General features: G+C 46.2%; 9 protein-coding genes across 15 annotated transcripts; 6 read left to right on the top strand and 3 right to left on the bottom strand.

The window, feature by feature from the left end:
- Window positions 1–4,757: 4,757 nt before the first annotated feature.
- On the bottom strand, window positions 4,758–12,041 carry CA4 (carbonic anhydrase 4). The gene is made up of 8 exons (XM_086624859.1): window positions 12,029–12,041; window positions 11,204–11,257; window positions 10,412–10,582; window positions 7,738–7,895; window positions 6,907–6,999; window positions 6,599–6,662; window positions 5,985–6,148; window positions 4,758–4,946 (listed from the first exon to the last, which is right to left on the bottom strand). The coding sequence occupies exons 1-8, from the start codon at window positions 12,039–12,041 to the stop codon at window positions 4,758–4,760; spliced, it is 906 nt and encodes a 301-aa protein (XP_086480985.1).
- Window positions 12,042–31,299: 19,258 nt separating this feature from the next.
- Window positions 31,300–32,268, top strand: LOC104373634 (lysophosphatidic acid receptor 1-B). Its single transcript, XM_009979576.1, has one exon. The coding sequence runs from the start codon at window positions 31,300–31,302 to the stop codon at window positions 32,266–32,268; it is 969 nt and encodes a 322-aa protein (XP_009977878.1).
- A 2,111-nt stretch (window positions 32,269–34,379) lies between these two features.
- ZNHIT3 (zinc finger HIT-type containing 3) lies at window positions 34,380–35,666 on the top strand. Of its 2 annotated transcripts, none has more exons than XM_086624453.1 (5): window positions 34,380–34,459; window positions 34,626–34,657; window positions 34,728–34,775; window positions 34,855–34,956; window positions 35,201–35,666. In XM_086624453.1, the coding sequence occupies exons 1-5, from the start codon at window positions 34,380–34,382 to the stop codon at window positions 35,389–35,391; spliced, it is 453 nt and encodes a 150-aa protein (XP_086480579.1). In that variant the 3' UTR covers window positions 35,392–35,666. The 2 variants fall into 2 exon arrangements, with proteins under 2 accessions (XP_086480579.1, XP_086480578.1); XM_086624452.1 differs by having other exon boundaries at window positions 34,728–34,802; window positions 34,876–34,956.
- A 658-nt stretch (window positions 35,667–36,324) lies between these two features.
- Window positions 36,325–55,745, bottom strand: MYO19 (myosin XIX). Its single transcript, XM_009991559.2, has 24 exons — window positions 55,731–55,745; window positions 53,770–53,914; window positions 52,867–53,015; window positions 52,523–52,636; window positions 51,614–51,746; window positions 51,329–51,398; window positions 50,871–50,973; window positions 50,562–50,658; window positions 50,006–50,082; window positions 49,538–49,628; window positions 48,301–48,472; window positions 47,876–47,949; window positions 47,660–47,781; window positions 45,795–45,908; window positions 45,233–45,409; window positions 44,206–44,352; window positions 43,636–43,743; window positions 42,671–42,741; window positions 41,599–41,708; window positions 39,307–39,470; window positions 38,492–38,621; window positions 38,223–38,308; window positions 37,560–37,868; window positions 36,325–36,611 (listed from the first exon to the last, which is right to left on the bottom strand). Exons 1-24 carry the CDS (start codon window positions 55,740–55,742, stop codon window positions 36,483–36,485), a joined length of 2,904 nt encoding a protein of 967 aa, XP_009989861.2. The 5' UTR covers window positions 55,743–55,745; the 3' UTR covers window positions 36,325–36,482.
- Window positions 55,746–56,164: 419 nt separating this feature from the next.
- Window positions 56,165–59,685, top strand: PIGW (phosphatidylinositol glycan anchor biosynthesis class W). 2 transcript variants are annotated; one of them, XM_086624703.1, is made up of 3 exons: window positions 56,165–56,309; window positions 57,405–57,515; window positions 58,141–59,685. In XM_086624703.1, the coding sequence occupies exons 1-3, from the start codon at window positions 56,252–56,254 to the stop codon at window positions 59,673–59,675; spliced, it is 1,704 nt and encodes a 567-aa protein (XP_086480829.1). In that variant the 5' UTR covers window positions 56,165–56,251; the 3' UTR covers window positions 59,676–59,685. The 2 variants fall into 2 exon arrangements, with proteins under 2 accessions (XP_086480829.1, XP_086480830.1); XM_086624704.1 differs by lacking the exon at window positions 57,405–57,515.
- Window positions 59,686–63,238: 3,553 nt separating this feature from the next.
- LOC147527239 (uncharacterized) lies at window positions 63,239–64,599 on the bottom strand (the record flags this gene model as incomplete). Its single annotated transcript, XM_086624727.1, is given in 9 exon segments — window positions 63,239–63,649; window positions 63,735–63,898; window positions 63,901–64,036; window positions 64,038–64,172; window positions 64,175–64,222; window positions 64,225–64,437; window positions 64,439–64,480; window positions 64,482–64,565; window positions 64,567–64,599. Coding segments are annotated over 9 exon segments (1,266 nt in total), but the record flags the coding sequence as incomplete, so codon positions are not given.
- A 309-nt stretch (window positions 64,600–64,908) lies between these two features.
- Window positions 64,909–85,542, top strand: GGNBP2 (gametogenetin binding protein 2). Of its 4 annotated transcripts, XM_086624660.1 has the most exons (14): window positions 64,909–65,003; window positions 69,496–69,576; window positions 71,610–71,863; window positions 72,826–72,924; window positions 75,834–75,962; window positions 76,060–76,173; window positions 77,862–78,071; window positions 79,100–79,274; window positions 80,811–81,005; window positions 81,647–81,797; window positions 81,972–82,097; window positions 82,183–82,334; window positions 82,738–82,986; window positions 84,920–85,542. In XM_086624660.1, the coding sequence occupies exons 1-14, from the start codon at window positions 64,911–64,913 to the stop codon at window positions 85,121–85,123; spliced, it is 2,232 nt and encodes a 743-aa protein (XP_086480786.1). In that variant the 5' UTR covers window positions 64,909–64,910; the 3' UTR covers window positions 85,124–85,542. The 4 variants fall into 4 exon arrangements, with proteins under 4 accessions (XP_086480786.1, XP_086480789.1, XP_086480787.1 ...); XM_086624663.1 differs by lacking the exon at window positions 75,834–75,962 and having other exon boundaries at window positions 77,862–78,065; XM_086624661.1 differs by lacking the exon at window positions 75,834–75,962.
- A 1,510-nt stretch (window positions 85,543–87,052) lies between these two features.
- On the top strand, window positions 87,053–111,386 carry DHRS11 (dehydrogenase/reductase 11). 2 transcript variants are annotated; one of them, XM_086624798.1, is made up of 7 exons: window positions 87,053–87,185; window positions 102,050–102,258; window positions 108,270–108,364; window positions 108,825–108,954; window positions 109,612–109,704; window positions 110,320–110,385; window positions 111,345–111,386. In XM_086624798.1, exons 1-7 carry the CDS (start codon window positions 87,053–87,055, stop codon window positions 111,384–111,386), a joined length of 768 nt encoding a protein of 255 aa, XP_086480924.1. The 2 variants fall into 2 exon arrangements, with proteins under 2 accessions (XP_086480924.1, XP_086480923.1); XM_086624797.1 differs by having other exon boundaries at window positions 87,053–87,193; window positions 102,049–102,258.
- Window positions 111,387–116,093: 4,707 nt separating this feature from the next.
- On the top strand, window positions 116,094–123,954 carry MRM1 (mitochondrial rRNA methyltransferase 1). Its single transcript, XM_086624858.1, has 5 exons — window positions 116,094–116,854; window positions 117,319–117,412; window positions 119,241–119,361; window positions 123,338–123,457; window positions 123,598–123,954. The coding sequence occupies exons 1-5, from the start codon at window positions 116,094–116,096 to the stop codon at window positions 123,645–123,647; spliced, it is 1,146 nt and encodes a 381-aa protein (XP_086480984.1). The 3' UTR covers window positions 123,648–123,954.
- The last annotated feature ends 119,839 nt before the right edge of the window (window positions 123,955–243,793 follow it).

Below are 243,793 nucleotides of genomic sequence, written 5' to 3'. Positions count from 1 at the left end.
TGTGACAGGCTCTGGAGTTTGCATCGGTGGCCCGAAGGTGTTGGCCACCTCCTCACGGGCGCGTTGCCACGTGTTGGAACAGACGCTTTCGTCGGGCTCTAAGCATTGAGTGAGAGACACGTTGTATGAGTGAGGTGGGTTTTAGATGATTCTTTTGGAAAAATCCTGCAGGATTGTGCTCGGCTGCATAGTCTCCAGTGCCTGTGGGGAGCAGCGTGGCAGGATGCTACCAGCCTCAGTTTCCTCATCTCTCTTTCTTCAGTGCACCTCAGCTAGAGTTTTCTTGGCTTTTCCACAGATACACATTAATTTACTAGTAAATCCTATGTTTCCTTCTTTTTTTTTTAAAAAAAAAAAAAAATCCATTCTTTTTTCCTATAGGAAACATTTTCCACAGCTACCTCTGGCTGCACAGAGCTACCATGACATTTGTTCCTCTGTCCTTGAAACGTCTCTAAATCCCATGTCATTTGTAGCACTTGTTGGAAGAAAATCAACACTCTGTGTCCTTTTCTGACTACAGGTAGATGGGGGATGTTTTATGTGGATTTGCTGTATGACACCTGTTTAATAGGAAGGCTGTTGGCTGTGCCAGCAAACGCTGTCTTTCCTGGGAAATCCACTTCTGGATGGGCAAGGGAGGAAAGGAGAAAGCAAAAAGCTTTATCCTTTTCTCCAAGCACTTATGGAAAAATAATTCTGTGTGGAAGAAAAGTACATGTTGAGCTGTGTTTGTCTGCAGGAGGAGCTGACCATACAATGAAGCTGGCAAGTTTGTTGAAATTATTTGTGGATAATGTAAATATAGTTCTTGTGAGTAATGGCTAGGTTTCCTTGTCTCTTTCTGCTTCCTGAGAAAATGTTTTGCTGAAAACATATTGTATTAGGAATTTTTTTTTGTGTCCACCCCTCCTGTTGTCCCCCCCCGCTCCCCCGCCGATTGTCAGATGATGGTGATAGGAGTGAAGCTGAGCCTGTGTTTGTATGGCAGATCCGTTCCTTCACCTCTCAGACCTCTGAAGGCTTGCACTCAAATCAAGGTCTGATCCAAAACTGGAAAAGGAATGCTTTTTGGATGCCTTATACAACAACACGTAATCTCAGCTCGGTGTGTTTTCAGAAACACGGAGAACCTGCTGAAGTCTGGTGAGTCCTTCGTTGTTCTTCAGCCTCATGGTGAATGGACTCTGCTGTGACAGTCATTACAGGTGAACCCTAAACCAAAACACAAGCTGCTTCCAAAGCACAGAGTTCTGACAAGCAAAGCTACGTCCAAACTTTGATAATTTTCCAGGATGTTTTGGTTTTTGCACTCTTTAACACTGTCAGTTCCTACGTCTGGTGTTCTGCAATACAAATGCTAGCCCACCTCTGGCTTCATTCAGACTGACAAAGTCCCTGCTTGTCTTTTTTGTTTTAGACCTGAAACACACATCTCCAGTGAATTTTAGGTCCCAGTGTTGTTTCGTTTTCTATTATACTCCAGTTTTCAGTCACAGCAGTCTTCAAGTCTGGCTCCAACATATGTGAAATGTATTAGCAAAGTTCTGCCTTAACTTTTCTGTACGTGGGAAAATGCTGTTCTTTCTAGGTCTTTCTGAATATCTCTGTTCCTTCCCCCACCCTTTCCTGCATTATCACAGCTTGGCTATGGGTCCTTCAGGAGTTATGGTCATTTCTTAGTGTCTTCGCAATACAAGAAGTATCATGCCAAATGGAGCGTAGACAAAATTCTTGGAAAATCAGTGCCTGGAGCTACCTGTGGAACAGCAAATTGCTTTTCCATAACTGTCTTCACAAAAGAAAACCAAATGTCCCTCTACAAGCCTTCCTGTCTTTTACTGTTTTCTAAATGGAGTAGCTTTTGCTGTGGATTTGTATTGATTTACTGCATTAATACTGGTCCTGTGATTGTCACGTCCTGCGCCAGAACAGAACGTGTCCGCCTGGTTGCAAAGAGATGCCTCTGATAAAGAACAAATTCAACTAGATCATTGACAGAGATGCAGATTGTAGTATTTCCTTTTTCCTCATGGGCATAAAATTCAGATTCACTCAGTGCAAATGGCCATACTTGTCCATTCAGATTTTACTCATGCTGAGGTTTCTGCAGAAGAGTAACAGAGGGAAGAGTACAGAGGACTAACCATCTTTTCAGCAGATTTTTTGTTTCTTCCTCTTAGTAATGTTTTAATATATTTCATGGTAAATAAGATCCTCCCGTATTGTGACTAGTTGCTGTCAACATTCCTCACACATGGTAAACTGAGGCACAACCTATGGAAAAGCTGACCCTGTGAATCACTGCCAATAAAAGACAGTAGACCCAGATCCTCCACAGTCCCTTCCGATCATCCTTAAGAGAGCTGCCTACGAAACGAGAATCACTTCGTTAATTTAGTAAATAATCTGAATGGAGAGGGATGATGGGCTCTTACACGTATTCCCAGCAGATGCAGGGGGCTTGTTTAATGCAAAGGGTGGTGCATTAAAGGGTTTGATGCAAAGGGTGGAGGCATCCTGAGGAGTATTAACATCACTTGTCTTTAAAGCAGGAGCTCCCAGTCCTAAGGGACTGTTGGATGTGATTGTGCTGTTTACTATGTTGCTTGAAAATCTCGACAGAGCAATAAAACGTGAGTCTTTCAGAACACTTCCCTTTATTGCATTTTGTAAACCAGCCTGAAAACAAAGCATCTTTCCTCTTAATTTCTTGCTGCGTTCCCTACTTGTGGGATGTTAAGGAACATAAAGGACACAACTAACACAGGGATGTTCAACAGATGGACAAGTAGGTAACTTCATCCTGGTGAACTAACTAGCCGAGTGTTTGTACGAAGGTGACGTTATGCTGGGTAAATCCATGGGACCCTTCCCTTCATTATAAAAATTCTATCCTCTACCTGATGGGCTGGGTGTGTGCACCAGTTCTGCTGAGCAAGGTGTCAGAGCAATTTTGCTATGTGCAGGTAATAACCAGTTGACCCATGTGATGTAAAACCTCCAGACGCCTGTTGACATCAGAAACATCCCAATGTACTGCAAATCCCTCCCTTTCCCCCACCCCTCCTCAAAAATGCAGACCCAACCCTAAATGTTGTGAAGAAAATAGGTAAAAAAAGTCACGTTCCTTTTCTGAATGAGGGCTGTGTGGATTCCCCTTCAGCAAGGTCAAAAGAAATAAAAACTCAAGGCAATGAAAATACAGGTCTCTGTTCAACTTTAATATTTAATTTATGTTTGCTTCTCAAATGTTTTTCAGTTAGCTAAAAATACAGTTAAAGTCTTAATCATTCCTCTAAACATAAAAAGGTGAATTTGCTTTCCCATATGGGTTTTTTTAAGCTTATATTATTGATTGTTAAATATGAAAATAATTTTTCCCCCTGCTTTTTCTCCTTTGGTGTACGGTGGTTAGTCCCACTGTCAAGATTTTCCTGAAAATGACCATAGAGCTGTAGCATAAAGTCACCTCTGCAAACATTGTCCTAACGAAAAAAATACAAGTCTGCTAATACAAAATCCTATTTTGGTATGGTCAAAATCTAAAATTCTAAGAAGCTGTAACATATTATATGGCAATAGCCAAAGAAAACAGTTATGTCTGTCTTCAGAGAGAGAACTGGAATAATGTAAGGAAATCCCATTCCCCCATATATTGAGCTTTTCTGTAAGTAAGGAGGTAAGATCTGAAGAAATCAGTAAAAATCACAATCTTCTTGGAAAGACTATGAATCTTAAACATATGTGAATATTTTACAGGAATGAAAAAAAAAAAAAAAAGAAAGGAAAAATTAATAGGGAAATGTTCACGTTGAAATGTTCAAACTGAAATTTAAAAGCTTCCAAAATGTGATACTAAGAAGAGCCATTTCTTGAGCTGTTCCATTTTATTAGTCAAATGAAAACTGTAAAAGATCATCAAAGTCTCATGCTTCAAATACAGCCCCCCAAAGAGAGGAAATGTCCACAGATGTGCAGTTGGTATATGTGGTGGAGTTTCCTTTTTTCATTTTGGCACGTCATACCTGGCATGGGCATCCCAGAGAAGGCTGGATAAATAGGCTTAATAGAGAAAGCCAAAATCCAGAATCAGCAGATTAGATTAAAGGAATCCAGTATCCTTAACTACAAATTAGCTTTAGATATTCTGAAGGAAGAAGGGGGGAAAATTGTGTTAGTATAGATGAAATTTGTCACATATCCTTCACTAGATTGGATGACCAAGGTGTTGCTCAATTGTGAGTGAGCATTTTTCTTTGCTCTGTATTGTACCTTCATGTAGGACAAGGGAGGGATGGTACGAATTACTCCATGTGTTACAGTCTTCCTGATTTGCAGTGTTGAATGTAAACATACTCCAAACAAAACCCTTCATAGGCACTTGAAGGTCCTCTGTATGGCTTGTAAAGTGTCCTTCCACTGTTGTGTTAAAACTACAGGCTTGTAGATAATCCATCCTAATGTTTTCTTTAAGTGGTGGTTTGGTTTTTTTTAAAAAAAAAATTGAATCTTCATAGCTCTTTCTCACAGTTCCTTTGAATTGTTGTGATTTAGTGCAATGGGCTTTATTTTATACAAGAGCAGTAACAGAAGTCCTTGGTTAGTGTCTGGAGGAGGAAAAGGTTAAATTCTGTATTCAGATACCAATGGTGAGTTGGTAGTTAGAGAGAATACTTGATACAAAAAGCCAATAACAACAACAAAAAAAAACCACTCTCCAAAAAGCCCAGAGCCTTGAATGACGTGAGAAGTGTTCATTGGAAAAGAGAACTCAGGATGTACGTAAGGATCGGGACCAACGTTAAAACCTTAGCAGTAGGCAGGAGGATGCTGGCACTGGACCAGTACACCTTTCGTTCATTCAGAAGCTGAACAGGCCGGAAATTTTCAACCATGTGCGTTGAGTTCTTCCCATCAAAGTGAACTGTTGAGAATTGAGAAATCTGCAGACATTGAAGAAAGAATAGATCGTTAAATTCTTTTCCCCTAGAACACTGGAAGTTGTGATGACATAAATTTGCAGTGCCTTGCTCTGTGGGGTTGTTTTGAACTATATGGATGCATTAAACCTTGCAGGAAACAACGTGATGGAGGCTTCTGCCAGAGGTCACCAACAGATGACTTCTTTTAGCCTTGGAGATCATGGAGACTTCCTTTCTGTGTGAGCCAAATGCTTTCTCCAGCTTAAGGACCTGGTTATACCAGTCCTCTTGACGCACACCATCCTGCCTTTGTCCATCACGTCACAGTGACACAAAGTAAGCAGACTAGGATTTCTTTTTTCACTTCGAATTTCTAAGTATTTCAGCAAGAAGTTGGCCCAGAGCAAGCAGAAGCCCACTTTTGTGTGCTGTGCTGACTCTGTGGCTGAGCGTTGCCCTGTGACTGCGTGATTACGAGTACCCTGCAGGTGAGGAACTAAATTACGGACGCTGGCTCTCGGCCAGGCTGTGCGGGCGAGTAATCTTGCTGAGAGTCCGCTCCGGGACATCTGGATGTTTTCATGGTGTGCTCTCCCAGCTGAACAACCTGCATTTTAGAGGCAGCCAGGAGTCATTCTGCTGTTCCCCTCTGTAGGACAAAAATGGGTTCCTTAAAGCTGATGCTGATAGACCCAAAGTTGGGATTTTGAAGTATTCCGTTCCGGTATCCTGATAGGTGTGACAATAGGAGAAAAGCAGTGAACTCGGGAGGTGAGCAGATGACTACAAGCGCTGCTGACAAAGCACTGAGCTAGGTGTTCACCTGTGGGCTTTTCTGGCTTTCTTTTCACCTTGTCATTTCCCCTTCCTTCCCCTTCCCTGCCATTTTTGAGACATGATTTAATAGCATCAAGAACCCGGCACTAGGGGCCGTGTTCGGGCTAACGCCAAGTGTGTGCGTGCTGCAGGAGCCCCTGCCAGCGTGCCGAATCGTGTGGGTCAGCAGGCAGCTGCAGATGACCCCAAGCAGACCTTCCAGGGTATCCCTCTGCGACTTACCTGGAAAACGCTGAGCTCAATTGGCTTCTCAAACACTGTCCAGGTGACACCCTCGTAGCAGTCGGGAGTGGTGAGGGAGCCTTCGTACCGATAGTACTTTCCAAGGTCTTCCTCAGGGGGGAGGAGGGAACTCAGTGGCACAGGCTCCATCTGTGCTGTCTGCCCTAGACACACCGTGGGGAAATCCTGCTCGTTAACACGTGTGGCTGCAGGTGTTGCTCACGCTTGTCCCCCAACGCGGTGGTTGTGTGAAGCCCTGTCCCCGTGTCCCAGCGCGCCGCGCTGCTGGGGAAATCCCTGACTGGAGCTGCAAGGTCCCACCAAGCACATCACCCACACCCCTTCTGTTAACACTCTGCAGGTTTTTCTTCTCACTTTGCTTCCTCCTGCAGAAGCAGGAATACTCCTTCAGCTTCTGGAGAGCTTCTTCACTGCGGATACGGAGAACTAGAATTCCTCCCACCTGCGATGCTCTGAGCGCTTGGCAAACTAACCTTTATCTTTTGGCTTTGACTCTCAAGTAACAATCTCTGCTGTCATCAGGACAACATTGGACCATGAACTACCTGGTAGTGTATGTGTTCAAAATAAAAGCGTGTTGCGTTTTGGCTTACCTTTGTATCTAACATTCTTCAATTCATCTATTAGAGTTCCATAGTTTTTATTTTCTTCTTCAACCTGAAATGGAAATATTTTGATTCCAAATCATGCATTTCTCAACAACTGGTTGCTTTAAATTAATTGTAAATAAACCAGAAAAGAACCAGAAGGCTGAAAGATATCAGCAAGCAGGATATAGAAAAGGGTAAAGGAACTAAGTGCTGGCACTGAATGCCTGCAGAAGAGAGGGGGGCTTAGGTCTTGGACTGCCATAACATTAACACAAAATTTGAGATGGGCAATTAAAAATTTGGCTACCTACCTTTATAAAGAATGCTAACACAGCCACACCATCTGCATTTTTCTTTGCTTCTGTTAGATCCGAAACATCTTCTCTTATGTGGACAATGTGAAGCTGTAACACAATGGTCAAGGTCAATTAGTTGGTCGTGTTCCTCTACAGGTCATCGTGGCGAGTGCAGCCTGGCTGCTTCTCCTGGGTGCTCCTGGGCTGGGCACAGGCAGCTCGAGGCCCTTGACCTGAGGCAGGAACTTTGCAATAAGTGGACTATGACTTGAAACTTCGTTCATCAGCAGTGGTATCACTTCATACACCTCCCCAGAAGGGGAAGTGCTCTCTGGAGTGCTGCAGCCCTCAATTTTCAGCCTGTGCAGTGGAACAGGCAGATTTTTACATCATGGTTTGAAAGGGGGGTGGTTTCCTTCCACCAATCTACACGTATCAGCGCTGACAACTTGTCCTGAAGAGAATTTTTTTTTTTTGATTGAATAGGTCAATTCCTGGTTGCAGTCCCAGAAACTAATACATAATCTGAACAAGCAATGTGAGGGTATAACCAGAGTGTGTAGATTTTGGAATATTTCTCCTCCCAAAGGCTATATGATCTTTGAGGTCCCTTCCAACCCCAACCATTCTATGATTCTAAATAACTCTAGAGTTGGTTGTCCTGTGCCTGTGCTATACAAAACCAGTGTGTTTTCCTGCATGTTCTGGTTAGTGAGCAGAGCGTCCTCGGTTCTTTATTTCCTCTGTTGGGTTTTCGTAGAACTAGCCAATCGTTTTTGTGCAACAGTATCTTAAAAAGCTGGAATTCTTGAGTAAAAGGCATAATCCACAAAGAGTCTCACCTACCTCCATGGCTTGTTTTTCTCCATCTATGCTGTGCTCTGACCCGGGAAGGTACAGCGGCACGCCTTCGACTCCCCAGTGCAAATGAAATTCTACTGCCTTGTATTTTCTTTTCAGACCTCCACCTCCAACTTTAGGGGATGTGCTTAATGTTACTTTAACTAAAGAAAAGAAGCAAGTCATTTTAAAAAAAAAAAAACAAAACCATAAAACAAACAACAAATCAGATCATACATTAATAGTATGTGAGAATAGAGATGCATACTCTTGAGGTTCACGTTTATCCTGAAGTTCTGGCTTGGTTTTTCATACTGAGTGTTCCAGAAGCTCGACTCTGCAGAAGCTGAACTCTTACAAAATGCTAGCTGAGGTTAATTTGGGATGAAAGGGAGAAATATCATGGCCCGCTTCCCAGTAATATGCAACATTTGGGCATCCCTCAACGGCACAGCACTTGGAGCTTCTGTTGCCCCTTCTACCTGGGATTTGCTCTGTGAATCTGAATGACTTGTGGAGAGCCTCGCTTCCTGGAGAGCCGAGCTCCCCGTTACCTCAGTTGGGTAAATAATAAACAAAATGAATTTGATGATACTTGTTTCCTTTTGTAAAATGGAGGAAAAGGACAGAGCACTACTCTGGATTGTTCTGGGGTAAGGGTTTTATAAACTTTTATGGGATCCATTGATACATCCTTTGGAGTTTCAGCAGTTAATCGCATTTTGAAGAAAACAGGGTAATAGACTGTCTTTGCTTGATTGCACTGAGGGGATCTGCAGGGGTTTGTTCACTGCCATTGTAACCCTGGGAGTCAGAGCTACTTACACCTTTCAAAAACCCCTGTATTCTTTCATTTTTTTGTCCAGAAGAGCACCCTATAGCAAAGTGTTCATAAAAGTAAACTTGATCACAGTTTATTTTGATTTTAAGCATCGTTTTTTATCTCCTGTTGTCTGCACTGTAACATTTGATTTAGGCAAGGTTTAAAGTACTGTGTTTTAATTCAGGGTAATGTTGTGACTTAAGCCTAAGCATCTAAGTCATTATATCTGTTTAACGGGACGCTTGATCTGTTGTTAACAGCAAACCAAAATTTTCTTAGGAGATATTTTTCTAGCTGTGAATCACCATCATTTCCTGCGCTTGAGACATTTGGGATATATTTTTAAAATTTACTTATTAGGACCTCTACATTAAGCACAGTACTTTTCTTTCCATAGGAAAGATTCTTTTGACCTGAATTGAAGCCCCAGAGATTTAATTCCTGTTCTGAATTCCAAATGAACTGGAAGCTTGAGTGAGTCATTTAGTTACTTTGCTTTTTTATCTGTAAATGGATGAGTAACATACCTTCGTTGGCTTTGTTTATTTAGATTGTAGGACCTTTGAGACACTGACCTTTGTTATCTGCACATCATCGAACATAATGATAGTCTAATCTCATGTAGAGCTTCTAATTGCAGCTATAATTTAAGCAATAACAGTTCCAGTGTTGTATGAGTTGTAGCCCAGGAATTGTTTGCACTTGAAAGAAATTTTAAAAGCCCAGATTGAAAACCTAATCCTTTTGCGTGGCTGGGAAAGATGAGAGTTCTGACCACTCTTTACGAATATTTCTTTTTGTGTTAAAGATATTTTTCTACCCAGCAACTGTAATAAGGACGTTCTAGAATATCATTCTGTAATGGGAAAATCATTAACCTGTATACTAGTGAAAAGCCAAAACATCCATCAAAATACTGATGTTTTAAACTAGAACCTCTGGCTATAAAAATCTACGCAGCTGTCTACCTTCCTACCTTTCCATTTTGAATAATTTGCTACTTGCAACTTTCCATTTTAGGGATTTGGCAGTGAAAACAATCCATTTAAGAGTTTAAGAACCCATAGTGATCATTTAAAAAGAACAACAGATTTATTTTGAAAGTTTAAGTCATTTAGCATAGTATTGTTGAAGCATCATCATTATTATTGCTTTCAGTGAAGAAAAGTGGAGGAAGTGAAACAGTCCTAAATTACCACTCACTGATTCACTGTTTACTCATTTGCTGTTCACTGATTCACTGTTTACTGAATCAGCTGATCCAACAAGCTCACGAGATTACTTCCGTGTGCAGAGAAAATAGTTGAAATCTGAGAACATTTCAGATGGTTATTTAAAGAACTGGTAAGACACACACACACTGCGAGCCATTGGTTGAACGACTTTCCCAGATTATGATGTTCTTCTGCAGAATTCTTCTTTGTGCAGAAGCAAGGGTGAGAAAGGGCAAGCCCAGGAATGAAGGGAACAGGAGCATTCAGCAGAACCTGTAGACCTCTGTCAAAACTCTTGTCCTAAACCCCCAGTCCTAGAAGTTGTCTGACTTAGAGGTTCCCTAAACATCTCAAGTTCTGTTTCTGCACATGCATAGAACTTATTTCTGCTGAGATGCTCAAGGACCATGTCCAGAATCCAAAAGCTAGGTAATTCCCACAAAGTTGCCAGAAAGCCTTGGTTCAGAAGGTGCTCTGAAAGTTTCGCTTCTGAAATATAAAGGTGCTATCTTATTTTTGCTTCCTTGCTTTTAAGTAGCGGTGGGGATATCTAACGCTTTGCCCAGGACATGGAAGAAGTGAATGGATGGTTCCAAGCAAAAGCACGAATAAATCACATAATAACATAATTGGCAGAACTTGCCTGTATGGCCATTATTTTCTATATTCCATTTTGAAGACCCCTTCGAATCATATCCTTCAAAATTCAGTGGCTTAAGACTCTTGTCATAAACGACGTTTTTGGTGACAATATTGATAGGTGACTGTTTGTTTCCTTTGCAGGTAGTGTATGTTTTATACCATTCTCGAGGATCTATTTTAAGGATGGAAAAAAGCATGTCATTTTTTGTAGTTTTAAAAATACTGATATGCATCAAAAACTTTCTGTTCAGCTTAACAGGAAAATATGCACATGCAAATGGCTGTAAAATAGAACGTGAACTACCACTGAGGTTGGCTGAACTGGAGAAACCTGGAAACTGTAGCAAAACCAAAAAAAAAATGCGGTGGTGGTGGTGCTGGGAGTGAAATGCTGTTTCCTGCACAGGCAGTTCCAGGGAGGGCTGGGCAGGACACAGGGATGAGCTGGTGGTGGACACTGCTGGTAAAACAAAAGCTGCAGTTGTAGGTAGAACATTTCGATTTTTCATAACTATCCTCAAGAGTTACATAGCTACCTATACCCAGCTTGCTGTGGAGATTACCTCTGGAGCGTATTTAGAGTAATTTTTATATTTATAGCATTATTCTTGGTGGAAATAAAATAAATAGTTAGCACAGACACTGGTAACACTGTCCTGTTTAACACTGACATTTACATATAACACGATCGTGCAGCATTAAATGCTGAGTTGCCTGAATTTTTGCATTATTTCTGTCAAGAGGGTCTTTGCAACACAGAATGTGATTGGAAAAATAAGTTTTTTAGCAGTACCTGCACAGTGTGGCTCTTCATACTTCTGTGACTGATAGCACCAGTGGCTTCCAACTAAAAAAGAATAAAATAAAACCATCAGATATTCAAAATCAGATGAAAGAAAAGCTGTACAAATTGTCCACCCAAAAAGCAGATAGGAAATGAATCTGCAATTTGTCATCCTTAGAGAGTGATAACTGAGCACACAGTTTTGACAACTTGGTTTTGTCTGCCCAATTTTATTAGAATGTTTCATTTCTTAAATATATCGACAACGATGGCTGGTGAGAGGTGAGTGCTTCAGCTGTAAAGAAATCTTTAGCTGCTAAAGATCTCCATCCAGCAAGTCTAGCTGGGTTCTAATATCAAATAATTCAGGAGAGAGCATAAAACCCCTGCTGTAGGCAGCTCTGGCCCCTCTCTAGATCTCCTGTTATTTAATGAATCTGTTTACACCTGTTAATATTCCCTCCAAAAACTGTGATAGCAGGAAATATTAAAGCTCTGGATGGGTTGCAGTTCTAAGTAATTTGGTTTTGAAACCTTGGCTTCAGCAACTTCTTGAGGCAAAAGTTCCACACCTGAATATACGTAGTGTTAAAATAAATTTCCTTTTGTCAGTTCTGTCCTTGCCATCCTTTCACATACTTGTACATTCACTTATGCAACATGACTTATCTCATGCCGTTCCAGGAACTATTTTAAAGATTACTTGGTGCAATAAGGAATTTTAAGAAATGAAGAGTCTCATTTCCTGAAAGACAAGAAGAGGTATTACTCTAACTCAGCTGTGATCCCACACAAAGGGTTGCAAAATTTTTCAATAGAACGTCTTAACCTAACCTGACTTTTTCATGGTCAGAAGAAATATGAAATACAGAGGAAAAGAGCTGATTTAACTTAAGCATGTGTTGATCTAGTCAGGAAAGTACAGACTGTCTTGTTTATGGCAGCGTGCTTCAGTGGCTATAAAGTTTAAATGAATCTTAGCAGGAATAGTTCTCTTTCACTATTTAACTTTAATCGATAACAATTCAAAACCTCTTATAATCATGATTAATACTATAGTTTCCATTCACTTATGATTAGTAAATTACAGACGTTTTAGGAAATGGCTGATCCATTTTTAGGGATTATTATGGAGGAGCCCTGTCATTAGATTGCTAATTACCATAATTTGTGGTCTTTTATAGCAGATCTGCTAGTAGGCTCGTAACTGCTTTTAACACCTTTGTCTTCATATCAGTAGCGTAGCAATACCATCCATCTATTAAGTACTCAGAAGTTATAAATAGAACCTCAATGTAAAATGTGGCTAGCTGTACCAACAGAGAGAATCGGATGAGCTCGTGGCAATTAATGTGATCTTGAGAAAATAATACTGTTTTAGTTCATCTCTCAGGAAAATTAAATTTATGCTGGAAAAAATAATGTTGACTCACTTCCTAGTTTAGCAAACGTTTAATAACGTTGAGAGAAAAGTAAACAACATTGCTACATTTGCATTGTAAGAAAGGTAGTGATTTCTAGAGAGAAGTTGTGGATGCCCCATCCCTGGAGGTGTTCAAGGCCAGGTTGGATGAGGCTTTGGGCAACCTGGTGTAGTGGAGAATTTCCCTGCCCATGGCAGGGGGGTTGGAACTAGATGATCTTTGAGGTCCCTTCCAACCCAAACCATTCTATGATTCTACATTGCTGTTCTGTTAATATTTTATAATTATTAAAAAATTGATTTCGACAAGGTTTTATTTTTTGACACACTTTTAACATTCACAAAACCTAGCTTTAGGACTTTTCATTTCTAAAATTGATTGCTGCATTTTTTCAGGCTTGTGTACACAAGACAGTTTCCAGACCTGAGGAACGATTTCTCATCTCTGCTGGGAAGCAGCAGAACCAGAAGTTCCAAGCACAGAACATCACCAAGTGCCTTAACTGATACTTAAACCAATAAATGTCTGGCAAATACCAGGTAAGCCAGTCCTCACGGTGCTTGGTTGTATTTCACATGTGTTAATGTTTGCATGAATGAATAACTGCAGACATACTCTTGGCAACTGCTCCAGCTCAGTGGTCAGTTTGTGCTTTACCAGCTGCCCCACCAGCACCCTGGGGTTGGGAGTGATCCTTCTTTGCAAGTTGTGAACCTTCGGGAGAAAAAATGTTGCACTGCAGGAATAACCTGGACACAAATGGTTAAAGGTGATAGCACCTACGCAGCACAAGATAATCACCAGCAAAGATTTGCTCTCAAACCCGTTGGGATATGAGCTAAAGCAGAGAGGAAAGTTGTCAGGTGAGAAATCAAGGTCGGCTGAAGTATTCTGGTCTGTTTACTGTAAAGTCCTGGGACAAGGTTTACTGTTCTGGGTTTGTATCGTGCCTTGCACAATGGGAGCACCATCGTGACTTAGACATCAGAGCACTACTGTCATGCAGAGCAAATTTTACAGTCAATGTGATTCAAAATTAGAAGTAAGTGCACCAAGTTCATAGTTCTTTGGGTGCTGGGCTGTGGAGCTTCTAGACCACAGAAAATCAGGGACAACCACAGGAAATACTGAAGGAAGTTAAATATCACCGAATCATATTGTCAGAGGTCCTGATACAGTGTTTCTGTACCAGAGGAATGAAATGGAAGTGGGTTATGGAGCCTTTCGTTGCTGAGCCTGAGTCCGAGTCCGACCTTTCTGGCTTTTTCCCAGCTGACAGCATCTCTCAAATAAGCTGGTAGCTTTCCATCACGTCTTAGTAGATCGACACACGAGCACACTGAAAGTCTTTCAGTCTGCACATCAAGATGATGAGGAGAAAAAGTTTAACAAATTAAAATAATAAATAAAAAATCCAGCCCTCGGGTGGCTACTGCTGCCTTACATCCAGCACTCAGGAGTATTCTTCCCATCTTCTGTCAAATGCGACGTACAACAAATAATTAGCATCTAATTTTGCAAGTTTTCTGCAAAATTACTAATGTCTACGAACTAACAATTAGTGTTTTTCTATCAAATACTTACCACAGTTGTGGTTTAGGAAGTTGGATGGTATCAGTGAAGTAGAACAGGATATAAATTCAGCGATTCATAAGAAAAAGGTCTTTAAAGCTGTTAAACCTTAAACAATGAACTAATTAAATATTTCAGGATGCCTGAACAAACAATGAATTAATGTTTCTTGTGAATTAGATTTTTTTTTTTTTTTTTGGTAGTGGTAACATAACATTAGAGAACAGGATCTTCTATGCAGATACTGCTCAGGAGGAACCAAACTGCTGTACCCTGTGCCCCTTACAAGGAAAATTTGCGTTTGGATTTTATTTGAGTCAGGTGTGATTTCTCCCTACGTGTAGGGACCTTGCATTTACAATGGTCCTTTCTCTTTTTTTGACTTTATTTCTGAAGTAAGAAGGAAAGATCCTTGTCACATCCAGTCAGTTGTCTGTGGTCTTAGGCATGATTATGCCCTAAGGTATGTTGTCTAGCCTAGTTTTAATTGTCTGAGCGGCTCCTGCCACTTCCCTTAGGAGACTTTTCCACAGTCTATTAGCCTTCACTGTCAGGAAATGTTTCCTGTTTAATAGCTTACATTTTCCACTTGCTTATCTGCATCCCATCACTCCTAGAAATATCACTGAACCTAAACAATTCTTTTCCCTCCCTGGTGTTTACAGCATTCAAATAGTTCTTTCATAATCTGTAATTCCTGTTCTTGCTTCATCCATCCTTTGTCCCATCTCTTGACAACTTGCCCTTCACCTTTCTACCATTTCCACTTCAAGATCTTTTGTCTCCCTTTCACTGGAGCCCCTTTCTTACGGGGACTCGGTACATACCAGTAGGTAGTCATCCCTCATCCTGCAGTCCTCTCCCTGACTGCTCTTTCGATCAAACCTCAGCTCCCCCTTTCTCTTTCCCGTTGTTTATTTTATTTTATTGCCTAGAAAAATGCAGCAGAAAGTGGGGGGTTTTGTGTTTTGGGGTTTTGTTGGTTTTGTAGCTGAGGCACTGCAACCATTGCTGTGATATGAGCTGCCCTGGAAGGTTTCGTAGCTTGCTCCAGTATCTTCCTGGTACACGTGAGTTAAGCCATGAGCTTCCACACCTCCCTCAGGAGTAGTATTAGATACCAGCCAGGATTTCCAAAAGCTTGTTGCCTGATTGGCATTAAACAGAGACATTTGCATTGTTGCCACCACTGGAAGTGATGTCATTCGATATACACATACACCTGGACTTACAACTGCTGTAGTAGCAACTATATCTGGCTCTTGCAGTGTATTATGGACTCTTGATTTAAGTGGTGATGCTCCACATCATAGGTGTCACCTTGACTTTACTAGGTTTTCATTTAGAGCAGGGCTGAACTGGGCTGAAGGCCTTCTCTTCCTTTACAAAGTTCAAGACAGTTAAATTTAGGGAGTCTCTCTTGGCAAGTAAGCAGTCCTACTTATCTCTGTTTCTTCCTTGTCAAATTTACAACTGGTTTCCTGACCAAAGCTGTTTCTTGGCACCAGAATAGCTGGAAAACAATACAATTACGTATTGTTTTCATTTCATTGTAAATGTTTTCAATTGTTTTAGCTATCAAGCATAGCTTGGAAACTTGAGGCAAAAAATTCCTTCAGTTGAGAACTCCCTCTTCTGTTCACTTACACAGCTGGACGGAGGACAGTGCTTCTGGCTGGAAGCCAGAGTGTTAGCAGTTTGCCAACATGCTATTGTGTGATGCAGGAAAAAAAACCTTAAGCCCTTTGAACCATGGTCAGATTGCCTGAATTCCATAAAAGTTCCTAAATCTACCTTGTCCCATTTGTTCCCTGCCTACTGCCCTACTTGGACCTGCTGAGCTGCTGCTTGGAAGCCCACGTCTCCTCTGACTCAGTGCCGTGGGACAGGTGGTATTCAGGCTAGCTGAAAATTGCCCTTTTAATTCGTCCATCCACACGAAAGAGTTACTAAAACAGGTTTTGTCTTTCTGGATAAAGTGGTTGGAAATCTATTAATTTTCTATGTTGCTGCTTAGTTAGTTTTATTAACTATATTTCATCTCCCCAAGTGTGGATGACCTTAATGCCACTAACAGCCTGAAGTACCGAGACAGTAAGAATATCCTGCTGGTTTTTGGTTAGAATCCCTTCTCTCTTTCACCGACTGACTCCTTTGTTTATTCCTTTAGATCTCTGGCCACTCTTTCAGCCATGTCCTGGCTGCCAGTGTGTTGTTTTCCAAACCACGCAGCTGCCAGTGCTCCCACCACACTGGTGCTGCTCAGAAAGCCCGGGCTGCCCTGAGTGCCGTAGTTCTCATTACTGCTCTATCCTCCCCTGGATTGAAACCCCCCCTAAAACCTGTTGTAACGGTCAGTTCTGCAGCAGAGTGAGGGCTGGACTTTTGTACCAATGTGGCAAATGCTAGTTTTGCATGCAGTATATTTTTAGCTTTGGTTTGTGTTGGCTCGTTCTATTTTTAGCTCGCTTTGTGAAACTCGTTATCTTTAATACAAAGGGATGAGCAACTTAAAAGCAAGTGGAGACTAAGTCTGTCTCTCTAATTAATGAGATATTGCTGAACATAAACTGAGCATATATGCATAAGCCTATTTATGCGTTCTTAAGTATTGCACATCCTCAGGAAGTCCTGATCAACTGCTTTGACAGGCAAAATCCGCTCCAAATGTTTACTTCCAGATTTGTGTATCTCTAAACATGTAAAAACAAACGTTTGTGATCGTTCCTATCTCTTCTATTCACTTTTATCTGGAAATTTTTGTTTTCCATAATGATATACATCTGCATGTAGATACACTCCAATCTATTATGGGGAGTTAACCTTGAAAATAAACTTTACTGTAGCAGTGAAGCATCACAGATAACCACATTTTATTTGAGCACAGTGTTTATAATTTGCACATGTATACATAAATCACATGCTTAATGAGATCTTCGCCTCTAATACACATAAACTAAAGGAAAATTCCAGATTGGAGGATTCTAGATATGCCCTATAAACACTTGCAAACTACTTCCTTTGTGTCAGAGAGTGAGGAAAATGGTTTTAGCTGTGGCCTGTGATACTGTTCTAGCCTCTGTCATATATATGCCCCCATAAATTTGCTGTAGGAAGCTGGCTTTTAACAAAAACTAAGTATCCAGGGCTAAGGTGATTTGTTTCCGGGGGTGTTTTGCCTTGCTTTGTGTACAACATTGGCAGTGTCAACTAGAATTCAGAAATCCTTCTTTGAGTATTTTTAAAATTTAATTTAAAGAAATTACCTTGTGGCTTTGCTGTCCTTTCATAGTCTTTTGTGCTGAGTTTATGATGACTGACCCTATGGCGAGAAATGTGACCAAGAATCTAATAACAGGCCCTTAGACATGTTCTGCCTCTTATTTTGTCTAAGCATCTCCTGCAGAGCCACCAACGGGGAAAAAAGCCTGTTTGCACGGAGACAGACACCTGGCTGAGGAACTGGACCTTGCAGTGTGTCTTGAAGACCTAAAGGTTTGTGCTGGTTGTTTGGACAGCTAAGAGAGAAGTGTTTCACTGCAGCACCTGTCTTTGAAACTGCTCTCCTGTTTCCAGTCTTCCAAATCTAAGCGTAAGGGCCAGGAGGAATCGTGACTCCAGTTTTCTGAAGTATCCCAGTGCACAACTTGCAGCATGTAAGGGATATTCCAGTTCTTATCCTAATACCTCTTGCTATAGGAGAAAGTAGAGTGATTCTTAAGCCAAAGTAATGTCACTTGTCACCTACACACGTGTGGCTTCTACCACGCTCCTCTCCCTCCCCCAGAGCTGCAGAGAAGAGCAGCAGGAAAGCCCCCTGCCTCGGGTGCTGGAGAAGGATGAGGTGATGCAGCACATTGCAGTTCTACAGTGAGTTAATACGAACTGATGACAGTGTAGTGTGCTCACACTGGTCAGGCTGAGCCTTAAATGGAGCATTAATAACGTGATTGGGTCCACTGTGTACATGGAAAATTGCCCACTCGTTGCGTGTCACCACAAACAGGCTGCAAACTAGCGAACGATGGGTCTTGAACTTGGAGCAACCATGTCCTTGGATACATCAGCCTAGGAAAAAATCTGTCTGCTCAAGAACCACGATGCCTATCGAGGCATTGCCCGGATGTACGCTGCCTGAGGCGCAGCATGGAAAAAAGCAGGATTCATCTCATCTGTGATACCAGTCCTTCGTCACTACGTGCTGTATGCACTCAGTCTTCAGCAGTTCAGGAGTCGTGCATGGGCATGAGGGGCAGTTCTTGGATTAATGTGTGATGGAGATAGCAGAGGTGATCTTATAATGCTTGTGCTTATAATTATTTCAGAGGAAGCCAGGATCTGCAGACGAATGTAGATTACAGCAAGGTGTGGCTGCACAGTGCTTATTCTTATAAGAATAACCTCATACATAAGCTGATGTGAAGAGAATCAAGGCATTCCTGTTCCGACACGAATTTATCCATTTGTGCAATGCAGATGTATCCAAATGCCACACCTGGCAGGCTACAGGAGTGTAAGAAGTCAAAAACGTTTTGAAGTTTATTCCATACATGACTCTAATACTGTCTTGTAGCTGCCTTTTGGGAGTCTTCCAGCAATACACAAGGCTGCTTCTTTGCCTGCAGATCTTGGTTCCCTGCCCTCCAGAATGGCACAGGCTGTTACAGCTCACTAAAGAGCTGCTCTCCAGTTCTACTGTCTCATCTGCTGCTTTGTCACAAGTGCTTTTCTGTCTTTTACTGGATTTTAGTGTCAAAGAGAGAGTGAGAACAAAATTATTGCGGTGCCTTACCACTTTGTGCCTTTATCATAAGCTTTGGAAGGAAATCACTGTACTCTGAGATTACAGGATTTGCATCCTTAATATCCTGGTCAAGCAGTCTGTGTCCATTCTTCTCTCAGCCATAAACCCCCTCCAATTATGAGCCAAATACGACGGTGAATATGACAGTGGCTGAACCTTTGTTCACTGTAACAGTCTCTCTTAGAGTTCATATGCTAAAATTTAATTTCAGGATCCGTGTTTAATGGGAAAATCCATGAGTTAAAAAACCCTAGAGTTTCAAAGATATTAGCTAGTAAGTGCTGCTACTCATTCAGCACAGAAAATTCTTTGCTGCCTGAAGCCAGCTCGTGCAGTTTTTGCAGCTGCATGGAGAGGCGAGAGCATGTGGTGGGATCAGTGGGTGTCTCTTGCTCCCAGTGCACACTCAGCAGCCTGACAAATGGGAGAACTTGTTTCTTCTGGCATGCAGTGGATCTGACACTGATGGCATACACGGATACGGACGGATGATGGTAGGCAGCCTCAGATAAGCCTTTAAATCTATTTTGGCAGCTTAAATGATTACAAGGAAGAAGGAGAAGGAAGCCCTGAGCAAAGTATCCTGCATAAAGATCGTCACTTGAGATCAAAAGTCTGTCTGCACTGAGATAGTTGCGGTAACTACTTTGAGATAATGTCAGCGATAGCTCGTCTGTTGTGTTTAATCATGTGTTGGATTAGGTAGGTGGAGAGAGGGAAATTCAGGCAATCCATACCTCCTGAAATACCTATGGATTACTGCTGAAAGTTGCTGTGGCTTACTGCCTTTTCTATGTGTTCTAGGTCTCATATTGCAGTTATTTTTCTTCTTTCTTAAACAATTGAAAATGCAACTTTTCATCCCAGAGTGTACCGAAATCCAGCAGCATCCCAATTTTGCCGACCTATAATGGATTTGAAATACAAATAGAAGTGTGTGGGCAGCCTATACCATTCGAAGTGGAAGTGGAAGCATATCTTTTCATGCTGTTTATAGATGTATCAAGTACACTTTATATTTGAATGACCATGAGGAAACATTGGTGTTGTGGTTTAGCTCAGCCAGCGACTAAACACCACGCAGCCTCTCGCTCACCCTCCCTCATCGCCAGGGGATGGGGAAGAGAATTAAAGGGGAAAAGGGAAGGAGATGCGTGGGTTAAGAGAAGAAGAATATAATAATAAGATAAAATTAAAATTACTGATGATATAATAATTAATGAATATAGGTATATAATTGTAATAATATATACAAACAAGTGATGCACAGTGTAATTGCTCATCATCCAGTGACCAACACCTGTCTTGTCCCAGTGAGTGATTCCTAAACAGATAAGTCCTGAACCCCAATGCCAGACGAGTGAGAGTCACAAAAAGAGAGAGACAGCACTCCGAGAGCCCGACAAAGAGAGCCCCAGGAAGAGCAACTCCCTCCGACTTCCCAGTCAACCCTCATCTATATACTGGGCATGATGTGGTGTGATATCCATTGGCCAATTTGGGCCACAATTCTAAGACTAAGTTCAAATCATAAGAGGAGTTGTGAACCCTTTGCCCCAGCCGTGCTCCCCCCCAGCCCGTTGTGCTCCTGCACACTGGCAAAGACACAGGATGCTGAGAAGTCCTTGATGTCTCAGCACCAACTACAAACATCAGTGTGCTATCAGCATTCTTCTCATAACACAGCCCGGACTGAAACCAAAACACAGAGCTCTTCTGGCTGCTAAAAAGAAAAACTAACTCTCCCAGTCAAAACCAGGACAATCGGACTGAGAATTGATGCTGACGATGTCAGTGCCAGCATGGTTATGTAAATTTTATGTTTCTGAAAGTTAATAGTATGTAAGTAGAAATATAGAAAATCAGAGGAATCATGGTCTATCACGAATTAATCTTTTGGAGCACTGGAGCATTGACTGGGAGAATGTTTTCTTATGGCTGAGTCCTGGTCTTCGATAAAGAAAAAGGTTAAAACATGCTGGGATTCGTTCCATACCTCTTAAAGAAAATTATTTTGCAATGACATGTCAAGTTTGCTGTAACCTCACCACAAAGCTTCTAGATGGACATTGTATTACTGTCTTCTACAGCTATTGTTCTCTGAATGGCACTGGACTGAATCCACCATTAATAAAACCTCTCTCTTAAAAGGTTTGGAATATTCCTATTGGAATATTGCAGACATTTTGCCTCTCTTCTGCCCGTGTTACGGCAGTACCAGAGGGTCATTGATCTCTCAAAGGAATCAAGTAAGCCTTTTGAAGTGCATCAGTGCAGCTATTAATGGAATATGCTAACTGAGATCCATATAAGTCAGTGGATGAAATGCTGGACAGAGATTTAAGCAAAATGGTTTCTCTTCCTGGTACTGGTTGATCTCTGGGCAGGCGGCTGCAACAATGTGCCTCAGTTTCCCTTCTGTAGAATGGGAATCTGCTTCTTTATAAAGCTCTGTAAGGACTAATAGTGACAAATTTCAAATGTAGGTGCTATGATATTGAGACAGGTTAAGGCTGAAAGTAATTTGCAAGGTGAGCAATCAGTCTTATTGGGTATTTAAGTGTGGTGAATTATGAGGCTGCCCAGATTAGAGACGCAGCCCTGGTGGAGGTATGTTAAATGGGCTGATAAGTCAGTACCACTCAAGCTAGCTCTGAAAAGTGGTAAGACAGAAACAAAATGCCTTTTTTTTTTTTTTTTAAAGGATACCTTCCAAATATAGCAAAAATAATTCAGGCTGGTTATCAAAAATTGAGGTTTCTTAAAATGTTTAGCCTTTAACTTAACATAACATAGCCTGTGAAGCTTCTGTCTCAGGAAAAGGGTTGGAAAAGAAGGTGGAGAGGAGAGCGGGTTTCTTGTGCATTAATGACTCTCTGGTTTGCTCTACACTCAGGGAAGAAAGTCGAAATAATCATGGTTGGGAAAAAAGCAACAAAAAATTATTATATGTGTTCTCTATCTTACTTCCGCCTACTAAAGCACTAATTATTAACTGTAGTCTAACAATACCCGTAAGGGATTTCTAGACAGTCTTTCAAGATCCTGTAATAAATCCCTTAATAGAGTAGTAAATTTAGCAAAGTGTTAATCAGTCAGTAATCAATATCGAGCAAACACTAGTTGTAGACTTTGGAAGAGCAAAGGTTCTTTGTGTTTCTGTTTACCTGGTCCACATGTGGGAAGCCTCCAGAGAGACAATACCTACAAAATGCAGACTAAAGAAGAGCAAAGGTATTGGAACTGCCAGTAAGAATCTGGAAAAGGCAAACTACTGAGTCATGGATATGGAGAATTAATTCAGAATGGAGAAATAAAACGTGGGAATCCCCCCTATTTTCCCAGGCTGTGCTTTTTGAGCACCTCAGACCTCTGTGACTTTAAGTCTGGCAAATAAATCTTGATCTGCTTTAAACCCCTGTCCCTTTAATAGGCTCTTGGTGCAGTGCTTCCCTCTGATACCTCTGATAATATTGTAGCTCTTTTTTTTTTCCTTAATGCAGTCTGGTCTATTTTAGTGCAAACAATAGACCCTTCATCACTATTAAGAACTCCAATGTTTATCTTTAATTTTGAGGCTGTGTGCTGATATTTACAGAGGAAAGGTGATTTATTCAATGTTATAGCGTTGCTGATCTAATAGAAGCATAAAAATACTTTCTGCATTTTTCAATACTAATTATAGATTGCTATTTAATCTAGTCATTGCAAGCGCATCGTGTACTTATGTGCATAGTGCACAGAGTGCAAAAATAGATGGTCTGCTGGGCTAGTGCAGCACAAGCATATTGTTCTTTCTCAGCAGGCAACGATAAGAATTTCATCTTATATCATAAATGACAAAGAAACATCACAAAAAAATAAAACAAACTATTTGAAGTTTTCAGAAGTTTATAGATAAAGAAGTTATGTTTTGATTTTAAAAAATTTACATATATAATTAACTATAGAATCAAGTCAAAACATTGATTTTGCTTGGAGGAGAAAAGCAACTAGAATCTCCTAAGGTGAAAAAAACCCTCAGCCCACTCATTCATTCATGAGAAAAGTCTATACTTGATATTTTACCACAAATAATAAAAGGCAGAGAAATAAATAAAACATTCTTAATTTGTCACATAGAAGAATTACAGAGTTTGTGCTGAATATCCTGACACTCAGAAACAAATCATAAATAAGAGTAACCTTGGTGCACGGGGTTAGAAAGAGCAGGCAAGGACTTACCTACTGCCTCTGTCTTGAGAATGTGCAGCGAGAACAGAACAAGGAACAGCAATTCCATTATCTATTTTAAATAGGCTCAGTGTTGAAACCAGAATTGATTAGACTTCTTAGGATGTGATCATATTTCTGCTCTCAGTTTTATACTGGAGTAAGTAGTCCTGGACAGACCTGAAAGCCATAGCCAGGAAGGTGAACTCCTCCCCTTTGTAATTTTTCCAGATTTACCCTTCTCCTGATTTGCCTAAATTTATTCATTTCCCCGGAATGAATGGCAAGAGGAACGAGACTTCCCAGCAAGTAGCCTGGAGTGAATAACTGATACTTTGCAACCTGTGCACATTTACTATCCTATCACCAAAATGCAACATTTTTATTTACTGGTAGCTTTCCCCCCCCACCCCCGGGCTGCCCACATACCATTCAATTAATGTGTGTATTAACCTTAGAGTTTTGTTACAAAAAAAACCCAAACAAAACCCCAACTCCCTCACCCCCCACCCCTACCCTGCGACCCTCCGAACAGCTGCTCAGGCTTGAAATGGATTTGTGAGTCTGGAAAACGGGACTTGTGTGTGCAGTAACAGGAAATGTTTATTAGGTGGCACACCAATACCTTATTTATATACATTTTTGCACTTAGTTAATTAACTGAGAGCACACCTTTGTTCGGTTTGGGGGGTTGCCTTTTTTTTTTTTTTAAAGAAAAAAATTTTTTTTTCTTAACTTTCCTGCTTCTGGTACTATAGTAGGATATATACAGATGATTTTTTTTTTTTTCCTGTCTCCTTTGCTCTCCTACCGGAATGCTTTAATTCCATGTGTCTGATTCAGTGGCAATTCAGGCTTTATGTTAAACAAACAAAGGTGTGCACAGGAAAGTGGCACTGCTGCTTTTTCCTCTATAGTCTTTATTATAGACAAATTTTCATCTTTTCATTTGGGGTTGGATTTTGATACGGCTGAGGGAGACAAAACAGGGAGTGCAACCTCTTCTTCCCCAAATGCCTCTCTGTCCATCGGGGTGCAACCCACACGCTGGGTTGGATGCAAGCAGAAGAGCAGGATGCTTGACCCGGTGCTCCTCCGTGAAACGGCAGGCAGAGGGAAGCGGCGTTACTCCGGCTGCACGGATCGAGCCCAGTCATCCAGCAAGGGCTGCGTCAAAAAGAGGAGCCAAGAAAGTGCTGCTTGCCTTTATGGAGAGCTGCGTGCTCCCAGGTGAAGAGCTTGGCCGTTCTGCTGTCAGTAGTAGGGTCGTGCAGGATCAGGACCTGTAATAACAACGGGAAATCTGACAGCTGACTTAGGAGCAGGTCTTTTATTCACAAAAAGGATGGCTATAAATAACATTCCAACAATGAAGGTTCGCTGGGTAGTGTTTTTCCATCCTGGATTAGGTAGATTAAAGCATGACCAGATGATGATGTGCCCAGCACATGGTGCTGAGATAAATAGTTCGAGCAGTGACAAAAACAATAAGGAAATTTGTTACATTTTTGCACTTCCTAGTTGGGCGGCCTCGGTGGAGCTATCTAAGCAAGGTGCATGCTGAGCACGTAGAGAGGAACGGGGGCGTGGACGTGGCGGTGGGAGGTGGTGTCAGCCTTCAAGGGCATCTACAAGACGTCTTGTTCTCAGGCTTCTCTCTTTTTCTTTTCTGGGGATGGTCTTCAGTGGGGGAGCTGAACCAAAGCTCTTTGATGATTTTTTTTTTTGCTCTATTTGTGTTTGGTTCTCTAAAGAAAGCTAAGAGCCTGTTAGAAACCCTCTGTTTAGAACTGAAAAATCCAAAGGTTAGAAATTTTGATCTTGAAATTCAGGATTCTTGGATTCAAGTTTGGGGTTTTTTTGGGGGTGCTTGTTTGTTTGTTTGTTTGTTTTCCTTTTGTAAACTTTCCAGCCTGTCCTTACTGAAGTGGCAATAAATTGCACTGCAGTCTTGTTAACTGAGGATTTATTTGTGCCAGAAAGCGAAGGCAGACTCAGGGAAAGATATTCTTGTAGACATCATGTGATACCCATTTTTTTAATCTAAAGGAATGTACCAGACAGGTGCTTGGTTATCAGTTCTCGGTGGCATCTTTGCACCTAGGAATACTTTTAAAAGGAATTGCACTGCAACTGGGTTTTGCATAAAGGCCTTTGGTCATTGAACCTACAGACACACGAGGCTCTCGGTCGGAGCAGCTGAGACAAAGTGCTGAGGGGACTCTGTTGCAGGTAACTGAACTCAAGGCTAGTCTTTTTCTGGCATAATGATTGCAGTTTTGATAGATAGGATAGATAAGAACAGGAGAGACTATTAAAAAGAGTGAAAACTACACTTTTTTGAGGCCTTGAGCAGCAAAGGTTTTGGAGATGTGCTCCCCAGCCTGGCTTCTGAAACGCGTGAGATCCCACATCAGCCGGCTGCCGCCGAAAGGGCTTCACGGGAAGTTCAGAGGGACTGATGTGATGGCTAGTGAAGCCTGCATGTGTCTGAGCCAAATGATCCTACCATGTGCTGAGGGAGGAAGCCCAGAGCTCTTCCTAACCTCCAGCTGAAGGGCTGCAGTCCTGCCGTGTCCCAGCAGTACAGGCAGGAGTGGATGGGAGCGGGCTGGGTCTGACTCCGTGGCGCAAACACGAGTCCCAGTCAAAGCCAAGGTGGTGGCACAGCTCTTTGTGCTGGGAGGCTGAGCTGCTGCTTTTAGAAGGAAGATCTAAGGCTCGTGAGGGTTAGACTGACTTGAGTCCAAATCCTGTTCTTGGATGAGCTGACCTGGGAGGAACTGTCCCTGCCATGGGAGAGGGAAGCACCTCCAAGAGGTATAAAACACAGATGAATTTCATGCTTAGCAACTGGATGATTGGGAAACCTGCTCTTCTGAGTGAGAGATCACACTGAGTGCTCTTCATTCAGTTGTGTGCTGTGATTTTCTTCCTTAGAGTTCCCTCACCACTGAACAGGAAATCTGGAATTTCATGAGAAGTAGCTGTTGGTGAATCAGAAACGTTAAGTCTGCGTCTTTCATGTGAAAATGTGGTTTGGCTGTGATTCTCCCTGAGTCTGCTCTATTGGGAGCTTTCTTCCAGTACAAGGTCATTTCCAGAGGGACAGTAAGATGCATTATGCACTGGCTCTTCATTTGGCCTCCTGCTCAGCGCTGCTGTGTTACCTACTTGCTCTCTATTTCAGGCTGTACCTGAGCATTAGACCCTGTATTATGTTATGTCATCATTAGTGAAGCTGAACTTCTGTCCTTTTCCCAGTATTTATGTAAAGAACTATTCTTTACGTGATGCATAGTCTTCATCTGGTGAGCCATGAAACACCAGCAGTGTGCAACTCAGCATTTCCTGGAATTATGAAGATGTATTCTGAAGGACGTGTGTCTCCAAGCTGTATATTTAGCTCGGTGTGTTCACCGCCTGCCTAATTATTTTGCCTGGTTTAAAGCACACGTATTTCTGACCATTGCTTTCTTGTAAGAGTCCTCACCCTGCCTCTGTCATTTTTCAGTTCAGAAGGAAGATGCCTTTTACGTGGACCATCTCATGTCTAATGGGATAAGATGCATTCTGACTTCTTCACATAGAAATTATCAGTGGAAGGCTTTGTTTACCATATAACGTTGCTTTCAGGTATTTATCAATGTTTATCTCCCTTTAGACAGTCTAATACAAGTTCCTTAAAGGTGAAAATAACAGTTCTGGCATCTCAGAGAAACATTCAGGCTCTGCACAGACAGGGAGAGGGGCTGGTGTGTGGGAGTGTTCTTGCAAGAACCTGTCCTTGCCTTTATTTTGTGGCCTGTAGCTAACGTAATGCTAAACAGCAGTCAGAGACAGTCAAGTCTGATGATTGTCTCCTCTTTGTGTTCCTGGTAAGGGCCATAAAAACATAGCTGGGACATCAGATAACTCAAAACCTGTGAGGCAAAATTTCCTCAAAGAGTGTGGGTGGAGGAGGAGTGGAAAGCTTTCTGTTTTGAAAACATCTCAGAAAAATCTTGGAAGGAGATCATACATCCCATTTGTGTCTTCCTCTCCAAAGAGGAAGACTTTAATCTGCATAAATTAAAACATAAATTGGATAAATAAGCTCCTTATTTGTATTACTCCCTTTCCTGAATGTTCCTTATTTGCAGCCCTCATGATACCCATTGGAAGACTGAGCAGATGGATGTTCTTGTCTCCAGGCTTTGCTGAAGGTCATGGTGAGCAGGGATTAATCTTCCTCCATACTTCCCCAAGCTGCATGTCACTTGCCGTTTTTTGGCTCAGGTTGTGTGTTGTCCACAGCTTGTTAAAGTCTATAGTTGTAGTGCAGAGGTAACTGAGGAGAAAGCGGAACCGTTGCATTTCACATCAAACAAGGTCTGGTGTTTCAAGAATGGGAGCAGGAACTGGACATGAGTTCAGGGAGAATGCGACAGGAAAGAAACCAGAACAGTAAAATCCCTTTTCCTTTCAGTGCCTTGTTTTTCTCGCGTGTATAGTGTATGTACCTGGCTTTGAAGGTAACACCAAATCATCTGTAGCTTAATTGTGCAGTGGAATTCTTCTTTTCATTACAGGGATGCAGATTTTTCCCCTGTAGTTTCAGGTATGACTCAAGTTTCTCGGTGTATTATCAGTGTAAAGGACATCGAGAACTGTTGCATCATGCTGCGGTAAAAGTGTACGTTGTCCAAGGGTTATAGCACAGAACTAAGACTCTCGGCTCCTGGACTCAATTTCCTGTTTTGATATCAACTTTGGCGTGTCACAGCTGGGGGCTGCTATTCTGAGAGCTGCTGAGCACTTGTGATTCCTGTTGAAGTCTGAGAGCTGCAGGTTATGGGCAATTCTGAAACTGCAAACTCAGTTGTGTCAAGTTAGATTTTTCCACAACAGCCACTTGAAATGAACGGTCATTAAAAATTCAGCCTGAAGCTTCTTACGTCTCTTTCCCAGTCTCCTCAACATGTTTAGTGACCATTGTCCTCTCCACAGACATAATTGTTAGGTAATTATTATTGAACTTTGAGATTCTGTACAAAATCATGCCATTCCTTACGCGTGAAAAATATCCAAGCCGTAGCTATTTGGACATTCAGATAAAGAAATGTAAAAACAATTCTAGAACTAAAAAGTGTTGCAGAAGGGCAAATCTAGGCTAAGACAACCCAAAGGTTTGCCAGCAGCGAGGTACAGCCAGTGCTTAAGGTGTTAGCCTGACAAATAGGTCAGAGTCAGCTCCCTCCGCAACGGACTTCTGCGTGATCTTAAGCAAACAACAGGATTGTTCTTTTCCCACCTGTAAAATGTAGGTAACACTCTTTCCTGGCAAGTGTGTTGCAAGCATAAATATGAGAAAGTTTGCAAAGTTCCCGGAATTCGGGAGTATAGGAACATCCTTGAGTCAAGATTGTTATAGGAAACGGATTTGGCTACATAGTAGCCCTCTGTGTCACACGGTGTTTTCGGTCCAAACTACTTTTCCTCTCGTTTTGAGAGCTCCAACTTTATTGCAGAGCGTTGGAATATACAAATCTGGGGGGTTTGGGGTGTTGAAGCAGTTTCCACAGTGATATTTTCTCTTTTAACCTAGCAACATCATGCTAATTTTTAGGCAGTTAAAGTCGGGAAATAAGATGACAAAGCCTTTGTGAAGAGCTATACTACTTGGTTTTATTCTTGATTATACTCTCATCTCACATAGTTCAACGTTTCACGCTTGAACACCCAAATTTTCAAATTAGAGAAATTTCAAGTAGCATTTTGAGGAATATCTGGGGCACTTTGGAGCCTCGGTTCATGGACATCCTTTTCACAGTAACTAGGATAGTTTTGAAGCTGTTAGACTTTGTGGACAGCCTGCTGCTCACCTCAGCCCCCCCCCCTCCCCTCCCAGTTCACAGAGCCATGGAAAAGCAATCGGAGGAGAGTGCGTGTGGCTCGGTCTGGTGTCCTCTGCCGTTCCTGACCGCTGCTCGGCGGGACCGTACGTTACCTGCTGACGTACTCGCTGTTATTAAAAGGACTTGCTGACTTGTGGTGCTGGCACTGCCAAGGTGACAGAAATAATAGAGCCCTTGTTCAGCAGCAACCTCACACCGAAGGTGTGATTGACAAATCTGTCCAAGGTTCATGATGGGATGCACAAAGAACAGTTTATCTGTGACACTTTGAGAAGAATATTTTATAGGGTATTAATGCATCAGCAGACTTGATTAGTCAATTCTCAGCCCTTCTTGCTATGTAATCATGCTTTGCACTGCCTTGTGACCATCTGAAATACCTATTACTTATTTGCATAAAATATTTCTAGTATATAATAAGCATGTACTACTAATTGCACACTAACCTGAATATACTTTCATACATTACAACTTTAATTTTTAAAGAAGGAGCTATAGAATTTTCCCTTTTAAGCCCAACATTTTAGCACAAATTTCTTACGCTGTAAATTCTGGCAGAGCTATTACATAGTTCACAGATTTACAGTTTGAGAGCTGGAACTGCTGCTACAGCGATCAGATGTCAGCACTAAATGTGGAAAGCCCACAAACTTAGCTGAGCAGCTTCACAATATCATGGTAAAAAACTGTTACTAACCCAAATTAATCCTTTTTTAGGATAGCAGTAAAAAAAAAAATAATTGACTGAGAATAACTTTGTAAGTAACATGGCTTTACCTGGATAATTTTGCTCCAGGAAAGCTGTTCAGCTGCAGGTAGGCACCAAGTAGCAGCCAGAGCACATTGGCGATTTCTCCTTGTACGTGGGCATTTTGAACGAAACGGGAGGTGACACAGAGGGGACCCACACCCAACATTAGCAAACAAAACAGTCACTTCTGCGCAGAAAAAACCATCCGTGGTGCTGTTCCTATTGATAAGTGCTCACCTAAACTACTCCGCTGGGTAAACTCCCCGCACTCCCCCTGTACACCGAGTTGTTTGTTCCCGCAGTGCCCTCTGCTGACACCACCGATCCCGTGTCCAAAGGGCTTTTTCCCCAAGTCTCAGATATTTGAAACCTGGTTCTCAAAAATCCTTTATCTTAAGTCTTCAACGCAATTAATCTACTGAAGGGTTAAGCCATTCTCCTGCATTCCCTTGTTTGAAAATTTAGTTAAATCAACAACTCATTAAACGATTCTCCTTTTTTTTTTTTTTTTTAGCTTGTAAAGCATCAGTACCTCTGATGAGGTAGATGAAGAAGAAAGGCCATGCAATTTCAGATGTATTCTGAAAAATTCTGAGTACTCAGTATGGAGATATTTCTGTGGGCCCAAGCACAAAGGCATCCGTGGAGACAAAGACTCTTGCCTTTTTGGATCTTTTTTGAAGAGTTGCAGTTCATCATATGGTTTTGCTTACAAGTTTGGGGTTTGTTCTGTAGATATGATCTAACTGTGCTTAGAAAAACAGCCACTGTTGGCTGCATCAACATGTCATCGTAAGCAAGAGGCAGTGACCAACTAGGTTCCGTTGTCTCTTGCTCAATCTTGAGCATTTTAGAAGTTTTGTGATGTCACTAGAGTTGATCTAAAATTAGGACTTACATCCTTTGCTGAACTGGGATCTAGGTTAGTGAGACAACAGTGATGTTGTTCTTTGAATTCCGTCAGTCACATACTCCCCCCCTCCAAAATCAAAAAAAAATGACTACTCTCCATCTTCTGACTCTCTAATCCTTTATCTAACTAATCTATTTGTGAATTAAAGCTGAATTCACATTCATTCCATTTTAGAATGTCATCAAAGACTTTTAAACTACTGCTGTGATCATTCCTCTTCACAAGGACTTGCCAGATTTTGCTCTTGATAGAGGTTCCTTTAAGCAGTAGTAAATATGTTTTCCACTTTCGACTATCCTAGCAACTTAAAGGGAATTGGCTATGCTCTGAGTTGGTAACCCAAATATTTAAAAACATGAGTGGTTAAAGTTTAATCCGCTGTCGTGATGATGTGGCAATAGAAGCTCCGTGTCAGGATTCATTCTTCACCTGGACAACACGGTGGCAGTAACGCTCATGCAGTATGCTCTCTTACGGAATACGGGATGTGTAAAGCAGACCTCGTCAACGGTTGAAAGTCGGATTTTCCACCATGAACGGATACCCAAATTGCTCTGCTAACCACACTAAAATTTGGAATCATTATCTAGTGCTTGCACTGGGCATCCCTCAAGTGACCATTAACATAGCATCTGTGGTCTTCAACTGCACAGTCATCTTCACCAGACTGGTGACAAAAGATCTGCACAAGCCTATCTCTATACTCTTCTGCAATTTGGCTCTTTCTGACCTCTTAACCAGCTTTTCTGGCTTTTGGATTTCGATGCTGTTCATCACCAATCCTGACACTACAATCTTTGGATCCAAGGATATGCTCACACCTTATGCCTTGTATACTATGTCTATTTTATCCACCATCTATAACTTGGTGAGCATTGGAATTGAACGCTATCTGGCTGTGGCTGAAAGCATGAGGACGAGGTTCAGGGTTGCTAGAAACCATTGCATCATTGTCGTTTTTATTAACTGGGTCCTTGCTTCCTTTTTGGGCTCCTTGCCATTGATGGGGTGGAACTGCTTGGATATGGAAAAAAACATCTCTGTCCTCTACAGTCCATTTTGTGTCAACTACCTCATCTTCATCGCTGTCCCCAATGCTGTAGTGGCTTTTATTTTACCTCTGTTCGCTTACCTCAGAATCATTATCATCTTGAGGAAAAGAAAGCTGAGAATGAAAGCTCATGGACAAGCTACCGGCACCTACAAATCAGCCGAAATCCAGGTTGCCAGAACCAGTGTTTTTATCTGGCTCCTGGCTTTGATCTCCTACGCTCCCGTTTTCGCAGGAGTCATCCTCGATGCAACTAACCACCAGTGCCACATCGATCTCTACCCGGACATCTACATCTTCCGAAACTGCACGGCCATGCTGATAACCATGAACTGCTTGGGAAACCCCATAATATACACCCTGAAACCCAAAACGCTGGGGGCTAAACTCAAGTCTCTGAAATGCCTTTCCACCAACCGCGTCCGAGCCTGCACCATCGAGAACATCTAACTGGTTCTCCCGCACCGGTCGACGCCGCGGGCGCTTCAGCACCGAGCGGGCGGACAGCTCCGGGGCGCGCAGAGCTGCGCGGGGCGCGCAGCGCGGGGCCGTGCGCGGGCAGCCGCGGAAGCCGCGCAGGAGCTTTGGGGCTTCTCCCAGCAGCTTTTGGGAGCCTTCGGGAGCCAGCGCCGGGCCGCGGCGTCGCGGTGGTTCCCGGTTTTCCCTCGTGAAGTGCCCGCGTTGTCCGGCTTCCGAACGCGGAGCAGAGCCGCGCTGCTCGGAGAGAAAAATAACTCTGTTAGCCGTGTTTGCTTTGCGTTTGGAAACAGGGTTCTGTTGTGCTCGCTTGGCTGCTGGGATTCACATCCGTTTTGTGTTATCCATGTGGGTTCGAAGGCGGTTAAATGGCTAGAAAATTTTCCGTAGTCTGGGGGAAGATGTAATTTTAGTTTCTCGTTTACAGCCAGTCAAATTGTATCTTTGAATATTTGATGAATCTCTTTATTAATGGGAGCCCTCAGCGCTGTCTTACTGTTGTAATTTTAACTGCAGTACGTAGCTGGATTACACGTTTTTGTGAGACATTTGTGATTACACTTTTCATATTGCTGTTTATAAATAGAGACACCCTCGAGTCCATGGCTTTTGAAATTTGCACTGTTCTAGGAGAAAAACTCACTTGAATTCTTCAGTATCGGGATTGCTGTCGAGTTGCCTGTACAAAATAATACAAAATAAAAATATTAAGACTGAGTATTTTATAGAAGGAAAAGGTCTTATCCCCTTCCTCTCTGAAAGGGAAATTTGCTACTGAATAGTTAATCTGTCAGAATCAATTTAGTAGAAATTAACGCTTATTCTTAGTATGAAATAGTATCTAAGTAGTATCTTAAGATACTAAGTAGTATCTTAGTACTAAGGGGATACTGTCTAGAAGAATCTCAGTGCTTAAATTTCTTCCCTCTCCTCTTGAGCCTGTCTAGAAGCCATGATGGAATAGATCCCAGTGATGTTAGCTCGTCTTTCTGGTTTTAAAGTATGCTCAAATATTGCTCAATGACCTTACATCAAAGTGATAATCCACACTGTGAGAATGTTCTCACACTCATGAAACACACACGCACAAGCTCGGTCCAGCCAAGATCAGCCCTTCCAGCACAGGTCGGGGTTTTCAGGGATTTCTTTCCAGTTCGTTTGCTTTGTTGTCATGGCGTTTCAAAAGGCTTCAGTGAACTCAGAACAAAATCCCATTAATCCGTTCCTGAGCAGGTAGGAGGAAAGAGCGTGTTTTGTGTAAGAAATGGGTTCACCCACCAATGTAAGAAATGGGCGAGTGCCATTCCATTAACAAATCCGATAAGTACTGGTTTATGTTTATTGCTATAAAATCTCTCTTTTCTGCTACTTCACACTGAAGAACTCTGGGAGAATTTCTTTTTTCTGCATTAAAATTCAGACATTTAAGGAAACGGACGTCACGAAATGATTCACAATTAAAATCATAGAATCATGGAATGGTTTGGGTTGGAAGGGACCTCAAAGATCATCGAGTTCCAACCCCCCTGCCATGGGATGAATTATTTGAATGGATAACGCAACTCAGGTAAGATAAATCTGACCCCATTTTTTCCGCCTGAACACAGCTGTTCTGTGTTTTCTGTTGACTCCACCACCACCAGCCTCAGGAGGTGTTCGGCTGGAAACGGAACATCTGTCTCCTTCAACTTCGACTTAATAACAGGAGATTCACTCAAAACTTATCGCAGGGCAGATGGTAAAGATCGACCTGGGGGCGGTTTTATTGTATGATATGCTATTTATTGCACGATAGCATTTCTGCTCATCTCCATGTTGACATCGGCGAGGCGACGCCTAACGACCGGAATCTCCGACGCAGCGCTGTCTGTCGCAGCGATCGTCATTTCCAAAGCGGGGCGGCAGCTGGAATCCAGCCAGAACCCGCTCAGGACGAGATATATGTACGTATATCAAAAAATAGAGATAATAACCCCTGGCCTTGGGACGGGCTCGGCCCCGCCCGCCGCTCGGCACTCGACTAGCCAGCCTGGGTGGAGGCGCTCGGCGCTCCGCTGGCCGGACCGGGCGGAGCGGCGGGCGCCATGCGGGCACCGGGGCCGTGCGGCGTGTGCGGGGCGGCGGGGGCGGCCAAGTACCGCTGCCCGCGCTGCGCCGCCGCCTAGTGAGAGCCGGGGGGCGGCGGGAACGGGCGGGGGGGGGGGGGGGGGTGGCGGCAGGCGGTGCGGGCTGGCCGGCCTGCCCGCTCGGTGCGCGGAGCGGCGGCCGCTCGGTGCGGGGCCGCCCCCCCGCCCGTACCGGCGGCGCTAACGGCGGCTCTCGCCCCACAGCTGCTCCGTGCCGTGCTGCAGGACCCACCGCGGTGAGTGACCGGCGGGACGGGCGCGGGGCCGGGCGGGCCTCGGCGCCGCTGACGCCATCTCTTCCCGCAGAGCGCTGCACGCCGGAGCCGGAGCCGGATCGGGGGGGGGTCGGGCGGGGCGTCCCCGGCGCGGCGAACCGAGCAGGTAGGTGGGTCGGGCGGGTGCGGGCTCGCGGGGCGCCCCGGCCCCGCTGCAGCTCCGCTGTCCCCGCCCGCAGACGGCCCCTGGTCGGTGGAGGACATCCTGACGGAGGCCGACGAGCAGGACCGCGTCCCGCTGCAGAAACTCGAGCTTTTGGGTAATTTTGAGAAACCGGCAGGCGCGCGGAGGGGGGTGGGCTTCGACAAAGCGAGCAGGGATACTCAGGATTGCCAGGAATTCTTCGTGGAGTGCTGCAGTTTAGCGTGCACCTCATTGTAAGGCCTTAAAGGTTTAAATGTCGGATAGCTGGCCTCTCACCGGGTCTCTTTGAAAACGTATTTGCAAAATCGGGGTCTTTGTAACTGTTCCAGGTTAGTACTGGCTTCTTTTGCTTTCTAAAGGGGAGTCGGAAGAGCTGAGAGCCTTGCTGCAGAACCCCCACCTCAGGCAGCTGCTGCTGACGGTGGATCAAGCAGAAGACAAAAGCTCCCTCATGAAGAAGTACATGCAGGAGCCGTTATTTGTGGAATTTGCAGACTGCTGCTTGAGAATTGTTGAACCTCCCGAGAAGGAGAACGTTCTTCCTGAGTGAGCTACTTTGGGGACGTTTTTCTTTCCTTAAGACTTTTTCCCTCTGACACACGAGATCTGGCAGTACCTTGTGCTACTGCCATGCACCATTCTGTGCATTTCGTCAAGGTTTGCTCATGCTTTACTCATAGATGTCAATGCTCTAATTTTCAATTTAGAGTTGATAAACAGTGACATAGTGTTGGACAGATTTCTAGATACTAGGAATTAAACTCCATGTTCTGTGGACTTGCTTTCTGTTGGTACAGAAATACTGTCAACCATGATAAACACTGCTTCCCTATAACAATTAAATGTATTTGCATTTATTTTGATCCACAAGTTAGTCTGAAATGCTTTTGTTAACGTTGTTGGGGATGGTCAGACACCTTTACAAGGAATTTAAGAGTTTATTTAAAAGTGGCATACAAAGAAGAGCTGAACACTGTCAGGACACGTGTGAGGGAGTCTCTCAACAAAGAGGCGGTGTAGAGCACCTCTCCTGAGAACCTTGGCCCCGTGGCAGAGGTAATGCCATTGACTGGGTAGTGCTGAAGTGCATGGCAGTTGTGAGAGTACGTATGTTTTGGTCCTATAGATAAAAAATCAAGAGTCCAGTCTCGCTTTTCCCTGAGACATCTGCCATTAGTGTTACAGCTGACTGCTGCTCGCCTCCGCGGTCACAGTCAGAAGCGTGATGATGTTACAGAACATTGTTCAGAGTGTGTTCAGAATAGATGTGCCTCCCAACAGGAATCCAGCACACATCAGAAACGTTGGTCTTATTTGCTGTCTCATTACCAGCCTCTTGCTTCTCCCAGGTGGTGCCAGAAGTGTTCAGTTCAAGTATACATCGCTTCAAGCACTTGATCTATTTTCATTATGTTGAGTGTTCTCATAGTACTGACATTTCCTCTAATATATGCATGTGTGTGAGAGGAGGAATGCCCCCCCGTGTTCTAGATTTGAAGTATATTATATTATACATACAATGCATCGATGCAGAAAGCTCTGAGGTAGCAGCAGATATGGACATTGAGTAACTTGAAAGCAGCAGCTTGCAGACAGTCTTTCCCCGAAGGAAAAAGTACAGTGTATGCAGATGGCCAGAACCTATGTCGGCAGGAGGTTTTTTCTGTCCAATAAAATCTGGTTAAATCCGGTGATGGAATAGGCATCCGTATGGGGACTGACGTTTGCGTAATGCAGGGGAGACTTCTTACAGTGAAACTTGATAGAGCCCTGGAAGAGAAAGAGGTGGAGAGGTCAGCTGATGTTTTGCCAGATTTTGAGCAAATTTTGCTATTCAAACTGAGCAGTGCTAGTCAATATGACTCAGGATAGAGGAAAACCTCCACAGGAGTCCTAGCACAAACAGCTTTAAGAGAAATGATTACTACAGAGAGTACCAATACCGTAATTTGAATTGAAATTGGCTTAAACTCTGAAGATCTGAGTGTTTTGTCAGTACTGAACTTGGTAGTGCTTCTTCCTACTTTTAGTAACTGTGACCAGGCACAGCCTGCATTATTGCAAGCATAATTTTACGCAACCTCAAAAATTTATCAACAGAAAAAAAGCAAGAACAGGCACAAGGTAACCGGAGTGCAACTTCTGAGAGAAGCCAATGTGGGTTGTGGCTTCTTTGTAGTAAATGGTATCTACGACTGTTCTGCATGTGTGTAGGAGATGAAGGACTCGAGAGTTGCTCCCTGCTTTCTGCCCTGAAAATCCTCCATGCCAATTAGTCTGTGTGGTTGTCTGCACAGCGAAGCCCATACAGAATTACTGGGATATTATTAATACACCCAGTGGCTTTTCCCCAAGCGGATGCTTTTTCATGTGTTCACCTGCTGTGCAACTCGAATCCTCTAAGCAGAAAAAAATACACCTAGAATGTAATAGCAGAGCCCGCGTGCTCTTCGTTTCCGAAGCAGAGCTGTGATCAGTTTGTACCTATGACAGAGATTAACCAGAGTTTTCGTGCTTAGCTGAAAGTCTCAGTGCAGCCCTGCGTCCAGCCTGACCTACCAATGTCAGAGTCATCCCTGCGTATCCAAGCCAGTGGAGAAAGGAAGACTGTAGCTGGAGAGCAGGCTTTGTAGTCGCTCCACTCGACAGCAGAGTTCCAGTTCCTGAACTCACAGCAGCTTAAATGTGCTGCTGACTCAAGTGCGTGAGGTTTGTTACCTGTGGGAGAGCTCTAATGGAAGTGATGCCACAGCCAAAGAAACAGTTTTCCACTTTGCACCAGCCGCTCTCCTGCAGCACTCTGAGGCATGCCAGCAGGGACAGGTCTCTCCGAAGTCCCACTGCAGTAACAGGTGCAGCAGCCAGGACAAGGCCAAGAGGCCAGAACTGAATTATTGCATGCAGAGGCCAAGTTGTTTCCAAAGAGCAGGGTGGTTTGGCCGAGATGATTGTAGCTCCAGGAACTGGGAAGGGCACCTTTTCTTCATCCCCATCCAATTCTGCTGCTGCTAAAGCAGCCATTTTTGCCTGATGAAGAGATGCAGAACAATATTCTTGAACAAGATTCTCAAACAAAACTTAAAAAACTGCACAACGCAGAGTCTAAAGAAGAGGGAATCTTAAAGGACAGGACACCCTTTGGGTCATTTTCCCATTTTATGAAGGTAAGGAACGAGTTTATTCTGCAGTCTCTACGCTGCCACCCTGTAGAGGCAGCTGTACAAGACTGGCATCCATCTTCTGCTCCTCAGCTGGAGAAGAGTTTTCTGGGGAATTGACAGTGTTGGTTTTGTACAGGTACTTGACAGAGGCAGATTCCTTCTCAAACACTAAAAAGCCTCAGTCACTCAATTTGAATGCTTTCGGGGCCAACGTACTTACTTTCCATTTCCTCCAGCCACGCTTAATAACAGTAGCAGCCCTGCGCATCCTTCCGAAGCGATTCTTGGCTAACCAGGACCGAACAGCTGAAGATTTAATTAAAAGAAATCTTGAGTACAAAGAATCTCAGAAGCTCTTGCAGACAATGTAACCGAGATGGCACTAAAGCTTTCTCCACGCTCAATTAAGGTAGCCGCTCCTGCCAGCTTAAGCATCCAGTGTAACTGGAAATGTTACATGATGTTCAGCCACACCCTTACCAAATTTACCTGCTTGGATGACAGTTGCAGACCATCTCTCCTTTGCTCGTTTCTTCTGTTTAAATCTTCTCCAGCAACACTGAATGCAAAATGCTTTCTCATTTAACACCTCAGCTCTTCTAGCTTCGAGTTGCTCCAGCTGCATTGGGGATAGGAGCCTGCAGTTAATACTCGGGGACGGAGTTGTGTTCACAACTCTTCTACATAGTCCCTTGGTGTTTGTCAGAGAACCACACACACGTTGCAGTCTCCTAAGACTGCTGGATTAGGTTTCAGAAGTGAGAGTGCTTCATTAGTGCTGATTAGATAACATGTAAAATGAAAATTTAAGTATCTGAGGGGGCAAAGTGGTGTGGGGCAAAAAAGTGGACACTCCTAAAGTCACAGTAGCTGCTGGCTCAGAACCAGCTCCATTGAAGGGGGTTCTTTTATGGCTGCATCCTCCAGTATGGAGGCTTTGCAAAAGTGCCTTCGTCTCCTTCATCTCCTTCCCAAAGCAGCTGCTTAGGCCTGTCAGAGGAGCCAAGTCTGTCAGCTGAAGCTAAGGAAAGCTGTAATCTTTACTGGAACTGGGAGCATACTGACAACACTAGACACAAGTGCAGCTCCTCGTCTGTTAGCAACAAGGATGCCATTAAACTAAGTGCTTCTGATAGCTGGATTCTCATGGATGTTTGATTTAGTTTAATAATTTAAAGGAAAATGCCAAGTTCTGGTCACATTGGCATTAGCAGGAGCATCACTTAAACCACGACGATGGTCTGTGCCAGAATCCCCATTATGCAAGTACAATCCAGAACTGTTAGCCAGGGAAACAGCCTTACCACAGAATTAGCCATAAATACTTTGGTTTTGCCGCAGTACACTGAAGTGTTTTCTGCTCTGTTCCCTGTTTGCTCAGCAGTAGTTTGCCCTGTGACAACATTCTGCAGGATCTCCAAAACAACAGAACGCGATCCTTTGCCATCATCCACCACTGGAGTCTCACCTGCAAATGAAGCATTGAAGAGAAGGTATCACAAAACTTGGAAATCAGGACCAAGTAATCATCTTTACACTGAGGTTTCTAGGCTGTTTAGGGGGGGATACACCTACCACAAGAGGGGATGAGGTGATGGCTGAGACATCACTAGATCTGGCTGTGTTTAAGGGGAAAATGTGACGGGGAAAATCGCAATGTGCTAGCAACTAGAAAACCAGCATGGTGTGTTTTAACTGGGATGTAGTTTGGGTGCTGTCTTACCACCTCCTATCCTATTCTATTCTATTCTATTGGGAAATTTAGGTTGGATATCAGGAAAAATTTCTTTACAGAGAGGGTCATGAGGTATTGGAACAGGCTACCCAGGGAGGTGGTGGAGTCCCCATCCCTGGAGGTGTTTAAAAACCGTGTGGATTTGGTGTTGAGAAACGTGGTTTAGGGACCCTGATGGTGCAGGGGGAACAGTTGGACTCGATGATCTTCAGTGTCTCTTCCAACCAGATGATTCTATGATTCTATAACCTATCCCTAGGTAACAAACATCGTTTTGGGTAGATCCAGACAATGAAGCAGACATACGGAGGGCTCAGCTGTTCTCACATTGTTTAAAGCATCCTATGTGGAAACGTTAGAAAGCAACAGCGATGCAATTAAGAATAGATTTGAGCAGCTCAGTCCTAAGAAAAAGTGATGAAATACCCAAAACTCAAAACTGTCGGGAACAAAGAGCAAAAAGCAAGGAATGAGATTTGTAGCCTTAATGTATGGAAAGATGCAGGAACAGAAAACAAATGCTACACAATTCTACAGCTTTCGCAGGGCGTCAGATGCAGCTACAGGGTAGCTGGATGTGGTACTAAGCTGGAGTTTATTGCAGCAATAAGAGGTTATTAAAACCACTTCTGGGACATAGTACACCATTTTTTACGTTATGAGACAAACAGGTTAGCCAGATTAATCTATTTGGAATTAGAGGTAGACTTAATTCAGACCTGCCTTTGAAAGAGATTGTGTTGTTCAAGGCAATGCTGCATGAGCTTCTGCATGCCCAATGCCAGAACTTGATGGTCTTTGTATCTTTCCATCCTGGATACTGTTTGCTTTTCTGCTATAAATATTTCTAAGGAGATGAGAGCATTTTAAGGTACTGAAAACAAACATAAGCAATTTTTGCTTACAGGAAGACATCTGGTGACTATGATGGTGTTCATGGGGCTGGGCTGATAAGGGAACCAAAAGTTTATCTCCGTGTTTAGGAAATTGTTTTGCTTTGTTTGCAGCTTATTACCCACTAAAGATAAAAAGGACTAGTGACCTATCACAATGAGGCATTTCAGCTAATGGGTTTACAATTAAGGGAGAAAGATCTGGTGTGTAAGTAATTTTCCAGCCTGTACTTCATTACTTCATTCCATTTCCACAAGGTGAATAGATTTCCAGCCATTTTATTTATCTGACATAGGCTGGTACTTACTGGTCCTGCATCCCACACCTACTGGTTACTGAACAGACCCATTGGGTGAAGATGGGATTAATCTGGGACAGAAAAGGGGTTTGCAGCAACGTTCAGTAATAAATATAAACATCTGATGAGCTCCTTCTTCCAGGGGTTCATACCAAAGATATTACCTTGTAGATTGGATTGTGTTTTTTAAAGTCCGTCCTCGCTCTTGCTTAGAAAAAAGAATCACATACAGAAGTTTGCAAAAGGCAGAAGAAGCAGCAGAATCCAGGTAAGCTAGAAGGTCAGTGTGTTCGGCAAGAAAACAAGGTTGGGGGGAAAAAAAAAAGAAAGAAAGGAGAAGGAATATAAGCAAAAAGGTAAGTGGTTTTCAAGCCTACTCAAGAGCCAACTCTAAATCAAACTGTATCAGAGGAACCCCAAACACTGTAACTGTTCTACCCAAGAAGAACACAGAAAAACAGTAATAAGAGGAAAGATTTGTACTTTTAAAGAGCCTGCTGTAAGCACTAGCCAAATTAGAAACTCAAGTTGGTGATAGATGAGAGAAATATTTTAAGAATATTGGTGTCCCTAGTGCTGAACACAGTAATCCTATCTGATCTGTGTGGTATCAGATTGGTGCGGTGATAATTTTACTCGATAGCAGAGGGATTATCTAAAGAAACATACCTTTTTTCTTGGCAGTATGGTAGTTGCTTTTATCACACACTCTGTTTTTATTGGACCCACGTGATTTTCGGAGTATTTCATAGCGCTCGGTGAAACTTTCGAAAGGGATCCTGATAGACGAACACACAGTTAATTGTGGGCAAGTATCATTTACTGTATGTGTAAATAACCTGCCCTTTGAGGGGGGAAAAATTGCAGCATGGCTTCAAAAATCCAGTGCGTAGAATGCAAATAGACTGATGCCTTTGTAGCCACCAACGTGCAAGAAAGTATAGATTTTCCAAAGAAATTCCAGAGACTGCCCATTGCACAATAACAGTGACTTTTGCCTGTAACAAAGACCGGGCAGGAATTGTGGGTGTTTATGATAGCTGAGAGCTTCACCCCATCAATACTGAGCTGTCAAAACCATGACAAGCTCAGGCCTTGTTCCTTCCATCCTCCAAAGGTGGTCAAGAAAGCCCAGCAAGGTGACTGGCTGCAATGAGATCCTTGACTTCGAGATGACCACGCTTAGATGAATCCCATTTGTAATTTAACTTTAATCACTGAAAATGTTACTGTGAAGCCACATTAAATTAGAGAGTTTTGTACATGATAGTCCACATGAAAACGTCTCTTCCTCCGCTTCTCAGACTGAAATGTACAGTGAGATCTCAGACATGGGGTGTGTGGTAGACACATCTGGACTTTTTGAGTATTTGGTATATTTTTAAGAATCCCATTGTCTTGAACGCAAGTTGTGGTAGCCCTGGTTCCTGTACTGTTACTGCACTTCTGGACTTGCTGAACTAGCAGAGTTTCATTACCCAAAGCACAGAATAGCGATGCAGATTTGTGACAGGTATTTTTGTCTCCAAAACATGAGAGAGAGGTGCTCAAATAAGCTTAAAAGCATGCAGTGAGCACAACTCTTCAGATAGCTTTGAAAGAATCAATAAAGGTTCGTGGTCTGAAACAGACTGCCAAATATTTGCATTTCCTGCTTATAAGCTCTCCTGAATAACTAATATGCCACTAATTGCTATAGAAATGCATTATGGAAGATGTTGTTCTAGAAGTTCAGACTTACCTAATAGGGAAGCCGGCTGCACTGATGGTGATGGCTTCGACTATTCCGCATGCTTGAAGCTGGCTGAGAACCTGAGGAAGAAATTGAGATGGTTTAGGCAACCACTGGCTTAGTGTTTGTGGAAGCTGTGTGTGCTCAGCCCCAGTGACACAACCACGGCAGAGCTCGCCGGGTGTGCACCGCCACGCTGGCAGCTGGGGAGCGAATGGAGAGGGCGGAGAAGAGGATTGTGAAGCCACCGAGCTACTGCTTCGAGTGGCACTCAGAGTAGGGTCAAGGCAGTGCTGACACAGAGGGACAGTCCTCATGTGCCCTCTCCTGTGGTACCCACACGCCCTGCGCTGATGGAATGCAGCAGATGACAGAAACCCTGCGTTGGTATTTTAGTACTACTTGCATGCAATCAGCAAATCCTCAGGAGTGTTTAAAATTAGTGCAGCGCTACTCCAGCTGCTTGGTTTTATGTCAAATGAGGTTGTCTAGCTGTAACTTTAGCAGCTGCTACTCTGTTCCCAAAGACGTGCTTGTCGGTTGATCTCTGCTCGCTTGTCCTGGACTAGATTCCAGGAGCAAGCAACGTTTCCTTGTGGGCATTCACTGTGAAGATACCTGTGTGACCAGGACTGCTGAGCAGTCAGATCACCTTTATCTACGTTGAGGGCTGGGATGGTAGCACCCCACATAACCCAGGAGCACTCTGGTGAGAGAACTTCTCATACCACAACAAGTAAGTTCATCTGGAAGAGCTGCTGTGCTTAGTAGCTCCATTTTAGAGAAGCAGCATCAGTGATTCTGAAAGGACATTTATCTTGGAAGCTCCAGAGGAGAAAAAGCTATTTCAAAGTGTGCTGTGAAAAGAGCCTTGTGAGTGACTCAAGATCATAAGAGAACCAGTGCAAAGCCCCGCACGATGTCTCTCAGAAGCTTCTCCTTGACTGAGTGAGGAAAGGCTTTTGAGCACTTACCTCTTCTCTTTTAAAAGTCATTGCCTTGCAGTCAGCGTTAGGCTTGATGCATCGGATGTAATGCGGCGTGGTGCTATTCAAAATCTGCATCAGATGCTCAAGTGAACCCTGTAGAAAACAAATACAGGTTTAATCAGGGACTCCTCCTCCTCCACGGGTAGTTTAGTTCATCGGCGGCACTCTGTAAAAACAACGAAGGTGTTTTTTGCAATGATAGCAAAAAGGATGGCTTGAGCAAAAAAAGTTCTACTGCATGGATGCTTTTTTAAAATTGTAGATGGTAAATTCAGAAAGTTTTCCAAATGACAGCAGGGCCATCAGTTGGAAGCTAACCCCTCGAGAGGAACAGGTAGGAAGAAGCCTCACAAAGGCAGATGCCCAACTGTTAAAGGAAAGGGTAAAACTGGAGTGAGTTAAAACTACAAACCCAGAGAATGTCAGGAGTCTGAAGCTATTTCTGTCTCACAGCTGTTTCATTTTAATAACATTTACTGATCTGGGTCCAGCTACGCTGTTCTCTCATCTAGTTATGAAGACAGCAGTAGAAAGCAGAACTTGGATAGGGTGTACCTTGAACTTTGACACTACTGTAACAACAGCTGCTCTGCTCTGGGTTTTGATGTTATTTTGGTTTCTTTCTGCCACAGGAAATAGTTTTTGAAGCAAAAGGTCCTTAGAATTCTGCAAAACATGGACCAGCTCTGGTGGAATGGGATCCTGCAAACGCAAACATGACTCATTAGTATTTGGACTTAGGCAGAAACCCACCACTTTTGAAAATGACTAAAAATTCCACATATTTAGATGGAATAGTATTTCTGATGCCACCTTTGATTTAAGCACAGCTGTAGTTTCAAATCTAACTACACATATTCATTCATAGTCAGGTTCAGGAACAGAAAACAATGTTTGGCTGAACATGTCACAAATCTGGTCAAACGTATGACTGCTTTAACGTTGTTCTCGTTATACAACTTAAGTGAGCTAAAAGTCTCAGGACTAGTTTAATCCCCATAGGACAGTCTGCAGCAGGTATTAGAAAGTCTCTTAGAAAGTCTTCCTTTTAATTAAGAGATGGTGTTTTATTGCATCACCTAATACCACTTGCCATAATTGCTGGTGATGTCAGAACTGAGAAGGTTCCCTCATATCTGCAGACTATTTCACTTTTTCCCTGATGGCACAATGAGTTTCCTGGTACTTTCAGTAGTCAAGGCCACGCTCTTGTTTCTCATAAACTTATCTGAATTTTTCTGGGAAATGAAGCACTGTATTTATGGTTATATAAATGCCCTGATGCCATTAACACTTCTGCATTGTCTCAGGAATAGAAGAAGCCCTGCTGTGGTGATACATGGTGCACTTAATCCCCAGCTGAAAGGCCTGCTAACAAAGCACTTCCTTGTGCCAGTGATGGTTTGCTAAAAATTAGGCCGAGAACATTACCCAGTTTTACATGGCCTGAAGGATTTATTTGGAGCCAGTAAACAGCACTGAATATACATGTTAGTGGTGCTTTGATTTAAGTTGCTTTCGGTCTGTAAGATTTTTTTGGTTTGTGTTTTTTTTTTAAATAGCTCGTTCTGAAAACACCTACCTTATTCTTCTCCACCATTGCTGCCAGCTGATAGCAGACTTTGCCAGCATAATGTGAAATAATAAAGTTAGGCTTCTTACTGAACTTGTTTCGACTTAGACATTGATTATTGGATAAGGCTTTCTCAATCCGAGTTTGGAACAGGTCAGTGTTAGAGGATCTATTCAGACGGCACTCCTGTGTAACAAACAAGACAAAATGGCAGCATCTCTTATTTGTTATAAAGAACGGTCTTGAACAGCTAAGACACTTTTAATTTACATCATAGTCATTCTACTTTTAGAGTTGCTTTGAGTATGCAAGCCCTGAAATGCTGTGGAAAAAAAAAACATCAAAAATGTAACTGAAGCCTTGTATTTCAATTAGAGCATCCTGATCAGAGGAAAAAAGACAACTCAGAATAGGAGCAAGCAGTGTCATGACTGTTCTGAAGAATAAGTTCTGCAGAAATTTTATAGCTGGCGAGTTTCCTATTAATTTAGTGCCCACGTTTTCTTTGGTGGCATGGGACAGAAGGCAGGCAACTAGGCCAAAAGCATTAGGGGTTTGGATCCACACATACCTCATTCAGCAAAGAAAAAATGCTGAGAGGATTGCCCTCTATCAGATCAAGGCAGTTCTGGTTGTCCTGGTAGTTTATGAAAGACCACTGCAGGCCTTCAGCTGCGTATTCTTCCTGAAGTGAGAGAGAAACGGGTTATTCTGCAGCAGAGGGCACCAGAGCTCAAACAACGTATGCCTTTTGAGGTTAGATGCAGTTACTGTTTAACAAGTTAATCCCAAACTCAGCCTGCTCATCCAAAGCTCAGCTCACGTTCAATGGCAATCTTGAGGAAAAAAAAAAAAAAACAAACGAGGATATTCTACCCCGGGTATCGTTTGAGTACGTACCAGCAGATCCTGCTGGAACAATGTGTTTAAGTATTTGAGAGCCTTGGGGATTTATCAGAGCGAGCTGCAACGCTGCTTTACGGAGCAAACAGGCTACAGTCACACTAAGCCTCTCCTGGCTGTACCGAGTTTTGCTCCGAAGGGCAAGGAAGGCACCAAACTCCTTAAACTGGGGCATAGCCCTAAACCAACCACTTTGTGCCAGACTTCACTAACTGGGCTCCTTTTAAAAGAAACCTTGATCCAAAAGGAAGTGGAGAAAGATACGGGTTGAAATAATTTGCACAATATTTATGCTGAATTACAGAACAGACTGTCAGGAATGTTTAACAAGCACAAGCTCTGGCCAGTTATTTTCAAAGTCTTCTGCCAAAAGCTTGCTCAGTACAGCCACTAATGGCATTTAAGTGGTTTGGGGCACAGCCAGATCAAGAGAGGTAAGAGGGCAGGCAGAAATTGGGAAGGGTACTATAAACAGAGGTCATTAATCAGTTTAAAGGAAAGTGTGTGCTTGAACTTGGTTTCCATCTTCACTGACCATTAACCCCTGGCATACTGATGAGAGCAGGCAGAAAAAAAAGTGCTGGGCATATGAAAGCACAAATTATGGTCCAAGAGATACTCATCTCCTGAATAAATTGGTAAAACTATGCCGTGAGGCAGAAGGTATCATCATGTTGGTGCCATAAAGAAAATAATTTCCCAGATTCCAGTTAATGGCAAAGAGCATTGTAGTAATGTACGTGTCATGCGGAGGAATTCAACAAGGACTGAAGGACATCTGTTAGAGTAGCAGTCCAGGCCTGGCAGGGACTCTGCAGCTTTCAGAGCACTCAGAAGAGAACTGGAATTAGCAGTGTGTGACCAGTAAGGCAAGTGACTGCCATGTATTTAGCACGGTGCAAATACCTTCTCTACTGTGAAACAACACAACTCGTGTACCTCCTCATTCAAATATAAAAGCTGATGCGCAGTGTGTTTTTGTCTTTAAAGGTACCAGCATGACAACGGGGTTTATGAAGCTGTTCTCCTGCAGCAGAAGACCTCCACCAGGTACCACATGCTATTGATGTTTGGGTTACGAGGTTCTGTTGGGCTCTGCCTTCTAGACCTAAGTTCAGGTCTAGAAGCTCCCCACCCATACAGGCACTTTATACTTGGTGAAGGGGATAAACATGGTTATAAAAGCAGCAGTTTCCAAGAGAATCTCAATTTAGGCTACACTCATCTCAAGAATTTAAAGTGTTCAGGTCTTTGAGGGAATGAGAACAGTTTAACAGGCTGCAAAGCCAATGGAGCTCTATAACAGGGAACAGATTTCCAGTACCCTTAGAGAGCGAGCTGTTTCATTCCTCCAGCTGCCCCACACTCTCCTCTTCAAAAAAGCAATTTTTACTCACATCCCACCGATTTCTGTGGTATTATTTACTTGACTGAAGGTTGCAATCTGATCAGAAGCACAGAAATGCAATTAAAGAGACAAAAGATGCCGTTTTTAAATTAGATATTTAACATTTGATCTTAAGGGAGTATTACCTGTTGTGCCTTCAGATAGTGTGCTACAAAGTGCTGCTGCAGTTTCTCATTGGCGTAGTTAATACAAAGCTGTTCCAAGTTGTTTTCGGGGAAGGCTTCAAAACCATACACATCCAACAAACCTAGGAGGAATATGGGAAGACAGTGCACTTTGATCTAGGAGTAGCTTGAAGGACTTATGGGTACCCAGTTAAACCAGGGATGAATAAACCATACCTATGAAGCTGGTCCACGCTGATGGATCTGCATAGATGCTCTCATTTATGACCAAAACGAGCCATTCAAACAACCTGCAGAAAATGACAAGTGGGGTTGGAAAGTGCCTGCTTACAGCAATCAGAGCAGTGTTCTTTTACTGCTGTTTTTACCAGCATCGCATGGAAGAAACAAAAAATTATGACATGCTGCCTGCTGATGTCACACAGCAGTTCTCTGAAGACGTCTCTGTTAGACGCCACAGCTATGTCAGTATCTACAACTGAATCAGACGTGTGTCAAGTGGGGAAGGGAGGGTTACACTGTTCCTGAGTCCAAGCAGAAAGCCAGGAAAGTAAAAGGGAAAGTAAATCCCTCCAGTCTCTCTATTCCCTCTCAAAAGTTACATGGATTAGTGCAGCAGCCTGGCCTGCCTGTGTCCTTACCTGGCGTAGATCGCTTTGGCGAGGCAGTCCCTCCTAGTCTCACATTCAGCTCTGGAGCATGGCTTCTTGAAGACTTGTTGTTGCTTTCCAGCAGTTATTGTTCGGATTCTTAATGATTCCAGTAGTTCCTCGACAGGTATCTTCAGCAAATCTCCAGCGGTCTTCACAAAATCTTGTTCAGGAAAAAAAGACATTGCAAGATTATCAAATGGAGTATCAAATGAATGCAGCCCCTTTAATGTTATGGAAGTTCTAGAGATGACACAGAAAAATGACGTTTCCATGAACTCACCAACTTAAAATGTGGATTTGGGATCTTTTTTACCCAAACTCAGGAAAAAGTTTTGCAAGACCAGCCTCTTACTTTGGATGTACAGTACCCCTAGAATTGCAGGTACTCTATTTCAAATGAAACAACAATATCAAAATAGTTTGAAGTTTGCCACGCTGAAGTAGGAATTTTAGAGAGTACCCTCTAGGTATGTCTTTGTTACTTTTTCACCTTTTTTTAAGCAGAGACCTCTAAGTCCAGACAGAGAACATCAAACAGCCATGACCAGAAAAAAACATGATTTTTTGTGATATTACAAAAATGTAATCCCTTCATTAGAAGAATAACTATTTGCTAATGAAGCATTTAAGATGTTGTTAACCTGAGCTGTAGGCAAAACTATTTGAATATTAAGTAGTGCAAATTCAGAGCATGTGAAATAATAGTAGGAAATTTCACTATTCAGGACAATGTTGTAGTTCTGAAGGAAAATTAGATCTACAAACCTCCTAAAGACATGCAGAACAACCCATGTTTGATGCTGCAATTTAACTGATTTGCTGTTATTAAGTGGAGTTTCAGCCTTTATCATGAAAACTTCAAAGCTTTAATTTTAAAAGCCCTACTTTCCACTCTGGGTCAGATTTCTGGAAGTCTTGTGATGTCAGCCTAAGATTACAATCGAGAGCAGCAGTTCTGCCAATAATCTTCTGAAATCAATGTCTAGTGTTGCAGGTGCCTTGACCTGTAACGGAAGGATGTTATCTCTCAGAGCAGGGCAGCACTAGGCTTGTGTTTGTTCAGTACTTTGAAACCGTGAAGTACCGAACAAAAACATGCTTAAATTTTGTCTGTCCATGACCTTGACAGTCTCCTATCAAGCAGAAGAGCGTAGTAATCCTTTCTGCTAGGCATCTGCACTGAGATAACGAGACTCTCTGGAGCACGCCATGCTTGTTGCCTCACCTTTGGCTTTGTCTTCTAGTTCACAAGGCTGAGATTCATCCACTGGATTAGAGAATTGAACGTTCCCAAGATGGAGAAGGCCTGACAATACCTGAAACAAAATTGAGCATTGAGATTTCTAAAACAGAGCTCTCCTCCAAGGCAGTGTCCTCTTAGCCTTCCCTTAGCCACATCAACAGGACAAGTCAAAACATTTCTGCACAAAAAAAAAAGCAAACAGATTCCAATCTTGTTAATTCCTAATGCTGCAATTACCAAAGGAAAACTAAAGTTCACAGGTGCAGGCTTTTAGTTAAGAACTAATATTTGATTATGCAACCAAGTGTGTGGCTGCAGGCCCTCCAGTCAGGAGTACCAAACAACCCATGCACTGTGCATTGACAGAGATTTATTTCCACAGAAATCCGATGCTAAAAAGACATTCCAAACATCAGCAGCATCCTCATGTGACCATTTTTTGTACCTGACCTTGAAAATATTGTTCTGCGTGGAGCGGTCAATGCCCAAGTGAAACATTGCATCTCTGGTCACCTCGAAGCAGTCCTCTGAAAAGCCAAAGAGGTGCTGTTTAAAAGAAAGCCATGCACACAAACACAGGCAAGCAGGCCACTCCACCCCACAACCAATTTAGCTGGAATTGTCAAAGGAGATCAAGGAAGCCAGATGCTCTTTTGGTAAATCCCAGAGTACAAGCTGGAGAACCAAGTCATTGGCTTATACTGACTCCGTGGGGCTCCGAAGTGAGGCAGCAGGTTGCTGAAGCACATCCAAAGAGGAGACACTTTCTAAACATAGCCATGGGAAGATGCAAATTCACGAGGCCAGAACCGCTGTTTGAAGCCAGGTGAAAACTCTGAATAGTGCAAATTGAAACTTAAAAAGAATCACATTAATGCAGGTGGCTTTGCAAAACGTCTGCTGTTGGCTGACCATCACGGGATTTAATAAGGCAGACCCATTTTTGCCTGCCTTCCTTTAAAGTTACAGCCATTATTAGCAGGCAGTCTGTGAAACTAATCTTTACCATCTAAGTTTCTTTCAGAATTTGGCAGCCAGCGGTAGTCAGCCCCTTCTGGAAGGCTCCATTCCAGCCTCTCCTCTGCAGTGGCACCTTTTGTGATCTGGAGACAGAAAACAAGGTAAAGGCTGAATTCTGCCTTTGGTATTCGCATCTCACAGACGATAAGGAACAATGCACTGGGAGCCTGATTTAATTTGGAAGCATGGCAGACAGGAAAACTGTGAAATATTAAAAGTTGCAACTGTGCTAAACCTGGTGATTTCATCCCCACCGTTTGTCAGAAATATCTAGCAAAATTAACTGAAGGCAAACCTGATAAAAAATATGAAAGTTTCTTTCATTGGGGGCCTGATAGGCAACTCTGGTCTTCTCCAAAAGGAAAGTCTGAATGGAAGCACTAGTCAGATGGTGGAATCTAGAAGGGAAAAAAAAGCAAATATTTCAGCAAAGCTTCCTCACAGAATCTGATAGGTGTTATGTTGTTACGATACTGCCTGACTATGAATGCTTTGCAGTTCACCTTCAGTTTTGTGCAAGTTTAATGTAGTGTTTTATTCAGAGTTCTCAACTGTGTCTCTGTTTTTCCATTGCTCTCCTTTAGAGATCATGGTGAGAGCTTGCAGGGGAGAAAAAAAAAACAGTAAGCTGCCAGCAAACCAAAATGTGTTCTTAAAGACAGAAAAAATAGTCTATGGCAGACTTCAAAAAAAGGTTTGTAAAGACTTAAAGGAAGAAGACAATAGATAAGGTTTTTACACAGTAATTATTACCTGTCTAACTGAAGCTGGATATATTTTCCAAAACGGCTACTGTTGTTATTCCGCAGGGTGCATGCATTGCCTGTGAAATTGCCAGTGACAGATACAACATAATCAGAGTGGTTCCACTCTTCCATGTAGGAGACACAGATCCTAAGGGTGATTTGCACATAGCTCCAGTATTTGAAGAGTTTGTCTTTTAAGGAGAGGACCAAGAGCTAGCTTAGGCTTATGCATTAACAGAAAATTCCCACAGTGGCCACAACTTTTTTTTGCTATTAAAAAAGTCTCATTTACCAAATGCTTCCATGACAGGGTTGGAATCCAACACTCTCTTCTCTATCCTTTCCACAGTTTCATTGCCTTTTTGAGAGAGAACTGAAGCAGCAACAGAAGCATAGAATTTCATAAGGCAGCGAGATGTCCAGGTCTGCAAGAGAGAGGCTTGACAATAGGCCTTTGTTTTTACCACATTATTAGTTATGTCAGTTAGCGAAACCGTGCTAGCTTCTGAAAACACAGTATGCAGCTGGCAACGACGCAAAAGAGAGTAATTGTGTTGGGTTTATAGCTCTAGTTCAGTGGAGACTTTTTGTGCACGTGCTTATGTGCAACAGACACACTGAAATGCTCTTGGAGTCGGAGTGCTTTGCTGAATGGCAGTCTTATCAAGATGTAACCATCTGGAAGCTCAGCTAGAATTAACAGCTAGTATCTTCAGATGAATATAAATGGACTTTGAGTCATTAACACTCAGCAAATCACTTTGTTCTCAAGCTTAAATATATCCTCAATGTCTTGTTGAATAGGGATGGACCATTACAGAAGGGCCTAGGATAGGATCTGAACTCTCCCACTTCTTCTAAGTCTCTGCATAGAGTTAGCTGAGACCCACAGTAGCTCCCTAACAGACTACGCTGAGACATTACCTCGGGTGCAGTTCCTGTTGAACGATTCAAATTTAGCCCTCCCAGAAATTACAGATGCCACCTAAAGAGCAGCTATATTTAGTAGAGTCTATCTGACTGCAGCAATCACTTAATGCTTTACACGTGTTTCAAGAGAGTTGTGCTAGAGTAGACTAGCTACGTGCTCTGTCGGAATCTTTTTCTTCTTCGTCTTTGCTTGTTCGCTGAAATACTATGCACTACAAATCACTAGCAGATCTCAAAACTTAAGTGCAATGTCAGAAAAAAATCTCCTTACCTTCCCAGCACCACTTTCTCCACTAACAATTATAGACTGGTTTACTGGGTCTATCTGGCTTTGGACGTTTCTGTAAGTTTGTTCAGCCACTGCAAAGATGTGAGGTTTTAAATCCTGGCAGTAAAAGAGAATACTTGTATTTAAGAGAACAGTAATTACAAACTTCAACAGCAACAGACAGCAAAGGTCTTCTCATGTTTATCTGAAAGCAGTACTGCTCTTTTAACAGAACTCGTACTTCACTAGAAATGGGTTTTATCCTTTAGGATTATTTTGCTTATATAGATTTTGAAGACCTTGAAACCCAGCTTCTGCAGAAGGAGTTATTTGAAATATAATGATACCTGAGGACGAAGTGCAACATGGTACTCTCTCATAAGCTCAGGTGAGTAGAGGCAGGAGATAGGCTGAAATGGATTTAAAGCCACCAGACTGCAGCCAGCGTTTGTATAAAACAAGTTTACTGCGTATCTTGCTTGAAGACATTTCAGAACTGAAAGACACACCTTCTGTTAGCATCTTTTGAAAAGCATATTTGGCTCTTCCTGTTCCTGTTTGTAATGAAAAACTTCAGATGTTACCTGTTAGGTTTAATAGAGAATGAGATGATCAAGAAAGTGATATAGGTCTAATGTCTTCATGAGTTGCTCTTATTTTTAAAAATCTGAAGGGATTTGCTAACTATTCCATTCAATAAATCCTGCACTCTTACGAGGTTTCACATAGTCAGTCCTAGAAAGAAAATCTGTTCACTTGCAGAACAAACTGAGGCAAGAATTGCCCATCTGTACTAGGAGCCGGCCTTGGCTTCCCTTAACAGGATCATCTCTAAAAGCCAAGTGAGGAATTTACTTTTCAAAACCAATTTCATGGATATGTTTTGAATCTAAGTTTTCTGATACATTCCCATAACACCAAACTGCAATCACAAGGTCATGCAGGCGTCCTTCAATAGATTAACTCCCAACCACACCCTGGCTACCTGAACCAACAATACTAATGTGACCTCTGCATGCACAGCTTGATAAGAGACCAGCATGGCTAAATCTACAATAAAAGCATTTTTTAAAAAATACAGCCAAGCCAAATGTGACTTTCTAAGGCTCTGAATAGGTTTGAATAGGCTTTGACTATTTAATTACTGTCTTCATGACACTACTAAAGCGATGCGAAGAGTAACTACCATATATTAGTAGCCACCAGGGAAAGTGACTCCTCAGGAGATACTCCCCTGGCTGGCTGCTTACCTGTTGTAGTTGTCACTGGATTAACTTTTGTGAGGTCATCAAAAAGATGCATTTTCTCTTCATCACCGAGGAACGCTCTAACTTCTTCTTCAAATGATTCACTGAGCTCATTCTGGACGATAGAATCTTCTTTTTGGCTGTTTTCCTGGAGAGGATGTCAGATTGACACCAAAGGGTGAATATAGCTGGAATTTCTCCTAATCCACTACAGTTTATAGCTCTTCTACTGCCTCCATGTAACAGAAGTTCAGTCTCAGCAGGAGACATAACTTAGTACGTTTGAGCTACTCTTCTGGGCAGTTGCCCTCCCCTGGCATCAACGGTTCCCATGGGGTGCTCTGGTTTTAGAAAGGTATTATCTAGCATGTGAGAGGTGGCAGGCTGACAACACTGGCTGTAAACTGAATTCATCGCTGGTAATTCTGGCTGTAAGCAAAGGCACTTGGAAAGAACGTGCCCTTAGACTCACGCTACCTACCACTCGCAATTTTGCAGCTCGTTCAGCACGGTGTTCTTAACTGGCATATTTCTAAGCCCGTGAATGTCATGCATTCAATGCAAACACTGCCTTGGGCAGAGGGAAGCAGGAAGGACTGGCTGCAGAGACTAAGGTAGAGCTGAAAGCTACTGTGGTCCAACACAAATGCAGTTCTTCTAGCAGAGAATTTAATTTTTAGAGCAGAGATTTGAGGGCCCCAAGAGTGAAGTTGCAGAGTGCACGCATTACAGCCAGGGGAACGAGATGGTGGCATTAGAAGAGTTGGCCTGCATTAGGTGAAGATTTGTCCCTTCTGAATCACTCAAAGTATTTAAATCTTAGCCGCTGGGCTCCCACGTCCTTGACAATATTAGCTGAAAGGGCAAGTTTGTTGTACAAACGTAATGGAAAACTTAGCCAGGAGAGAGATTTCAGGCCCTCTTTGTAATTTCTGAGGGGAAGGAGAGAGTAGCTGTAAGGGAAAATAAAGAAGGGAAAAGATGCCAGTCCTGATTTTTGCTTTCTAGATATTTTTTTTCTGTTCACCTTTTCCTTAACAGAAACTCCTTCAAAGTAACCCTACTTATTTGCATTTAGTAGCATAAATCTGCAATTCTTTACAAGTTAACCAAGTCAATGAACAGTATCTCCTTGCTTATACAGAAAAAGTGCTAAATTTCATTAGCAGAATTCCCACTACATGAGCTAAGCTCATTAATAAAGGGGAAAATATACTGCAAAATCCCATTAACACATTTCTAAAAAAAATAAAGCTACAATAATGTACTCATTTAGGAACACTGTTATCTTTTGCAGACAGCGTAAGTAGTTCATTTCCAAATGGGAAAAAAGGGGGGAAAAAAGGCCTAGGAACACAGTTAAGCATTGCCATCAGAGTGATTTCTGTTATTTTCCTCTGAACGAACGTTAAGAAGCTTGCTGCTTTCACAGAGGACAGACACACACGATTATGAGTTTCTGCCAATCACCCATTATTCCTGTGCCTTCCATGTGTTCGCTGTATTAGGCTGGCACCAGCCAAGTCCTGAAGTTCATTGTGCAGCTGATATTGCAAGACCAGAGAATGGGCTTATTTTTGCTCCCCTTGCTCAACATCACTTCATTTGAGAAGAGATGGTGATGGTTTAGCCAAAAGAAAAACAATACTGGAAAATGCAGTCCCTTCTGATACCTACGCTGCATAGCTCCTATGTCCATTAATTTTACAGAAAAATTACCCTTAGGGTTGTGCTTGCTACATGCATTAACACCTGCCCTGTTAAAGCCAATGGCATAACAAAAATCACTAGCTGGTGTTAGTAACACAGCTCAAAACCACACAGTTAATAGCACCGGTCAATTCATGAAGTAGGGGTGAATATACATGAGCAGTTACCTAATCTTGACTGCATGGAAACAAGCCAAGAATTCTTTCCTGGCATTAAATTTAATTAGCACGCACAATTCCTGGTTTTCTTTTTACCTGCTTTGGCATCTTGTCCAGCCCTATGGACGGGAACGCTGCAGAGCGCCTTTACTCTAGGGTATCTCATTCAAATCAGACTGAAGAACCCTTATATAAATTAAAAAAAAAAAAAGGCATTTAGAACAAAATAACTGTAGGCATGTCATTTGCCAGAGGGTTCTGCAAGCAGAGCCCAAAGGCTTCAGACAGAAGTACTGATCCCAGTGGGGCCCATGTAATGCCAGAGCTGGAAAGCCTACCCGCACTGTCAGAGTAACAGTCACACGTTCCGTTTGCCCCGCAAATAAAGCTTAGTTGGAGGGAATAACATATCTTTCCTTACTGCAGGAATAAAATGCTTTGTTTCTCTTGAACTAATCAAGCAAGGTTTCTTGGCAAGAAATTGCAACTTCCTTTCTGTTAAATTCCTCCTGTTAGGACAAAGAGGAAAGATTTGTGGGTCTGACGGTGTCAGAGAAGCTGGTGCTTTTGGAAGAAGAGTGACTCAGAGGAGTTTTGTATTGCAGCAGAAACAAGATATGCTTGCTCGCTGTCCTCTTCCTGTTTCCTCTAAAAATCAGTGGGAGCCAACCCAAGGTGAGTCAAGCTCGCCCTCTGAATTTCTGTGAGAAACACAGAGATGCCAGTCACACAGCAGGAAGAGTTCTGTCTCCTTCCAGCAGCTGAAACTGCTGTTACTTCTATTGTATCCCATTGTATTGTATTCCAATAGAATAGATATTCTATTCTATTCTATTCTATTCTATTCTATTCTATTCTATTCTATTCCATTCCATTCCATTCCATTCCATCCCATCCCATTCCATTCCATCCCATCCCATTCCATCCCATCCCATTCTTGCCTGAAATGAAACACCATTTAGAGACTTCTTCGATCCATCAGCTGAAGCACACGGTGAGCTTATGGTACACTCAACCATCACCAAGACCCTCTCTGCCTTTAAAGCGTTTGTAATTTCATTACAGTACTGCGCTTTCCTAGGTGTTGCTTATAGCTGGCAGAGGAGTTCTTTACGCCAGTTAAACCAGTTCCCCGGAGGATTACGCAGGCTATCGCAGCCCCCTGCTGATGCAGCCTCTCCCGCAGGCTTTGCCAGGGCAGGGTGACATTCGCCCGGACCCAAGGTCGCTCCCAACGGGCCCGTTCCCCCCCGCCACCAGGCCACAGCAGGACCGCGCCTGCCCGGGGCACGGCTCCGGGAGAGCCCAGCAGCGGGGCCGCGCCGGGGCCGGACCCTCCCCGGCGGTTAAAGGCGGGAGGGCTGCGGGCAGCGCCCGGCGGCGGCTCCGCTCCGGGCCGCGGCGATCCCTGCGCTGTCCCCGGGTGGCAGATGGGGCACGGGAAGGGAAAGGAAAGGAAGAGAAGGGGAGGTAGGGCGCACTCACCGCGGGCAGCGGCCGGGCAGCGCGGCGCGGGCGGCGGAGGAGGCGGAGCCGGGGCGGGGGCAGCCGGCGGCGGCAGCGGGCGGTGGCGAATCGGTCGCTGCGGAAGAGCAGGCTGCTCCCGGCGGCGAAAGTGCGGGCGGGGAGCGCGGCCCGCGTTTACCTGCGGGCGGGACGAGGGGGGAGCGCTGCGGTGGGGCGGCCCGGCCCGGCGGGCCCCGCTAAAGCCGGTGCGCGCCGTACACCGGCGTCCTGCGGGGCTTGTCTCCTCCGCCTCGGCTTCTGCAGGGGATGGTGGCGTGGAAAAGCGGGTCCGTTCCTCCGCGACATCCATTTCCCTCCGGCCGCTGGAATTCCGGAATTCCGGGCGTCCCGCCGCGGGCCCCGCGCCCCACGCCGGTAAGTTCTCCCGCCTGTGCGAGCGAGCGCGGTCCGCCGGAGGGGTTAAACAAACCAACCGGCGGTTCTGAGTTCCTAATTAACGCTTTTTGCGTGGAACGTAGAGTCTGGAAACAGGTCCCGCCGGGCAGGATCGCTGCGGGGCCGGGACTTCCTAAAAAAGGCGCTTCTGTTGCAATTGCGTGTTTTGGCTGCGGGCTTCATGGCACCGTCTCTGCTGACCGAGCACCAGAACCTTCATCAGGGTCACGGTTTTCCGTATCCGTTTCATTTATGCTCTAGAGAGTATGACTGAGTGCATTCTGCAGAGCGGGATGTGCAGTGAGATTATTCACAGTGTGGATTTTCAAATCCAGCAAAAATTTTCAGCAAAAATGTGTTAAGAATCTTGTGGGAAGCCAGCAAGGTTTGGAATGCTGGAGCTCAGTCGGGTCTTGCAGGTGCCTTTGCAGCTTCTGCAGCACCGCGGCTGTTCCGTGTTCTTTGAATTGAAGAGTAACCGAAAACCAGGTGATTTTTGAAATCAGTATCTGCTCTAATGAACTGGTACGTAAGATTCACTTTGGGTGATGTTCTAAGAGCCCTGTTCTACAAAACTAACTCAAGTTCACGTTTGTGTTTTCAGAGGAAGAAAGAATGATGTCGCAAAAACACCTGAAAGAAGCCTTTATCAGCAACTTAAACGGAACGAGTCTGCTGGAAATTTCCGTAGGCTTGTCCCTACCTCCACTCTGCCTGCTTGGCAGAGGACTCCTTCTGATTTTGTATTACCTGCACTATGGGAAGCCTCTAAGTTCAAGGAAGTACAGGCTGCTGCTAGACTTCCTCGTGCTGGTGTCTCCTCTCCTGTTCTTCTGTACAGTCTTGTCTCCCATCATCTTTTTCATGCCAATTATCGTTGCAGCCTTCTGCGCCGGAATATTTTATAAGATATACAGCCAAAGAAAACCTGAGACCAGAGTGCCTTTTAGGCAAATTGTAAAAGACTTCCAGGAGACGCACTTGGATCCAGAATACATTCCAGCAATAACTGTGTTTCGTGTTTATGTCAATGTGCTGACATCAATCAGCATTTTAGCAGTGGATTTCCCGCAGTATCCAAGGCGGTACGCCAAAGCCGAGACCTATGGAACAGGCGTTATGGATTTTGGGGTTGGAGCATTTATTTTCGGTAATGCTCTCGTTTGTCCTGAAGTCAGGCAAAAGTCTTGTTTGACACAACCAAAATTTTCCAGTCTGGCCAGGCAGTTCTTTTCCGTTTGGCCACTGATTTTTCTTGGCGTTGGACGACTGCTTAGTGTTAAATCTATAGAGTATCACGAACATACTTCAGAGTATGGAGTGCACTGGAATTTTTTCTTTACTTTAGCATTCGTGAGGCTTGCAGCATCTCTACTTTTAGCCGTGTTTCCAAAAAATAAATCTTGGATCATTGCTATAAATCTCGCTGTACTTTATCAGCTGACTCTGAATACATCCTCCCTGAAGATGTTTATCCTGCATGGGAGCAACGGCAGAGATACCAGGGCTGGCTTTTTAAATGCCAACAGGGAAGGACTGCTCTCTCTCTTTGGCTATCTAGCCATATACATGGCGAGCATCCAGGTGGGGCTGTGTCTGCTGAAGTGCAGGAGCTCCGTCAAAGGCTGGACTGGAGCGGTGCGTCTCTTACTGGTGACAGTTCTCGTGCTCTTCCTGTTTCTGCACTTGTCGCAAGTTTTCGCGGACCCCGTGTCGCGCCGGATGGCAAACCTGTCCTACTGCATATGGGTGGTGGCTCACTGCCTGACTTTCTTCATCTTTTTCGTGGTGACTGACCTCGCGTTAGTGTTTACAAAGCTGCTTGTGAAGGGCTCCAGCGTGCCCTGTTGCTGGAACGCTGTAAAGCCCCCTAATACCAGTACAAGGCATGAACTGGAAGCCGTGCCTGTCGGCAGGGAAGGCAAGCTGGCGCACGCTTGCCTAATCAGTGCTATTAATAAAAATCAATTACTGTTTTTCTTGCTAGCAAATGTTATGACTGGTGCTGTGAATATACTGGTAGATACAATCCACAGCAGGACGGCGTTTACATTATGTATAATGCACTTGTATATGTTTTTTAACTGTTTAATTATGTATATATTGCATGCCAAAAATATAGTATTAAAGTTTTGGTGAATCCACTGTCTTAAGTGGCCTAGTTGCACTTTGTTTGCTGTCGTTGAATGATGGCATTTTAATGGAAAACTTATTTTTCCTGTAGTTTTCCTGTAGGCACTGCAATAATTTAGTATACCTTTTATGATTTAGTATTGATTATTTTTTTTAATGGTTTGTTTTATCAAATTATACAGTCAATGCTGTTACCTGTTGGAGTTGTTACACGTTTTCCTGAAAACTTAGTTTTTGAGATTGTTTGCTGAATACTCCTGGCTGCTCCTATAAACACTCACGCAGAAGAGTAACACTGTATTTACGGCTGGGGAACTGTGTTCATACCCAACTGCTGGAAGAGTCAGATAACAATGTGTACAGTAGATATCAGATGAAGAGTAAGAAAATGAGTAATTATAGAGAGACTTAGCTGTGTCAAGAGTTACCTAGTTAAGGCTCTTGCATAAAGGATAATTCTTTATATAAAATGTATTGAATAAGTGGATACTTAAATATGTTTTGGCCCCAGTCCTGCAAAGATTTATGCATATGCTTGACTTTGATGAGAGTAATTGTATGTGGAATGTTAATCATACACTGAAATCTAATTAAGCCTTTGAATGAAAGCTAAATTTTATTTTCATCCTCACTGATGAATATAAACGAAGACCCTAGATGAAGTGTGATGCTCTGAAGGATAAAACTCAACTGCAGATGAATTCATAAAGCAGCTGTTGGAATTTGTGGTGCAGATAGTAAAAGCAGCACAGCCTTTTATAAGAAGATACAAAGATCCAAAACTAATTCACCCCCAGCCTGCATACCAACATGTTGTGACAGCTCATCTTTAGGAACACTGTAAAATAGTCTTCAGCTCTACTTTTAAAAGTACTCAAGGCCCACCTACTTGTCTGTGAAATAATAAACAGCAGCTCGTTTAGTACTGTATTTTGACAACCGAGATGTCTTCAAGTGGGAACGTTCTGTATTAATTTTTATTAGGAACCAAACCAAGCATGCAAATGGAAGGAAGCAGGATGCAGTGGGTCAGGGTACCGGCGGAGCATTGACAGGAGTTGTGCTCAGTTCCACTATCACAGGCTTCCTGCAAGCCCAGAGCAAGAACACCCTTTTTGTTCACTTTCCTAACTGTGCCAGTTCTTACTGACTTCATTAAGGTGTTAAGAAGAGAAATATATTTGAAGATTGTGAGGAATTCAATAATGGGAGGTATATTTCTTAGGAAGTAGAATACAAACGGTAGTGGATGATAGATGCCTAATGTCAGTGGAGTTACAGCAGTGCACATGGGCCATATTTCAGCTTTCTCCTTGTCTATCAAATATAATGAATCATAAAACCTATGGAGATTAAGCCTCTAAATCAGATTCCTTAAGGCAGACATGCTGGGGAATATTCTTAAATTTATGAGGTTCTCTTAGCCATTGGCCAAGGGAAAGGTGAATTCTGAGAATTACAGGCTGTGGCCATGCTGATGTCATGCTTGTTTACTTCCAAGTTGTGTTATCCTGGGGACAAATGCAATTAATTGGCAACAATGTCTCATAAACAGTTGTCACAGTTTATAGCAGAGTTTTCTGGTAACTGGTTATTTTAGAACATTTCCTAGCCTTCCCTAGGAAAGAAAGGCTTCCATCACGAACGGAACGGCACTGCTCATTTATGCAAAATTACTCACGGATATTAATTTTTGAAATATTTGCAGCACAAGACCTGCAACGAGTCCTGCCTGTGAGCACAAGTCTATCGATGTGATTCAGAATTAAGGCATTAATTGGGTGTGACAAAGCGGAGTTGTGTCTGGACAAGCAGCAAACCCTCTAGATGCCAACTCCCATTTCGTGGAGCAAAAATTACGTGGGAGGTCTGCTGTGTCTGCGCAGAGCCCTCTTAGCTCTGCACCTATTCCAGGACTGGAGCTGTGGTTTGCAGCAACAGAGCTGGCAAACCGAGGGGACTGTGGTGCACAAGCAACGAAAGTCAGAATAACCTGCTTCTCCCAACAGCGGCACAGCACTGCGTCACGAGGCCGTCTCCTGCTTCTGAAGCCGTACGGAGTAAGTTGTTCACCACTGAATTAATGACAGACAATTAATTCTCATTGCTTATTGTCAATAATGAACGCGGCAAGCTCTGCCCTGAAGCAACCAGCATAGTTATTAATGGTGAATGTTTAGGCTGTGAATAGATACAGGTAATTAACCATGCCTCTGGATGACCAAGGAAAGCGAGGAGGTATTCTTTGATCACAGTCCATATGAGCAAACGGCACTGCGACGAGTCTGAAAAGATGCGAGAGAAGGTAACGCAACGACACTGCTGTCGACGCTTGCTCCACACACAACTCAGTAGGTGTGAGCTCAGTGGCTGGCAGGAACAAGAACACTACCTTTTGTTTCACTTTGGGGTGTGTTTAGACAGTAAGCTTGTACAGATCAAAGATATATTTAAAAAAAACCCAAACTTACATAGCTGTTACATAATTAGAAAAAGTTGAAGATATTTCAACTAGTAAGACTAAAATGGCTCAACTATAGCATGCCACTGACTTCAATAATAATAGTAAAGCAGAGGACTAGGAAAACATAAAATTGTTTTGCCTTTGATGCCATAATTCCGCCCAATTACCTTTTTGTAGGGCTGCAGGATAGAAAAAATATGGTGGGAGAGTAGAACTGATTACATTTATCCTCAACCTTGTTATTTGTTAAACGGGAGTAGCTTCTTACCAAATTTCCTATTTTTGAGGATCAACTCTCTAGCATGCCTTCCTTTCAAACCCAGTAGTGTCTCTTTTGAAGTCAAATGTTGCAATAAAGATTTCAGGCAGTATCCTATTTCAAAGCCACTATGTCCTGAAGAACATGTATTTCTTCCAGGTAGAAGGGGGGTGCAAACACACGGCTCCAAGGGGCTGTCTGTCTTTTCACTGCTCTGTAGATAACAAGCAAGCTGCGTGTCCTAGCAACTTAAAAAAGCCCCTTTTCCGTGGATAAAAATTACATGAAATGTAACGGTGCTTTTCATACATAGTTCATCAAGGTGCACCCCAAGAGTACCAAATTTGCGGCACTGCTGTTCTGTCGGTGGGATCCAGCCGGGTTCTGGGAGTGGAAGTGCAGAAGTGACTCAGGACCCCGCACGCCGAACGGACCCTGCAAAGACAACATTTGTTCATCACAGTCCGGTGTGCTCGTGGTACTGTAAAGAGAGAAACCACCCCTCGTTACAAAATGCCAGCTTTCTTTTTGGCTGAAGAAGAAAACCACGAAAATCCTCCAACTGCAAACTGCTCAGCAATGTGGCTCTGCACAATGTTTCCGTTAGAGATGTTGCATGATGAGATCAAGTAAATTAACTCCTCCACTAAAGATGGTTTTTATGCAGAAACAAGAAAAAAAAAAATTAATCCTGCTCCCTAATTGCCTCCCCTGCATTTTCCTGTGAGGACTTTAGTATCTCTACACATAAATAACAAGAACGAACAGATCAACTGCAGGATTTAATAGTTCAAGAAAGACTGTGGGGTTTTTTTTGGCTGCCTAAGTGAAGCAGCCACAGGATTTCTAGTTGGCGACCGAAGTGCAATTACCGGCCCTTTCCCTGGCACGCCACCCAGGCAGGGAGATGTGCGGCGGCGTTTTGATGTCCGCGCCGCCTGCAGCACGGGCGCTCGCTGCGTTTCGGTCGTTCTCCGCTGCCCGCCGGTCCCCGCTCGGCTGCTCCGGCACAACCGGCGCCGGGGCCGCTCCCACACACCGGCCCCGCTGCGCCCCGGCCCCGGCCTGCTCGACACGGCGGCGGGTTTTCATCCCGCCCGCTGCTTCCCGCCTCTCCCGACCCCGCGGGGGCCGCTCGCACACCGCTCCGGGGCCGGTTCCGTATCCCACCGCGGGCACGGGGCCTCCCCTCACCCCGCTGTCCCGCCGGCTCCTCAGTGCCGCGCTCCGCGGCGGGAAGGCGACGCCATCGGCCGCCTGACGGGAGGGAAACGCCCACGGAGCCCCCGCTGGCCCCGTCCCCGCTCTCAGGCCCCGGGGCCGCGGCGGGCGCCGCCCGTACCTCAGCCTCCCGCCCGGTCCAACGGGACAGGGGCCGCCGCGCAGCTCCTCGGTCCCCGGAGCGGCGGGGGGGACGCGGGGGCCGGCGGTAACGGGCGGCGGGGCCCGGGGGGGGGGCGGTGCGGCCGCGGTCTCTCGCGAGAGGAGGGCGGGGCGGCCCGGGGCCGGGGCCGCCGCCTGCGGGGAGGGCCCGGGGAGGGGGAGAGGAAGGAGGCGGCTCTGTGGCGGGGCTCGGGGTGTCCGCCCGCCTGTCAGAGCGCCCGGGCCGCCGACTCGCGGAGGAGCCGGTAAAGGCCCGAGGGGGGCGAGGCGGCCGGTGGGCCGCAGGGCAGAGCAGTGGCCCGGCGGGGCGGAGGGGAGGCGGGAGGAGGAGGAGGGAGGCCGGGAGCTGGCCCGCCGGCTGCCTCCGCTCGGGGCTGCCTCCCCGCCATCGCCGCCCCGGGCCGGCTGGAGGCCAGGCGAGGCCGGGGAGGAGAGGGGTGCGTCCGCCCGCCGCACCGCCTGGGCTGCAGCACCCCTGGCCTCGCCCTCTTCCCGGTGGCGGCTGTCCCGGGCTGGCGCTGGGCAGCGGGAGGGCGGCGGACCCCCTCCCCGCGGCTCTCCCGGGGGGAAAAGCGGCCCCGCTCCGCAGGTGGCGGCACCCCCTCGCCCCGCCGCTCCTCCTCTCCCTCTTCGGCCGCCGCGGGGCGGGACGGCGGCGGCGGAGAGCCGCAGAGCCCGCTCCGGGCTGGGCGGGTCCCCCGCCGGCCCGTCTGGGCCAGTGGCGGGGCGGGGAGGGGGTGGGGGGGCGGCCCGCAGCGCAGCGGGCTCCATCCCCCGCCGGCCGCGGGCCTTCTTCCCGCCGGCGGAGAGCCGGGTGCGCTCCTCCCCGCCGTCCCCTCCCTTGTCTTCCATGTTCTGTCGCATTTCCCAGCCTCCCACCTCTGCCGGTGCTGGCCCGGAGCCGTTCTGAGCCCTTCCCAGGGCCGAAGCGGCGGGCGGGCTGCGCGCCCGGGCGTGGGCTGGGCGGCGGGGTCAGCGCTCGGCGTGGTGAATCAGGCGATGGGGTAAAGCAGGCTGGCTGCCGGGCTGGTGAAAGTGTGCCGGGGAAGCGCGGAGGGCATTTACCTCACCGGGGGTTTGGCTGCTCGCAGGCTGGAGCTGGGAGGAAGCAGCAGCAGCAGCGGCGGCGGCAGAGATGGCGCGGCTGGTGGCGGTGTGCAGAGACGGGGAGGAGGAATTCCCGTTCGAGAAGAGGCAGATCCCGCTCTACATCGATGACACCCTCACGGTGAGCGCCCGCCGAGCACCCGGTGCCCCCGTCGCAACGCGTGCGGGCGGCGTGTTGCAATTCCCAGGCGAGGCCTTTTCCCTGGACGGGCCTCCCCGGCTCCTCCTTTGCTCCTGCAGCGTTAATCTTTGGGACTTTGCAACACTCCGGGTTAACAGCGCTTAATGTGGCAACTTTTTTATCTGATTCCCAGCTCTAAAAACATGCAAACCGCATAATAAGAAAGTTATTGCCGTATCGGGGCCTGTGTGTAACTTGTTTTCAAGTGGCAAGCGTGTCTCGGTGCTCAAGCCCAAATGTGGAGCAAAGCCATTTTCCAGTTAATAAGGAAGGGAGCCATATTAACGTTAAAACCCAGGCTTACAACGAGGTAATTATTCTGCTTTTAAATAGGCAAGGAAAGGCTAAAGGTGTTTTTGAAAGCTTCGACTTAAAGTAAGGGTTATCGAGTCTGTAATAATGTGCTGCCGTGGCTGCAGCAGCAAGTCGGAGGAGAGAGTTTCAGTTTCAACGTGTTATTCTCAATTTAAAAACATGGAGGTTTTGCCATTTCCAGAAGATTCAGTGGAAAAATGAACTAAATGCAGCTTGGAGGCTCTCTAGGCTCTTCTCTCTTTCTCATGTGTCTAGAGGAAGGCTCAGAAATTGCATCGTAGGTGAACGCAGAGCAAATGGGGAAAAATCTCCAACTAGCCAGTTGTCGTTTGGTTTAATTCTTAAGGTGTGAAAATGTTAGGTTGAAAATAAAATCGGACTAGATAGTGTAATTAGGTATCTTAATTACTCGCATTTGAGTTTTGTTGCTGTCAGCAGGGTGACAGTAACTGCTGTTACTTTAAATGGTGTAAAATGTATGTGCTTTAAATTCCTAATTTTGTGCTTTAATATGGGAGAATATCTGGCTTGCATCAGCTAACTTGATCAACATCCTAATGTAATTTCTTCCAGATCAGAACAGTTGAGTATCTTCAGGCAGCGTCTAAGCCCTCCGTCCCTTTGTTAAAGATTATCTGTCTCAGTCCCATCTGGTTTTGCTACGTTTGAAAAAAGGATCTTTGCTGTGTTTTAGCTTTGATCGTTTTGAATGATGGCGTATTATTAATTTACCCAATATTGTTCACTGTTTTTTGGCTTTACAGAGTCTGTCATCTTTGGTTAACTGTGCTTGTGCATTAGGCAAAGTTTCCCCGTAAGTTATCCGAAGGAATACGTTGCTCTCCTAGAGTGGCTGATTACCTGGTGTCCTAGTTTTGGCTAGGACAGAGTTAGTTTTCTTTTTAGCAGCTAGAGTAGCGCCGTGTTTCGGATTCAGGATGGGATTTGTTATGAGAAGAATGTCGATAGCACACTGATGTTTATACTTGTTACTGAGACATCAAGGACTTCTCCGCTTCCCATGTTTTCCCAGTGTGCAGGAGCACAACGAGCTGGGAGGGAGCATCACGTTTCCCACAACTCCCAGCTTACGACTTGAGTTTAGGCGTAGGAGTGAGGCCCAAATTGGCCAATGCAACATTCCATATAATGCAGCAGCATACCCAGCATATAGATGAGAGTTGGCTGGGAAGTTCTCTCCCTTTGGATCTCTCTCTGGGACTCTCGCTCTTCCAGGATTGTAGTTTCAGGATCATTAGCCGGGATGGAACAGGCGTTGGGTGGCAGGTGGTGAGCAATTACACTGTGCATCGCTTTTTTGTATGCCATATTATAATTTTATATATGCGATCATATATTATTGTATTTTATATTATTTTTATCATTATTACTTTTATTTTATTTCAATATATTAAATTGTTCTTATCTCAACCCACCGGTCTCCTTCCCTTTTCCCTCTTAATTCTCTTCCCCATCCCCCGGGGGTGAGGGAGGGCGAGCGAGCAGCTAAGTGGTGTTTAGTGGCTGGCCAGATTAAACCACCACACCTGGAAAACCCAGCACTGTGTAAGAGTAGTGTAAGTCTGGGGTTTTTCGATGTCTTGGCAATGCTTTGAAAGTTATTTGCCCCTCCATTCCCCATATTTTTTTAAGATCTTAGATTTCTCTCTTTTCTCTTTTTTTTCCCTCTTTCCCTTGGACTCCCTAGTAAAAATGACTCATTAGATTGTATCAAGTAGAAGACTTAAACATACTTTTGTTACCTTTGTTGTGTTTAATAGGTTGAGAGAGAGAGTGAAAAGTTGGCTACCAGGTGTCAGGTAGATTGCTTCAACTAACCATTTGTGGTTTAGTTCCAGAATTTAACTCCAGGCCCAAAGTTTGTGCAATTACACTGTGTCATCAGTGTCCTTCTACTTTCTACACCAGAGGCAAGCCATGCTCATGACCGAAGAAGTTCCTATAGCTGTAAATCAGTTTTTGTATCCATCTGGATGAAAGGCATTTATGCAAGTGCAAGTCATCCTCACCATGAAGAAAGCTCAGCTCAGATCCGTTTTTTTTTCCCTGTTCTGTTACTGTTGTTACAAAGTACTCAAATTTCTAGGTGCTTTCTGGAGGCTTTTATTAAATAAATCTGCAGAAGCAAGTGAATGAACTCTTGGCTTCCTTGTCTCTGGGTCTTCTATAATTTATTTTTTAAATTCTTAATGAGAGCTATTGCAAGACACGCAGTTGTCTTTGAAACATAATTTTACATCTGCAGCATTAACTTAAAAAAATAGTGATATTTAAAAATAATAGGACTTCTTCCTTTCTATTAATCAGCTGGAGGACTTAATCTATACCTTAAATCTAGAGATGATAAATCAGTGATTGTAAATTAGTGAATGAATTGGCCTATAATGCTCTGAAACTTGTGATGTTGCTTTGTAGTAGCCTAGAAAGCTGTTTAGGTGCAATGTGATGCAGCTCCTCTAAATGAATTGTTCACTGTCACACTTCTCTGTTTCTCATGGCTCAACTAGAAATTAAAGAAAGTTTACATCTTTAACCCTTTTCATTTCTTAGGCAGGTTTTATGCTTTCTAGAAGGCATTCCATTTGATGTGGCGTTACGGGAATTTTTTCTTCCAGCCGAGGGTGTGATGGTGGTTGATGTTTAACCACTTAATAAAATCTCATCAGACACATGAATTAATTTAGTCTTTGATAATTTCACTCTGTTGTACAAACCACCTAAGGGTGTTGTCTGATAGTGGGAGATGAAGGTGAGGGGGGGAAAAAATATGCAGACTTATCTCTTCTCTCTGTTATTAGCAGATAGAGGTTTTACTTTTGCATGTAGCTCATTCACCACAGAAACATCAAACTAGCTGTGTAGGAAACCTGTAATTCTGCAGCAAAAACTTGTACTGCTGCTGCTTGGTGTGTTTGGGGCAGGAGCAAGGGAAACTGGAGAAGAAATGCATGAGAGGTCACCATTAGCACTGGCTGTGGCACTGTTCTGCACAAAGGTAAGGCAGCTGTGCTCATGTTCCAGTTCTAGCACATGTGAGATCAAAATATTGCCTTGCTTTCTGGCCTTGGAGAACAGATGTTTATTTTGGAGTGATTTGGGGGCCTGTAGAAGTAAATGTATGAGTTCTCTGGAGGTGGTGTGAGCCGTTATGAAGACAGTGGGGAATTCTGTCTTTACTAGACAGCTGAGGGAAGGTGGAAGGAAGGAAAAAGGATGAATTGGACATTTTCTTTTGGTGTAGATTGGCATTAGAGTTAGTAACCAAAGTTGTTAATTTTGTCTTTCAGATTTTAAAGTGAACTTTCAGTATTCATACTGATAAATTCTGTATTTTTCAGTTTGGACAAAGAAGATCAGCTAAGCCAGCCTTCACTAATTTTTCTAGATGGTTTCATTTCTCTCTATGGTTGTCAAATTGGAGTTTTGACTGAAAATTATTTTACTGATATTTTTCCCTCCACCCCCGCAAGAAGTCACCCTCTTTGTTCCTCAGTAATTGGAAAAGACATATTATTAATTACTTGCGAGTAATCACGTTGTTCTGTAGGCTTAACATTTTGCTTTGAGCCTCTCGAGAGCTGCAATCATACAAAACAAAGTATACCTCGGAGTACCTTGTTGTAATAGGGTTTTAAATCAGCCTTTGAAGGAGTCAGCTCAGTCATTAAACTGTTGTGACTCTTTCTTCATAGCTTTTTCAAATTGAGTTAGGCTGCTGGATCCGTTTGGGTCTCAGTGTGTTGAAGTACATTTTTGTTTAAACTGAAACAGAGTCTCAAGTCATGTAGACAGTGTAATATAAATACCCATGTTCCATTTAGCAACTTTTGTTTTCTCTGTAACAGCTATTTAAGAGTTACTGTTTATTAAGCTGCCTCTAGAACTTCATATTAGTGAAGCATTTAGTTAATTTGCTGAAACATTCATTATCTTAAACTGTTAATTTTATCCTTTCCCAAGGTTCTGGCAGTTATGTGAAAAGAATGAGTATTTAATGTAATTTCTATCTTATTTCTCCCAAGAAAGTAAACTAATGCTCTGTGTTTGACTTTTTTCTGACAGCTTTTTTTTTTTTCCTTCCCCCTCTCTTGTATAGATGGTGATGGAGTTTCCTGATAACGTGCTAAACCTTGATGGCCATCAGAATAACGGCACACAATTAAAGCAGTTCATTCAGGTAAATACATCCTTCTCTTTTGTTTTTTAAAGACACATCAGGTCTTGCTTTCCTTATATTCGTGCTTTCACTCCTCGAGTGACTTAAAAGTCAGCACCTGTACGCAGTTACGTGTTGGTACCAAAGCACACCAGGAGCATTTTTCTGTTTTCTGTGTTTCACAGCATTTATGCACTGTCTTGTCGGGAGGCGATTGCTGCACATGGAGTTAGAATTGAACACGTGTGAAAACAATGCGTCTTCTGGCCACTGCCAATTTATACTTGGTGGAAACTACAGGTTCCACATACATTTTGAGTTTTTTCTAAATACTTTCGAACTGCTTTTTCAAGCGGAAGTGTGCGTTCCTTGAGGTTGAGTTCTTATGATTAGTGCCATATCACGATGGAATTAACATGCTAGTTTGTCGATTATATGCAGCTGAATAGTGAGGGACGGTTCCGTGGTGTCCCTGAAGCTTTAGCCTTAGAAATGTATCTGCTAATGCTCTAGTAGCACTGTAACACCTGTAGCAAATGAAAAAATTGTGCCACTTGATGTCCAAAGGAACAGGCCAGTTTGCTGATCTGCAGCTTGCACTTCTTCACTTGTGGTTTGACAGCAGCAGTTCAGACATGTGCTGCATATAAAGCATAGCTGTGTTGTGAAAATAGCTCGTTCCTGCTGTTGCCATAACTAGTGCTATTAATTACAGGAAAGAGGATTATTGCGGAGTGATAGCACTTGTCAGATTATTTAATGTGCCTGCCTTTAAGAGGACGAACCTTCAAAGTTATCTGATAATAGCTTTGCTTTCCATAACACGTGTTACATAAAATCAGCTGGAAATATTTTCTCTTTCAGTTGATGCATTCACACGTTCCGTGCGAGTGGCTGTGTTGTGTGGGCTTTTCTTTCTCTCTCCAGAAGTTGTGACGAGTCACTTCCGCAGTAGGAGGGTTTAAGTGGTGCGATACGACAATAATATAGAAAATACTATCGTGGCAAAATGTTCCCTGTATAGATACAACTATGCTTACAAAGCTGTATTTTGTATAACCAGGGAAAATTGACAGTTAATACACTGACAGGACTCTGCGTTTACAGATTGTGTTGGAAAGTGCCAGTAGTGCTGATAATCTAAGTGTAGGTGTGCTAATTGGTGCGTGAGGAAGGGACTCTCTCTTCTGTGTAGCTGTGCTAGTGGCAGATCAGTGTTAATGGAGTCCAAGCCAGTAATTTTGCAGTTAGAAGAAGAAATAGAAGGGTATGTGCTTTTTGTGTGTATGCGTGCCTGGATGTGTTTGACAGAGGAACCAGAAGTTCTTAAAATCATTTATTGATTTAAGAAATACTAGAAGGTGTTCTTGTTAATGTTCTATTGTTAGCACACATTGAATGTTTGCTACTGAAGTGAAATGTTTCCCTCTGAATAGTCATATGTGCTTTTTTAACTTTCAGGTATTAGAATTGTAATGTGAAACGATGTTTAGCCTTCCAGGAAAAATATTGCTAAATGGTCTTGGTCTGAACAGAACGAGTTTGTTGTAAATGAGATTTCCATATATGCCAATGAGCATCCAGGAATTTCCTTTCTATGTGCCAAAGATAAAATGAGTGTGAGTAGAAGGTGAAAACTCAAGAGTTGTGTGTGAGACCCTTTATTCAAACATCTGTGCTGAGGTGGAGGAAAAAAAAGGTTTCCTGATAAGGAGAGGGAGGTGTGCTGTTTGTTTGGAAGCAGCGTTTGCAGATTCGAGTGGCAGGAGCAGGGAACAAGAGGAGAAAAATAATAGCTTTCTTCCAGAGGATAGACTGTAAGACTTGAAGCAGAACTGCTCCCATGATATTAGCAAGAGTGGTTTTGTTGGTACGGTAAGTATTTTGAGTGATCTGCATTAGGACAGTGACCTGAAACTCTGAGCACTGCATACAGTTTCCACTTCAAGTGTATGTTGATAAGGAAATGCTGTTGAAGGTGAAGAAACCTTGGACAGTTGAAGGTGTGGCTTTATTTATTTCTTTTCATTATTTCACTTCTTGTTCTTTTTTAGAGACACAGCATGCTTAAACAGCAGGATCTGAACATTGCCATGATGGTGACATCGCGTGAGGTTTTGAGTGCACTTTCTCAGCTGGTCCCGTGTGTTGGCTGCCGGCGTAGCGTGGAACGTCTGTTTTCCCAGCTCGTTGAGTCTGGAAATCCAGCACTTGAGCCCCTCACAGTAGGGCCAAAGGGGGTTCTTTCTGTAACTCGAAGCTGTATGACTGATGCCAAGAAGCTTTATACACTGTTTTATGTGCATGGGTAAGCTTCTTGGAACTGCTAAGATTATTCTTGCCTGGGAAAAAGGAAAGGTGCTTCTGTGCTTTTAGCTTTGCAGCTTTCTTGGTGATAGTGAATTGTTACCAGTTTGAATCTTATAGTACATACTTGTCTTTTACAGCCATGTTTATTGCCTAAACTGAGAAAAAAAACAAACCTGAAAGACCTAATCTTTCACATCATCAGTTGTAATGCCATGATTGCAATTGAAAGATACCAATATGAAAATGTTTAGTCATTAATCTGAAGTAGGCACTATGGATTTTTCATGACGTCCGGAAGAAGAGTGTTTCTTTGCCCCACTACTTTGCATGTAAAAAATAAGAAAAAAAATTAACACCTTCCCCTTCCCCCAAACTTTCTACTCTTGGGTAGACAGGTAACACTGAGAAAGTGAACCCTTCTGGGTTTGGCCAGCACAATACCTAGCCTCAGTCTTTGCCGTTTGTTTCTCACGTGTCAGCGGACCACACAGTGACTGCTCCCCGCAGTGTGCCTTTGCCTTCCAGTTGGCTTCAGCTCATTCTGCTTCTTGCTCCAGTTAGCAGGCCAGTGAGGATTAGGAAAGGTTAGTGCGGAGCTGGGGATACTGAGATATGGAGGGTGAGGCAGTGTAACTTGATAAAGTGGTCGTAGTGATTCCTCACGCTTTTGAAATAGGTGTCATGGCTCGAGATCTGTTACTTACGAAGCCGGGCAATAGCTTTTTAGGTGTGGGTTATCTTTATCTTGCTTGCTAGAATTTGTCTGGAAAAATCTATGCTGTATTTTCCTTGTGTACTGCAGGATTGTATGTCATAACAAGTAGAAGTGGAGGACAGGAAGAAAGTTTTAGATTTAATGTTCATTAACATACTTGTTTCTGATACATGGGCTGAATCAATCCCTTTTAAATTTCTCTGGATAGCTATGTTTTCAGAATACGAAATTACATTTTTCCATAGGTCCAAACTGAATGATATGATTGATGCAATTCCTAAAAGTAAGAAGAACAAGAGATGTCAATTACACTCCCTGGACACACACAAACCAAAACCTTTGGGGTAAGTTTGTGTTTAAGATGCACGATTCAATCTAAAAATATTTTAAGGAACCAAACTATTGATACTAATTTATTTTTAAGCATTGAGGTCAATTCTTATGCTGTTAGATGTTTGCCAGAGCAGTGATCTCCAAGCTGTTCAGATTATCGTAGATGCAAATAGTTGTGGAGGAGAGGAACAGTGGCACCCAGGAGTTCTGGGCAGCGTGTGTTGCAGGAGATGAGCCTTTCTCCGTAGGTTTTCCTAAGAAGGTAGTTAGCCCTTTTTTTGTACAGTAAGAGTGATGGTCTTACCAGTAGGATGTGTAATCCCTTCCCCACTGCCCTTTCTCAGGCTTTATTGATCGGACCAGACTACTGCTGTAAGGTCGTGAGCCCTCCCAGCGCCGGATCTGTGCTCCTTCCTCGGGGTGAGGGTTGTCCCTCTGCCCTTTGCCAGAGCTCCCGCAGGCACCCGGTGATGCTGTTATGTAAAGTCTAAGGCTACTACAACCAATCAGCTGTTTGCCAAAACTGGCTTGTTAGTTCTAACCCGTTCCATTTTCACCCCTTGAGTTGTGGGTCTTTTACTTGGTGGTGGGGTGTTTTGTTGGAGTGAGGGGTTTTTTTTGTATAAAAATATCCATGTTTAATTTCAAAACCAGTTGCCAAAATGCAGCTTGGCCATTACAAACCAGTGCTGTCTGACGTGCTTTTCATACCTCATCTGACATAACTTGGAATATAGTCTGCTCAGGGCATGGATGGCTTCTGCCTTGTGGTATAAACAATGCTCTAGAGACACAAACTGGTTTTTGTGCTCTACATCAACATGATTGATCAGCAGTTTTTCTCCCATTGAGGTGAAAGGGTACATGCTAAACAAATACACATCATTTTGCTTGGGATTATTAAAAATGCCTTGAACAACTGTTAATGAAGGACTTTATTGTGGTTGGGCTGCAGGGTTAAAACTAAAACTCTGTAAAATGTATTTTCTCAGAACGTGGCAGCATGTTTTGAATACACCAGTGAAACAGATGCATGTATGCCTCTGAATCTTGAAGTTGAAATGGTTTATTCTAGTTGGTTAACCACAAAACAGTCCATGTAAATATTTTGTGGATTTTGGGGGATTTTCTTGTTTGTGGGGTGTTTTTTATATTTTTTTTTTTAATATGATGACCAATAAATTAGGCTGCTATGCCTAGTTGGGGTGTCCAGGACTGTGTTTGAGTCAGTTGTGTTCTGCTTCTGGTTAAGCATACAACCTGTGAAAGCTTGGTCATGGTTTCCAGTTACAGGCCATGTATTTTTCTGTGCAGACTTGAGTCTCTTAGGGTTTAGATAAGTCCCCTGAGATGCTAGGCATGTGGAATTTGACACTTGATTTTTCACTTGTGCTGCTTGAGGACAGTGGTAGCTAATCGTTATCTCCTATTATATTTTGGTTACAGGCCTTTCATATAATTAGTTTAAAGCTTGTGTTACACAAGCAAAACGTCATAGGGTATATTTTTTAAAAATAAAGTAAATTCAAAGCATTATGAAAGTGTTAAATTTTTTTGCTTTGTTTTTATTAGGATTAATCTTTTCTGTGTAAGAAGATATATCATGGAACCTGCGCTTACCATTTTGACAAAACTGAATGAATAGAGGGGAAAATGCTGCCTTTATTTCCTCAATTGTGCTGGAATAAATCTCTTTAGGATTTTGAGTGCTGGCAGGCTAATAGGACATTTGTGAAGAGCAGTATTTTGATGTACCGCAAGGAAAGCTTTCAGCTTTATCTGATAACATAGCTTGTGGACAGCGAGGGTAGTTTGCTAAAGAGACACGGCTTGATCTCTCTTGCTCAGTCGATCCCCATTTGTTGTGCTACAGAAGTGATCAGGGTGTATCAGTACTGATATTTCTACAAATAAATCTGCTGCCTTGAGTGGAAACAAATACGCTGACGCCCTGGACGTGGAGGTGTCAAACAGAATTGTCTTACAGAACAAATTTTATTGATCCGCTTCGAGCTTCTGCTCAACTTCATTACAAGAAACTTCTTTGGATGAGTTGCATCTGTTAAGCAGTTTGTACACACACAAAAGGCTTTGAATGGTAATTGTGTGTTTAATTATACAAGTTACGTAACGGGCTAATACTGCTTGAGAGTTACTCATGTCCTCGGTTGCCATGTGCCCGGTTTATGGCCACTCGGGTCCATGCGGGGCGAAGGAGCATTCTGACCTGTCATAAAGGCAAGCCATGTGATCTGGCAAACTAGAGAAATACTCTTGAGGAGCTCCTAATTAAATAGGAGTGCTTCTTTCCCTGTTTTCCTGCTCTGTTGTATCCATACGTGAGCTTAAACCGAAATGGCTGTTCTGATAAAATGTCAAGTGTAGACAAGCCTGTAAGTAAACATGACTTGCTATTTCAAGTTGGTTCTCTGCTCTGTGAGTGTGCTTTTAGCATATCCAAATGTGTGTGTAAGAGTTTGGGGTTTTTTTTTAACAAATTTTGGAAGTGTAACATAGGAGTCTGGTTTCTCTATGGTGGTAGGCATGTGGGAGTTTGTTGTTTTTTTTTTTCTTTATTTTTTTTGGTGTTGTGTTTTTTTAGTAAGTTTTCATATGAAATTTAATCTGTCAAAAGTATTAAAACTTGTGTGTGTTTGTACTTAAGGTAATATTCTGAAAAATTACTAGTGGCTTTCAGCTGTAATTTTAAGAAGTCATTATGAATCTGGATTTATGAACAGGGACAGCAAAATTTGTGTCTCATGTCTGACTTTACTGGAAGTTAAGGCTTAGCCTATAAAGGATTCAAAGTAAGGAAGGGACCCAGCAGCATTTTCACAGCACTTGTTTAGGAAAAATAACTCGTTCATAATAGATATGGTATAGGTTAAAAAAAATGTTTTTTAGTACTATGTAACAGTGAAGGGAGCAGTAGCACACTTAGTACGGAGAAACTAAGTGCAGATAAGAAAAATAGTGAAGACAGCAGGAAGGAGGAGAGCAAGTGTAGCATCACTTTCCGTTATGGACCTTTCCAGGGAGCAGTCAGGTAAACTAATGATGCTTTAATTTGCTTCTTTTCCAAACCCCTAAGAGGATAATGTACAGTCTTTGGTTTTTATGATATTTGTTGGGTTTTTTTTCAGAGGTTGTTGGATGGATGTGTGGGAGCTCATGTCCCAGGAATGCAGGGATGAAGTAGTTTTAATTGACTCCAGTTGTCTCTTAGAAACATTAGAAACCTATCTACGAAAACACAGGTACGTTAAAAGAACAAAGAGGTGCCTTCATTTTGAGGAATACATGCTGTGTTGTTTTGTGAATCAAAACGTATATAGAGTTCACACAGTGTTTAAAAGTGTGGCGGATTCTTCTGGTACCCTTCTAAACCTGAAGATCTGAGCTTCGTGATGGTGGAGAACTTTGCCAGATTGCATTGTAACAGTTGATGAGACTAAGATGGTGAAATAGTCTTTGTGTTTTACCTGTTGTAGCGGTAGGGGAAATGTGGAGACCTCAAATGAAGCCATAGCTACTTGTCTTAATGTTGATTTTTTTTTAGGATTAAATTATGATTTACAATTTGATGTATTAAAACTGTGCATGTTCTTTCACAAGTAGCCTACTCCATTTGGGACTGTGCCTTTAGGCTTTCAGGGAGTACGTGCAATTTCAAAATAATGTGAACTAAACTAACAGAAGCAGATTTTAGGCTTGGTGTTGCTTGTAAATCACCATTTTAAAACAGTTGTTTATGACTTAGTAGCGCTGGTGCTATTAGGTCTCTCTTGCAGGGGAAAAATAGGCCATTAAATTATTGTTGCATGTGTAGGGTAGCTACCATGCTGATTAGAAAGTTTTAATTTCCAGTAGTCTCAAGGTTCTGATATAAACCGTGGGGGCACAGATGGTTGTGGGGGTGGTGGTGGTGTGGAAATAACACTTTGGAAACAAAATAACTTTAATCTCCTGTGACATTAAACATGGTGTTGGCAGTGTTCCTGATGCTAACCTGCAATAATATTGCTGTTTTCTTTCCTTTCACCACAGAAACTAGCCAGTTATCATAGTTCTATCAAACATCAAAATATGTTTGACTTAGTGTTGTCAAGTGACTGGACAAACTAGGAAAGGGAAAAACACCATCCAGAGATGGCATGAAGAGCCAGCTTTTCAAGCTGAAAGCTGAAATGTGAGCAGCTTGTCTGACTTGCATTTGTAGAATAATAAAGCAAGAGGTTTTGTAGCTTCTTGAGGATTACTTCCTCTTATAAAATAGAATGAGCTTGATTTGGTTGTATTTTAATTGTAACAGACTTCGTAACTATACTCTTCTCGTATTAGTTATCTGAGCTATCACATGTTTAAATTGAATATGCTGTGTTATAAATAAACCTTGTTTGGCTATCTGTGCAGTAATCTAATAATTCAAAATATGTTTAAGGGTGCTTGTAGTGGAAACATTGCTCTGATACAGCAGGCAACAGGGGAAACTTTTTTCTTATTGCTTATCGCTCACTTGAGTATACTTTAAATAATTGCTATAAAGTAACTTGGAGTGTGTTACTTGAAAGGAATTTTGTCCTGGCTTGTACTAATGATTCAGTTTGTTCACTATTAGATTTCTGATCTTTGAACGAGTATGGAATTGCATATCCATGTAGGAATTTCTTTGTATTAACAATTAGCCTGATTTATACCTTGGAGCATGAAAGTTGATATCCAGACTTGTAATATATGACAGGCAGTACAACAGGTGTAGTAAGCTTAAGTGACTTACAGCCAAAGTCTTACTGTTTTACCTTTTGAAGTAACATAAACCTGATGTGCCCTGGTTTAAATACAGCATGCACTGTGAAATAGCCCCGTAGATGATGACTTAGACTAAGCGGGACGAAATTTCTGCTTGAATAAGAGCTCAGCTCTGCCGTGTTCTGTTTTAACACAGGTTTTGCACCGACTGCAAGAACAAGGTGCTTCGGGCGTACAACATTCTCACCGGTGAGCTCGACTGCAGCAAGGAGAAGGGCTACTGCGCCGCGCTCTACGAGGGTCTGCGCTGCTGTCCCCACGAGCGCCACATCCACGTGTGCTGCGAGACAGACTTCATCGCACACCTGCTGGGCCGAGCCGAGCCAGAGTTCGCAGGAGGGTATGAGTATGTAATTTGCTAGAGTGGGCTATCTAGCGCTTTGCTTCTTTATTTTATTCCTGAACGTGTTTTGCAAAAGTGATTTTTGCCTCCTTGCTGCGTCGTGAACGTCTGAAGGTAAATATTCGTGTTGAAGTAGACTTTCCGGACAGCGCTTCGAAGTCGCGAAGATTTCGTACAACTCGTGACTTTAAAGTGCGTTTGACTCTGAAGGCAAGACTGGAAGAAATTACCAAATGTCTTCTAATTTGTTCACTCACGAGGGCTGCCTGCTTTTCCATTGAGGTGTTCAAAATATGCGAAATAGAAAGAGAACCTTGTTGACAGTTTTACCAAATGTCAAGTGTTCAATTGATTTTTGTTGCCATTTGTATGTTATAGTAATTTCTGAACCTATTTTAGCATCTTAAAATCCTCCAATGAAAAATACAATTCTTTAGAATATCTTTATAATACCTTTATTATAGCCAAATATCTTTAGAACTCAATCATAACCGTTTGATTAGGAGGGTAAATCCCTTCATAATGATTTTCCCTTAATAGATATAGATTAATACTGAAATATTTTTACTTTGTATGGTAAGTAATTTATAAACTTCTATGTGTGTTTATTCAGCTTCAGTAACTGACACATAAACGTCTAGGAAGCTGAAATATTTGCTGTATAAACTGAACTCAAATTCTAGGAAACAAAAGAAGGGCTGCATCTCTTTGGCAGTAAAACTCTGCTGATCCCTCCTAGCAGGAGCAAGCAGAGACCAGTGGGGCAGCACCTTCAGAAGCGACAGGTGGGAAGGCATAGTGCAGCTAACAGTGCGGTGCACGGATTAATGTGTCAGGAATAGTGGTGGGTTTGGCCTGCTCCTTTCTATTTTGCAACTGCATGCAGCACGGCAGAACTCAATTTCAAAAGCTGCTCATGCAAACATGTCTTCAGTTGTACATAAAGAAAACACGTCATTGAACTGCTTTGATCTCTTGGTAGACTTCCAGCTGCTTTAACCATCTCTACTTTGGTTCAACTCTTCCTTTAGACGGAGAGAAAGGCACGCTAAGACAATAGACATAGCCCAAGAAGAAGTTTTGACCTGCCTGGGTATTCACCTTTACGAACGATTACACCGAATCTGGCAAAAGTTGCGGGCTGAGGAACAAACGTGGCAGATGCTTTTTTATCTGGGTGTTGATGCTTTACGCAAAAGCTTTGAGGTAAAAGTCAAACTTTATCTAACTTGTGTTTGAATTGCTATAGTAACTGTGTGCGTTTTCACTAAAATGATTTTTCTGCTTTCTACTAACGTTGGGCTGGAAGGGGTGTTGTGTTTAATCCCTGGTTCACTGCAGGCAGCAGTTGTGTGATGTCAGTGCGTAGCACAACTGAGTTACATTTCCGTGGGAAGTCCACTGGAACATGAAAGATTGTGACTTGCTTTTACTTTCCCAGCTGCACGTTACAGTACACTGGATCTTCTGTGGTTTTAATTCACAGGGAAGGTATTTCTACCTGATAGTATTTACAGTAGCTCTGGCTACACCAGTTTTTATTTGGCTTGTTAGTAAAAATGGAGGATATGCTTTTGAATTACAAACACAACTGCCAACTCTTGCGTTCAGTGTGTTCCAAGTGCACTCTAATCCTGTGGGATCTTGAACTTCAGACACAGCTCCATGCAGTTCCTTTAACATATGCCAATAGTATACTTCCCCTTCGACATGACATAGATCTTTTTTGTGTTGTTTATCTTCCGTTCATAGTGACTGTTCTCTCTAAAAACTTTGAAAACATGGGAGGAGGAAGAACAAAATCAATTTGGGGAAAGATCACAGTGGAACCCTAATCTAGTTAGTTCTTGGAGTTTTTTTACAAGTAATTTTTTTTGAAGACTTAGAATGCTATGGAAGTGGTGTCAGGCTGGGTGCACTGGGGAATTTTGGTCAGGTTTTATCTTGATTTTTTTTTAATCTAGTAAAGCATGGTGTTGAAAACCCTTTTATGTTGTAAAACTTGGGTAATTATACTGGTATGCACGGTTGGCTATGCGTTTGAGGTACGGAACTGTTGTATCTTTATATGGAGTCCCTTCCTAAGGTGAGTGGGAAAGGTGATGTCTCATTTTGGCTTAAGGAGTTCCCAGAGTGATCTGGAAAACACCCAAACCCATGAATTTATTTCTACCTCCGTAGGACCACTGATCCAGAGTAGTTTACAAGTAGTTTAACTATATTCCTGTAACTTCGTATGTAGACGTTCCATTATGAAATTTGTTCTAAATTTAGTATTAAGGAACTTATTTAGATATTTGCTGTATTTTGAGATACATCTGTACTTTAAAATTGGACTGTGTAGAAAATCAGATTTTCCATTGGTTGCCCTAGACAAAGAGCTGCAGGAATTCTGTAGCAGCAGTTCTAATGCATTTTTCTGTGCTGCTATGTTAGATAATCAGAGTACCTGCCACATAAATACACATCCAAAACCACATTCAAGTCTGCGACTTTTTACTGAAAATTGTAGATTTGGGCCGTAATTTAAACGCAGTGCTCCCCATGTACATGCATCTTCCCCAGCAATTGAAGTTTAGTGACTGAATCTGGTTAGGTGTTTTTCTTCTATACTCAATAGTTGTGTTTCTGTGACTTTATTATAAAAGAAGTACTTACCAGCTGTTTCTTCCTCCTTTTTTATAAATGTAAAAGCTTGGATTGTGTTAACATCTATAAATAGATCTAACCTCTTATAAACAGATGGCTGTGGAAAAAGTGCAGGGTATTAGCCGATTGGAACAGCTCTGTGAAGAGTTTTCAGAAGAAGAAAGAGTGCGAGAGCTTAAACAAGAGAAGAAGCGCCAAAAACGGAAGAACAGACGGAAAAATAAGTGTGTGTGTGAGATCCCTACTCCTTTGCAGGCAACAGAAGAGAAGGAAATAAATCAAGCAAAGGTAGATGCTGATAGCTGTTGCTTTCTGTTGGTGTTAAATAACTAGATTTCTGATTTGGGGCTTTGTTCATCAGCTCGCTGTTCCATGTTATTCTTGAGAGGTTTTAACTGTATTTCGGTTTTGGGAGCTAGGTTTTGATCGCTAGTGAAATTTTATATGTTTTCAGATTAGTACAGCCTTTTGGTAAAGGAGTTGCCTGGAGATCCTTAGCTTTTAGGGGTTCGAGTTCGGTGGTGGGTTTGTTTTTGTTTTGTTTTTTTTTTTAAATAATCCTAAATCTAGAGGGTCAGGTTATGCTAGAGTATTTTTCAACTATTGTTTCTTAAAGATCACTTAGAATATGGGAATTCAGTTGCTAGTTGCAGACAATTACCATTACATTTTTGGGGAGGGGAAAGCTTTAATTCACTAAGTAAGTGCAATTATTACTCTAGATCTCTTCACTGAACTTAATGGGCTGACTGTAGGTCATATTATTGTGGGGAAAGTAGGTTTTGGGTTTTTTTTCAGTTGTTTTTTACATTTCATAGATTTCTGTCAGTCAGTGTCAGCTGTTTTTTTGTGTGGAAAGAGTATCCTTTGTAAGATGGTGGCTGAGCTACTTTCAGTACTTGCAAGTGGTTTTTTGTCTTTGTTTTAAGGAAAATTCAAACTTCACGGAAAGTAGTTGCAAAGCCTGTGGTAGCACCGAAGAAGCTAACAGTTGTGTAGAAGTAATTGTTACTAATGAGAGCACTTCTTGCACTTGTCCTAGTAGTGGTACCCTATTGGGTTCACCGAAAATCAAGAAAGGTAGGTTAAATGTCATTATTTTTCTTTTTTTAAAAATACGTACCATTTGAGGGATAAACAGTGCTCAGCTATTTTTAAAAATAACTTTTTTTAAGAAGCCTTTCTCATTAGGGGCATAACTAAAGAATGTGCAACAGCTTCTATAGATGACCATAACTTTCCACTTTGTCTCAGGTTTGTCTCCGCATTGTAATGGTAGTGACTGTGGCTATTCATCCAGCATGGAGGGCAGCGAAACAGGATCTCGAGAGGGATCAGATGTGGCCTGTACCGAAGGCATTTGCAACCATGATGAAAACGGTAGGTTTGGTAATATTGGAACGTGATATTGGTTTGGTATCCACAAAATTTGAGTATCTGAGAAGAAATTCCCTGTCTTTTGCAGGAGATGATTCATGTGTCCATCGCTGCGATGACAAAGAGGAGGATGGAGACAGCTGTGTGGAATGTTGGGCTAATTCGGAAGAGAACAACACAAAAGGCAAAAACAAAAAGAAGAAAAAGAAAAGTAAAACTTTGAAGTGTGAGAATGAACATGTAAGGAACATAGTTATTCCAGAATGCTTATTTAAGTGCATATGTTTTAAAGTAATACAAAAGTATTTCGAATTTTGGTTGTGACTAAAGCTGCAGATGGGGTAACAAGGATCTTCTGTTACCTCTCCATGCAAGCTTTGGAATTGAGGTCCTCCCTAGAAGAGGTGGTGGCAGAAGCAGTCTCTTCTCTCCTGTGTTCCTAAGCATGTGCACTTTTGCGCACTCTCAGGGAATGGACATGCCATTTCCCCCTCCTCCCCAGGCACACGTATTTAAAAAACGTATATCCTTGCTCTCTCCTTGGACTTTTTCCTTTCCTGTTTCCCTCCTGCTTCCATCTGAAACTTGAACGTTTCAGGTTGAACGCTGCCAGTAGTTCATTACAGGCTCTTTTCACTTCTAGATTCAGAAACTTGGAAGCTGTATGGCAGATCCAGGTGACAGAGAGACCTCAGGAACTATCACGCACACAGAGTTTCATCACGACCAGACCAAAGACACACATGCCGAAAGCTGCTGTAGCTCAGAAAAAAGCGGGCGGCAGTTGCCTTGGTTTGAGCACATGAAAAGCGTGTCACAGTTTGCAGAACCTGCGGAAGTGTCGCTTGTTCCCGATGCTGGAAAAGGTGCCAAGAGCTTAGTGGAACTCCTTGTAAGTAACCACTTCCTTTGAATTTCAGGTTGTAGCATACTGCTTTAAATCCGTGGGACTGAGGATGGGGTTTGGAGCTGGAATCCCAGTGAGGAGCTGGTAGAAGAGAGGACGTAGCTGAACCTGAGATTCAGAGCTCGCTCTCCCAGTGCGTAGCTTGTTCCTTCTGTGTTCTCTGCAAAGGGTGGAACTCGGATGCTTGGCAGAGGAGGAGGAACTGCCTGTCGCTGGGATGCAAGTGGCAGAACTTGTGTTAGAACTGTTCATTATCCAGGATCGTATTATTCCAGAAAATGAAGTGTGCGTTAATGCTGCCTTCATGCCTCAAATGGTACTTCCCGCTACAGGCTCCTTGGACAACTTTCTTCTCTTTCCCTTTCCTTCCCTCCTCCTCCTCCTCCTCCTTCCCCTTGCCTTACATCCTTTTTTTTCCTTTCCTTTTTTTTTTCCTTTTCCTTTTTTTTTCCTTTTCCTTTTTTTTTTTTTTTCCTTTTTCCTCTTTTTTTTTTTTTTTCCTTTTCCCTTTTTCTTTTTTCTCTTTCCCTTCCTTTTTTTTTTTTTTTTATTTCCTTTTTGCTTTTTTTTCCTTTTCCTTTTTGGTTTTTTTACTTTTCCTTTTTTTTTTTCTTTTCCTTTTTTTTTTCCTTTCCTTTTTTTTTTTCCTTTTCCTTTTTTTTTCCTTTTCCCTTTTTTTTTTTTTTTTCCTTTTCCCTTTTTTTTTTTTTTTTCCCTTTTCCTTTTTTTTTTTCCCTTTCCTTTTTTTTTCCTTTTCCTTTTTTTTCCTTTTCCTTTTTTTTCCTTTTCCTTTTCCTTTTTTTTTCCTTTCCTTTTTTTTTCATTTTCCTTTTTTTTTTCTTTTCCTTTTTTTTTTTTTCCTTTTCCTTTTTTTTTTTCCTTTTCCTTTTTTTTTTTCCTTTTCCCTTTTTTTTTTTTTTTTTCCTTTTCCTTTTTTTTTTTCCTTTTCCTTTTTTTTTCCTTTTCCTTTTTTTTTTTCCTTTTCCTTTTTTTTTTTTTCTTTTCCTTTTCCTTTTTTTTTTTTCCTTTCTTTTTTTTCCTTTTCCTTTTTTTTTTTTTTTCTTTTCTTTTTTTTTTTTCTTTTCCTTTTTTTTTCCTTTCCTTTTTTTTTTTCCTTTTCCTTTTTTTTTTTTTTTCCTTTTCCTTTTTTTTTTTTTTTCCTTTTCCTTTTTTTTTTTTCCTTTTCCTTTTTTTTTTTCTTTTCCTTTTTTTTTTTTTTCCTTTTTCCTTTTTTTTTTTCCTTTTCCTTTTTTTTTTTTTTTTTCCTTTTCCTTTTTTTTTTTTCCTTTTCCTTTTTTTTTTTTTCCTTTTCCTTTTTTTTTTCCTTTTCTTTTTTTTTTTCCTTTTCCTTTTTTTTTTTTTTTCCTTTTCCTTTTTTTTTTTCCTTTTCCTTTTTTTTTTCCTTTTCCTTTTTTTTTTTTTCCTTTTCCTTTTTTTTTTTTTTCCTTTTCCTTTTTTTTTCCTTTTCCTTTTTTTTTTCCTTTTCCTTTTTTTTTTTCCTTTTCCTTTTTTTTTTTTTCCTTTTCCTTTTTTTTTTTTCCTTTTCCTTTTTTTTTTTTTTCCTTTTCCTTTTTTTTTTCTTTTCCTTTTTTTCCTTTTCTTTTTTTTTTCCTTTTCCTTTTTTTTTTCCTTTTCCTTTTTTTTTCCTTTTCCTTCCCCTATAAAAGCCATTCCCTTTCGGTAGAAATGCACAAAGACTCTGAAGCTTTTTTTGGTAGATTTTGTGACTGTACAGGCCACCTCTTGCCCAAAAAATAGCGGAGCATTGTGTGTGAATGAGGGGACTGGATTAGCCAGCTGAGCCTTGTGGTGTCGTGATGTGGAGGCTGCGTCTTTCCCGAGAGCCACGGTAGACAACGTGTGTGCCTGCGCAGGAAGGGCCATGCTCGAGCTCTGAAATGCCTGTTTTCATTTGTAGGATGAGTCTGAATGTACTTCTGACGAGGAAATCTTTATCTCACAAGATGAAATACAGTCCTTCATGGCAAACAACAAGTCTTTTTACAGCAATAGAGAACAATACCGACAGCATCTGAAGGAGAAATTTAATAAATACTGCCGCTTAAATGATCACAAGAGGCCCGTTTGTAACGGTTGGCTGACAACAGCTGGAGCGAACTAAAAACAATAAAATAGCTCTGTCTTTCACTGAGATTCTCAAGATGACTACTGCGCCTTCTCTTTCAAAAACTTAATTTAGTGACTTACAGCAAAATTTTATCTTAAATTAATGTGATTCTTTTTTTTTCTTGGTTTTTGGGGGAGGCTGGTGGAGGTGATTTCATTAATTTTGTTCTTTCTTCAGGCTTGTATCTTTAGTTGAGTAGCTGTGCAAGCCTCTCTTATAATTTAAGCCATCTCTTTTCATTAAATGTTTCTCTTACTGTGAGACTTACAAAAAGCAAACTAGTGGCAAAGTAATGTTGTACCTATAATTCTGTACAGAATGACAATGAGCTGAATATAAGATTTTACAAAGTAGACATCCATTTGCAAAATGTTTTGGATGTAATATGTTGAAGCGCAATGTGCAAAATTTAAATAAAGAATATTTATTAATATGCATAGTAAAAGTTGGTGTGCGTGCTTCTGCTTTAAACGCTCCTTCCCAGCAGCCTGAATTCTTGCTGTTCACATGGACAGCTGTCGCTTCAGACTGTGTAGGTAGGGGTGAGGTGAGTAAACTTGTCTGGGAGAAGTTCAGATCTTTCAGCGGTGCTCACGAGCGCAGCAGGAGCGTGTCTGGGTTCGGGATGCAGCTGGATGGACTCATGGAAACCGTCGGGCTCGAAGCTGCAGCCTCCAGCACGTGGCTGAAGCACATCACCGCCTCCTCTCTCAGGTTTGTGCTCGTTTTCTAAACTTCTGCTGCTTGCTGCTACTGAAGATGCTTCTGCTCCGGAGGGAATGTGGTCCGTCCTGCTGCTTAACTACTCTCCTGTGAGGTCTGGGGCTCTGGGACTGTGCGCTGCGCTGCAAGAAAAGTCGCACCCAAGAGAAAAATCCCCAAAAGATGCATTTCGTAGAAAGTCCAGTTCCCCGTTTCTAACCTGTTCCCTATGGAGGGTGAGACTGGCCCATCTGTCTTACTCGAGAGGTGTCTAGGATTTTGCTGCAAAGCTTTTCTTCTTTCATAAATACCTGTACTTTCTTCTGTTTCAATTTCACTGTTTCTTCTGAAGTTTATGTGAATTATTCAGACGCTCTCCCTGCTCCTTGGGAGGAGGATGACAGTCCCTTCGCAAAGCTGCTTCATCCTGTGCCAGAGCGCTCTTACCAGGCACGTTCTCTCCCTCCCAAACCCACCCCTTGCCCAACTTCCATGTTTGTTCGCTGGGTCACTGCCTTTGGGCTCCACGTGTCCGTCTCAGCACCCACAGCTCCTTCCCAGTGCTGCCTTTTCTGGGGCATGGATGGGGTGCAAGCCTCTCCCTTGCAGCAGGAGGGACCCTCCGGCAGCACCCGCTTTGCCACGGGCAACTGCAGAGAAGCAGCAAAACAGTTAAGGTTTCCCCAGGGGTCTTATTTTCCTGACTCGTGGTGTGTTTTTGGATGCTTTTTGGCTTCTGTATCAAGTGCTACAGCAGCGTTCTCCTCGCTGTGGTGAGAGAACGGGTCACTCCATCAGCGACGGGATCACCGTGTCAGCTCACGTAGTTACTACATGGTGGAAGGGAACGGGAATTAATGCAGCCACTTCACGCTCACAAACTGGTTTCGACTCCAGGCAGCCCCTCTCTCCCCGTTTTCCCCAGCTGACGGAACATATTTCGGCTTTCAGAAGCCATTGAACAGCATTTCGCCTTCCCGAGGCCAGGACTCGCCCTTCTCCCTGGGGACGGTTTGGGGAGGAAAAGCCCCAAATCCGCCCCTCCCCTGTTTCCCACCCCGCGGGCTGAGCCCCCGCAAACTCGGTGCACGCACGGCGGGGGCGGGGGCGGGCGTGGCCGTGGGCGTGGCCGGTGGGTCGGGGCGTGGCCGTGGGCGTGGCCGGCGTGGCGGGCGGGCGGTGCATTGTGCGCGGCGGCGGCGGCGGGGCCGGGCCGGGGCCATGGAGCGCTGGACCGGGCGCGTCGCGCTGGTCACCGGCGCCTCCGTGGGCATCGGCGCGGCCGTGGCGCGGGCGCTGGTGCAGCACGGCATGAAGGTGGTGGGCTGCGCCCGCAGCGTCGACAAGATCGAGGGTACCGGGGCGGGGGCCGGGGGGGCACCTTTCGACCGCAGCCCCGCGGCGGGATCGCCCCCACGGGGAGGCCTCGGTCGCGCCGCTGCCGCCTCCCCACGAGGCCTCGCCGGGGCGGCAGCGCTCCCGGCAGCCGGGGCCGGGGAGCGGGCCCGCGGGCTGCGTGCGGCGGGGGCGCGGCGGGCCGGGCCTGGCCGCCGTGGGACGGGCTGCGGGCGGGTGCCGCTCGCCGGGGTCCCGGGGGTGGCACGGCGCGGGCAGGTGCCGGAGCGTCCCCGGGTGTGCTGGCCGGCGCCCTCCGTGGTCCCATCCCCGCTCCGAGGTCGGTCCCCGCCTCCCTGCGGGTCTCCCGGCCCGGTTCCCGGCCCCCCGCGACGGGCGGAGAGCCGGTGCGCGGGGGCTTCCCGGGCTGGGCGCGTTCACGGAGCCGCGAGGGGTTTTTCCCACCCCGGAGGAGCGGGGACGGTGGGCTGGAGGTTGCCCGAAGAGCGGATTCAGTTTTGGGGTTTTTTCGAGCTACCTCTTACGGAGGCTGGAAGCAGCACGTGGACCCCGGCGCTGCGGGGAGGGGGTCCGGCTGCGGGAAACGGGACCCTCCTGAGTTACAGTTAAAATAGGGTGTCGGTCCTTGAACGTGTTACTTTACCCCCGAGACGAGCCTCCCTAGAGCTGAGTCAAAAACTTCATGACGTCGGTTTAAAAATAAAGATGCTTAAAAGAAATAGTTTCTGTGGGATCCTGGTTTTTGTTTTTGTTTTTTGTTTTTTTTGTAGTTGGATTCATTTGTAGGCTTTACCTTGCAATGGCACGAGCTAAAGCTTATTTACTTTTTAAGAACTTTCCTCGGGTTGGGGTTGGGGAGAGGAAGTTATAGTCAGAGAGCCGAAATATTGTCATCTCGGTGGTTTGGTGCCTGCCAAGCCAAAGGAGATCTCTACCAGCATCCAGGGTTTGTATTTCCTTAGCAAAAGTGACAAGGACTCGCTACGCACAGTTGACCTCACCAAGAATAAATCGTCAAAAAAAATCATGGGAAACAAGGCTTGACATAGCTGGTGTTGCTGAGAAGTGGGGTTAAATAAAGAAATGCTGGGAAGAAACAGAACTTTTTGCGTTCTTCGTCATGATTGAGAAGGACACCGCTTGCAGAGAGGAGAAAATACACCCGTGTAACTTATGGAATTGTTCTTTGGGGCTGGCTTCTAATTTGGGACTTCCTGATGTTTTTTGATACCGCAGCTTACAGGGAAAGCCGAGCTCTCTGAAGGCTTTCCCACGTGCTGCTGGTGGTGTCTAATGTACTTTCATTCCCTGGCTTCATGAGGCTGTTGTAGCCTCAGAGGGTCTGGTAAAGGATGCTGTGAAGGATGCCGTTGTTTCCCATTCCCCTCCAGAAAGAAAAGAAAAGCTGTTTCCAATATTGCCCTTTCTTTTGTTTTTCTTTTGAAATCTTTGGATTTTCTTCGGTAAAATAAAAATCAATGAAATTTACATTTTCCTTTGGTGCTACAGAGGAGTTTCCTTCCTTTCTGAAACTTTTCTGGAAAAATATAGTGTAGATTTAAGAGTAGTCTTCTACAGGCTTTGCCTTTTTATTTGAACCTGCGGCAAAATGCAATCACGTTTTATATAGGTGATTTACCTGGATTTTATGGTGTGCACATGTGCTGAGCAGTGCTGCCTGTTTGGCGTCTTCCAAGTGTCTCGTTACTGTCGTGTTTCAAAAACTCGTGTTGGAACCACAGCTGTTTGTCCCTGCTTACTTCTTCCTCCTGTCCTCTCTAAGGGCTGAGCTGTGTTTGCAGCGCTGGGCCATTTGTTTCGGTAGGTGTCTGGACTGTGTTTTGCTCCGTTGCTGTTCTGGTTATATTTATCACAAAGTGTGTTTCCTTAAAGAGGAAGAAAATCCCGGAGGTACCGCTCGCTCAGGGAGGGGATGGTGGTGGAGCACGAGGTGGTCGAGGATCACACCAGGAAGAGGTCCATCACCTTGGACTGGCTGCCAGGGACGCTTGTGTTGGCACAGATGAGTCCTGCCGTGCCTTCGGAGCAGCGTTGTTTATAACTAAGCTTTTCTCCAGGAGCTTCACCTTGTGGTTTCTTTCTTTAAAAAAAAAAAAAAAAAAGAAGGAAGGTATTGAGGCTTCAGACCACTGAGTTCACACTGGGACTTGGGACTTTGGACGTGGCTGTAAGAAGCCATCTCGAGGAGCAGGAGTTGGTGTCGCGTGCGGGGGATGACAGTGCTGCGGCTGCCACGGTGGGCAACACAGCCAGACCCCATCTTGGGAGCTGCTGGTGGGGCTCCTGCCCTCTGGAGGGGCTCCGGGTGCTCCGGGGAGCGGGAAAGAAGCGGGAAGGTCTGTGTCATCGACACTCTGCAAGCATGTCGTTACCTTGATTAGTTGTTGTATAACCAGATCTATCCACAAAATACACTTGTATTGATATCTGATATCTGATATCTCTGGCTGCTGCTTTTCCAAGTCATCGCTGGTCGGGAGCCGGAGGACGGCATCCTTGCGGGACGCCTCGGTGGGGATTCAGAGGATGCGCTAATTCGGGGAGAGCGGCTCACGTGGAAGGGGCAGGATGGGGGAAGCGGCACCGGGGTGCAGTGACGGAGGGTCGAGAGGAGAGAAACCTGAAGGAGCTGAGGGCTTGGCGTTGCCAGATGTGAGTGAAGCCGAGGTGAGAGCGTTGCGGCCGTCCTTGCTGCAGGACAAATCTTGCTGCTGTATTAAAATTGAACAATGCGCTAAATAGCACCGGGGATAACGGCGTGCAGAGGAGCAAACCCCAAAAATCAATCAGGGCAGCTCGAAATGGAAAGAGCGCAAGCGGTACCGTTTAAAACCAGGAACGCAGTGCTCATTTTGTACCACAAAAGCATATGTTTTCGTTAATGTTATGCACTAGTCGTGCATTTTAAGGTAAAGTGGCTGGAACCGCTCTGGGGTGGTTTTATAACTTGCTGTAAACTGGAGACTGAAAGAGTGTGTTGTCTTGTGGGGAATTTAACTTGGGCAATAAATGCGGTGTCAAGATTTCTTAATCTCTTGGAAAATCAGGTAAGGGCTTGAGACAAGATAACAAAGGAATTGCAGAATTGCAGTTTTGGTAGTAAACCTGTGTCGTGACTCCAGTGCTCTTTATAGGACTTTGGAAATAAAGATGTTCATGGCTTACAAAAACTGCAAAAGTCTCTTTTTTTCATTTCCTTGCAGTGGCTCTGTAGAAAAGCCACGCACTCGACTTGCCTTCAGTTAGTGCTCCGGCTGATCTCGGTGGTATCTTTGCAAAACTGGCTTTGATTTTCCTTTTGTCACGTCTTCGTACGTGCAGGCATGGCAGCCGCTGGCGGCTTTGCCCTCAAACTCCGTGTGCGGGTTGTCCAGCAGTAACTTTTTTTTCTATCGTCAGATGTCGAGGAATAAAATATAATTAAAATGGCTTTATTTTCCTTTTGCATGCCAGGAGAGAATTTGGGTTGAAAGCTTGTTTGAAATGAGGAGCCCAGAGGTGCTAACAGCTGATGCAGACTTTTTGGCACATGCTCTGCCTGAGTGTTTTCTGCTCTTCGAATACCTACAGGTGTTCCAACTCAGGAGCGGGCGGAAGCGCCTTAATGAATTAGCCAAGGGTTTTTAGCTGCCTTTAAGACCAAGCTTGGGTGGAAGCTGCTTCCTTTCAGATGCTCACCTTCACAGGGACCACCTCGCTCATCACTTGGGTCTCCAGCCTGCGAGAAGGCTTGCTGTGATTTAATGACATGCCATGGCTTAGCTGAAGCCACAGTCACTCAGTCTCGCAGATAAAAGGCAGAGTGTGGCTTTTGATGGCTTCGCTACAAGGCTCTTCAACTTTCTTTTTCCTAGTGTTTTCCAGAAATTCATATTTTATGTCTGACTTCTTGCAGCAGCACAAAAAAAAGGAGAGAGTGACCGCAGGTATGGGGTCACTCCCCACGCACCGGGCAAAACGTTTCTTCCCCCAGCTGGTAAAACGCTCTCTGGTCTTGTTGTAAGTGTGATGGAGAAGTTTTATTTTGCTACGTTCTTCCCTGGGGTGGAGGAAGACTTGGGATGGTTTGTGGTAAGTGTAGGAAGACTTGGGATGGTTTGTGCTAAGTGTAGGATCTGGCTCAGAGGCACAGTAAAGGCATCGGGGTACTCCAGTGCTTTTCTTTTGGAGCACAGGAAGGTACGAGACAGGGAGCTGTTTCCAAAGAGTTGGCAGTTGACGCTTGGTCTTACACTCTTTTTTATAATAAAATTTAATTTCACATATTTTTATATTTGTAGAGAATGGCAAAAGTGCTGGCCGGAGTTCCCCCTCTGGCCCCGGTGTCGGAGCACTGGATCCGTGCCTGTGCTGTGGCGGTGTGGCCGTGGCCATCGCCGATGGGAGAAGCTCCGGTTGGGGCTGTGTCAGGTCATAGAATCATGGAATGGTTCAAGTTGGAAGGGACCTCAAAGATCGTCTAGTTCCAGCCCCCCTGCCATGGGCAGGGACACCCTCCACTACACCAGGTTGCTCAAAGCCCCATCCAACCTGGCCTTGAACACTTCCAGGGATGGGGCAGCCACAACTTCTCTGGGCAACCTGTTCCAGTGCCTCACCACCCTCAGAGTGAAAAATTTCTTCCTTAGATCTAATCGAAATCTCCCCTCTTTCAGTCAGGCAGCTCCTGATGCTGCTGCGCTCAGTTCTGCTGGAAATCATCCAGCAGCTCCTTCATTCCTTTGATAACTTGCTCTAAGGTGGCCAGGTGCATCTGTCACTTATTTTGTAATTTATTTATTTTTTTTTTTAATTTTATTTTTTACCAACGCCTTCCAAGTGTTGTTAATTCATCACTTAGAAAAGGCTCCTTGGGAGAGGTGCAGGAAGTCAGCCGGCTGCTGCCACCCTTCGCATCGCTGCTGGAAATAGCTGAGCTGGCGGGGTCGTGGCATCGGGTGGGAGCGTGCAGAGCTGCGCGACTCCGGCGTGCCGGCCGGCTCGTCTTGCGCGAGGGAACGCCGTGGGAACGCCCCGGGTCCAGATAACAAAGCCTATGGCAGCTCCCAGGAGACTGGTGAGCATCCCCGGCGGCAGCGGTACCCGGCTGCTCTGCCCGAGGGGCGGGATGGTGGTGGGGGAACCTGCTGCCCTCCCAGAGCGGTGAAGGGAGATCAGAGCCCTCGGGCGATGCTTCGGGGCGTCGGAGAGATTTCATCGTGGATGTCATGTTCTGAAAAAATATGTATTTTTTTCCTTTGTTCGGGTGTGGAGGGCGAGCTGTGCAGGAAGCAATAAACGTGGTTTAAAATACAAGGTTTAACCAATTAATTCTAATGCGTTTGTGACAGTTATTGATCAAAGGTAACATTTATAACCAGGGCCTGTGTTGTCAAGGTCAGATCTTGCTCAAGAAATAGCCTTTGATAAGCTGAGCTATTGATTGCAGATTCGAGCAGTCCGGTCTCTGAAGAGGCTGGTGTTCCCTTCGTCAAGTGGTGCTGTGGTGGTGTGGGAGGAGGAAGAAGAGCTGAGCCTTCCTCCCAGGAGCTGAGCATCCCAAATAGCCGTTTGCGGGGTGGCCGATTGCTTCCATCGATGGCTGCCTGGGCGGTAGGTGCAAGGGAGGCTCTCGACCCCTTCGGTGCCCCAAGCTGGTTAATTAACAGCTAAATTGTTTTTGCAGTACCTGAACGTGGAATTTAATTACATTGTGCGCAGATCGCACTAATGGCTTGGAGGCCAACTGGTTAAAATTTTGGCCACCCCCTGTGGGTGTCTGTCTGTGGGGTTGAGCTGGGGATGTCCCTGCAGTGCTGGGTGTCCGTGGTGGGGTCTGTTCCTCTGGCCTCCAGCCGGGGCTGGGTCTCACGGGGCATTCCCAAAAACACAGGTTTCACCTCCGTGCTCGTGTTGTCTTAATCTTGTGACTTAAAGCAACGTGCTCGTGGCTGGGCCTGAGTTTTGGTGCCCAGCCAGGGCTGCCCGCAGGCTCCGTGGCTCCCGTCCTCCCCGTGCCGAGCCACTGTCCCCAGACACTCATCCTGGACCTCGTTGCTCCCCATCTCCTCGTCCCCCATACCCGTTGCTCTCCGGGCACGCCGGCTGCTGGGCTGTGTGGTAGTCTTGATTAATTTTTTTAAGGCGGGAGGACCAGCTTCAGGCAGGATAATCCCAGTGCACACGTTACTGGTGTAAATGAATGACCTTCAGAATCTCCTTGGCCTCTGGAAGGGCTTATTTTGTGTTTGGCGAAGGCCTTGCCTCGGGGATGGTGGGTGCTTGAGGCCTCTGAGGTGCTTTTATTGCTGCTTGTCCCTGCCCAGATCCTTTCCTGATAAATAGAAAGAGATCCCATAATCGCTGTCCGGAGCAGTGGGAACAAACGCTTTGCTGGCCCCATGGTTTTCCCCAGCCTTGAGGCTCAGGAGGTGTGTGGGAGAAGGGTTGCTTTTAAACTGGGTTGGATTCATCTTCCTTCCCCCCAAAATGTGCTTTAAAAGTGTCTGATTGCTGCAGCCCCCCCTTCTCTGCTGCTCTTCCGTTCCCTTTGGCTTTGCAGTAGAGCAGCGATGCCGGGGTATGTTATGCTCGCAGTCCTAAAAATAGGTGATAACTGAACCTTTCCTGGGATCTTGGAGATGTGGTGGGTTCCTTGTTCTGCCTCTGCCTTGCTGTGTAATGGGGCAGATCAGGTAGCTGTCCCGTGCCTCAGTTTCCCCAGGTAAAACCTGGCAGCTGCCCAGGGGAGGTGGGAGGGCTCTGCGGGGGCAGCTTTTGGACACAGAGTGGGTTTTTCTGATCTGTGTTTTGGGATTATGGGGCAGGGAGATCCGGGCACAACATTGGGAATAAATACGATGGTGATTTTCCTGGGGCTTGTTAGTAGTTAAAGCCCTGCAGAAAGCAGTGGCTGTGCCAAAGCCGAGCCAGTGTCCGTGTGGGAAGTGTCAATGGTCGTTTCCTGGCTGACAATATCATCATTTTGCCTTGGTGGGTCCTGGGTGGGTTTCTGGAGGGTAAAACAGGACCAGAGGACCTGCAGGACCTGCAGTCCCGCTCCTTCGGCCGGGCTCTTCTCCCCATCGGGCTGGTGCAGGTCGGCTGCAGCTCCGCTCAGTTTAACTGGGATTAGCGTCAGCCGGAGAAGCGAGCAGCGCCGAGCCCACCGCGTCCGGAGCCGTTGGTACTCATGTTTCGTCGTGGCACCTGCAGCTGAGGATTCCTTGAGGATTACACGGGCACAGGACGGGAGCCGACGAGACAGAGACATGTGGGCACTGCAGCTCTCGCCCTGCCCGCGCTGCTGCAGCGCTTGCTGCCGTGTGGATGGCACTTGGGGAGGAAAATCCCAGCTCCGAGAGCTTTGGAGGAGAGCCAGGGCTGCGCTGTGCCGCGTCGAGAGGAGGAGAGGCTGATCCCGTGGTCCGACGGCAGAGACTGGCTGTCGGGGTGCAGCGCGACGGGTGCCAGTGGCATGGCGAGGTGTGGGGCTCGGCTGAGCTCCGGGTGCCCAGTGGCCACGATGGATGTGCAGGTTTTCCTGGGCCCTGGAATGAGGAGCTTAGAGCTCGCCAGTGGTTATCATCTGCTGCTGCTTTGTCTCTTGGTGGGGACACTGGGGCTGGGAAGGGGGGAAGCCCCCCCGGTGAGCTTGTGCCAGCTGGGAGGGGGTCCTGGCTGTCCTCAGGAGTGCTTCCGAGTCTTACGCACAAGGAACAGTGATATACTCGGTTACAGCATGTGTTATTCAGGGTGGGCACGTGCTGATGGTTTCCATGGAGCCCTGATCACACCCTGGATCTTCAGGATGTCACCAGGCACCGCAGACCTTCGCTGCCGTGAGATTAGGTGGAGTTTGATTTAATTAAAATAAACAAATACCTTTTTTCCGACTCCCTGAGCATGGTGGAGGTGTGCTCGCCCACGGTGGGGATGACACAGAAGGCGTGTGCCATGAGCTGAGGGCATCAGGCTGACGCTCGGGCTCGGCTCTGCCCTCCGAGCCGTGTGTTTGCAGGTTGCCGTGGAAATCTGCGCTCGGATGGGCAGCGATCCAGCTGGCGCCGCGTGGACCATCGGGTCTGCTGTGTGCAGGCTCTTGGGTGTCTCGGAGCTACGTGGTCTTTGAACGCTGCTCCTGCTCACGAGGGCAGCCCGGGGCTGGAGGAGGCCCATGGATGGCTGCGACACAGCAGCTTAACGAGTCCTGGGGTTCTCCGAGCAGGGAAAGCATCTTTGTGCCCGGCTGCGTGGGAACCTGCGTGTTGGAGCTGAAGAGCAGGCAGGCACCTCTGGATGATGCTTGTTTTAGGATAGTCATACCTCGGAATAAGCCGGAGAGATCGCTCTAATGAGCTGTCACCGTCGGAGCCACGTGTTTCCTCCTCGCCCACGCCAGCCCGCTGCAACGTGATCCGAGCAAGCAGTCAAAAAATCCCACAAGTGCCTTCAGCCCTGGCATGAGGAGGGGTTGGTTGAGTGCCTTAAGGCAGCAGGGGCGTTGAGGGCAGCGTAAGGGGGGCGATTTGGCTTGCAGGGATGGCGCTGGAGATCGAAAATGAAGTGAGCTAGGGAAAAATAATCTTGGATGTTTAGCTACTGAAAAAGCGCAGGGAGCGGAGAGGGCTTGGAAAAAAAGCAGCGTGAGTTTGCAGGCATCTGGGAGGACAAGTACCAGTGCTGGGAGGATGTGACCGCTCGACCAAACCCCTGTGTAACAGAGAGTCCCCTGCCACACTGCACCCACGGGCAGGGGGTGGGCAGGAGATGCTGCTTGGCCCTTCCGGAGCTGGTGGGGTGGGTGTGCTGGGTGAAGGGCAGGTACCGTGTTGATGTTCAGCTTCCAGAGCCTGGGCTGCATCCAGGAGATGTCCCGGACAGCTGATGCTGGGGATATGCCAAGATGTAATTTTGTGCTGTCTCTGGTGGGTATCGTAAATTATGGCAGCACCATGGGCGTGAGGAGCGTGGCAGGAGGGAGGGCTGCTGCGCTGTGCCATGCCGTGCTCTGATGATGACCACGGTCATGACTTCCCAGCTGGGACTGTTACCCCTTAGATGCCTCTCCATGGTCTGCTTCTCACTGCTGGAAGGTGATAAACAGCAAATAGGTCCAAGAGTTTCCCCAGGGTGTTATTCCCATCTCTTCCACAAAATGAGATCTGATTTTTCCGGGTTATTTATTATATGAGTGCTGATTTTGCGTGCCACCTGTGAGTCTTTGCAAGGATTGTAAAGTCAGTACATTTAGGATGACACAAGGTGAAAAAAAAATACATACAGGGACTTAAATTTTGTCCAAGTTTTGATCACTTTTTTCCTTTGCCTGCGCCAAGAGGTGGTGGGATTTTTGGAGCAGTGTGAAAAATTCAGTCTCCCAGCCTGCGCTTGAGATGCACTTCAGGTAAACAGTCTGAAACTGGTGCTAAGCCTTCTTCTTCTGTGCTAGATTTTGGTATTGGTGCCACGAGCTAAGTACTGCATCTTTGCTTTTCCGTTGAAACCTTATTTTCCAAGCTTTCCCATCCCACCATTCTGCCTTCTGTCCTGGAACAGACCTGAGTCTGAGCCGAGGAGCGGCGATTGGCAATAACATCAGCCAAAAGCTCACGAGAGGGAAGGAGAATCACTTTACTGTTTTACTTGTTTGAAAACTCCTTTTAGACTCTCATGGAGGTTCTGTCTGGGCACATGGAGCCGGGCAGAAGGAACTGGAAGAGATGTGAAGTAGTACTCATCCTTGGATCACATGTGGGCAAAAAGCCGCAGGTCTGGAAGGGGCTCAGTGTGATTATCTCTGTTTTACAGATGGGGAAAGAGCCTCTTTCACAGCTGGGATGCTGTTCGTTAGGATTTTTCTCCTTCATTTCCTTTATGTAGCAAAAGTAATTGGGGTGACTTTGGTTTCTTTCCAGGTGGTTTCTTGGTACAGCGATGTATTTAAGCGTAAGCTAAATCAGTAGGATGCAAGTACCTGTGATGAATGGCAGGTTAGATTAAAAATTGCCTAATGGTTTCTTCTGGCTTTAATCTCTCTGAACTAAATGTCTCTGAAGTTAACAGGACCATTTGCCAAATAAAGCACTACGTGACTCTCTCGTCTTTTTCCCTCCCCTTAAGAGTCCCTTTAAATGTTTATATCAATTAGTTTTGTAAAACCATTTCACCAAGACTGAATCTAAACGCGTGGCACTGCACCTTTGCTCAGTGTTGTGGGCACAAAGAGCGTTAACCCCTTCCTGGGAGAACTGATGGATTCTTAACATGTGGAAGATGTCCCCAAAATGCGAGGCATCCTTTTAGACCTTTAAAAGCAAACAACTCAACAGTATATGGTAAGCAGCATGACCAGGTATTCTTCTTTGTCTTGCACGTAGGTAGGTGCTAGGTGTTTGGGTTTTTTATTTCCTCAATCATTCATGCAACGCCGCTGGAAGCCGACGCAAATCACTGTGATGTCGATGGAAAAATTGGTGTTGAAGTGAGAGGCGCGCCGCAGCCCGCGTATCCAGTACGTACTGCTGGGTTGGCTCCTTACATCACACGAGGAGTTGGGGGGCCCTTTGTGGAAAGCTGGTCTTTCACGAGTGGTGCAGAACTTGCCGGGTACTGTGGTGATGCTGGGTAGCGTATCGGAATTAGAGGGGCGAGGGCTCGCAGCCATGGCAGGGGACGGCTCTGGGTTAAACGTTTTAACGCATGGGGTATCTATTTCTTCTTTATGCTGCATTATCCCAGTTTGCACCAGTAGCTATAGCGCCTGGCTGTCTGTTTCCAAGCATCCAGTGATAGCAGTGTGATATGGAGATGCTCAGGTCTTGTTTCAAATCTTCACCTCCAGCTGCTGGAGGTGCACTGGCCCTCGTCTGTATTGGTATTGTGTTATGTGGTCACTCTCAAGTTGCTTCTGAAACCTGGAAAACCAGCTTTTTCCCTTTTTTTTTTCCCCTCCTATGTGTGGTGTGCTTAACATGGAATGAGTATTAATTGAGTGACTTAACGGAGGCTCTGAAAAAATACTGCAAGCTGCCTAATTCAGAGAGTTGCTTGACATAAGTCTTCTCTTGCAAACTTGCCCACAGTTGATGTTTCTTTGAAGAGCCTGTGATGACTCTTTATCTAGAGATGCTTGAAGCGCGTTCAGCTCCGCCTGGATGTCAGTGGTGTTCGGCACTTCATTTTCAAAGAGAATTTGTTAACACAAGCGTAGCCTGAGAGATTAAAGGATCCATGTTGAGTCCTGTTTGAGGCAGCAAGACACCAGGCAGGAAAAGAAGGATCTTGAGAGATATTTGATTTCTCTGGTCAGTTGTGGCAGGGAAGCCTTTCTCCAAGTGAGAGCGAGCTTTCTCTTGGCGTATCTAAGGCATAAGGTAAGGAGATTGACTGGGAAAATAGGACGGGCAGCTCTACCATGACAGCCACTGCTGTCCAGAGCACACCTTGTTTCATCTGCTGGTGCTTCTGGGTTGCTGTGCTGCAGCCTGTGGTGTTTAGACCATCTGCCTCTATGGAGGAGCTGTACTGAACAGTGAAAGTCTTCACCCAATGCTGAAAAGTGACAGCTGGACATGGGAGCGGCGATATTAAACCTGGCGTTTCCCTCTGGGCTGCAGACGAGCTTGTCTGTCCTTTCCCATCCGTGCCAATGGGCCCTTCCTCCTTCCAGCCAGCTCTTCTGGCACGAGTCCTCTTTTGGGAGATTGACCCCAATCCCTTACGTTTGTATTTCTCATCTTTTAAAATCATCGAATCAGAAAACGAAACAAACCAAAACAAGAACTCGCTGAGTTTGGCTGGACCGGTTCCTGCCGTGAGCTGTAAGCTTTCTTCCCCGCAGCTCTGGGCTGCGCCGCGATGCTCAGCCGCGGGACGCGACGGGTGCCCTGCTTTTCCTTTCTGCATGTAGGTACGTTAACTCTGAGAGGCAGCACCCCGCTTTACCTGCGACGAGCGCTGACACCAGCAGTGAAAATCGGGGGCGTCACTGGAACGGTAACTCAACACAGCTCTCGTTCAAGCAAACCGAACGCAGCCTGGCAGTTGCAGGAGGTGCCAGGACACCAGCCCTCTTCCAAGAGCAAATTAAGCCTGTACTCCTGGCCATGACCTGGTGAACAAGGAAGAAGAAGTGCCAGACGTGAGCCGTGGTGCTTTATGAGCAAATACCAAATGGGATGGATCCCTTATTGGAGTCTGGAGTTTTAGCAGTGGGATGGAGAGAGCTCTGAAGCTGTCACCTTAGTGACATGCCCGAGGCCTCCTTGCCCGTTTCCCTCCTGTATCTTTGCAGGAGCAAGGCCCCGTCCCCAGAGCGGTTTAGCATCTTCCATCAGCCCTTCAGATTGCTTTTCATTTTCAAAACGCTGCTCTTGCGGATTTTTCCCCCAAATGTTTTCTCAAGTGTGTCCTCTGATCTTTAAGAAGTATCTATGTTTCTACCATGATCAGCACATAATCCACAAGGCTGCATGTACAGCAAAATGAAACCAGCCCCGGGAGGGTGCAGAGAGGTACGATTCAGTCCCAGGGGCACCTTTGTTCTCCATCGGCCAGAAATATTGTCTAGCTCAGCCCAAGCAGAGCTCTCCAGAGAGCACGATGCCGTTGGGATGTATCGATCTCCGGCTGAACTCAGCGTGTCCATCCCCTTCTCACTTGGTGCTGTGAGAGCAATAACAACAATTCGTGTGTTACTGCGATGCCTTCGCTGAAGTGGTACCCAGAAGGAAGAGCAGCTTCTGGGCCAGACTGTTAGACCTGGGCTGGTTTGGGCTGGTGGTCTGTGAGAGCTGTGGGTTGCTGGGAAACGCAAATCAGAAAAGCTTAAACTCGCCGTTCAGGGACTTGGACCATCTCTGCCATGGTCCCAGGTATTGAGAAAGGTTGAAAAGGGTTTGCTGAACAGAGCCACTTGCCCCAGAGTAATTAAAATGAACATGTTTGGGGCACAGAGAGGGGTTTGGAGGTCCCTCTCCCAGGGAAGATGCTCAGCCCTGCTCTGTGTAAAACTTGTCTAAGAGAAAGTTGGTCACTGAAAAACGCCTCTGACAAAGAGCACGTTTTATGTTTTGGAGTTGGGAGCCAATTCACATCTTCAGGTGGATTTTTTTTCCCCCTTTTTAGACTTTGTGGCATCTGACTGAATTGCCAGCCCTCCTTGTTACCCCAAGGCACGCGGCTGTCCCATGTCCTGTGGCCGGGGAGCAGAGCTGATTCTAACGAAACTTCAGGGACCAGGACCTGCAGGTTTCCTGGCTGTGCTGGTATCTGGTCTGTGGGATGGCACGTGTTGGAGGCCAACTGTGTAGGAGCTGCGCCCGAGCTTTGGTTTGGCATTCGCCAGGTCCCGTGGTGTTTGGGAACTGGTGCAGCCCCACGAGCCCTCCTGGGGGAGCAGGTGTCACGCTGGCTCTGGTTTTTCTTCTCTTTCCACTTTCCCATATGTTCCTTGTTGTGTTTTTTTTTCTTTTGTCTGATGTTTACTGTGAAATTTTGACATTGGTCTGGCTGACAAACTCTGTCACTGATGCTGGGTTTTTTTGGGGTGAGTCTGCCTCTGCGGCAGCCACCATAAAACCAGCTCTGCTAAATGAAAGGGACAGGAGACCCCGGGTCTTGCTGGTTTCCCCCATGAGAAAGACGCCTTTGATGCTCTCGTTTGTTACTGCTTTCATCAGAGTGAGCCGTGTCTGAGGCCAGTGTGTCAGTACAGATGGTGGGGCTGGTTCCAGCATCTGCCTTCTCCAAAATGTGGGGATTTCTCCATGTATCCTCCTGGAGGGGCTGGACCGGTCTGGGAGGTGATGCTGCACCTCATAGCAAGCCAAAAAAAATTGGTGTGAGCTTCCCATCCCTCTGGCATGAGCTTCCCACGGGTGCTGTGGCTGGTGCCCTGGCATCCCTGCATCCTTGTTCCTGGCTGAGGCCAGGTGAGGTCCAGGACGGGTGCTCTGCTCCGAGCTGGGGCCGGGCTTTTCGGCAGCTGCTTTCATGTGCAATCACCATCCCGGGGGACCCCTGTGCTGGGCCTCGCTCCTCCTGTTACAGCGGCTGTGAATTGCAGTCCTTGGCGCGCAGGGAGGAGCGGGAAGCTGCCTCTGGCAGGAGCAGAGCTTTATTGCACCCACTGAAATGTCACGTCAGCGAAACGGCCGCGGGCGACGGCGTTCGAGTGATGCCGTGGACGTTTGTAGCCAGAGTCCATCTCTCCGCGGAAACCAGACATCACGTGGCTCTCGCCGTGCGCTGGAAGCTGTCACCGTCGCTAATGTGACACATCGGAGATGAGATGCTGCTTCTCATTAGCATCAGGGGGGTAAAGGGCATCCTCCAGAGGATTTGGTGCCGTGGCTGCCGCGTGGTTAACGCAGCAGCTCTTGGCCTTTCGTTTGCTTTGTATCATCTGTTCCAATAAAAGATCTGGATGTTTGGGATAATTGTCGGTGGTGGCTAATGAGGAATTGTCAGGCGTGCGATCGCCGCATCCTTTATCCACGCAGCAGCGCGGCAGGCTTGCAGCCCGGTGCCATGGCAGTATTTATTCTTATTTTGCCAGCACCTGCTCACCTCGACCTCTATTGCCCGGGGCGATGGACGAGCACAGAGTGCGTCCTCAAATTTAATAACTTAAAGGCTGAAGCACTTCGACTCTCATGTATATCGATATTTCTTTTTTTTTAATTAGCATTTACAATTATTCTTCCTTAGCACCTGCTCTTAAGACGGACTTGTCATAAGACGGGAAGCTGCTGTGTTTTGTTAGCCATGGGGTATGTTTTTAAGCAAACGGCTGGATAAGCCACTCCACGAGGAGAGGAGCCTGATGGCTGTTTTCTTCCTTCTTTTCTCTTCCCTAGAAATTGGCAGCCGAATGCCAGAGTGCTGGCTACCCGGGAACGCTCATCCCGTACAAGTGCGATCTCTCCAACGAAGAGGAGATCCTGTCGATGTTCTCCGCCATCAAGACCCTTCATCAGGGAGTTGATGTGTGCATCAACAACGCGGGGCTGGCCCGCCCGGAGCCCCTGCTCTCGGGGAGAACGGAGGGCTGGCGGACGATGATAGACGTGAGTAGTGCCGCTGGCAGAGCGGGAACTCTGCTAGAGTTTTATTTCTCCTGGCCACCAGTGCCATTGTCTCCGTCTGCTTATTTCATGTGTGCAGAGCTGAGGACCTGCTTCCCGTCTGGCTCTGACGTGGTCTGGGTTTGCTGATTGGGAAGTGGAAAGGCATCATGCACTGCTGAGCCACATGCCTTCACCTTCGAGTATGAAAACACTCAATACCTTCAGTAGCACTTTTTCCTTTAGCTCAATGGCTTTCTAAAGGCTGTTGAGCCTCACTTTTTTTTTTTTTCTTCAATAAAATAGGAAATTGAATGCCAAGCACTGGCTTTTGCAGCTAATCCTGTTAGTTGTAGCAGTGGGTTGTAAAATGGGCAGATTCTTTTTGGCTTAAAAAGCTGTAATGCTTTTTGTCTTTATAGCCCATAATCTGGTTAGAGCTGGATGTGAATGAGGCAATTTCAAACGCCGAACTGGGAGTTTGTGCAAGCGGTCCCTGCCATTTCCTAGCAGCCCTTCTCCCTGGTGGTGCTGTCCTGAGGTGCTGCCGTGCATCTTTTGGGACCTCGTCGTCTTTTGTCGTTATGCGACGGCACTTTTCTGCAGGCAGCAGTGCCAGCCACAGCTGCAGGACCCCGGGCAAGTTTGTCACCCTTTGCAGTGGCCCTTTTGTACTGGCCTTCCTGCAGCTCTGGCCAGTGAGATGCTGAAACAGGAGCTTTTCAGGAGGGTGATTTCCCCTCCTATACTGCCTACTTTTGTGCACGAAAATGTCATCCTCATAGGAACAAGAGTTGAACTCGTGGCTTTGAGTAAATCTTGCAGCACCTCCTGCAGCTGTGTGAGCTTGTCCCAGTGAAGGAAAAGACACGTCTATTTGAAAAGCTGCTCGAGGCCACTACGTCTGACAGTGGAATCAGCCGGGATCTGTCGGCTCCAGCAGTGGCTGTTCATCCAGCAGCAGGTTCAGGGGCTGCGTAAAGCAAAACAGAGGGCACGTCAAGGCCTCAGACTCCTGCTGCCAGGGCAAGAGCTGTCGTATCCTGGCTAATTAAGTTCTTGTTAGGATTTTGGCTGGTCTGCTGGCTGCTGTGACTGCAGCCAAAGCAAGCTCAGCTCAGCTTTGTCTGCCCAGCCAGGCTTTTGTGGGTTGCCCAGCCTGGGTCACTGCACAGCCGCATCTCCCTGTCCCCGGTTGCCATGGAGTCTTTAAAGAAAATTAAGTGAAGTGTAGCGGAGGCTGAGCTGGAGCAAAGCAGGGCACTTCCGCGTGTTGTCTCGCTGCAGGCCTGGCCCTGCGGGTCGCCTGTGCCTTGTAAACCCCTTGCCCTGGTCACCGTTGTCATGTCTTATGCCACCGTGGATGCTGCACGTCCCTCGTGCTCGTTTCTCTTTGTTCTTCTGACCTTTTGTTCTGTGCCAGGTGGGCAGGCTGGGGGACACACGTGGCTTTTGCCAGCTGAGGGATTTTCTCCTGTCCGTGCTCCCTTCCCGGGTGGGAGTGCTCCCTTTGTCTCACCTTCCACCGCTTTTAAGGAGCAAGATTTTGGAAGGGGGATTGTCCTGTGTGCGACACTCCAGTGTTGGTATTGACAGCAGCTCAAAGTTTGGGAGCCTGTGGGATCCCTGTGGGTGTTGCTGTGTGCACCCTTTGGAGCTGCTTCAGGGTGATGGACGGGGTGGGAGGAGAGGCAGGGTGGTGGCTGCACGAGGGTGGCGTTAGGAAGCTGGGCTGGGGGCATGTTTTATTCCCAGAGGTGATCTGTACGGCTGTATCTGCTCTCATCACTTGGCAAAGATGCTGTCGTAGCACTGGGAACAGCCTGAGACACCCAAGCTTTCTCCCTCTACTGATGGATTTTTTCCTCTCCCCAGCTTCCCAGCAGCCAGTGGATTTGCTCTTGACTTCAGTGTAATTGAGTAACGCTCACACCTTTAATGCAAAGGTGGAGCCCTGGGACACCCCAGAGCCAAATGCTTCACCCACCTCAGCCTAGGCAGCCTGACAAGCCCAGGCTTTGCTTTTTAGCCTGGTAGCAATAGCTGAGGTTTTTTTCCTTTTGCTGTGTGCCCCTGTTTTGTGGCTGTGACCCCCCTGTTTGGAAATCTCTCTCTTGGAGCGTGCCGTGGCTGCACAGGCGCCGGCGCGGCAGCGGGGTCCGGGGAGGGATGTGCACTGACAGCTCTCCCCGCTGCGGCACACCAGCCCCAGGGAAACACTTGCCAGGCTCGTTTCTCCGACATGCTCTGAAGCTCTCGGAGGGTCAGGACGGGGGAAGGTTGCCAGCACCTTTCACGGGCCACTGGGCTTCGCAGAGCTGAGCGGGAGCAGGGAGGCTTCTTCCGAAGGTCCCTTGGAGAAAGGTGCTGGAGAGCAGCACGGTCTGAGGGGTGCTGCTGGAGAGTTTCAGTGTACTTCTGGGCTGCAAGACAGAAGTTTCTAAGCAGCCATCGATCTATCGAGTTAGGAGGCATTAGAGCCTTAAGTTAAAGGCGTTTTTTTCTTTTTGGTAAATCGATTTTTTGTTTCCATGCATTTTTTATGAGCTTTGAGGCTCTGTCTCCGTCCAGGCTCGCCTCTCAGTATACCTATTTCATAAAATTTCTTTCTATACATCTAACAGTCAAAATCTTGTAACCATTTACATATTCCTCCTCTTTTTTAATGTCCCAGTTCCTTATTGTCTGGTGTTTGTTCCCAAGGGGGAGCTGCATCTCTCAGACTGCAGGAATCTCACGTTAGGAATCGTGTCTCCGTGGCTTTACAGCGGCGCAGAGCCCAGCGCTGCCGGCCAGGAGATCCAGTGTGGAGCAGGGAGGGAGCGTGTTCTGCACCCGTCTTTTGGTTCACAGCTTCCCCCCTTTTCTCTCCACTTGTTTGTGAGGTTGTGCTTGACACAAAGCTGGAGCAAAGTCCTCCAGCCATCCCCAATCCGCGCGGGAGCAGCCGGGGCTGGGTGCTGTGTACACACTGACTCCAGGCTCTGGGATTCGAACAGCTCCTTCACGTTTTACCTACTGACCTTCACAGCCAGGAATTCAAGCTGAACTTTCCATTTGCACTGTTCGGGGCACAGAGGACTGTAGCTCTCCTCTCGCTCCTCTAGATGCTAAATGGGTTTGATTCTTCTTGGCATTATTCATTGACCAGCCAGGCTCTGTTCTTCTTGCTTTTATATACCATCTGTGCAGAGATATGGTTTCTGTAACCTGCGTTTTTATACGTGCTTAGGAGCTCGGGTACTCATTTTGATGCCTTAGAAAAGGCTGATTCTGGGAAGTGAAATGCTCAGCGCTTCCAGGAACAGGATCTTTTATGTTCTCCCAGCCTGGCAATTGGAACTCATTAATTACCAGAAAATGTGCCTTCATTGTTTCTATTGCATTAGCAGGCGCACGCGGCGGTCGCGGACCTGCCGCCTGTGCAGCGCGCTGAGCGAAGGCAGCACGCAGATGGGTTCCCTGTCTTTGCTCAGGGACCTTTCAACCTTCTGTTCTTAAAATAGGGACGAGGCTGAAAAACGTCGTGTGTGGATATTTGTAACAAGGGCCTTTAGGTTGTTTCTCAGAGTGATACAGCCCTAAGGCTCACTCATTTTCCAGGCATGTTTTTAGGTCCTTGAGAGCCTGTTCCACGTTTTGAAATGGGATTTCACCCAAAAATCCCTGTGGGTGCTCTTGGGAAAAGGCAGCGAGACAAGCCCAGCTCAGCTACCTTCCAGCCAGTTGTTTTGTTGCACTCCAGTGTCTTATCGTACGGGCTCTGGACTTTCCCATGCGGCTGTTGATGAGTATCTCGCTTTGCCAGTAGTTGTCAAAATGTTGTAACTCTGCCCACGCAAGGAAGTGTCTCTCAGTGCCAGTCGTAGTGTTGGAGCTGGGTCTCAGGCTTTAGGCTGATGTTACCCTCTAGTGGCCTGTGGAGTGGAGCTGGGGAGCGATGCTGCACCAAAGGCACGGTGCTTGGTGGGTTCGGGGCGTCCTGGGGCAGGCAGGAAAGCAGGGATGTTGCTTGTCACGAAGGCTTTTTATGCTAACAGTTGCCCAGATCGGTATCTGAAAGGACCAGCTCCTCTCTTGGTTAGTATATCAGGCTGGAGTGGGTTACTCCTGCTCTCCGTGACCTTCTTGCTGTGAAATCCCAAAGCCTTCAGGTGCCCTGCCTGTGCTGGGCTTCGCTCCAGTGCTGAGGTGGTTGTACAGTGCCACTTCTGCTGACGTGTCTGCTAACTTTCTTCCTTGCACAGCCAAGGTAAATCTTCAACCTGGTGCCGGGGAAGTTATCTCTGTAGTTCCAGGTGTGATGACTCAGATCTCCGGCAGTGACTGTGTGCTCAACCAAAGTGCACTTGGATGAGGATGACGACTCTACTGTACTCTACTCCGGGTACTCCAAGATCAGATAAATGTGCTGTTTATCTAGTGCCAAGACAAAAACTCGTCAGCATGGCCTCTAGTAATGAATAGGAAATAATAACCGAGACAAAAGCAGTGACCAGAAGATCCTTCAGCTGACTTCACTTGCCCTTTGTGTGCTGCTCAGTAATTACATCTCTCAAATCCATCCCTTTCTGCTTCTTACTTTCTGGTTTCCAAACAAATGCTCCTGTCTTGCATGTCCTTTTGTGCTAGCAAGTCTAGTGAGCCTGCCCCATTCTTGTTTATAAATTTCCCAGTGATGGCGGCCAGCCCACTCGCTTGCTGTCCACATGGCCTTGTTCCTGCTGCTCCTCCCATTTATAGTTGCACCTGACTTCTGATTCATCAGAAATTTACTTCTTCCTGGATATTTAGTTCACAGCCATGTTTTTACACTTGTCTGGCCTTCTCATTTAGTTAGCAAAGTGACATGCCAGTAGGTAGGATCTGCCAGTGTGTCCTGCCTGAAACGGTTACGTCCTTTCTAGAGGGCTTCAGCAAACACTTTTTACCTGTTGGCCACTTTTCCAAATCCAAACCACTCTGAAATCGAGCAATTAGCACGGCTGCCGAGCCGGCTTGCTCATCAGTCTTGCACACACCTCTGGGTGCTCTGTATTCCAGCTGGGGGAATTTCCATTTCTCTTCCTGGAAACTTTGACTCTGTGTTTTACGGTCAGCGAACGCTCAAGGCACCTGCGCATTGACGGTGGCACGTTGCAGAGGTGACACGACCCGAGTTTAACAGAGCCGCGGCGTGCTGGGCAGTACTGGTCCAAAGAGCAAGAGCCTGGAAAGCTCTGGATGCTGTGCTAAAGGACTGGATAAATTGCTGTGTCCTTTCTTCCCTGGTTTATCCAGTTAGGGCTGAGGAAGATGTCAGCGGGCAGCGTGACAGATTTCATGGCTGCAGGGTTACTTCCCCGCTCTCGCCCTCCCCGATGGGATCTTTGGCTTCCTCCGTGCAGGAGCAGCTCCGTGCTGGCCGTTGGTCTGCAGTGCCTCTGAGCGCCCGGCGCTCCGACAGCCGATATCTGGGGATTTCCTCGTTAACTGGCTAACCTAATTACCTGCTGTTCGTGTCCCATCAGCTGCCCAAACACCAGTGCGCTCAGGGCTGTACAAAATAAAGAACTCTGTCTCCTGGACAGGGTGCCGACCGGGCAGATGTGGCTTTGTTCTCTCTTTGCACTCCACCCTCACGCTTGCGTGGAGAACAACTGAGTCCATTTATTTCTGTCTCACAAAACGGGGTGTCTGCCGTGGGCACCTCCCATGCCCAAACCCCTTGTTACTGCAGCATGGCACGCGGGGTGCGTGTGTGCGTTTCCCTCTGATGGCGTTTGCAGGAATTGCCGTGGGTCAGGTCCCCCCACGGGCAGTTTTGCTCTCCGTGGTGTGGCTCTGCGGTGAGCGTGGCAGGAGATCCAGGTCCTGGCTCACTTGGTTGTGCTGGTCAACCCAACCTCGCCGCTGGACCACGGGATGTTTGTGCTGGGGACCGTAACCTGCAGCTTCGGGCATGTGGGGGGCAAGTCAAAGGGTGCCAGGCAGGGCTGCTTGTCTTAGTTTCTTCTTGTTTTCTCTTCCCTCAGGTCAACGTGATGGCTGTGAGCATCTGCACCCGGGAGGCCTACCAGTCCATGAAGGAGAGAAACATCGATGACGGGCATATTATTAACATTAACAGGTACACAGGGGAGGAATGTGGGATCAGCCACGTTGGCTTCCTCCTCCCTGCCTCGTACAGAGGGTTTAAGCAGTGGAGCTTTAATCTTGGAGTGGGCTGGTGGTGGCCAAGAAGGGGTTTTCCAAGGATTGCGGCAGTTGATTTTTTTCAAAACATATTTTTAATCTCCGTTGATCTAAACGTGAGAAAAACCGAGCCAGGGAGAAAAGGATAATGGCAACCACTTGCACTGGTGGAAGGTTGAAGATGGAAACTTCTTGACCAGCTCCAGAAACCAGCCGTGTGAAGAGGAACCTGTGGTGGGGTGCGTTTCCCGCAGGAGAGGGGAATTCCTCACGTAGCCGCTGTGTCAGCATCTCTTTCTGCGTTCATTACGGTGCTTTGAGTGTCCTCTTGGTTCCTTCTCAGGACTCTGCTTGCCTCCCACCTCTCAGCACTTTCCTTTCTGCTCTCTCCTCAGCATGAACGGCCACAGCGTTGTGCCACAGTCGGTGGTGCATTTTTACAGTGCCACCAAGTACGCGGTCACAGCCCTCACGGAGGGGCTGAGGCAAGAGCTCCGAGAAGCAAAGACCCATATACGTGCTACAGTGAGTACTGGGGGTCTCTTCCTCTCTCCTGCTTTTGAGGGTGGTAGAGAACTGGCAGGCTTTCGGGGCAGAGGGTTTTCCCTTTGAAAAACAAGCAAGGAAATGCAAAAATAGCACTTGGCACGCTGGGAACACTCAAGTCCTGTGGCCAGCTGTCCCTGGCCACCTCTCTTTTCCCAGGCAGAGAGATACTGGGGGCCTGAAGGCACAGCAGCAATGAGCTGTGGCAGGGAATAAGGTTTTTGGGTGCACGAAGGCGGCAGTTGCTTGTTGGGGAGCAAGGGGGGCTCATGGCAGCAGAGGTGGGGGTCAGCTGGGCTGTTGGCTCTTGTTTGGAACTTGCATCTCAGAAGTGACGTGTCCAGAAGTTCATTTGTATTGCAAGCTTTTCCATCGTTTTCTCTGCTTCTCTGTCCCTTTGGGGCATGGCAAGGGAAGTACCCATCAGTGGTTCCCCAGAGGTACCTGCCACAACAGTCATTAAGGCAAAGTCTGCTCTCTTCAACTATTCCCCTCGAAAAAGGGTGGGGAAGGACAACAATAGAAATAGGGGTTTTTTTCAGCTTTTTTAGTGCTAAAAGTTTTCTCTCCTTTTTTTTATTCTTGTACTGAAAGGGAATTACAAATCCTATTAGGATGTGCTCTGCTTTTTTCCAGTGTATATCTCCAGGACTGGTGGAAACGGGATTTGCTTTTAAACTTCATGATAATGACCCCGAGAGAGCTGCAGCAACCTATGAGAGCATTCGGGTAGGACGTGGAGAAATGGAAACAGAGGGAAGTGGCTCTGATTATAGTTTAACCGTCTCTGTCCTGGCAAACAGCACAAGGAACTAGTTCTGCCGAGTGCCCGGTGCTTCTCAGGATGTAATCAGCATCCCCAAAGTCGCAGCACTCAAACCACAGATTTTGCACTGATGTTTACACACTGTGTAGAACACACTACGTAGATTTTCATTCAGGTTCAGTTTCCCACTCTTTACATTTTTCCTTTTATTTTGATGGTCCTGTGGATAAGCATCAGTCAGCTTTGACATTTGGCAGGCTATGACTTCTTTAGTGAACAGAAGAGATATAATAAGCAAACTTGCCTACACAAGAAGAAATGTGAGAGTGTGTTGTCTTGCAGGTGGCTAGCACAGGGTTTCTTGTGCAAGATTATTCACAGAAAATGGAGAATTATCAGCACCAGACACGTCCTTTGTTAAATTTCTAATGGATTATTCTTTTCCTGCTTGCTTGCATCTTTTTGACATGCCCCAGTGACACTGCCAAAACTCGTTATTGATGACTAGGAGAGGAGCGATCTTGGGGTTAACTTTCCAAGGTGCCCTTTGACTGAGAATCTCTTTCCTGTCTTTCCAGTGTCTCAAAGCCGAAGACATGGCTAACGCTGTCATATATGTCCTCAGTGCCCCACCTCATGTACAGGTAGGCCGTGGGTGGGCTGGTAGACTGTGCTGTGAGTGGCTGAAGATGGAGAGGGGAAATGCTGCCCTGACATTTGCTAATCAGCGTTGTGGCCGCTGTATCAGCCGTGTGCTTAGTGGAGCCTGGGCTGGAGATTAGCAGTGATCACGTTTGTTGACACTGCCCTTATGGCAGCTGTGGGACTGTGCTGCTCAGGCTGCTCACAGCCCTGCGGATCCACCCCCCTGGCAGGGGGAACGGGAGGGATGTGGGCACTTGTGCCCTTTTGGATGGTGCCACCTGAGATTTGCCAACAGTCTCGCAGCTGGGTCAGGTTCTGCCAGCTGCCAAACAATGTGTTGGGCCTGATCCTGCCAAGTGCTGTGCACCTCCCCGAGGGCAGTGTGAGAAGCTTGTGCTGCCGGAGGGACTTCCCTCCCGTGAAGCAATAAGTGACCAGCTTTGAGCTGAAGCCAGGAGGCAGGAGCAGAGTCAAAGTTTAGTATATGCAACATGGAAGTTTCTGTTGCAAAAGCAAACTTTGATCATGAGAGGTTTAGCAGCCTGTCGTGTGAACTCTGCCCCTCTGGAGCAAGACGTGGCCGTCTTGACATTGGATCAGCAGTGACAGCTGGCCTTCTGGCCTTAAGAGGATAAAAAAATCCTGCCAGTGGCTGATCAAGCAGCATTTCTGCTTGAGCAGGACCAAACTGAAGACTTGAACCACGAGAGTTGATAATCAGTGCCATCTCGCACTCCTTTCTGCCCATGTTTGTGCTTCTGTTCCTTCTGCTAAAGGCAGAGCAGTCACATTCACTTTTCTTTCTTTCTACTATTGCAGTTAAGCAGGCTCATTTCTAGTCACAGGAACTTCCTGCGTGTGCTGCTCTCCGCTGTAGTGGTGCAGCACGGCAGTGCCCAGTGCAGGATTTCTAGCGGACTGCAGCGCTCCAGTAAAATCCTGTGTTGGTCTCTTCCAGATTGGAGATATACAGATGAGACCCACGGAGCAGATATCATAGCACATGCAGAGGACCATGAGCAGCACCGTGTCTCCACTCCACTTGGAACCCTCTGGCGATTTAGGGTGTCGTCGGCTGGCTGGCAATGTTTTAATCGAGTACCAAGGATCATGTTTGAAGAATTTTTCTCTCCCTCTCTCTGAGCTGGTGCTGGTGCTGAGCCAGTTTAAAAAGAAATAGTAGTGGGTCTCTTTCTCCCCCACTCCTTTCTGAAACTGCTTAAGAGTAAAATGTATTTGAAAATAATGCAGGGAAGTGGTTTGTGGAAGATTGTTGTCTCCAGGCTGGTTTATTCTCCCTTTTGCTTTCTTTTCAAGGTTTGTTTGATCTTATTTGCTGACGCCGTGTCTGGACATAGGTGAAGTGGCACAAGATGTTTGCCAGCCTCGGTGTGCTTAGGGTTTGAGATTTTCAGTGGATGCCATACATGAATCCCTCTAATTTTTGGGTTTACTTGCATCAGATTTATTACTGATGGTAATGATGCATGTGGTATTTTCTACTTCTTTTATATTCCACTGCCCTAAACCCAGTGTACAATCTCACCCACCTCCCCAAACCCTCCTTTCCCATTCACATGAATCATGCCTGCCAAGTTTGAGGAAGTATAAATGTGTGTGCTTGCTATTTCTCTTTCTTTCTAAGTAGGTAGGTAAATAGTTGGAGGAAAAGTACCTGTACTTCTGCAGGTTAGAACGATCATCTAAGTGGCATAGTTACAGTAAGAGTGAGTTGTTTGGTATTTTTAATAAAAACTAAATGTGTGCTGTCTTGCGATCATCACCTCTATCCTTGGTATCATCTCCCAGCACTCTTGATGTTTTCGTATGTGATATTTGCATGCATTGACACTTTTCTGGAAATATTGATCGGTCTTAGAAAGATGTATGGTGCTGTTTAAATGCTGGTGCTGAGAAGTTGGAAATGTTGAAAGTTTGTTTATATGCAGAGGTAAAACTCGGAGAGAGAGAGAGTGAAATGAACCATGCCGAAGCTGTCCAAAATGAAAAGATACTGGTAGGAGCATTTGCCTACAAAGCAGCAGGTAAAAGGTCTGGTTCAGATCTCGTACTGGTTCTATGCTGGTGCAGCCCCATTGTTTTGCTCTGGATTTATTCTGACTTGAGGGAGAAGAGAATCAGCCTGGAAGCTGACACATGCAGAGCTGGAGACCACTCGAGTTGTCTTCAGACTCTTGCAGCGTGGCAGAAACACGTCTGTGTGTAGTCCAACTCGCTGCAGAGCTGTGGAGCTGTTAACGTGCGTGTTGCCTTAAGATTGCACACTCACTCCTGCTGTGCTCCGGATGTTCTGTAGTGTTTTGGAAGACGAAACGTTGGTTTAGGTGGAGCAGGTGTGGTCAGTTGATCGGAGCGGAGGATTGGGAGCCAGAGAAACTTGGGTTGGATTGTTTTGCTTACAGCAGTGTAGCTCTGTGGGAGTTCATCTGTGTTACACCACCATAAGGGAGACCAGAATTGGGCCACTACATCATGAGTTTCAACTCCCTATCAAGCCTTGGGCAAGTCACTTTACCTCTCTGCCTCAGTTTCCCCATCTGTAAAATGGGGATAATAATACTTACCTACCTCACAGGGGTGTTGTGAGGATTCACAAACTTTTGTAAAGCACTTTGAATATGAGGAGCGCTATGTAAGTGCTGAGTGTTGATATGAAGTATTATTATTAATTAAATCTTGTGATACATAGAATTCCTTGTGCCAAAGGTGAGCAACTGTAGAAGGATACAAGGAGAAAACTGGTAAAACGTTCCTTAATGGCAAAACAAAGGCCATTTGCCCCTTTTTTTTCTCTTTATAAATACATGCTCATGGTGTGTTCTGTCCATTCCTCATCTGCCACCAGTTCCTACTGGCAAGTACACATAGCCTCGTCTCCAGAATTGGCCTTTTAACTTAGTGTCAGTGAAATTCATGCCCCATGGTGCAGTCTGGCACCACCGTAACGCACTGCCCTCCTCCACCTTGCCATGTGGGTTCTTCATACAGAGCTGGGTTTCACCCGTGGCATTGGGTTAGATCGTGTCCTGCGAGGAGCAGCTGGTCCAGGTCTGCACGCAGCCAGCGATCGTCACCACAGCAGACAGCCTGTGCCAGCTGGAAAAGCTCTTCAGTCTCCATGCCACCGTGATCCTCACTTCGGAGGCACTTGGCTAAGGAAGGTTCAAGCACTACTGTGCTTTTTTTATAATGCCCCTGTGATGTTCAGCTAGACTTGATGTGAAAAACCCCAGTGTTTTCCATAGGGTTACTTTTGCAGGAGCTTGTTGAAATTCAGCGGATGCACTGTGCAGTACGTGCCATCTTTTTGAAAGAAGATGGTTGAACTAGGAGTTGGAGGCCAAAAAAAAAAAAAAAAAAAAAGTTGAGAAATTAGGAATTTCTGAGCAGAAATGAAATGAGCAGGGATGGGGGTAGCACTGGTGAAACATCTGAATTGGTGGCTGTAACCATGTACAAAGTAAGCAGATGTTGCAATGTGTATCTGAGGAGGAACCTAACTTATCTTTCTGCTCTGTAAAAGGAGAGAATTGCTCAAGACGTAAGGCCTTGAAAAAGGGCCAGTCTGGGCAGTTGCTCCCTGCAAATAAAACCTGGCTGACCTGCAGCCCTAGAAGTTTGGGGTTTTTCCCCCTAAGAACATTTGTAACGTTTGCAAGTCTATAAAATAACCTTGAAGTGATATTCAGTCTATTTTTCCATTTCAAATGTGGTTTTAGGAGATAATTCCTGCTGCCTGTTCACTTCCGACGTGAAGCGTGGCCAGTGGAGGGGTTTGGCAGGGGTCGTTTGGCCGCTCTGCCTCGCGTAACCTGGTGGCACCTTGAGCCGTTTTCCTGGGATGAGATGGGATTGGCAGCACGACTCTGAGGCATTAAAGAACCCCAAACAGGAGGGTAAACTGTAATTTATCAGTAGGTTTCTCATTGTGAACTGTAAAATAAAGAATAAAAAAAGAGGCACACTGTGGTTCTTTTGTTGTGTGTATTGTAGTTTTTGTGTTAAAACATAACATCCTTTTTACTGTCCGCAGCTAAACCTTTCTTTTGTGAAGAGCTCAAACAGAAACGCGTGATTTTGGTTCTTCATGAGAAAAAACGTAATTGCTTTCTAGAGCAGAACAGCATCCAGTTGTCTCACGGATAACCTGTGGAGGTTGGATGTGCTCATCCTTGTTCCGATGAAGCCGTGCTCCGCAGGGGTTCGCCGAAATCCCCAGGTAGGCTGCTGGGCACGGCTGGGTTTGGCTAAACCGTGCAAGGGATGAGCCGCAGTTGCTGCCCGGACTCGGATGTTGGACTCAGTCTCTCGTGCTTGCCTCGAAGCAAGACGGATTATTGTCGTCAACTGACGGCGGTTTTATTCCCCAGTCCCTTTTCAGCTTGTCCAAGCGCGGAGCCGCTGTCCTTGAAATACAAGGTTTTGCAAATAAGTCATGAATAGCTGAATTGCCTGCTGTTGCTGGATTTGAGGCAGATGATTTTGGATACCTTGTAAATCAGTAGAGAGCGTTTGTAGAACTAAACCCATGTTTTTTTCCTATTGTGCGTTTTTTTGTTGTTGTATGTAGTATATATCATCAGTTACATTAACACGTTTGCTGGAGGCACAGCGGTTTTATCAGGCAGATGATGTGATTTTGGGGAACTAGTCTCAGCTCTCATTTTTTAGGGGGGAGGAACCACGAGCAGAGTTGGCTCTGGTTAAGCAGCAGGAAAAACATGATTTTTACTTGACATCTCTGAACCTGCAAACCCAATTTCATTGTATTTTTGAGGCCTGATGTCGATGCTTCAGACTAACAACAGAGAAAAGGACTGAAGCACTTTTGCTTCTCTCTGCAAAATCCTTTTAAAATAATGTTGTGGTTCGTCCCCCGTGGCCCACACCAGCCCGTTTGCCTGAGGGATCTGCCACTGGAAACCGTAAACCTATTGCTGGGCATGACCTGGCTCCGTTTGCCTGCCGCTCGTCTACCCATTTGTGAAATGAAAAGATATAAAATATCACGTAAGGAGAAGAGCAGCATTTTGGTGTAAAGTTGAAGGTTTGGAGCGAGTCCGGCCAACGCCCGGCCTTCCCAAGCACCGGTGCTGGTGTTGCTGGACCGGAGCGGTGCCAGTGGTTTGGGCTCGCCCCAGTCTCTGCGAGATGCCCTCGTGCAGCAGTTTACAGCTGTTTTCCGGTTAATTAAGGCCTTGGCGGAGGCGGGCGGGCTCAGCACCCCGCCGGTGGGCTCAGCACCGCTCCGGCGGGCTCGGGGCGGCACCGGCCCCGCGCTTTGCAGCCCGAGCACAACGCCGCCCCGTCCCTGGCGGCCGCGGGGGCCGCGGCCGGGAGCAGCGGCTGCGCTGCCCGGTGCCCGCCGGTGCCGCCCGCTCCCCGTCGGGCCGCGCCGTCCGGGGTGGGAGCGCAGCGGGTCCGCCCGCGCCCCCAGTGCCCGCCAGGCGGCGCTGCCGCGCGGGGCGGGGCTCCGGGCAGCGGGGGACGCTCCGGAAGCGGCGCGGCGCACGCGGGCGGTGGGAGCGGGGCCGGTTCGCCGTTCCCGGTTCCCGCCGCGGTCCCGTCTCCCGGCCCGGGGCCCCCTCCAGGCGCCCCGCCCGTGTCCGTGCCGCGGTGCCGGTGTTGCGGCCGCGCTGTCGAACTCGGTGTTTTTCTCCCGCGCGATTCTCCCCCGGGGGCAGCGATGGAGCCGGCGCTCCGGTCCGGCGTGCGGAGGGCCGCGGGGCTGGCGGCCGCCAGCTGCGGCCGGTGGTGGCGGGCGCTGCGATACGGCTCCGCTCGGGAGCCGCGGCCCCCCGCGCCGCCAGCCGCCGCCGGGCGTGAGGACGGGCCGCCCCCGCCAGCCGTCCCGGCGGCGTCCCGAGCGGTGGCTGAGCGCCGGGCATCCCGCGAGGGCGCAGCCCCGCAGGGGCGGCCGCGGCACCGGTCGTACGAGAGAGGGGCCGGGGAGCCGCGGGGCTCCCGGGAGGGCGACTTCAGCAAGGCGAGGAAGAGGCTGGAGCGAAAGCCTTTGTCCGTCGAGAGGACGAAAGGCTCCGAGATCTTGTTTGGGATCGCGCCGTGCGCCGTGGCCCTCTCCCAGTCCAGAAGGGACCTGTTCAGGCTGTTCCTCAAGCGGAGCAGCGGCTCCCGGCGCCTCGTCACCAGTGAGTTTGTCCTTCAGGCCATGGCCCGGGGAGTCCCCGTGCACCACGTCGAAAGGAGAGAGCTGGATGCTCTTTGCAGAGGTCAGGTCCACCAGGGAGTTTGTTTGGAGGCCACTCCTCTCCGTTTCAAGAGTTTGGAGGAAGCCGAAAAGCCCGATTTAGGGGATGAAGAGAGTCCGAACCGACAGCTGGTTTGGCTGGTGTTGGAGGAGATCCAGGATCCCATGAACCTGGGGGCACTGCTGCGCTCCGCGTACTTCTTGGGGGTGGACAGAGTGGTGACAAGCCGGAGGAACAGGTATGGAGCTGGTTATCTGCTCCTTCAGCTTTTCTCTTTCTTTTCCTGCTGGCTCCCAAGGAGGTTTCTAGCCTGCGTTGCTCGACAGCTGCTTGAGAGGGCTTCCTAGGACTGAGCTTGAGAGCTGAAGCTGGCTAGCTGCTGCTTCGTGTTGTGCTCCACAGGGAAGCTGCGGGATGTGGTGCTCCAGGCTGGTAAGGGGCCTCCCTGGATACTTTTTGTTTTAACCCATTTGGTGTTTCAGTTGTCGGTCTGTGCACAAAACTGCTGTAACCTATTTCCTGGGTTAATTTCTGAATGCTCCTATTCTCCATAGGAAAAATATATCTATAGTGAGCGAGATCTTTAGTGGGCTGGTTGTAATGGGGTGACAGAGGCAAGAGAAGGAAATACAGAAACAAATATTCCCCTGGATTTTCTTTTTTGCTCTCATACGACACTTTTCCTTACTTTTTTCCTTGCAGCTGTCCCTTGACTCCGACAGTGAGCAAAGCTAGCTCTGGAGCTATGGAAGCCTTCGATGTCTACAGCACAGATGATCTCCGGAGCTTTTTAAAGGTAGAATGATCCATGTTTTTTTCCTTTGCCTTTTAAGAAACCTCAAATATTGCACATATTGAACAGAGGGGAGGTACAGGAAAAGGACTCAGTTATTTGCAGCGTCCTGTGCTCCTGTTCTGCATTCCTGCTTGCTGCCGGTGGTCTGTGCTGTTGGACCACCTCTGATGGGCATGCACCCCAGTCCCGTTCCATCGGGTCGGATAACTGTAAGTGTTTTTCTGGAAGATGGTGATGGCAGGATAGTGCCGTGTCTGTGCCCCGTACTTGGGGTGTGAGCTCCGTAAGACGGGGTCCGTCTCCCTTTCCCTCCATGGGGACCAGAGCCGGTGCTGCTGCCTGCAGCAGGTCTTGCCTGGTGTGCAGCAGAGGCAGCATCCTGGGGCCCAGGCACATGATGGCAGCATTGGGCAGCCTTTAGAGCAGAGGAGATGAGAAACCAGGGCTGGTGTGAGCTGCTGGGAATCTCTTTATGCTCTGTCTATGTGGTGAGGTGAGATAGGGCCCTTTGCGGAACGTGCTGGAAAGGGGACGCACGTGTAAAAACATGATTTAAACTGAAACAAACCCCGGGAAGTTGCTTTGAATTGGCAGAGTGCATCCATCCCCTCTGACAGCACCGTGTGACTGCCCCGATGCTTGGGGGTCCCCTGTGCCCTGGCAGGGCTGGGCACCCGGTGCTGAATATTGTGTGCACGTGGAGCAGGGAGCTGCAGGCTCTCATCTGCCCTTCCCTGTTTCTGTGGGATCCCCCAGACCTAAGGGAGCAGTGGGGCTGGAGGGTTCAGCATGGGGTGGAGGAGCAGAGGCACTCGGTCTGCGCTCCCGGGGTCGCTGCGTGCCTGCCTCCCTTCGAGGAAGAGCTCGTCGTAGTCTGGTGTGACCCCGAGGAGGCTGAGCAGAGGTAAGCCTGGACTCTTCCTCCCTGCTGCTGGAAAACCCATGTCCAGTTGTATAATAGGTGTGTGGCAGCCGGAGCTCTGAATGATGGTGAAATGAAAGATACATAAAATACATTGATATTTTATTGAAACAGCTGGAAGAATCACTTTGTTACTGTAAAGCTTGAATTATTAACATTTAGAGCCATTGCAGTAGTTCATTTAATTGGACCCATATTCACTGAGCTAACCCTTGGCATTGCCTGGCTGGTGTAAATTTGATACAGCATAATGTAAAAAGTGCCAATTTCAGAGGAAATGAAGCTGGCAAGAAGCAGCAGCTCTTTTATTGTTAAAATAGATTTCAAAGACAAATAATTAAGGCTCCTTTTACTGGGGTGCGGGAGGGAAGGCTGGTTCTGTGGTTACTGAGTGTTGAGTGTCCAGCTTTTTGTATGAGCTGATTTTTGGCATCTGAGTCTGAAAACGTGCACTTGGGGTTGAAAATGTTACTGTGGGCTTCTGATGGCTGAGCCTGCACTCCAGAACTTCCACTGCATTGCTCTGTGGATTAGCCTTATGCTAATTTGTTTAACACTACTCTTTTTGTATGCTTTCCTGGCAAAAACCTTCCCAGAACTGTTGTATGGACACAAAAAAGCTTTTCAGTTGCTGTTTGTTTGCTTGCTGAACTGGAATAAACACCAGAAGGAAAATTACTTTTTTTAATTCTTTTTTTTTTTTTTTCCCTTTAAGTCAAGGTTTGTGTGCTGGTACTGGGAGGACTTTGGTGGTAAAAATTCAAGGGATACCAAAAAAAAAAAAGAAAAGCCAGTCAGCTGATCTGAAAACATAAAAAAAAAAGCGTGTTTGCATACATGACTTGTTTTCCTTTTAAGCTTGAAAAGTAGGCAATTTTTTAACGTTTGTTTCCTTTCCCTTTTCAGGCTAAAACTGCAGAAGGCTGGGAAGTTGTGGGAACGGTCAGCAAACCCGAGGATGTGGAAAATGTTCCTGTCATCAGTTGCTCGGAATTTCGGTGGAATAAACCCATTCTTATAGTAATAGGTATTTCAGTTTACAGAGCTTTGGGCTTGGTGGAGGCGCGTGCATGAGGGAGGAATCAGGGTGATGCTTCACCCCAAAGCGAGCTGCAGGTCTATTGCATTACATCACGCTTGGGTCTGGAAAAGAACAGCTGAGCAAGAAGTACTAGAATGTTCTAGCTGCAAATGAAATAGGGACCCAGAAGAAGAGGAGGAGCTGAGAAGCCTCCCAGTAGAAATTGCAATTACAAACCAGTTTGTGTAGATGAAGAGGGAGTGTAGTAGCTGCAGAGGGTCTAGGTGGCAGTTTTCTTGGTCTGGATCTCTGCAGCCACAGCGTGTTGTTTTGTGTTGTGTTCTGCTGCGCTTTTGATCCTGTCCTAGAGCCCTGGACCTGGATTTTCTGTAAACCACAAACCTGAGTGAGAGACCTGGGAGGTATGTGTTTGCTGGTGCTGTAATGGTGAGCCGTGCCATGTCTTTGCTCTGTCCATGTGTCCTCTTAAAAGAAACAGGAATATATCTCTGTGCCCAGGTCTGGAAAGAAGCACGAGGAGCTGTTGCAGGGGATGATCTGAACACACAGTTGGGCTTTGTGGCACAGAAACCACCACGGAGACTAGTCAGTGGCTGCTTTTGTTACGCCTAGGAGAAGGCAGGAGCTGTTGGCTGCTGTGGTACCATCAGGGAGGAGCAGGTGGAACCTCCTCCCTGCCAGACCTGTGTGCCGTTTGAGCAATGGGTGCCACTTTCCTGAGCACCTCAACTGAGTGATGCCTTCAGGGCCCTCTGCTTCTGCCCCCTCTGTGTGTAAGGGATACTTGCAAAGATACTGTCTTTTGTAGACAGAGTTTTGGGTTGTGCAGCCTCCCAGAAGGTGAAGAGAAGGGGAGTAATGGCCTCGTGGCAGCTAGAGAAAGAAATTCATCCGAGAGTGCTGCTCTAGGCACCCTCGTGTGGCTGTGCTGCAGCCTGCCACTTCGTGTCACCTGGCACAAGAACTGGTTTGAGCTTTTACACTTGGAAGTAGTGTCATGCTGGCGATGAGCCATCAAGGGGCTGTAATCCTGCCCCGTGCTGCGGTTTTCTTGGCTCAGAAGACATTCCTTTAATTAAAATGTTTATTGAACTCCCAGAAATACTGACAAGACAACGCAGCAAATCTGGCATCTCTACAAGATGTGTGGAGCTATATTATAAGAGGAGTAGGGAGGCTGGCAGCGCTGTTGATGGACCACAAAGAAATGCATCCCAGAAACGACGGCAACACCAGGAGAAAGGAAGGGGGTGGAAGTGGCAGTGGTGTCGTTACCTTGAATTATGAGAGATTTCTCCAGGAAAAAGTCCAAATATCCTTTTGTCAAGGGAGATTGGAGGCTGATTGGTAGATGCATGAGGAGAGCTCCCAGACCTTGCAGCAGTAATGATTTCAACTCTCTGCTGAGCACTAACTCTTCGCTGAAAAGAAAATTGAACATTACAGTCGTCTGATGCTGAGGTTGTTTGAAGAAACGTCCTAGATCTGAATATGTAGCGTACCTGCAGCTGCAGAGAGCATCAGAGATAATTTAGCACGGGGGTGAGCTTTCTAGCATGGCACAGATTGTCTTGTAAGAGAAGCATTTGCAGACTTGAATTCACCCTCCTGCCGTCCTCGCTGGCTTGGCGGAGAGTGATTTGGACAGTCCAGCTTGGTGTTGTCTGCACTGGAGTCCTTGCCCAAGGTGACAGTTGGGCTGGCTGCCCTGGAGGCTGGGAGCCTTGTGCGAGCAGGAACAGAGTTGGAACACTTAGATGTCCGAGCAAGAAGAGTTTCTGGGTAATTTGTTCTTCTTACATCTTCAGTCTCTAGCTTGGGGTTTAAGACTGTTCGTGGAATTGGTTTTATCAAGATGCTCATTTTGCATATTCCTCTGAACTGCCAGCACAGCTGCTTCTGCTGGGATTTGAGCTTCCTGCACTGGATTTCAGCTGAGCTCTAACTCTGGTGTTTGAGGCCTGTCAGTGAGGGGCAAAGCCAAGAGATGGAAGTCAAAGATCCGAAGTGGGAAGTGTTTTGTTCACCAGTATAAACTAGGATTTAATCTGATTCAGTCAATACTCCCTCCCTCGTGTCACACTCTGCAAGTCTTTTTGCCCTGAATTTATGGTTCCTAATTATTTTAAGCAGCCAGAGCCATAAAAAGCTTTGTAAAAGCTGGAAGCAAAATTGCTGCCTTTATTAGGAATCGTAACACCCTTGTCAGGGAGAGGAGAGGATTGCTCCACGAGCCCTCGCACCTCTGGCAGTAGCTGCTGTCCCAGTTGGAGAGTCCCACGAGGGTGTGGTTTGAGAAGCTCAGGAGGCAAATATGACTGTAAGTCATAAAACTTTTCTGTGTTGGGTCAGGAAAAAGTAGGATAACTTTTTTTTTTCTTGAAGCGTCCCTGGGGAGCTGCAGTTTAGCAATGAAGAGGCAGGCAGGGCCATGGAGGGCCTGGCTTCGATTCCTTGTGTCACCCAGGTTTCTCCTGTGACCTTGGATAACTCACCCAGGCCTTGCCTGCCCTGCTGGCTTACAGCAGGAGGAAAGTAAGGAGTAAGGTGGGATTTGGGCTTTCCAAAGATTCATTTACCCCAGCCAAATATGCTTTTGCCTGTATGGCTTATTTCATGTGGGAAGGTGATGGTGAGATGTGTTTTCCTTACACAAAATGCATCTTGCCAGGTAGATCAGGCCAGCAAAACACGAGTCTGGGCCTCAGCTGCCAGCCTGTGAAAGGGGAATAATAACCCTTTCCTCCCCTGTGCGGTCGGAGGGGTGTCACGCACATCAGTACGTGGGGACCTGCTGGGAGGTGCGGTAAGTAGGCACCAGAGGAGGAATTTGGTGGCAACTCAGCCCAGCAAGGAGCTCGTTTGCCTTATGGAGGAGCGAGTCTCCAGTGGCACAGAAAGTGCCTAAAGCATCGAAGTATGCTGTTAAAGCTTCAGGCAAGTGTCTAAATTTAGGTGAGCTGAATAAGGTCTTGGTGACAGCACTGACCATGCAGGCAGCGTCGCCGGAGCGCCTGGTAGGCAGCGTGTGCCCCACCGGTGCCATCCCAGGATGAGTCTGGGGTTCAGCTGGGCTCAGGGTATGGCTGTTGAAGGGGCACATTTGGCTTCCTGCGTGCTGAGCCTGTTTTGTCAGAGGGTGAGCACATCTTTGAAGTGAGCTGGATATCCTTGCAGCCGTGTAGCTGCCTGTGTAGCTCTAAATAATGAACGTGGAAGAATTCTTTGGGGAGCTGAGCAGGCTGGGAGGTCTGTGGTCTTCTGCATTTTCACTTGTCTGCGTGCAGGATTGTTTAAAGCCTCTCCCTTTCCATTTCCCTTTGTGACAGTGAGAGTCAAACAACTACTAATGACCTGGGATAGATTTCAACTCTGTTTCACCAGTGTATCAGCCCAAACATATCAGGGCTGTTGGATGGTTTAACAACTAATCAATTGAAGCCTCTGGTTAAACTGTCTGCATTCACAAGTTGCACCCAGCTGGTGGTACTGCGTGCTGAAAAGGCTGAACCCGTCACTATCAATAGGGATGTGGGATTTGCTGGACTAGATCAGACCTGCAGCCTCTTGTCCACCTTGTCCCTCTGGCAGCAGCCTGTGTGCATGGGCAGCTGTCTGCTGGCATGGAGGCTGCTTGTGCAGGGATCTTGGCATTCGGGCTACGAGGCTCTGCACTTTACGCTGCGCGTGCAGGCGTGTTGCACAGGTATTTCTCAAAAACACTTTGGATACTGGAGAACAGATCCGGGGAGGCTGGAGTGGGCCAGGAAGGGAAGGCAGGTAAGGTGCCCTGTTTGCCTCTGTTGGTTCTTGGCTGTTGTTGCACGGGAGCTGGTGAGGTTGCTGGTGAGCTTAGGGGCAGGGTGTAGCTGTGACAGAGCATTAGAAAGAACTGTACTCAGAGGGAAAAGGGACGTGGCAGTGGCTGCGAGCTGACCTGAGCAGTGTCTTTGTTCTGCAGGTAATGAAGGTGACGGACTTTCCCTGGAGACGCAGCTCTTGTGCCATCGGATGCTGGCCATACCCCCTGGCAGAGCGCTTCACCCCGGGATCGAGTCGCTGAACGTCTCCGTTGCTACTGGTAAAAACAGTTCTGGTGCACAAAGGGATTATAGTCCAAATTTCTGTATTTAAAAATCAAACAAACATCCACACCCACGGAACGGTTTTCTTGTGGCTTAAAAAAAGATCATTTACTTACTTATTTTTACTTTCCTACAGGTATTCTCCTGCACTCCATCTGCAGCCGAAAGCTGAGCGACGGTGATTGAGTTGGTTTTTATTGGGCGGGGGAAGCTGCTCGGCGTTTCGTGGCCGTGCCCTGTCGGTGTGGATATGGAAGTGCTCTTTCCAGGGTCTTCACCATCGCTGCCAGCTACAGGGAGAGCCTCGTAGACCTGAGCTGCATCTTGGCTGGCGCATGATACCACCAGAACCTTGGCTTAACGCTGGAGTCAGACGTGTGCACGTGCTAGGTAACACCTCTCGCCGACACCTTGGAGGAGGAGCTGTAAGGAAGGGAGACAAAAGCAGCCAAATCCTTCAGTTTTTGCAGTAAAATACCCGGTGATGGCTGCGAGCTTTGTGCTTGTTGCACGAGGGACTTTGTACATCGCTTGTGCTGTGGAGAGCGTTTGGGCTGTAGATGAGAGAGAGCGCTCGACTGGTGCTGCCGCTGGGAGCAGCCGTGCCCCATCCCCACCCTGTACCCCCTTAGCAGCCGAGGGGGTGCTGGTGAGAACCAGGTAGGATTTGGGACTGCACGGCAGCGATTTCCTCGTGACGAGGCGGTTTCTCTGTTGCACATTGCTGCTCGAATGTCTGAAAACACACCGTGTTGTATTTGGTTCTGAACCAGGTCTGCAGCCACGCCAAAGGATGGCCAGGAGCTGTTAGGAGACAGCTGTGGTGGGGAAAAACGCAGCCCGTTGAAATAAAGCCTCTGTAAAGAGTGGTTGGAGACTCGAATCAATCCTTTTTGTGTCATATATAAATCCAGAGCGTGATTAGTGGAACGGAGCACTTCCTTCAGGTGGGAAGGGAAATCAGGAGCTTGTTCTCTTCTTCCAGGGAAGTTTCCTTTGCATGGTGGGCCTCATCCTGCTGGATGCTGAGCCGCCCCAGCACCACTATCCCTGCTGATGGCATGGAGTGCGTTAGGGGGGTGAGGGTGGCTTCATTTGCAAATATCCTGGTTGAAAACCAGGCTGGTTAAATCATTGAGAACCAAATGAATGTTATCACTTAGCACCTTAATTATTTTATTTAGCTACTGTGGCCCTTTGCATAGGATTCCTCATTAACACTTAATTTACAGTGCCCTTTAGGGATAATTTCAAACAATTCAGCTTAGTCTTCCCCCTCCCCCCCTTCCAAACGAACAAGTAAATCACTCAGAGTGACTAATTAGGACTTTCCTGTGAGCTAAATGAAGTCTGTAAACCGGTGTGTGGATGTAGAAGTTTTTCAGATGCACCCCTGGCAGGGCCTGGCAGGTGGGTGCTGCGGTGGTGGGTGGCAGCGGGGCTGGGGATGCCCTGGGTGCCTGGGATGGGGGACGGGACCTGGAGCTCTGCGGCTGCCGCGGGGACTTTGCCCAGCCCGTGGAGGTGGCTCAGGGCCATGGCCACCCCTGTGCACTGCTGGGGGTCCTCGGGGAGCCCCACGAGAAGGTTTGTGCTCTCCTGGTTTGCAGGTGGGATCCTGCCCACCTTTGTGGCGAAAGCTTTTGCTTTTCAAAGGCGTCGAATATTGGGTTCTGTGTGCCATGATGGAGAGGGTGCCTGGCATGGGGGCACGTATCCTGAGCTGTGCCCTCTCCTGTGGAAAAGGACAAAACCCAAATCCTCCCCAAACGACAGCCGTGGTGTGAGCAGGGCTGAAGGCGAGTGAACCGGCGCTTTGCTGGGGCGACAGCGCTCGAGCGTGCGTGTGGCACTTGGCGTTTCGTGAGCTGAATGTGTCTGTCGTTTTAATGCTGAAATAAAGCTCGGGGCCCCGGAGCTCCGGCAGCCGAGGGTGCCCCAGCAGAGGGGGCCCGTGGCTCAGATTTGCTCATTTTTCAAAGGAAAGATTCAGCGCTTGGGGCTGGCGGAATCCTTCCGTGCCAGCAGCAGGGCTGAGGATAAAGCCATTGCTTTATTGTTGACCTATAGGAAAGTAGATGTATTTTTCCCATTTTCATAGGAACTGCAGTTTCTCCTTTTTCCTTTTTTGATTTATTTGAGCAGTACTTTAACAGAGGAGGCACTTCACCGAGCTTGTGTGTGTGTGTGGGACTGTGCTCCGCCGTGCCGGCTCGCTCCCTCTGATGAGGGGGCAGGTGAGTAACGATGGAGAAACTACTTTATTTCTGGAAGGCTCCCAAAAAGCTTTGATGCCCGCAGCAGGTAGATTGAAGCTCCCACGGTTGCTTGTCCGTCAGTCCAGCAGCCGTCATGACTCCCTGCGAATTTCCCCGTACAGCCCCCGTATCCGCAGATTTGGCGCTGGAGTATCAGACAAGGCTTACTGGGAGTTGCACGAGGCTTGGATTTTAAGAGGCAGGAATTTGTGTGCTTAACCAGGGCTGCAGCTCGGACTTTTTTGCGAGAGCTGCAGTACAGGCTTTTGTGAGTGCAGGAAATCCCACTCCAGCCACCTCTGCTCTTTGCATTTAGCCCGTTTCGCTCAGTGGTTACTTTTGGCTCCACTTTGTTTTACTGGGATGGCACTCTGCCATCACCCAGCCTGCTTTTGGATGTATATGCCATGGCCAGTGCATTCTCCTTCTTCTTCTCCTCTGGCTCCATCCTGCTCCAGGCTCAGATCCTTGAGGAGCACGGGGACCTCTGCGCCCTCGTGCCTTTGGAGATGGAGCTTTGTGCTGTGCGATTTGCCCCTGATCTAATAAATGGTCTCCATTAATTGGATCGTTGCCTGCTTCTCCAGTTAATTTCTTGGATATTTTAAATGTTAAAATGTAGTTTTTATAGTCTTTCATTATTTTTAGCCTTAAGCTTGACTATAATCGTGCCTGTAATGTAACTGTAAAAAACTCCCGGCTTTATATCATAAAGGAGGACATTAATTGTCATTTTTTGTGTACATCAGCAAGATCAAAACATGCTTCCTGATTACTTCTGTTTGTACAGACAGTCTCTTTGATATTTAGATATGAATAAAGTGTGTGTGTGTGTGTAATTTGAAAGTCAATTCTTCCCTCCCTGCTGCTTGTCGTGGATTCCTTTCAGAGGCTTATTTACCAAATTGATTTTAAAATTTAGTAATTGCCCTTCGAAAATGATTTCTCAATAATCAAAGTGTCTCTAAGCACAGTGGCAAAATATTTGTCCTCCTTCGTTCTGAAGATGCACTCCACACCTTGGCCTTTTTCTCCTCAAACGAGGACAAACACAAATCTTTTCTCCCAAAATCAGCTCCAGGGCGAACCGGCTGCGAGAGAAGCTCAGCTCATACCCCGAATTTTGCTTTTATGCACAACACAACAACAAAAAAATCTCATTCCATCAAATCCATCACTGGGTCCCAAGGAGGTTTCCTGGGGCTGGAAGGGCTCAGGGACAGAGAAAACCTTCTTGGGCTTTGCAAAGCTCGAGGTGGTTCTGCTGCTGATGTGGGGTGCTGGAAACGCCGCCCGCGGGGCACCTTCCTCGCCGGCAGCGGGGAATCCTCCGCTGCGCCGCAGCCCCGATCCGAGTTTGTAAATGTAATCAACCTTGAGGTCTTGTTGCTTCCACAGGTGCAATTAACATTACCATCTGCTAATCCGTGATTAACGATGTTTACAAATATGCTACAACATGTTGAAATGTGCCGGCACTCTTTTCTTTTTTTCCCCTCTTTTCCCCCCACCCCTCCTCTCCCTGTTCCGGCACCGGAGCTGTGCCGCCGGCAGCGGCGCGGGAGGGCTTTCCCGGCGGAGGGCTCCCCGTACCCCGCTGTTAATTCACAGACAATTTTATTTTCATTATTTAAAAGTGCTGCTGAACTCCAAACCAGCTGTAGGAATGACAAGTTCAAATCAGAAGGTCGGTGCTGCTAAATGGGATTTAATTGCACGGGGGTTGAGGTACAAACTGATGAATCTGGATAATAAAACTTTGTGGGGAGCGACATATGGCACAGTTTAAAGTAAATTTTTATTGATCATCGCACAACTGATGTGTTAATGGGACGGCAGTCTCTGCTTTGGGTTTGGTATTGATGTGGAGTTTTAATAATGTCACAAAGGAATATTGTGGAGGGGTTTATAATTTAAAAAAAAAAAAAAAAAAAGTGTTTTCTATTAACTGCCTTTTTCTTCCCAACACAGAGAGGAATATATTATGTCGCTACTGTGTGTCCTCCAGATCTAGGTTACATGTAATTGCTCAGTAATTGGTAGAACCATGTAAAAGCCATGGTATTTGCCAGTAAACCCTCCTAAGTTACCATGAAATTGGAGTGTGATATTTATTCTCTACAAAACTTGCTGCCCAAATATCGTATGATCAGGTTTGGGCACCGCGGAGGCGTTTCCGCAGCGGCTGTGCCAGCGCGGATTTTGCACCGATACCGTCCCAGTGACGGGGAGGGGGTTCTGATGGGGAGGCAACGGGGTCGTTTTGCTTCGAGGGAAGATGCTCTGCCCTCCCTCGGGCTTCAGTCTCAGGATCATTAAAGCTGTTTCAAGGCCCAACTCAGATTGATGGAGGTTTGGCGGTAGCTGAGGAAGTCCTCGTGTTTTCAATGGGACTGGGATGGATTTTGAAGCCTCTGGAGATCAAGTTTTTATCTGTACACTGGGCTATCTCCGCAGGTCGCCTGTGTTGTAGCCTCTTGTGAAGCAGGATGTCCAGAACTGTTCCCACCTTGGCGATTTCCGTGATTTCACCACAACTCTGGTTTCGACACCTCCATCACGTGCGAGGAGCCTCCGCTCGTGGCTTTTTCCCTCGGATGGAGTTTTTTTGTCTCCTCCATGTGAAGGGGCTGGGTGGGCTCAGTGTCGCCTCCTCATCGCCTGCCACGTGCCTTTGCATATGAGCAGCAGTAATTGCCTCGCTTATGATCAATAGTTTTATATACTTCAAAGATGTAACAACACTCTGAATTGATGCAACGTTAAACCTGCCAATTTTTTCTTTCGCCAGCCTGTTCCAGAAGCTGCGAACTCAGCACTGTTTCACCTGTGCTCGGGGAGAGGTAAGAGAGGATCTCAGCTGTTTTCTCTGAAGATCCGAACGTCGCATCCTGCGCATCCCACGGATCCGGCCCCGGCTCCGCCAGCTCGTGGCTGCTGGCACGGAGGGAAGCTATAGCAGCTGCAGTTGGGTATAAATGTCCTTTCTTAACGTTTTTTAAAGCTGCCTTTGAGAGGTTTGTGCAGCAGATCAAAACACTGCCTGACCCTGGGGGTTCGGGGTCCTGGCGAGGTGTCACCGAAACGTGCGAGCACCAAACGGCGCAGGGGAGAGCAGGCGGAGGGGATGGGCTCAGCTCGGGGCGACCGGCACTGCTGAGGGCTCGGAGGGCCTCGGGTCGAAGCCTCTGTGCCTATATAAATCATTAGTGCTACTCCAGTGTTTAATTAATTACGGGAGCAATTGCTGCCTGCTTCTGCAGGAGGCAATGAGTAGTAAAACGATGCTTTCCCTCTTCTCCTCCTTTTATTGCCCAAAACTGCAGTCACCTTTCCCGTTTTGAATGCTGTTGCTGCAGATGTGCCTTTTCCTTTGGTCTTCCGAGCATCCCTGGGGTCGGGGTGCTGTACGTTGCCACCCCTGTTCGCAGACTTGCCTGGGCACACTGGCATGGACCCAGCCCCTCGTTGCCACCCCACCTGCCCTTGGTGCCCGTGCTTTGGGAAGCGTCCCCTTTCCCTGCTCCGTGCTGTGGGCTCGAGTGGTTGGGTACTGGCGTGGGGCTGGGGCGGTGGGGACAGGAGCAACGGGGGTCCTGGGGTGAGAACAAATAGGGGATGGTGGAACGATGCTGCCAGCAGTGGAGGATGGAGGTTGTCCCACCAGTGCTGCAGCCAAGCATCCTTGTGTGTGCTCATATTGAGGTGTGGGGATAGTATCAGACAGTGAATCCATGTGACGCAGAGTTATGGCAAGGAGAGTTACCCCTTTTCCATTCGGGATCGTTCCTGGCACAAGAGCTCCAACCATGAGCAGCAGCTGGGGATGGAATCGGGTGGTTTTGCAACCCCAGACCCAGCTGCCTGCACGGCCCTCGCCCTGTCCACTGGGGATGGAGCGAGTCGGTGCCGTAAAACCGCCTGGAGCAGAGCCCGTGGGGAAATCAGGAAGCGGGAGAATCGTTCCCAGCGAGGGGGATGCGCGAGGGTCCGCCTTACCCGGCAGGATAAACGAGGTGGTGGTGTCTGGCGGCGCCTTCGCAGCTTCGCCAACCCTCATTAGCACCTTTCAGCAAAGCGGAGCTTATTCCAACTACATCACAAGTCCTTCGCTGGAGATTGCATCTGATCTGCATTTTTAGATAAACAAGGTACTAAATGGCCTTTCAGTTCCCTCCGTAACGTCTTTTTTAATAGATGGTCCTGAATTAAGAACATATATATATGACTCTAAGAATTTTCTAAGTGATATTGAAAACCTATTGTAAAGTAGGATTTCTTCTTGCAAAATTATTTTAATGAGGTTCCAGTTTATTTTCTGACTATATTTTACTTATTTAATCCTCCAGAGGGGCTTTTCAGAAGCAGCATCTCATTTTCAATGCAACTATTCTTAACGTTAGGGAAAACTACCTTTCTGAAATGCATGAAGGGGAAAAAAAAAAAAAAAAGAAAAAAAGAACCAGAGGAAGATGTACGAGATAAGAATAAACTTGAAAAGCTTTGAGGTGGTTTATGGCTTCCCTTGAAAGAATAACAGTTCATGTATTTTTGTTATGGTGTGGTTTAATGATGCTTGCAGAAAAAAGATAAGGTAGAAATGGAAATATAAAATTAAACCAGCAAAGTGAATGTGATTATTTTAGTTACTAGTATTACCTGGGGAAAACGCTCTTGGGGTTTTTTATCTAGACTAAATATTTGCTTTTCTAAAAGGGAAGGCTCTCTGCATCTCCTGGCATGGGGGCGGGAAGTGAAATTTTCCCCTGGTCCAGCACCCACGGGAGGATGGAGGCGTCTCTGCCGGAGCCTCGACCGCCGGCTGCCCCCGCAGCGCGTTCGTCACAGCCCGACGTGGCTCATCCCGGGGATGCGCTTTGCACGGGGCTGGCTTTGCCAGGGTTGTGCTGGGTGCCACAATGGGGAGAGGATTTTGCAGCCTCACCTTTGTGTCTGTGCGGCTGCGTCACCACGGGTGCCCTGAGTGAGGAGGGACACGGTGGGACCCGGTTCCCAGTGACTGTGCATGGCTGGGGCATTGTGCCTCTTCTGGGGGACGGACCTTCCTCCCCCAGGAACTGGGCACAGCTAATCCTCAGGGTGGCATGGGCTTGTCCCTTCCTGTGCCATGCCATGCCATGCCATGCCATGCCATGCCATGCCATGCCATGCCATGCCATGCCATCCCATCCCATCCCTCCTCTCTCATTTCACCCCACCCATCCCTATCTCCATCCCCAGCTGTCGGTGCAGACCTGGCTACACTCCACGGCAAAGAGCTCAAAAGCCACAACGCAGCTGCAATCCGAGAGCTCTTCCCTTCCCTGAGCAGCTCTGCAGGTTTCCAGTCGGAGCTGAGACGTTGTGGGATGGTGCTGGCCGTGTGGTTTGGTGGGGACTCGATGGGATCAGCCAAATCTCAAGTCAACTGAGGTGCAAGAGGCAAGACCCCGGCGGATCAGGGCCCCCGAGCACCCCGCTCCAGCCGCTGGGTCGCGAGAGGTAAACTCGCCGATGAATTAAGCCTGACGTGTGGCCTTGAGCTTCACCGGGTAGTTAATTTTTCAATTTCTTTCATGGATCTGGAATAGCAAAGAGTTTGTTTATAATTAAAGTACTTGAAGATTTATACTTTAATTCAGATAGCTGAAAAGAAGCAGTTTCTGTGTAGGTTTCTTCACTATCAGAATCTAAAACAGATTATTATGTAAATTTTTTCGATCCTAAATTCATTATAATATTCAATTTCAGGAAATGCTCTTGACCATCTGCTGCTGCTCTAAGAAATGAGTCTTGGAGATTGTTTACTACCAGAAATATTGTAGGTATTTAGGGTAGATCACAGTGGAGTGTGGGGCCATGGGCTGATTTCGGAGTTTGGTTATATAAACCCCTAACGCTGACGCCACAAGCCGAGCGATCCGGAAAGCGCATCCGCAGCGGCGGCACCTTCTGCTCTGCCAACGTCCCGGCTCGTGGCACCGGTGCCACCCCCCCGTCCCCATCACTGCACTGCCTCATCTGTGAGCCGAGGGTCACCGTCCTTCTCCGTCTTGGAGGGAGGCAGTACGTGTTAATTCCTGGTCTTAATAAAAGTGCTGCGGGATCCCTAGGATGGGAAGTACCGTGAAAGTATCATTTGCTGTTTATTGTAACCTCCAAAGTTGCCAAGAGAAGCCACGTGCCGATGCCCAGCGAGCTTTTGCCCTTGATTAGAGCAAGAGGGGCTGAAAAGAGGGGGCGAAGCCCCCATCACCCGCCCGGATGCGGGGCTGGGAGCCCAGCGCTGCCGTTCAGCCGTGCTGAACTTTAATCTGTTTATTCCGGCGTGTTTTACGACTGGAGCTCGTGTGTCTGGTGTGACAGATGAAGCACAGGAGCGGTGGTACGGCCGTGCTGCAGCACGGGCTCCTGGCCCGAGATCCCACTCCTCCCTGGACCCCAGCGCTCGCTGTCGCTGCCGTTATTCAGCATCTGCGGGATGCTAAGAGGTGTTGCTGCCACTCTGCGTGCTCCTACGCGCTCTGGTTTGGATGTGCATGGAGGAGGGAGGTATTAAATGGAGTTTCTTTTTCTTCCACCGCAGCCTCGCTCAACAAGTGCAGCACCCACGGGGCTGGGGGCTGCTGCCGATCGATCCGGCCGAGGCCGGGGCCATGCCTGCCCTTCCCAGCGAATGCGCCCAGTATCGACAGATGGAAGCGACGAGCGAGGCCGAGGCTGGGAAGCAACGGCTGCAGGCGGGGAGTGGGAGGGGGCTGCGGCAGGGGCATCCCCAGGGCTCGTGCTCCCTCCGGACCGGTAGCCCAGCATCACCCGAGCATCATCCCAGGGTCTGGTGGGGGATGATGCTGCACGGGGAACATTCGTTAATATGGAATTACGTGCTTTATTTGGAAAGATGAAGTGTTAACGTAGGGGAATAGGCTTCGGAAAGGCACTGGTGTCTGTGGATGTGCCATGCAGGGGTGCGGAGATGCTTGCAAGTGACAGCAGTACGTGTGTTGTGTAGGTTGAGTGGATTCTATAGAGTGTAGGCAAAGGGCTGGCAGCGCTGCTCGGGGCGCAGCACCACGTCTGCCAGCACAGGCACCACAGAGCTTTGCCCCAGGAGGGGTTTTTGGCAAAGCCGGTGGCACGACAAGGCTCATCTGTACCCTCAGCAGTGTGCAGGAGGGTGGGTAATATTAGTGTGGCTCTACGGGACGGGGACTCAGCAGCCCTTGGATAAATATCACAGCGTCGAGGATGACAGAGAGTATTTTTTACTGCTGTTGTTCTTCATTCGTGTACGAACTATGAAACCAGCATCTTCTTATCTGGAGCTGTCCCAGGCTTCAGTATGCAAACCCCGGCGATCACTAATCGCCTTATTTCCCCTCCTTCAGGGAAATTTTAACTCTTGTCCTCTGCTGCTGAGTAGATCTTTAAGCCGGTAATAACGTGAGACAGAAGGAAATTAACGGCCTCGTCCTGCCCCTTCCCTGGCTGAAAACCGCTAAAGAATTACAGTAAAGAATTAGAAAGGTATAAATTTGCATTCAGATTATTTTCCTGCTGATGAGGGGTGCGGTTTTAACGGAGCGCGAGGGAAGGTGTAGACACCTTGTGCCCTCTCCCTTCCCTCCGAGCCCCCGGCAGCCCCCGTGCCTGCGGGGTTGGCCGTGGGGGACCCACCACGAGGTGCTGGGATGCCTCCACCCGCCCAAGTCCCTGGGATTGCCGGGGACCAGAGCTCTGCAGCCAACAGCCGCTCCGGCAGCTTGTTGCCCCTTGAATATCCCGATCCCCGTCAGTGACACCCACAGAGGGGATGAGGAGGGCAGGTGGCTGGAGATGCTGAGGTGGCACGTGTGGGTGCTGCGCCCCATGTGCTTCACCGGGGTGTAAATCCGGGGTGGGGGACAGGGAGGGGACAGGGCGACGGTGGCCTTTGTCTGCCTGTGCCAAACAGATGTGAACAACGCCGAGTTCGATTTCCGAGACCGCCTGGGGAATATTGCTAACTAATTATAGAAAACAGAAGATGCGCTCCCCTCCTCTTGCATTTTTTGATAAACATTGTCTCCTCTCAACAGCTGAGTATTTAATTAGTGTTGATTGTTGTTCGCGTGTTCAATAAGCACTCATCAGGAGGGGGGTGTCCGCTGGGGCGGCGTGGCCCGGAGCACAGAGGAGCGGAGGGTGTTCATAATTAAGGATGCAATTTATTTGAGTAAGTCATGTGTACAGCGCCCTGTGTTTTAGGTTAATTTTCAAGGTTAAAGGGGAAAAAAAAAAATTCAGATGAGGATGAGGAGCGATGGTTGGCAACTCAGCACCGAGAGCCGTGCAGGGGCTATAGATGTGTGTGTATATGTGTGTATATACGTGTTTGTACACAAATACATACACACAACGTGTGCGTGTACGGACGGGGCTGCACACGTGCCCCCCCCAAGCCATTCCCATCCTCCTTCCCTGCCAACTGCGCCTGTTTCCCAAGTTTTGGCTGGAAAACGCTGCCATGTGGAGTTGGACTCGCCAGCTCCAGAACGGTTCCTTAGGAAGCAGGTTTAATATAAATGATAAAGCAGCTTTTTGGCATCGCTGCTGGGTGTGGGGAGGGCTGAGCTTCACGAGCACTCTGGGTTTGTCAAATCATGCCATCAAATTTGCCTCCCGCATGTTTTCCAGCCTCTCTTTTGCCTGGATTTACCTAAGGAACGCTGATGTGCACCGGTGGCCCTGTCTGCAGCCTGTGCCACGGTGGGCAGGGATTTGGCGTCGCTTTCCCAGCACCATGAACCGCTCCTGTTTAGAGGGGGAAACTAAAACCTCCAACAGAAAGAGCTGTGGTTTTACAGGTGTGTGTCGATGCCATCTGGAGCATCGGGATGAATTGGACCAAGTCGTCTCTTTTCCCGGTGACCGCACACCGGTGTCGGGCTTGCAGCGATGTCCGGAGCAGGATGGTGAAGTGTTGGAGGGGATGGGTAGGAGCACCCCTGCCAGTGGGGACACGGGGTCCCTTCATGTGGTTTTTGGGACATTGCTATCGTTGTGCGTGCCCCTCCACACTGGGCAGGACTTGTCTGTGTCCCCCCATGCTGCCAGGAAGGGTTTGCGCGCGGGTAGGGGGAATAGCAGCTGAAATAGTAAATAAGCAAATGCCCAACTCCTCCCTGCATGGTTTCCCCTTTATTTATTTCTATGTTTATTTTGCCGGGCCTCCTGACAGCGGTGATGGAGCTGTCATGCTTTGGTGGCCACCGGCTCGTGATCCGGCACCTGTTCCCCGCGCTTTAATCTCTCCGCTCCGCTCATATAGAGTCTATACATAACCCCCAGCCAAACAAAACGTGAAGAAAAAATCAAATCTAATTACATGCCATTGATTTCTTTCCAAATTTGCTTCTAATACACTTTTTGACTATTCCTTGCTTATGTTTTTTTTCTTTTTTTTTTCCCACTTTTCCTTTCTCTTCTCCTTCCCCCGTCCGCTCAGGCGGCAGCAGCCTCCTCCCGGGGAAGTGAGCGGCTCCAGTCCCCGCGCCGGACACGCCGAGCCCCGCAGCAGGTAGGAAATGCCTAGACTGGAGTGTTTTATTTTTCCCTCTTAATAGGTGATAGGGATGATCCGTGTGCTGAGCCTTTTCCTAAGGGACAGGTAGGACCGTACCGCTTCCTCCATCGCTTTCCCCCTTCCCCTCCTCTTTTTCTTTGTAAGCCTGACCGTTGTTTTCGGTGCCAGCATGACTGTGGGCAGAGCTGCTGGTCACCAGCATCTCCCCCAACCTATCCCATGGGCCGTATCCTGCTGCCAAGCAGACACGGGGAGGGTGCTGGGGTGGGTGGTGGGGGTCTTATGCTGGTCCTGGTATGGGATGGCCGTGTCCTGGAATGTCAACGTCACACGGGGGGGAGCCTGGCGAGCGTGAGACCCTGCGGGACGTGGGTGCTGGCGTGTCAGCAGTATGGAGCAGACCCCCATCCCAGCTCGTCCCATCGTGCCCTTGCCCCGTTCACAGCTCTGGGGCATTGGACTGGGCTGGGGGCTCAGGGTGGGGACACGGCGGGTGCCGGGATACGTTGGTTATGGCAGGAGAAACAATCTCCTCACCTTTGCCATTTCCCTGCGTATGATCTGAGCCACCGGTTGCAAATCAGGCTCCTAAAAACATTATTGGCCATGAAAATAAAAAAAAAAATGTCTAAAAAGAGAGAAAAAACAAGGAACTGCCTTATTTCTTCCTTCTGGCCATGTCCTGACCACAACCACTGGTGCATGGCCCCGGTGCCACTGGTGCAGGGCGGATGCAAACCCACATCTGCGGTGCCCCTGGAAATACCCACCTCCAGGAGAGCGGCCAGATTTATAGCGTAAGGAGATGTATTTAGGCTGAAGACAGTTCAGTTGTGTTAATTATGAAAATCTAAAGATAATCTATATTTAACGTCAAATTTTTCTCAAATTTACTAAAGAACGAGGAGAATATATGCACACGCTGACATTTAAATGAAGAACAAGGTGCAATTAAACTCCGAAACGTACAGTAGACTAATTGGGAGAGGATGACAAATATAGTTATCATCAGCAACTAATTAGGGACCTGCTTTAGCTTTCCCTGCTTGATTAATCCTGACTAGGTGTTAATAAGTTACACGGGCCACGCCGTAAGTTGGGAACGGGCTGGTTTGTTGCTCCGTCTGGTGTGGCAGGGGGGTGGGTTGTGCTCACAGCCTCGCGGGAGGATGCTTTGTGCTGGAAAGGGATGTTCTTGCTAATGGGATTTGTCTTATTGGGGTGGGGGGGATGATGGTGAGCACCCATCGCGCTGCTGGGTGCCATGGTGGGTGCTGGGGGAGGCCACGGCTCCGAGGGCGGAGGAGCGGAACCCGCATCCGGCCCCGCGCGCCGGCAGCACCGGCTCAGCTCTGGTGACACATCCCGTGTCTCCCGGATTTACGCTCTTATCTTTTTGCATTGAAAGGTAAGAATAATAGTAAAATGTTAATGCCGTACTCGACGTATAATACTGTACATAAACGGATGACATGACATGGGAGGCAGATAAATCACCGCCGCGTTCCGACAATAATCTGCGGGAGACAGAATAACACATGAGGTCTCCGAGCATAGGAATGTGCTCGGGAAAACGGGGTTTTACAGCCCGAACCTTCTCTGATTTTTACTGGTACGTTTATTAGAGTTGAATCTCATGAAATTTGATATATTTTTAAATGTGCTGTTCCCTGCTCCTAAGGGACACCCGGTGCTGTGGAAGCCTGGATTCGCGTGCAGGTGAACAACTCGTGGTGCCCGTTAGGATGCCGAACGCGCGAGCTCGCACCGCGCTAAAATGGGGAGGGAAACGTGGTTCTGCCTGGAAAACATCGGGGGCACATCCCTGGCACGGCTTTCCCTGGAGGTTTGCAGTTTCTCGCAGTTCCGTGGGGAAGCCGCAGCGCCCGGAAAGCCCCATCTGATGTGGCTAGGATGGGTTGTGATAGGACAAGGGGTAATGGTTTTAAAATAGAGGCAGGTAGATTCAGGTTGGATATTAGGAAAAAATTTTTTACCATAAGAGTTGTAGAACACTGGAACAGGTTGTCCAGAGAGGTGGTGGATGCTCCATCCCTGGAGATGTTCAAGGCCAGGTTGGATGAGGCCCTGAGCAACCTGATCTAGTTGGAGATATCCCTGTTCCTTGCAGGGGGGTTGGACTAGATGACCTTTGAAGGTCCCTTCCAGCCCTGACCATTCTATGATTCTATGATTCTATCTCCAGTGGGGAAACTTCCCACGGCTCAGCCACGCCGGGCCGGGATGGACGCGGTGCTGCGATTAACGCCGTTCCCACGTGGAGAACGTTCGGTGGGCGCTGTGCCACGAGCCCCGGGCACCGAGCAGCTGGTGGGGAACGGTGCTGCCACCCTTCAAACACGGCACTTCCACAAAACCCACCTCAGAAGGCGCAGGGGGGGGTTTCTCCGACACCGTTCCCGGCGGGGGGCGGCGAGGAGATGCCGCTGACGGATCAAAGGCTGTTTTTTCCCAAGAAACAATCCCGAGCGGTGGTGGGAGAGCAAAGCCATTACCGCGGAGGATGAACTTGGCTCAGTCGCCATGGAAACGCTGGCCGGGACCCGGCGCCGCTCGCGTGTGCGCGAGTCCCGTTGACCTCACTTAGAATTATTACCTTTAGCCAAATAAAATAATTTGTGTTAATAAAGAGACCATTTTCTCTCGGCTTCCAAGCGAGCCTTCCCCAGAAGGCAGAGTGACTCCTTAATTACACTTTTACTGCAAGGTGATTAATGTTCAATATGTGATACTGCGTTTAAATAAGTCGCTTATTAACACCTTTAATATGTTTTAATTTTTTTTTTTTTTTTTTTTTCCCTTTCCCCTCCCTCCCCCTCACCGTGGCAGGCTGGGCTGGCAGCGGGAGGGGCTGCGTAGCACTAGATGGAGCTCTGATATTAGGCATGGGTGTGCGTGGGCACCCACCTGCCACCCCGCCTGCCTGGCACCCATGGGTGAGCCCTGGGACCCTGCAATCTCCCAAAAGGACAAAATGATGGGAAGCAGGAGGGGAAACCCCGAGCGTGGAGATCCAGCAACAGCGGAAGTTACCTGGGGAGGACACTGGGAAACTCCCAGTTTGGAAACTCCCCGTCACCATCCCACTCTGCCCATCTCCTCCGCGGCTGCTGGAGATGGCACATCCCTCTGTGAGATGGAACAGGGCTGTGAGGACCGTGCTGGGGCACAGCAGAATGCTGAGAAAATGGGGGAAAAAAAACCCTTTTTTGGCCATTCGTCCATGAATTATGGAGGGTCTGTTTTGGGGATGGGCGATGGGCGCTGCAGGGGTCCCGCCACCTGCCCGGGCCGGTTCGGTTGGATGGAGAAGCAGGATGGAACCCTGATTTACTGATGTGTTATGTCTCTTGAAGCAATATAGAGATGAAAAATATATCTGTATGGATGCACGTTATCTGGGCTTGCAGAAATACAGGGGCTTCTTTTCCTTCTTAAACCAGCTGCTTTGAAAACGAGCAGCTTCTGGTTTCCTGAAGGAAACACCTGAGCCAGGAATGATTCCAGAAAGGGGAGCTGGGGATCATGGTATCTCCAGGTCAGGCTGTTTGCTCCTCTCTGTTCAGCTCCCAAGAGAGAAGAGAGATGTTTTGAGACACCCTCTCCCCTTCTGCACATCATTCTAAGGATTTTTTTGTTCTTGCTCATTGTTTGGTTGGGTGCTTGGCTGGTTTCCTTAAAAAAGGAAGAAATGTCTGGTACTGTCTGAAATGGATTGTATCTCATGCTTGCAGCTGAATTTGTAAAGTTAAAAAGTAATTTTATTTTATGCCAGATTTCTTTTTTTTAGAACTATTTTTATTTGCGCAGCAACAGATGTTTATAAACACGTTATTGTTTGTCATATAAAAGAACGTATTAACGGCAGTAGTATATTCCGGATTGTTTCACCTTAACATGATTTTACAAGGCGTGCTTTAAACAAACCTCAACGTAATTTGCAAAATCTCTGCTTTCCCATGGCCAAGTCTCACCGGTGACAGTTTCCTGGCACTGCGGCTGGGTGAAGCGTGAGGCTGGCGCTGGGCTGGTGGCACGTCCCAGGCCAGGCTCCCACAGCCACCCCCAGCCTCGGCCCTGCTGATACCCAACACAAGCATTCTAGTTCCCAAAATAGGAACTCACATAAATAAATAGACATAGAATCATGGAATCATGGAATGGTTTGGGTTGGAAGGGACCTTCAAGATCATCTGGTTCCACCCGGCAGACGGGAGCTGCCTTCCTCGGTTGGGTTCTTTCTGCTCTACGTCAGCTAGTTGGGATCTCCAAATTCCTGCCTGGCCCCCCAGTGCAGAGCCAGGCAGGGAAGGGATGCTCCTGGCAGTCCTGGTGCCAAACATGCCAATTCTGGGTCAAACTGCCCAAAAGGGCAGCTCCACATTGCTGGGGGGGGGGTGACTCCCTTTCCCTCCCCCTTTTACCTGCTTTCTGCTGGAAATGGGGTTAATTATTCCACTTATATGGAAAAATATTCAAGGGAACTTACTAAAGAGCTGCCCTGGCTGCTGCTGGCAGGGGGAATGTGCTGAGAACTGCTGTGGAGTTAAATAAAATTGCAAAGAAACAAATGATTTCTAAGTGAATTTGTCCCTTAATTGATCAGCAGGAGCTCCGGAGGCAGTGCTCAGGTGCTCCCAGTTGTCAATCTGGTGAAGCTTTTCCTCAGGAACCTCAGTTCCCCCAGCCAGGTTTTGGGGAAGGATTGCTGGAGGTGATAAATGCCTGGAGCACAGCTCATCTGGAGTCCTTTGCTTTTCTCCACTCAGCTCGGAGCCTTCCGAAGGGGATCAGAGGTTTGTTGTTGTCTTTGCAGGGGTGGGCTCTGGTCCCCTTCCTACTGGTTTTGTTTCACTCATTTCTCCTTTTCTTTTCTCTTCTGGCAAAAAGGTGCTTTACTGGGGACCTGAGGGTACCCCTGAGACCCCAGCTCTGGCTGCCCTCCTTTGTTTGCCCTGAATTGCTTCACTTTATTAAAAAGTCCCAAGAATTGGGAGGAAATGAACTGAAAGCCAGATGATGTCATTGCTTAAAATTAGCAGTAGCCTCCTTTGGTTAAGGCTGGAGGGGACCCTGGGAATAATCTCTCATTAAATGATGCTAAAGTTTCCATTAATAGAAAATGTCTTGTAAAACCTCATAAGAGAGATAAGGGCTCTGGTTTTCTCTTGCTCTGTGTTTTTTCTGGAGTGGGGGATGTTTGTTGGTTTGGTTTTAGTTTCTCAACTCCTTTCTGTAGTTTGGAAACGGGAGGAACTTTGCTTGGACTCAATCTGTGAAGATATGGAAGCTCTGGCAGAGGAATAGCTGCTGAGCTGGTATAAATTCTGAGAGTTCTGTTTATTTCAGTGCTAAATTAGACATTTTCTTAATTGTTTGTCCTGTTAGCCACCTCTCTGACAAAAAGGCATCACACACCCCTGCAGCCCCCTCCCCTGCGCTTTGCCACCACGTATTTGGGAGTTCATTAGTTCAGAGGGCTGAGCTATACATCATCCAGCTTTTCTTAATAGTCATCTATTCCAGGACTAATTCCCATTGAAAATGAGCTTTTATTGCATTAAATAAAACTTTGGGTAATTCTGAGAATAATATTTCTCTAATGTTCAAGACCCAGGGAAAGTCTCCAGCGGAGTCGATGCTGTTTAACTGCGGTGAGGCTCTAGACAAGGCAGTGGTGGTGTGGGCAGGTTTCTCCTGCTCTCTCTTTTTTTTTTTTATTTCCCAGCTTTGCACCTTTAGTATCGTTTTTGCTCGCAGCTCTGTAATTTGTTTCTGACCTAATGGCACCTGCTTTTACTGGCTGTTTAAGCCAAACGAGGTGAGCAGCAAATAAGGAGGGCATGTTCTATAGAGCCAGCTGCTGCCCCCAGCCCTGGCTCTTTGGGGACACGGTTCTGATCACACCTGGCATTGCTCATCTGCTGTCAGAGACAGTCAGCACAGAGCGGGGAAAGGAGTGGGAAACCCTGGAGTTTGTGGTTTTTATTCTGGGACCATCGGCTGTCGGAGGGGTCGGGGCACTGTGGTGGCATCCCTGAGCTGTGCGGCTGCTTGAAGTCTTGCTGTGAGCAGAAACGAAAGGGTTAACCAGGTCACCCTTCCCAAAAGTAGAGCAGAAACTTCAGGGGTGCTGAGCTGGGAAATGTGGGGAGCTGTGAGCAAACACAGCTCAGTGGGAGGGGGGGACACCCCATCCTCTGCCACCCCATCGGGGGAAAAGGTCCTCGCTCAGGGTCAGCGATGGCCCTTCCGTGCCCGCGGGTGGGATGCTGGCAGCATCCCCTCCCTGGTGCCATGGGCAAACCCAGGAGGTCCCCAAAACCCACCCCTCATCCTTGGTGGGGGCAGCGGGGCCGGGCAGCACCTCCCCTACACCTTAAAAAACTCCTTTAAAACTTAACAGTGGCCAGTAATGAACCAGCAAAGGTTTATTGCCTATAAAGGATAAAATTAATGTAAGTTATCCTCGTAAACTCTCCTGATTTGTGCTGCTCCTTTCCATCCTGGCCGTGTGTCTCTGACAGCCTGTTCTAAATAGCTAATGGGGAGCTCTTAGGTCTCCCTTACTGGTGCAGGTTAATTAGCAGGTACCAGCCCTGCTTTGGGCAGCATCCTCCCAGGCAGCCCGGGATGCTGCCGCGACATCTTCATCCTGCAGCAAAGCAAAAAATATGTTTTTTTCTTCAAGAGGCTTCCTCACTAGGATACAATCTTTGGTAAATGGGTTTTTCTAATGACTGCAGGATCCTAACCAGGTTTTTTCTGCTGTCAGTCCATGCCGGGCTCCTGTTCCACCCCCATCTCTCGTGAGCGAACAACTGCACTGAACTCCCCATCCTGTGAATGATTTTTAAAAGGGGGGAGAAAAATCCCACCTTGGTTTTTCTGTCTAATACTATAGCTAAAACCAAAATGAGAAATTCAGCAAAAAAAGCACAGAAGAGAAATACAGAGGAGTGTGTACCTCTGACTTACAGTCCGCAGCACGTTTTTATGGTGGTTACTTATTTTCAGTAAATTGATGAGGCTTAAAGGGGAAGCTAAACTTTTAGCCGATATATAGGTGAAATAATATTAAATTCCCATATTAAAGATCATCATTAACCTGTTTGGGTTTTATGGGGCCAACAGTAAACACAACAAGCTGTGAACAGGGTGTTTAATTATTTCAATGAATATTCATAACATACTGAACCTTCAGAGTAAATAAAGAGAAGAAATGGTTTCATGGTGATTGGGAGCTTGATGGCCTTGTCTTTAAATTAGTGTGCAAAATGAAATACACCTGCACTGTAAACCCTCAGTTTTGCAGCTGATATATATATATATGTATAGAGTCAAGAAATTAATACACCTCTTGCTAAGCAACTTCTCAGAGAGCTGTTTGTTCAATGGACACTGGGTACATTTGGGATAACTGGGTTTATTTTAAATCGGAGAAGCATTGGTGGCCTGATGCTGTGACATGGTGACTCGTGATGCCAACAGGATCATTAATTTCTGCAAAAGCACCAGGTTTGGGGATGTTGGCTGAAGCCGTGCCTGGAGCACCTCTTTTTTTTTTTTTTTTTCCTGCTCCCCAAACCCTCTTTCCACAACATCCTCACTTGGTGTGATAACTCCACAGGTGTTTTCTGCACTTACTGGGTATTTAGGGAGTTGATTAAATACGACATCACGTAGGGATGAGGTGGAGATGTGCACAGCTGCCTACTGGGACCTCCCAAAGCACTGACTCAAGTCCTTTGTCCTACATTATATATAAGGGCCCGTGGATGTTTAACTGGGACAGGAAGATATACGTTACAAAGCTCTCGATACAGACAATGGGATTGGGTGCCATAAAGGGACGTGTGACTTGTGAATTAAGAGACTTGGTAACTTGTCGAATGATGGTTTAAAATGACTTTATTTTATAGCTAGTTTCTGCCATCTGAGTGATGTTGCATGTATTGGTTGTATTTATAACTTAATAGCTTTTCTCAATTTTATTATACTTTTTATGATACTTGTGGCTTTATGGTACTTCATAATTTTTCTCAGATTCATTAAACCCAGTTGAGGGTGGAGCTAATGGCAGAGCAGGTAGAGCATTCCCAGTGCCGGATGCGGTGAGCGGGCAGGGAAGCAGTTGGACAATGTTTCTTGTGCTCCTCAGTGCCTTTGTTTCACGGGACCCCCCTGTCCCTGCCAGGGGTTAGGGTGTTTTTTCTCTTCTGGACCAGTTAAACCCCTCGTTCCTTCCCATGGCCATGGGGCAGGGGGGAGGGAAACCTCACATTTAAAATGAAAGGGCATTTCGGCAGCTTTGACATTGACAAAATTCTGTAGGATTTCTCCAATTTCTGCATTAACCTTCAGCTCCGCCGTGCTCTGTGTGCTGTAACCTTCCTGGCTTTGGTAGGTGCCACGTACCAAAGTTGACATCTCTGTGTTTTGAGGGCATTAAGTGGTTTTGGTGTTAAATCCTCACCCTGTAGTTTGGCCGATGCCAGCCCCTCCTGGCACGTGATGGCATCTCGCTGCAGTCACCGGGGCTGTTTGTACGGAGAAAACACCTCCGCAGCCCATCAGCTTGGGCACTTCTTTCCAAAATGATGCTGGATTTAAGAAAACTCAGATGTGACTCGGAGCGGGTGAAGTGGCACAGGAGCCCTGTGGGCACAGCCTAGGCTGGCCACGGTTTCACACAGCGTGACAAGTGTCAGGAAAAAGTCTGGGGCACCGTCACCACCCAGGCTGTGTGCACAGGCTACCCACGGTGATGGCTTGATGGATCCTCTGGATCTCTGCAGCTCTCCTCCAATGAGTTTTTCCATCCCAAAACGGTACTCTCCAGGGCAAAAATAGCAGCATCTTGTCGTTCTGTGTTTTTTTTCCCATTTCTTTTCCCATTTCTTTTCCAAAAAACAAAGTCAACCAACTTGAGGAGCCCCCAGACATCACAATTCTTAAACGAAAATTTGTTTTTGCTAGCACTGACATAGATAGCAAGCTGCAGAAAAGCCACGGGCCACCCAGGGCAAGTGCCATGAATAGCCAGTGGCCACCGAGCCGGGGCTGTCACTGTGTCCGCAACCTTTTAGGGGTGAATCGGGTCGCTCGATCGTACTCCCCGTCGAGTGGGAGATGCGGGATTATTTCTTTTGTATACTTTAAAACAATTTAATTTCCATTCTCACTTTCTGGAAAACGGGAAAAGATGGAGTTGGCTTCTCGAAGAAGGTCTGTGTCACCGCAGGAAGCGGGTGGCAGTCTGGGAGGGGACATGGGACCCTCTCACCTTACCTCCCTCTACCTATTTATGATCCCAAGAGATAACGTGCTACCCAACTCCGCAGCAGCCTTCATTACAAGCTGTTGGTCCGCGGGACCGCAATGCATTTATAATTTTTATTGTTATATCTTTTAATTTTATTTTGCTTTCCTTGCTGTCTCGGAGAAGGGAAGATAGGAGTCCATATTTATTACAGAGCAAACGATCTACCTCCACGAATGTATGTATCAGTTAATTTAATCTCACCAGTTTTATTTAAACTGTTTTTCCTTCCTTTCTTTGCTTCCCTCCTCCTCCCTCCCCCCTTTTCCTCCTCCTCTTGGTGCAAGGTGATCAGTTTGTTTAAAAAAAAAAAAAAAAAAAAAGCTGGAAAGTAAAACTATCCCGTGCCTTTTATAATCTGTATTGAAAAGGCTTTTTCTGGTTGCTACGGAATCGCTCTGCCTTTCACTGCTTACGCCCGTGTGCCTCCCGTGGCCCCCGTCTGATTGACATTTACAAATTACCAAGCTGAGAGTGTTCAATCTTTGACCCGTGTGTTTCTATTCAGCAATGAGTGAGATTTGCAAGCATTTTGTCATATAATTACTGCAAATCCCTTGAAAATTTCCACAACAACGCCTAGATGAATGGTAATTTGTGCAGACAGCCGCTGATGCCTTTACAATACACTAAGATGCAAAACAGTCTAAATTTTTTTTTTTTTTACCCTAAGATTTCTGGGGGGGAAAAATGTTCTGCATGTGCGCATGTTGTAAAATATTTGGAGTGTTAGATTTATTTGCTTACACAGCCTATATTTGTGCTGATTTTATTGTATTGACTGTATGCATTTTTTTCCTCCCATTCTACAGTTTTATTGTGCGTTGGTCATATGCATACATCACCCGCATTGTTCTCCGGGAAATTTATTCCACCTTTCAGCGTGCTCTTGATAGGACTTATTGCATTACCAGTTAAGTGCTGAGATTTGCTACTACAAAGATTTGAAACAGCCCCTTGTAATGTTTATTTGCCAGACATGGCTGAGATCATATGTTTTCATAACACTTGGAGTAGGGCTGGGATTCAGCAGCTGGCAGGGCTGGGCAGCTCAGGACGGACCGGGTACCTCTCCAAATTGAGTAGCCAAGGGGCAGAGCATCACCGAGCCAGGAGCTGCGTGTCCAACACCTGTTGAAACAGTCGTATATATTTTTTCATGGCTTACCTATATAGACCAGTATGATTGCACGTGCGTCCATGCACGCCTCCACGTGTTGGGCAAACGCGTTCAGCCAACAACGTCTCACAAATAGTGGCAAAACCACGTGAAGCACGACGCTGCCTGGAGCTGTGACCTTCTCTGCCCGTGGGACGTGACGCTTCCCTGGGCAAGAGCCACCGGGCAACGCTGGGGCCGCTGGTGGGCACGGAACTGGCACCTGGGAGCTCCTGCCCGGCGCAAAGGCCGTGCCACAGGGTGCTGGTGAGGGGCTGTGCTGATGAGCCCGTGCTGGGGAGGAGACACTACAGTTGTGTCTAACCTGGAGAGAAGGATTTCGATCTTTTATTTTGGATTTGCAATCTGTATTTTAAAATAAGCTATTTTTGCCAATAATGTTTTGATGGACTTTAAGTATTTGCTTTTAAGCAACACTTTCAATTCATCCAGATCACCTTTTCAGAACATCCCTGCACTGATGCATGTAGATATTTATATTTCTCTATATAAGCTGGTGCTGTGGCAGTGGGAGCCTTCGCAGTCTTCAGCTCTTGCAGGGACCTGTGCCCGCTGCCCGGCGTGAGACCCACGATATCTGTTTTGTTGTTGTTGCTTAAAAACCAAACAGCTTTGCAAGAATTGTGGTAGCCAGTTTGTGTTTTGGTATCGCTTTTGGTTTTTGTCTTGCAAGGCTGGCTGGGTTCCTGGCCCAGCTGGCACTGGGCAAGGGTGGACACCTCTGCTTTTTGTGGTTTATTTCACGCCAGCGTCGTTGTGCCCGTTGTTGGTGCCATCGCCTGGCTGGTTTTGCTGGAGGGGACAAAACCACATGGGTTTGCTGGGAAGGTGAGCAGAAACGTGGGAGGTCTGATGGGGGGTGAACTCAGCCGGGGTCTCAGGTGACCCTTGAGAGCTGTCGCTGGAGCAGGAGGTTTCCAAAACGCGCAGCCGCACGTGGGAGCCCCCCCTCCCTGGGCAGAGGGACTTGGGGTGAGGCTGGTTCGGGTGCTGGAGCCGGGCTGGCACGTGGCGATGGGCAGCTCATCCTCCCCCAGCCAGCTCTTGCGGAGAGCGTTCCGATACCTGCGATGAAAAGCACCTTCCGAGTCCCACGTACGATTATTTATTATTAGCGGCGTTCTCGCCGAGTCAGCCTCGGCTGCACTGCAGTATTTTCCCTTTGCTGAGGAATTTCCTCTCCTGTCTTTGCGAGTGATTATCCCAAACCACGGTGAGTGGCAGCAAACCAGAGTTTTAAGCTCCAGGGGGTGTGAGTGCACGGCTGCTCGTGCAAAGCCAGGTTTGCACGTGTAGCCGACGGCCCTGGAGGTGTTTTCTTTGGCCACATGTAAACGTTGTGTCCTAGTGAAGCGTGAGCAGGATCACCCTCAGCTTCTGGGAACCCAGCAATGGTGTGGGGGGGGAAGGGGTGGGATGGGAAGAGGCTCGTGTGATATAACTCACAAGGTACCGTCCGTCTCGAGCTGTTCCATGAGAGCGCGGCGAGCGCCGCGCGCCGGGTCACCGCGGCGGATCGGAGGAAGGAGTTCAGTGACTGCAGCGTCTGAACAAACCGCTCTGGTCATTAGGTTGGAAATGTAATCTGTGCGAAAGAAGAGGCTATGGTAGACTTAGCAAGATCTGTTCACGTTATGGGAATTTAATGCACCTGGTAGAAACTAACTGCAGGTCATCAGTTTTTATTGGCGTAGTGCAGACATGCAGTGTGATGAACTGATCTGGCAAAACATTAACAAAGAGGGGGGGGAAAAAAAAAGAAAATAGTCCTAGAATCAGGTTTTGTAGTGGGTATCATTGAAATCAGAGCAAATGCTACTCTTCAGATACTCGTCGGTACGTCCCCTGTAATTTCTGCTGCTGATGCAGACGGTCTTTTATACAGAGTTCGCAGATAAATTTTTGTCTGACACATATCTAGAACTTATATAGTCACCTGCTAATTTAAACCAATTTGCCCTAGGTGATGGGTGAATACACTTGAAAATTAAATGGGTCTGATTTAAGCATCCCTTCTCTGAAGCCAAAGATTATATAATTAAATTAAAAGAAAATGTGTTTTATAATAAACTGTATTTCCTCTTGGCAAAATCCAATTTTGAAACAAGATTGTAATATCATATCTAAAAATGTTTTCCCATGGGTATTACCAGTCTATTTCATTTAATTGTTTTCACCCATCATATTATGAGCTTTCAAAGTAGTGAAATGAGTGTGGTTTTTACAAAGAACAAGGGAGGAAATGGCAGGGAGAGGGAAGGCTGGCTCCTTTCCCGGGAGCACCTCCTGGAAGACCAGGGGTGGACACCTCTCCACCCGCCCCGGGCTTTCGGCTCCTCACGTGGGGTGGTGGAAGGCGATGCCGTAGCCAGTGGTGGGCAATACTGTGGCCAGCGCAGACTTAGGCCGGTTTGCTCAGGTTGGAGCCCGATGGCCACGAGGGTCTTTGACTAAACCTGTTTTTTGGGGACCTGCAACTGGTGTCTCAGGTTTTCCTTCTCCGGTGAAGGTCTGGTGTAGGAAGAAACTCAATGAGCCGTACGGTAAAGATTTTGCACTTAAATAGAAAATATTTAACAGTTTAGGGCTGAGCTGCTGGGAGCATTCCTTCCCCAGCGTGGCTGTTTGCATGAATGCACAGGGGTTTGGTAATGCTGAGGGCTTCCCTGGCTGTTCCTCAGCATGTGGATGAGCAGGATCAGGCCCCTCAGGTGTGAAGGACCTGTTGTAGGACCAGCAGCTCTTTGCAGTGGGATCCCTGTGGGTACCGCAGCCATCCTACTGTCCCACCAAGTGCCAAAGCACTGGGTGAGGGGAAACCCAAGGCCAGGTTGGATGAGGCTTTGAGCAACCTCGTGTAGTGGAAGGTGTCCCTGCCCATGGCAGGGGGGTTGGAACTGGATGATCTTGAAGGTCCCTTCCAACCCAAACCATTCCATGATTCTATGAAACACCACATAAACGTAGGGAACGCTTCAAGTGAAATATGAGCCAATTCCCCCCTTAATTAATATGCTCTTTTTCTTCTATATACGTTTATCTGCTCATCTATTGTTCCAGCGCGCCGATGGCACTGCGAAGGGAGACGGGTGTCGCGTTCAGCCTCGCACATCTAATTGACACGGTTGATGATAACTTGAAGCCAAGGCGACGGCAGCCTCGACGCTTCCAATTCTGCATTGATTTGGCAAACTTTGGCAAAATGCTTCAACAAAACAGTAGGAAAAGCTGGAGGTGTGCGGGCAGCCTTTGCTGCCCCGCTCCCAGGGAACCCCGCCTCTGCTCTGCGGAGGGGCTGCAGGTGCTGAGAGATGGGGCTGGAGAGCAGCATCGCGGTGTCTCCGCTCCTCGCGGGTCCCCACTGGACCCATTTATTTCCTAGATGGGAATGGGTCTATTTATCATAACCAGCAATACGTTAATCACGGGCAGAGGAGTTGGAAACAGGCAGATGACGACAAGCAAAAGTGTCTCTGTATGAGAGCTCGGCACAAATCCTGCCCCGCTCTCGTGGCAAAGGCAAACCCCCTCTGCTGTGAGAACATTGCAAGTGTCCTCACCTCCCTTGTCCCATGTGTGTCTGTTTTTTTTTTCTTTGGAAAACACTGATTCTGTTTTTACATTTGGCTTTTTTTGGGGGAGTGTTTGACAACGTGGGGTGTCTCTCAAGGAGCAGCATCCCTGGATGCCCGGCAGCGGGCAGGGTTGGTAGCAGCCATGGGATTTCCTTGGCAGCTTTGAACATCTTTTCATTCCTTCTGCATCTTCCCCCATCAAACAAATCACCTTTTCTGCTGTAAAAACTTCCCAGGACTTGTCAGCTTTTTCATGCCCGGGATTACACGTCCCTCCCACCCCAAAGCTCAAGGATGGCATTGAGTCAGTGCCAGCCCTGGACAACATCCTGGGTGCCCACAGTCATCTGCAGCCCCCCAGAATTAAAGCCAGGTTCAGGAGCGTGGAGGGAGCCCCGCTGAGCGGGGTCCACAGCGCTCAGCGGCCTCGTGAAATCCTTCGGAGGCTTTACCGGGGACAAAACCGTCGACTTTCTGGGAAAACGTTGATTAAAGCAAGAGCGAGCAGGAGTCGAAAGGCTAATATTGTCAGTTTTAGCTCGCTGGGGTGGTGTTTGCCCGAGGTAAAACAATCTGGTGGTGGAGGCGGCGAGAAGCGCGGCTGCGGCTGAGCCAGCCGGGCTGTACGAGGCCGGGGCGCGGGGGCCGGGGGGCATCGGCTGCGGAGCGGGAAGGACGGGGGTATTTAGTCGGGAAGCGTTTTCCACGGACGTTCGACTGCTGTCAGCCATTTTAGGTTTCTGAATCCTATTTCCCTGGTGCTTCCAAGAGAAGCTTTTGGGGGAGTCCCCAGCTAAAACTCAAATTTGCATTTAAATGGAGATTTTTTTTTTTTATTTTTTTTTTTTTTAATGAGCAGGATGCATGGGAGACTAAGACTATTAGGTTTCCTTGTGGGAGAGTGCAGAATTCTCTCACCTTTTACATCCCACCCCCTCCCCAACGCCTTTAATGCACACTTTAAATTAGACGTTAAAAAAAGGAATAGTGCGTCTTTAAGGAGAATATAATCATAAACAAATAAGTCTCGTTGCCCTTGCAGCAGAACTAATCTTCCCTCAGCTGAGCTGCGATATAGATCAGTAACAAGAGCCACGCGCAGGGGGTTCCTTTGAAATGCATAATACCTCCTCGTATAAATTGGAGTTGGTGTGATGGAGCTGTGAGATGACATATTGTGGCATGACCCCTCTCCACTGATTGTGGGTGAACCCTGCAAAGGTAAATCTAACACGGCGCACACATCAGACAATTTCATTTTCATCACCCAGGGACAAAAACATAGCAACAGAATCTTTTCAAATGATAATCTGCATGCTGGGTGGAATATTTTTCCCTTCCTGCTTTCCTTTTTTTTTTTTTTTTGCATGTTCAATTCATGATGTAGGTGAAAGGAATTATAAATTGCTTCCAAAGTTCATTCATTCCCTTCTTCTCATTCTTCCCTTTCTTTTCCTTCTCCTTTTGCTTTTGTTCTCTTCCTCGTTTTCTCCTGCCTTTGTCTCTTTCTCTTTTGCTTTTTTGTTCTTCTTCATCTTTCCTTCTCATTTTTTCCTCTTATTTATCTTTTTTCCTCTTTTCTCTTTTCCCTCTTCTTTATCTGTTTGTGTTTTTCCCTCATCTTTTTTCCATCTTCTCTTTCCTTTTGTCTTCCTTCCCTCTCTTTTTTCTTTCTTTCTTTCCTCTTCTTTCTCTTTTTTTTTTCTTTCTCCAGCTAAAAGTTTGGCTCTGTGTGTGTAACTGATTCATTCTTCTCATCCCCTCAGGGACATTCCAGTAATAATGATTTATAGGAGTGCAAAATCTATGCTCTTGCTGTTACCTACTAATATCCCTCCTACCCTCCAAAAAGGGAGTTTTCTTGTAGAAGATCTCTCTGTACGAAACCTTCTCCCCTGCTTCTCTCCACTCCCCCCTTCGCCTTCCTGTGCTTTTCCGTTCAGGTATTGGGAGGACTCAGCCGGTTTGCATCACACCAACCAGGAACGCAATACCTACAACACCATATCTCATCTAGAACGAGTTACAATTGACTAAAACGATGCTACAGCTGTTCTTTGTTCTTCTCTCCAGCGGCTTTGAGGTGGGCTCTGTTCTTCTGAGGCCAAGAACGGTTTAGAAAAATCCCCTTTCGCGTGATATCTCTAATTCCCCCTAAACCATCCCCCTCTCAAACCGCGGTGTGTTTGCAAACTGCAGGTGACCGAATTGTCGGTCCCCGTTCACCAAGCACAGCTGATGGTTCACATAAACCTGGTGGCTTCGTGGCGACGGTGGCTCTGCCGCCTGTGCCAGGGCTGAGCCGTGCCGGTGCCACGGGGCCGGTGCTGGTGTGCAGGTCACTGGGACTGTGGCCGCTCCAGCGCTCGGCAGCCCCGGAGGCACCATCTGTGGCAGGCACAGCCCGCTGTGCTCCTGTGCCAGCACATCGTGGTCAGTATCAAAACAGCCGAATAAATTATACCCAGTGATATGTGCCAGGACTCTGCTCCAAAGGTAGAGGGTTGCTGAAATGCCAGGCTCGGAAGGGACCTGGTGAAGAGATGCCAGTCCTGGCACAGAGCTCTCTTGTCCGGCTGTTTTTGCTGCTATTATTGTTATTAATTAATTGCTCTGTTCCTCCAGGTGCTGGCAGTGCCCTGGGCTGGCGCTCCGGACACGGCTGCGATGCTCCGGGCCCTCCTCTCCTCCCCGTGGTACCCGCAAGGTGTTGGGGACGTTTCTGTGGGGATGCTGATGTCTCGTCTTTGCTCTGTGGGACAATTGCTGGCACAGGCAGGGCAGTTTGGGGGTGGCACGGGGTGGGCATCACAGAGCAGGGGTTGCCCCCAGTTGTCCATCTGGCTTCTGGCACTGTCCATCCCCGTCTGCAGGATGGATCCAGAGGGAGTGGGGCAGGGACCTGGTTGTTTGGTACCCGCACAGCTTTGGGACAGCCCCATTGCTTGTCCGTGCCTCAGTTTCCCCATCACTATAGCATACCCCTGAGACGTCTTCATTTTAATTTACAGCACGATGCGAAGAGCTTCGTGATCTTGGAAGCCACAAGCTCTTACCCCCTCAAGGAGGAGTTTTGTGGGTGCATGGAGACACCAGCCCCACTTGGAAAGGAAAAACGGATGGAGCACGGAGATTTTTTTTGGTGCACGTCGCATAACTCCGCTTACAATTCAATAACCCCACGGGGCGTGGCGAGAAGGCTTAAATCTGCTCACAGATTAGGGCCATCATGGGCCCATAATCCCGTCACTGCCTCCTCGTCCCTGATGCCGAGTGACACGGCGATTGTACACGTACCGGAGTGACACCGCGATGAGTTTGTCGGTTCCACCTAGCGTGATTGCCGGTCCCTCCTCGCAGAGGGGAGGAATGAAATTGAAGGAGAAAAGGTCAGAAAGCCCTGGTCATCCTCTCCCCTTCTCCCAAATCACTTGTTCCTCTGGATGGAAACGAGAAATGACAGGTTCCCGTGCCGCTTGGGACAGGAGCGAGACAAAAAGGGAAGGTGGCTGGAGCGGGGGGGGCCGGCAGTGAGCGGAGCTGTTAATAACGCGCTTCAGAGCCGCCGGATCCTGGTTATTGTTCGTGGCATCTGCTAACGCCCAAGTGACAGTGACAAGTTCTTTGATTAGAAAGAGGTCCCCACCACCTCCTCCCTGCCGAAGGGTTTGTGGGAAACACCACCCTCTGCCTAAAATCCCTGCTGAGTGCTGTGGTGGGGGGGTGTCACTTTGGGAAATGGATTTATTTTTTTTTTGTCTTCTCTTTCCGCTTTGGTGCAGAAATGTCTCAGCTGAGGTCCAGGAGAATCTTGGCGTGAGAGCACGTTTTGCTGTTTTTTTGATTTCTCTTTCTTTTCCTCGTTCCTCACAAATTCCTCAAAGGAGGAACCATAACGATACCATCCATCTTCCCCGTGATTTCAGTGCCAATCGGCACGTGCCTCTTAAATCCCTGGGCATGAGTTAACAATCGAAAGCAAACGCCATCGGTGGCAGCATCCCTGAGTAGCCACTGACCCTCCTTTGGGCAACCTCCGCTGCCCCAGTGGCTGGTGCTGGGCCGGGGCTGGGAGCCACGGAGCGCTGCCGGGTCGTGTTTTCTCAGGTGGAGAATTAATTTTGGTGGAGTTTGTGTCGCTGATGGTTGTTTGCTTTAATTGTTGGATAAGGGCTTGTTCTGTCTGCACCTATTTTGAGAAGATTGTGCGAGAGGAGCGCTGGTGCAGGCGATGGGAATTCCCGGGAAACGGGCAGCTGTGCCCGCAGCGGAGGATGCGTGGGAGGTGTGGGCCAAGCAGCATTTGCATCCTCCTGCCTAAAAACCATCCTGCCAGTTCTTCATGGTGAATCCCCTGAAGTTATCACTCGTGTAAAGAGCACCCTAGCAAGGTGCTTTCCATGAGGAGTGTCATCAGTTTGGTCAGTTCTGCACTGTTAATCGTTTTCCTGTTTTTATGCAAACATGAAAATCCTTGTTTGATCCTTTTAAACAATATTATTTTACAATAAGTGCTTTTGTTTGGGTTTCAGGGAGAAAGCACCGCTCTGAGAAGGCCAGAAGGCTTCACCATCGGCACCCACCACGATGCTGATGTCCGTTGGGATGCTGTGGAGCACGTGGAGGGACACAGCACGCGGAGCTCCATCACGGGTGCTGCTGGGGAGCGGAGGACGTTTCGCAGGGAGCTCCAGAGCCTCTTTGCTACTGGACTGTCAGAAGCAAACTGGAAATAGTAACACTCGGAGCACTGGCACACGCAGGCTTGTGCTCCTGCCCATACCGTGGGTAGAGGGGCTGGCTGGAAACCCCCACCCGAAGCAGGCTGTAATTTGTTTGAGGACAGAGGGTGAAAGCAAAGCTCTTCAGCCAGGGAAAGGCAACCTGAAGTGGAAGAGGTGAAGACCCACCGTTTGTCCCAGATCTGCAGGGCCTCGTCGCAAAACAGGACGGGGAAGGAGATGATGATGGGTAGGGAAGTTGAGAAGAAGCGGCTGTGTGGGATTGTCTCCGTAGAGGCAGGTGAGATAACCCAGCTCTGTAATGTCTCACCCAGCTGCAAAGCTACCCAGAAAATTATCATCTTTTCATCATATTTTTACTTATAACTTTTGAGTCCTTCTGGGATGTCTTCAATGGGCTACATGGGATTTTTTTGCTTTCTTTCTGTTTGTTGAAGAAAAACTCTTTCGCAGGAAACACAGGGAGAAAAATTCTATCTTTGGTGAAAAATAAGTGCCTGTTTTGTTCATCTCTACCTCTTTTGTTCATCTACTTCATCCCATCATGACTGGAAGCACAAATTCAGTGATTTTACTGCATTTCGAGTCGGAAGGGAAAATGCAGAAATAAGAGAAAGAGAAATGCATACTGCCCACGTGGAAACTGTTATAGCAGGATTGGGATTTTTCCTGAGAACCGAAATGAGCGGACAGCTGGGCTGGAAGGATGTGGAGTCCCAGGCAACAAGCTGGGCTACAATACCCACAGGTACAAGTAGTAAAGCCTATGTTATGTTTAGAAGCACAGAATAAAAAGTTACCAGCAACAAAGGGTTTGCAGAGGAGATGGATGCCAGGCTCCAGGAGAGGCCATGGGACGGTTCTGCTTTGAGTTCATTTGCTCCTGCTGAATATCGATTTCTGCCCTTTCTTCCAAGGTCAGTAGATGGAGGAGTCTTCTGCAGGTGTTTCCACCTGGTCCTAAATAAAACGAAAGAAGAGGCAGAAGCGAATAGAATTCAGATCAGATGTAAGAAAAACACTTTTTTTAATGATGGTGACTGAGCACTGGAAGAGGCGCCTGGAGGCGTGAGGGAATCTCCATCCTTGGAGAGTTTTAAAGTTCATCTGAAGAAGGCCTTGAGCAGCCAGATCATCCTTGCAGCCAGGAGCTTTCCGCAGAAGCACAGCGAAGCTTTTCCTCGCTTTCCTCGCCTGCCGTCCCCTCACCTGTCCGTGGGGCATATCAGGGTTTGGAAGGGGATTTATGGCTGTAGAGTCTGGCAGAGAGCACTGCTGAGGTGGAACTGCGCTAAAGCCGCTCATGGGAAGCCAACTCGGCTGCAATGTGGATTTTGGGACTCGTGCCCACCTCGTGCGTCGGGGCACGGTCCTTCCCTTGCTGGCGAGGATGAAGGGAGCCCATGGCCAGAGCCGTGTGCTCAGGTGTGTTTTCCTCTTCGGGAACAAGGTGCCTTCCAGATGCCTTTATTCCGTGCCCAGACTTGTTGGTGCTGGTTTCCTGACCAAAGCCAGGCTAAACCAGGGAAGAGGAGCTGCTGACCCACGGTACAACCCCGGCAGCGAACGTGCCTGAGCTATCAAAGAGGTCTCCGTGGCAAGTCCACAGGCAGGAACTTTTCCAGGCGCTGAGCCCTCCTCTCCCTGGGTGCTGCTATTTCCATGCTAAGCTGCACAGTTATAGATTTTAAGATACGGCACTTTTGTTCCCCAGTTCTGTCTGAGTCACCGTTTGAAACTGATATGACAGGCCTAAGGCGAGTACAGGAATTGGTTCCGAGTTCCCATTTCGCGGCCATGTCACCAGTCAAAGAGCCTCCCTCCGCCTGAGCCTGTTTACTCTCTCGGGGATCTATTTTTAAAAGTTATTAGCAGATTACTGGTTTTCTATCAACCTCAGGCACCAATCTCCCAAAGATATCATTGTACTTTAATAAGGTGCGTTTGATAATCCTCAGATAAAGGCACTGGAAGTGGTGGGGGAGGAAAGGGAGAAACTCTTGCACCGATTCATCTAAGGGGCGCGGGCTAGAAAAGGGTTAAACATACTCGTGTTTCTAAATGGCTGAACTACTGTATGTTGTAGTTTTCAACTGCAAATCATCTTTAATAGCAGACATCACGGGATGGCTCATTACATTAAGCTATTTTTCATGCTATCTCCTGTAATATCCTTTAATCCAATGCGTTTCAAATCACCTCAGGCTAAAATAAGAGACATAGCGATGTAATAGCCTAGTGTATTAGTGGGTTAATTGCCCTGTTGTACTCTCTAGTAGATATCTCTGGAATGAGTTCTATATTAATTGTAAATTGCCTAATACATTTAACTCCTTGAGCAGCTCGGGCCTCTGCTATGTCTTTAATGAACGAGAAAAGTTTTGAGTTGTAAATAGTTGTTTTCCGGCGGTTGGCACCACGGGGCGCCTGGTCCTTCCCCGGCGAGCACCGAGCACGCACGTCGTCCTCTCGGCACTCCGAGAGCATCAGCCTGGAGCGCTAAAGGGAAATTATTGCTTTTTTTCCTGGAAGCTGCAAAGTTCTGCTCCAGCCCTGGAGCCTGGAAGCTGCAGAGCAGAGCCTCGCTCCGAGGGTGGTCACCACCAGCTTCTAGAGCAGCATCTGCGGAGGCAGCGGTGCCAGGACTGTGGAGATGCAGTACGTTACACCCTGGTTATCCCCAAATTGGACAATCGGAGATGCTGTGCAGGAAAAAAAAAAAAAAAAAAGAGAGAGGTTTAATAATACATAAGTTTTCAGGCTCTTGTCTTGCCAGTGCTGTGGCCAGAAAGGGAAGACGGATGAAATACTCTGCAGCTCTGTCGGAGGATGCAGCAGTGGGTCACTGACACATACAGCTCTCAAAGTACAGCCCATAATGTGCAGTAGCCAGTTTTCTAAAATTACTTTTGCAGCACCAGGCAGACACGGCCACAGATTTGCAGTCACTCTTCTGAAGATTGGAACATAAGTGTCACCAGGCTGCTGGAGGGTAATGTCACTAATTTCTTTGGATTGCTCCCAGTTTGTGTCGGGGGCTGGAGGAAGGAGCAGGCACAGCGGAGGCTGGGAGGGGGTTGTATAATCTGCAGGTGAGACATTCTTTATTCATTTCTTCTGGGACGTTCTGCTTTCTGAAAATCCTGGCAAAAAATGCTACTGTCAACTTAAAGGAAAGGCACAGAGGAATACTGAAACACTCTGTGCTCTGAAAATGTAGAAGAAACCCTTTCCTGAAGGGCCACCTATCGCTTAAACCCAGCAGTGGTGGGCAGGAGACCCCAGGCCAGCACCTTGGGTTTAACCTACAGGACTAAAAGTCACGTTTGCCTGATCTGCCCTGGCAGCACACCGTGTTACGGATCTCTTTTCCACATCTTAGGGCGGAGATAACGATAATCCTGAATTGCATCTTTATGAGTAAGTCTTTTATAACACACTTAACTTTCAACATATGCTCAAGTTTCGGTGCTTTTAACGGAGTAGCCTGTTAATGCTCCTTGCAGCTGAAGTGTTTAACAGCAGCGATGCTTTGCTGTTGAAGGGAGGCTGTTTCCCACCCCTGGCCTCCATGTGCACATGGAATATCCGATGGAGAGTCCAAGCAGGGAGGCAAAAGGCTGTGCACACACAATTCCTGCGTCAGGGTGGCAAACACGGAGTGCAAAGCCAGCTTTCACCCCTGCGAGCTTTCTGGAAGTTTTCCTGACCGTACTTCCACGCGGACCTTGGAAGTGGGAATGCAGCACGGCTCCATCTTCTGCAAGGAGAGGTCTGATGGCACTCACCACCATCGTGTGTGGCAGCTCCAAGATTTAAATTTGGATTTTCTGAACTGCCCTGCACGTTCTCTGACCCTGCACACATGCAGAGTTATCATTATTCTAATACTCATGCAACTTCATATACATTTACTACATATTGGAATGCCCAAGTAGACATTTTCGTTGCTAATTAGAGGATGTTTATACTAAACTCTCATAGATGGAGGTTTATTTGGAAATTAAGCCCCAGTAACACTCTTTGTGCTTTGCAGTGAAGCCGTGGAACAGGGGATGGCTCCGTGGGCTCACCTGGGGGACGCCAGCAGCGGCGGCAGGTGAGAACGGACCCTTGCTCAGATGGAGTCAACGTGAAATTATCCTGGAAATGAGCATCTCCTTCAGTCACCTTTGTTACAAACGCAGGAAAACCAAAAGGCTGCCTCCTTCCACTGCCATTTAGGCAATTTTTTTTTCCTGTAAGGGAACTGTACCGACTTGGGTGGAATTACTTCTGATTTATACCTCGGCAAGTGAGAGAGGAGCCAGACACTCCGAGTAATTCTGCCCTGGCATTGCCTGTGCCTGTTAACAATTCCTCACAATTACACAAATAGTGAGTTTGGGCTCAAGGAAATATCACCCCTCTGTTTTAAGATACGATGCAAAGATATTTGTGAGACAATCCAAATGAAAATTTCATAACTTGTAGAGGAAAATTCCTGTGAAAGTAGGGAGCCAGTTGTTCTTCGAAGGAAAGACACAAAGTGCTTAGACTGCTGGAAAAAAAAAATCCATCAAGTAATTCTCTATCTATAAAATAGGTGGTAATGCAATCTGAGCTTAATTTTGATGGCACACTGTACTTCATAACAGTGACAACACCTTAAAAAATGTAATGAAAGGGCCTGATTTATTACTGAAATAATCCATTTAGCACTCCAATAAATAAAGGGAGAAAATACAACCAATGTTTCGGCAGAAGGGGAAAAAAAAGAGAGAAAAATTGCAATGCATAGCAGTTTTCTGTAAATGTATCCGGATGCTGCAGCCACATGTTTTGGGGTTGATTATTTTTCTGAAGACGAGTATAAATTCTAAGTTAGATTTGAGATTTAGGCCTGACGTCCACTCTGCGTTTTGATGTGCTGTTAGAACAGCAGCCCTGTGACTCGGTAACACAAGGACTGGTCTTGACTGATAAGGGGGAGGAGAAGGGGAGGAGAAATCACTAACTTAATGCCTTACAAATATTTGGGTTTTAATATGCTCTCGTAGCCGTTATTAAGTGCAAAGTAAACATATTTTCCCCTCATGCCAAATTTGTTTTAATAACACAGTGTTACTTCTGCAAATGTCAGCTCCAGCCTCTCTCTCTCCATTTCAGCAGCACTTGGCCCACGGTGAAGACTGGCAGGTTTTATACTCCCTTTCCATCACTTCTATTAATCTGTTTAATATGCTACAGGATCTGGCAGTGGCAATGACAGTAGAAGCAATAAAATCCTCACGTGGCAGATGTTTGTATTCGGGTACAATGTCCTGAATGACGTGCTGGAGAGAGGAGCTGCCATCTCTCTACAGCTGAAGAAAAACTTTCCAATACAGAAGAGTTGTTCAGCAGAAGGAGTTGACTAAGGAGGGTGCTGGACTCCAACACCAAAAATTTTAAGGCCGTGCTGGACCAAATCTCTGAGGAAGGATGCAGAAAGGATGAGGGTGCAGCTCTACAAGGTCTGCTGCTTTCAACGAGGAATGGTATCGGTGGTGACAGCCATGGTTAAGGGGTTCTCCTCCATATCCCCAGCATCGTGGACAACATCAAGCCATGGCTCAAGAACATCCTCCTCCTTCTCGCTATGCTAGGGACCAACTGAGAGGTGTTGGCCAGACCTCAGCACGTATGAGACCATGCCGTGTCCTCGTGTCTCAGCTCAGGTCTCCTGGTGTTTCCATCAGCTGGTGCTGCACACCATTTCTGCACCCGTTGAAATGAACGGGAAGAACCATCGATGAGAAATTAGGGGAGAAAAAGCAGTAAACTGCTGCCATGTGGCCCTTTTTAGGGGGATGCTTTGCTGTGTGGCCTCTCAGCATCTTAGGTTGGTGGCTTCATCCCTTGCGCCCGTGTCTCGGGTGGCTAAGGCTGGAGGAATGGCCCTGGCGCCCACGTCCCGCTGCGCCCTGCCCGGCCCTAATTGGCCTGTTTGTTTTGCAATAAGTGATTCCTGCCTGTCTCGGGGTGGATTGTTTTTCACACCATTAAATGAAGTTCTGCTGTATTGATCCCTGTTTTTCCAATTTGAAGCCTGAAAAGTGATGAAGACATTTTCTTGTTTTCTCATGTACTTTTCCCGCAGTTCATTTAGGTGACCTGTCTTTAGTTCCTTGCTCTGCTCGCTGTAATTGCTTCTTCAGAGTAATGTTACACCGTAAGCGCAGTACTGCAGCCGGGGTATGTTTTTATGGAAGGATGAAGGAAGGCGAGGTTGAAGTCATCAAGCAATATTAACCGTGGAAGGTTTGTCACAAATGACATCTCAATAGCAGCATCTCAGTGTCTCCTGCTGGAGCCTCAGTAAAATAGTGCAGAGGATGAGGGCAGGACCATGGGACAGCTTAGTCTCTTCAGGCTGCTTAATATTTTGCTGAAGAGATGGAAACATTGTGGAACGTTCTTTTTCTTTGGGCGCAGACGCCATCGTTTGTGTCCTCTTTACCTTTGTGAAAAATCTAAATACTTGAATGTTTGTGCTAGATTTTGCCAGGGATCTATTTTTGTTTAGCACTAACGTAAGTGGTGGATTTTTTCCAGAAGAGATCGATAGAGCAGGTGCTGAACTTAGGTTTAAGTGTCAAGTTTAATCAAGGAGGGAGCAATGGTTGCTCCAATGCAGCCTCACTTGCAATTAATTAAAGTCTGAGGTCTAAACCCAGCCCGTACACACAGAGAAGTCTTCCGGTGGCTTCGGCAGGCTCCAGACTTGCAGATTTGCTGATGGAAACCAGGAAAATTGCAGCAAAGCCTGGGGAAAACACGGAGGTTGGGATTGCTGCCTTATTCCTGAGCTGTCCCCCCCTGCCCAGGGTGGGGACGCAGCAGGTAGGTAGGGACTGAATTTAAAGTTTGACTTGGTGTTTTCTAGCAGCATCTTGGGTACCTCCACACCCACCCAGGCTGCCTCCCCGAGCACTCATGTCACTCCGAGGTATTCCTGAGACTCCAGAATATTTTTACTCCCAGGCTTTTTGGGTATTTTGGCTCCCCAGTTCCCAGGGAGACACATAAACATCTTTGCTTTAAGGGTCTTGTCGTTGCTTTGATTTCTCACGGAAGTGGGTTTTGGTGGCTTTGGAGTAAATGGTGGAGCGTGGCACTTTATTTTGCTTTTTGTTGCAGGAAGGGAGTAAAGCACGTGCTAAGAAAGAGGCAGAATCGGCAGCTCCGGTGCAAGGCCAGGGCAACGTGTCCCACCGCTGAGATGCTTCCCAAGGGAGCTCAGCCCTCGCTCCCTCCCTCCTTCCCTGCTGGGATCAGGGAGGGGGGTTCTGCAAACGCCCAGAGTCAAGCACGGCTCAGGTGAGCTCAGGTATCAGCACTACGATTTTGTTCCCTGATCCTGAAAATAATCCTGTAGAGAGCAAGTGGCCTGGAGGAGGGGCTGGAATCTGGAGGCATCCGGGGTGCGGGAAGGCATCTGCACACGGGGACTTTGCAGGATTCGGGCACAAGGGGCCAATCTCAGTGCACACTCACTAGGAAGATGATTAATCTATTTATTTTGCGTTTCTGCTCTTATTATTCTGTGCATAAGCCTGGATTACGTCAGAACTTTACTGCACAAATGGCGTTTGCTTGCTGTGAGCACAAAATAAAGAGGAAAATTTTCCCCTTCGAATATCTTCTGATCTGAATGGGTGGGAAGTGCTGAGAGAGGGGGTTTGGGGGCCAAGATCTGGTTTTTGTGCTCTTGGCATCTACGTTCATGAGGTCCCTGCTCCTAACTGGCCTTCCAAAGTGCTATCACAGTACCATGTAATATATAACATAGACAGGAGATAGGGAAAGCAATGCAGTAGAAAAATAAACTTGTGCCAATGCATTTTTCCAAGAACAGCAAAAAAACCCAATGTGCAGTTTGAGAACATGGTGCTGTACAGACATCTGGGGGCAAATCTTGGAAATAACGTCCACCAGTTCTGAATGGCATGATACATGTCTGCACTAGGCAGAGTAAACAGCAGAAAATTCATGAACGAGGAGGGCTTATTAATTTCTTTCTTTCCCCTTCAAATGTAAAATCCTTGGAAAGACGCTAAAAATTAGGAAAGGGGATAATGTGCAGAAATGGGTGATCTGTTCATCACCTAAGCGATAGGAGAGGATTTCTTTTTAAATTTTTTTTTATTGTAAACTACCTTATGACAATTGGTGATAAAAGAGCTGAGCCTTTCAAAAATCCATTTTAATAAAACACCGTATGACCTCATAGATATGCATAGGATTTAGAAATAACATGGATTTTAATGAAGGTACTTGAAAAGTATGGTGCCATATTGCAATTTTATGGAAGATCTTAGATTAATGAAATTAAACGTGAACTGCATTGTTTAGATGATGAACTTAAGGTCATATCTGCAGCATTTGAAAGAGAAACCTTGAGTGGAGGGTGTAGAATCATTGATTTAGACCCTGGTAGACAGCTGAATAGCAAGCATTGAAGCATGAAGGTAAATTCCCATATTTCATTGTTAGAAGGTTAGCTGGTGGCTGCCAGCTTTTCAGTGATAATCACCAACCAATTCCACCCTGTTTCAAAAAAGATTTTGCCTTTGTGTGCTAAGACACTTTTAAAAACCATTACTGTTCAAAGCAGGGGCACACTGTTTAAAGAGAAGCTATTTCTGCAAAATGCAGGATGGCAATGAGTTGATGCTGTCCTTGGATAGTGATGCTATTAAGTTCATTAGGATCATCATCCATTTAAAATGCTTATAAGGAGAAGTGAGACTGCTTGCTGGAGATGCCAGAGGCACCTCCTACTGCAAGTCACAACTGCATGTCATCAGTAATTAGCTCTTTTGCTTCCTTAAGATTTTTTTATAAGACAATGGCCCTTTCAGGTTTAAGTACTGTTTTCCTCCCAGACACACGCGCACACTCGCAGGGAATAAATGCATGTACATGCACACGTGTTAAACTAATAGACATGAATTTGTACAACAGGAAAATTGCAAGGAATGAAATCCACAGGCCTTAAGAATAAGTGATAATAGAATGATACTGCCAATTACTGCTGGAGAACAGTGTTGTCACAGGGAACAGCTTATGGAGATGGAAGGATGAGGGGCGGAGAAAAGATTCCCTTTTGACAGTTTGCCGTTAAAAGGAATTTGTCAAGGATGTTAAAATTAGATCTAACTGGGCCAGATCCTCAGATGACATAAATCAGCCTGTAGACTTCAAACCATGATCTGGCTGTGTACTCCTCTTTGTTCTTTCTTCATCTTTACAATCTGCACCATAACGCTGCCTGAAAGCTGCAATGATGCTTTAAGCTCCATTGTCTTAGTGCAGTGACAGAAGGTATTCCCATGCTTTCATCCGCTCTGCACAGAGTCTTTTATTGCTTAAAACATCCACACATTTTACAAAACCTCCTAAGCAAGTGTGGGAGATGGGGACCTTGTCTAGACTAGGGTTTAGGCTGCGGTGATAACACTAGTCAGACAATCTCTATGGACCGATCTGTTTTCAGTGGCTGAAAGCATTTAGCTCCTGGAATAGCCTGCTAGGGTGTAGGGGTTTAGCTGGGTACAAGAGAGGGCAAACCTGGAAAAGATGCTCTCAGGTGAGAAAAGATCCCGTACTTCCATGCACGTTCTCTTCCAGCTTGAATTTTTGGCAAAACTGAAAACTGTTTGAAAGCTGCCAGTAAGGAAATTGGAGAGGAAATAGTGTTAGATAATGGTCTCAAATGCATTGTGATCACTCCTTTCATTAGAAACTTCCTTGTTTCCTCCCTGGTGTACACCACAAACAGCTTGCACATGATTTATTCGTGTGTGTTTGGGGAGGAGAGGCAAAGGGAGTAAAGTCAGCCATTAGACATTTAAAAAGGCAGTTGGGAGATTGAGAGACGTGATGCTTATTAAAATAAATGAAAGCTGCGTGTCTAAATCTCCTGGTCATCCTAGAAAATCTCGTCCCTGATGTTTATCTTGCAGTCATGTCCAAATGGGGCATTGAGTATCCCATCTCTAGCATGTATCTAAGTGCAACTGGACAGTAAACCCAGGATCATGCAGGGGCCAAGCCCAGCTCCGTGCCATGTACCACTTAATGTTCTGAGTAAGGAGAGAGTAAACTGGTACAAAGCTTTGAAATGGCACAGAGTATTTTCTGGGAAACTCCCTATAGAAAAAGTCCAGGTCTCATAGAAGTCAAGGGAAGGTGGGTCCCCTCTCCTGTTTCCAAAGGTTTCTGGTATGTGCAGCTCCTGGCCTCAGACAGGCCAGCCCTGCTGCCTCCAGTTCTGTGGAGCTGATTTGCTGAGCTTTTAATAGATTCATAACTTTCCATCCTGTTGTAAATCTTCCAATAAATATTTTTTAATTTTTAAAAGAAACTATTGGCATTGGCCACTTCAGAAACGCTGACCCATTAAGTCTAAACAGGGAAGTTAGGGCACGTTAAATATCAATTGATTATAAACCCCATATTAATTGACGTTTAGCAGCTCCACTAATGGAGAGGAGCTCATTACATAGCAGTTAACCCTCAACGCATATATATTAAATAATCAATTAGTATTTATTTAACATACAATAACCTCCCTGTTAGAGCTAAATTAAAAGCCTCTTTATGGAGGCCTTGCAGAAAGCACTGCGCTGTGCTAACCTGAAGCCAGGAATTTGCATTAATAGCCTGAATCTCTGTTACCTCTGGTGCCTCCGAGATGATTTTGACATGTTAAGTGAAAGGCCAGAGGGGTCCCTCAGCCCTACTAACAGGGACTCAGCCCCTGAGTTATATGATGGGAGTAGGAAATTAAAGTAATTAATAAATTAAATTAATGATGGGAGTAGGAAAAAAGTGTAGTTCAGGTAAGTGTTTGTTAAGCAGAGCTGTAGCAAAAATAAACAAAGTTCTCCCGGTTCTCCTTGCAGCACAGTGTGGTCTGGAGGCAGATCCTGCTCCCGAGAAAGGCCAAGCTGAGAGGAAGAACAAGAAGAAAAAGTTGAATTTCTCCTTCGAAGACAGATGAAAAAGGTTGTGCTGCTTCTTGCAGACCACAGAAGTGGGCACAGGGACCTTGGCCACGGGGCAGGAGAACCTTTCCGTGCGTGCACATCCCACCACGCTCTGCCAGCAGGGACACTCGGAGGCCAAGAAAGCATCCAGGGTCACTCGCTCCGTTGCAGACAGACCATGAAATATGAGTTTGCAGCATCAGACTGTTCTGGCCACTGGGTTTGTTCTTTTGCTCATCCCCAGCCCTTCGGTCTGGTACCAAATTGGTGCTGACACCAAATTTGGCAGGGGTGTGTAGGCTGTACACCACGGTGTCTGCCAGGCGTGAGCAAAGGCTGCGGAGACGCTGGATGGATTAAAGCTGAACCAAAGATAAGGCTCATTTATGCTCCTGCACCTCTCTGGTGCAGAACGCACTCCACCGATGCAATCAGCCTGTAGAAATGCAGTTTAACACCACGCTACCTTTTATGAGCAGAACCTGCAATTAAAACTCTTCCTAAATGGCAGGAATTGTTGGCACTTAAGAGCAAGCGGCAAAGTCAGGTTTCTCCAGGATAAACACGGTGCCAAAAGCGCACGAACCGAATGCTGTAGGGCTGTGTCAGGGGGAAACAAATGAGAAAAGCTTTGGCAGTGGGTTTCGTGTGCTGTGTGACTCTCGTGTGGGTCTGATTCAGCTCATGATCCCTCCGTTCAGGGAGAAAGTCCCTGGGAGCTCCTTGGCAGAGGAGAGAGCACCGGGCAGGGTGCTCGCAGCGGAGGAGTTGGTGAGTTGCTGCTCCTGTGGTCCCAGTGAGATGCAGAGACCCAGCAGGTGATGGGTGAGAGGGAAACGGAGGGACTCGCACGCAAGTAAAAGACTTTGAAGTAGAAAAAAAGTATTTTCTAACGTAAAAAAGAAAGGAGAACAAGGAGAGAGATGGGCAGACAGCGAGACAATATAGAAAGCAAAGTGGCACAGTCAGGTAAGGGAAATAGGGCAAACTGGCGAGCTCAGAAAAGGAACAGCTGAACTAAATTGCTCAAAATGAGTCTCTCCCGTGTTGTGTCCTGAGCTGCCATTTATATCTGTGTGGCGTGTTGAATATTAGCAAATGGATTTACTCCCATCTCTCTCTGGTGTAAAGGGGGGACAAGGCAGAGGAGAGCAGGGAGCTGTTCTGTTTTCCCTGGAGCCCAGGTGAGATTTATATTGGGGTCTAATAGGTCCAGAACCTACTTGGAGCTGAATTACATCACCCTCGCCCGATGTAATGATCTGTTTTCTGGTGGGGGAAAGCTGGGAAATCAAGCAGTCCCAAAGTCAATTTTGGTTCTCAAAATGGAGCCAGCTCAAGAAATTGTCATTGATCCACTTCTGAACTTGGAGCAAATTTCCATAAAAATAATCAGATCCTCCCAGCCGCCGAAGTTCGTAACGCCGTGTGTTTTACTGGGTGTGATGGGTGGGCTGGGAGAATGGGGACTGAGCAGCGCTTTGGTTTCAGGTTCCTCCTCGTCGCCGTACCAATTCTGAACAGGGAGTTAGGCAAGGGAGGGGATGGGAGATGATGCCTTGGCCACCCTCTTTGTGGCCATTGAAAAATGAGCAAACAGAAGCACATTGTTTGCTCTGATCCTCAGCTGAGAGAAGCTGGAGCAGCCCTACTAGCCTTAAAAAAGCTCAATTAATTTAGGCTCTAGAGAAATTTAGGTTCTGGCACTTCGGAAGCCAGGTTCAGATCGGAGCAGGTAACGACAGCTCGATGCCAGAGGTGTGAAGAAAGAAAGGTGAGGAAGAGCAGGGCCCCTCTGGGCAGCCCTGATGGTACGGGGCTTTTTATACATGTGTGAACGTGGGTGCATGGCCCCCCCAACCCCTGACTGCCCCCTCCGGAGGGACAGGCACAGCCCCAGGCTCTTCCGGCTGCAGAGTGGCAAAGGGAGCCAAGGAGATCCAGGGATAACAGAGACCGGGGAGAAACGCAAAAAACTGGGGACTTGAAACACCAGCAGGTGGAGTTCAGTGAAGGGATAAGTAAAATAGAACTGGGGGAGACTGGCAATGCTGTTTGAAGGGTAATAATGAAGCTGATTGATAGACAAATTGCTTTAACCGTTTTGGATCTTGTGGAAGACCGAATGTAATATCATTTTATGGAGAAAATTTAATTGTGTTTCAGGCCAGCTCTGCTTTTCAGCTCTGCCGTGGAGTACAACGCAAGCACATGCCAATGCCTGCCCCTCCTGAAACTCGGGAGGACTCTGCTGGTTACCACACTAGAAAGAGACCTTCCTGGTCTTTTCCCTCCAAGGACACCAGCAGTTGTTGGAGCCAGTGATGCTCACCTGTATTCACAGGTATATGATGTATTTTTAGCACCTGCAATAAATTAATACTTTTTGTCCTTACAGCTCCTGGAAACATTCCCAGTCCCTGGCCTATTCATCAGAATTGTTATATTTCTGCTGCTGGAAAAAAAAGGGAAGTACCTTTTTCTCTTACTATTTATTAGCATGTAGCATAGTGTGAAGGACTGCGCCGGGGAGGGGAACCCCGTTGTGAGCAGCACTGGGTAAACACAGCAGAAATGACAGTGACAGTCCTCATCACAGAGTGTTAGCAATTCAAACAGCCATGTCAGTCAAAGAATTTGAGAGAAGGGATGTAACACCAGCAGAAGGAAGAAAGTGACAGTTAGCAAACAGTGAGTTGCATGGTTCTTCATAGGTGTGTTCATTCTTTAAGTATCTTGAAAGAAATGCAAATTAATTTTATCCTGGACAAGTCTACGTGCAAGCTAGGTCTGTTGGAGCTTTATGTTAGACATGTAGACATTTCTTTCTCTTGTAGAAAGAGGTAACTAAAGGGCTTTTTGAAAATTTCAGGAAATTATCCAAGGCCTGGTTTTGCCTAAGAGCACAGGGGATGTATCATCGAGCCCTAGGGAAGGGCAGTCTTGTGCCCATCTACTAATAGTAAGCAGAAGAAAGTAGTGAAACAGAAGCAGTAGAGCAAAACCAAAACCTAAAACCACACTGAACAAAACCTGATTATTTTCCAAGGTAAAATTTTGAGGTGGTTGGAATGTATTGATATTTCCCTAAACCAACCAATTTAATCCCTCCACACTGCAACGGCAACATCAAACTTAAGAAATTTAGGAAACCAGGCTAAACATTTTCTATTACCCTGAAATTTTGCCTTGGAGAAATGATAACACAGAAGGAATTTCCTTGGGAAAGACAGGCGGAAAGGATGCTGCAGAAATGTTTTAGTTAAACTGACTGCAATGCTAAAAATGAATTCTGGGGCAGGACAATAAAGAAACTCGTACGAGAATATTAATTCTGCTTCCAGTCATCCAAGGAGTTCAGTCACTTAAGTCTGGAGTGAATTCATAGTCTGTCTGGTTTCCACGGGCGTTGGGGAGGCCTTGCCAATGCTATTCTTGACTCTCCAATGTTATTAGTGGAAATAATTTCCTCTATGGAGAAGCAGCTGCCTCTCCCCTGCCGCTCTCTGCCGTGGATTGCTCCGTCGTACACCGTATCTTCCCTCAATCCTCAGCAGCAGCACCGAGGGTTGTGCCTACAAGGTGTTGTTCAGTCTTCTGCTCAATTATCCAGGTGCAAAATGCCCACCCTAAGCTAATCACGAAGGACAGTCGTCTGCTGGTGAAAACACTCTCTGAGGACTCACCTCTGCCACGGTGCCTTCAAGGAACTAACCCACAAATTATGGGAGAGGAGTGCTTGGATTTATATCCTCCATGACATTGGAGGTTGCCCGGAGAAGTTGTGGCTGCCCAATCCCTGGAAGAGTCAAAGGCCAGGTTGGATGAGGCTTTGGGCAACCTCGTGTAGTGGAGGGTGTCCCTGCCCATGGCAGGGGGGTTGGAACTAGATGATCTTTAAGGTCCCTTCCAACACAAACCATTCTATGACTCTGTGATGCTATGAAAAGCAGAAAGGGAGATCCCAAGGCTGAGACCCCAGGTACTCGTCCCATCGCTTTGCTGTGCTGCTTGACCCCTTCCCTGTCTCTCTGGTTCCCCAGGGAGACCTGCTCGCCCACACGGGCAGCCTGGATTCCCTTGGCGAGGGGCTCTCCAAGGGCTCTTCGAAAACCCAAACCTAAACACAAGCGTGTTGCACTTTTTAAAGTGTGGCTGCAAAAAATAAGTAATTCCTGTCCGTAACACCTTAAAAAGTCCTCAGCAAGCAGGCTCTAGGGCAGAGGAAAACGGTTATTTTACCCTTATCTCTTACGATTGCTCGTCTCCATCTCCACGGAGGGAGCTGATTTAAATCTCGGCTGGTTCAAGCCCACCAGGCGCTGGTGTTGGCTCTCTTGCTCAAGTGCCTTGCAGGACTTGGCCATAAACTGCACAGCCCAAGGAAGATGTTGCTTGTTTTCTGAAGGACAGGATGAAATCACCCCGTGTACGTCCTCTATCTATTGCTTCTCTGGGCAGGGAAAACATAAATGCCTTTCCCACCGTTTTATTTATTGGCTGTTCTCTGTTTCCTGGGAAAAGCATTTTTTAATTTTTTTTTTTTAGTACTTTTGTGTGCGTGTGTGTGAGTCTGTGTGGGGCAGGCGTGTGTGCGTGTGTGTTTAGGAGGTTAAAAAAAATTTCTTGCTGTCAGCAAGTGATGTTACAAACCTGCTCTGACAAGGCTGGTTGTATATTTACAGTTGGTGAGAGCGAAGGCTTCATCAATCTTCACGCTTTGAAGGGGACAGGACCGCTCCCATGAGCACCTGCTCCGGGAGAACAGCTGAACTGTGACTTTCCAGGGAGCTAGCTGTAAATTTTAGCCATTCCCCCCGCAGCCCACGCATGCTTGAGCTCTTTAACCTTCCCAGGCTGGCAGGAGTCCCAGCAATCAGTTTAGTGCAAAGACTGGGGTTCTTTTTAATTAACCTTTTGTTTCCCACTGCAGGTGTTTCAAAGTTTCTTAATGTTAAAAAGGAAGAGGAAAAAAATCGTTTGCAGAGGTGCAACCACTCTTCCACTTTTTCTGTGCTTGGTGATCAAACGGGATCAGGCTTTCTCGTGTTTCCCATCCACGTTTGCCTCTCGGAGGCAGGTCTGTGACAGCATCCGCTGGGAATCTGCAGGAAGGATTCCGGCGAGCGCGCTTTAGTTTCGTCCTGCAAGGTCACCTCTCCTTCCTTTGTGGGACACCTGCTTTTCCAACCCTCTTTCTCCAGGCAACTTTCTTCAGACACTTGCCTCCCTCGGCATGTTGATGTTCTGTTTAATTAGTTTGGCCTCTCGCACCCAGCCCACCCAGCCAGGGGAAGTTTGATTATACACTCGCTGAACGCTTCTGCAGCCTCCGATTTTCCTAGAGTGAAAGGGGAAAAAATAACACACAACCTCTTCCTACACCTCCAAACAGCCCAACCTGCATTAACCATCTTTAACGGTACGTTGGACAAGGCCAGCGAGGAGGTAGAGTTTAGAAAATGTAGTAGGAAAGCATGGGGAGAGGATTTAGATGGCTCACCTAGCAGTGGTTTGTATATATTCCTGCCCTGTAGGAAAAGGGAAGTATTGTCCTGGTTGATCAGTAAAATTACTAGTAGAACAAGAACCTGTTGTATCTCTAAGAAAAGTCACATGTGGAAATTTATCATAAGGAAAAAAAAAAATACTCAAGCCCCACTTAAACCAATAAAATATATCTTTGAGGGAAAGTTTCAGACTTTTCTGTATAAGAGGAATAATGGTTTCTATAATTCAATAGGTGCTAAATTTGGTTAGGAGTGCCAGCAAATCCATTTCACATAATGATATTTTATCTCCCTTGAAACGGTCATTTTCAGGAATGTCTTTTTATTGGTTCCCTTGTCCCACAAAGTGTCCAAGGTGGTGCAGCTCATCCTCAAAAGCCGAGTACATACGGAGGCAGGGATGACTAGAGAAACCTATTAATAATGGTGACACAAAAAATGAGCAGGAACTGCATGACAGTTAAATGTGCTCCCTATAAATAAAAAGCATTTCTACTTTGACCCTCAGGGCTGTGGCTTTTCAGCGCTCACTTTTGTAGGAGTTAAGGTGGTCACAGCTATTAAAAGCTAGAGATGAGCTGAGAACAACTTCAGGTGAGGACAACAGAAAGAAAGAGGGTTTCCAAAGAAGATCTCACTGGAAGCTGCAGCTAGAAAAAAAAATGTGAAATTGTCCTTGAGCGCGGGATTTTGTTTACATAAGTGAGGGCAATCTTTGCTTCTTGGGAAAAGGACTGATTTATTCTCTTAGGTATCTAATTTCAAATTCACAGAGCCAAACCTTTTCCTCAGGTAGCTCTACTGAGACGGACAGGAGCATTAGTTATGAAGGTTCACAGATTTTTAGAGCCCTCACAGCGTACATTGTACATAAAATAAAACTCATGGTTATGGTTTCATTCTGTTTGATACTTTATGCTGACTAGAGGTAGCAACCACAGTCTGTGACTGCTACCACAAAAAAATAAACTGAGTTTCAGGAGACAGAACAGAGACATTTTTCTCGGGAAGAACAAGCAGAAAGTTGGAAGAAAATCAGAATAAAATGGAAGAAAGTGGAAACTATACAAGGGTAGGTATCAAAAAAGCAATAGATGATACTATAGTGTGATAAATACACTTGGTATAAAATGGCCAGTGACATTCACAGTCAACGTAAGATCTTCGCTGCCTTCCCTCTCATGTGCTGTATACTTGTAGAATCAAAATTGTCTGAGTTTTGACACCCTTTGAATTCTCCCACCTGAAGTGGCTGGTTGCCTACCTGGGAGCTCCTGCAGCCCTGCCTATGTGGAGCAACAAGGATGTGCCAACATTTGGTCCTGAAACTGCAAATTCAGAATGAAGCAAGGAGCAAAAGTAGTGACAAGATGAGCCGTTGTGGGAAATGAAGGGAAGAATGTGAAAACGGTTATAATAAATAATAAGAAATGTTGCATGGGCCAAAGGAATAATAGATCAGCTATGGAAAGACTCTAAAAGCTGCTGAAAGTTATTGATAGCCATTATGAAAGAAAAAAAAATTAAGGAAAAAAATCCCTGATAGTTTTGCCTTCATGTTCACAAAGGCAGGTGGCAGAGCAGATGCCAGAAGGAAAAATAAATTTCCTTTTGCATAAAGAAGAAATATTGAAGAAAACCGAGCAGAGGTGATGGAGAAATTACGAGTGTTAAAAGATCCTGAAAGCATGTGGTCCATGTCAAACTCCTTTCAGGATTTTGAGCTGAGTCAGCAAAAAGCAGGAAAAAAAATCTGTTGAGGGAAATGAGAACCTCTTTGAAGACCAGTAATGGAGAGGTTCCTGCAAGTGTCAAGTTCGGACGTCCAAGGAAGCTTTCCAGAAATCAAAGCTGATGGTACCTTGCACGGCTGGGAGGCCAATGTGACTTTTAATCTAGGGTTGCAGTAGAGAAGTAGTTAGGAGAAGTTATGAGTTTAATTAAAGAAAACCATCAAGGATTAAAAAATTGGAAGCTGTGCCAATAAAGGGAGAAAAAACCTGACAGTGGCTTTCTGAGGAATTAATGAAAATAATAGGCCAGGGAAAGCCAAAAGAGGTAACTTCTGCAGTGGCAGGAAAGGTTGGATATAAAACAGTCAAGAAGTGTAATCCAGAGTAAAAGTGACAAATGTGGGACATACAAGTGTCTGGTTGAGCACTGGGCTGGTGGGTCCTTGCAACTGAGCTACTTGTGAAGATGCGTGGGCTTGTAGTGCCCTGGTGGTGAGCTGGGAGAAGGGCTGATGCTGCAGGAACTTCAAGACACAAGATAAAGGGATTATTGAGGTGAGTTTAACAGAAGGAAGCACAATGCAGAGACAAGAGGAGGGGAACAAATACGAGGGTTTGAGGATGCCTGGCCTGGCTGGGGAACCAGTGAGGACCAGTTCAACCCAAGCACTAATTGGGCAATTTTCTGTATTTCTGCAACAAATTCAATGAAAAATTTCTGAGTCATCCACTCTCGATTAATTAAAACTCCAAGCATCCCAGAACTAGAAGTGCGAGTTAAACAGCTACCATCAAACACGGTGCAGCAGGCTTTCCAACAGTTAACCGCGCAGAAACTGCTCTTCCAAAACTCGAATAAGTGTTTGGGGGGAAACCAGCATCATTTTGGTTCTCTCTCCAGCTGTCCGATGCCCATTTATTTGGTATCGAAACAGCTTTAAAGCACTCATTATCCTCTTGCCTAGAGTAAGGAGATAACGGGGACGACAGGAGGGACTTTGCTTATTAAATCTCACATTTTTGTTTTAGGAAAGCTGCCTGTTCTGCGGAAAAACAGAACGGGAGCCCGGGTCCACCTTAGCGAGGAGCCTTGACAAGAGCTGCGTGTCTTGCTGCGCCGAGCTGCTGCTCTGCCCCGTACCTGCCCCTTCTCAGCTCAACTTTGCAGATTCATTAAAGCTTTTGAGGACGAATCCACTCAAAAACTCGCGACAGGGACCGGAGGGGTGAGCAGCTGCCGGAGCGGTGCTGGTTCGGGAGGGACGCGGACGGCTGCGGCCCCGCGGAACGCACCGCACCCGCCGCGGGGATGGCTGAGCTGGGCTCAGCTTCTCGGGTAAAGCCGTGGGCGGAGGGGGGGTTTAGGGGATGCTCCGTGCCCGTCCGGGAAGCGGAGCTGGTGCGGGAGCAGCGCCATGTGCACGCGGCGGCTCCCGGCGGCGCTTTGGCGGGAAAGCGGCGCGGGAAGAAGGGGGGGGGGGGGGGCGGCAGTGCGCGGTGAGCGCCGCTAGAGGCTGCTCCGCACCTCATTAAATAAACACAAACAGCAATTAGCGACGGGGCAGCGAGCGGGGCTCTCGGCGGGGCCGCGCGTCGCGCCGCTCCCGCGGCGGGGGTGGAGGGCGGGCGGGCGGCCCGACGGCGCGGCTCGCTCGCCTCCGGGGGGTCCTACAGACCGGGGCGGGGGGGGTTTGACCTCCCCTTTCCCGTATACCAGAAAGATGGGGGGGACATCTGTAGGAATTTATCCCCCAGAATAAGTGTATTTATATGTAGCAAGAGTTCTGCTGCGGGATCCCAGCAATTCCCGCCGGCTTTGCAGTCTTGCAAGAAACGCCTCGCACCAGATGCTCCTTGCAAACGTCTCGAGAGAGACTTGCAAGAGGTTTTCTCTGCGGGTTGGATTCCTTTGTCTCAGGGGAACAGGCGGATGTTGGTCAGGCAACACCCCAAAAAGTCATTCCCTGTTCACTCCGCTTTGGCAAAAACCAGGCAACAACAAACGGATCCGGAGATGCTACATCCACGTGAAGCGCAGCCCCGGCGCCGGCGCGATGGCTGGGCTGGGCGCTCCCCGCAGGCGCGGGGGTGCTCCAAGGAAGTGGGGGTTGTTACTCATCTCAGTTCTGCTGCTGAGCTGCCGCTTTCACAAAACAATACACAACTTCATTCAAGCATGCTATTGTTGTTGTCTGCCCGGCACTTTAGGCTGCTGCGAGGGAAGGTTTTATAGGCTCAACATTTACAGTAAGTAAATATCAGCGTTTTCGCCAGCTTCCTTCCTCCTCTTCCCAAAGCTCAGACTTTATTTCCGCTCCCCCCGCCCTCTTTTGCCACCAACTTGATCTTATTAGTCTGCAAAATTATAGCCTTGTCGTAAACCCGGCGTTCTGAACTAAGGAGAGCCCCTAGCAGCAACACTCATATATTCATTTTGTATTTTTCATCAGTGACGTTGTTCCTGGGATGTTTTTATTATTATGACTTTTTTTTTTTTTTCACATTGCTCTGAAAGGATAAAGCTGGAAACTCCTATTTATTTTCTGGAAAAGCTGGTTTCTGCTTGTCAGCGTCTGTCATACCATGTACACTGTTATTTAAAAGCAACTACCGCAATGGGCAGAGCAGGCTGCGTAAGGGATTTCTCTCACTCTAATTCCCATATTCAGTAGCCAACAGTATTTCTTGTTCAGCCTCTCTACGCTGCTGAGTAGTGCATAGGAAGGCTAAACAAGAAACAAACATTAGCAAAGTGCTTGTATCCTTGTTTTTCAGACAGACAGGGAGATGTAACTGCATCCGCACGGAGTGGCTCAGGGCTTGAGGTTGTATCTGGCCACTGCTCCCTGCCCTGGGCACGCTGCTTCCGCAGTGGGAGATGCTGACTCCAGTTTCCAGCCAGCTTTTCTCCCAGGGAAACTCATGTACAAGGTGGGCCTCACTTCCCCGGTGCCTTTGCGAGTGTTTCACGTGGTAAACGCTGCTCTGCAGATTCAAAGCTACAAACGAGTGAAGATGATGCAGATGTAGCTTGGAGGCTTTGGACTTACTTGAAAATTAACATCATTCCTCAGAGGCAGGTGTGGTTGTAGCTTTGTGGGCAGCTAGGAGGGGAATAGGAGTCACGGATACTTCTCCTTACACTTTAAGGGGGGAAAAAAAGAGAACTGACATATCAAATGTGAGAAATCAAAACTTAGCTGTTCAGTTAGGGAGACTGTAAAGGGACCATCGCCTGGGTGTGTGGCAGGAAGAGGATTTTCTCGGAAACAAAGGGACTGTCAGCTTTCCCGTTTGTTCCAGGCAGTCCTAGTGTTAGGCAGCATTGCTGCTCTGCCTTTTAGTAATTTTATGGACCTGATATTTTAAGGCACCAAAGGGAACGATGATGTTCATTCGACATGTGAGATTATAAAATGGTGAAGTGTTTGTTTGCATGGCCTGGATTGGTAATGTCTACTTTAGAGAGCTTGCTGGTTTATTACCCACTTTCTAGTGGAGAATACCAGAAACAGAGAAACAGTAGAATTATTATTATTTATTTTGTTGCAGTTAGGTTTTTATGAAGATAGGTGTGCACATGGATATGTAGATATGCACAAGCAACTACAAATATGACACAAAAATATGAGATTTGCTTGCCAAAGCTGAATTCCTGCCAGTCTTTGCATCCTTTCCCGGGACACTTGTTTGCTGAAGAACACCAGAGATTTCCTTTAATGGAGTATAAAAAGCATGCACTGGTACAAGGGCGATTTGGGGGCAGAGATGACTAGATGGACCACGCAGGCAAAGTGAGGTCTTTTTCAGCAGGCATTGTGCAGGATGGATTTTTTGCACCTATGAAGAAGTGGGTAGATGTTCCCTGGGGCATTCGAGAGTGGAAGTCTCCCAGGCCGGGTTATGTGATAGTAGCAACACGTGCACGTGTATACATGTTTTTGCACTTGATTGTGCATATGGTTGTGAGTAGAAGTATTCAGGCCCATTCAGGAAAAAAAAAAAAAAGACTGCTGATTTACATACACACTGTATGTTTCCTATAAAGCAAGGTGGCTGGGCACGGTGATGTTTTGCTGCAATGGGTGTCCGTTTCCCTTAGCTGTGTGTTGTTTGAAGGTGTAGGTTAAATTCTGCCTTTAGGTACACGCATGCGTTTGATAACGGAAATTGAGAACTCGTAGCTGATGAGGTGGTGTGGGTGTGCAGCTGGGGGCAGAATTGAGCCCGTGGTACAGCCCTACAGGCATCACTTCCTTCCTTCATCCTCTGGATGCTGTTTCTGCACTGTGAAATATTCCCCTTGTCTTCCTTTTCTCTTTTCTGGAAAGACCTCCTGTAGCACTTGCCGTGTTTATAGCTTTTTATGGGACTTGGAACTCTGGAGTTTCATTGCTGCTCCATAATCAATGTTAATTTTCCTCATTTTATGGTTTTAAAAATGTACATGCTCTACTCTTACAAACTCTGTAAAATGCCTTTAGCGTGTCTTGGGATGATCATATTTTGTTTACAGATGCCTCGCTATTGTAAGCCTCTGTCTTTCTATGGTACAGTTACCAGAAAATGGATTAAAAATTAAACTAACATATTGCTTTGTTTGTTTGTTTTTAATGAAAGCTGTTTTCCAGTTAGCTCCTTATTTGATCAAAGATTGCAGCCGAGTCAATTGTGTGGTTTTGCCCGGTTCATGATTCTTTCTCTGAGATAACACCAAAGATATTGGGTCAAGTGTCGTTCCTATTGTGACCCACGTGAACCCCGTGGTACAGCACACTCACAGCTCTTTCCGAGGGCCAAAGCAGTGCGTGGAGATGTGCCTGTAAACTAAACTGAATGCACAACTGCAGGCAGGTAGTTATTTGATGTCAGCATGTCTCACTTTTTCAAGAGAATTTCATCCCCAGCTCCACCTGACGTTCAGTGTTTGGGTTACATACTGGATGAATTTTATAGCCTTTGGTAGAGGCAAGAGATTGTCCACAAATTGCGTGTGCTACTCGTTTATATCCCTAACGATGTGTGTGTGATGGAGAAGCTCTGCTTTGGACTATCGCAGTTAGGGAAGTCTTGCAGCCATCTTTTAAATGCTGTTGCACCTTGTTTTGCAGCACTGTGCCAGGCTTCAGACTGTTCCTCTTCCATCCTTCTCCAGTGTTCATTTCTTCCGTCGTGGGCTCCTTTCTCACCACACAGCTTTGAAAAGGTGAGGACAATCTGCGAGGCGTGGCTGATACCAGCTTTGCCCACAAAACTCTTTACTGCCAAAAGTAGTTGTGAACCCTGCATCTGATATCCTCCCACCTGGTGCTAGTGGGGATGTTCTTACCAAGGTCACTGTCCAGCTGCTGTGTCTCTTAGAGACCATCATTTTGTGTCCATGTAGTGGCTGTCATGAACAGAAGTTGTTCAAGACCTTTTTCTTCTTATACTGTCCCATTATATGGATTGACTTTAGAATCAGTCTTTCCATCAATGACTCTGTAGATGCTATTCACAGCCTGGTGATCTTTGCTAGAAGAGTTTGACTATCTGTTGGGATAGACATAGCCACAGAGAAATTGGTTCAGAGGTTTGATGACCTGTGTTAAGCAGGAAAAAGAGATCACCGCAGCAATTGTGTTTGTTGCACGTTGTCAGTAACCAGGTTCCTGATCACTTGTGTGAAAATATCACAATGAAGCTTCCAGAAATCAGTCCTTTTTGGCTGCTTATCGGAGGATGATGCTCTGTTCTCGCCCTGAAATGCGTGGATGGGAACTCCAGTGTCTGTAGATGATCTGAAATATATAAGCCCTTTATCACACATTGCATTTAATGTCCTTTTCTCCTTTTGAGTAAAATGTTCCCAAGCAACTGGCTGATTTTCAGTGTTGTAAGTTACTATTTTGGCTCTCTGGTGAAAAAAAAAATACAAATCTTATGATAATGATGTTCCTGGTGATTGTGGCAGTGTTGAGTGACCCATCAGAGTCAGATACTCTGCTGGGTTTGTGTGGCTGTTGTGAAAATGACGTTCAATTAATTTGGTTAGCAACAGTGAAATTGATTATTGTCCTTGAAAATGATAATTGGGAAATCAGTTATTGATTAACATAAGACCAAGATTCCAGCTGTCTCCGCATAGTTGTGACTTCTGAAAAAAAACCCACCTTTTTGTGACTCCTGTTGTTTTAGCTGAGGGATGTTCCCTCTGGTTAGTGTCTTGTTCCAGAGTGGATCCTCACCCATCTTCTCTCATGGGCTAAAGAAACTGGTCTGGATAGTAAATATGAAATCTGTGCTGGCCTTTTTGCTGTCAGTACATATTCCTTCCTTTCTGCTTTGTGCTGTTGCTGCTTAGACATTGTATCTGACTCCCTAGAGCTTGCCTCTGGCTTAATGATAGGAAACAACAGAACAATTAATCCACTTTTTTCTCCACCTGCGTGGAAGAGAGGTAGGAAAATGTTTCTAATTCTGGGTCTCTTGAAGAGAAAGAAGCACTGCTCTACTGCCACTGTCTCAGCAGTCAGATGAATGTCAAAAATAGTGCTATTTTCTTATGCTTACTATTAAAAGCAAATGTAATACATGCTTTTATAATTAGTATCAGCATTATTGTTGTGGTTGCATTAAGAAGCCCAGCTGTAGACTTAGTCCTACCTCTGTAGAAGCTGTACAAAACACATAGTTCAAGGGAAGTCTTGGCTGTGGTGAACAGAATCGTTACCTGAATATGAGTGGAAATTCTATAATTCTGATTGCAGATGATCCCAAGTAATTAATTGACAGTAGCAATATTGCTCCAAATTGACACCACAGTAGCAGAGATGAATCTGGCCCAAAGTGTCCCTCTAGTGTGTTCCTTTAGCAAATTAATGTTATGTTTTGTCCCCGTTCCTTCCGTGGAGTGCCTTTGCTGCTGCATCTCTCAGCGCTCCGCAGGGACGCAGCGCGGGTGTTTTGCAGACAACGTCTAGCTTTGCATTCCTGTCTCTTAGGAGAGAGTACCTATGATGCCTTTTTGGCCCATATTTCATATTGTTCTGTGTGAACAACAGGATCTGATGATTGAAATCTCCTGCCTAGGATCTGAAATGGTTTGCTTTCTCGTGAAACGTTACGCTTCTCCATTTCCTTCCCCTTTGCACGCATCCGCATCCGCGCGCGTCCGCGCAGGCACGCCGGGGCTTCGTCGTACAGCAAATTGCTTATACACATGTAAGCAAATATCTTCTCAAATCATCTCTTATCACCAAGTGGGGTGTGGTGCTTGTTGTTCAAGGGGTTGAGGTTGCCTTTCAATCTGCCAGGGCCAGCCTGACACCAAAAATAAACAGCATAAGCCTGGAACGGTTGTCACAAGGGGCAGAGAGAACTTGTCAGGCAGGAGTGTGTGAGCCGGCAAGATGATAATGTGGCATGACACTTCTGAAATGAGACACCGGTTGCCATGGTGAGGAGTCAGGAGGGACTATCTCTCCAGAGGCTGAAATAAAACATGCTTTAAATGATGTTTGATTAGAATTTAGATCATGTAACTGAGTGGCTGGACCTTTTTTTTTTTTTTTTTTCCCCCTCCCCTTTTTTTCCCCTCCCTTTACTCATTGTCGTCTTTGGCTGCTGGCAGAGTTCACTTTGGGAAGAAAGGGCTCTGGATCCAGAGCAGCCCTGGCTGTAACCCCCTTGCTCCACCACTTCCAGCGTGCTGAGAGGTTACTTAGTTCCATGCCCAGTCAATTATGCTCCTTGCTAACTCTGCTTGCATTTTCCACTTGAGTCCATCATAGTTTAAACCAGTTAAAAATGATTCTGAAAAACAGTTAATCAATAACACCCTGAGAATATTTCTTGCCTTCGTTTGCTTTCCCTGACCAGCCTACTCAGGGTATCCGTCCTCTTGTTACTATATATTAAAAATACAGCCCATGAAGGCTCACACGCAATATTCTTCTTGGACTCTTTACACTAAAGGAGGATGTGAACGTGGGTATGTGTGTATGTGACAGTCAAAGTAGTAAAAGAGGCCTGAAACAGAAAGAATTTGAGAGAATAATGCAAAATAATTGTCCTTGTGGCCTTGTAAATGGAATGAGATGTTTAAAAGGAATTTTAGCTTTCTTTGCAGTTTTAATGGAGCACACAACCAACTGTACATTTCGTGTGTTTCCCAACAGAAATGGACAATAAAAAAGCTGGTTCTGGGGTACAGAACTTTCTAACTCTGTGATGCTTTTCGGTATATCCAGACGTTTAAAAATTGCTAATTTCAAGATCACCCAAGGGCCAGCTGTGTATTGATGTAAATCATCTGGCTTAGCTGCTGCTAATGCACACAGGGTACCTAAGATTTGTTGGGTGTCGTCTCTAATCGGTTGTGAGTGGAAAGTGTTAAAATACAAGGGTGTTTTTTTTTTTTTTTTGTTGGTCACTGGAGTGAACTGAGATGACTTACTATTGGGAGTCATTGTTAAGTCCGCACTGGATAAGTCAATGCAGAAGCAGGTGTTATTGGCAATTTTTTGACTGAATGGCAGAAAGTCAAACGCTCATGGAGACTCTGCTATATCCTACAGTGGGTGGAGATACTTAGTACAATGGTAAAATTCCCGCAGAACTGTGAACAGGAGTGTGTGTGTAGCTAATAATGATATTCTTACCTACACACTGCAAACGAGCTTCTCCTTTATCAGCACATTTACATTGTGGTCATTTGCTTTGGTAATTGAAATAGTTACACCAGGCCAGTGAACGTGTGACTACAAGTACGTTTTTCTCGGCTATTAAAATCCCTACACAAGACCATGCTGATTAGAGTTTCTACTGTGTGTATTTAGAGAGAAAAAGGACTATATAGTGGCTATGCATGAGATGGAGTGTATTCTTGGAGTCAGAGGATGTCCTGTAATTTATGAGAGACAAAGAGGTACATTAGATATTGTTAGAATACATAATAATCCTCTGGCAATAATTTATTCAGCTTGCAAGGTTAAGATCTCCATAATTCTTGGTTGCACTCTAATGAAGACTGCTGATGCTTATTATATATTTTTGTGTACATTAGAGGTACCTGTGAATATATGGATACTGTACTTGCCTCCTGCTGCCCCACTACTCATGGAGCTGCCAGTGGGACTATATCGTGGGGACCATTTGTCTAAATAGTCCAGGAAAGTGCATCAGCTGTATTGGCTTCTTGTCAGAGGTTCTCTGTAACTTCGTGCCCATAAAATTATCTTGTGCAGATTTCACCTGCTTTTCTCACACTATTAGATCACCCCCGGCTTTGGGGTGACACGAGCATCATCAGGATGACATGGTCTTCAGCAGTACATGCTGTCCATCTGCAAAGCCAGACAAACGGACAGACGTTCCCCTAGATGTTTTAAATCGGGTGCTCAAGCCTGATTAGTTTGTTGGTGGGATGGGGTGGGGTGGGCTGGGCTGAGAGGAAAAAAGGGATGAAGAGGAGAAATCAAAACTTTCCTTCCTCGCAGAACTCAGTGACTTTCCATAAAACTTTTGCTCCAAAGTCAGCTTATGATTCTAGCCATAAAGTCATTTCCAAGTGATTTATTACCATCTGACAGTCCACTCCAGGATTTTTGGTGACACTACACGGGTCTTTTGAGCTTTATGTTCAAATATAATGGTGATCACTGCAGCCAAATGGATGAAAAATATCCATTTCTTCACCACTGTTTCTTGTATTGGCCTCAGGGATTGGAAAAGTAGGTCTTTTATTTAGTTACACTGTCAGCAGCAATTTTGATGTGAGTTCAATTGCTCAGTTTGGAGTTCAAATGTTCCAGTCTGAATACAGCTGCGTGGGGTCGTAAAGCATCTTGAAAATGCTCTGCTGCTTGCCCCACGTCTGCACGGAAAGCTGCCCAGGGACTGTGATGGTCATTGCTGGGTCAAAATACCAAGTATGAGATGGAAGTAAAGCCAGAGAAGAAAGGGAGAGTCCTTTTTGAAAGAACAGAGAGTGCATGGGTGAGAACCTTGCTGAAGGCAGCATGGACCTTCAATGGGTGGATGGGCCATACGTTGAGCACGTGCCTTTGCGTGGTGGAACAGCAGTGTGGAGGCAGAATATGGTAGGGTGGTGGGAAGAAGTAGGGAGCACGTATCAGATGAAGCAATGGGACATACCGTGTTCAGAGCCTTGTGCTACAGTAAAAATTCTTGGTTCCCGTAGTCCAGAAGGGAGAAAAATGTTCAGATTTGCAAAGCGATGGAAATAAATAAGGAGAGAGAACTTGAGGTATGGAGCTCAATGCTGAGAGAGCTGGATGAATTGGAGAGTGATGCCAACATCGGAGTAATGAGAGAAAAAACCATAGTTTGGAATGGGGAAGCCCCAGTCTCTCCCTGTTTAAGGGTGGTTTTCTTCTGTTAGAGACTTGTGCTCCTGGCAGCCTCATCTTAAAAACAAGATGTTTTTCTGCTCAGCTGCTTGCAGTGTGTGTTCTGTTCACACCATCCTTAAGAATCAGTGGTAAGGAAGGTGTTAAAATTATTTAACGATAGGGCTTTTTTTGTGCATATTAATTAGGTATTGCTGTGTTTTATCACTATAGTGCACTTAAGTAACGTTTGCTATGCTTCCTGCAGTCTAATCTGCCAAATAATTTAGGTTATCCGTGCCATGGAATTTACTTAACACTGACGTAGAAATTAGCCCTGAAGTGCTGGAAGATCCCAGAGCTGCTGATTCTGGTTGTCTGATAAAAGCCCAGGCCTATAATGATTTTATACTATGTTTTCATCTGATGGTCCATCTGGTTTTGAAGGCAGTCAGCGTTTCGATCGTGGAGACGTACATCATGATCCTCACCACCAGTAAAGAGCCATGAGAAAAGCCACTCTTGCAGGCCACGTGGTTGGCAAGGCTGGCATATTAAAGGGCAGATTCTTCTGGCAGTGCTGTGTCTCTGGCCCCGATTCAGGCAAGATCACTCACTGTGGTAGTGGCACTACTTAAATAGCTGAAAGTTGTTTCTTTGCCCTTCCTCATTTGGGACTGCAATAGCTGTGGAGTTCAGTGAAATGGCTTTTGTCCTTGCAGGGGTTGATGTGCCTCTAACCTGGTACCTGGCTGACGCTGAAGACAAAGCTCTCTTTCACCATGGTGCTGCAGGTACTCAGGAGACAAGAGCTACAGTCATTTATGATCCTTTTGTAGCTCTGGAGGAGGCAAATGCTTGTTGCGGAGGTGTTTGCAGATACAGGGATCATGGAGACTTCTCCGTGGATTCCAGCAGGGCCAGGATTTCACCCTTGGTCCAAACAAGAGCCTGGTCTCAGGTGCTGTAAGTCACTGTGGCTTCTCTGAAGCTGAGTGATGTCAGTTCAATCCACCTGTAGACCTTATCCTCCTGTTTCAGGGCAATATTTCTTTCCCTTAATTCTAGCTTTATCTGTTTTTGTATTGAATCCACAGTGAGGTCACTACAGAACTCTAAACCTTGATAACGCATCTCTTTGAGAGTGCTTGATTCTGCATATGACTCTCCAGAATTTCCTCTGCCTATTGAACCTGAATGCATCTACTCAACTTCTGGGTACAGGGTTCTACAGCATAATTAACAATAAGCAAAGAAGAAATGATCTGGAAATTATTAGATAGCTTCTTGAAGTACCTGCTGTGGAAACAGATTTTTTTTTTTTTTCCTTGAACTGAGCATTTAAACCTACAAGATTCTTCCACAGGGGATTTTCCAAGTTTTCTTTTCCCCCGTCATATTTCCACACTCTCTTGTCTTCCTTTCCTTTGGCCACAGCACATACCGCTTCGCCACAACATTTGCATGTGCTGTTGTAGCACACAGCTCTTCTGATCCCACATCAGGTGTCAAATCTTTAATATGATTTCCTACATGTTTGACTAATCAATGCAGAACATCATCATGAAAGATAATTTTGCCCTCTGGCACTTCAGGGACAGGATAATGAGGCCTAGTGTTTTCCATTTTTTATTCTTCCGCAAGAATCTACATTTTTTAGTCCCAGCTAATTGATTTAAGTTCATGGAGGAAGGTTTTTTTCCCTTTCCCTTCTAGTATCTTGGATATTAATGGATTCTAGTGAGCTAGCAGAGCTGTGTGATCAGTATGTTTAGAGATTCAATATACTGCCGTTCTGACCTTTCAGAAGCCAGGGGAAAAACATTATGCCCAGCATGTTGATCCCACATGAAATCTCCGGCAGGTTGGAGCTGCTGGCGTTGGCTGGAGGTGGGGACTTTCTGCAAGAAGGGAGGTTTGTTCCCAAATCGTTTGCCAAACAGGAGGGAACTTGGTCTCGCCACCCAGTGAGAAGTGGGGTATTTATGGTCTCGCTTAGGCAGTGGTGGAAGATGGAGGGATGGAAGCTGAAGCTTTCAGGAGAGATCGGGCATCCATGCATTGCTCTGAAAACCGTGGTCAGGATAAACCATGGACACAGGCCAGATCTCTCAGCCTTTGCTCCCCTGGTGCAAGCAGAGGATGAATGTCATTGTTCTCCTCTTGCTTTTCAGGCTGTGAAGCCTTGCTTTTTTTGAAGGAAGGCTGGGCATGCTCCTCGCTGATCATCTGTGGGACTGAAGAAATGGGACAAAGCCCGTTCCAGCAGTAGCTGAGCTCCATCCATCTCGGCAAAAGAATTTATGTCGGTCTGAATACCCTTCTCTGAAACAGTGTGAACTAGCAAGTAAAGTGTTTTACTTACTGAGGCACCGCTGATGGCATGATAGCACTGACAGAAAGTTGCCCAGTCACTGATATTGTCCCTGCTGGCCACCAATCCACTAAGCCCACTGGCTGAGACCTAAAAGGGAGCACATTCCTGCTGCAGCATGTACCTGAGGCTCTAAAAAGTGTGAGCTAGACACGTTCTTATGAATATTTCGTATATTTCTTCTGTATTTTACCACCATTAACCAGAGTTATTCTTGTATTATTATTTTTTTTTAGGGATGGCAGCAGCTTATGACAGATTTGTTTAGGGTTAGCCCTATTCATAAATTAAGTGGCAGATAAAATTTAATTTTTCTTATAAGAAAAGCCTATAGCTCCTTAAATTGCTCATTTAACATCACTGAAAAGTAATACTCCACCTTAGAATGGACATCGTATTAACTTTAAAAGGCCTATTTAAAGTGACGGTTGTCAGTGAGTGAAAGCCAGATATGGTAATTTCGAGTTACAAATCAGAGTGAGGAAACTGGAGAATGGACAACCTTGTTAACACAAGCGCGACGGAGGAAGCACCGGGGTCAGAGTGCCAGCACGGAAAGGAATAAAGACACAGCACCAAAAATATGTCCTATAATTAGGGCAGCTGTAAGAGTCAAGGTTGAAGATTCTTCACCATGACATGTCTGATATAGAAAAAGTGATAGCCAAGAGTAATCACTTACGGGCACCGAGCCTTAAAGGAGCAGCACTGCTCTCACCCTGGCTGGGGCAGGGAGGGCTGTGAGACAAAGAACGGGGCATGGGGTGACTCCGGAGCAGCGTGGGTGGGGAAGGGGGTAGGGAGGAGTTGGAAATTTCAAGGGTCAACGCTCAAAGGGACCAACAACTAGAAAAAGCTGCTCGCTCAGCAGAGAGGTTTTCTGATCACGGTGTGGAACGGAGTGGTATCTCAGTGGGATGGGTCAGCCTGTGTGCTGGGGTGGGTATCTCGGCTTGAGATCAGAGGGAGCGGGCACAGAGTCACCCCCGGGGGGGACGGCGAGGGAGGAAGGTGACAGGAGGAGGCTGAAGCGCTGTGTGTTTGTATGGAAAAGGACAGACGTACAGTACGGACAGACGTAGGTACACTGGGCAGCGGGAGGGCAGAGGCTGCAGAAGGGAGGGTTTGGTGGGCACACGACCGCACAGCCACTCAAATGGCGTCGAAAGGATCCATCCTCCAAAGGATCCAACGAGCAATTGGCAGGGCACGCATCCAGTTGGATGAGCAACAGAACATGGGATGCACAGTTGCTTCCTCCACCTCAGCCTTCCCTAGGGCCAAGTGTTCATGGAGGGGAGGGACAGAAGACACCTGAGGTCTGGCTCAGACTCTCAAGGTCAGCCTGCAGAGATCTACCCCTCCATTTGGGTTCAGTAAGTAGAAAAACAGGAGCTGGAGCCAGCGTGCAGCATGCTCCACGCTTTCTGTGGGAGTCCTCATGGACCCAGGGTGCGTACACAGGAAAGGAGCAGGGAGTCTTCCTCGGCATCCTGGTGCTTCAGACCTGGAGAAGCTGGTGCAACCTGTGACCGTTGTTTGACAGATGCCCTCTTCTCCTGTCTGCGGTGCTCAGAGAGAGATCCTGTGCCAGCTGGGTCAGAGCTGAGCAAGGGGACAAAGAGACACTTCTGTTAGTGGAGAATGTCTCAGTGTAATGATTCCAGATTCCTGGGAATCCTTTGGGATCTGTGGAAACTTTCCAGGCTTTCTGTGTCCTCTGTGACCCTCTTTGGCAATGGCTGCGTAATAAAAGCCCCAGGAGGCTGTTGCAGGAGAAGCCTCCTCTTCTGCTGCCTTCTGCTGTATTTCCTTGGGGAATGACCCAGTCCAGGCAGTTAATGTGGAGTGACATGGACACATGCTTTTCTCCCTCAGTCCCCACCTCCTCCATGGGATCCACTTGAAAAAATGAAGGAAATTCAGGCTGAACAAGTGCCTTACCCTCTGAACACTCTTCTTTCCCTACATTAAAGCATATTCCACAAGAGCTGGTGTGATGTAATGGAGCCCATCTCTAGCTGAGCATCCCTCCCGTGCGTCTGAGAGCCCTCCGGCTGGAGCAGGCACCCGTGGTCTCCGGGAGCTGGGCAATGCTCACTCTCCAACTCCACATTTCCTGTGGGAATAACCCACACCACCTCTCCAGACGTTCCTCGCCTAGGCTGAGCCATTCCTTACAAAATTTCAAGGGTTATGAGTAGAAGCGATGAGCCCTTAAGCGAAGGACTGGTTGCCCTTGCTGTGGGCTGCTGGGTCCCCTCCCATTACCAGCACGGATTTGGTTACCTGTTAGCAATTTTTACCTACCTGCTTGTAGAGCCAAACCTTTGTTCGAGGGCAGGAGGACCAGCCTGCCTCTTTGGCCATCTCCAGCATCCGCCGCGCGGGTTGCAGCGTGCCCGCGGCGGGTTTCAAAGGCCGAAGCGGAGAAGCACCGCTCCGTCGCACGGAACCCTGCGAAGAGAGTCACGGTGGCACCGGGCAAGGAGTTTTCTGGCAGATCAAAGGCTGCGAGTCGTTGCAGCCCCTTTGTGAGCCAGTTTGTTTTGCCTTTGTCTTTGTCGACCTGTACTTGGGGACGTTAATTCGATTTTCCATTGAGAGGTGCGGATATCTATATTATTTTCCTAAAACTCCAGAGAATATTATAAATTTCTTTTTATTGCTTCCAGCCATGTTATTTAAAGTAATTAACCTTAATTTATAAATTTTTATATCAAACTGCCTTTTAACTTTTAGAACTGGCAGGAGAAGTCCATTTCCCAGGGCTCCTAATAGTTCTCCATTTAATCAAAATTCATCCATCAGATTCCAGTGTTAAATCATCTTTTAATTGGGAGTTACATTCTGGTTAATAGTTTTATAATTCGCCGCCTCTAATAGTTTTTACCACAGGGATCTACTCCATTTTTTCTCACTCTATTATTCCTGGTGTTCAGCAGGGACATTTTAAAAACGTTCACTTCCCCTGCCTGTTCTTTGTGATCTCATTAATTCTTGATAGCAAGTTCCCTTTCTCCTCATTACTGGAGCATAACTACCTTTATCACTAGGTGAAACCTTACTCATTTCTACAAGTGCTCTCCAATTTTTTAATTTTTTTTTTCCCTCTTAAAAAAAATAACCATCTGCAATTTATTTCAGCAAATAAGATTATATGTACTGCGTATGGTCTTGGCACTTGATGTTGTTGAGGTTTCAGCCTGGGGATTTTCGGGGCAAGAACTTTCTCTAACTTGATGTTTGCACAGTGTTTCTCACGGCAGGACCCTGACGTTAGTCGGGTTTTCTAGGAGATGCATCCGATCAAAAATATAAATTACCAAAACTGGTGACGTAAGAGAACAATCCAAGAATTGTGAAAAGGAATTGATTGACAGGAATGGCAGATCTTTGTGGAGGGTGTTGTTTGATGTGAACCCTTTTGCTTAGGATGTGCTGTTAACTGCTACTGACGTTCACCAGCGCGGAGAGGAGCCGAATCGGACCTCGGCACTTCTTCATACCAAATTCTGGCTTGCTTGCAGATGAACTCTGCGGCGTAGCGCTTAATTGTCGGACACGCCGCATGCAAATGGCCTCGCTCGATGCAGCTAAGCAGTTAGGGCAGTGTTACATTAGCTTGGTATCCTCCCAAAACAATAAAAAGAGCCCGAGGAGAAGTAAATAACGTTGTATATGAGGTAGTAAAGCCAAGCTTGTAGTTTTTCAAAAAATGCCTAGAATTAGCGTAAAATTAAATTTGAAACCTTAATCCTCCGAGGGCTGATTCTCAATTTGCAGATCCACAAAACCTCTGCAAATTACCCTACCAATCCTACTGACAGTCTTATAGGAATATGTTATATTGACTACCCAAAGTCAGCCTCTGCAAAGAAGCGTACGTTGTAAAGTGCCGTGGGTGAGAGTAAGGAAAAACAATCTCCCAGGGTTTATATCTTGGTCCCTGGAACAGTCCTGCAGAATCATTTCATATATAACTTCTTCTAAGAAAAATAGGATGGACAAGTGTAAACAGAATTATTATACAATTATAGTGGTCCTCGGAATAACTATAACACTGTCCACGGTAATTTTTATGTCTCCATAAACTACTGGCGCTGCAGAATTCCTTTAGCCCTTCCTTCGCCCCGCGCGGCAAGGTAATAACTTCTCCTACTTAGCGTATGCATCGGTGCGGTAATTTGATATGACAATGATTACGAAATACTCCAGCAGTTTTAATTGACTGGTGTTGAGATCATATCACCAGAAACAGACAAGATCTTATCTCATGTATGACTTCTATCCCGCCTGAGTGTTACAATATTTATGTTAATAAGGATGGCAGACATTAGCCGAGTATTAAGTCCTCAGCTGTGGTAACTACATTTAGAAGCAAACAATAATTTCACAGACTGCTGGCCGTCCTTTCCTTGGAGTGCCGTAGTGCTAAATAAATAAAAAAATAAATATAGGTTTCGCTTTCGGCTAGGTACACAATATATCTAAGGAGTTTTTATGGCTGGAACCTAGATTTCAGGATTTCTTATGAGAAATACTACAGTAATTCAGCAGTTAAAAAGTCGCCAAAGCTTGATAGTGTATCTGAAGAAATTACCATAGAAATCTACACCAGTATTATGGCTCTTGTATGCAGAGCAGGCAGACTATTACCTCCCCTTTTGTTGCTGCTGCAAACATTTACTTGGAGAGACCTTATTGTCAATGAATTTTTGACAGAGGTCAAAGTATTTCTGAGGGAAACTGAAAGAGGTCTGGGACTCGTATCAAACAGCTGACAGCATCAACAATAGTGTGTTTACTCATCCTGCATGCTGAAAAAAATAATTAAAAGCGTTTGTGAGATGTTCTGAGCCTGCAGAAGCCTTGTACGCCCTCGGTGATGAGCGTGCCGGCCTTGTCTGCGGCGGAGGAAGCGTTGCCGTCGGCGACAGATCTGTTGGCGGAAGATGGTTGGGGTTTCTTTGGTGGGGGTATTTAGCAAAAACGTGATTGAGTGTTGTGATGAGTCAATGTGCAACTCGGGTGGGAGATCCCCCATGTTCATTTTATTTGTTTCGACTGATGTGCACTGAGAGCCGCGTTCTTGCGGTACTCAACCTGCTCCTACTTTGGGGTCATTTTAATAACAGAGGAGAATACTCTGTCTTTTTAGGTAGTAATGCTGAAACCTCCCAAAGTCTTTACAAACTCTTAGGAAAAAATGCTGCAAGATTTAATGAGATGTAGTAACTTTTTCATAGACTTTTTGAACTTTCCTGTGAAATTGTTGTCATCTTAGAGAAAGAGCTTTATCTGCCTCCATGTATGCGCATGTGTGGAGGAGTAAAAACAAACCGTGTTCTTAATTTGGTTGTTTCAAGATTATTTCAATGGAATGTGTCTTATTTTTTAAGGAGTTTTATTGGTTTCTGGCTTTTCTATGCAGGTTTGTGGGTTTTTTTGCAAGTGATGTTGTATGTATGCTATAGAGATGGGAACTTAAGAGGATTTATCTAGTCGTGAGTCACTGAGGACCTTGGACTCATACTTCAAAGTCCTGGTTGTCGGTCACTTGCAATCATAGGCCTTCCAAGAGTCTTTGAAAGTGTTGCTTTCTCTTTTACATCTGCAGATGGTGAGACTATGGGTAAAGTTCCAATGTTCTGTATTTTTTTTCCATGTGAAACACTGACCGACTGCTATGGTATTACAGTCTTTGTCTTCACCTGAAGTGTTCAACGCTGGGAGACGCAGGTCGTGGCAGACTGTGCCCACAAAACAGCTTGATGTATCCTGTACTTTATCCTGTACTTCCCTCGTATAAATAAACCCACTATGAAATCAGCACTTGAAAGCTTTTCTAGACCTGGGCCAGCAGGCTAAGCACCTTGCAGACTCACACCCCACATTCAGATAAATCCCATCGGTGATGCAAATTAAAGATTGGTTGGACACTAAAACCAGTGCCTTTCATTTTGTGAATATATATATATACACACATACACGCTTTTAATATTTAGCCACTTAAAATATTCATCAAGTGTTTTCATTCTGTTACTCTTCACTAATGCATTTTAAAATGCATTTCTCTCCAATCAGCCCAGTCTCCTCTTTCATGAATCCTTATCTCTATCCTGTGGGCATCTATATCCCTGCCCTAATGTTCCACTGTACAAGTACTGAGCTGTTCATAACACTAATCATACAAAAACAGATGATTCATTACTGAAGCAGATGAAAGAAGGCATTAAATGTTGGCATAAAGGAGAAAAGATAAACTGGTACTGGACGGTTCGTCTCTATTAGCCAGAGTGTTTGGGGACACCACAGAAATAAACCTAGGGTTATAAATATTGCCCTTGATTAGGAACCTGCAATGAAATCCAGGAGAATGAACTTCTGTGCCCTATTTAAGACAGCAGCCTGCCTGGGTGGCTCTCACTGTGGCATCGGGGCTGATTAGAGGTGGAACGTGCAGCAGCTGTCCTGGGTGCCATAGTTAGAGTATTGGGCTCAATGTTACACTGGGGTTAACTATGGGCATTCAGAGTCTTGGAATAACCCAGGAAGTGCTGAAAGCTAAAAAAATCTTGTGTGCTTTTGAACTGCAGGGTGGACCTTAGGGATGTTCATCTGTTGTTTTTTTCTGGTCAGGAAGGAAGATTAAGGACTTCTTTTTATTTTTTAAGGCAAAAGGCAGCTGAATTCACTGGACATCAGGAGCTGAGTGCATAAGGAGAGGAACAGATCCTGTAAAACTTCTGATTTAACAAAAAAAAAGAAAAACCCACGCTGAAGAATTGCACTCCTGTAGAAGGACATCAGTGATTTGGAAGGTGATAAATACCAGCACTATTTGCCATGCTGGTCTCGAATATGAGCTAGGGACAATGTCTGTGTGGCCAGTAGCACGTTATCCTTTGGTACATCAGCCCAAACCCTGATGATGAGCCTTAAACAAGAGGCCAGTGGCTGAGCAGGGTGCTGGGTGCTGGGCAGGGAGGCCAGGCTGCTCCCCCCAGCACACCTGCCAGCCCTCACCATCACGGGGACCAGCAGCTGTGGGTGGTTAGCAGGTTATTACCCTGGGGAAATAAGAGAGGAGCTGGGAGGGGCTGGTCTTTCTCCCTGAGCAGGGTGAGTGGTGCCTGTGCCAGGCTGCTGGGGCAATACCTGCTTGGTGCCTGCCCTGGAAAGCGCACGTGGAGCTGCTGCTTTGGCTCTGGAGCAAGACCCGTGCATGTGGTTCATCTGGTGGAGAAGGTAAGATGTTACTGCTCCCTTCTCTGGGGTTGGGACGCGGAGGTGGTGGGTGAGGATGTTGCTGTAGCGGCGTGGTGTCCGTGACATGTGCAGCAGGCTTGCTGTATGGCTCTGTTTGGCTTCTTGTGCTTCTGCTGGGTAGAAAGCGGCTACTGAGGGGCTTGTAGGGCTCTGGTGTTTTGTTTCTCCGTCTCCAGCCTCTGGGGATGTGCCTGGAGGTGTTGGGGCTGGCAGCCCTCTGCAGCAGTGATCTCTGTCTCTGGGCCACATCTAGGGTAGGGGCCAGGGTCTCCTCTGGAGAAGAAGAACAAGGTGAAATTCCCAGGTGGGAAACACTTGAGAAGTCAAAATAAAGATGTGGGACACGATTTTATTCCCCTTTATCACTCAAGTGGGTTTCTGAGCAGTGCTTTTTTGGAGCCCGTGTACTGGAGCCTGTGAAGACTGTCTCTCAGACACAAATGGGGTGTCCCTAGAGAGCCTGGGAATTGGGCAACTGGGAAAACAATCCCGAGCATCAGCTCTCCCTGCCAATGCCATGGTCAGCTGCGTGCTGTGAGTAAGGCAGCCCTAAATTACATGCAAACAAACACAAAACCCTGTTGTTCTTCGTGTCTCTACTGCGTGGGCAGAAACTCATCTGGCAGCCTGTAACGAAACGCCTGGGCGGATGGCAACCAGGGAGGTGCTTCCAACCACTCCTCCCGTGGAGATGCTGCAATTTAGTGAATTGTTAAGAAATAATACAGGGCGTATCACTCTCTCTTGTTCTCTCCACACATAGTCAAATAGAAAATGTGTAACATAATCTTGTGCATTTATTTGGGGTGAGGGATAATGGCCTTCAGAATAAACACCAGCTATTTTTAAAGGAAGCAGAAGGCTCTGCCTGCACTCCTCTGTCCACTAGCTGACTGCTGTACCTTTCGCCGAAAAGTGGCAGCAAATGGGCGAAGTCTTACAGAACTAATTTAGTTAAAATTTACACTCCTTGATTTTGTGCCTCTTCTTTTTCCCCCTTCTAGTTTTGTAGCTATGATGTGGTATTGATCTAAAGATCTATAGGATCATACCATGGCTCCAGGTGGGTGGCAGAATTGAGGCTAGGCTTCATTTCCATCTGAATGGTGCAGAAAATAATTCCATTTTCCAGCTTTTATTGCTCAGAACATTGCATTTCTCTCATTGCAGTGTATGGGAATTAGCTCTGGAGGAAAGAAATGATTTTTTTTTTTTTTCCTTGATGTAGAGTGGAGCAGAAGGATTCAGGAAGAAGTAATGTAAGAAAGCAGACAGCAAGCTCATTGCTGTTTGAATTAGGTGCAGCTGGATTGCTCTAATGAAATGGGACTTCTCATCTGGGGTTCAAGTGGTGTTTCTGTGGACGGATGGTCCCCAGACTGCAAATTCCTTGTCTGGCTGGGACAGCTTCCTGCTATAGCACAGTGTGTTAAATACCATAGTAGCAGAGGAGCGTGCAGTTGTTCAGCTTTGTTCTAGGTGTCAGTGTGAGGGGACACATGATGGACATGGGCAGGGCTGCAGGAGGCAGAAACACCTGCAGCTGGAAAATGCCTCTAACCATCACTGGTACCCAGGCCAGCTCAGGTGGTCCATGTGAGCTGCAGTCGTTTGGCTGCATCATAGACCTACTTGCACATTTTCAGCTGCCTGGGAGGGACTCTCCTGCTGTGTCTGAGTGTGTGGCACAGCTGGGGCTTGGTCACCACTGAGGCTCCAGTGCCAGCTGTCCTGAGGCCATGTGTGTTTTCTAGAATAGCCCCAGGCTATATGAAACACTGGCTTTTGGGACCAAAGGAACCTGATGGCTCTCTGGAGCCAGACAGGTTGCCTTGAAAGTAGTGAAGTTATGCAGATGTGAATTTGTAGGTGGGAGAGAAACCAAGTGGCAGCTGAGCAAGAAAGTAGGGATGGGACGTGAAGATGCAGACACCTAGTGCTGCATACTCCAAATTCCTTTCATGGTACCTCGCTAATGTGTGCAGAAAGGCCACCACCACCAGGCTGGAGAATAACAGATGATCAAGCTGCTTCTTGTTAAGTCTTGTGCTTGTTCTCCTTTCATCTCATCATCTTGGGGGCGGGGTGGCAAGTTGCCTGGTTCTTTTTTCCCCCCACCCCAAAGCAAAGACATGGACATGGCTCAGTGACTGAGGAGAGCGATTGGAATGGTGACCCATATTGGACTGCTAACGTGGGCATGGCTCATTCAATTCACTGTGTGAATTCAGTGCATCAGAGAAGTAATTTCCCTGCAAGAGAGGTAGGCTGCCACCTGTTCATGAACTTGGCAACCTTAAGTCACACCTCGGGTATGATATCCTGCTAGAAAAGTTTTCAATAGTTATTTCCTGCTAAAGGGGGATGAGGGGAGAAAGTCGGTAGCATGCTGAGGAAATTGTGCTGTCTGTGCCCCGTGTCCAACCAGGGAAGAAGGTACTTGGGAAGAGACTTTAAAAATCCAGTGGCATACTCTGATAAACATAGCTCCCAGATAATATTATTAGCCTGTTAATACTGGTTTTAGAAGCACAGATCCTGGGACCTCCTTGTCAGTGCCAATGTCTCAGGCAGGAGTGTAGGTGGGGGGGGGAAGTTAAAAAATAATCTACAAGGGTTTAGGTTGATTTATGAAGGTTCATGTAACACTAACTGGCAAGATGCTAAATGTTTCTCATATCAGAGAGGTGCTCTCAGGAGAATACCTGTCCTTATGAAGCATTTACTTCTAACATAGAATAGATGCTTCTACTACCTGGTGTCACTTTAGTCATGACACTTCACATTACAGCAGTGAGATTTTCTTCCCCTTCCCTCCCTTCTCTGCTGCTTGCCCAGCTTATCCCACCCATCAGGTTACTGCCTGGGCAGGTCTCCTGAGCAGAGCCTGCTTCAGCGCTGCTGGGTGAGCGTGTTTGAAATGCACGGGAACTCAGGCTGCAGGATTTGGGCTTTCTGTCAATGGCAAGGGGAGCAAATATTGACAGTGCCTCTCAAAGACTCCAGTTACTATTGCTCTTGTTAATTCAGGGCAAAATTTATCCTCGTGCCAAAGACCCGTGTTGAGTCTGTGCTATTGAAGCAGTTGGACTTCCCTGTCCCATTTTTTGCTGTGTGGGTGATTTGAAGAATAAGGGGCAGAACTAAGAAAACCAAGGATGTGTTGTGGTGGTCATCTGTGGGGCTTTGTTTGGTTGTTTTTATTTTTTTCTTATCCCCATGCTCTGCTTTCCTATTTCTGACCTTGTATTGGACCACTCATGTGTGCAAAGGTATAATATGTTTTGTTAATGGGGCTCTGCTCTCAGATAAATTATTTATTAAACCATTCAGTGGCCCAACGGAAAAACATCTCATTGCAGTGAGAGGCTGAGTGGGGGCAGTCCATGGGGCTTCTGCTGAGTTGTTGACATTTTGAGTTCACCTTCCAGTTTGAGTCTGGATTTAGCACTGTCAGAGCAGTTCTGATGGTGGCTTGCAGTGAACACAGAGGACCTGCTCCTGCTTTGTCTGCCATCAGGCTTCATCATTACACCGCCGTGTCCCAACCAGCATGAGCTGCTTTGTGCTGGTACGTTTGGCTGCTACTTATGCCTGTCTTGGAGACGGTGAGTTTTGTGCCGTTGACTACTTCGGATGATTTTGGGTGGATTGGAGGCAAAAGAGAGGTTCTCAGTGAGACTTTGACAAAATGCTCAACTAAAGGGGCAAAGATAGAGGAAAAGACACTCCAGTTCTTGTGACTGTCAAATGCTGAGGTGAGCTGTAAGTCCTCATCCCAGAGGCTGGAGGCTAGGCTTTGCTCTTGCTGGGATTTTAGCCATGTGTGCTGAAATAAGAGCACATATTATGGGCTGGGGGCAGGTGAAGCTGTGAGGTTGGAGTGAGATGGTTTGCACTAGCCAAGATGAGCCACGCTTGAAGCCAGCTGGTTGATATATGGTTTAGTTGCTTCACCCATTTAGTTTGATGTTTTTGCTCATAACTTGTGCCACTGTAAAAGATTGAGTGCCTTGCTCAGGCCCTAAAGCCTTGCTGTATCTTGTAATCTGGGATTTTGAGAACTCTGAATCATGCTAGATGTCTACAGCACCGGAGACAATGAATGGCAAACTTATGTTCAGCTTTGCTTTGGTTACCAGATTTAGGAAAGCCTTGAGGCCTTCAAGAAGTGCAAGGGGAGGAGTGTGTGGAGGCTTTTTTCCCCTCAAATTTCTAGTTTGGATTATGTGCAAACTAAATATGAGAGTTTTCTGCATCAATCTTCCTTGGATGCAAAATTCTGTGAAACTTTCAAAGAATTTTTTTGGCTCTTATTACTTCGAATGGTGGGAGATCAAGATGAGACTACAAAGAACAAAACAGTCATTTTCCTCCTGAAGCTAGCAAACATCTGAGTAATGCTCTGAACATCTATTTTTAAAGACTCCCAGATTTAAAGAAGAAAAAACTCTCAAAAACAGACATGGAAAAAACCTGGATTAAACTGTCACTCATTCACAATCTATCCAGGAAACTCATCCATGTCCCTACAGGTAGCTAGTTATCCCATCAGGAATTTCATATTCTTGTCTGAATCCTGGAACACAAATTGGTCCAGCGCTGTGGGTCTGCCTTGATTAGGGTCTGCTGGCACAGATGTCCACAGCATGTGTTCCAAAAAAGCCTGCTCAAATAACTGCTTCTCTCCCCAAAGAGATCAAAGGTTGAGATGGTCTTTCCAAAGCTTTAGCCAGGCTGTGCAAAGCATCTGCAAAGTTTAATCCTCTAACCTTTGCTTTCCTTCCCTCCCTTTTCTAAGAATGGTATAAATGGAGTTTAAGGGTTTATCTTTTTTTTTCTTTAGTGAAAACAGCTATTACTTGTAAAGAACCCCTGGAAAAGAAGTGCAGTCTTGCCTTTATCTGAGAGACAGTTGGGTTTTGGCTACTCTGTCAAGGGTAAAGCCCAGAATACCTCTATACACTTGTGCAAATATCTAATGTTGACATCTTTTGCCAGCTGCTGTTGTGGCTTCCTTTTCCTTGATGAACAAAATCCTCTTGTGATGTGGCCTCTGAGCGCCATTGTAATTAAAAGAATTAAAATTCAATTTGAGCTATTGTCGTTACACAATGCAAAGTTCAACACCACTGAAGGTTGATTTTATTGATTCTGTATTGGGTACTCCATGGAAATAAGTTACCTTGACACAAACATGGTATTGGCAGTAGAAGGCACAAATGGTCCAGCTCCAGCCCTTGCTCGCTTTAATTTTATTGTTAGCAGCACCTTTCACAAAGAGAAGTTGCGCCAGCATTTCCATCTTAAAGTGTCCTTTTTTCCAAGATCACTTCAGTCCTGGAATTATCTGAAGCTTAAATAGCAGTATTCCTTGGCAGAGAAATATGTGTGTAAGAATTAAATGCTACAAAGCTTGTTAAAGCTGCAGCTGTCAGTGGCAGCAAGGAACCCTGCTTGTTCTTGTAGTCTCAGTGGTCACTTTTGGCTGTCTTTCCCTTGCACCCTGACTATCCAGGCTTGCACATCTCTATTTTGTTTATTTTGAAGAGCAGGCTTAAGTAAAGTTTATCTGAATTTTCCGAATCTGTTTCATTAAGAAACAACCAACTTGTCACCATCAAATGCCTCTTTCGTCAACACAGTTATTTCCGAGAGACTGAATATTGACTTGAAATCAGCTCTTCCGAGTGTAAGATGCTTTTAGGCACTGATGAGAATTGTTCCTGTTCTCTCCGACTGCTCCTCTAAGCAGAGCAGCTGTAGTTCATGCTCGACGTATTAATGGGTCACTCAAACACGACAGCGGGCTGGGAGGCAGGAAGGTTGAAATGGTTATGATAGGGACACTGAGTGTGGGAAGTGAAGAAATTTTTCTGGAAGGTAGAGAGGCACTTGGACAAGAGCATGGAAAAGCTTGATTTTTTGAAGCCTTCTTTTTCAGTCTTTTATTGATGTTCTCAGTTTGGGGGAGAGACACATCCATATTTCTTTCTTCCCCGGAGTGCTGCTTTGCATTGGAGCTTCTGTGTTGTTGCAGTATAATTAACTAGTAATAATCACCAAGGGTTGAATGGAGGTGGGAGAGGATTTCTGAGCAGCTCACTTGTCTCTATGCCCCATCCAGGCGCTGCGGAGGTGAATCAGGAGCAAGGAAGCAGCTTCTAAGACTGAACTCCAGCGTGGGAGTGATGAGAACATATGGTCTGTGTGTGCTTGAACTTTCTCTTCTACAAATGTGTCACCTTTCCTATTACACTGGTTTGCCAGTCCTGTGGTCATCTTATGCATTGTCCAGTAAATACGTGATGGCACTTAATTGTATGGCTTTAGTCTTCCTTTTGGTAGAAAATCTGACTGGGAGATGCCCTTGTGGGAAGAGCAAAGGGTGGGATGCAGAGGTGCTTGTGTCTGAATTTTGTTGTAAAACCGGTCCGTGTGCCTGCAGGCTTGTGGCAGTGAGGCTAGGGATGCGAGTGAGGTCTGTGTTGGTCTACAAGGCTTATTTGGAGTTGGGAGCTACCCTGGGGCTGAGAAGTCGTGCTGCCCAGCATTCCTGGGACACTGCTAAGCAAGATGTAGGGCAGGGAACACAACAACCTTTCTCTGTTAATGTTGTGTTCAGCACTTCCCGAGTGGTGTCTTCTTCAGGGGGGAAAAAGCTGGTTGGGAAGGAAAAGTGTTACTAGTTGTTTTGACAGAAGAAGCAAATTGCCTGGGAAGATCTTGTCTTTGCATTACATGAGTGCTGCTCAGCTTATTGCTACCTCATTAGCAAGGAGTTACCTAATTAGCAAGGCAAGCTGTTAATTAAGTGTGTACTGTGTTGCTCGGCTTTAAAAATTCTTTTAGATGTTAAATATTTTAGTGATAAGGAGTTGCCACTGAACTATTTTCTTTCTGTGTATGTTCCTCTTTCTTCTGCCAGAACAGAACAAATCATGAACTGCTGTAACCACCACAGATTCAGGAAAGCCAGCTGAATTTCTTGTGATGGAGTTGGCACTAATGAACAGTAATAATATTTTAAAAAATATAATGGAAAAGACTTGGTAAGGTTAATAAGATAGTAGAACCCCTGTGTATTGAATCAGTCTTGATAAGAGAACAAAAACTACATGTTTGCTAAAATAACTTTAAAAACAAATAACATTGACTTTCCACACCTAGTGGAGACCAAATTTTCACTTGCTTGCATGCCTGCTCTCCCGGCATGCTAGGACCTGTCACCGTTCCGGCTCTCACCAGGACAGTGTGACTTTGATTTTTGACTGCTGGGCAATCTTTTTCATCAGATGGAGCTGGATCGCAAGGTGGAAATTAGGTGTCCCTGCATCTTCCCACTCCTTCAGCTCACATGAAAATTTTGTGTTGAGGACATGTATCCACTTCCTACTGGCCCCACCGCATGAAGCTTTGATTAGCAATTATTTCTGAGATATTAAAAAACACAATAGATGTTGCAGGGCTCTGGATTTTCCATTACGATTATTAAGAGAAAAGAAAGACTATGGTTACAACTCAATAGTTACTTCTCCATGTCAGAATGTAAATTATTGGCATAGCCTTATGATCGTATGTGCATGTATGCTCATGGACCAAATACTTACATGTGTTGACTGTGTCTTCATTTGCATCGATGAGTTGCATTCCAATTTTTACTTCTTTTCTTGTGGGAGATAGAACAAACTAAAGCAGACAGTAGCAAGTGCTTTTTCTTGCTGTTTTAGCAATGCGTCTTCACCCTTACCCTGCTCCTCCTTTCTATATGTGAATGAGGATAGTAAAACTTTAGACTTAGCTTTGTGGAAGAATGAAACGTCAGTCATTACTGAATAAAATATGGAAGGGACCTCTGTGTCCGTGGGCTGACCCTGTATGGCGTACCTATCATACCAGTTCTTCAGCTGTCATTAAGCTGTTTGAGGACACAGCTCTGATCCCTGTTTCTTAGTCTCATAATCTCTGGAATAAGGCTCTCTTCAGTAAGCACGAGTTCACTTACTCAGTGATAGTCTTGTGAGCATCTTATTTGCTGTTGGTTCTCAGGTGTGTAAGTGTATGTGCTTAGTATCAGGTGAGCATGTGTTTCAAGCTATCTCTGTTTTTTAGGACTCTGAACTGTAGGACTAACACCTTTTCATTGACTGCCTGCCTTGCAAATGCATTGCAAAAATGGCACAATGGCAGTAGCATCCTGGTGATAGGACTTCACATAGTGCATTTTCCAAAAGATACTGGCATTGGGTTCTCATAGAACTACTTTAGAACTGCACAACTACAGTTGTGCAGCCGGGCTAATCCCTGATACTGGAACACTGAGCAATCGAAAAAGTGCATTATGTTTAGCTGTGAAATGACTGAGGATTAAAAACAGCCTTTGAAATAAAAACTAACGCCTGAAAGTACAGCAGTTGGAAACATGAGACAGTAGTGCAGAGGAAGTCAGGTGAGATGTGCAGCTTCTGGGGGCACGGGGCACATCCACTTTGTGCAGCACCTGGCACTGGGAGACAGAGGTCCCGAAGCACTCCTGGAACACTGGTGAGTGTGTGACCTGTTCTTCCAGACGCTGACACAGCACATCACGGTGGTGTCTTTAAAGTAGTAAGTGTCTAACTATTTCACAAGGACTTCTTGGGTGAGGAAGAATAAACTTCCCAGAGCACCGTTTCTCTTGGGGTGAAATTAGAATCGAAGAAGAAATGCTTTGGGCTTATATCACTGATTGCACTATGGGTTAAAATTCTTATTTGATAGTCGATAGAGATAAATTGCCCACAAAAATAGCTACTGGTGCCGGAGCGAGCTGGCAGTTTGCAGAAGGGGGTATGCGGTGTCTTAACGTGCAGTCAGTTGTAAAGGCTTGGGAAAAAAATTTTCAACTGCACATTATCTGAGTGAGCTTCCATATTTTACCATGACACCGACTCCGAGACTCATTTCCCTGGGTTAAGTAGTGTGGGGTGAAGTATCTGCCGCTCTCCTTCTCCCTATCCATCTGCCGCGGTATTCTGGGCATTTAACCTGGAGCGCTTGCTGATGTATGACCGAATCAGAGAAAAGAGGCCGTGCTGTTTAACCCTCTCCCTTTGTAGCTGCACTTAATGAATGTCACCCAGGCCCACTATAGAAATGATGGAACATCCATTCTGGCAGCACGAACAGAGCCCACCGTGCAATGATATGGTGAAATATGCTGAAAATATTCACAGGAACCTGTGAACATAAACCCGTGATTATTTTTTTTTCCCCTTAAATCTCAATATTTTAGCTGTTTTTCCCCCCCCCCTATAATAAAAGTGCTGTTCCAAGCAGCATCTACTTTTTTGAGGGGAAGAAAACCCTGTTTAATGTGGCTGTACTGAAATTGCTAACTTATGCTAACGAAAATGTAATTATGTTGTCCATGCAGGTCTTTGTCTTTCTAAAAAATGTCTTGTAAATAAGATTTCAGGTCTTAATGACTCTATCCAGTAATTCCTGGGCTGAATTCAAAGGTGATAAAAGTAGGTCTATACCTTCTTTTGCAGAAGTTATTTACGTGCAGGTGCCTGCTGTCTGATGGCCCAGTTCTTCCACCTTCACTCATGGGGAGTCACAACTGGTTGTTCAGAACGTGTGCTGTTTGTAGGGCTCCTTGCTGAGAGGTTACTGCTCAACATCTTGGAGGCAGACACAAGCGAACCATGAATGGAACAGGAGTCCGTAGCTGCAAAGCAACTCTTGTCATGAAATGCAAGTCTAATCCTCACTCCTTTCACCATTTCATGCATCTTTCTCCACTGAATTACCTTTTCCCCCTGAATACAGGCTACATCTTGCTACTTCTCGCCTCTAAACTTTGCATCAGATCTCCTCTTCCATTTGGACTTCATCTGTGTCATCTGAATTCAGCTGGAGAGACAACGTAGGGCAACTTGCTCTTGGTTTGAATGGCTGTACAAAACCTCCTGTGTCGCTTGTTTCCCTAAAGCACCGTGATTCATCAGCCTAATTGAAAAATAAATAAATCAGTTGTTTCACTTCAAAAAGAGAATATAAATTTTAAAAGCTGGTGGCTAATTACTTCTGTTAGACTCAGCTTCATGCTGGTAGCAAACATCTGTCAACTGTTCTGTCAAAGGCTAAGGAAAGTACTAAAAATGTATAATGATTTCCTGCGTGCTCCTGTTGGAGGATGCTGTGTCCCAGTGATGCTTTTTATAGAATTCCTCTCCAAATAAGAACACCAGCACCCTTAGGTGTCTTGGAGTGCTTTTCTAGTTGATGTACTCTTAATTTACAAAGACCATGTTTATACTGGAGGAGGGAGACCAAGAGAAGCTAGGATCTCAACCTTTGCTTCTCTGAGATAATCAGCAAACAGTGGGAATGGGTGTGTGTGAACATGACATATGTAAATAAATGGATGAAATACTATCACTGGGACCTTCATTTCACCCAAGCTATTGAATCATCTCATCATAACTGCTTGTTATTAACCAAGTGGCATAATTCCAACTTAAACTTCCCCTTTGTTTACTAGAGACTTGCTGAAGAGCTAGTGCTGAATACTTAATTTTCAACCTTCTAACTACATGTGTTTATAGAAAGACCAAGCAATGTTGAACTCGGATCTAGAGCTAGGTGATGAGCAAGCTAGGTGTGAATTTCAGCCTTATTTTGAAAAGAAAATTTCAGCTCTGTATTTTAACAGAGAAAAAAAAAAATCTTACAAACATGATTTAAATGTAAATATGGGATGATGAAAAACCAGAAGGCACAATGTCTAATATTTACACGGTCACTTTAAAACACCCATTTGTTCATTCTTTTAACTTTCCCAGATTTTCACAGAAAGCACAGGGCCAAGTGAGTGGCTTACGATGTCTGTTTCCCCCAGTCTGTCAAATTAATGTAGCTCTGATTGAACCTGGACTTCTGATGCACCAGGCAGGAATTTGGCCTCTTATAACTGTACGGAGTGTCCAAAATACTATTTTTGCCATTGACACAGGCAAATTCATGTGGACAATAATACAGCACTGTGAGGTCCTGGTTTGTTTGCTGAGTTAAAAAGGGGAAAATATGCCAATTGTGGAGCCTGTAGTAATAGTCTGAGTCAGGTATTACGTGGATGGAGTGTTTTAGCATGCCTGTTAAACATCAGGGGATGAATTAGTATTTCTATCGAAGCTAAGGGTAAGCAGCCAAGTTTTAGGGACTGTTTGTACCTGGATAACCTGCTTTCCCACCGCAAGGAACACAGGATATACAGCCCAGGAGTAAGAGCAGGGAGTGTGCCTGGCACTCAGGGGACAAACAGGTTGCTCACAAGGTTTTTGTGCTGCCTGCAGGTGATTCTGTGTGTGCAAAACCCGTTTGCTAAGTGTGAGCTGTGAAACAGTTGAGCAGGAGCTGTGGCTGCGTGGGGCTGTCTTGCTCTGTGCAGTATTTTTTTGCAGTAGTTTCCAGGCGATATTTGGCTTATCAGATAGAGGGAAGGGAGGTGATGCTTTGCATGAGCTGTCCTCCTAGAAGGTTACATGCACTCCTTCCCCCAACCAGCCCCCCAAATTGAGCATTTCTAATGTGATGACTAGAGGCTTAAAAGTATGAGTGATTGCCCAACAGCAACTGTGCTCTGGGCATGAACCTACTTATTTCTGGTCAGCAATTCAGCTAAAAGGGGGGTTATTTTGTTAACGTTTTTTCCTCTTTTCTTCCCTCTCTTGCCTAATGTACATAATAAAGCAGGCTGTGTCTACTATAGGACAAAACTGAATAATTTACTTTATCAACTGGCATAATCGAGCGGGCTGTGCTGTAAGCTTCTGGTGCTCAGTGTTGGTTTGTGGTCGCCCAAAGCATCTTCCTTCTTGCAGCTTCTGCTGGAGCTCAGAAAAGGGGAGAGCAAGTTGTTACTCATACATCCTGCTGTATATCTTAATATATTGTGATAAAATTAGGATGGAAAGGTGGATGTGGCTTTGAGGCTGAAGGACTGTCCTTGAAGAGCAACACCAGCTCCTCGCCTTCTGGAGCAGTGCGAGGGGAGCGGGACCCCTCTCCTGGTGGAGCTAGACTGTGGCTGACAACTCTCTCCTGAAATGAGAAAAGTGTAGTAAAGGCATCTCATTAAATTCATTTACATGCTTGAATGACACTGTTCATCCTGTCTGTAAACAGGACTTCAACAAGAAGCTGTACCTGCTCTTTCTGTTTTCAAATACTCTTCTGCTGGCCTCCCCTTTCTCTGACAGAGCCACCAGCCTGATTAACATATTAAATGAAGCAGAACCCAGTGCCCCCTCTGCACATTACTGCTTCTTTATGGTTATATGAGCAACTTTCAAACTACCAGTTATAACCATCCTCCACCCTCCTAACCCAGAACATCCGTATTTTAGGGACATTGTGCCACATGACAGAAGGTAGTGCATCCCTCAGATTTTTCAGTCTTCAGAAAAGGGTTTTTTCTTTAAAAGTCTTTAACTTTTCGAGTACCTCAATGCTGCCTGTCCTTATCACCCTGCAGCCTTCATTTTACGTGCTTCCGGCACGAGTCTGCGTGTGCTCGGCGCCACGCGGGCTCTGCCCCGGAGCCCCTCACGTACCAGCCTCCCTGCCCCGGGCAACCCTGACGGAATGGGTGCCCCAAGATAAACGGGCACCTTCTGCATGTAGCTGAAAATCAAACCATCCCCGTGCTCATCTGGAGCTAAATGGATTGTCACAGGAGCCTGGGGACCAGGAGGGTGAGCGGGGCCGTGCCGTGCCGTTCCATCCTTCTGCCGCAGCGGCTGCGGGCACGACGTTGCCCGCGGATCGCCCCGCGCTCCGATGTGCCATCCGCAGCACCCGGCTGCAGCGAGGCACGCGGGAGCCAAAGCCGCCGCGCCGCGGCATATGGGGCCTGCGGTGGAGCGCGGGAGGGGGGCACGAAGGGGCTGGGGGAGGGGAGAGGCATGCATATAAATCATTATTGGCGAACATCTCAGCTCTTGAGCCAGGCTGTCGCTTGCCGCTGCTCGTGGTGCAGCCCAGACATAAATCATAATTCCCCTACAATAGATCCTTTTGCAGCCGCCATCAGGAAAAGTGTGTTGGTTTTATCGATTTTTTGACACCGGGGCCCTGGCAACGGCCGCTCTGAATCATTATGAAATGAAACTGATTAGGAATTCATGGAATACTAAATAAACTTTACGAGCCCGTTGTAAGTTTTTTGATGCATGGGGAGCGGAAAATGAAAACTAATGATATAAAAATTACACAGCGTGCTGAGTATTATTATACTGCTATTGATTTGTTTCAAACTGTACATCAAAATCGAAGTGTGCCGGGTGTGCTTGGCTGCAAGGCTGATGCTCAAAAGCTTTTGAGGTTGTGGGGTGGTTTTTAGTGGTGTTTTGGTTTTTTTTTTAAATGCTGGCTCCAGCATTTTTTTGCCAGCCAGTGAAGGTTTGTGCCACTGCAGAATTGCCAAAGTGCTCCCTGCACCTGCCTGTTCTTCTGGAACCACCCTTTGCGTGGTCATCGCTGACTTTATTCTCCTGTTTATGTGAGGATTCTCACGAGACAAAAATATATTGACGAGGATTTTAGCCTAAGTGGATAACTCTCCCCCCACACACTTCTGCTCTAGGGAATCTGACTTCTGTTCCTTAATAGCCAACATTGTGAGAGAAGCCCAAGACACTTGACAAACATTTATGCAAAACTGCACAAAGGGATCATTTGTTCTGCCACTAACTGCAGCCACCTTGGGAGTGAAGGGTAACAGCTGGTTATAATGCTGCCCATCAGGTTGGGGCAAGAACAGATAACTTAATTTTTTAAAAAAAAACTTTTCTTTCTATAAATAGACATTTTGTAACATCATAATAGCCCTTTCCAGACTTAAAATCAATGGAAATAACGAATAGAATTGAAGTGATCTATTTGTTTCCTATTTACTATTTTAGACAGCAGAATTTAACAAAATTAAGTAAGGGAAAGAAAAAAGGTAAAGAGGCTGGGGATTGTTCGGTGCTGTCTTGAGACAAACTGCTGAATAAGAGCAGAGGTGTGTGTACGGAGAGTTGATGCATTGCTGGTATTCTCATTGCACGTTTTTATTGAAATAAGGGTCCTGGTGCTGCAGCTTACTGTGCTGGACTGGGAAGGTTTCTGTCCTGGCCAGAGCAGTTCAGCTCTGTACATTACGGTGCTGTTGCAGCTTTCCCCAAAGTACCCAGCCTGGCCCATTCCTGCAGAAGGATGCTGCAGCTCCTTTGGTTATGATTTTCTTCAGGAAAAATCCCTGCCCTTAAAGTAACTAGCTTACTTCTTCACAGTATCTGTTCTGCTTGAGTTTCATGTATTGCAGAACCACTATGGGACACGTGCTATTGTGTTTAAAGCGTTATTTGGAAAATGCTTTTTTCATTTGGGTGCAAAATTAAGCTCCGATTCAGAAATCTCGCGTGGTATAAATGGATTTGGCAGGTGATGGGAGCAGCAGTAAGAAATAGGCTGTAACAGAACCAAACCTCCTTGCTCCTGCAAAAGTAACACCTTACTGCCGCTGGCATGGGCACAAACCCTTTGGGTGCAAAGAGCTTCAGGAGTCCTCAAATGTGGGCCAAATACTTGAGCTTTGCAGGGTTTTGCGAAGTCGATGGTTTTGGGGATTTTAGGGGTCTTGGTGAAAGCTGGGCTGAAGCTGGGGAGGTAATCCTGTCTCTCCTGAGTGGGCTGGGGTGAAGCGATGCCGTTTCTTGGGGAGACTGCTCGTTGCAGGGCTTGGAGCATCTCTGGAAGTGAAGTTGTGTGCAAGGGCAGGGGCTGTCTCTGAGCCAGTGATTAGACCGTGATAGCTGGTAGCGATGTCTGATGGCCTTGGCTCCCAGAAGGGAGACAGATGGGGTCTTGGGGGGGTATGACAGCTGCTGTAGGGTCATCTGACAGCTGAGCTGTGCTCTAATGCTGGGGGCTTTTTAGACATAGACCCCTGTGTCAGCTCCATTTCTAGATACCAGTACTGGCCATCATCTCTGGCCTGAGCACACTGCCTGTAAATGAAAACGTAAGACTAGTGAGTCGGAAGAAAATCCAATGGAATCAAGAACAAGAGAGGAGGAGAATATTTAAGCAACTGGAAATAAGCTGCTGATCCACAGAGGGCTAAGCTGCCATGTCCCTCAGTAGTCTCCTGAGACCAGGCTTTTCTGTAAGCAAACCTCAGGCAGCTCCTCCTGTATCACCGATAAACTCGCGTGTCGCCGCTCCTGGCTGCGGATCGAACACCAGTTTGTAAACTGTGATCTCCAGTTTGGGGTGCTTGAATCCAGGAGGGCTGAAGGCACAAGATCCTTCGTCTTACAAACAAGTCCTCTGGGGCTCCTTTCTGTTCCCAAGCATACAGAGAGCTGAGGGTGCTGAGTGGTGCCAGCAAATGTTGCTCAGCTTTGGGCCAGGAAGTCTTTGGTGAGGGAAGCTGTCTGTGGCCATCGTGGTGGTGTTCAGCATGCCACTCTTCTCTGCCTCTCATTATCCAGCTTAATCACAGACTGGATAGAGGGAAGGTGTTACCTTCAAGTTCCCCTGAAAACTTTGCTCAATGAATTTGAAAGGAAATCTAGGGGAGGAAACACCGAGCACCCCCATTTATTTGGAAAATAAAAATGTTTCCATCAAGTAATGCCGATTCAAGTGTGAGGGTCCTGCTTTTGGTCCATGTCTGAGCCGCCTATCTAGGTATAAAAAAAATATATCACATTCTTCGTAGCCGTTCTTCAAGAATATACCACGTATTGAAGTGCCAACAGCTTGAGTGTTTTCCACTGGAGTGGAAGACGTGCTTAACTGTGTCACAGCCCTTGTGCAGCTCACAGCTGAGGGTGATCACAGGTTGGCTCACACAGTATCAGCTTGTGTATGTGGGAGGAAGAGTCTCAGTTCTCTTCCTCCCAAGTCCTGACTGGTCCCAGCTTGCCGCAGACTCTCCTAAATTCCTTGGCAGCTGTGGACTTGTCACAATAATCTATGTATATTTAGATATTTTGTCTGCTGTCAACAAGGGATCATCTTAAACGAGGGTGGTTTTCTTCTTGCTTCCATAGCACGGGCAATAGCAACGCCCGCTTTATATGGCTTGTCAGCGTGCGGGCACGGGCGCTGGGGATTTTTCTAAGATATGTATATTGAATTTAGATTTGTGCTCTTAGTACCTTCACTCATTCATTCAGAGCCATATTGACTACATAAATTGAGTGTTACAAGTAAGAGAGAGTTTAGCCATTATTTTCTCAGTGATTTGATTTAATGGCCTGGGTGTTTTGGCCATTACTTCTGGCTTTTCATTTGCATGGATTCTTGGCTCTGCTGATTAGCATGTTTTTTATATTTACCGTTTAATTTTTTTTTTCCCCTTTTGGAAAGCTGAATTTTTCATGATTAATTAAATTCCTGTCTCTGTTTTGTATCTTCCATGCACACATCCATATACATGTGTAGTCCTGTGTGTATATATATGCTCTATATATTTTTTTTCTCTCTCCATCTCTGGTTAGACAGAGTTAAACGCAGCTGTCTGTTTGACAGGAATATTGTGTACTGTATGTGGAGTGATATACAGGTCAGTATATTACTGATGAATAAAAGTTTCCTCCTAAGGCAGCTGCTGCAGATTACTTAGTGCTTGACATGGCGTGTCTTTGTGTCACTGTTACTGGGTGAAATTAAATCAGAACAGGAAAATATTAATTTAAAGTAGGGGATAGAGGCCGCTCACTTCCAATTACTCTCTACCCTGTCAGCTTTATATGGGCGCAAACAAGGAAGGAGGCTGGATTAATTGCTTTGGACTCTGCCCCACTACAGGCCCAATTATAGAAACATATTGGCTCCCAGCACTATTATATACACTGCTGTGCAGGAAATTGTGTGAAATTTTAACGGATTTCAGATGTAATAATAGAGAACACGATTCAGGACAGCATTAGCAGGCTGGGTGGAATCTTTACGGATGGGTTAAGGTTAAGCTGTTTGGGGGTCCTTTGTGTATTAAAGGATCATCTGGTTAACCCATGTACTGGGAGCTTTTGATACTGGCCTGGGAGCAAACAGAATAAAAACATTCATCCTCTGACAACAAGGAGCTAAATCCTCAGTCAGAAGGAGGGCAGGAACATACAGCGAAAGGATGGGAGCACGAGGCTTGCGTGCGGCAGGATTCTGTGCGGAAGAGGCGATGGGGAAAGGGCTGCGTGGCATTAAACACGCTGATGCTTCTGGATATTCCTTAGAAATCGTTCCTGGCTAATGTCTGGGTTTGTGTGATACCCACCTGCAAAGCCTGGGTCAGAAGGGAGAGCTGCTAATGCAAAGTGAATAACACTGACATAACTTAAACGTGTGCTGGATGATTATTATGCAAACAGTTGTAGGAATAGGTTTCAGTTTGATATTTTAGTTTAAATTTGCTTAGGTTTTTTGTTCCTCTCACTAAGCTAAGAGTTCTGTCTGCTGTTCTATTATTTTTTCCCTGCGTTTAAACCTACATGTTGAAAATGCTTGATGATTTGTGTGTGCACATAGGTACTATTCCGTCTCTCTCTCCTTCTTGTAAAATTATTTGACTTGCTGTAGCCAAACACGAGGCTTATTGCAAATACAGAGCAGCTCTCAGTACTCCTGACTGTCCTATCAAATTGCTGTGCCTCTGTGTGTTCAGGTGTACAGCATTGCACATCAGATGTAATTTTGGCGTGCAAAATAGATTTTTTTTTTTTCCCCAACAGTTTGAAAGCAGTTTTGGAATCTCAGTTCCTTTGTTTTAGGGTAATTTATTTATTTGATGTGTGTGCATGTATCTTTTAGGGCAGTTGTTCTCCAAGTATTTTCATTCCCTTTATTTTTTTTTTAATAAGGGGTTGTGTGTAATAAGTTAATTGATAAGGGCTTGTCAGTATTGGTTTTGTTCGTTCTTTCGCTTGTTTTTGTTCACTGTTTATTGACATTGGGCCAGTTTGCATCAGTAAGTTGGTGCTTTTTGGTTTCTTTCTCAAGCCAACTGGGCAGTTTGGCTATGGGCCCAAAGCCTGATTTTGTGCATGATGTCATTACCTGCTCCCATCTGAAAGCAGACAATAAAGCAACGGGCGTTGGGGTGAGCTTAGATACAAAACCAAACTCGGTCCTGTCTGTTCCTCATATATTCTGTTCTACGAAAGGAAGATTTTTCAACGAGTCCACTCTCTGCTCCGTGAAACAGCAGTAATAGAGTTTGTGCATGGACATCCAGGGCAGCAAATCTAGAAGATCCAGTGTACTGCAAGCCCTCGTGAATGCTGGTGGGTGGATCTGCCAGGTGGATGAAGGCACATAAGGGATCTGGCCCATAGCTGTGGAAAAGGAGGGGGGTGGCCTTCTAATAATTTAAGGTGCTTTAGAACAGCCTAATGGAGAAGTGAGGAATTAAAACAAAACAATCTATTGATTCTGCTATTCCTGCCCAGACAAAAACACTGAAGTCGTTTAGTAGATGTGCCTTTGATCTCCTGCCCACCAAGTGCTTTGCAGATTCGTTTTCACAACAGCCTTGTCCTATGGAGTGAGAGCAAACTGTGAATTTAGCAAGTGTCTACTGGGCTTCCTTGTCAGTCCCAGACCAAGCTTTGAAATCTTCCCAACTGTGTGATCTCCATCACTTCCACGATGTTTTGCCTTCGTTGCTTATGATATTTCGGTAACAACTGCTGCAAATTTTGGGGGACTGTTAGAGGAGGGCCAGCTGGTTGGGTCATAACAGATAAATCTGGGCAGCAGAGCTTTAGTGGGACTTGTTTTCAGCAGGTTTAACTGGGTAAGACCTTACCTGCTCTAGAAAGCCACATGGATGAAAACGCAGAACCCTAAAGATCATGAAGTGTGGCTTCAACTGTTTCTGCCCCACTGCCCCTGGAAGTAGCCAGAGAGGGGCCTGAGCTGGTATTGGGAGTCCAAAAAACATTGGCAATGGAAGTGAGTCTAACAGAAAGTGAGACGGGGTTGCAGAGCCCCGTCCCCCGTGGTGGGAGCACCATGGCACGGTGGGGGCTGAGGCTGGAGGCCGCTCCGTAACCCGGCTCGGGGGCTATTCCCTTCATTCCATCCTCAGCGTGTCTTGCACATAAATGACAATCTCTGCCTACTAACAGGGATACAATAAAAGTGTTGCAGTAGAGGTGGTGATTTAGGGTGGCAGGGGAAATATATAAATAGCTGTCTGGAGAATCCAGGACAGTAGAAGCAAAGTAAATTCTGACCAGGATTGGTTATTGAATGGCAGGGTCTTTGCTATTTTAGTCTATTTGTCTGTCTGAGGAAAGTCTATTTAGCTCCTGGATGATTATTTGGAGGGAAGCTGTGTCTCCAGCCCCAGTCCTTGCCTCCCTCTGGCTCTGCTCCCTGTCTGGAGAGACAGTGGGACTGCAGAAACCTCGGAAGCGTCACTTCCACGTTTGCAGTTTGTGCTGGTTTTAAAGCGGGAAGGGCTGAAGCACTGAATTTATGATGTTGGGTTTGGGAAATCTATTTTTGTTCCTTTTAACTGATTGTCTTGTAGCCATGTCTGTTACGAGTGGAGAGCAATGTATCTAGATCTCAGGAGAGACAAGTGAAGAATCTTATTCACGAGCAGATGACAGTGTGAAAATTTTTTTGGCATTGAAGGCACACTGATACCGCAAACCGGGGAGGAGGGAGATGCAGGGGAGGCTGAAGCAATCCAGCTTGGCCTGAACGGTTTCTATCCCTTTGGCAGAGCAGAGGAGAACGCTGGAGGCACTAATGCCAACAGTCTGTGGAGTCTGCCAAGGGCAGATCTTGCTACTGGCATTGTATGGCCCAACCTGAGAACTGTTATTGACCTAAAAACCTTTGATATTGACCTAATCTGATAGGGGCTATGCAGAGTTTTAGATGGTACTTCCAGCAGATGAGCAGGTCTATAGCAGTCCATCAGGACACAGGTTTTAAACTGATGGAAGAGTTTCCTTCTCTGCTGGAGGGTGTAGGATACCCTCTGGCAGGTCAGGAGGGTCTGAGAGCTTTCCATTCATGTGCTAGACAACCTCTGCCTTTGATTCAATGTGCTGGAGCTATCTGAACGCAGAGCCCAGTAGCTCTTGAAACTGTGCCACTAAAAATGAAAAGCAGTGAGAAAAGGTGTGGATCATCAGCGTTCAAGGGATGCAGGACCACAAGAAAGAGTGACCGTTTGGCAGCAGTGAGTTTTCTTCCATCCACCTCACATGTAGTCACTGGGAACCTGATGCACAGCCTCTTTTTTCAGGGGAAACAGCTTTACTGCTTACAGTAAGCGATGATCAGGTCCTTGAAATTTCTTTCTAGGAGCTTGCCAGAATTAACTGTTGGTTTTTGGAAAGAAAAAAAAAATAATCAAAAAAAGTGTTGCTGTTAAAGCATATGAGATAAATTTGCCACTGATCTTTTGAGCAGAAAGACTTGGAAAGGTGCCTGTGGAACTGAAATGGCACGGAGGGGGTTAATACTCTGCTTTGTTGATTTTTGACTAGGGCCCATGGTTTTACTACAGCAGTAAAGTCACTTTCCTTTTATGTTTAAAAGCCAGCAAGGAAAAAGTGCAATTACAAAGACAACTAAAATCTTCACTGGTACTCAACAAGGTAATCAGTTCAATTGATTTTTTTTTTTCCCCTCTCTCCAGCCAGAGAAGTATTTAAAGTTAAATTCTATCTCTGATTTTTATATAGAAAAAAAAAAAATCTGTTCTCTGAAATGCTTCCTGGTTTTAAAAACGCTCTATTTTATTTGCCCTATAAATGCAAACTTATAAAATGTGATAAGGGATCTTTCTCTTCTCCCTGCACAGACAAGACCTGCTCACTGCTATTGCTGCATGGCTGCCAATTGCACAGACAGATATCACTCCATTAGTCATTAGCATCTAAATCATTCCACTTCTCATTCAGGTTTACTGGGCTGTGATGGCTACTAGATTCATAGGACACCTGAGCCAGGTCTTTTGTACAAGGTCTCATGGAGCAATTGATTGTAAAAAGACAGCAGGAGAGCAAACCACTGGTTTCTGTTCCTTTTGAACAAGGAGGATGGGCTGTGGTACCGTGTGTTTTCTCTATGAATTATTAAAGTGTTTTTTTTTCTTGAAATATTGTACAAGGCTTGAGTTTGTGCTGTGCGTGGTGGTACAACACCCCGATGCAAAAACTGTAGGGATTTTGAAAAATGAAACAAAACAAAATCCAAAAACCAAACCCAAAAAAAACCCCAAATGTAAAACCAACCAAAACTAAACACCTAATTGTCAAGGGTGCTTGGGATCTCTTTTAGTGGAGTGTGTGAGCATGTCCTCGCTGTCTTTCCTGGAGTGGCAGGGGAACTGAGATAAAGGAGCTCTGTGGCAGAGCAGCTCCGTGAGAGGTCTGTTCTGGGGGTATTATAGTTAATATTATAGTTAAACTTGTTCTTTATAGGAGCAATGTCTTATTTACATGGAACAGACTTCAAAATCAAGTGTGAATGATTCAGCAGCTGCTAAAGCGTGGGCTGATGCGTTAATATGGCTTTAAAAGTACCAGGAGCAATCCCTGGAGTTTAATACCCAAGCACTGAGAAAAGGGCTGGGTTTGCCATTGTGTGATTTGTTTTCCCACTACAAAACATTGCCCTTTTTTTTTTTTTCCTATCTAGTAAAAATGTCCTTTGCTAAGGTAGAAGAGGAAAAACAAAAGGAAGTATTTTAACTGACAACTCAAAATGTAGCTGATGCAGATCTCATACATGGAGAGCTGATTTTTTTTTTATTTTTTTTTTTAATTATTATTTTAAAATGGTTTTCCTGAGAGATCTGTGACATTTAGGAGAACATGGTGCAGTGCCGGAGCTTAACACCAGGTAGACATCATCTAAATGCAAATCTGACTCCTTTGGGACTATCTCCTTTGGGAAGTGGTGAGACCCCCTGGAGCATCTGGACTGGGCAGTGCCTGGGATGCCCTGTCTGATGGGTTTTACAACACGTGTATCTTTGTTTAGGGGCTAGAAGGTGCCTTCCATGTTGAGGCATACAAAAAAACCCAACAACAAACCTCACACAGCTCTTCCTGAAGCTTTATAAGGCAGGGAGAAAAGAAAATGAAAGTGGAAAGCAGCCTGAGCCGTGATGCAGCACTTGCTGTCAAGAGTTTTGAGTACAATCCACCAGGAGAGAAAGAAATGCCCACTGCTTGTTTATTTTTAGTTTGGTTTTTAAAGGAAGTGGCTGGCTTTCAGTGAATGTGCTGGTTTGGGGTTAACCCTTCCAGCATCCATGTGCTGTTCCTTTGCCTACAGACCATGTATTACAAGCAAGCTCACATAAATTCCTGGCAACAGTATCCTTCCCAAGCCCTCAGGCTAGAGGGATCTTTAGTCACTTTGGATTGGGCTGGATTTGAAAATAGGTCCCTAAGGTGAAGGGCCAATATATCAAACCAGTAAATCATGTTTTATACCAACTCCTAATAATGAATGAAGTGCCATTTCATACAATACCTAAGTTAGGATTTTATTGATTAACTCTCATCTTGGTGTTCCACCCAAATCTAAGATATATTGCCTGCTGTAATTTTTACATTAGCTGTCAAATTCATCTTGTCTTCCCAGGGTTATGATGTGTACGGAGCAGACAATAAACAACATCAGTTTCAGTGTTTATCTAATGAATATACACAGGCCAGAAAGATTAATAATGGTTTGATAGGCAGAGCCAAGAGGCAGGAAATATCGTGTTCGGGGCTGGAGCTGGGGACCATGATTTCAAATTAACACGAGGGCTGTAGGAGGAAGGACACTTGTCTCGCCCCACGCCTCCCTCCTCCCCCTGCCAGGCTGTAATATATGACAGAAGTCTCGAGGAAGCAAAGATGATTATTTTTTTTCTGCATAATGTAAAGCGGCACCGACAATAGGTAAAAGGCTGCGAGTAAACACTGAATTAATCCTCTGAATTATGTGCCAAGCCAAAGCTGTGTATGGTACTGATCCCGGGAATCCAGATGCTCCCGTGCTTGCTGACGTTTCACCCTGGCCTTCCTGCCCTACGGAAATAATTATTTTGAGCATCTCCTTCCTTCCTGATGTATTTTCTGATTAATAACTACACGGGGATCCCCCAGACTTGGAACAGAGTCCTTGGCAATGCTTTCCTAATCCAAGACCTGATCCTCTCCAGTGTCCCACAGTTACCTTTTGGGTTTTTGCGTGGCCTTTGGAGGCTGTCCCCAAAGGTGGAGGTCACAGCCTCTCGTAACGGGAGAGGGAGCCCTTACCCCAGGTATGGTTCTCCCACCGCTGTCCCCAGGGGCTGGGGCCACCCCTTCTCCTGGGGGACAGCTGGGGCTTTGCCTTGGGGCTGGGTGGGGGAAGATGAGCTCCCTTGCTTGAAGCTCATGGGAATCAGCCTTAAATCCCTCTGTGCTTTGGTCCTCCGGTCTGTAAACCGGTGAGATTTGTGGCTCTCTGGGAGAAAGGCAGAGGTGGTTTGATCTATGTTTGTTGAAGTGCCATGAAGTACTGGGATAAAAGGTGCTGGGAAAGTGCAAAGGGCTTGTGCTCGTCTGTGGAGCTTCAGGTCCTGCCCGAGGAGGTGTCCAAAGCTCCAGAGGTTGGTCTGCTGCTGCTCATAATCAGAACTCACGCCAGGAGTGGGAGATGCTGCAGGTTTTGGTTAGGGAAATACGTGCCTGGAATATAGTGAGCGTTAAAGAAAGGAGCCATGTGTTGAGAGGGACATGTAAGGGAAGCAAAGCTGCTACTTCCAGCACCTGTGCTGAGTCGGGGTGACCTTACAGGGGCTTGATTCTTGAGGGTGAGTGGCTTGGAGCTGCTGGCCACTGGGCTGTTCCTGCTAGCCATGGCAAGGACCGGCTGCTCCCGGCTTGGCAGCTGATCTCCATCGTCATCCTGACCTAGTGATGCCTTTGCTTAGATGTATACTCTGCTGTAGTTTAAATTGTGAGTTTAATTGTGTAGTTTAATAGTTGTTTTCCTACAGCAGAAGGAACAAACAGCAGAGCCCTGAGCGGGGCCTGAGTTTGCTACGATGTTTTGCTGGTGACTTTTTTTCCGAGCTTCCCATGCCCTTCACTTTTCCAACCAGGTTTGGTACATGTTGCGTATTTCACCTGTGCATCCCAACTCCTCTATCATCTAAACAAGCAGTCGGATCGTAACCTGTTGAAAAATCTATTTATTAGAAGGAGAGTAACAAAGCTTCAAAACAAATTGCTTCTCTGCCTACTTTCCTCCCTTCCTTCTCCTTCGGTCAGCGTTTGCGTTTTCCTTTCTAGATCCCAGCATGAAATGGTAACACGTTACAGCCCAAAGAGATACACCACTTATTGAATCTTGAATATAATGTGGGATAGACACTTTGTGCAGAGGGGGGCTGCAACAGGACACATGCAGCAAGAGCTGGCTGGCGAAGGACAATAGATTGCTGCAGATACGGATTGAGTTAGACAGTTGAACCAATTATTGAACTATTCCAGTTGAACTATTCCACAGACTTCTGTGAGATTGGAGAGCGTTTCCTGAGCTTTGGTAGAAGTAATCAGCATTCCTGTTCACCTCGGCCCCATCCTGCCTGCCAGGCAGCAGTGCTGCACAGAACGGAGCTCCTCGCCACTCGTGGCCCTCGAACAATTCCCCGGCACGCTTTGCCGGAGCACGCTCTCATGTTTCACTCTTTGTCCTGGTCAGAATTTAAAAGTCATTAATTGCTTCTTTTTTCCCCCCTGTCTAAGTGCAGGTAGTCATTTCACATGGATGAGTAGTGTTTTTTGAATCTTCCATTTAAATGTTGTTTGATTCTGCCTGGGAGTGGCTGGTTTTTCACCTCTGAAATGGCAGTGTTTGGGCAGCTGATGAAGGGACTCCCCCAAGTCTGAACTGAAGCTGGTGGATACATTACAAAGTGCTTTCTAACACTTTGGGTGAGAGGAAGCAGAATGACCTACGCTGTTCCTTTTTAGCACCGTTTAAGTTGTAAAACCAGCCAACCAGCTCTCTTCCAAATGTTGGTGGCTGAGATTGACTGCAGTCATGAAGATAACAGGTGGGAAGTATTTTTCTCTTAAGAAGTCCGCAGCTGTCCTAAATCAGCCTGGGGATCCTCGAGGGCTGCTGTGTGAGTCTGAGTGCTTAGCATCCCAGCCGGGGACATAAAGACACACTAGGCAAAATGTCACTTGAGAAGTGTTGCCTCTTCTTTAGCAGTAACTCTGCTCCATAAATGCAATTGATCTCCTGAGAGAGGAGGGATTTCTGCAACAAATGCAAGCTTTGTGGGGGGGAAAAAATATATGAGCTGTTGGGCTTCTGTTTCTTCTGTATGTGCTCCATATCCAAGGGCTCCAACAAGTGTCAGAGCAACCTCGGGGGATCTGGGGATCGCTGTATACAGGGTTATGCGCTCTACATCGTGTTACACAGTTGAATTGAAGTTGGTTCAGATTTAAAATCGCTTTCAAGCAGTTATCACAACATAAACTTAGCAGTGAGGTTTTAATTTTTCTTTTGTTCAGTTGTTGCAGTAAGATACTGTTGCTGTTGTCAGATACCTGCGCTCGATCGTGTGTTTAAATCAGCGTTGAGTCAGAACAGGGAGTTCTGATTCAACCAGGTTTAAGTCTTGCTCTATCTGGGCTGAGGCACAGCTTGAGCATCTTTAGCTGAAAGGACTATTTTGCAGGAGGGGCTGAGGGAAGAGCATGTAATGGTGGGAGTTTTACAAGTGTCTAAAAACAGAAGCTTATAATGAAAGTGCTTTCTCAGCCATAACTATAGCATGCTGGTGTAATTGGAATGCTGAGTGGTGTGCTGGGTTTAGGAAGGTAATAAGAACTGCAATCAGTATTAAATAAAATGTATCTTCCTTTAGGGGAAATAAATGTATATTAAATCAAATATTCATGAATCCAAGTTAGTCTTCATACATTACACAAACAGTTTTTCAAAAATGCAGCTCTCCGAAAGGCCTGGTTTGATGGGGGCAAGGGAGAGGGATTAGCTTTTGGCACACTTGTGGGGAGGGGAAGGACCCAGCCTGGCACCACCCAAAGGGGCAAAGCTCTCAGGGGTCTGCCTGGACACAGTGTTTGAGAAAGTGGCCTTAACTGTGCAAGAAACATGATAAATACTAGAAAGAGGCAGTTTCACTTCTTTTCATCTCCAGCAAAACCTGGACACCCACATGAGCTTTCCAAGAATGGAGACCTGAAAGGGGAGTCAGGCCAGTGATGAGTTTCAGTGACTGCTCTGCCAACGAGGAGAGGATTTCTGCACCGGCGGTGCCGGGGAGGACGTGCTCGCCTGTCGTCAGACTGGCTTTTTGCCTTGCTGCCAGCTCCTCTTTCCTTGTCAGCCCCGGGCACGCAGTGGAGGGATGGGAGAACTTCCTGCAGACGTGGCGGAACGGAGCTGTTCCCTGGCCTGCCAGCCTCCGCTGGAGCTGCGGACCATCGTGCTGGCGGTGTGGTGTGATGTAGGGAAAAACCACACGTGAAAGATGTCAGCTTGGTACCACCTCCGAGCATGGGTAACACACACGTGTGAGAGCTTAAGCTCCGTAGGGGTAGATGGCTTCCTGCTTCTCACCTGAAAGGACCCCTCTGTGCCAAGGAATCCTCCGTGCCACCCTGGCACGGCGCCGTGCTTGGCTGAGAAATGCGTTTCTCCTTTGTGACAAGGGCTCTCCAAGCTTCACAGCCTCTTGGTCACCGTTTCCATACGGTGCGATGCGAATCTAGCCAAAAGTGGGGGGAGGCTTAAGGTGATTTGATTTAATCACTCTCGAGTCAGGCTGTATTTGTTAGCAGACACCTATGTGTTTAGGAGACAAGGGTAGTCAAAGTTCAGGTTAGTAAAAGTAGCAGCAAATCTGCAGGTATTTCCAGAGGAGTTTGTTAGTTTAATCAAATTGGCCTTATTCGGAGTTGTCAGCAGAATTCTTCTGTGCAGTTTATGAACTGTCAGTGCTTTTATCCAACAGCTACAATCAATTTGCTGTTTGATAAAATAAGCAAACACCTCCAAGTTGCATCCTTATCCCTGTCTTTATGAACAGAGGGGTAGAGACACACGGGGACGGATTCTGTTACCTTCCTGGGGTGAAGAGGGTTTCATTCTTGAAGACTTCCAAAAGAGCTTCACGCAGCTGCGGGGAGAGGGCTAATTTGTGTCATTTGCTGAAACCACTGGGCTCCTCTTCCCTGCTTGGGGAATTATTGATTTTATCACTCTACGACCTTACATGTGTCACTGTCTTGTGCATGCTGGCCTGTAGGAAGTGCTATCTACTGATTCACAGCTGAAGAATAATCTTATTTTATTTGTGATTACTTTCCCATTTTTGGCTCATCAGCTGCGTGCTCTTGTTCTTTCTGTCAGGCTTAAATCTTCAGGAAAAATGCATGCAATGATATAAATACCAAAATGAAACGTGCCCTCTTCCCTGTCACCCTGCCTTGGTGCTGCTGCAACCCAAATCCTTTTATTCATCTCAGGACAGGAGGAATGTTACCCTGTAAAGGCTCGGCACTGTCCCATTGATTCCATTGTTTGGGTGTCTTCAACAGTGATGTGTTTTCTTGGATCTCTGTAAATTGGGGAGTGGAGAATGATTGCAGGTATCAATACATGAAAGTGTAACCCTGTTGAGACACTGTCAAGGTCGGGGGAGTGGACGGGGGGTTGCTGCGTGTTTCTGTGTAGCTTCCCTGCCAAAAACTCAGTCCTGGCATTCAGAAGTGGAAGGGAGATGAGCAGAGATGCTGTTATGGAGGAGGGGTGGTCGTAGGAGAAAATATATGGAGCATCTACTAGAGCTTGCATGGTACATTAATTGTCTGTAGCTTTTTCCTTTCCTTCTCAAAGCAAAATTAATTATGGGGAGGTGATGTTCCTTTAATGAACATCATTTAATTTAAAAAATGGACAAGTATACTACCATTAGGTCTCTTACTTAATGTAGTGTGTTTTCTTAAGCTAAATTCAGTTATTGTTACATTGTGAAGGTGAAGAGAATCCCCTTTCTCCCAGCTCGGAGCAGAGCGAGCATCCTGGCTGCCGAGCATCGCTGATAAACAGGGAGTCCAATCTCGCCTTGCCTGTGGGGGACACTGCTTGACCGCTTATTGCATATTTGATCAGTTTGTTTCTGGATCCGAGAGTCTCCGATGGGCGTCAAGGTGACAGTCGGGCTCAGATTAATTGGCACGGGGAAGAATGGGAAGGCGGGGGGACGCGCAGCGCCCGTCGTGCTGGGCTGCCACTTTTGAATGATTTCCCCCCTTCTTCAAGTACACAAAGGTGCAGCAGCACTCGCTGGGAAGCGCTCCTGGCTTGACGAGAGCGTGATAGCGTCGCTGGTGAAGGGTGGTTTTGGTTTTGCCCAACGCTGGTGAAAATAAACTCATATACAAACCACCTCTGCTCCTCTTCCTGCTGCTGCTCTTCACCAGTGCTGGACAACACAAAGAGGCCGGGTGACATCACCACGGTGATGGGCTCTGCCAGACAGTCCGTTTCAGAGGAACATCCAGCACCACCACGATGGGGCTGTCCCACAGTTTCCCTCAGCACCCTCTTTAGTGAGGGTGCAGAAATGAAATGTTTCAAAAACAACAGTGAGAAACGGTGACAAGAATGAGAACTCTGGGGTTTAATTAAAAACACAAGCAATGGATTTGTAAATTTAAGTGTCTGCTGGCAGTCACTTTGGTTTCGGGTGGTCCTGGCTGCCATATCAAATCATGATTCTAGAAAGGTTAATCTCAAAATTAAATAACATATTCCTGTTAAGAACTGTGCTCTTACACTTGTAAAATCAAATGGTCTGCTAAAGATAGACAGCTTGCTTGAAACATGCTTTTAAGTAAGATGGTCAAAATTAGGATTTTTTTCATACAAGAAAAACAGCACAAGTGGGGGAAAAGGTCTTGATTTTTTTTTTTAAATTGCTTCTGCTTTTAAAGATTGAATATGGTGTTTCTGGTCTGATTTCTGGCTATCAGCACTATTTATGAAGTGTGATTCTCTGTATGTGTGTCATCTTGAAAGATTTTAAAACATAGACTTTTTTGAAAAACTAGAACTTAAATTTCAGTGGATGAAATGGGAGCTATTCCATACAAATTGTTAGGAAAGAAAAATCAAAGCATTGCTGTACTGAGTTGCTGCTGAAGGTTTTCAGCAGTATACTTGAGGGCTGGGGAGGAGGAGGATCATCTCAAATATGCAATACCCACATCTTAGTGTTGCTGCTGGGGCTTTTGAGCCTGTTGCAAGCCCATTCTCACCTGCTTTAGTGGATTTTGGATCAGGCAGTTGCTTCTGTGCTGCCAGACCAAGCATCGTGATTTTCAGCTTTTTGTTTTTCTTTGGCATCAAGTGGAATGTTTGTAAATGAGCTGTTGGTGACAATCTGAGAGGCTGTATTTTGCCTTTTTTTTTTGCTTTGAAGATATTTTTGGGTTTAGCCTAGTTTGTGGGTATAGAAATATACACTTTCCCCTCTTTTTATTTTTACTTTATACTATATATGCCACTTGGTGTATATTATTTTCTCCCACTGTCAAGGGGTTATTGTGTTTGTCATCTCCTTTTGCCATGTGGGGTGAGATGCAGTATTTGTTAATATACAGGAGAGATGGCACTTCCACGTCTGTGAAATGATGTACTTTAGGAAGTCATTTGAGGTGAAAAGTGCTACGTAAGGGTAAAATGTTATATGCCTGAAACAATGTCCGTGAGCAATGATCATCTCAAACGCTCACCTCTGCAGGTCCTAGGTTTTGCCACCCAATTTCCCATGCTCAGATTAACTCGGTAGTATTAAACAAGTGCCCTGTGCAGACTGCTTTCTCTCTATCTGCTTTAGGTGTTTTGAGCAGAGAGATGCTAGCTCCTACATACTAAAATAGGAATTTATTTTTTTTTTACCCTAAAGAAAACTGTATTCTGTTCTTATTACCTTCATTCTCAAGCTGTGTTTATACTCCAAAAATTGCAAGCCTAGTTTCCAGCAATAGCTGCCAATAGAAAAGATTGCCTCTATATTTTGAGGGGTTTATTGGCTTGTTCAATAGCACTTTTCTGTTATTTGCCATGACTGGAGGGTCTGACCGTGGGGGCACCACAGCCGAGAGGTACCAGCACCCCCTTCGCTGCTGCCCCTGTACAGCACTGCATTTAGGTTACTGGTTGTTTCATGTTTAGGTTACTGGTGAGCAACTTATTCACTTTGAGGCTCAGTGGACTGTGTCTTTGTGGAGCTTGAACTTGCCCCATCGCACGTGTATGTGTGGAGGGGAATTTAAGAAATCCATGATGAGATCTGTGTGATGTGGAGCAGTGTGACTAGGATTTCTTTTTGGGGTTTTTTTTTGATTTTTTTTTTCACTGTCTATAGTTTGGTTTTTAGTGCTTTGCTGACCAGGCTGCGAGAGGCTCAGTACCCTCTTGGCACACACAGGGTACAGAGCTAATCCCGTTAGCGCGTTGGCCTGTCCAGCAGCAGCATCCTCAGCAGAGCTCGTAACAAACGCTCGTGATTCTGCCGGTACGGTACGGAGCAGGAGGGAGCGGGATGCCGGCAGCCTGAGCCAGGCTCTGCCATCACCCACCACCTTCCCGAGGGCACCCACCCTGCGACTGGGACCGTGCTGGACGCGCGGCGCTGCCCGTTCTCCGCTCGCTTCCCCCCCGCTCCCCTCTCTGATGACATAAGAGGGCGCTCTGTCATCTTCTCTTATTTTGTTTTTGATCGTAGTCGTTTCATTTGGGTGGTGGGATTTGCAGGCACAGGGTGGAAGTTCCTCGGGAGCAGGCAGGATAGCAGAGCCCGGCACTCTGCCGTTGGCACTGCGGTGGTCAGCCACCGCCACTCTCCCCAGCCAGGCTTGTGTGTTCCTTGTTCATCAGTTTGTCTCATTTTTTTGAGATGGCAAATCTGGGCTCTTCAAAGGTGTTTGAAGGGGTGCGTGAGTCTAGTGTCAGCGGAGCAGCGTGTCTAAATCCCCTTGGAACTCTGCCTTGGTGGGGAGAGGAACCCTCGGTCCCGCTCGGCTGTGCCGTGTCCCTGCACGTCGGCTCCCGCTGAGAAGGCACATCCTGAAAAAGATTTACTCACCTGGTCGGTGCTGTCGTGCAGGTGGTGCAGGACGGGCTCTGTGATCACCGCTCGGGTAAAAACCTCGGTGGCTTCTCGTGAGTGAGCAGGTGCTGAGAGGCAGGAGCAGCGCAGCAGCCACGGCCGGTACGGGCAGGCGATGTGCCGTGCACGGTGTGCCATGCACGGTGTGCCGTGCACGCGCTCCTCGGCGGGCGGTTAATTCACCTCCAGCGATTCCTCCGAAGTGCAGCAATCTATTTTGGCTTTAACAGTGCACTTTTTAGTTACTGGAGGAGGTTAAGTAAATCTGATCCGGCCTGTTGTTAAGCGAAGGTAGCAGGATGCCAACAATTAAAGAAGTAATTGTTCAATTGGTTCTGCAATAATACTCATTGATTCTTTGTTTGAAATGATTCGTTTTTCAATCCTCTTGCATTTAGAGATCTTGTTTCACCTGTGTCAAGGCAAGTTCAGGAAACCTAATTAACTGGGTTTTGGTTTTTATAATTAGGTCCCTAAAATAATTCATAGGTGGTGTTAATAACCCCATTTAAAAATCTATTAAGCTTTTGGAAAAGTTGGACAGAATCCTCTGTGCTGATTTTTTTTTTTTCCCCCTCCTCTCTTCCCTCCTCCTTTTCCCCTTGGAGATGTGATGCTTCTTCCTTTTACAGCGCACTAATTAAAAACAGTAGGATTATGGTGGGAAATAATATGCATGCAAGGTTATCATCCACAGGGCAAAAGGAGGCTGCTGCCTCTTTTCCCCAGCCTTGCTCCAAGGTACACTCTACATCTTTAGCGTGAGCTGGCAGAGTTCATTAAAGGACAGATTGCCTGTGCACGCCGCGAGGACCCTTGGCATTTGCGAGGCTGCGAGCCGGGTCCAGAAGGGAAACGACAGGAAGAGATAATCTGCGGAAAACGTTGGGTTTGGATCATCCGCTGCGACTTCTACAAGGCAGGTTTCCTTTTGTGGGAGACCCTCCCCAAAAGACTGTCTGCAGAGAGAGGATTTTTAGCCATGTAAACATTTCTCCCAGCCTGCTCCAGCCCCCCTGCCCTCCCCACCTGGCCATCCCGGGCCTCGTGACGGCTCGCCCTGGCACGGCGGCAGTGCCGGGGCTGCGCCGCGCTCCGCGGCAGCCAGCCCTCGCCGTGGGGAGCGTTGGCGCAGCCGGTCCCGGGTCACTCGCAGCGTTGCACCTGAGCACACGTTTAGACTCCTTTTAGCGGGAACAAGGAACCAGCTGCCCCATTTTACACGAGCTGGTGACCGGGGAGAGGCTTCTGCTGTGTGATTTCTCCTTCCCTCCGCCGCAGCTCTTGCAAAGCGTTGCAGATAGAAGTTGTCCATCCGTCCGTCCATCCGTGCTGCGTGCGCGAGCTCCGCCGTGCCACTGGCACGTTTCAGGGCTGGGCTGCCATCTGCGAGCGGGCCCTGCTCCCTTGGGCTGCTGTAGCGTAATGCAGGGCATCATGTGCCCTTTGGGATGCCAAGACTCTCCGACAGGCATCCTATGAGGAATTTAAAGGGAATGCTGCCTCGTGGCTAACGTGCACAGACAGCTTTAGGCCCTGGAGCTGCTATGGGAATGCTCTGTCCTGCCTCTCCCGAGCTCCGTGTTTATGTGTATGACAACAAATAGCTCGGTAAGCTCGTGGGATCCCGTGGGATGAGGCACTCACCTGCTGGATGGTCAGTGTGTGCAAAGGCTTTTCCTTGGAGTCCAAGTCCTGCTGTTCTCCCAGGGCGCAGGGGATATGTGAATTCCGAAAGGAGACACGGCAAGAGGATCTTCTAGTTAAACCTGGCATCACCTGCGACGTCCGCTCTTAGCATCCTCAGGGAAAGGTGCAAACCATTTTTGCCTGGCAGAGCTGAGATGATAGCTCAGAAGTCGAATCCCACCTTCTCTGCGAGCTCTGAGGCATGTCACATGTCCTGAGAAAGCTATGAGAAGAGTATTTTTCCATCAACACAATGTTTTCTTCCTGAAAGTCAAAATGTAAATTTTTTTATCACCCCTCGTGAACGCGACAAAGTCCTGCTCCAAAATGTAGACTCCCCTCTTCACGTGCACCACAAAGGCCTTTGCGTTCCACGTGAAGCCTCCAGACTGTTGATTTAGGATCGAGCTACAATGGCTGGAGCAGGAGAGCAAAGTTAAATTTAACAAAAGTGGCCGATGTGACAAAATTAACAGTTGGCAGCGGAGAGGGGGAGCGACCGCCGGCGGATGTTAATACTCAGCAAACCACAGCATGGGGAAGCGAAGTTGACTTTGCACTCCAGTTGCAAAGAGCCTCCTGCAACCCCAGGAGCAGGCGAGGGGGGATGCCGAGGGGTGGGAGCAGGAGTTGGCAGTGCTGGGGAGGGATGTGCAAGGACAGCGCAGCCTTCCTGGGGGGAGCGATGAAATAAAAGGTGGAAAATCCCTGTGCAGTGCTGTCCTCTCAAACCCGCTTGCTCTGATGGCATCAGATTATTTTTGCAGGGAGGAACGTTTGCTGTAGGGGGGGTCTTCAGCAGTGTTCCCGTTGGTATGCGGGGTAACTTGGGTTTGGGCACCTGCAGCTGGAGAATTTTGGGCTCAGACAAGGAGACAGCTCAGGAAAGGGGAAAAAAAACCAATTTTTTTTTTTCTCAGTTTAAGCCCAGTGCTGAACTCCCGATGTTATTTTTCTGAACCAACAGGAGGGGGCAGGTGTCATATCTTGAAAGTGGAGCTGAGGTTTGGGGGATGAGGTTAACCACGAGGTGGTTTGTTACGAACTTCCGAATTGAGATCTTTTTGCTGAGTCTGCGACGCACAGCATGGAAATCTGGAGGCCTTGTCTACCATGAGGGTGAATCACTGGTGAAATTGTTTATAGTGGGGCAGGGTTAAAGCAGTTTGAGATGTTTGCTGTTGCTTTCCAGACTTCAGGCATCTCTTTTCACCTTGACTTGCAATTTTTGTGGCTTTCTTGGATACAATTGGCTGTGCCATTCCAACGGGGCCCCTCTTTGGTTATTTGTGGTGTTGCTGGCAGGATCCAACCCTCCTGTTACCTGGGAATTTTCCATGCGTTTCACTTGAACAGCTCTGATAAAACAAATGACTTCCTACATGGATATTTTAGAACCAAACCACCTCTTTTTCCAAACAGCACATCTTGCGTTTACGAAACAAAACACATGAGCACTTGGCTGACCAACCTCTTATTGGAAAACAGGGGTCACGGTTTGGATGAAAAGCTCTTCGCAAGACACTTCTCTGCTAATCCTGTATGAAAAAAGGAAAAGGGTTAACACAAGATGAATTGAATTATATTAGTGAAAATTGTATCATTAGAAGAAACCTCGTCCTGCAAAATGCACAAATACAGCTGAATTCACAGATGCATTAGGGTCTTCTGCACCAGGAATATTTATCATCTCAGAAGAAAGTGGAAGAGGCTTGTTCTTCAGTGCCTGACATGTCACTACATGCTGTGAAGTGCAAATAGAGGAAGAAAAATTAACACATAAAAGAAAGGTACTGTTTCTGCAGGAAAATTAGCCAGTTAAAGCTGAGGGAAAGCCCAGTTAAAGCTGGACTTTTTTAATTAAAAAAAAAAAACAAAACAAGCCAAAGAAAAAAAAACCGAACTAACAAAATAGCAGCAGAAAATAGGAGCAGTATTTTCTTTTTGCTCTGCTGGGGAAAAAAGGAGCAAATTTTATATTGCGACTTCCAGTGCTCTGAGCTGGAGGAGATAAGACTTTACATGAGAGGCAAGTACTTGCTAGAAATACGTGAAGCTGGAACAATCCTGCAAGCCCTTTTGTGTTTACAGAGCTGTAATGCTCAGATGAGCACCAACTGCAAGGCATGTGCAATCGTGAGGAAGAAGGAAAGAGGAGGAGCTGAGTGCTGATCCATTGCATGCATCAGTTTGTGTCTGGAGAATCCAGTTGCTCATCTCCAGCATCCCTGCACCCTGCCTTCCCTCTTCCTCTCCCCTATCCACTTAGAGATAAAAAGAGGGTCTCAAACCGTTGCTCAATTGTGTAAACATATTGAGTGTACAAGAAAATAATCTAATTATTCTATTATGAGGCACTATCAAGTACTTTAGATCCATTGAGTGTCTATTTCTTGTCTTTGTTTTGTTTTTAAAAAGGATTTTGGAGGCTAATTGACTTCTTGACTCATCCCTTGATACTATCAGCCTTTATGGATTTAGTTGACTTCAGGGTGAGTTTGTGGGATTGAGCAGGATTGAGACTGAAGAGCAGAAACTTGTCTGTGGATATGTTCCCAAAAATCTGGATGAGGAGGGGAGAGAGTGGTTGCTCTGGTTTTGGCCAGCCAGGATTAGATGCTGTCAGGTAGCGGAGCTGTGTTGAAGCAGCAGCAGGGGAACTAACGTGGTTTGTTGACATTGGTCTTCGAAAAATAAACACTAGAAAGGCAAGGTCATGGGCATTGAAAAATAAATAAATAAAATAAATCAACTCACCTTATCCTCGTTACCATGAAAAATGGATTAGTGTCTTCTGATCTCAGAGTACGTTACGGGTTGGGTTTGTTCTGTGGCTGATTGAGCCTTTGGGCTGCACGCGACGAGCTGTGGTGGGAAGTTGGTCCTTGCAAGCACAGACCAGAGACACGGTGGTTCAGTCGCTTGTCCTCCCTGGGCCCTTGAGAATAACTGCAAGCAGTGCAGAACTCCTCATCTTGTACATCCTGATGCTGTAAGAGGTGATGGGCAGAGCATGGTGCTGACCTTCCTCCTCCTGCTGGGAACACATTAACTTCACGAGATGTCAGGTGTCCAGAGCCTCTGTGGCTGAGGTCCAAACCTTTAAAATGTTAACCATAAAACGCTTCTGCCACCGCAGATTTGGGAAAAAACATTAAGCCTGTGTCATTAGACCTCTGTTGAAGTTAGAAGTGGAGGCCCTCAGAATGGTTCACTCTTGAAGGCCTTTGTGTAGCCTTCTCCATTAGCTGTTTGAAGTCCTGATAGAAGTGTCTGAGAACAAGGTACGCTTGCAAGGCTTCTGTCTTTGTTTCCAGGATTATGTTGTATGTTTACATCAGAGAAATTTATTTGAGTGAAGTAGGAGAGGACTGCATTACTGAGGAATTTCTTTGGCTATGAAATGAAATAAATGCTAAACTATGTCCCAAAAAAATGAATACCAGCTCTCCTGAGCGAAACACATCTGGTATAATCTCAGCAGCTTCTAGTTACATATTTGGGTTATTACAGGAGAAGGGCTTTGCATCTGACCAGCGTCTTGGCCTCTTGATAAATTAGGATGATGGAGGTGACTTTGCAGCAGGAAGATTAGAAAGTGGCAGCTATGATTTGTCTAACTCTTTTTTTCCAGGTCTGCTGCCTGGCCCAGGTGAGAAATCATTAATTACAGAGCTAGGCTGCTGTTGCAGGGCACTGGCTGGCTGTGCCATGGGATGCAGCAAGCATGGTAGGATTTGGATTTCAACCTCCTTAGGAATGGGGAAGCATGGAGAAAAAGCAAGGAAGAGTTGCAAGGTCTGGAGCACAGAGAGCTGCGCTGAGCAGGGAGGAGGAGTCTCTACTGTGAGTTTTCCCTTGGAACATTGGCAATCTGCTCGGAGAGAGGACATTACCAGGCCTTTATTCAGACTGGTGGGGTTGTGGTTGAAAGGGAGGTGGCTGTTCTATCAGCCCGTGGTGACCAGGCATGTCCTCTTGCAAGGGTGTGGTGTTACAGCCTGCGATTTGCTTCTTCCCCTTTGAAGAACTGGTTAATTGCAAGGAAATAGCCCCCTGCCTTTACCTGCTGCTGTGGTGTTGGTGACTGTGTCACTTCTGTGCTGAACCTGGAGGTGGGCAACGGTCAGAATTTCACAGCTCTACTGATACGTGCTGAGTTGAACCTCTTAACCTCCTGGCGATGCCGAATGCAAGGGACGCTGCTGGTGCCGGCGAGGGGTGTGGGCACACAGCGCTTGTACAGCAGTGTAAGGCTGATCACAAAGGTCAATTGTTGGGGATAGGAGTCCAAGTGATTAAACAAGGCTTATTTTGGATCACAGCAGTATCCCTTTTTACTCCACAGTCTGTAAAGTAAAGGGCCACCCAAGCTCGTTCCCTTTAAGCCTTCTCTCTAAGCTTGAAGTGTAGACTTTAAGCTGTAGACTAGCAAGACATCTCTGTTACCCCGCTCCCCACATCCTAATCCAACAGGACCAGTGCCTCATCCTGGTCCCGACATGATACCCTGCCAGAAGTCTGGTATTTGCAAGGCAAAGGGCACCAAGGGGCAAGAGAAGAGTGCTCCAGACCTCCTCCTGGCAGTTGCTTTTAATTGCAAATAGTGTGGTTTTTAAAAAAAGGGGGAGGGAGAGCTCTTGCTTCAGGCTAGGGAGCGAGAGATTGAAAGCTTGCTGCTGTGGTCATCAGAGGTGAAGAATAAGTCATAAATGATCCAAGGGCAAAGGCCAAATATAGACTGATAGCTGCATTGTTCCCTGCAGCCTTGAGAAGGACCTTGGTGCTGCGCTGTGCTCCAGGCACCCGTGGGCTTAACCCTTCCCTGCTCAAGGCTGCCGACAGCGGATTCCAGCAGTCGATGCCCTACGTTGTCGTTGTCTGGGTGTTGGTGTCTAGCCAGGCTGTTGGGTCATGAATCTTTTGCAGAAGACCAAAGCCTGCTGAAAATTTGTATGGGGACAGCGAGGGAAAGAGAAAGCTCTGTCCTATTGCCTAAGCACATACGTGGGGTTGTGGTTTTGCAACTCTCCTGTGAATATTTACTCAAAAATGTCCCATGGTGAATGTCTTTTTCTGTCATTTTCCCAGGCAAGTTAATGTATTTGTGCCTCAGTTTATCCTTTAAAATGAGCACCATAAAGTTGGGAGAAAAACCTCATGGTAAATTACTCAGAAGCTCAGATTCCTGTACTGAAGGCTTTGCTTTTGGTCTAAGCGTTGGGTGGTTGCAGGTCCCCAGTGTGACTGTCTTGCCAAAGTGAGTCTCCAGGGCACGATCAGAATTTCCTTGTAAACTGGTGGGTTACATCTTCTCACCTGGAGGCCAGAGGCCTTGAGCACTGTTTGGCTTCTCTTCTTTCCTCTTGCTTGTACTTGTTAGCCTCTCCTTACACCACTGTACAGCACAGACATTCCTTACATGCAGCCTCAAAGTCTTATATACGACCTGTGAAAGACACGAGCTGGTTGAGTTGTGCTAAGAGACCACGCGGTGATGCGTGAAAGCTGGGCAGGGCTGTTACACCAACTCATCTCCTTTCAGAGGACCACGTGCTGACCTGGATCCAATGTTGCACTCCCCCATTTCTGTCTTCCCACTCAGAGCATCGAGCTGGGGCTGAGGAGCTGTCCCCAAGACGCGCTGGCATGGAGAACAGGCTTGGTGCGGTCAGGCTGATTGCCTCCCAAATCCTGACCCCATTCCTCCAAGTGGAGCACTCGTGCTGAGCACAGAGGCTGTCTCCTGCCCTCCCGGATGGGTTTCCGCAGCTGGCACCGTGGGCATCCATCAGTCACTGTCCGTGGTTAATGCTCACGCCAGCTGTGGCAGGCGGCCAGCAGCCACGATACGATCTTCCTGGAGCAAAGAGAAGCTTGTTGGCTTTGTAACTCCACTTGCCACCCCTCCCCCTTCCTGCTCCCAGTGAAATGCCTTACATCTTTAAAGGAAAGTGTAAAGAAAGCAATTCCCTTAAAATATCTGAGCTGGTGCAAACAGTACTGCGGGCTGGCTGCAGAATTCGGCTGATCTTAAAAACGCAGGAGCTGGCAATGGAATGGGACCCTCTGACAGAGGTTTTCCTGCCAAAGTCCCCTCGGCACTCCCCAACCCTTCCCTCTGGGACACTGCAGGGTCCAGTGCCACCTGGGCCGGGACGCTGCTGCGTGCGGCTGTCGGCTTGGTATCACCTAAGCCACGGCCGTGAAGTGCCCGAGGCCTCAGTTTATCTTTTTCCTCTATTACTGATGGTAAAAGTTCTTCAGCACCTGGATCTGTGCATTACCATGGTGGGCGTGTGTAGGGCTGAGAACAGCAGGGCCCTGAGATCCAGCACCTTCCATGTGCTAGAATTCCCTTTACTGTGCACGGAATTAAGTTACTTCTTATCTGCGTGGGGTTTTTTGCTGTGGCAATTCCATCCAAATGTGAACCTGTTGATTTTCCTGGACCAAAATTATCTCAGCATCAGCTTCACCAAAGTTGAGTGGAGGTGCACTAGGGAAGGGGAATGCTTCAGCCCATTGTCTTCCAGGAGAGGCAGTGGCAGGATTTTCTCTGTTCATTGCCAGGCAGCCCAGAGGCTGCCTTCTTGTATGTTTAGGGGAAAAAAAAAAAAAAAGAAAAAACAAACCACAACAAGAAAAAGCCCTTTACTTTTGATGGGGGTCAGCAAGGGGTACAACAGTGTGAGTGCACGTTTCTTTCCCGTTCATGCTGACGGGATACTCAGGGAAGCAAGAAAGCTCTGTAGGGAAAAACAAACGCACGCCCCAGCCTGTCGCCGAGCCCCGGCATCGCTGCGGCGGTCCTGTGCCCTGCATGCATTATTCCTCAAATCAGAGGAGGAATCGGCAAGAAGAATGTTTAACTGGAGCCTGTGATCCTCAGGTGTGACACTGGGGGCCCCGCCGCAATGAGATGCGCAGTCATGCTCTCTCCGAGACGCAGGGTTAAAGATTTGCTTGGGGCCAGTCAATAGCACGCACTGAGTATCTTCCTCAAGAATGTGTCTGCTCTTTTCCTGCCTCCAAGTAGCAGCACTTGAGTCTCAGTCCCCTACTTGAATCACTGCACTATCTCCACTTCATCAGAAACCAGAGAGTTGAGTCTTTGATGATTGTTGGGACTCACGGTGTCACAGAACTACTTACCCTGTGATTTCGACTTTAATCACTGATCCACTATCTATAGAGCTGCCTGTGGAACAGTTCAAATTGTAATTATAGGAAGCTCATCTGCTGCAAGCCACAAAGCAGGCTTTACCATATGCCTTTAAAGGTGAACTAATGTCATGATGAAATAACTGTGTTTTGCTGCAGATTGATACCGCTGGCTGGGAAGTTAACATACAGGATGAAAGCTCTGACATTTTGCAAGCTACACTATCGCTCTCCGAGCCGTGTTAACCTAACATTCCCTGTTGTTTTACAAGGGATCTGCAGGTAGCTGGGAAGTGTCCTCAGATGCCAGGAGTGGGGAGGGTGCGTGGTACTGGGGGAATGTGCTGAGGTGGGTTGCAGAGCTGTGCAGCAGTTCCTGCGTAATACAGGCTGAAGAACACAGAAATGTTTTCCTCCCTTGCCTCTCGCCTGACCTTGACGTTTATTTGTTTTTTTTCCCCTGCTTTTGAAAGGCATTTGCTGACTTTCTCTTTTAGGGTTCCTGCTATCTACCTCCTTCCCCCTGCTCTCGGAAACCTGTTCTAGGGGCTATTGTGTGTCTCCCCTTGCCTGAGTGCTCGAAGCTCTGCCCCATGCTGTGTGTTTCCGATGCTCTAATGAGAGCATTCCTATCCAAAAAGCTCTGCGGATGTATACAGGGGAGATACAGGGCAGGACACAGGTGCAGCGAAGTGATTTGCCCCAAATCTTTGTCAAAGTCCCTGCAGGAGTTTCTGCAGCTGTTCACCCACGTTGTGTGGGTGTCTGCAGCACCTCGCTTCTCAAAAACCCAGGAGAGAAGGTCAGAAGCATTGGCCAAATTAACTTGCTCCTAGCACAAGCTATAGGAAGTGTGATTCGCTTTCTCAACACCAAAAGGGGAGCTGCAAGGCACAAAGCAATTGAGAGAACTCTTTTCCAAGACTCTGTGGTGGAGCTGGGAACGGCCTCCCAATCTTTTTCCAGCTGTGCAAGACACAATGTTCAGGCTGGGTTTTCAGGTAGAGACCTCTCCTGTTCCTTGTATGTGCAGCCCCCAGTTTGATGGGGAGCAACGTGGAGACAGCAAATTGTGAGAGGTCTTTCAAGAAGCCTTCAAGAGGAGCGAACAGTACTGCTTGAGAGGTGGTCGAGCCCCTAATTCTTTGCTAACCTTCTCCTCCCCAGATACAGATGCATTTCAGTAGTGACAGCTCCACATTTGAAGGGATGTTTGGGAGCTGGAAGGATCTATGTTATGGTTTGAAAGTTGGGTTGGACACGACAATGTCCAACCCAACTTTCTCTCAGCAGATATCCTTTCTACTGCTATTTTCTTAAGCTTTTGCCATAAAGTAGGGAAAGGAGATCTGCAAGTCCAAAGCTGGCAACCCCCCCTGACTCCTGGACCTCCAACCCTCTGCCTGTGCTCAACTGCTGCTCTTTCCTCCTGCGACCGACCACATAAAGATAAGTAACGAAGATGGTTTTATGGCAAGCAGCTGGGGAAAATCACGTTGCTTCAGTTTCCATAAAATAGCCGAGCCTCAGCTTTTTTATCCTGCCCATTCGCACATCCACTATAAAAGGGACATCAGTTATAAACATTTCCTGTTTGTGCATACAGTCTTCCAGTGCTTATGATGTATAGACTGACAAAAGGCTTAATGCTTTGAATATATAAAACACAAGGCCTGTGCAATGGAGGGTGACAGTTGCCCTTTAATGTTCTGCTTTTTAAAGATCAGGGTAGAGTTCAGAAAGCATAGTCATGAGGTTTAATGATTTAATGGGGACGACTGGGGAGCAAAAATAGTTACTACACCCTGGGGAAAAGTGGTTCCTCATACATATTACTTTAGCCTAATGGCCTATGAATGCTTCCTCTGTGGCATAGGAGGGTGTCACGGTACATAGACTCTATAATACTGAATGGGTTGATTAAATGCATATTAAACAATACTAAATTGGAAAAAAAAAAAAAGGCGCCACCAACTGTATTTATTCTGTTCTTAGAAAATGTTGTTACTCATTCAATTTCATTTGTGATATTATTATAATTTTCCCCCCATTTCGTGCTCGTCGCAGAGCGAGGGAGCCGAGTGTAAACACCATTGATGGATCCGAGGTGGCGGAGTTCTCGTCTGGCAGCGGATGGGGAGGTGGGGGCGAGAGGGCTGGTGCCGTGGGCTGGGGAGGACCTGGCTGGGGGCCCGTGGAGATGGGCTGAGCAGCCTCTGGGCTGGAGATGGCAGCAGGTAGGATCTTCTGAAACTGGCAAACAAAGTGTTTGTCTGGAAAATGGCTTTTTTTTCTTCTCTGCCTCCATGCTAGTGCAGGTCCCTGTCCTGCGCTTTCCGTGTTCCCCTTCCTGCCCGCGAACTTGGACCGAGGGCTTCGTTGGTTCTTTGGTGACTCTGCTGTGTAACTCAGCAGTGCCACCTCCCTGGGACACAATAAATGCTATTTTGTGTTTACCAAACCCATGTCACAGTTGGCTTGAGGAGCCAGATTGTTCATCCTTCCTGCGAGTCCGGCGGTGGGGGCAGCCCTGTGCTGAGCTGCGCTCTCGGCTGCAGGGCTTTGTTTCCGCTGCCGGACCTGAACTCCGCTCACCACGTCCTGGTGTCTCCTGTTAATGATTGTGCAGAGCCCGTGTTGTCCTGCTCGCTGGGAGTCGGACCAGGATGGCGGGTGCAAGGGCATCCAAGCTGTTTGTAGGTAGTTTTCAAGAAAATGTAAACAGCACACCATGCACCAGCTCTTCCAAATGTGGGTTTAGGACCAAAAAGAAAGGATGTGACCAATATGCTATTGCTAATATCTCCTAGTTCCGAACAGCTGTGCAAATTTACAATTTGCTAGACAGTTTTTTCTAGTCATGACCTGTTAATAATATGTGAATTATTTGAGATTATAAGAAGTCTGATTAATTCTGATTATTTTGGAAATCACCTGACAGTTCTGCCCGAGTATTTTTATGCCATAGTATTGTCTCGTGTGGGATATGTGTTAATTATCTCCTGTATTTCATCTGACATGTATATTCCCTTCCAAGTCTTGTTACCTTGATGAGCAAAGTAGCTTTTTTCCCATGGTCCTTCCACCGACATGGATTTGGTGTTTTCTTTTTTACTGCCTCAGCCAATTGCTTTATTCTGCTCTTTGTGGTTTCAAACACATTTACAGTTCTCCATACTGCAGAAGTAGCTGGAGCACTGAACGCTGTGGAGCAACCCCAAATTAAAGGGAGAGGAGAAATTGCCTTTGTAATAAGAACTGCAGTCAGGTTGCAACCAACAAATAATAATTTGTCTGGAGGAAAAACAGCAGTCAGGAGGTGTGAGTGGAGGGTTGTTGTGTGGGTCACTTGGGTTTATAGGTGTTGTGAGACTCTTACTTGGAGGCATCTTCTCTTTCTTCATCTTTGAAGTCCTGATTTGACAAGAACAGTGTTCAAATATTTGCTCACGTCCACTATGTGAACTGTTTGATGTGTGCTGGGAGTACATGAATATGAAAAGAAGAGTCTTTAAGGCCATCTAAGGGCTTTGAAATGAGGATGTCACAGGTTATGGCTCCAACGATGGCTTCTCAGATGTCTACACCTTCGTTTCAAGCCTAGTCCTGAAAACTCACTTCATCTCTCTCTATATTTTGAAGTGGATTTAGGCGTTCGCCTTTGTCAATGAGCATGGCTGGGAGCCTGTATTCTCTAGACTTCAGACCTCTGTCTCTGCTGATACTTTCATGGTTTGAGCATCTGGCAATGCTGTGGGAGAATCTTGGATCCCATACCCCACACAATGAGCTGCAGGAAGAGCCGGCTTTACCGCTGATGAAATTCCCTCAAACATAAACAGTCATCCCAGCAGCCAAAGAATGGACCTTCTCTCCCCCTCCTAACCACTTATTATTGATAGAAACATTTTATAAATAAACATCTCTAGGTAACACGTTCCATAAAATATCTAATTATAGATTATTGGATTGAACATTTCTTGCTTCAATTAAGTGATACTTTTTTTCCCCTCAGGAAGCCAGCTCAGTGCTCTTTCTGGGGAAATTATGTGTATTTATTCTATGTTCTATAGGCGATGTCTTTTTATGTTGTTAATAAATAAACTACAGTGGAGTGCTTTACCCTAAATAAAACTAATAGAGGTCAGGCTTTGCATTTATTTCTGTTTTCCTGATCAGTTCTCTCCTGTCTGGTGGTCTACAGCTTTGGTACAATCATCGTTGTAAAGAAGGAAATGAAAAAGGGAATGAAGAAAAACACATAATGGCTTGGAGATCTACCTTCTTGTATGTCCCTTGGACCAGGTGCATTTAGATATTAAAAAAAACCACCACAGAATTCAGCACTAGTGTTGAATTTCAGTCCTGTTCATCCTTTGGGCAGATGTCTGGGTCTGTAGATTTGAGAGCTTGATTTGAATGACTGGGAAAATTGATGACCCTTTTGGACAAAATTTGCCTTTAGCTCTAGGTTTGAACTCCCCCGAAGCAGCCATGTTTTCCTTGGTTTAAATCAAGAGCTCAGGCTTTGGCCCATCTTTTCTAGGTCTAGAAAGGCGCTGCAGCTGGGAGCTGGCCTTTTTGTCTGTCACAAAAGGTGCCACCAGCAGCTTTGGCACTGGAGAAACCCAGTCAAGTTGGGATGTGTGGTTTTGTTGTTTTCTGAAAGAGATGCTGTAGATCAAACTCCCATCGGTTTGGGGCAGTTCTCTGGTAGAGCGTGGTCAGACCAGGTGATGCTCTTGTGGATTTGGTATCTACAAGCCCCTCCATTCTTCTTTCCCCTCCAGCTCTCATCTCATCCTCTCTCCTGAGCAGTCTGTGGACCCGGGGAAACTGGAGTTGAAGCTGAGCTATTGGAAGGGAGTTGAAACACGCCAAGCTGAACTTGCACCCTTCTCCTGGATTTCGAGTCTTTCCAATAGGCCAGCCTGTAATTTTCCCTTTGACTTCCTTCAGCCCGCCGCGTGATGGAGGTGGCAGGATGGTCTGTAGCAGTCGGAAGGTGTGAGCAGGCTCAGAGGTCTCGGAGAGGAGCTGCACCTCTGAGCTCTTCTGCACCCTCATCCTCAGCAGAAGGGGAGAAAGTCCTAATCAGGGAGCAGCAGCCTTTCTCTCGCTCCCTTACCTGCCATTTTAAACAAATGCAAATTAAAACCCTCCATCGGGTTGGTTCATTCCCTTCCTTCATGTAACTGATGTTATTGGATTTTTATGCAGCACATTACACCCTGAGCCATGTCTTCTACTATTTTGCTTTCAAATTGTATCTCCTGCCATTTGTGTCACATTTAAAATGCTAACAGTATAGAATGTCATTTACAGAATCGGGGCGTTTGCTGCGGAAAATTAATTTGACTTATTCCTTCTGCCTGTTCCTATCTCCAGGCCAATATTATGCTACTCATTCTACAAGAGTAATACTTAATGAATAGGACTATTAATAATGTCAAGGTCCATGGGGGTCTTATGGGTAACGGATAGGCGTAGACTGTAAGGGGGCAGTCACCTGACTTCGGTTAATGTTCCATGAAAATATCAGGCAGTGCAATGTAATTATGGAGCAGAGGATAGTAAAAAAGGCAGGGAACTTGGAGTTTCTTAAATATTTTTTTCAAATTAGTCGGTGTTTTTTCAGTAATTTACCTGAACCTTCGTCAGACCAGGTGTGAAAAGTGTTTAAAATTCAAAAGGAGAAAACAACAACTCGGTACCTAATTCATAACAGGGGTATATGGGCAGGTGAGTTTGCAGTGCTAGGCAGGAACTGTGTGTGCTTGGCATTACACGAGAGGGTGCGGGATGTACGTGTGTGTCATCCCTCTTTGCAGGGAGCAGGAACGTGAGGAAAAGGGGTTTGGTTTTGTGTGATTTATTTTATTTTTTTTTAGCTTGTACCTGTCTCTAGTATTTAAAAAGATGAAAAATTATTGGGGAAAACACAAAATTAACATGTATAATGAGAACAAATTGTAAACGGAGGAAACAATGGATGGGTGGATGATCTACTTAGGGATATGGTTTAATGGGGATTAGGGACAGTTGGACTGGATGATCTCCAAGGTCTTTTCCAACCTAGAAATCTATGAAAGAAAGTAATTTTGCTGCTATTTATTGTGCTGCTCACTGTGGAAATACTGGCCCCGATGGAATGGCTGGAGGTGCGAGCCTGCCCTGGGCAGGGGCACGGCAGGGCAGTGCTTGGCATTCTCCCTGCACTCAGAGCTGCCAGTGATGCTACTGCAAGTGTCACAAGCATGTTGAGGGGGAAGGAAGAAGGTGCGTTTAGGGCCAGTCTTGCACTTGCTAAAACCTCTTTTTTCTTTTGAGTTTAATAAGGGTATTATTTGGTCCTCTGCTTTTCAAAGGTCTTTGTTTCTAAAATCTCGTGTCTAGAGTTATGGTCAGGATTATTTGGTATGTGTGCAGGAGGAAAGGGATAAGGAAACTGGCTACTGAAATGCTGCTTCTCAGAACAGATTTTTTGGCTTTTGCCATCATTTTTGGTAGTCATGAGAAAATGTGATATGGCAGCTAAATCTGAAAAGGGACCTTTGGAGACCTGTTTATTTGTATGTACTTTGAGTTGCTATTCTCTGCGTGAAAACTGGATGCTACCTAGCTCTCTGTTGCACCTTTCTTCATTTGTCTTTGTCTTGCTCTTGGGACTGTTGAGGCAGAGGGAGCAGGTTGTAAAATTAAGCCCCTGATTTCCAAGGAGCAGGTGAAACAGGCTGTGAAAAGGGTTGGTGTTATGCAGCAAAATCACTGAGTCTACTGTCTTCCTTTCCCAAGGAGTTAATTGCTTCCAGATGCAGACTGTGTGCTGAAATTGTGTTAGAAAAACAGAGATTGTAAGCCAGGTTGGGTTATGTTGTAGTGGAAGCATCAGGAGATGACACTGGCAGAGACTTAGGGTTCTGCCTTCCCATGCCCAGTGCCCCAAGAAACCTCTCCCATCTCTGTCCAGCAGTCATGCTTGGAGCTGCTGTGACAGTTGCCTGGCTGTGGCAGCTAGAGGACATAAGACCTCATCAGATGAAGAGATGACCCAGTGTGTCCCACCACGCCAGCAGCCAACAGCAGAGGCTGCGTTAGCGCAGAGCAGGGCAGCAATGAATCTCTCTGTCTTGCTTGGCTAGAGGTTGAGCATCTGCCTGAAACGCCAAAGCTGGAGGAGGATGGTGATACCGAAAGCTCTGGCACAGGAAGGTGTTTCTCAGCCTCTGAGCATGCAAGTTCTCAGGGGTTACTTGAAAGCAAAACGTTTCTCTTCCGTTTGTGGTTGATGGGATCTGCGCGTGCAGGACTGAGGTCAGCACCTGCATGGACGGGAGGACATCTTTTCAATAACTGAACGTTGGCCAAGCTTCACGTAGCACGTTGGGCTCCCCTTTGGGTTCCTCCTACCCCTCTTCGTCCTCTTATTATTGTTATTTTTTCCCCTCGAAGAAGCTTTATTCATTTCTGAAGCGCGCATTAATACGGGCAGCATTAGGCAGCCCCAGCGTGTCTCGCTGCTGCGTGGCTCACTAATTCTCACTATTAGGCCACCTGCTGACAACTCCGGAATGGAGCCGTATCCCTCTGTCAGAGTTCGCCATGAATAAACATGAAAGAGACAAATGAGGCAGCGCCGGCGCTTGCTTCGTAGCCAGCCGTGCGTTAGCCCTCGCCCGGCGCCTGCGCGCAGATGGTTGGGCTGCGGGCAGAAGGTGCTCACCTACCTCCTGGGGAGGTGCCCTTCTCCTTGCTGGTGGTTTGTGGGGGGGGGGGGTGTTCAGACGCAGAGGCTGGACTCCTCTTCCCAACTCTTGGGAGCCCAAACTGTAAACGATGTGGCTTGGATTAGCAACCGGAGCGTGTTTCCAGCAGCTTTGTGGAAGTCCTGTAAGCCCCTGTGCCACTCGATTTCTTGAATTCAACTCGTGTGAACTTTTGAGCGGTTTTAGCAAAATCAGTGGAGTTATTCCAGATTCCAACTCGCTTTAATTCCCAAGCGTGCGAGGTTTGGAGAGGCGAGTTCACAGACAGACGTGGACTTGTGAGGAAGCTGGCTACCGTCAGCAAGCGATGCTGGTCAGGAGTCAGACGTGCCCCAGAGACCCTCCCAGCTGCCTCTTGGAAGATGCTTCCATGGTTGAGGAAGGAAAATAGAAAATATAAAAATCTCCTTAGATTTTGAGATAGTGGAAGAAGCAACAGGTGTTTTTGGCGGAGATCTGCTGAAGCCATGCTGGTGGTGGCCTTGACTCTGGAGCTGGAAAGGGTGCAAGAGATGGCCTGGGGCCACCACACAGGCTAAAGCAGTTGAGTATTTCCCAGTACCTGTCTAACAGTGTTGCTCTGAACTCGCTGGTTCATGGCGGCAGCCAGCACCATTGCTCCCAGTATGCGGCATGACCCTCCCAGCAGATACAGAAGGCAGGTGCTGCTCTGGGCTGTCGGTCCCTCCATCAGGTCTGTAGCCAAAGGGTCTCCTGGCTTCTGTTTGTGGTCAACGCTTAGGCCATGGGGGGCAAGCTCAGCTGAAGGAAGGACCCGGAGGGGGACTGGGGTGAAAATAGAGACTAATTTTTCCTTTCCTTTTCTTTTGATTCTCTTAAGCTTCTTTTAATCAGAAAATCTAGTGTGGGACCAAATACTAAAGTTTTTGTAATGGTTCTTTGCAGAAAATTAGGTCTTTCTAGTCTTGATTTTTTTAAAAAAAACCCCACCAAACCCACAAAATATCAACTTCTTACTGAAAATTGAAATGAACTTTTCTTTCAAATTTTTCTGTGGTTGAAAAACATCCTTTTTGTGGTACAGCTCTTGGAGGAGGAAAGAAGCACCCCTGACTGTCTCTGAGTGGAGAACAGGTATCCAGGGCTGCTTCTTAAACTCACCTGTTCTGCTTTAATAGACAAAACAGCTGATTTCTCTAATGTTTTCTCTCTTGACTCTGGGATGTCTGCTGAGTGTAACAAGGCTGGTGTGTAAAAATATTTTTAAGGGACATCTCTGCTATTGTACGTATCGTGCTTAAAAATACACACACAGGTGTATAATAAAGGCAGGGTTTGAACTCCTGGAAGTGGCAGGAGTGACACCGTGACGTGCTCGAGGCTCTGCCAGCCCAGCAAACTCCTACGTGTAGGTGAACACTCTAAATCCCTGGATCACAAAAGCTCAGGGGCCATATCCACAGACCAACACAGCTTCTTTCCCTTCGACCCCCATCTCCTCCTGCCACTCTTTGATTTCTCCTCTCGCCTCAGATTTACAGCTACCTTGTCCAAATATATTACAGGAAATAAAGGATAAAATGCTTTAAAAACCTACCTTCCTAAGCAGGAGAACAGGCTTTGGTGAAAATAAACGAGCTGGTTTTTTATATTGCTCAGCCTCTGTCACGTGAAGGTGAGGCCGCCTTTTTTATTATTATTATTTTTTATTGCCACCCATTTGCCTTCATTATAATTTATTTGTTAATCCATGCTCCAGCTCATGAATTTTGCATTTGGGGAGGTGGAGGGAAAGGGGAGGGGGGGATTCAAAGCACCAAAAAAGATGCTGGCCCGCTTAAAGGTGAAGGACACAGTTGGAGGGCAGGGCTGCCTTCCTGGCCTTCCATCATCCTTTTAAAAGGCAAATATGCAGTCAGCAAAAAAAAAAAAAGAAAAAGAGGAGAGGGGGGGGCTAAAGACTTCCCAATTAATAATTATTCTGATGGCCTCATTGGGATTCAGAACCTCACAGGTCAGAGAGGACAAATTCAAACCCCCTTTTACTGAGCTCTTGTCCTCAGGTGGAGCTGGTGGCTTCTGTGCTGTGCTTCCATGTCTCCTGTGCCAAGTTTCCTTCCTTCCTTTTCTCTCTTTTTTTTTTTTTTATGAGGCATCCTGAGTGTAAAAAATATGGCCTGCCTTTATGGTGCTCCAGCACGAATGAAGCTATAAAATTATGAACAGTTTTTATGATGGCTATTCAGGGGATGCTTTTATATTGATGGTGCGCATGCTGTATCTATCTTTTTTTTTCCCCTTTCTTTTTTGCATCCCTTCTTTCCCTGAAAAAGATGGCAGTATGTGTGTGTGGGGGGGAAGGATCTGGTGGGGGGGCCCTGTGTAACTATTTTTCATGCATTTAATATATTAATTATCCGGTAAATGCTCCCTAGGCTGTACTTGGGATGCCGAAGAATGACAGCTTTTCAACGAAGCTCCAAAGGCAGCCCATCAGCCCACAGTGTATTATGTCGGAGAGGTCAGGGTGGGGTTAATGTAACTTTTTATTTGCTGATTTTTCATAGATGGGAGCGAAGCTGGTAAGGGGAAAAAGAGAGAGAGACTGAAAAGAAGGTGCAAAAAGAGCAGAGATAATGGCAAGTCTGTTACGTCCCCCTCCTGCCTCCCAGCCCGCTCCATGGCAGATAGGTTGATTATGCAAACGAGAGAGATGCTGGCAACCTTCTTGGGATGCTCCTTCTCCAGGGGCTCCTCTGCAGAAAAGAGGACAAAAGTCTGCGAGGGGAAGGTCTGTCGAAGAGACAGCAACAACGAGAAATCCCACGTGCCATAACTGAACTCAAAATAGATCATCCGTCCTCGCTGAAAATAGATATAGCTAGGCAAAAAAAAAAAAAAGTAGGAGGAAAGCTGGGCTGCTCAGGGGGTTTGTAAAGCAAAAGGCACTGGTGAAATCTGAGCTGGATGTGCAGGAGCGAACTGGCTGTCACGGGATCCTGCTCCTGCTTATCTTGGTTTTTGCCTCTGCCAAGGGGATGGTCTTGGGCTCCTGTGGTGGGACTGTCCCTTCGAGGACCTGAAGCACTATGAGGACAACTATTTATTCCTGTCCCACTCTCTCCTTCCCTCCCCTCCTTTTAGGAAGGGCACTGGTCTGGGGCAGCCCTGCTCTAATGGCTGGCTGGATCCAGTATTGATCCAAGAGGTAATAGGGGTTTAATTTTCCTTTAAAAGGCCTGGAAATGATCTGAGGAAAGATATTTTAAAAAAAAAAAAATCTCCTATCTAAATCAAGGTGGAAAAGCTAAAGAAATATAATTATTTGAATAATTTAAATCTTTTAGTTAAAATTTCTATAGCAAACTGTTACAACTGTGCAGGAGGGCTTGTGTAGCTTTAGCATCTACCCTGTCAGGTGGAGGTAGTTGCATAGATGATATAGTGGGTTTTTTTTGTTTCAGCTAATAAAAATAATCTTAGTGTTGCATATATTTGGTTTAAAAGTATCTCTTGTGCATGCAATATACATCTGAATGAAGCACATGTAGAGGAAAGGAGCGTTCACGTGTGTGTTTACCCAGTGGCTCAGCGATGCTCCTATTACTTTTGAATTGAGTAAAATACGTCCCACTGAGCGTAATTAC

Source organism: Tauraco erythrolophus, chromosome 21, assembly GCF_009769465.1.
Source record: "Tauraco erythrolophus isolate bTauEry1 chromosome 21, bTauEry1.pri, whole genome shotgun sequence".
Classification (NCBI taxonomy): Eukaryota; Metazoa; Chordata; class Aves; order Musophagiformes; family Musophagidae; genus Tauraco; species Tauraco erythrolophus.
The sequence above is the reverse complement of the archived record's forward strand: the minus strand, read 5'-3'. Positions and strand labels throughout refer to the sequence as shown.

Excerpts from the sequence above, each read along its gene's own strand:
- LOC104373634 (XM_009979576.1), top strand. The coding sequence starts at position 31,300 with ATGAACGGATACCCAAATTGCTCTGCTAACCACACTAAAATTTGGAAT.
- ZNHIT3 (XM_086624452.1), top strand. The coding sequence starts at position 34,380 with ATGCGGGCACCGGGGCCGTGCGGCGTGTGCGGGGCGGCGGGGGCGGCC. Across the intron at positions 34,460-34,625 it reads CCGCGCTGCGCCGCCGCCTA|CTGCTCCGTGCCGTGCTGCA; the intron begins GTGAGAGCCGGG and ends CTCGCCCCACAG. Across the intron at positions 34,957-35,200 it reads GCAGAAACTCGAGCTTTTGG|GGGAGTCGGAAGAGCTGAGA; the intron begins GTAATTTTGAGA and ends TGCTTTCTAAAG.
- CA4 (XM_086624859.1), bottom strand. Across the intron at positions 7,000-7,737 it reads GAGAAAAACAAGCCATGGAG|CTTCACATTGTCCACATAAG; the intron begins GTAGGTGAGACT and ends ATTGTGTTACAG. Across the intron at positions 6,149-6,598 it reads GAAGAATGTTAGATACAAAG|GGCAGACAGCACAGATGGAG; the intron begins GTAAGCCAAAAC and ends CGGTGTGTCTAG.
- DHRS11 (XM_086624797.1), top strand. The coding sequence starts at position 87,053 with ATGGAGCGCTGGACCGGGCGCGTCGCGCTGGTCACCGGCGCCTCCGTG. Across the intron at positions 102,259-108,269 it reads GCTGGCGGACGATGATAGAC|GTCAACGTGATGGCTGTGAG; the intron begins GTGAGTAGTGCC and ends CTCTTCCCTCAG. Across the intron at positions 108,365-108,824 it reads CATATTATTAACATTAACAG|CATGAACGGCCACAGCGTTG; the intron begins GTACACAGGGGA and ends CTCTCTCCTCAG.
- MRM1 (XM_086624858.1), top strand. The coding sequence starts at position 116,094 with ATGGAGCCGGCGCTCCGGTCCGGCGTGCGGAGGGCCGCGGGGCTGGCG. Across the intron at positions 116,855-117,318 it reads GTGACAAGCCGGAGGAACAG|CTGTCCCTTGACTCCGACAG; the intron begins GTATGGAGCTGG and ends TTTTCCTTGCAG. Across the intron at positions 123,458-123,597 it reads GAACGTCTCCGTTGCTACTG|GTATTCTCCTGCACTCCATC; the intron begins GTAAAAACAGTT and ends ACTTTCCTACAG.
- PIGW (XM_086624703.1), top strand. The coding sequence starts at position 56,252 with ATGCTTGCTCGCTGTCCTCTTCCTGTTTCCTCTAAAAATCAGTGGGAG. Across the intron at positions 56,310-57,404 it reads TCAGTGGGAGCCAACCCAAG|GGGATGGTGGCGTGGAAAAG; the intron begins GTGAGTCAAGCT and ends CGGCTTCTGCAG. Across the intron at positions 57,516-58,140 it reads GGGCCCCGCGCCCCACGCCG|AGGAAGAAAGAATGATGTCG; the intron begins GTAAGTTCTCCC and ends TTGTGTTTTCAG.
- GGNBP2 (XM_086624660.1), top strand. The coding sequence starts at position 64,911 with ATGGCGCGGCTGGTGGCGGTGTGCAGAGACGGGGAGGAGGAATTCCCG. Across the intron at positions 78,072-79,099 it reads GAGTTCGCAGGAGGGTATGA|ACGGAGAGAAAGGCACGCTA; the intron begins GTATGTAATTTG and ends CTCTTCCTTTAG. Across the intron at positions 81,006-81,646 it reads AGGAAATAAATCAAGCAAAG|GAAAATTCAAACTTCACGGA; the intron begins GTAGATGCTGAT and ends CTTTGTTTTAAG.
- MYO19 (XM_009991559.2), bottom strand. Across the intron at positions 47,782-47,875 it reads AGCGTGGACCAGCTTCATAG|GTTTGTTGGATGTGTATGGT; the intron begins GTATGGTTTATT and ends TATTCCTCCTAG. Across the intron at positions 36,612-37,559 it reads CCATTAGAGCTCTCCCACAG|GGCTCTATCAAGTTTCACTG; the intron begins GTAACAAACCTC and ends TTTCTCTTCCAG.